We start from the raw sequence: 245,679 nt of genomic DNA on the forward strand, positions 1-245,679 counted from the left end.
GAGATCCTTTTGTACAGTGCTCCTCAGTATGTACCAGTCTATTGTATCTGCATGCAAGAAGGTCTACGCCACCGGCTGTAGCCTGAGAGCTGATCAAGCATCAAATCTTAACAAGACTCTGCTAATGATCTCAATGAAATGCTCAGTGACTTAATTAGATAATGTGCTGTGCAGGAGAGAGTTTGGCCAGTGTGTAAAATGCATGTGTGTATGTGGGAGCTGAGGGGAGGAGGGCTGTGTGTGTGTGTGTGTGTGTGTGTGGAGGGGGCTTTCCAAAATTTGGATTTCTTTATTCTGTTAAGTGCAGCAAATGCCTTAAGTGTGAATCTTGACCATGAGATAAAATAAAGGACTGAAGATCTTATGATTAAGACTGCGATTATAATGATGAATGTGGTATAAATTCATATAACACTTTCTTCAAGTGGCCACTTTGTTTCCCATCAATAATCGACCCCCCCCCCCAGGTCATTCTTCTCCTTAGACCTTGGGATTAGAGCCCTGTACACTCCCTCTATCCTCCTATACTCCTACACTGTATACTCCTCCCACAACCAGTGTTGGGGAATAGTGAACTACATGTAATTTAACTAGCAGTTAACTACATTTCGCAGTAGGTTGCTGGTAGTTCAACTACATTCATGTGTGCAGCATGATTCAAGTAGTTAAATTACTTTTTTTGCCATCTTTGTGTAGTTAACTACTGATATTACAAACAATTTTTCTATTTTTATTCCACCATGGCTTCTCTTCCTGAATCGAACCCCCTTTGACTACCCCCTGACCACTGTGAAAACATACCCAGGCAATGCATTTGTCAGGCAATCACCTTCACACACTTGATCTTTGCGAGGTGCATGTGGAAAAGCCAAAGGAAGGTGTTGCTCAGTGGTCCCACAGTGACATCATCATCATCATCATGGATAAACCATCATGGAAGAGTCATCATGGTCATTCTTACAGCTATTGTTTTCCAAACCAAAGCGTACATTCCAGCACCTTCCCGTGAACACTGGAGTATTTCATTTTTTGGTTTATGTAAGACCTGTGAACAAGAAGGTATTTTGTGCAATAAATTTCATTGTTTTTTTTTTGTAGTATTTTTCTATCCATTCAGATGTTTCCAAAAAATTGCAGCAAATACGCACTCTTCATCCAAATGACACACACACACACACGCTCATCAAAGGCCTTCCTATTGCAGTCTATCTGACTGACTGTGACAATGGATCTGTAGTGGAACTTACCCAGAACTGGGGCATTTAAAGTGATTAAGCAAAGATCAAAGTGTAAAACAACTTTATACAAACATCCAGTGACGACATCTGAAACTTTCCCAGTTTTAAAAAAAAAAAAAAGTCTTTCCGGCCTGAACCCCTCTGGTCATTGTAAAGCAGCTGTGTCTGATCTCAGGAGCCTCTAAATGACGGCACCACCATTAGAACCACTGTCATTTCCTGAGAGGCCAACAGTCGGTCTTTGCCAGCGGGCCGGCCGTGCTAATGGCTTCAGTGTGAAAGATGTGAGAGTGTTGGTACCGGTGGCAGAGGACGGCCAGTGGGTGTCTGGAAAAGAGCCACTCATCTCTCCACCCTAATTGCCATGAAAACTCCATCTAGTTGGGTTTATGGAGTGGCAGGAGGGACCGGTGCCCTTTCAGAGGTTTTGTTAAGCAAACCCTGGTTTCTCTGGCTCCCAAACCCCCCACCCCCCCACACCCCTCACCCCAGAGGGCCAGAGGAGGTGGACTACAAAATGGACACCAGATGGAAGAAGCATAACAGCAAAGCAGAGCAGCAGCAGGAGGAGGGGGTTGAGTATGATGCATGGTGGGTGACTTGGCTTCCTCTGCAATTCTTGATGTTCTATAACGTATGGGCATATGCCAAAGTATTACATTAGATGACTGTACATGTGAAGAAAACTACAATGAAAACCTTATAATGGACAACTCAAGTTGCTGAGAGACTTTAGTAAAGTTTCAGGTGAAAAAATTATAATTACTTCCCAAAAGCTTTCAGGGAGAGATCTTCCACAAGATGTGGTATTCTATAAAACTAGAAGTTAAAATAAACCTCTTGGTTTTAGATCTGATGCTGCACCTGCTGTGTTATTCCAACCAATTTTCAGGTTGTGATGGCACAGTTAACCAAGCAAGGCCTGTGCATTTGCATCAAAGAGACAGTGGTGAGAATAAATGGACGGGGACGAAATTGAGAGGGAAAGGCTGACGGTGGGTCCGTCTTGTTGTGCTGTCTGTTAATCATTTTCCCAAGCCCCTCTGGCTTCAATAAAGGAGAATAAAAGAATATAAAAGAACAATTTGGGCTGCCCCAGCTGTGAATAACCAACCCATCATGCCACACAATAGTCCAGTCACGCTTGCTATAATTCAGCTTGTGATCTCAGACACGCCCCTCTCTTGCCACATCTTTGTTAAAGTCACCCATCAGGCATATCATTTTCCTCTCCACACCCCTCCTGCATGGCCAGATGGCTAAAATCCATAATTCACTGCCAGAAAAAAAAAAAAAAAAACACTCGGACCCCCCTCTCCTACATCCCTCCATGCTATGACATTACTCTCACCAGGGCTCATTATTGGCAAGTAGTAGCCCCCCCCCACCCCCCACCCCCCCTTTGGCTAATTAAGCTCAGCTTTGTCGAGCTGGGGTGCAATAGCTTAGTGATCTGGGAGGAGGTCCCTGCACCTGGGGAGTCTACCTGTTACAGTGCCTGGCTCATCAGCCTCACAGAGAGGGAGAAGCAGGCGGGGGTGGAGGGGGGGGGCAGCTGTCTGGCCTGCACTGGCACTTAGAGAAGAGATGGGGTGGTAGCCGCTGGCGTGTGATGCAGTTGTTTTAGCAGCCTTGTGGGTATTTTAGGCAGGACATACCTCAGTAGGTATATGTCCCTCCATGTGTTTGTTTAACTCAGTAAAATACAGTAAATACTCAGTAAATACTTTATCCCTCCCAGGAAGAAGAGGCTGAAACCCATCAAACCAAATCATGCATCTAACATCATTTGCCACCACTGTCAAATCTATTTAAGCTTCATTTTTCTTGACTGACAAGATGGATGGTTGGTGTGATGGGGCTTATTGGGAACACTGGTGATAGATCCTGCTTTCAAAGAGATTGTTTTTTAACTTATGTATTCATCAAGCCCACTTGGGAACATGAATATTTTAAAAGAAAGTAGTAGTAGTAGAAATATAGTAGAAAATTAGCATGAGATGAAATAGAACCACTAACATGGGACATCCGGGATCTTTTATTTGAGAATTGATTTATATTCTTTACTTTAGCATTGTACCACTTTTATGGCATTTAATGGATGAGATGAAATTTTCATGAGATTTTTAGACTCGTCAGATAACATGTTCTGGAGAATGACAGCAAAGAGGGCTAAATCTCTCCAGGTGAGTCCTGGTTAAGGCACTTATTAAGCTGGGACCGGCGCCTGCCATTGATTTTCCCCTGGAATGCGTGGCCTCTTTGAAGTTGGCTGTCCGCTGCGCACTGCACTGTGGGAAAGCAATCAAGCTCAAAAGTTTTCTCCTCCTTCAAATTCTGAGGCTGACAAATAACTCATCTTTTTTAGTGCCAATCAATATGACACAGACCTCTTCACTCTTTCGCCGCAACATTTTCTCTCTCCAATGCTGATTGGAATGAGCTCCAGTGTTTTGGAGGTCCGCGCATGCTGATTGTGAGAATGTGAACCAATCTCATTGAGCGGCGCGAGGTCTTTTTCCAAGCAAGTCACATCAAAGTCTCGCCACAGCGCGGTGCGAAGGGTCAGACTCCAAGAGTCACTTGAAAATGGCAGCGCTCTGCTGCAGGACCGGAGGCGTCTAACCCGAGGGAGCAGACATGGTCTGGGGCTTAGCAAAATTACCACCTTCATTTGGGAGAGGTGGAACTGGTCATAATACTAATGCATATTTAAATGAGCACTTTGCATTTATCTGCATTCATCTGAAAATAAAATCGTATGACAATAAGAATAGAGTGAAATTGATATGAAAAGGTGTGTGGAGGGGAATTCATGAGATGCAAATGTCTGATGGCATAAATGACAGGACCATCTTTTCCTACTTAATGTCTGTAGAGTCGTGGTTAATTGTGCTTTTGTTGAGCAATTACCCAGAGTTTGCTCAGGGTTTAGAGAGTCGGGCGGAGGGGTGCTGCTGGTGCTTTGTTTAACTTCCTCCCCTTTGTGGGCCCCGCGTGTAACCTGGGCCTCTGGAGATTGGATAATCCCCTGACTAAAGCATATTGGCTCTGTCACTTCCAGTTACATTTCCTGCTATATGACTGTCGATGAGAGGGAAAATATATATATATATATTAGCAATATAACATGAGAGGGAGTGAAGTTGTACTGAATAGCAGCACGGCTGCGATTCGGGGTACGAGACCGCAGGCCAAGTACCAAAGACACTCTCTCCCGTGTGATATTCCCTCTAAACAACAGTAATACAAGCACCATAATAGTTAAATAAGCAACAACAGATTATGATTTGTTTGTTATTATGTAATTTATTTGGCAACGCCAACACAAATAGTTCCGCAGCTGGGCTGGTACTAGACTGTTGCTAAGCAACGCATAAACATTTTCTTGACCTGCACAGTGCACACTATATATTCATCTTTTCAAAGTTTGTTACGATCTAAGATAGATAACAGCCGTTAATGTAACGCTAATTAACGGTTAATAGAACACCTGTGAAGCGGAGTGATACATGTAGTTAAAAATCGCAGTGCTGATATAGAGTATAACAGCACTGGGACTATCACGTCCAATCAAATAACTTGGTCAGAGCTAACTGTTGTATATGTGTGAGTGTGTGTGTATAAATATATATATATATATATATATATTTTTTTTTTAATATATATATACACACATGACAAACAAGGACGTGTCCTGCTCTTCAAGAGGCATGGTTGTCTCGGTCTCAACTACAATAGCGGCGAGTCCAAATGCTTTGAAGCTGCCTTTGAAGTGATGAGGCAACTGGAGGAAATGAGGAAATCAGCCGCAGGGTTTCCTGAAGAGCCAGTTTGTGAGAGGGGTGATTGGACACAGCGCCCCGGAGGGAGACAGTGGCCATTTTGCTCAGGGGGCCTGTCCTTCTGGCCTGCACACTAAATGTAGAGGACTGAGGCACCAATTATGGCGCTTTGGCATATGGGCAGTAGGGAGCACCGAGCTCTAATGATGGACCCTGCCAACTGCTTTGCCAGTGCAGGTCAGATGACATGATATTTACTGCCAAAAAACAAAAACAATAAAAAAAACATCCCCTAATTACTGCCACCTCCTTTCCCTGATGGTGGTTGTGGATGTATCAGTACAGGAGGCAAAGACTGAGGCATGAAAGGGGGGGGGGGGGGGGGGTGTCATACACCTGCAGCCTGGTAGGGATGCTGGCTGCTTGCCGCCTTTAGCCCTCAACTATCCAGCTGGGAGAGAGGGGCCGGGGATGCACCCGGCTGTCTCTGCCCCATCCCAGAGGTTCCCAAGGGGGCAAACTGCAGCAGCAGACCCCAGAAGTGCACACTACCAGACCTGGGGCACAGATGTTCCACTCTGGTGCTGTGTGGTGTCTAGAGGAAAATTGCTGCCTCTCTGATGCCCTGTCTGAGTGCAGGTGCTGGTAGCAATCACGTCTCGCTGCTCAGGACAAGTCAGACATTAACCACACTTCATCTCAGCTGACTCTCATGATTCACACTCTGTCATTACACAGACAGGTCTGACAATGAGCTGCTGCAATGAGGACAGTTTTCTTTGGACATTACATTTATAATCAAGACCCTTTACCATGCAATACTTTCTCTGCAGCAAGAGGTAAAGCTCCACAGATAGTGGCACAGGCTGTCATATCTATTGTCACAATGGGTACATTTAAACAGAGCCTCATATGTGAAATTGCTCTGTATACACACCTCAGTTAGAATAAACAGGCCCAAACTGACTGAAATTTCTGTCAGTTGCAGAGGGGAACTTTAAACCTTTTCAAAAACTGAACAAAAGAAAAACTATAAAAAAAACTATACCATTGCACTCCTTTCCCAAGGGTAACTACCGCTGCGGCAGTTGCGCACAATGCATTAACGAATCAAACGAATCATTTCTCCCATCCTCACACAGGTAAAACATTCACATGTGCTTCCACATGTGAGTGATTTATATGGTATGCTGTATCAACTGTATCAGATCCTGCTGTGTCAGACAACTTAAGCAAAAAAATCATTGCACAATACGTAAAATCGATCAGGATTATCCCATAGCTGTGCACTTTAAGCCTTTAGTCCTAAGGAACTAAATGATGAAGATTCCTTACACTGAATATTCTGTAAATATCTTTTGTAAATAGTTTTCTTTGAAATTGACAACAGGCCCCCTCTCCCAAGATTTATTTGAGGGCGTTTCTATCTAGCTCCAGACAGTTCTGGATATGTAGAAATATGAATATGTATACATACCTTCTGGCTCCTTTTTTCATGCAACCAGATTTGTGATGTTGATGTTCTGGATGTATGAATATGAATATGTACCTTCTGGTTCCTTCTGTCATGCAACCTGATATTTACGTTGATGTTGCACAAACCTCTGGACATCATATGTATATGATGTATATTGTAGAGGACTGTAATACATGAATGACTGACACTTTTGTACAAATATTTATGAAATATGTTTTTTTATAAACTCACCCATTCAATTTATCTTCCACTTCACATGGGATAAAGCGATTGGCTTAGCTTAGCAACTGTTATTTAAGATGGGTCCTTTTTTTTTGGAAAACCATTTTATTTGATGAAAGACTAGGACCGAAACATGCACTGCATTAAATAGTTTGTAGCAAGTCAGACAGTGTGCAGGATTCTTTGATGGCCACTTTGGATCCACTCATCCTGTTCCCACGCACCTGTCTCACAAAACAGAGGTGCAAAGGTTCCTCCTGCTCTGATTAAGGTTGCTAACATTTAGCTTTAATGATTCAACACCAACATTGGTCTGAGACTGAGGAGACTTCACAATGCTCACAGCAAACAAACATTATGTTCACAAAATATTATCTGTCTTGTTAAAATCAACTTGTAGACAATGAAACTGGCTTCTATTAGAATAGTAAACATGGAGTTGACCTTATGTATAGGCCATTTATGTATCTATGGCCCAACCAATACCCTACTGGGGCTGAGACTGATAGTGATACTAGAGAATTGAAAAAAAAATACACACTCAACATAAATAAATGTAATTATTAGAGAACTGTGACCAGGATACAGTAGGCCTATGTACCGAGCGGGACATTTTATAATTCAGTACATTTTCATGGACAAACTGAGACACTATATCCAAATGATCTCAGACCTATTTTTTAACATTTCTTCCCTCATATACCATGGGTCAGCAATTTCAGTTTATACAACATCATATATGCTCACATCACACAGAAAACTGTGACACAACAGCATTTGCACTAAAGGAGAAACTTTTCTTTCAATATAAAGCAGCTGTGGTCAACAGCTACTGTAAGAGTCACTCATTCTAATTCAAGGATGAATGCAGAATGAATTACTTTAATTATTACGCAATCAACTTTAACCTTTTAACGCCTCAACTTGCTGGAGAGTTATTAGTTAAACTGGTTTATTTACATATTAAACATTATTCCATCATTACTGTGCATTTGCTGTGTGGAAAGAGATACAATAGCAGTTAAGGACGATGAATGCATAATGTATTCATCACTTTTGCACGTCATGCAGCTGGTCCGATTAAATGTATTGTGCATGGAAACCCCAGACCTTATTAAATCCCTTGATGAGGAATCTTCAATAGGAAGATTTCAGTCATAATGAAAAAAACATGTGCATGAAACCGCGGCTACTGCAAGGAAAAAATTAGCCTGATGCATCAGTTTTTAGAAAGAAAATGTTCTTGATGAAATGTGTGATTCATGAAACATGCATGGGCTGGGAGCCAGCTCTAATTCAAGTTTAATGAATCTAAAATGGTCATAGCTGTTGCATGATATGATACAGTTCCTTCATTAAAGATGCAGTTTCAAAAACTTTAAGCAGTTTTATCTTTGGAATATTATTGTCCCTGTGTGATCACTAACTTAATTACAAGCAGTTATGCTTGAGGTGCCTCTGAGTGAGGAAGTGAACCTTGACATTGCACAAATGTCCATTTAACATGAAGTTATGGTTGAACTAAGAACATTTAATGTTTCACTAATGTATGTGCAAAAGTACTATGAAACAGTTCTAGAAAAATGCATGCAATTGCTGCAGACTTAAAGAAAATATGTGCTGCCTTGTTGCTATAGACTAAATCTATCTCTGTGAGCTTTACTTATATCTTAAAAAATGTTCCATTAAGTCATCCAACACAAAAAAAAGAAAAGAACTCTTCTATTTCACCCACTAGTCTGGCAGCTTTTCAACATGCAAACTTCTGTGAGAGTTGAGTGCTCAGTGGTGATGATGTCCGCAATCAGCCTCCTCTCCACAGTGGCTTTGTGTGGATGTGTACATCTGTTGCCCGGTGCAGGATGTTGTAATGTGCTGACTGAAAGGAGGGTCACAGCGTTTTTGTTGTTTCTGATCAGCTTTTTTTTTTACTGCTATTACTGCATCCAAATCATAGGAGCATGTTGGGTCAAGGTGTTCACACACTCTGCACTGTATGTGCTCATACACTCACCTGAATGCCAAGTGAATGTATGTGCAAATCATTTTAATGATGCTAATGCCCATGGGATAAAGCCAGTAAGCAAATAATGGCTGCTCCCAGTAAAGGTCAGCGGTAACAATGGGGAAATACCTGCACTATAATTGTACACGTTTATTAATACAGTATACTATACTGTATTAATAATATATTGATAGCATAATAGTACATTGTATTGTATTAATAGATAGATAAAATTCAGCACAAGAAGTAATGTCAATGCAGTGTTTTCTTTATATCAACCCTTTGAACCACAGGCCTTTCGTTCAGTCTTCAATTTACTTACATTACTTTCTTATTTATTTATTATTATAGGAAGACTATCGATCGGCTCCAAAAAGGTTCTGGCAAACCGTCCGACGCCTCAGGGGGGGAAGGCTGCAACTCGCTCACACTGTTTACAGTGGGGGCGGGGAGCTGCTGACGTCAACTGAGGATATAGTCAGACGGTGGAAGGAATACTTTGAGGAGCTCCTCAATCCCACCAACACGTATTCTGTGGAGGAAACAGAGCCAAGAGACGTGGGGATGGATGGTCCAATCTCCGGGGCAGAATTCCACCGACGTAGTGAAACAACTGCGCGGTGGCGGAGCCCCGGGGGTTGATGAGATCCGCCCTGGGTATCTTAAGGCTCTGGATGTTGTATGGCTGTCTTGGCTGACATGCCTCTGCAACATTGCGTGGACATCGGGGGCAGTGCCTTTGGAGTGGCAAACTGGAGTGGTGGTCCCCATCATGGAGAAGAGGGTCCGGTCGATAGTTGAACCTCGGATCAAGGAGGAGCAATGTGGTTTTCGTCCTGGGCGTGGAACTGTGGACCAGCTCTTTACCCTCGCTAGGGTGCTGGAGGGAGCATGGGAGTTTGCCAATCCAGTCCACATGTGTTTTGTGGATTTGGAGAAAGCTTACGACCGTGTTCCCAGGGGCTCCCTGTGGGGGGCGCTCCGGAAGTATGGGGTGGATGCCCCCTTGTTAGTGGCCATTAAGTCCCTGTACCAAAGGAGTGTGAGTCTGGTTCGCGTAGCCGGTAGTAAGTCGGACCTGTTCCCGGTGGGGGTTGGACTCCGCCAGGGCTGCCCTTTGTCACCGGTTCTGTTCATAACTTTTATGGACAGAATTTCTAGGCGCAGCCGGGTGGTGGAGGGGTTTGGGTTCGGTGGCGGGAGGATCTCGTCTCTGCTTTTTGCGGATGATGTGGTCCTCTTAGCTTCATCGAGGGCCGACCTTCAGCTCTCACTTGGGCGGTTCGCGGCCGAGTGTGAAGCATCTGGGATGAAGATCATCACCATCAATCCCTGTTTTAAAGGTGTAGAAGTAGAGGAGTCTGTCTAACAACTAAAAAAAAAAAAAAACACAAAGTCCCATTTGCAGCCATTACAGACATAAGACAAATACTATCAAAGGACATCTGCTCACAACTGCAGTGCATCATTGCCACACATATAGGCTGCACAGATAACATACAAGGCAACGTTCATCGTAAAGTTAGCTACACTGTCTACTAGCAGAGCTCTTGTTGCTTACACCCAGTGTTATCTAATGTTAGCTTTGGCTAATACATAAAACATCTGTTGGTTTATGATTAAACAGCTGGAACAGCTCATGAAGCAGCTATCTACGTTAGAATAACCCCCCCCCCCCCCCCCCAGTGGAACTGGTTGAAGTTTCTCTGCCATTCCTGTCCGTCTTCTTCCTCTTCTTGACCCGCAACTGCCGCTTGTCTGACAAGGAAGCAGCCCGGTCACGCAGCAGTAAGCGCAAGTGCATGGCCATAGTACACGCAGGCACGCTGGGAGGTTGACAGACAGGTCAGCCAGCCAATCATTGCATTCGGCCTGGATGCAATGATTGGCTGGAGTTTATATAGTCCTGTGACTGACACAGAGGATGTAGTTTTCTCTTTTTATTGTCAAAGCATTTAATTTGTTCATTGCTATCGGGATATTAAGAGAATTTAAAGAAATATCACTAAAACAGATTATCTACTCCAGCTTTAAAAGTGTAATCCTGAGGCTCTCTGTCAGCGTTGTTTGGCGTTGTTGACGTGCCATATTATTGTCGTTACCAGTGCACAATGAATCTTGGGATTGGTTGGGCCACAAAGGATCCATCTGTTGGAGCCTTCTTTTATCCAGGAAAGAGATTTGAAGGAGCCTTTGAAATGGGACAGCTTAATCAATCAGTCCTCAAATGCAGCCTTGGGAGGATGCTGCCCACAGCTTTAGTTGCCAGGTGATGTATTCTGATGACTTTGGTGACTTTTGGTGACTTCGGTAAAAATGTTAATTCGGCAAAACTCAGCAATACTAATGACTCTCCCATCAGCCTCAGCTGTAAGTTGAGGTCATTACATGGACATTATACTAAACATTAGCATGGTGTTATTGTCACTGTGAGCACATTAGGATGCTGACGTTAGCATTTAGCTAAGTATAGCCTCACAGTGCTGCTACCATGGCAGTTCATTAACTACAGCTGAATCCATCTGGATTTAAATGTGGATCAAAAAATAGCTACAAGTATTAACTCAAGGATTCACACTGACATGGGAGATTTCATTTAATTTTAGTTTCTTTTGTTAGACCTGTGTGGGAATGTTAAAAAAGCTTTGAGCTGGTAAAAAAGTGTCATAGCGAGACAGAGACGTGCATCCAACAGGATGCTGACATTAATGACCCATCTGCGTCCATTTCCACATTAATATGAAAGGCCAAACACTCAGTGTGCCACCATTCATCCCTCCCTTGGATGGATTTGCATGAAATTTGGTTTCATGCTTCAAACAGAGGTCCTCATGTCGCTGACAATAGCAGCTTGAACAAAACAAAAGGTCACCATGTGGATACCTGCTATTCTGCACTATAGTCACAGCTATTAAATGAAATAATATCCAATATAGAAAACAAGTGTCTTATTACTCTTGTTAATGTTGTTGTCGTTACTCTCAGTGCTACACTGCAACACCCAAACACTATGGCTATAAGTTATTTTGAATAACAACAGGTGTACAGTTACATGTACTGTGTATATGGATGAACACACACACAGTGGCACAAACACCTTTCAAAGACAACGACAGCAGAAAAAGAAGCTTTTAAGTCTGGACATACATGGATTTGTAAATTTGTTAAAAAAAAATATTCAAAATGTTGCATTTTTACAGCAGAAATTTGCAGAAATGACAGTGTGTTCCCTGAAAAACATGGTCGTTGTGGCGACAGATTACATGACTGCTGAGAGTCATTACAGAAAATTATGAGTGGCTGAGGAGAGAAACTACAGAGCGTGCAGTCATACACATATCTTTGCAGTGGTACTTCACCGCTGCCTCATTATGGCTAGTTTATTACAGGAATAAAAAAGGCAATTTGGTGTTGAAGATAATTGCAACAACATAATCATCATGTGCAAGTTATGACCCCCCCCCCCCCCCCCCAAAACATATTGCTGTCAGGTGATGGCAGGGCTGTGAATATTTACTGTTTCTTCCCAAAAAATTTTTTTCATTTGTTGTATAATATAGAATTCTTGCATGGGTTGTCAGAAGAATAACCCAAAAGTTAATGCAGTTTTGTGGTTCAGGTCTTGGTATGTGCAGAAAAACAAAAGGAAAACATTAGGTTGTCTATCTGTATCTACTTATGTCTTTCCTGTAATACACATAAATCTTTCCCACACAGTGTAACCTGACTCTAACTGGGGGAGAGTGGAGCAAGGTGTTTCTCTCTTCGACTGTTAATCACCCTGCTCGAGACCTGGCTGTGGAGGTGGAAAGCCTGCTCTTAAGGAGATTGATTGAGGAATTACTGTGTGAGCATGCATATGTGTGTGAGAGTTTTTGAGTCACTGAAGAAGCTGCAGTCATGCTGTTTTAGACGAGGAGGCAGAAATCGTTCGTCTATTTGAGACATGCACAGCCTTCTCATCCTCTCCATTTACTGAAACACCTTTAACCTCGTCTGTGTGAAACGGCTTGAGCAGACTGACAAGATAACATGACTCCCGCACACAATCCAGCCTGTCAGCAGCTATTGATTTTACTCAACTCACCCTCCTTCCATACCATGCCCATATTGTGCACCCATTAGTGCTGTGTGTGCGTGCTGCTGGCACAGATGCCCCATGAATGGAAGACCCTCTAAAATGAGGGAGGGGAACCGGAAACCACCCCAGGAATAGGGCACGGGACAGGGGTCGTCACGGCAAGTTTGTCGGCGGGATGGCTCCCATTGTCACGGTGATGGAGCAGGAGGACAGGGTCCTGATGGGGGACGGGCATCGTTAATAGGAGTCACACTGAGGCTGTCAGCGGGGCGTCCGGGAGCCACATGCGACCGTGCTGCTCTGACCGCACGTGCATGTCATTGATGATATGTAGACTATGCATTAGGGCTATAGCATGCTTGAGCATGATTGAAGGTATGTGGGTAAATTTCTTTCATCCATATGCACACGCACACACAGGCATGCACACACTTAGTCAGTCTCTAAAACATAAAAAGAGTTGACAAAACAGCTGAAACACCTTACAACAGCAGCTCTGCAGTCACGGCACAGTTGATACAACTCATAATCTTAAGTTTTATGGACATCAATCAAACAAATGAGCTTCATCTAACTAACACTTAATGCAGCTATTGCTGTAAAGCTATTACTTTACTGTGTTTCTGCTTATAAATGTGACTATACCTGCTTTTCAAAACTCATTATGTTTTAGGCATTTTGTTGGACAACAAAATTAATTCAAAATACATTTATTTGATGCTGCTTATCTTAAAATGTAAGGTTGTTTTTCTTGTAAAAGGAAAGTGGAATCTTATTATTTTCCTGTACATTTTTATCCATTAGAACATTTTACTGTTTTTGATGAAACCAGGCACATCCTTACTTTCCATTCTGTCACTTTTCTAAACTTAATACTGCTGCCACTTTACCATCTTTGTTTTCTGTTGGTTTTTTTTTTATTGCAGCTGTTATTATCTAGCATTGAAAGAATGCAATTTTGTCCCCCTGTATAATGAGTTTTGTATGTGGAGTGAATGACAATAAATTCTACTTTGAACCCTGAATTTGAAAGTATAATGGCAGCACTATCAGGCTCTTTTCTGCCACAAAACTTGAGACTCAACTTGTATTTTACCAAGCAGCAGCCAGATTTGAATTAGTGGTGAATCAGCTCAGATCAAACTTCAGTTTTTGTTGAAGAACATCTGTGTAAAGAGAAAGCGTGACAGTGAGACAACAAGCTACACAGCAGGAGTCTGGCTTGTCTGCATGTTTGTTTTTCCTTAAACATACTGTACGCATGCATTTATGTATATGAGATGACCTCTGTGCACATGTGTAGTTTATGGTTAAGACAGTGACAGTAAGTCTATTTTCCCCCTTTCCTCCACCGCCCCGATTTAGAGCCTCCTGGGATGATTATTAATCTAATAATTAAACATTTATTGCCAACAGCACCTGCTCTCTCTCTCCCCTAGACCCCCCGGGACCCCATCACAGAGAGAGGAAGAGAGAGAGAGGAGGAGAGCAAGAGAGGGAGGGAGGGACACAGGAGGAGCCAGAGGGAGGGGTTGGAGAGAGGAGAGCAGCAAATCCGAAGGGGTCATCATCACATTGCTGGATTCTTTTACACCGGCAAGAGGCTGTGTTTTTGTGTGTGGTGGCAGACAGCGTGTGAAGTTATGTGATCCCAGAACAAAAGAAAGAGGGAGGAAGGAACAATCCGATGCTGGGAAGGAACTGGAGGGAACCACAGCGAGGGGCCCCCCCCTTACTCAGACTGATATCAACCACCAATTAATCATCAGAGGTTGATTTCTTTTAGCCCACTTTACTTTTTTTCTTCCAGTTTTTGAAGAACATTTTGATGATGGTTGAATTCAACTTGGGATCATCTCTTTAATTCCTCTCAACACTGAGCAAGGAGGCAGAGGAGATTCACCAGTCACCAGTGGACACACACATACTTTTTAAAAGGACAGATAGAGAGTGAGTGAGAGACAGTGAGACCTTCGGCGAGGTGGGGGGGGGGAGGAGAGTGCAGGTCCCTCTGTGCGGCAAGATGCTGCGCTATCTGTTAAAGACCCTGCTGCAGATGAACCTGTTCAGCGACACCATCCGAAACCCATCCAATGGCACCGACCTGTTCTTCAACGTCTCTCTGCCTTCCTTCAACAGCTCCCTGCTCGACTGGGGAAACTTCACCGGGTTCAACGGTAAGAGTGTGGAATCTAACATCCTCTCTCCTTCGTCCACCCCCCACTGTTAGTTTGTCTGTGCCCTCTTTTTCCTGACAGTTTGATGTGAGAGAACACATGGCGTTTCTTGGAAAAGGCTGAAAATACTTACAAGTGAGGGTGGGGGGGGTAGTCTTTTGTGATGATAATGTGATGTGATAATAACTGAGTCGGAGAGGGAGAAAGGGAAAAGTGGAAAGGAATTGTCATGAGAGTAAATCTCATGTGAGGTGACTGGAGATGAATAAGTGTTTGTAATCAGATGAGGTGCTTATAAAAGATTATAATATATTATAATAAAAATAAATAATATATGACTAGTAAAAGCTGATTATGGGATAAAGCTGCAGGAAAGATATGAAATTTAAGGTTTTGAAATATAAATGAACCAAATCAAGGATGATAAATTAGGACAGATAAACTTTTTAATCCTCAGCCATGACTTTTGTGCTCGAGAAAAACATTGAACTAATGTTTTTTTTTTTCCTCAGTTTAAATCCTTTTGAGGATTTCTGTCAGGAAATAAGGGTCAGCAGATGATCGCAGTGCACTGGGATCACACGCTTGTCACAGTGTTTTGTGGGGCTGCGAGTGAAATTTGACAGCGAGAGACAGTGTTACCCGATAACACAGGCTGCTTTGTAGAAGCATGAGCGGGCAGCCTGTTCCCTCTGTTAAATGAAGCTGTCTGCTGTCAGGCATGATGGACCGGAGCTGTCACATCTCCTTAACTTTTGCCACTGGGCTCCTCTCCTCCTCAACATCACCAATGAAACTTGCCTTTATTTTGCACCAGGTGGAGTTCACAGAACACTTGAATGTGTATGTGTGTGTGTGTGTGTGTGTGTGTGTGTGTGTGTGTGTGTGTGTGTGTTTTTTTTTTTGCGGTTCAGGAAGGAATTGTGATTTTATTGTGCAACTGCATGGGCTTATTAACATGGTGTAATGACATGTTCCTGCTGAGAGTTGCTGTAGTGGCAGGGCTGTATATATATATATATATATATACACAGTATATGTATGAGTAAGTGTGTGTGTGTGTGGGTGTGTGTTTGTGCATTTGTACAGGGTAGAGTTAAGTCAAAAGATCACCTTGATGTCTGCTATAATGAGCACCCTAGCTTTGTCTCCATGTCAGTGCATACCAATGAAAGCTGGATTCAGCCACATGTACACACAGACACACACACACGCAGACACACACACACACACACACACACCGATGTCAGGTGTATGAAACATATTCAACAGCAAATACTGTATGTTGTGTGGCAAGCAATTCTTTCTTTCTTTCTTTCTTTCTTTCTTTCTTTCTTTCTTTCTTTCTTTCTTTCTTTCTTTCTTTCATCAGCATCCAGCTGCTTCCCAGCTTGTGTCCATCATCTGATGGTTAAGAGCCAGTGAGAGGCTCTCTGTGTGTCCCCTTTGTGCTGCCTTGCGCGAGTGAGTTTGTGTGCATGTGTGTGTATGTAGGTAATTGCTGTGTATTTTGTCACAGAGGGGAGTGAGGTTTCCCTTTTGAAGAGTGGACATGGGCGTGAGCACCCCTCCACCCTCTACCCCACCCACCATCCCAATAACCAGCTTCAAGCAGCGGTGGTGCTGGTTGTATCAATAATGCTGAGTTTATAGCTTCTCCTTCACTGCCCTCACACTTCTATTTCTTTCTCTCTTTTCATCTCTGTCTCATCCATGAGCCTTAATGGAGTGTAGATTGAGTGTGATGTTCACTCCTCAGATCTATAGCAGCCCGATGAGAAAGTAAGCATGAGATGGGAGGAGGAACAATGAATCTATTGAGAGGAATCTATCTGCTGCAGAGCAGCACTGATGCACTGATGGGCAGATAGATGAACGTGCCTCGTCTGCATCTGCCTTCATATTCTGTAGGATGTTTCCCCAGAGCTCCCAGAAACGGAGTCTCCTCCCCACAATCTTTAAGTGACATCGATACATTCAGCGAGTCTAAATGAGGATGGGTGGTGGTGGGGGTGGGGGGGTGGAGGGGTGTAATAGATCTAGAATCAGTGATCAGTGAGATAAAGTGAATAAGGTTTCTTCATTGTAAACTAGTGTGAAGGGTATGGATTGAGCACATGGAGAATTTGAAAGACAAACACGGATATCTAAATTTCCACCTGCCTCAGAAATCAATATCATTGTTTCTAGACAAAAAGTACATCCGGCTATTTTACTCACACAAAGTGTCCTCTGTCGTCTTTGTCCAGATTTGGATTGATCCCCCACATATTTTTTCTTTCTTTCTTTTTTCCATAATAGAGATGTATTTCGCCTGCCATCATGTGCTGATTCATCGGGGGTGGGAGTGGGGGGTGGGGGGGGGGTGGGCTGTGGTCAAACCGTGGGTATCCAGGCGAGAAGCTCGATAGTGAAGCAGTGGGCGGACAGCTTGTGGGTCGACCTGGAGCTCAGAGGGAGGCTCAATGGGAAAATCAATGCAGCCCGATAACCAATTTGGGAAATAATGGACAATTCACTCAAACACAGCACTATAGTGGACTGCTGGGGCCTGGCAAGTTTATCTATTAGTTGTTTCACTCGTTCACGCTCTCTCTTCCTTTATCACGCCTTCTCTGTTTGCTCTGTTGATAGTTTCTTTTGGGATTTCAGCTCCCACGACTGATTCACCATTACCTGATTATAGCTGATAGTCAAGTCACAAATTAAAGTCGATTATTGGGCAGCTGAATGTTCTGGAAGTAAAATGACATGGAAATACATGTCATTACCTATTTCACACTTTATGTTCTGTCATTTTTGTCTATGGAGTCAGTGTCTGTAGATGAAGAGAACTTCACTAAACTTCTTTACAGCTCTACCATCATGTTTAAAACAACACCATCACTTCTCAGGCAAAAAAAAAAAAGATAAGGAACCCATGAGTGGATATTATTTAAAGCTTATACAACTGAAAAACTTAAACACCTTTAATGAGATGTAAAAGCATTTTGAATATAGTTAAAGTAGACATGAGCGCTCCTGTACCATCCCACCCACACGTCTTCATCTAACACTCATTTGCGCTCTGGAAGCAGCTCGTGACTATGAAGATACATCCATAATCCATAAGAGAATGCAGAGTCTCTCATGGACTCAGGTCGCTCAAGTCAATGGGTGTTAAGACAGGTGCCTATTTAGGGAACAGGTGCACTTTCCAAAAACAGAGTGCACAAGGGTCAGAAGCATGGAGCAAGTTCCTGTTTTTTTCATGCTGCTATGAAGATGTGAACGCCCTAAACTGTGATCAATAAAACCTCAGGTCAGGTCCTTTTTATGTTTCTTTGCATGGATATTAAAGAGAGAGGAAACATTAGAGAGCACAAATTTGTCACTGTAGTGGACAGCTATTAGGGAGTTGTTGTTTGTGGTGTGTGACATGATGCCATAAGCTGGGAGGTGTTGTGTGTGTGTGTGTGTGTGTGTGTGTGTGTGTACACATACACATAGGCATCTGTGTATTTATGCAGCTGGGAAAGGAGATGTCTGCTGCCACACTGCGTAATTGTATGTGTGTATTTATTGAAATTTATGGGCACTAATGTGGCCATTTGTCCCTCCACAGAGGTCAAGTAGGCTCCCCTTTGCTCTATTCACCATAAATCTGCCAGGGAATCATTAACGCCGCGTGCATGTCTGTGTGTGTGCATATTTCCTCGCTAATTACTTCAAAATATTTTAATATGCAAATCCCATAAAAGTATACTCCCCCACAACATCCACAACCGATTTTATTTGTACAGAATTTGAACAGAGTCGCCTGCAGAATCTTTATCAGTGCAAATCAGCATTTCGTACTATCAGGCTCGTTCAATTTGCATACTGCCGGAGACACAGTGAATTCAGAAAGAGTCTCTTGAAACTACAGAAGGAAGGCAACCAGCATGGTGCCCGGAAACCCACCAGGAGCTCTGAGAGGAGGGTTAAATTTCTTTTACCAGCGGACTGTGAGCTCGCTGTTTGGTGCTAAATGGTGCCTAATGATGTGGAGCTGTTTGAGCCCAGCCAGTACCTGCAGAGGGCTCTGGACCTATAGCACAGAATGTAAAGAGGTTTTCATTGTTTTCCCCCCATATCCTCTATATCCATGCTACTGGTGTTGCCGTGCATTTATTCGCTGGGAATGGTTGGCTAGTAGAGTTGCATTATTAATAGATTTCTGGGGAGCGTTTGGGAAGCCAAACATCTTTATTCATAATGTGAGCCAAGCTCTGGGAACCACCAGTTGTCTCCCTCATTCTCACCCCAGCTTGACTCTGCTGATGCTGAAAGCCACCCATTATCCAACCACGGCTGCAACTTCACTCAGTAACCCCACATCGCATGCACTTAAGACGTGGGTGCATGAATGCAAGGGAGATGCACTAACTAATTCAAAGTCACCAGGAAGGCAGACACAAACACTGTTTCACCTCTGGACCCCCGTACTTCCTGTCAAAGCTGGTTCCAGCTCCAGCGTGACGTCTGGATCATTAAACGTGACCTTTCTCAGTGAGTTGGTGCTGATGTTGGCGGTGTGGCTGCGACTGGGACTTTGTAGTGGGCTAGAAAGAGAATGTGTGATGACCGGAGAGGGGCTCAGCGGTGGCTGGCCAGACAAACTGTGGTGGAGAGCAGGAGGTGGAGGGATGTGAACCCCACACACTGATGGCATCCGGCCAAAACAAACTCATTATTATATCAGGGGAGGGTCAGGACTTCTCACACACAAAGCCTGGTAATGCAGACTTCCATGATGCTCTGTGGATCTCTTGTTTTTGTTGAAATGCCTTCATTGTTAATTATCAGATAGTATGAATAATAATCAATTTCTTATAAAGCATGATTGCACAGGCACTTGTTGGAATGCTACTTTGATGCTTTGATGCCATTTATTCAGCTGAAAGTGAAGTAGAAAGTCACGTCCTGACAGGTTAGTGGAGAGGAAATGAATGAACAACTTCTGCATGGTGCCTGATATGAATGAAAATGACTCCATAACACAACTGTGGTGTAAACTGTCGGCAAAAAACACTGTCCAGAACAGTTACAAATGCTTCTCTCTGTGAAATGCAGACTCGTTGGCACAGCTGCTGGATAAAAATGATAAAAGTTCCGCATTTTCTTTCAGATGGTAATTTCACAGTGGGCTCGTAACAGAAACACACACATGTAGATCATACACACACTGCTACAGTCAGAGGAACTCGCTCTTTTCAGGGGACATCAGGATCTCATTGAGGACATGCACTGAGAGAGATCTTTTTGTCCGTCATAGAGAAAAGCTGCTTATTATCATCAGATACAGACTTTTCCTTGAGTACCAGAGTAATCCAAGTGCCTGCTGTCTGCACGGTGTGAATAGAAACGACTCGGATTTGAACAAAGGTTAATATTCAGACATTCGGTATGGGCTCGTGCTTTTCATCAGTGTTCATCAGACTTGTTGTTCAGTGCAGGATAACACACAACAGATGCACCTGTTATTTGTAGTTGGTGACCTGATGCTGACGACACTTCACATAATCTTTATTTCATTATTTTTTTCATTATTTATCTTTATCTATTTATCTTTTCTAAAATGGCACAGTATGGATCAGTGAGACATCAGAGCAACTTTACATTCACCCGGGCCACAGCTCATTATGTAGACAACCTGTCCACAAATCAAAAACTTCTTTTCTTTTTCTACTTTTGTTTTTTTTTTTTGTTTTTCTTGAGGGTGGAATCAAATACAAATCAAACTTTCTTTTATTATTTGATGAATTTAGGTATATGGTTAAAATATTATGCATCGTGTGAGTAGCTAAATGTTTACAGAGATGATCTGTGAAGTGGCGATAGAAAACAATTTCAAACAGATAAATGAATCAGTCTAGATAATGTCAAACAACTTCCAGCCTCAAACACCTCCTGTTTGAAGCGGATAAACAAACACAGAGATTTGTGGTACACCCTACAGATCCCTACAGGTGTCACCTAATCAGAGAGCTCAGATAGAAACCCACAAATAGTTGTATTTTGAAGTCTGCAGTCCGACCTGTTGCTCTTCACAATCGAGGTAATTACAGTATGTCTGGCTAAATGAAAGGATAGGCTGGAACAGCAGGTTGCTGTTAGTAAGAATTCAGAGATGTATTCTGGGTAAATACAAACATGGCTGTGCTCTTTTTCATTTTGTACCATAAACTAAGATGGGTGAAATAAAGTCAAACTTCAGTGAAACAAAAGTGACATCATGCTTCTCTTACCGGTCACTTTCTCTGTTACTCACTCTCTCCTCTCCTCTCCATCACCTGTGCTGCACCTCATCTGTTTTTATCTGTTTTTATCTTATATGTAATCATCATTCATCCTGTTTTCTTTCATCCTCCCTCTGATTCACTCCATATTTGCCCTCTCCCACTATCTGACTCGCTTCAATTTTAATTCAATTCACCTTGATTTATTGGCGTGGCTGTTGCACAAACTGTATTGCCACATAGAAGAAGAATTTATATGAATTGAATTTATATCCATGTCTGTGTCTGTATTCGTGTATGACAGTGTCTGAATGAGCTACATATTCACCTCCTCTTCCTCTCCATCCTTTCACTGCTCCTTCACCTCATCCATCCATCCGTCTCTACCTCCCGTCTTTCCCATCAGGAAACCTTCACGGTTTCTTCCAGTGGAGGATGGATAACATGAGGGTGGTGCTCGGCAGCTCAACGATGGATCAGCAGTCCAGCTAGGTGCCCAATTACGGGCAGATCATCTCAGCCTATTTTTCAGCTGCTATCAGCTTGAGCCTCCTCATTGCGGTTTCCATCAAACACTGACCCTACTGCGTCCCTGATGAGCTTATCATCTACAATTTCACTTTAAAGCCTCAATCTATAGCTACAGCGTGGGGCCGTCTGTGGAAACATTGCCCCTTGTCTGCCTAGCTTGAATGTACCAATTGAGCTTTTGCAACCCAAACTTTAGCTTCACCTCAGAACTGGGAGACTGAAAATGTTCATTTGAGTTGGGTAAATTTGGATCTACTGATTGAGATATTGCCAAAAAAAACAATATATGCAGACATACGGATTCATTTCGGTGGGGGATATTACTAAAACCACTCATTTTTTTTTTAAATTAAAAGTTTAAAAGAAGGGCGTTTTTTGCAGTGTGCCCCATGCTTAGCGCCCTGTGTCTGAGATAATATGCAGAATTATGTACATAACCGAGTGGGAATGGAAATTAGGTAGCATCTGTGGCGAAGATGAACACTGAAGTGGAAGGAGGAGCGAGAAAGAGAGAAGGGCAGGAGACGCTACTTTGTAAGCAGAGGAGAGTTCTGCACATGCTAATAGCAGCTTGGACAACTTCCTCCATCACAGCGAGGATTTCTTCAGGTGGTGAGCACAGGCAGAATGGATGATGATGAAGATGTAAGACGGTGGTTGGATTTACTCATAAGGTACAATATGTAGCCAGGGATTAGTGTCACGTATTTGCAAAAAAAAGAAGAAAAAAAAAAGGAGAATACGAAGCGTGGATCAGGGGGAGACGATAACTCCCTGGAATTATAATTGTCAGTGTGGCTCATTCGTTTTCCAGACTGTTTGCGGGAAGAAGAGCTATGATAAGCCGCAGAGATGAGAGTATGATAATGCAGTTTTGTTCCTGGGGTGGGCACGCGGTTGACAGAGTTGTTGGAATGAATAAAAATGATGTCTGTTTCACTTCAGACATGGTACCACTCAGTTTTTAGATATTAGAGAAGCTGATTGGGCATCTGTGTCTTCATCTCACTCTGCACTTAATAATCAATTCCCAAATAAAACTCAAGCGTCTGGTTCATCAGCTATTTTTCTTTCATTTTTCTTTCTTTCTCTTAGAACATGTCTTCTTTTCTCATGCAACATTAACATACCCTGTGTGCTCTATTGTGAAAGAAACGGTGCTCAATAGTGAGAAAAATAGATCTAATATTTCTCTGTTTCATGACAGCAACCCCCTCCTTGTCCCCTGAGTTTTCTGTGGGCTGATGAATTCTTTGCATACAGCCCATCAAATTATTTCATCTTAAACTTATTTCCATAAAGCAGCCAGTGTCATTCAGCGAGACAGCTGTCTGTGTGCAGCACAGCGTTCTAGCCAATGTATCTGTCTTATTAGCTGACAAAATTAGAACGATGAACGATCTTCGCCTCACGATTTACATGATTGCCCACTCTAAATATAATGTCAGTCCATCTGGTGATTTTCAAGTGATTTCACTTAGAACAACAAACTTTATTGTGGCGCTAGAGGAAAAGTCAGGGGACCAAAGATGTTTGTTTTGGCCAATCAATCCGCTCAGACAGAGTGACAGGCAGACAGACATTACAATCCCTAAAGCTGCAAGCGTGCCTAAAAACGTACTTGTAAATGTCAGCATTAGTCAGTTCAGTTGCTGAATATGTAGTCCTTGTTCTTCAGCTTACAAAACGCTGTCTGTTCTTTACTTGTTACTTATCACTTATTGATATTTTGCCCTGCTGCCTCTGTCTGCCTCAGCTGAGGATTTCTGATTTACCTCCAAACGGCAGTTTGTTTTTTTCTTCTTTCCACTGATAAAAAAAATAATTAATTAATTAATGTGACATAAACATTGAATGTGAAAGCAAAGAAGGAAGACTTCGCCGAGAGCCTGGAAAGGCTACATATACCATTTTTAAACATTATAATACTCTAAATGAAACAGACCTTGGTGAAGCTCTGTCTTATTTTAGTCATTTTCTTAGTGTTGGTGATGATTCTCCTGAATCCTGCTGTTGGATTTTTTGTTTACAGCAATTATACAAATATCTTAATGGCATTAAGATGTACAATGTTGAAATCAATCAAATCAATTAAATCACACAATGCTTGGTTGCACTCAGCAAAAAACACGAGACAAAAAAAAAAAAAGGGCTTCATCAATCGATGCCTCCATAAATTATCCAACTCTTCTCAACAACTCTTGCTCCAGTGTATTATAGAGACAGCGCCCCTCATCTGGGAGCTCCATACAAGGAGGGGGGACAGGGAAAATGAGGGGTTAAGTGTGCTGATGAATAACGGGTCACCAAGAGAGGTCGTAACCCTTGACCCATCTACATCCCCACCCACCCACCCATCCCTGAATCCTCACAACATCTTCACTGAGGTATATTGAGCGTGATGACACAGTCCTTTTGTGCGTCACATCTGCCCTGCGCCATTGTTATTCCAATCAGGGGGATTAGTCAAGAGTAGGTGTCAGTACCGAGGATGGGACCTCCTCAGCACATCACCGCATTAATGTAGATGTATGTAGTTCCATATCGAAAAGGGACGTGTCGTATCTAAAACACTGCGTACCTGAAGTATGTGTGGCATTACTTTCTTCCAGATAACCCCTTTCCTCCTGTGTATGTTAAACAAATAGAGTTAAAACAGACGGGATGCTTTGAAATACCGTGAGTGAAGATGTGAGGCACTTTTTTTTTTTTTTTTTCTGAAAATGGAAATTGACATCAGCATCTAAATCTGGTTGTAAAAGTGATTGGACTGTTGTTGCGGTAAAAGTAGTTGAGTGAGAGTACTTAGTTCTGTACCCCCCCCCGAAAAAGATAAATATATACACATGGTTGGTAATACTTAAAGATGTCAGTGTCAATATACGCATATGCACACAAGTGAGATCATAAAAGCCATCAATGATAGCATGACAAATCTCTCCCTCAGGCACTTCCCTTCTCTTACACACACACACACACACACACAAACACACACTCACACTGTGATACATATAGCTGCCTCCAAAATCCATTTTACATCTCAATCCCCGCTGACAATTACCTCCTGAATCCGTCGGTGGGAAAGAAACATGCAATGGCAACCCTGCAGTGTCAACACAATTGGACATGCATGCCCATGAATACTAAAATATAAAAACAGTTTGAAGAGTGCACATCATGGTGGCTTTGCATTACATACCATAATATGTTCTCCTCCTGTTACCTAGATTGTTTTCTGCACATTAATTGTGGGTAAATATGCATAGATGTACTGTATGTGCATATTCAACAATTAAAATGTGCAACAAAGCTCTGAAAGAAATTTTGTCTTGCACGCTCCTCCTTTAGTTTCCACTCTCTCTCTGTCTTTTATTTTCTCGTTCTGGTTTACATTTTAATTTACCTCGGTGTGGTGTGAGGTCATTTGGCTCAGCTGAGACGGGAGGAAACATAAAAGCGTGGCCCTCAGCAAGGCTCCGAATTATAGGACTCTTGTTTGTGTTTTTAAGGCCAGAGCAGATTACTGATTATGCCGTGGAATATGAGTCTCTTGGAAACTGCCAAATTGCTTTGATTAATGACATATTTTTGGACCATTTCCACCTCCCTGTGTTCCTCTTGCTGTTTATCTTTTTTGCATATAACTGTAGAGTCTTGTCTTGGAAAATGGGACCCTCGATTTCAGTGGGACAACCCTGAATAAATCAAGCCTAAATGAATTAAAAGCATGAGAATTGCGACACACACAGTTGTACTGTTAGAAGAATCTATAAATGGATGCACATTCAGAAAGCCGGAGGAGCAATAACTCATCCACACTATGATTTGTTCATTATTATTTGATGCATGATCTCAATTTATGCTTCAGTGTATCTGTCATGCCACATGCCAATATTGATTCATTAGCTAAGACTGTAAATGTGTGTTTATGTGTGTGTGTGTGTGTCTCAAGAGGATATACCCATGAGCTGTAGCTGCAACAATTACCAGGCAATTACTAAGTAAACACTAATTAATCAATACAGTCAGTCTGTCTGTGACCTATCCTGACATCCTTTCACCCATCCACATGCACACACACACACACACACACACACACACACACACACACACACACACACACACACGCACAAGGCTGACAAAAGCCCACATGTAAAATTGACTTTGGAGAATACTCACTTCTCCCCTTTGTCCATTCACTCTCCTCCATCTGTCTCCAAATGACTAACTCAGAGTGACTGAAGTTAACTTTTAATTGCCGTCATATAAATGTAATTATGCACTTAGAGTTATGCCGGCCGAATATTCTAATTTTGACATTTCAGATAATGTTGCCTGTGTAAGCCAAAGCCACATTCAGTCAATCAAATGTGAGGGTCTGACTTTGGGCTAATTAAAGTGGCCATGGACTGTAAAGTAAATGCCACTTTGATTAGATTTTTATTCAGTTTAACTGCACGAAATGAGAGTAACCAAATAGATAATTGACGTTAAAAAAGATAACATTTTTGTTGTCTTTATAGTAGTATATAGTAATGATTTTACAAAACAACACATACAACACAATCGCATGCAGCTCTGAATATCAGGCTGTTTTACTTTGTTTTTGTTTCTATATTTAGTCAAATTGACCCACAAGAGATAAAAACACAGCAACAACAATCATTGCAGCAGAAGTCAGTGTAATTTTGAAAATGTAAAAAATAAATCATTAAAAAAAACAAAAAAACATTTGTATGTTTTGTGAAAATGCAATGTGCCATTTGGGGTTCTGAGCATGGCATACTGACAGATGGATGAGATGTTCATACTGTATATAAGGAGAGTTTTGCTGTTTTCAGCCCCGTCTTCATTATGTGAGCACATAGTGCATCAACACATTCACACCTGAGCATCCCAGTATGACCAGTCCACCAGTGTGAGCCAAGTGCGGAGCAGATGGCAAGCTGTCAGCTGACTCCACCCGGCAGCCTTCCTGTGAAAGACTGCGTCAGTCAGAAAGAAAACTATGAATTTTTTTACCATGTTATTAAAGTGATATTGAAAAATAAAGTTGCCGGATGACAGGTCTATTGCTCAACTGCCCTGTTAAATGATAAGAACATACATATCATGTGACTTCTATGTGACTCCCGTAGATCATCCACGTGTCCCCACCCTGTCACATACACTCTCTGAGCACTTTACACCTGCTTGTTCCTGATATTATCCAATCACCACTGATTCAACACACTTGTTGTTCAATGCTTTTAACTTCAAAAGTCCCAAAGTATTGAACAAGTGCATCCCAGCTGGGTTCATCACTTTTTTGTGTCCGTTCGTAAACACTTCCATTGTGCTGTGAGTATTTGCAGCACGTGTGTTGTCACATTGAGATGTTTGCTGAATTTGTTTGTGTTTGTTTGTGTTTTGTCTTTTTGCATGTGTCTTCTTAAGTTGCAGTGTGTTGAGCTCTCAGGGCCACCGTAGTAAATCCTTGGCAAATTAAACCAGAAACATCTGCATGGCCAGACACTAGTAAGTGAGAAAACCTGTACATTTACAATTTAGGTGAACTGACCCTTTTATGATATATTTTCTTATCTATATATCCACAGGTCATAATAACATTTTCCCTGTAAAATGTCTTGCTTATACGGTGCATTGAGTCAACTTAGTCACATACTAATTCATTTATGCTGCGGTATTCGATGATTGATTAGCTATTAGAAAGGCATTGATTCTTGTTGCGACTGTGCTTTCTGAGCCCATCTCTCAAAAAACTTGGCAGACTCTCTGAGCTCTGCAGATTCAACTCATTCATGAACCTCATCTGGTATTCAGTGCCAAACCGCTACTGCTGCTGCTGCTGCTGCTGCTGCTGCTGCTGCGATCCATGCTGCCACTGGTTCACTGACCCCATTCTGAAGTGCCAATGGGAGGGGAGAAGCCTTAAGGGACAGAGAGGAGAGGTGATGAGAAACTTGAAAAATGGGTCCAGAGTGTCAAAGAGTGTTTTGAACGATGGATGGCTCAGGGAGGAACATATGTGTGGGGAAGTGGTTGTGAGAGTAAGAGCGTGTCAAAAGGTGAGAAGGCAGAAGTATACAGAAGGAGAGGTGAGAGTAGAGAGTTACTGAGGATGATGACGGTGGATTTTCTCCAACAATGATGCCGGGCTGTATTTTACAGGAGGGGTCAGTAAACACACGCCCTGTGAAGCAGATCATATAAGAGTAGATAAGCGTGGATGAGCGGGGGGGGGGGATCAGCTGCACCGCCTGGATTGAAAACGCGTAGCCAGTGCTGTCAAGGAGCCGAGGCCATGATGACTCCAATTTCAAACAGTGAGATTACACTTCTCTGAGGCAAGAGCCGAGGATTTCTAAAAGAGAAACCAAACACAGCGGTTCCTGGGGAGTCATTCTGGGGGTTTAAGCGGCTAAAATGTGGAGTGGTTTCAGTACTGTCAATAACACATGAAGCTGTCAGTGGATATATTTCAGCTTTAGATTTAATGACAAAAAAGGAATTTCGACCCTTTTATGATCTTTATTTGTGTCTTTTTCCTTTTTTATACATTTATTCCTTTTTTGAGTTTTTTGTTTGTATGCTTGGTTTTGAAATTATAACTATGCTATCATAGGAAAATGCTCATCCCTTTCATGGTTGTGTTAATAAAATTTGTGATTATTTGATTTACATTGATTTGGACTTGCATACATTTGTGAATACTTTTTGCATTTTGAAATGTTAAAAACACTCACATATATCCTTTGAGTCTCAGGTTAATGAGAATTGTCAATAGTATAAAAAAAACAAACAATTTGTTCATTAACTTGCAGGCTTTTGTAGAATGTCATCAAAATGCCACATTAGAATACATTTGGAAGATTAATTGCAATCAACTTCATTTATGTAACTCTTTTCTAAACACATTAAAAAACACACACACAAAATCATGGAGTGACTGAGTAAAAGAGAGTTTTTTCTTTTGAAGAGATGGTGTGGTTTCATCAGTGTGAGATGTTCAGGAAGCTGAGGAGCCTGGACCGTAAAGGCCTGGTGACTCCTGCTAAGATGACACATGGACAGAACAGCTAGAAGAAACCTCTCAGTTTCACCATTTGTACAGTAACCGTGACATGAGACGGAGCAGAAACCTCTGGCCTTACGTCTGTATAAAGCTGAAGAGGCATCACATGGAGCGAAGGTAGGTGAACAATGGCAGGATGAAAGATTGAGACAGGAGAACAGAAGGGGGCAGAGAAGGAGTGGCTACCAGCGCAGGGAGCAGAAAGTGACGAGAGTGTGTGGCGAGGGCCACAGGGCAACAGGGGAGACTGACATTTTCAGGCACTTTAATAAATGTATTAAGATTGGCAGCTCTACTTGCCGTTCACCAGCCTGATTACCATAAAGCTATTTATTAGGCTGATTTCCCAGGCTGAGAGCAACAGAGAGCGGGGGAAAGAAGCGCAAGGGGGTCGACACCGAGGGGGAAGGCTGGCAGAAGGTTAAGGGCAGGTCGCCATGGAAACAGACCGGGAGGGTAGTGGGGAGTGATTGGGAACATCTATTTACAGGCGGAGGAGAGGCACAGAGCGCGGGGTGAAAGGTTAGCGACCTGACTGTCAGTTCTTCTGGGCAGACTTTGAAATCACCGCGGGGAGTTTTCATAATAGAGTCAAGCTCACGGTGGCATCCAGGTTTATGAATGTTAAATATGCTGTGACTCTTACAGGTGGGTCGCAGAGCTCACAGACCCCCCACCCCCCCCCCCCCCGGTGAAAGGTTAGCGACCTGACTGTCAGTTCTTCTGGGCAGACTTTGAAATCACCGCGGGGAGTTTTCATAATAGAGTCAAGCTCACGGTGGCATCCAGGTTTATGAATGTTAAATATGCTGTGACTCTTACAGGTGGGTCGCAGAGCTCACAGACCCCCCACCCCCCAGTTCACTATTCATGCGCACAGTTCCCATGCAATTAGTCGCAACTCTAATCTATGTACCCGCCACCCCCGTCACATGCATGAACACCTCCTGCAGGTCTTCATTAGCACTAATCAGGGTCTTGCTGCTGCCCACAGTGACACCTGTTTGAGTTCTGGCTTGTCCATGCTGCTATTATACTTACGATAGCAAGTGTGCGTGTGTACGCGTGTGTGTATGAGTGACATGCTCCAACTATTATATTCCACCAGATCCACCAGATTGCTGTATACAGTAACAGGAAGTGTAATTGGTTGTTGTTGAGCACACACATACAAACCCATGGAGTGTGTGAGGGACAAGATGTATCAGAAATGCAGTTCTCCAAATCCTGCAGTGCTACTTTACAACCATGCTATGCTCTATATCTGTCTAATTAGTCCCACAGGACAATGAATATGTAGTTCATTCATTCATTCATTCACTCATTCATGCATTTATGAAACAGCTTATTGGAATAGTGTTTTAGATAGATTTTTACCTTAGTGCATTAAAGCAGTTCATAGTGTTCAAGGTCAGGCTCATATATCGACTTCCTACTTTATATACACACCACAAGCCATTAGAACACCTCATTAGAAGCAATTCTACACACTCATTATCTCTCATATGTCCTTGATGCACAGGCTTAACCATAATCCCTACAAATACAGTGATATTGCTCTACAATAAATGTCCATAAGCATTATTATTAGATTATAATTATAAAGCTAGAGCCAACTGCTTTGCAGCACATAGCCATATCAGGATAGTTTTTTTTTTTTTTTTTTTGGGGGGGGGGGGGTTAGAAATGGATAATGTAAAAAATCAGTTTTCAGACAGTTATTATGGTCAGACAGCTCCAGGGAAAACTGACAAGGCTTGTGTTTGATCTGCTGGTTTCCTACAGGTTGTAACAATTTCATCAGAAGACATAGTTCACATTATATAAATTACCACTGCGAATAAGGACTTGGCATGAAGGCAAGTGCAGAGACAAGAGTTGGAAGGGAGCCAGAAAATAATGATAATAATGATAATAATAATAATCATAATCGTAATCATAATAATGAGAAGAAGAAGTATAAAAGCAGTTATCTTGGCATCCTGTTCGTACATATTTTTTTTATTTAGGTCTTTAGCAAATGCACTCTGTCCATGGCCCCCATGATTTCATGTTCAGGCTTTGGATCAGTCTATTATTTCCTTTCATGTAATCAACACTAACCTCTACCTCTACATTTTTGTTCAAAAAGCTTTAAATCTTAACTGGCAAAATGCAAGTATAATAAAAAAAAAAGTCCCAAAAGCCAAAGTATGAACATACATGAACATTAACATATATTATCCACAGTGTAAACTTCTAGGCTACATATATATTCTTTTATTATTGACTGAATTATTAAATATTAACTTTGAAGGCCACACTGCTGACCTTATTTCACACACAGAGACACATCCACAGAGTTAACATGCAGGTCATTGTGTTTACATCTCTCTTTCCCTCTGGTCTTGTTAGGCTCATAACTTATTTATATTAATCGATGCCACTGGATCTCTCTGTTAATGAAACAGCTGGCCTCTTGGCCGGGGCTGTGCGCGTGTGTGTCTGTAAAATGTATGTGCGTTAGTTTGTAAGAAGAACTGACCATTAATACCAATGTGTACATTATTTGGACTGGTCCGGACACACATCATTATCCAGCATCACATCCACTGACAAATTTTGACAACATCTAATTCTTCTTTTTGCTAGAGGAAATTGATAATAAATAAATAATTATAACTATTAAATAATAGAATCATTTTATCGTCGTATACATAGTTGGAATACGTGATGAAGGAATTTTATTGCAATAACAATCTGAGAAAGTTTGAGGTCATTCGTACTAGAAATCAATACCAGTGACTAAAAACAGTGACTTAACTAGGAGTTACTCACAGATCGGTGTGACATCATGCTTTCAAATGTTATATGTAACTTTAAGTATTGACAAAGAAGATTAATGACTCAAACGTCTGTAGATTCATGACCTCATGAATGTACCAGCATTCATACGTGACAGTTTGAACAGGGACAGTTCAGAGCATATTCTTTCTAAACATTATATATTCAAATACCACAGCTGAGAACAGCAGAATAAGACAGGCTGTTTTGCGTGAGGCTGACCTCACCGGTTTGGGGATGTACATGCTGACGTCTCGACAGGGGTGATGTCATAGCACTGATATCACATCATCTGACCTCATACCGCAGCTGTGCTCACCTTGACACAAATGGACGAGCCCGCTGTCTGAAAACTGTAGGTAAGAGGGGAGAGGTGAGCGAGGCTGCACGAGACATGAGTCATTACAGTGTGACATCACCTCTAATTAACACAAACACAACTGATGCTTGATGTTTGGAAGAACAAAAGGAGGCTCCTACTATTTAAACATTCACAGAGTTTAAAAATTCAGAGATACGTGATTTGACTCTGGCGTAAAAATGAATATGTTTTTCGGGCTGCATCAGTTATTTGCTGTTGTTTGCTGCATTGCACACCAAACACTGCCATTTTTATGGTGGATTCATCTCAAACAAATAATAAAAAAAATAAAAAAATTGTTAGGCCCAGTGACAACAGGGAGCAGCTGGAAGTGAACCTGTAGAAATAAACTGGATCCCTGCTACAGTGCACGCTACGAGCCAGACGAGGCCAGGGGATAAAACTGTATTGTATTATGTACAAAGTAATCTTCCTGTGTGATTGCCAACGCGTTTGGATAATGAATTCAAAACAAACATGAAACCGAATTGCAAAACAGGCAAAACAGAGAAGAGAAAATCAAATGTTTTGATCCATGAATGCGGAGTCAGTTGTCTATACGTGTCTTACATTTTCCTTTGAAAATCATGATAATAAATCTGTTTCACAACAAACTTTCATTTGAATAAGTGAATTATGATAATTTTTTTTATCTTTTAAATAAATGATCATCTTTTCAATCATTTCATGTCATTCAAAACAGTTTCCATTTTTCCTACTAATGCAGATCCCATGCTGCTATCAAGGTAATAACGCTTTTGATGTTTGTGACGCATAAATAAGTCATTAAATAGATAAATAAATTTAAAAAATCTGATGAAGTGTTAGATTAATTTGTCATGAGAGACAGTTCTGCTGTTTGTTTCTGCGTGTTTGTTTGCTAAATGGATCCAGAGTTTGGTAACATGAGAAGACACAGAATAAAAAGAGAAAACATTAAAGGTTAGAGATACGTGATGAAGGGAGGAGAGGAGCAGGGAGTCATAATGTCACCTCTCCGGAGCGGCCCCTCCGTGGAGAGCATGATCAGGACGTGTGCCATAGCATTTACCCCGCCAATTAGCAGCCACCTCCTTACCTGGTGAGCAGGACAGTCGACAGAGGGAGTGTCAGGGAGGTGGCAGGAGACAGGGTGTGTCTCTCCATCCCTCTCTGTGCTCTTTTATACCCTCCTCTCTCTATCTCTCTCTCTCTCTCTCTCTCTCTCTCTCTCTCTATATATATATATATCCACCACTTTTTCAGCTCAGTGGAGCTTTGCATTTGAAAGAGCTCTGCTTGTCAAAACTCCCGCATATGAAAACAAATGTCAGGGGCAGAGGACGTGTCTGACACAGCTCCATCAATGGTAGAGGACTGTTCTGACCTCAAGGGGTTTTTTTCCCATCCTGCAGGCTGCATAAAGTGAACACTTTGTGTTTAATTTGAAGAATAGAGCACAAGTAAATGTAAAAAATGTACTATGTAAAAAAAAAAAAAAAACTATGCAACTAAGTAAAATTTGTTTACAGACAGTCAGACCTTGAGTTCATTCACATGAATGAACAATAAAACCTCTGGCAGAACCAGAGAAATCATGTTAGTTAACAACACTGCTGGAGTGCTGGTAAAAATGTACAAGAACAAGAGCGACCTCTAGTGGATCACAGGAGCCTCTGACGTGTTGTGACTCCAAAATTAAACATTCACTGCTGACAGAAATTCCCCAATGCAGTTACAAAATGAAACTTTGAAGCACAAGAAATGAGAGACTAACTAAGTTTGACAAATTTGGGAACAGTATCTGATTCTGACACAGTGCACTCAGATTGTTTGTTCTAGTCTAAATCTTCCATAATGAGGATAAATAATTAGTGCCCTGCATGACTAACAACATAAAACAAAGCTAATAGGCCATTTATGGCTGTCTGTGTTGGCAAATACTGAGTCCAAACATAGAGCTATGGCTCCCTCTAGTGGCTTGATAGGCAAACCTCAGCCTCTTCATATGACCTGCGCAGACATCCTTTCTGAGCTCAGACTTATTCATCCCTGCCATGAAAACTTCTTAGTAATTTAACACATAACTCATCTGTAAATTTTCTTGTCCTAAGGGAAGAAGAACATTTAAAAGAGAAAATCTGTGAAGAGATGAATGATTACATTTATTCATAGATTAAAGCAGTTACAATCATCGAGGATAAAAACACGGAACACTTATTTTCATTGTGGTCCTCCACATTTAACAAACAGCATGACATAAAACAACATAGGACAAATACATGATAAACAATAGGTACAATGGTAGGGTAGCATGACCTGTATGTTCGGATCTCACTTCATTAAGTAAATCAAGTTATTAATTATGGATAAATTATCTTTTCAAGGCCACTTTGAATATGCGCTCTGATGTAATCAGTTTTAGGCTTAAAGGAAGGTTGTTCAGAGTAAGATTTCTCACAGCTGCTTACTTCATTTATGAAAACAGACCAAACAAAAGGGGAGGGGGGCTTTCCCTTGGGAGAATTCCCTTGGGAATATGACCCAGCCAGACCAGCCTGTCCCTGTGATGCCGGTATCAAACACCAGATGTGAGCAACACATCACAGTGTGTGGCTCAACCACAGCACCACAGTAATGCTTCTGCTGTATGCATCCAATCAGGAGTCTGATCTGATGTGATACAAAACATAAGAATGAAATGGATCGCAAGAGCCTCAGACCCCAAATAAGACCTCTATCATTTAAACAAGTGTTATTTAGTCCTGCAAAATGAGCAAGAAAGAAGAAGAATGGTTCAAAATAAATGTGAGTAAATTATTTACATTTTTTCTGGCCTTCAACAACAAATTGGTACAAACTCACTTTGAGTAGTAGAGCACTTGAATTACCTTTGACCCCATGCAACACACTTGAATATAAGGAGTGTATATAATGCTGAAAAACAGTTACACAGTGATTATATTTTACTGTTGCCAAAGATGCAGGTCATAATCAATCAGATCAACAGGGTATAAGAAGGGGGCAGAAACTTTCAAAAACAAAGGAAAGAGAAAAAAAAGTTCCTATCAAAGTTAATCACATATTTTATATCCTTATAATACAGATTTATTAACAGCCTCACATTTGTTTAAGTCATTACATATCAGGGGGAACATAGTTTTCTTCTGTCCCGCAAGTCTGATCATTTCTCTTACTGACATAATTAAAAAACATTACACAACTAATTCCAATAAATCTATTTTATATGTGATTGATTATATGTGATTATATTGTGTTGTTTTCACTTTTGACCACCAGAGGGCGAAAGAAACATTTACTTGTTAGTCATCAAATCCCATAGAAGACATACAAGTGTACCATCCAGTATCCACAGTGTCTTTAACAGAACAAGTTGGGGATCTGACCTCAAATTTACCTTCCTGAGCTGTTGGCTGACATCCCACCGTCTGTTTTACAGTTCTAGGCATTTGTAGTGTTTACAGCTTAACAGTCACAGTGTGCATTGTAGTTACTCTTGTTTCTGCAGACCCAGTGATATCCTCATTAATTTGCATGTGGCTCGGTGGGTGTTGTTGGGTGGCTTTGACAGGTGAGGGGGCGTCACTGATCTGAAACACACTCCCTGTTGGCCCGTCCTGCCCTCAGACATACCTTCATCCATCACTCTCTCTGGCACGCTGACACGCCCCCGCTCCATCTCTTATGGATATGTGTGTTTGTGTGGGTGGGCCCACTGTCCTTTCCTCATGGAGATCTGAAAGTATAATGCTGCATGAATGCATACACAACACAAGGTCCACTTATGTTTTATGCAAAGTCTTAAATTAAGTGAAGGACAGGACCCAGTTTATCCTGAATATGTTTGATGTTTATTCATTCAGAGAGTGCAGATATAATTAAAAAGGTAGTTTCCAAAAAAACAGCTTAGAATTGTAGCCTGGAAAGGATGCTTTGACTTTCCTTGAGTTATACTTTTTTTTTAAATCACATTTCTCCTCTTCTTCAGTCTTGGTTGCTTGCAGGTATTCATCATTAAATCTGCTAAGGAGGGGGCTTCAAAAACCTCTAATGTTTAGACTCAGAGGGATTCTCTAACCTCTCATTCTTCAGCTGCTGCTGCCTCCTACGGTTAAACTACACTTAAAAGTAAAAAAAAAAAAAAAAAAACACAAAGATGGAAGGCATAAACACACCATATGTTTACGTCAACTGAGACGCCGCTGAAAACTCAAATGAATCTACTGCAAGAGAAATATATATTCCCGAATACTGCCATAGTCTACTGAAACAGGGGGACATGAGCAGCTGTGTGTTTTAATTAATCATCTCAGCCTGTGAACACGTTCTGTCTCCGTGCAGATGTTCTTATGAAGCGTCTTTCTTGAGAACTTTCTCATGGACGGGTCCCAGTGACAGGAAACATAGAAGACGTGACATAGAAGAGTGGCAGCTTTCTGGCATGCATGAGCCTACATATGGTTTGTTTTGGTAAAGCGGGACGTGGAGATCAGATGCGCGGATAATTGCTGATAGGTGAGCAGCATCTGGCATCAATGAGCACCTCGGGGAGACTGGGTGGTGTCCTCCCTTTCCTCAACTTCACTTAATCAATTAACTCCACCAAATATTTTTCCCTTCCTCTCTTTCCCTTTTTCTCCTGCTCTCTCCTCCGCCGGCGTCCCACTTGCAGGTCTTTTACCTTTCTAAATATATCTTCTGCTATGAGCGATTTTTCTTTCCCAACCCCCACCATCCATCGATTCTCCTCTGGCATTGATCTGAAATGCACTGTCTGTGTGTGCGTGCTTGCGTATGAGAGTACATGTGCACGCAGATATACCAGTGTAGGTGTGTGTATTATGCGTCTGTGTGTGTGTGAGTGTGTGTGTGTGTGTGTGTTCAGGTTGAGTAAACAGATTTCTTGTGCTTTTTGAGCATTTCTCATGTCCCTTTGGTTCTGCTCTCAAGCTCAGGTGCTCCTGAGAGAGTTTTTAGTATCTGACCGCTCTGCTCTTATTTTCTTATTTTAGCAGGACTCTGCTTTAAATCTGTGTAAGTGTTTTAAATGTGAGCCTCCCAAAACACAATGGCTCCTTTTGCTTAGCACATGAAAAGAGCTGCTGGAGCCAAAATGCCTTTTATCTCACAGTCAAATCCCATATCTCCTCCTGTTTTAATTATAATATTTGTCATTTCAAGCACAGAGACTTTCTGCCTTAGTCATTTTATCAGGATATTAATTTATTCCACTCTAGTGTTCATATAGAGAACAAAAAAAGACAATATGATGCATATCTTTGAAGAATTCAAACACATCTCCATCATTCCTGTCTGCACAACAACAGTCTATCTAATCCACAATAACACAGTATGTGAGTCAAAGCACCTTTTAAAACCACAGCCACTACAGCCACACCAAAGCTTTATTGTCCTCTGGTGCAAAAAGGAGCCTGTCCTTGTGTATTTGCAGGCAGTCAACCAGTGATGGATTAAAGAAGACATGGGCAGAGAAAAGGGAAGAATTTCCCCTTCGCCGCTTGACTAGTTGGGGATATCGAGATGAGACGCTTAAGGCCGAAATTCATTTTTCCTCTTTCCACAGGCCTCATCACAATCTTGTCTGAGAGGCGATCGATACACAGGCAATATAGTTCTGATATATGCTGCTGCCAATGGAGCAGGGATTTATATCTGCTGTACTGTGGACATGCTGGTTGCACTTGTACTTCTTCCAAATTCCCTTACAGGAGTAGACCGTTTAGGGAAATCAATCCCAAATGCTGATTGTTTCACTGGCGCTGTGAGTTCAGAGTTAGGACTTAGATTTAGACTTGTGATCTATGAGGGTAGGGATTCATATTTAACGATAACACACTGCAGTTATTGTTTAACGTTGGCTAACGTTTGTCCAAAACTCCTCATGGTGTCTCGGCACAGTCAGCACATCAGGGCTCCTTTTCCTCTCTGCAGAAGAAAACATTCATCGACATTCATTGTTCTCAGTTAATGACAACTTTCTCTTAGTAAAATCAGGCAAAATCAGTAACATCGGGCTAGTTTAGTCACAGAGTTGTTTGCATTTGCTGCGTGGAGAGAAGAAATCATCTTTCAAAAGCCTTTTGCAAAGCCTATTGTTGCATGCACAGTATATTAATGATGGTGTCATCAGTGCGTGTGACAGCTCTTAATTTCAAGCTGGCTCTGACACTGTCAAAGTTGCATTTATAATGTCAAAATAATCAATACAGTCTGTGCACAAATCACAACACAGCACATCATGCACGGAGAAATGTCCGCAGCGAACTGAGCTGCAAACATTTAAAATTAAACTCAACTCTTGTTATTGTTATTATTGGGGCTAAGAATGCAGGAACACAGTGATAGGGTTGAATTTAGTAAGAACTGAATGTATGTGAAATGGAAGATCTGTGCGAGTACACCAGCACCTATCATGTGTTTGTCCAACCATGTTATTATATTCTACCTTTTCTTTCTCCTTGTTCATTAAAGTTTTAAAATGGAAGATCCACCACTGTGCGTAATTACTCTTCATCGACAAGTTTATATTGTGAAGCCGGTCCACACTGACCTGTGAGCCCTAATGACTCTCTGCTGGCGGCCTTTAAGGGAGCAGGGATTAAACCTGTTCGGTCAGGTCTGCAGGTGTGAAAAAAAAAGTCCTGAATCAATGATTGTCTGGAAGTTGCTCTAGTGGGGTGAGGCGCCTCAGGATATTCAGTGTATCAACAAAGCTGTATTTACTGTAGCACTGCAGTTCCTGAGTCATTCAGTATTTCACTTGCAGCTGATTATTTGCAACATGTTGGAGTCTGCTGTCAACTGAAATCCTCCATCTGATTTCTTCCAGTTTGACTCCGAAATCTATACAACACGGAGTTAAACAATCTATTGTAAGATAATTTACAAAGACTGTAATTTGTAGAATGCAATTATCACACACAACCATCATCAACCATTATATGGGAATCAATGTCGGGTCTATAATTTTACAGCTAAATTGTCCTAATTGCAAATCTATATATCATTGTCTCTTCAGACAGGATTTCCTGATAGCCTGTTTTCTCTGTAATTCAATTAGTCTTTTTGCAACAGTGGTGACCAATTGTTTGTTTCCTTCTGGGTAATTAGATTATTCCAATCTTTCAGTTCCTTAATCTGACTGTTGCTGGATTAAACACGATGACAGAATCATTTCATAGGACCGGAGACTCTGATTGACAAGGTGTCAGACATCTCTCCTACCTCCTGTCATTCTTATATAAACTGTCAATTACATACATATCTGTAAGATTTAGATGTTAATTGTTATGTAGTTAATAATTTACATATTTAAGTTTACAGTTAACTATTTATATATTTATGTTTATACAATTACTATTTACTTATTTACAAGTCTAAATATTTACATGTGCATCTTTAAAAACAGTTACAGTAACCTCCTGAATCAATTTCTCTTGTTTTCCTTTGAGTGTAAGACCTCCTCACCTCTGATTGGTTGGTTTAGCGACGGGTGACTGAGAAACAGGAAGTGTTGTGCTTGTGACGTGGTGTGGAGAAAAGTAAAACTGCGGCTTGAAAAGTGAATTCGTCTCCATCCAGCTATTTCTTTAATCAAACGTGATCCATATTTCAAACCCTCATGTTACATATCCAACATATACTGTGTATTTAGGACATATTCTGCGCAAACTCCCATTGTGGAGCAGGGCATTGTCATCTTTTAAGAGACCACTCCCATCAGGATGGAAATGTTTCTTCGAAAGGATAAAGTGAAAAAAAGTGTTTTGATTTCCAGGGACCTTAAACTATTCCAGGAAAACACCTCCACAGTTGTATTAGAGTCACTGGACCTCTTCGCTGTAGGGATCAAGTCTTTCAGCATGTACCCATCTCTGTGCCCGCATGGTAGAAGGATGCCTCATCGCCACCATCAACCATCTCAATTCAAAGTCAAAATCCCTGATAAAGTATTACTTAGTTATTCCTAGCATACAGGACATTCGGGTCCAGATGTTGAGTTTTGATGTCAACAAAGATTTTCATTTCCAACCAAAATTGAATGTTACACTCTCGTCCAGTACCTGGTGGGCTCCTGTTGGACGTCTATATTCAGGGTCTCTATTCTCTACCCATTTATCCAGATTGAAAGAGGAAATCTCAAATGATTTGCAGATTTCAGAGATTCGTTGTCCCTGACAAGCCCCTGAGGCAGTTTGTTATTTGTGATATTGGTTTTACAAATAAACCACGTAGTTCACTCCCTTTTTGCTAAGCTAAGTGGTTGCATTTGCAATTGAAAGGCACTTTTATCTACATTTGTCAGTAAGTGAATACATCAGCATTCATACAGCCCAACATTCAGCTCAGTGTTGTTAGATCAAACTGTTACCATCACTTTACACACAAGGTTAATAGCTCAGCAGCTTTTTATTTATTAACATATTATTATGATTGTTCCTGCAGCTTTTACAGCCTTTACATATAGGCTTTTAACCAGGAAGTAACATATAGTGAATCTCAGCCACCAGCAGCTTCTACTGCTATGAGCTACTGCTTCAGTCACTGACAACGGTGATTCAGTATACCCTGATACATGTGTCTCCTGTCTGTTTCTCTTCAACAATTCACCAGCTTGTTGCAAAATCACGTAAAGTACAGACACAAATCTGAACAGCACTCGGGCTGCTGTAAAGGATTTTAGAACACGGATTCTTGCTCTTTGTTAACAGATGGTTTTCCCACCGGTTTTTAGTGGACTCTACATTTAAAATTCCATGCACTCATCTTCAGTCTACAGGCTGTTTACACTGCTGGGAGACCCGTGAGGAAAATGGTAATTCCAATGATCTGACCAGGTGTTGTGCGTAGGATGCAGGATACAGGAAGGATAGCAGCCGTGCGTCCTGGGTTAAGGGAGGGTATTTTAGGCTTCCTCCTCCACATCTGTGCACCGTGCTTCCACACATATCCACCGACGCCACTTCCTCCCCTCCGACATCAAGCAGGAAACGGAAGTCCTCTGTTTCAGCCATACAGCTGATTTAACTCCTGCTAATGCAGTTTTTATATATGGTTCTTTTCACCATTAACCCCCAGCATGAAGAGACACTTCCTGTTTGTTAGTCGCAGGATAACAATGGATAAATGACATCACCTTTTCTGGCCACTCCTATTCAGCTCGGGAACACATTGTATCCCTCCATCATTTTCTAGAAAAAAAGAGGGCAAAAAAAGAGAATAAAACGAGTTCTTTGAAAGGTATTAAATTCCATAATAGATCGTCTTCCTACCACAGAGGTGGTATGTGTGGAGATGCACAAATAAATCAATAGAACAAAGTGGGCTGTGCGGGGAAGACAGACAGTGGGCTGAAATATTAACCAAGCACCATAGGAACACAAGCCAAAGCCTATGAAATAGAGAATCCATTATGGGCAAGGCCGGAGTTGTCTGTGGAATTGGATTCAGTAACGGGAGGGAGGGGTGTAATGCCCGTTCACTAGTTTTATTGAGAACTCATTGCACGGCAAAATTGAGAAGCCATTGGTATCGATCAGTGACTGTACAGCGAAGAGAACGCAGACTGCGAAAACAGCCTGTCCACGCTAAACTTATTTTTCCCCCATTTGCCTCTGGCGCAGGATGGACGACACACTTCCTCACGCGCTGTTTTGTTTATACCTCTTTCCTTTAGCATCTCTTCTTCCACCTAATTTCTCACCATGACATGAACCTTTTTTTTCTGCATCTACAGTTGCTGAGTTCCCATTTCTCCCCTCCACAGGCTTTCTTCTCACCGTTTCTTCTTTAGCCACATTTCAGCTTTTTTCATCTGCTGCTCGGGGTGTCTGCAAGTTGCATCAATGGATGTAACGCGTTTAAAAAGATTTTTCAAAGCCAATTAGGATGAAATCTGACGCCTAAATTCATGTGACAGGCCCATGATCCTTGTAAAAAAAAAAGAATGTAAGAATATAAAACATCATTTGGAGGAGTTTGTTCTGTTCTAGCTCAACAGGAGACAGTTTTCAAGGACTTCTTATCTCATATTCTGGGTGTTATTTTTTATAGCTTATTTGGGGAAATGAACAAAAAACTGTATATATTTTAATTCATTCCCTTTACATACTGTAAGAATACTTACCTCCAAAGCCATAACAAAGCCAGTATCTAGTTTTTTCTTCCATTTTATTGGAACTAATAACGTTGAAGAATGTTGCTTTGGTTTGTCTGCTTAAATTAGTTTTGCTGTTTAATCTTAATGCAACTGGAGAGTTTCACTATGGATGAAAAATGCAGAAATCAGAGGAGTAGCAACATCACATCACACTGGAAAAGTAGTTTGAAGGCCTCGACCTCAGTCAGTGAGTGAAACACCTTCTGTGTCTGACAGAATCTCTGTGCATGTCACCAGCCACTGCACCATTTCAGCTAATACTCCTTCTCCACACCCAGATATATTATCTTCTCCTCTTCTCTTCTCTCCTCTCGTCCCCTTCCCCCATCTCTGTCCCTCTACAACCCACCCAGCCCGTCACCCTTATAATGACTTTGGAAATCCCTCAGCCACAGGTAGTGCCGACACAGCTCTTCTGAGAGCGCCTGAACGCAGGAGTTGCTCTTGTAAACTGAGATTGCGAGCAGAGATGGAGGGCGAAGGAGAAGGAGAGTAAGTCAGGGATGAGATGGGATGGCGCTGGCCTCATTCATGGGCGGGAGATTGTAGGGTAGGGTTGTTGCTGAGGTCAGGGAGAATGCTCATCCACTGGATTTACACCTAGACGGTGCTCACACTATAGCGTGACAGGATTTGTGACTGCATTCCTGAAATGCATTTTCTCCTTGTGTGTCTGCACATGAACTTGGACCCTGTTTTTTTTCCTGGTACGATTTATAGATCCCCACATTGTTACAGCTCTTCCTTACATAATTCTTTTAAAATGTCCCAGTTCACTTCTATTGTTGGCTGTCAGTGAACAGGCATCTTATCTCATCCATCATCAACCCATTACCTTGTCTTGTGTCTATCACAAAGTCAGTGATATACAAAATGTTATATACCAACATACAATATAGACATAAAGTATACATATACAGTATTTATGCATATATTTATCATTAACAAACGGTACACTTCACAAAAACCAAAAGAAAAGATGATAACTGAAACTGCAAAACTGAAAAAAAGAAAAACCATGTTCCGACAAATTGTTTTTTTATTGCTTCTTTACAGAAAAGGCTGTAAATGAGGAACAGAACCAGAACAAGGTGGTTGGTGGTACTTCAACTGTAGGAGAGGAGATTTTCAGTCTCAGTGGTATTTGATTAATTTTTTGGAATAACGAGATAGCCTGCATCCTGTGATCTAAGCGTACGTGGAGGACTGTCAGCACTCAGGAGTTCTGCCAAGTGAGGCGGCGCTGATCTAAGACGAGTTCTGTATGTAATCAGCAGCAGTTTGTAGTCTGACCCAGATGGAACTGCGAGTGAAGTGAGGACAGAGTCTGTGGGATGTGTTCAAAATGTTTGGTTATAGAAAACAAGAATTATAACGGCTGCATTTTAGACTATGTGGAGTTTTTTTAATGCTGGAGAATGGAAGGCCTGAGAGGAGCACGTTACAACAGTTACAGCAGGTCTAATGAGATGAAAGAAGTTCTGCGTTTTGTGCAGGCGGTATTAGAGATGGGTGGAAATGTGCAATGTGACCCAGGCACCCAGCAATTCAGTCTGCAACAGTAATAATATTGATTTCTGCTTTGTCTTTGTTTACAGCCAAGATATAGTATAACTATAGTGAGTGAGCTTGAGAACATAGTCTGTACAGTCTGTATTTAAAACATATAGTAAATGAAGCAAACTGAAAGATGATCTCTATAAAATATCAAGAAAAAGGCACAAAAATCTGGGAAAAAAAAGTTGATTTCTGATTGATATTGAAACAGAATTTTCCAACTTCTTGTGTTAAGATGAATATCTTAGTGCAAACGTCCTGCAGGGAAACAGTGCCAGGAATCTGATTATACACATGATATTCATCACATGATAAACACTGTAAATGGGGTCAAGCAAGACAATTGACATTCAACTATCTGCAAAAAGGACATATATATTTTGACTTTGAGGTGATGGTCAAAAATACCATTCACCTGTAAGAGTTTGTGACTGTATCACAGTGGGTTGTGATGCTATCAGGGCGACAAAACCTGTCCACAGATAGACATATAAACACCTGCCAAAGTACTCAGTACCACCACTGTGGTAGTTCCCGCTACAGTAGGTGTCTGGATCACATTGTGCCATGATGACACACACACACACACACACACATACACACACACGCACACACGCACACAAACACACAGACTCACAAGGTGACAACAATACCAGCCACGCTGTCGCGGCTGGTAATAAATCTTTTCCTGACAAGCTGAAGCACTGTCGGGGCTCAGGGTTCAGAGATGAGAGACTGCTGTTATCAGGGCTGCACACTCCAAGATGAAAGTTTGAGATGTCAGACTCAGATGTTTTCAACTCTTTGATCGTGACAATGTCAGTACCATTGTTCATGAGAGTAGGTTACGCTAGCTATTTGCTTGAGAATGCAGAATGTTGAGACCAATCCAGGATCATCCACAGTGATGTCTGCTGTCTGCATATACTTCACCTGAACTGTTGACATCATTTAAAGGTTTGTTTGAGAAAATTTTTTTTTTTTTTAATTATAAGAGCAAATGAAAAAGTTTATTTCTATGCTAAATAACCGCGGTGTATGGCTTATATTCACAGCATAGAAATAAACTTTTTGAATTTTGAATTTTTGAATATAAGCCATACACCACTGCAGAAGTAAGTCTGAAAAGAGAAAGAATGAAAGTTTGAAGCCACCTTTAACCTTCAGCTACAGTTTCATGGAAACTCATTTGAGAACGTTAGCCCGGGAGTGTGTAAAATTTTTTCTTTATCATGGACACACATCAAATGTGTGGCTTTCACTTTGAATCCCGCCTGTTTGAAATGGTCATTGTGGTTCACTGTCTAGATCAGCTGCCGTCTGCTTTGCCAGCTTTTATATTTGCTGTAAGCCAAGCTGAGCTGGAGATCACAGGGAATAAGGTCCCAGCACTTGGTTCAGCAAACTGTATCCGTGTGTGTGTGTGTGTGTGTGTGTGTGTGTGTGTGTGTGCATATAGCCAGTGGGCAATTTAATACAGATTCAGTTGAAATGATAGTCAAGCAAATTGTTGTTTTCCCCCCATGTTTTCCCAAAGCCGTGGTTCCATATTTAACAAGGGTGAGGTATTAAATAATGTGTCCCAACAATAGCATAGCTCCCCCTCTCAGTTTAGCTGCTGCCTACAGCGTGCGCTGGTCTTTCAGCCTGGCTTCTCAGGGTTTGCCACAGAAACACAGCTCCAGTGGACAGGAGGGTGTGCGTGCTCTGAATACAGTCGAGTGGATCTGTGCTGAGATACATAACTAACTGCACAGCTGAGCGCTCAAGCAAGAGAAACATTTTGAAAGACTTTAAGGAAAGAATAACCCAAATGGATGCAGTTGCATGTTTGATATGTTTTCCATACAACATCTGCTTGTAGCAACTAAAGGATTCTTATATTTTTATGGTTATGCTTAGGCACTCAGCTCTTGGACTCACTAACAAAGAATAATCAGCAGCTCCCCTCAGATTTACGGAGTTTTAAAGTGAGTTTCAGATCATTGTTTATCTGTCCAGACCACAACTTCAGTGTTTTGGCTAAGCAGCTTTTTTCAATAGAAAAGCTAGAAAACAAAGCCTCTGTCCACTATCTGCGCAGCAGCAAACAGCAGACAGACACAGTTAGAGAGCAGTTGGTGAACATAGTGGAGCATTTAGCAGCTAAAGAAATATTTCCCTCATGAATTGGCGGAGACCAAAAATAGAGCTAAAAGAGACGGAACATCTGGACTTACATTCATCAGGTGGACACAAACAGAACTCCACATGAAGGATCATGTTCCTCTGTAACTGCTGGCTTGGAAATAAGTTTGCTAAACAATTCACCACATTAACTTAAAAGGTAGTTATATTTCATTTGTGTATTTATATTAGTATATTTTCATTGCAAAGTCCCCCCCTGTTGGATTAAAGTGTGTTCACAACTTGTTTCCACTGCCCCCAAGTGGCCAAAAACAAATCTGGCACCGCAGGTTTAAATATTGAAAAAGTCAAAAGCGACTTGAAGCATGATTTTGTGTGTTTGCTTCATTAACTTTTAACCCAGACAACAATCCCCTAATCAAAGTGCTTTTGTTGCCGAAACATAACCATATATAGGATTTGTAAAAATGGTTCAGTGGATTTTAATCAGTTTGACTAAATTGTAAGATATAATAAAGATACACAACACATGGTATAAAGTTGAGCAAACACATGTTCAAATCCCAAATCCCTTGGTAACAGATGATACAAATTTCCTCATTTCCCTTTAAAAGCTATTGAATGTATGCGCTTGTCCTTTATTAAGAGTGACGCGGCAAAAGCTGCATCTGAATGACAATGTTCAGGCCATGTGTTGGTCCATCTGGGTGGGATCCGCAGCCGTGTAGTGCCGCGCCTTGGCCCCTTTAAAAGAAATGATAGGCCTCATCTGACAAGGCAAGACATGCCCTATATACAAAATAGGCCAGTGCAAACGGGGGTCACCCTCCATCACCCCTCCCCACTCTGAACCGTCTCTTTTCTTCATTGCTGTCTGCCCAGCTATGGGGGTCACTTCACTTTCATTTCCATTCATGTCAGGAAATGAATTGTAATTCCACTGGGCCACAAAGCAACACATATCTATCTAAACAAGCCAGTTCACGTCACACAGATCAGATGAAAAATTCGCCAACGGGGTGAGAACATTTCAGCTGTGAGTCATACAAAGTGACCACAAATCAAGGGACATCAGACACAAGTGGAATTATTTTACTCCTTAATATTTTGTATAACATGGTATTCCCACATAAAAACTGAAATAATGTTAAACTGGGGCTGTAAGCACATCTATGCTTACTTCCTCATTGAGAAATTCTGGCCAACACTGCTGCTTGCTCCAGGTTGACAGGCATAGCTGCAGAGAGTATCAAGATGGTTAGAGGAGGAAACATCAGAGAGACTCAGCCACATGTTTGAACCTCAGTCAGACCCAGACTCAGGAGTTTGTTGAGGAGTTTGTTGAAGACATATTAGAACAGTAAGTGTAGTTATTTGTTTGTGTTGTTTGTTAGCTTGTAACTGGCAGTGGCTGACACAGTGTTGTGTTGTGGTTGTGCTAAAGCTAACTCTCAGTCTCTGCACTGACAAGGTTTCAGGTTTATTTTGGCCCGCCCCCAGTTCCCGTAGGTTGACGGGATTGGTCGCTCAGGTTTGTGATGTCTGAATCCCTGGCTGTCTGAAGATTGTTATTGGTTCACTGCAGTTCCAAGGTGAAAATATACAGTCATGCTGTTGACTGCTTATTTCATTCATTATATATGTATATGTCTTGTATCATATAAAAAACATTATATGGACTTGTTGATGAGGTTAAAAACTTGATTTCATCAGAGAGGGTCTTTGAGGTAAAACTCCATTATATGAATAACGTTGTTAAATGGACCTTTTTTCAAAATACACAGTCTTTGGACATTATAATAAAGATGGGGATTTAATATTAAATGCAGCTTCTGAGCCTTGATACTGGATGTCTGTATTTGAACTGCAGTCTTTTTTGTGGTCCAAGTTCTAGGTGGTCTCATTGGTTTGTGCCCATGAAAAAAAACCCAGTTAAAGTGTATTTAAGCAAAGGGAGGGGTTTGTCTTTGGTCGCTGGAGATATGGTGAGATTAGATAAGAAGTTAATAGAGTTACGGACTGGACACAGACCTTAAACAGAAATGTGCAGGCCAAATAAGATATGCACTTTAAAATAGGCTTTCATCAATGTGAATCTATTTGCATGATGTCCAATTACAAAGTTATCAGATAATAAACTGGATGAACCGTAGATAGCGCGGACTGCAAAGGCTTATTGTTTGGCATTGACATGGTCACCCTATCACAGGCTGAGATGACATCAGAGATTTCTACGAGAGTGTTTCACGATTTGTTTCTGTCCATTTACCATCAGTGTAATTAGCTAGTACACAAGCCAGTTCAGTCACCCGCTGTGAGAATTATAGGACATTATGTTTTCATGTTGTCAACAGGTTTTCATGTCACTATTTAAGACCTTGTCTGATGCAGAGGTGTAGACTCCAGTTCTATGACTTCAACTTAGTCAGACTCAAGAGTCAAATCTCAGGTCTTGAGACTCAAATTGACAAAATCAAACAATTCAACTTCAGAAGCTGTGTTTTTAAGCACATATTCACTAAAGTATGTGCTGTGCTGTGTGTACAGTACAGTATATAGAAAGACATTTCTGTGGATGATTTGGTTCTAACTGCTATAAGAGGAAAGGACGGCACTATCAGCTTTCGCTGGCCAGCTTTAAGCCTACAGAGTTGAGTAGGATAAATGATGCTGTATATTTTGGCTGGAATATCACTTCAGGTCTGATAGACACTCCCCATGCCCCCAATTTACATTTTCAGGTCAAGTTACTTACAAAAATCTCCATTAACAGTGTCCTCTGACTGTCTAGTCACCATAATTCAGACAAGAGAGGATGTGATAAAAATGTTGATATGCTCATCTGGGTGGCATTTATTTCAATTAAATGTTAACGAGCACAGAAATTGCTCTGGGTTTTGCCTTTCAGGCTACGTACAGGTTACCTGACCCTGTGTGTGGCGGAGGTCGTACCTGCAGCCACTACTCAGGGATGGAAAACTCCTGTGCACAATTTTCAGTTAAAAAAAGAAAACAAAAGAAACCAATCTATATTTTTATTTAATGTTCCCCTAAAAGATGCTAAATATCAGTCAAACAAAACAGTGCTCTGGGATTCCAGAAGAATATTTTTCTATTAAAAAGGATATGTCTCTATTAATGACATCTAAATGTAATTTTAATGGTAACTGACAGAAATATGTTAGAGGAGGTTAGAAATGATATGTCTCACTTATTATTAGCATTGTGTAACCTGTAAAAACAAAAAAGATAGAAACATGCTAATGGATAAATCATCCATATATTTTCTTTTTTTGGTTCAAGAACCTTTGACTTCATATACGTCCCTTCCCCCACTCCTGAAACCGAACCTACACATATCATTATTACTGCTTTATTCAAACTCGAAAGTCATTGAGGGCAAAGGCTGCATTTACAATGATGTCGCATAGATAAAAAATAAAAATACAAGTTAAAAGAACATCAATTAAAATAAACATATAAATGCAATTAATAAATAATGTATCAACAAAAATCAATTAAAACAGGTACAAACAGAAAATAAAAGATTAAAGATTAAGAAACTTAAATGACCAAGATATGTAGGCCAACCAACAAATGAATTGTTAAAGTGCTTTATAGTGAGTTCCAGGTGGATGGTGCAAAGAAGCCAAAAGCGGTTCTTCCAAGCTCATATAGAGGGACATGGAGAGTAAGCCAGTCATTAGTCCTGGTGTAATATGATCCATAGCTAAACTAACATGGAAGTAAGATATGAAGGCATGTTAACATGTTAAGACTAGGGCTGCATGATATGCCAAAAAAATCATGTTGCTATTATTTTGGCAGATATTGCAATATGAGTTACGATTTCATTTTTGCATTTTGTTTTCAGTGAAAAAATAAAAAAAATGATAATGATATGATGATGATGTCTGATAATGAGCCAACTGCCTTAGGTTGCTTCTCCTAAATGACTGTGATCATGTTTCAGACCTGATGTCAAACCTGTGAGTCACAAAACAGTGACTTCATCCCACCTCTTTTTCTCTGCCTGCTTGACTTTACTGAGAATACAGCTGCTGTATTAAACCAGCTGCTTTTAAGGTTAGCAGTTTGATTCTCCTTCACTGTTGCACTCACCTGTGTGTGCGTGAGGACTAATGGATTATCCACTTGTTGACCGCAGCGATTGATCCTCTATGAGGCGATCAATACAAGTCTTTCTTATTCTCCACTTCTTTCTCCCTGTTTATCTCCATCCTGTCCGCTGAGCAGTTTTTGTCAGTGTGCAAATTAAGCAAATGATGGGATGGATACAAAGAAAGGCCGTGGCTTATTTTCTCTTCCATGCATCCAACATTGTGCCGCTGCTTCCCTTCATCATCACTATTAGCAAACCAGGTGCCAGGATGCTGCGTAGACAAGACGGCAGACAAGACATGTGAAGAAACAACGTTATTTATGCTTTAAAGCAGCAGTAATGTGGAGATTTGAGTGTACAGTGATAGACAGATTTGATCCCGTTTGTGTTGGTTTTATGTTTCTCCGTCTGTTTGACTGTTTCATGATTGACTTGTTTTCTCTGCCATCATGGATCCAGCCAGCTGAGTCAGGATCGATTCTCACGTTAATACATTATTTCTGATTGGCAGAGGAGAAGACTTTCTATCGGCTCATGGGATCACAGCTGCTATGTGATTGGTGGAGCTGATGACAGCGTCTCTGGACTCACACACCATAACTGCTAATTATAGGTTGTAGCAAGATACAGGAAAAAACCTGAGAGGGACAATTCGATTAATTAATCTGTTTCTATACGAAGAATGTAGATAATGAGGAAAGAAATAATACAAACTAATACAATGGCATCAGCTTTGGAAAAAGTAACAAATGATGTAGTCAGTGGCAGTTTCTTTTTTGTAATTCTTTTATGTGAATGGAGACATTTCCAGTTTCCATTCTGTTATTTCTGTTATCTGCCTGCATGATAGTCTGCTTGGAGAAAAAGGGGGTGGAGAGTGGCTGTTCCTCGGTTATCACAAGTTGCTTATCAAAGCTGCATTGAATTGAAATGAATAACAGTGCCACAGCCATAAATACAGACGCAGGGCTCCCTGCAGGCTTTGATTGTGCCTTATTTGAAGGAGCCTGAAGAGTTAATGCCTTTTCCACATGATGGCCAAAGAGAGAGAGGGGTGGGGGGTGGGGATGGGGTCATTCCTTTTTGGTGCCAGTTCATCACGTGGATCCTGCCGGAACACACACAAACTTAAGTACACAAACAGCAGACGGAGGCAGAATAAAATGTGTTCAAACATTGTCGCCTTTCTATTAATGACTGTTGAGATTTGTCTAGGCTGACAGTGTTTGTCACACGAGGGTGAGCTGTGGGTTTTTACTTGTTCTGAGGCTGAATTTTAAATTTTAATTCATAACAATGGAATTAGTCACACGAGTGTGTTTTTTATCTGTTGAATAACCTCACAAACAGGCAATTTTACCAACAAATTTAGATGCCAGTACAAATAAAATAATTACACATAGGAGGCTTAATTTGGTAGCAGAGAGAAAAGCTCTTTACATCACTGTAAAGAAGTGGATGTGGAGGCAACAGACCAATGTCACACATTGTGGGCAGATGCACTAAGCAATAATGCAAAAGAATGTACTTAAAGAAAAATAGACATAAGGCCAAATTTAAATTCATGTTGTCAGAGAAGCCTTCATTCGTATTATAAATAAATTGTAAAAGTTATGAACATGTACCTACCTCATTACTCAGGTATGTACATATTGGAACAGTTAAATGACAAATTTATATTCAAGTTAAATTGTTGATAAGTGCTAGTTTTTTCCACACTACACAGACCCACTTGTTGGATCTACAGTCACCAGGTAACAGCTTATTTGTTATTCATGAAAAGCCACTTGTATAACACCGCCCTCAGCTGCAGCAGCAGCTAAATTGGCCAATTACACTAATGGAAGACCATCTCTTTGTTCACAGTGGCCATATTGGCAGTGGTGGAGGTGATGGTGGTGGAAGCGTGTGGGAGGTAAAAAAAAATAAAAAAAAAGGTAAAGAAAACAAATGTATCTCTACACAAAGAGAAATTTAATTGATGTCTGTGTTGTAAGGAAGCTTCAATTATGCTTCAGACTGGTCTACTGAACTAAATTACTGTTTGTACGTGCCAGTGCACATCAAGCACACAAACACTGGGGCGCTGGGGCTGAGGATGAAGTCCAAAATGTCACCAAAGCAGCTGGAAGGGGCTAATGAGGCTAGCAGGGTTGCTCTCTCTCCATCAGTGCATCTCTGGCCTGACTCTTGAGGAAATCATCTGGAATTAAGAACAGCAGTGCCCTCTGGGTCGTCCTCACAGCTCCCTCTCCACATTTACTTTTCCACCTCAATTTTTGCCAGCCTATTTTTTTTTTTTTTTTTTCCCATTTGCTGTGGTCTATCCCTGGACTTCCTGCTGTCTGGAGCCCCCCGCTCCCTGCAACAAAAGAGTATTTTGCAGATATTAGTATGGTAATGATTGGAGAGGGGCTCCACAGGCAGCTGACCACAGGGTTTTAGTCACAGCAAAGAGGAAGCAAATGAAAGCTCCATGCTGGGCCTTGAAGTGAAGAACCATGTACGTGAAGCTCTGTTGTAAAGTCTTCGGCTGAGAGAGAGAGAGAGAGAGAGAGAGAGAAGACATATCTGTACCCTGTCCCCTTTTTAAATTAATATTAAATTGTTTCCCAATCACACCGATGTACCAAATGTTGCTGGCTGGAAGTTTCTGAAACGCTGCTGTCCCCATTTTAGTTTGAAAACTCCGGGGTTGCATTGTACACTAGATGAAAGGAACGGAGACCTTTGGACACAATGATGTAGACACCCACGGTCGCTCCCTGACTGGGTCTTATCAGCCTCGACTACCAGTGGTGAATGCAACATGGATTACGTAATAAAAGCATCGCTGAACCTTGTTGTCTTTGCTCGCAGCTTTTGTGGAGTTGAATTCTGCATTTTAATGCTACAACTGTCTTTGCTGTTCCTCGTTCGTAGTATTTTCTGCAACTAGACAAGTGAGTAGACAATCTGCTTCCTGTTTACACCTGCACACGCATATCCAGTGTACGTATACAGAGATCATTTTCGTTTTTCTGAGCCAGAACCAGGATTTACATCGGGACTCCTGTCTTAGGGTTAGACAGCAAAAGCACTTTAGTTACGGTTGTGAAAATATGGTGATTTTGATTAAGCGTTATTAAATATATATTTCTCTCATTACTCATTACTGTTGACTTTTCTGCATTAAACCAGACCGGGATCTTTCCCAGAACCATCACCAAATGCTGCCCTAAACATAACAGGAAAAAAGGTTAACAATGCTAAAGTCAACACCAGTGGATATTGTGCTGCAAGATCAGATGTTTTGTTGGAAAACAAACACGTTGTCTGTGAAGATTTTATTGACGTTTTTCCTACTTTCCATATGTTAATTAACAAATCCTCATTATTTTAACAGAAGACATAATCTGGCCTATTTTAACATCTATATTAAACGCACAGTATGTAACTTCTGCCACTAGGGGTCTCTCTATCGAAACAAAACGCTGGATGACGTCCTGAAATAGCGTGGGATCATGGGAGTTGTTGTCTTCACCAGCGTTACCATAAGAATCTCCTGGATTTGATCCCTTCACCGTCAATGGTTCAGGAAATCAAACAAACCGTTCGTTAAAACCACTGAATAAAGCAGTTTCACATTTAAAGTGTTTCGCTGATGCTGTATGGCAGACACGAGACGTCAGGTAAGAGTTGGGAGCAGAGATTGCTGCTAACCTTTGTTTTGATTGTTTCTCTGATAACTTATGAACCAGACATTTAGCAGGTTTTTACAGACAGCTGAATTCTCCACAGAGGTGTCCTCCTCTCCATAACAAATGAACTAAGGGATTAAAACAGGTAGAAACACCAAATAAAGCAGTTTCTCTTTAAAAAAAAATCAGTAATTCAGGGCCCCTGCAGTCCTACCTGCAGCGGCTGGGGTTACAGTCCAACCTGTGACCCGCATGTCATCCCCCTCTCTCTCTCCCTGACTTTCCTGTCTCTCTCACTGTAGCTATCTGAATAAAGGCAAAACTGCCCAAAAAATGACTTAAAAATTTTTTCACCAGACACATGACGTCTCAGAGTAGCTGAACGCTCAACATGTTTTTACCAGCAGCTCAATTATCCACAGAGGTGTCGTCCCCTCCATAACAAACGGACCAGGGGATTAAAACTGCTAAACGAATAAAGCAGTTTCACTTTTATAAAAATTAGTGACTTGCCAATGCTCTTCTGCAAGTAGGGAGTAGCTGGAAAGTGAGACTACTTACCTTTGTCTCGTCAATAATTTATGAAGCAGAACGTTCAGTAGCTTTTTACCAGCAGCTGAAGTATCAGTAGAGGTGTCATGTATCACAAATCTCTCTAGGTTTGAGAATTGATGGAAACATTTTGGATAATGTAAGAATACAAAAAAATATAAATAGCATAGTTCTAGTCATTTTCAGACCAAACAAATGAACAAGCATTGCTTTAGTTCATTAAATCATGAAATTAATTGAGCAATTGAATTTATCAGATAATTTGAAAATGCACAATTATGCACCTGAGGCTTGCTTCTTATAGACTTGATTAAAAAACAAAACAATTAGGCTAAAAACTCTGGGATTTTATTAGAATCGAATCCTCTCTCGTGTGGTTTGACTTTAAGAGCCCTGGTGCGTTCAGGCAGATGCAGCATGTGAAATATCTCAACAGTCAACTTGTAGATCATCCAGCCATTCAACTGTCATTTCCACACCCGACAACAGTACACAGCATATGGCAGAACATAATTGCCAACATTCACTGTTTGACCCATACATACATCCTGACACTTTGATTGTGATTGCTACAACTGCAACAAGGATGTAATACAAAGGCACCACAGGCAATCTCTGTATCAGATGACAGGAATTTCTTAAATAGGCTGGAAATGAAAAAAAAAAAACAACCCACCACTTCAAGTTTCCTCGCAATCTGCCACCAGTGAGTGTCTAAATAAAGAAATTACAATTCCAGAGCAGCTTCAGCGCCCTCGCCATGACGCTTTGTAATTGGCAAGCGTTCCGACGGGCCTAGTGTGTCAACTGTTCTCTTCATTAACATTCCCAGCTCATATCGGTTTAATAACATCCCAGAGCTGTGATGGCGATCCACATGCAGCCGCTGTGAAGTCCAGGCCTCTAGTTTTTTTTTTACGGCTATTGCAGCACGGCAGATGAAATCCAATTAAGGCAATGAAATCAAATCAAAGCGGCTACATCTGGATATGCTAATTTCTAACTGGTTTGCTGCTAAATCAAATCCTTTCCCAGAGGTCATTTTTTGACATGCCTCTCGCCTGTTACCGTACATTTCTCCAGCGGCCCCCTGAGGACACCTTTGTGGGAAGTAATTTCAATTAAATACAATTACAATCTGTTTTTGGTAATTGAATGACACAAACGGCAGCTCTGTGTATATCAGAGCGTGGTCTCACATATGGCCGTTTTGTATGCGTTATGAGTTCGTGGCATCTGCTGTCATGCATGGACATGTGTGCTATGAAAAGACATATATAGACCTTCCCTTTAGAGACACATTTCCATTTGATCGTTTGCATATATCAACAAGTATTATCAGGTCTCATAAATCATGATGAATGTATTAATTTTGGATTGGATGCAAATATACATTTCAGATGTATCCTCATATATTTAAAATGGAAGACAGATACAATATTCTGTGCACATATTGACATATGTGGACATATATATATATATTTAATACAAACTCACCAACACAGCCAAAAGATATATGCACAGTACCTTGGTCAGGCCTAGCAGGTCTTCATCCCCCTTCAGCAGACAGACAGACCGAAGGCGGGAGAGGAGGAGGAAGCCCTGTAAGAATGAAATATTAATGTCTTCTCTCTTGGTCGCTGGCCTTACAAGGTCATCTGCTCACCGTTCATTGTTGGGAAACAGCCTGGCAGCTAGGGGCATTGAAACTGAAGAGATTTCCTCACACAAATTAAACCAAGCAAGCCATGACTCTTTGTTGCGTGACCTCGGTACACATTGTTACCTGCAGGGAAGGAGGGAGGGGAAGGGAGTGAACGCAGAGGGAGAGAAGGAGGGAGAGAAGGAGGAGAGTGTTACCTTCATTTATTTGCTCCTGTGTTCCTGCGACAAGGCTGTCCTACATGGGCGTTGTGTTATGAGGTGTGTGTGTGTGTGTGTGTGTGTGTGTGTGTGTGTGTGTGTGTGTGTGTGTGTGTATGAGAGGGAGGCATTCTGTGTGTTTGGGTGTTTTATGTGAGGTGTCACCCTCATGTTGAAGGACAGACACAATCAATAGAAGCAATCAATGCATGAGGGCTGAAGGGAAGACACTTCCTGAGATCCCCCTATTTCTGTCTCATGTACTACACACACACACGCACGCACACACACACACACACACATATATACAGTACAGTAATGTATCCAAGGGTTCAAAGCAGCGCAGCCACTGGTGTATGCCTGCACTAACGGCTGTTCTTACATCCCAGCTCATCTTTGTGAGGATACTTGCATTTGCCTTCATATCTAACTGCAGCCATTTCCTATCATTTCTCTCCAATGACGCCTTTCATCTTCCCTACCTGTGTGCACAGAAAGATAACCCAAAACCAACAGCTGATTCCACTGGAGGGAATGTGGCTTAGCGTTTTGCTGGTCACACAGCACAGCAGCGCGGCACAGAGGCAGGGGACACACAGGATGCGCAGGTTTAAGCAGGCAACACTAAGATTTTTGCCACACTGTTCTGATGTGCACTCAAAGCTTTACTAATGATGGATGACCAGGCTGAATTTATGTTATTCAATTCAATTCAAGAACAAGGATTTATGGAGACTGATGAAATGTGTTGGACATTCACATCAGAGACATGCATAGACGCAGTTTATCGTTTCCATCTCATGTTATTACTTCCTTTTTTGAAATTTTTATTTTCTGCATCTTAAGCTGGAATCGTGCTACTCTGTGCTGCACATCCAACATGCACATGAGCACACACACACTCCTTTTGCACAGACGAGGGGTCCACTGCAAAGGCAGCGTCGTGTTTTGCAAGCGACAATCTAAGAAGCAGAAGAAATCAGGAAATGGAAACCACTTTCAACATGGCAACAGTGTGAAGAAACACACGTGAGACATGAAAGAAAGTGAATTTGTCACCATGAATGGATGGGACAATGACAAAACGGCCGAGGATATTAAGCTGAAAGAGAAATGTATTTTCCTGTGCTCCTTTGCTAGATCAGATCAAGTGCTGTGCTGAAATGTACGCCCAAAAATTCCAGATAGGATGTTGGATCACATCAATCAGCTTGCGAGACATACAGGTTTACACTGTGTGTTGCTGAGATTGATGGTGACTCAAACCAAAGAGACCCTTCTCTGTGTACGTTCACAAAGACAAGAAGCAAGAGATTCTTTAGGAAGTCACTTATTGAAATGGAAAAATCAAAGAGCTCAGTCAGAAGAAGGGATGTCCTGATTGTTTGTGTTTTTCTTTAATATTGATTATCAGGGGCCTGAACCATGAAAGCGAGATTAGCTGGTTATCCAGCTATCTTTGGGTATAACTCAGATTTTTCAGCATCACAAAGCTGGCTCACTTTTAACCGGGGTAGATCACCATGGTAACTATGCTCAAAGCCTGCCTACAGCTGCCTACTAACCAATCAGTCATCATTCCAACAGGATCCCGACCGGGACAAAGTAGATCAGTAGAATCATTTCGCTGTTGCAGGTTTTCCATGTGTCAGTCTGGTTCTTCTTCTCAGCTTCTGAGAAACAGATGGAGAATTTAATTCACGGAATAACTACATGACAATGATTATAGTTGCATTTTAATTTTGCAAAGATCCTTTCATTCCTGACAGTGTTGATGCTTTTACACTCTTATTCTGTCACTGCAGCTCAGAAAAACGACAATAATGAGGAGACTTTATTTCCACTCCACTACATCTCAGAGGGAAATATTGTACTTTCTACTGCACTACATTTATTTGACAACTTTAGTTTTCTAATTATTTTTGATATGTGGATTTTACAGAATGGATAAAATAACCTATTAAACCTATTAAAATACAACACACTGTTAAAGATTAAACCAGCAGTTTCCAAGCTTTTTGGCCTCTGATGTGATATAGACAGCAGTGTGTAGTCAGGGTCATATGTCTATGAGCTGTTAACGGTTCATAGACACCTGATAGCTCTGCTCCTTTCACACCCTTTTAGTGATTTTTCCGTCTAAATGTCATTTCATTAAATGTTCAAATGATGCATTATCACCAAAGATCTAAAATTTTTTGTCTAAAGTCTAAAACCTGAAAACACATTTGTGAATCACAACTTTGTTTTTTCTTCTTTCCTCTCACATTAATCATCTGACAACCTCAGATTTATCTGGTGTCCCTGAATACAAACTGTATATAAAGTGGATCAAACTAGCTCCACCTGCAGCAGCTACAATAATAACATGCTGCTGACACACTGATGCTTCAGTCATATATAATAATATATCAGTCACAGGGACCAAACCAGTACTTTTACTTTCATACTTTAACTGCTTTTGCTGCTAATACTTACACTTAAATAGGATTTTTCATGCAGCAGGCATAAAAAGAGAATATTACTCACTCTATAGCCACCTGTGGTTCTCTAACCTTGGTATGTTCAGCCACAAAAATAACTTAAGGTTTAGGGAAACACTGTGGTTGAGTTAAAATGATCATTATGTTAAGTTTAGGGGACCTTTGTCACGGTTACAGTAATAACTACGTGGTTAAGGTCAGGGGATGATTGTTGATAAGACTGAAGGAGGACTGTCAGTGAGAACTGGAGAATGAACGGTGGTTTAAAGACTGACATTGTGTTGTTCCATCCATCCAACCTGCCCCCCTCCCTATGTGGACTCTATAGCAACGTCGCCTGGCTTCCTCCTTTGCTCCAGTCATAATTACAAATAGAGGACGCTGCCATTTTCATTTTAGAGCTGTGGCTGAAACAACTGGTGCTGCTGTCTTAGTAATGCAGGAAAAATGTTCAGAAATGTCGACTCTGACTCTACGGTAGCCCTGAGAGCTCAACGCAAAACACAAACCAATTTCAGAAAACATCTTCATCAATTTCACAACATGTGTGATGAAAGTGAAGAACCCGACTGGGACGCACTTGCATGGATGCATTATAATATATGTATTATAATACAATTCATGGCTTTCTAATGTCCCCTGGAAACACTTCTGTTAGTGAGTATTTGCAGCAGTGTTGTTAAATTGATGGAGATGTTTTCTAAATTTGTTGGTGTTTTGTCTGTTTGCATGTGTTTTCTTAACATTGCAGTGCATTGAGCTCTCACGGCCATTTCTTTTTGTTAAAATTTATTTTAAAAAAAAAATCCTGAATCCTCATTTGGATCTGGATCCAAACCAAGTACTAATCGCTGTAGTTTCTTGGCCTGTGCTCTAATTTTCCACCTAATTTCACAGAAATCTGTCAGCAGATGTTTGAGGTATCACGCTGACCAGCAAACATAATCACCCTGGCAGACATAACAAAACTGGAAACTGAGGATTTGGATGTGACCATTAGTATTATGTGCTTGTGTTCTGTGCTTCTTTTCCAACAGCACCTCACCCACCTGTGAACTGTTATCAAGTTGAGAAATTCAGACTGACTCCAGTGACCTAACACTTCCATCAGTGTAGTTCACAATGATGCAACTTTTCTTTTTAATATTCTGAAACAGTTTTATTTGACTCATTAATTTAAACTGGCCTTCTGGTGCCTATCTGAACTGCATATGCAAGACAATAACAACACTTTTCAAAATGGATATCAGCTGTAAACAATAGGAGTTGATCTGAGGAGGCAGATGAACATGGATGAGAAAAACAGAAGTAACACCAGTCTGCTCCCTCAAATGAGGACACACTCCTCTCAAAGTGTTTATCCACTAAAGGTTGGAAAAAAAGAAGCAACACAGACACACTGTCTGTTTGAACAATGGCAATCCAAAATATGATGGGGCACCTTTGCTCATCAGCTTTAATAATTCACAAGATGAGTCTTTGAAAGCTGTTATCGCGCACAACATTCATTTAGATCAAAAGATGAAAGAGAGATCTCTGTCTTGAAAAGGCATCACGCCGTTTGAGCTTTATTACATTTGGCATATGAAGAAACATCATGTTTTGACTTGGTAAAATAATCAACGACTTCCCCCAATCGAATCCCTCTCTCTGAATGCATTAAGTGAAGCTCATTTAGGCACAAGTGAGTCATTTGAAGACAAACAGGAATGAAACAAAGCTCTGAACATCAGATGAGGAGACAACGATGACGCCTTCTTTAGAGTTTACATCGTTAAATATTCCTGGTTTAGTTTACAATCACATTGGTGGCCTTTAATGCCACTGAGCTCTTCGGTTTTCCACATTTCTAGATGAATAATACTCAAAAGCTTACTTCGACTCCCACGTAATTAACACATTTTTACTGCACCAGCCTTCAGCAATCCAAACCACTTCAGGCAGCGTGCCCGTGCAATTTTAGACCGACGCAAGCGGAGGCGGCGAGGGGAGGAAGAGCTTTGTGAGGCAGCTCTCTGATGTTGCTGCAGAGTGTTTTGCAGAGCTTTATTAGATGTAGTTGGAGTGTACAGACGGTGCGAAAATGGGCCGCCTGAGCCCGAGCTCAACATCGAACAGAAACAAAAAAAAAGTAATATGACATCTTTGTTTGACATTTATATTGTTAGATCTTGTTAATTATCTGGCTTTTGTCCTTGTACCATTTGAACATTGGCTGAAAAGAACTGGATTTGTTTAGTGACAGAAAGTGAAATTAGGAGACACAATCCCTCGCTGCTCCATGTGACAGCAGGAGCTGAGTTTACTGTGAGCTGACTGAGGTGTTGCCTGATGGGATCAAAAGACATTTGAATTTCCTTCAAGGAAGGAATTCACATGTTCAGACAGTGGACACAGAAAAAGGTTTTTGAGCTGGAAGCATAAAGAATCCTTTTGCTTGTGAGGTTTGATACTGATTAGGAACAATCCAGGACAGGGGTTTTAGTCTGCCGCCACAAGGACTTTTCGGAAAGTGGCCCTAGAGACAGCTGGGATACTCATGTGAATTTTATTCATATTTGAATTATGTGGTTGACAAGCTAATTTAATTGGAAAAATTGCAATAATAACTTGTGAGTATTAATTAAACTGCATCAGTGGCTCATACATTTAAAAATGTATCTGAGTCAGCTTAATGGAGACTTCACAGATATTCATTGACACCATCAACCTCCCAACATCTGCTGAACAGGCATAAAGATAAAAAATGAGGTGGTATAAAAAGATACAGCCGTGTAATCAACACAACAGATGCTGTAGGACATATTGACTGTGTCTAATGCAGATCAGGAGCTAGTGAAGAGCTACTCTAGATCACTTCAGCAGGGTAGATGTTGGCTAAACAGGTCGAAAGATACAGTAACTCTTTAACAACTAAACCACCTAATACTGTTTTCTGATGTATTATCACGGCAGAAGGTTACTCTGCTTCCTATAGAGGGAAAGGTTTAAAAGTTCCTCCACAGACATGTTTTAAACTATGTGGAAATAGTCTGCTATGATTAATATTTTGTGGTTCATGTGGTTTTCCCACATAAAGAATGAAAAACAAATTGGAAAACTGGGGCTTGAAGCTCATCTACTCTTACTTCCCCTTTGAGAAATTCTGGATCAGGCCTTGTGTTCCACCCACCACCGCTGCTTGCTCCAGGTTGACAGGTGAAAGAGCAGAGTGTATCAAGATGGTTAGAGGAGGAATCATCAGAGAAACTCAGCCACGTTTGAACCTCAGTCAGACCCAGACTCAGATGAGGAGTCTGTTGTGACCAAAATCGCAGAGTAGCAGAAGTATCAGAACGGTTAGCGCAGTTAGCATCTTTTATTTGTGTATGTTGTTTTTTTGTAACTAGCAGTGGCTGTGTTAGTGATTGCGCTAATGCAAACACTCTCTGTACTAACAAGGTGTTAGGTTTATTTAGCTTCGCCTCCCGTCCCAACAAGTTGAGGGGATTGGCTCCTTAGGTTTGTGATGTATGAACCCCTGACTGGCTGAATCTGTTTTCATGAGACTGTCATTGGTTCACTGCTGTTCCAAGGTGGAAACACTCAGTCATGTTGTTGACTGCTTATTTCACTTATGATATATCTTGTATTATATAAAAAAAAAATCATCATATGGATGTTAACAAGGTTAAAAACGTGAATTTCATCATTTTCAGATTGGGGCTTTAAGATTTGTAAGGAGCAAATGGACTATTCTTTACAATAATAATATTAATAATATTTTAATGCCATCTCTCTATAGTAGATTAACATAATGTAGATGTCAAATTTAATTATAAATCAGATATTTGGTGGATGTCAACACCATCAATTGAAACTAAAACATTAAGAAAAACATACTGTATGCAAATACAATGGTCCTCATGCAGGAACTATTTATTCTTAAGTAGCATACTCAATACTAATACTCCAATTCTAGTTCAGGTACAGATGTGGTCTAGACCTGTCATGCAATCAATGAAGGGAAAGTCTGTCTAGGAAACTTCTGTAACTTGCAAAGCTGCCTCAAGGTCACTATCATCTCCTATTGTATAATATTCACTTGTCCATTTTTGTGACTGCATGGCACATCTCCTTGACTACCTCAAGTTACGAACCACTCTGATGTAGCAGGATGACTTATCATTCATACTTCTTTGTTTCTGTTAAATGCTGCTCTGCATTAATATTTTCTAATTGCTTCATGTCCCCTCATGTGACTACTCAGTGCTAAATGTTCTCTGTTGTTGTCTGCTGATTTTCAGCTGCAGCACTTGTCGCTTCGCAGTGTGAATGTCTTTTTTTTTTTTTTTAAATCTTTTAGAACATGTTTATGAATGGAATCTGCCCACAAATGAGCAGAACAGGTTGAATGATATACAAAGCATTAGAGGGAGCTGATTATGCTAGGTTTTGTGCAATCATCTCAAGAACAAATACTACACAACAGCTACATTAATCAAACCAAACAGATCCAATATGTCATTTGAAGGGTTTCAGATTTAATCAAATGTTTTCATATCACAAAACCCTCGACAAGCGAAAATGATTTTAGGCAAAAATGTTCAGAATGCTTCGGTGTCGCAGGCTGCTGATGGTGTGTTTTATGAGCCACAGGTGAACCTATTTTAAGCAGTGTCCACACCAACAATGCACTCATGCTAATGTGTGGTGCTTTGGATAAAAGCATCCACCCCTTAGCATATATTATGTTTATGCTAGCAGCAGGATAACATGGGGCAACCACTCATCGCACCACCAGCTGCTAGTTTCTCTGAAACACTGGTGGAGGTGCAGTTGTTGGGGGATAACAAAGAGGAAGATGTGTGCTGTTGTGAAAAAGATAATTGCATGTTTTAATTAAATCCCTGGAGCATTGAAATGCTTGAATTAGAATCAGATAACCCTCAGCCTTTTCCTCTGTCCTCTTCCTTAAACTAGAGCATTGAATTCTGGGATATGATAATCTTAAGAGCTTTGTGAATTCAGATCCACACTTCCTTCTTGTTTCTGTGTCTCTATACTTTACCCTCCATGTTGCATTCTCCTCACTTCATACACTCGTTCCCGCCTCTTTTTTTCCCAGGTGTTCTCCGCTGTCATTCTCTCTCCTCCCTCCTCTGGCTTATCCACGTGTGTTTATCCCTTTGTTGTGTACTTGTTTGTTCCATCATGTCCCAATCCATCGCGGAGTGACAAGCCAGGCTGCCTCTTCACGTTCTCGTCTCCTTTGTTTTCTTGTCTACTCCGTTCTCCCTTTCACCGGTGTTTCCTTTCCCCTCGCCTCACTCTGTCTCCTTCCCACTCAGCTCAGGCCTAATTAGGGAGATTCCTCTCTGATCAATAGATCCTTCTCATGGGAACACAAGAGGCAACAGCCCAGGATGACGGCATGTATGTGTGTGTGTGTGTGTGTGTGTGTGTATGTGTGTCTGTGTGCGCATGCATGAAGAGTGGGGTGTCAGACACACTGTATGCATGCGCACACACTTTTTGTTTCTGACAAACATCCTTTTAACTACGTTTGAATACATATCTATGACATTAGTTGCCCATACCAGCTACTGTATGGACACACAACATGCTCAATATTAATTGTCCATGGTTTGGTGTTTGTTATGCAAACTTGTGCTGATACTGCAGCATATTCTAATGTAATGTCATTTACCTGTGACTGTATTTAGTGGGATTATGCTTATTGGACTTCATAGAGCAATTAAAGGAGAAACAACTGCATCATACTGATAGTAGTAATGAGGCTGAAACTGATGATTCACATTCGCCTGCATAATCCACTCACTGTTTACTCAGTATACTCATATGAACTTGCCGCTGTACTTTATGCTGGCTCAGAGGAATTCATATTTTTCTCTACAAATATACAAATTCTTCAAATAGCTTCAAATAAATTCTTGTTTCCCATAAGCTCACCCAAACAAAAGCCTGCCAGTCTCACTATATCCATAATTAAAAATACATTCCTGCTAATTTCCCTTTTTAAAGCTGACGAGGGACACACGCTGCCTCAAGGTCACAGCAGAGGCAGTATATTAAAATTTAATCGCAGTCATACACAGATTTAAAGTGAGCAGTGTGGGGAATTAAGCAGCCAAGGAAAATCATAAAAGGGAGGGAGCCTGCGTCTAATGAGTCAGGAGTGAATGATGTGAACGTGTTTACGCGCCACTGATGTGAGAGCAGAGGGCCCACGGCCACAGAGGGCCATCTGGGGCTCCGATTTTGACAATTACATTGAGCACTGTGGCCACGGGCACATTCCCTTTGCTGCTGTCAAAGAATGTGTGTGTGACTGTTTGTGTGTGTGTTTGTAAGTGTGTGTGTGTGTGTGTGTGTGTGTGTGTGTGTGTGTGTGTGCGTGTGTCTCATCCTCTATTTTCATAGAAATCTCTCATAATCTTGCTGGAAAACAACAGCCAATTAAAATAACTGCAATCTGTATGCATAAGCCACAGCCAATTTACCCAGGGAGCCCTCTGAAAGTACAAGCATTCAGTTTGCGGCGTGTTTGGGCTCGGCTATGAGTAAGCATTAGCTAGGCACAGCGCTGAGGAGACGGAGTCAAACAAAGCTACAAAAACTAGCCACTGTACACAGACTCCAGAGAGCTTCGGTCCCAAACGACTCATTAGCCGAGCAGAATAAATTTAGCCCACATCCAATTAGAGAATACGTCTCGATACTGTATTTAATTATTTAGCATCAAAGTTTAGAGTTAGACTGTTGAATGTCAGGCATGTATTACAGTTTTTCTTTGTAATTTATTGATTAGTTAGTTACTTAAGGCCAGGTGTGATAGCACCTGATCAAACGGTAACAGGTGTATTTAAGTTATAATCATAACATGTATGTTTATGTGTGCGCACAGATAACTGCAAATGTTTATCATATTTTCCCACTTTTATCTCCACCATGTGTACTCTACCTGTTATGTGTGTGTGTGTGTGTGTGTGTGTGTGTGTGTGTGTGTGTGTGTGTGTGTGTGAGTCTGTTGTTGCCTCTTTGCCCCGGCGTCTTTAGGCTGATTACTACAATGCCTGAAGGGAATACAGCATTGTTTATGTTATTTATGAGCTCCATTTAATTGGGCTGAGAGCAGCGAGGCTCAGTCAGAGGTGCGCTCCTGCCGGCTTCAGTACAGAGCTCTGTCACCACTGGAGGCTGTGCTCAAGGTGAGGCTGTAATTAATGGAATTTATTTCAGTTGTGGGCGAATTAAGACGCATGATGTGACAGTTCACGGGGACCTGCTGGATGTCGCACACAAACCCCAGTCTCTTAGCTTTGCAGGTCATTTTATTTGCGCATTGTGTGGTAAATCATTTATCCGTTCCATTGGCTTGATGATTGCATGTGTGGATGTCTCTATTAAAGAAAGGGTCATGCTTGAGACCTTACCTTGGCTGTGTGCGTGCCCTGAATCAATTTCAATGAATGAATAAATACCATCTCAGTTAATTTAGACATTTTATCAGAGTCTTGGTCTCATTCTACGTTTTTGTCTGGTCCTGGAACACAGGGGAAATTAATATGTTGAAGGCTCTAAAGTCAATAGCATGAACACAATATCACAATAATAATATAAAATGACTTAACACTTGTAATTTATTTTACACTAAGATGTAATAAGCCATACTTTGTATCACATCAGACAACACTAAAAATGCTGTGTTCTTTATTAGACAATAAACAAACAGTTACACCCTGATTAGACACCATCCACCTAAATAAACCTGTAATTAGAAGCCGCATAAAATTCTGCATTAGATTCAAAATAAACAATACCTTTACACCAAATTATACACTAATTAGACACCAAACAGGAGATCCTAATACACTATTAGACACCATTTTACAAGATCAGTGTAATTAGAAATCAAATACAATGTCATATTAGACCCAAAACAGGTAGCTGATATTCTACAAATAATGGTGTAATAGACACCACATGTAATACTACCATCACTGACCTGTGATAGCTTAATTAGACAACACAGGCTGTAATAAGACAAATGTAATTCATGGCCTTTATAATAGTGTCACAAAACACTTAGAGCTCACAGAATAATAAATCTGTTTGGCCTTTATTTAATTAAGCTTTAAAGCCAAACCACATCGGGTCACATCTGGTCGCTCCTTCACCTGTCTGTTGTAGTGTGGATGTTGTCCAGAGTCCTGTGGAGGTTGTAGGTAGTGATACTTACTCACTGCTCTACCAACATATGTCATTAACATTAGGCTACAGAAGCTGCCAGGACACTGCATCTTCATTTCCCACTGTGATTATTTTGCCACTGCGGGAAATTTAGAGTATAAATCAACCCGTTACTTATTGATCCTTAATGTCTAATAAATTCATGATAGCTTTTCGAAGAAGATTGCATTTTGGTTGTTTGTAGTAGTCAAACTTGACATTTCTTTCCAGTATGAACATCTTCGGTGTTATCCAGTTAACATGTTGATCTGAACTGTCTGAACCCTCTGCTGTTGCACACTGCCCCTCCCCTCTTCAGGGTGTCTATGCCTGGTGATATCTTTAGTAAGAAAGGTGGTCATGCTGCAGTAACACAGTTGATATAAGCAGATATCTTCTAAAACAGCTTTGATTTATATTCCAGCAGTACGAAAACACACAACAACAGCACTCTTATTGTCACTCACTGTGGGTCTAAATATGAAATTGAAGTTGAATTACCCAAACCTGTATCTCACCAACAACACCGGTATTTGCAGTTTTTATATTAAAAATTACGTAAAACATAACATGAGCTTCAAGAAGTGATTGTTGAAAGACTTATTTACACTTTTCAGGCTTTTACATAAAGGGTTAGGGTTAGAGCTCGTACAGGAAAAGCATCTGGAGTTAACCATAGAGAGAAGAGTTTAACTCTGTTTGACAGTGGTTATGTGTTCCCTGACGTTACACGATCAGTTACAATACATGTGTTTATTTTCTCAGCAGCTGTAGAGAATGCAGTGCAGCTGCATGGACACGTTGCTTTGTTCATGCATTGAATCTTTTTTTTTTCATGAGCAAAATCATCACCAAGTGTGTCATCCATTGGCAAGCACACAAAAAATGAGAAGACCCCCTATTAAGAAAATCACTTGCGACAGCGGTGCTGATGTCAGCAGCACAAAAATGTAATACCCTGTTTTAAGGTCCCATATTTTACACTTTTTCTGTGTTTCTTTAAGAAGATATGTTTGTGGTTTTTAGCACCAAAAACCATCTCTGTGTAGTTTTACATCTCTCTGGCTTCTCTCTGGAGCTCTAGTAACAATAGGTCGGTGAGCCAATCAGAAGAGAGGCTCAGTCTCAGTCTTGGCTGACTGTTTTGATTGAATAAAGATATAACATATTTCAGGTAAACACTCAGAGAAACCAAATCCTGCAAGGTTGGCCCAGGTGGCGGGGCTTGGGGCATGGCTGACAGCGGTGACTGCTTTGTTGTTACATCACAAAGTTACAGAAGTCCTGACGACTCGTTTTAAGGCTTGGTTTCTGAATACAGGCTGTATGCATTTCTCTGCAGACTGAGCACTTTGATATTTTCACAGTATTAATATAGAACCTAGACCTGCTTTATAATCAAAAAACACATGATAATCTCACTGTACACTATATAGGACCTTTAAATTTTTGATAGTAACTTAGTGATCCATTGTTAACATAAAATTATTAATTATTGCAGCTTTTAAAAAAAATTTGTGTTCACTATATGCCATGAGCTGTTCCCCATCTCAGATTGTCATTAACTGAATGGACCATTCACACGTTCAAAATGAAAAGCTGGCACAGCAACAGGCTGCTATTCATTGTGATCGGGACTTGGTGTTATTGCCTGCTGAGCTACAGGGCAACTTAGAGCTGGCCACTTGTGATCGGTTCACTGAAGACGCATGTTAATGCCAGGTCTGAACAGGGCTAAGAAAAGCTCAACTATATGCAAATGTTCTCTGATGCAGTGTGAGTGACAACTGGATGAGAGCCAGGTGTGTTTGTTTTAATGCGACTGACAGAGTGGTGATAGGTTCCAGAGAGAGATAGAGGACTGCAGTCTTTCCAGCTCAGGCATCATTGTTATATTAAACAGTTTTAAAAACACATACGATACCACAAAGTAAAAAAAAAAAAAAGAAGTGATTCTCTACTCATACTGCAACAGGAAGTGAGCAACTGTGTGTAGCAGCTCAGTCAGAAAACAACTGTCCAGACAGAACACCCACAGAGCTGCAGATTTATGAGAGGCCAGAGACTATCTGCTAATTTGTATCTGTGTGTGTGAGCGCAGCTTGAGTCCTGTGGAGATAAAACTATCCAGAATTTCACCAGGAAAAATAAGACTTTGTCACTCATTTGGTGACCCCCTTCGATTTATCTGGCGACCCTTGAATGGGTTGCGACCCCCAGGTTCCATTGTTCACAAGCATTGAATTCCAGTGACGTTATCAGTTATAAGTTATCAGTTGTTTGCAATCCGAGATGTCACAGTCAACACCTGCGGTTTTAGTTTTCTCACCCGGCTCAGGAGACGGAACCACAGTCGTTTCCTAATGAGTTGTTGGCAGGACAGCCCTGTTTCACCTGTCCAGGAAGAAGACACAGGCAGATAATTGGCTGGCTTCATAGCTGGGATGTTTTTTTTCTGGCATGAGACTGTGAATTAATGAGCTGACCATAACAACATCACGGATCAGTTCCAGTGTAAAAAAAAGAAAGAAAAAAAAAGACAGAAACTGATGATGGTCTACAAAGCTAATGATGTCTGCCATTAGCAGAAGGAGTTTTGCATTGTCTCAGTCAGCTCTGAGGGTTTCCAACAGGAGCTGGGGAAGTCAGCAGAGAGGCAGTTTATATACACTGTTAAGTACATGTATAATATTAACAGTGACAGCTCTGTTTACCAGCTTCATGATGTACATGATGGATATGAACAGCTCTGAGGCTTTGATACACTCACACTCATTGATGAACGGGATTAAGATTAAAATACCAATGAAGGGAGACTGTAAGAAATGTCTTCCAGTGTGTGTTTGCAGAAACTGGTAACAGCTACATGGCTGCTTTCACATCGTTTCAAATGAGACATAAATAAATGAGTTACTACAGTGACTGTTTTACCTTCAAACATGAGGTCTTACTCTTAGACCGGTTTGTGATGTCTGTATCTGCTGTGTTTGGTTGCATGTTCCCTTTTTGAGTTCAACTCAAGTTTTGTTTTCTTGTGCGTATCTTTGGAGGTGTTGCCTGCCACACTAAATATGTGTGTACAAGTTTCAGAGTTGTTCTAGGTCAAGCGTTAACACGTAAACCAGTTTTTGTCCCTGCCACACGAGGCTGCTGCTGCAAAATGTTAGGAATGTTTCACACTTGTCTTCTGTGCTGCCGGTGTGAACAGGCAGCGTTAGTGAAAGTATGAAATGGGCTGTGATGGCAGTGGGCAGCTGGTGCTGTGTAGTACACTGACTGAAGTGGACTGGAGATGAACGAAGCAAGGTCATAGAGGTCAGCCAGCCAAGTGTTGAGAGTTTTTCATGCTGCAAATCCCCAGGCAACGCTTTTCTCTTCACACTTACATTATATTCAAACACCTTCACTCCCCTTGTCTAGTTAGCAGACCTGCACAACAATTAACCAACATCAATCAGTGTATGTTCTCAAAAAGTCAGTGTTGAGATTTTGTACAAAATAATTAGTAAAAAATACACACAGCAACATCCATGGAATAATTTCCCATCAGTTTTTTTTTTTAATTCCTGCTGCTCCATTCCTCTTCAATGGTAGAGATCTCCTCTCAGCACAGCTCGTCCAATGACGGAAACAGACACTGAAGGTTCATTTGCACTTCTTTACACCCACACAACTTGGCCTCCGTGCAAGTAATGCTCTCAGGACTCATTCACAGTTCATCCTACTATTTCTATCCATTTTGTTACAGTGTGAATTTGAATTCACAACCTCCTCTTACTTCGACGTTATGCCCATCTATGTTCATCTCTTCCGCTGTGTCTTTATGTGCATCCATTTGTACTAACCAAGTCCTCTATACATACATTTCTGTTTCATTCTGCTCAGATGATTCATTGAATTTATCCATTCATTCAAGGAGCTGCTTTAAGCTTATGTATGGTTTTGATAGTAGATATTAAATGTGTGATGCTTGATACCAAGATATCAACTGAAACAAAGTTATGACAAACTTTATATATATATATATATATATATATATATATACACAAGCATTTATATCTTGAACTGATCTTGCAAACGCTCCGATGGAAAACTTCTTCATTCTGAAGCAACGCAATGCATCAGAATGAGGCAAGATTTAATTGAAGGTGCTCATTAAAATTCTTATCCCACTGTATATCTCTCCCCCTCTGCATTCATTTTGTTTCCTAAATGATCTGCTCGATGTATTTTCACTCCTTTTTAAAGTCCCATTTATGGGATCTACCATGCAGATTTTCTGGCACAGCATGTGTTCTGCCTCATTAAAGTTAATCAGACTCAATAAGGAACTAAATGTAAAGACGATGCATTCCCTCTCAAAAGTAACTTCAGCCCACAAAACACACAGGCTGGGTTGTTGAGAGCACAGAGATTGAGTTTAAATCAAATGGTGACCTAATTATATTTAGAAAGAAACATTCAGCCAAAGTAAGTTTGAAAAAACTTTATTTAAGCTTTAAATATGAACATGGATTATTATGGAAACATGTAAACTGTGTAACTGCTGCAGTTAACAAACCCTGCCTGGCCTCTGGAGCACAGACTGAATGTGTATACACTGTCATGACCACAGCCACAGGATACAGGAAGAGGTAATGGAGAGTAAATAATGTGCAACAACAGTTGCGTGAACAGCTGCAAGGTTGATTTATATCAGTTGTTGCGCTTACTGAAGACACTCTTCTCAGCCACTGTCTCAGCCGCTGCGCACAGCGGTTCACCTCTGCGAACTGCTTCCTGAAAGACTCGGACCTTTGCTCTTTGGCCTGTCCACCTGCTCTGAGGCTCAGTCAAACAGGTGTGCAGAGCACTTACTCCTACAACAACCTATTACACACAGTCTGTTTAACAACTGCAAATAGATCATTACCTGCATTAGCTCTTTGTAGACTCAAGTCTTGACATGTGGTGCTGACTCAGCGCTGCTCTGCAGGGCAGGCCTACGCTTCAAAAGGCAGTTGTTCATGACAAGTGTAGTTTTTATTTAGTTTTTCATTTATTATGTACACCTGTATGCTCCACTTGCTTGTATAATAAAATATTGAACAAAAAATAGACTTGAATAATGACATCTAATGGTGAATGACGTTTCTTGTCTACTCGTAATATTAAAAGAATGTACTGGAAAACATCTGTCAAAATGTCCAAAGGCAAAGTTTAGCCATTTTAACTTTGTTAATTTGTACATGCAAAAGAGCAAAATAAACCCAGTTGTGAAAAACGTGGCAAAATCTGTGGTCATCAATCCAAAACAGCGGTCCTAGATCAAACTGTGAGACATGTCCACTGATGGCTGATTTCAAGCTGTTGCAGCTAAACACGTCCTGTGAGAAAATTCAGAAATTTAAGATCAAATTGTCACAGTGTGACTCCTGATTCGACCCACGTCTACAAACCAACAAATCAGAATATGACATGAAATTATGCAGAATACCCCTGGACAATTTTGTATATATTTTTGAATTAAGTTTAAAAAAAAAAAAAAAAAAAAGTATATCCACACATCTCCCTGTCGCCATGACCATGTCCACATTCTCCTTGTGCCCCTGTCTTTATAAAGGGAGGTATATCAATGTATAGAGGTGTCAGCAATGTGGCTGTGATATATGCTGCTTTTTTCAAAATATAAGAGTGGCGCAGATCTCAGTGCAGTTGTTTAGTCCAACTCTCACACAGCTCAAACAAACTGAGCTAAATGGGCACCCATATACATTTTTGCATTAAGGGAGCTGTGAGGCAAGTGGAACCCGATGCTACAACAGTGGCCTTTAAATCTGTTAAATGTGAAATGTGTAGGTTAAATAAAGAGGGAAAACATATCCTAAAAGTAAAGAAAATGTCAGAGCGAAGCCTCATCTGTTGCTCAAATCGTCAGTTTGGATTATAGAAGGATCAGGGTTGTTGGTTTCCATCATCAACGTTAGACAACAATGCAAAACATGTGACATCTCCCCGGGGGATGATGTCAGATGACGGCTGAAATACTCATTGTTACACTTAATGCATTAACACCACCCCACGCCCTACCCCCACTCTCTCGCTCACTTCCCTCCCAAAATATAAACATTATTCACCCCTCGTGGTCCAACCATGCATGCAAGCTCTCATTCACCCAAAACTTCTACCCAGCTGACTCCCTCAGAGTGATGGGCAGGGGGGCTATTGTCTTGTGACACAGGAGCACAACACTCATCTATAGGTCCACTTTGGGAGTCACTGTCACGAATGTACCGCAGGCTGCACGCTGTCCCCGGGGTCACGCCGTGTCCCTGGTCATGCTGGAGATGTCATAAATAAAGAGAGACAGTGGAGAAAGAAAGAGAACAATGAATCCCCCTTTCCCCTGCTTCCAGCTCTGTCTCTACTCCCCCCCCCCCCCCTCCCCGTCAGCCACCGGGGACGTTGTAAATCAGAGGGTAGGGGTGTGGAGAAACCTGAGCCGAGAGCAAGGGAGTAAGGCAAGGAGACATTAAAGTGGGAACCCGGCTCTCTGGGAGCCCGGCCATTCCTGTCATCATTAGGGAGCGTGGGAGACAAAGGCAGGAATAGATGACGTTCAGGCATTGGGAGGGAAGAGGAGGAGGAGGGGTCACTCTCTCAGGTGGAGATATATAATGAAAACAGCAAATACGAATACACGTGTAGTCCCTTTCGTGCTTTCTGTGTCACTCGCACAGTTGTGCAGGTGATAAATCCAGGCCGGGTAGGTTTAGCTCTGACAGACCCTGCCACTGAGGGACAAAGGTAATCCAGCAATAATTTTCAGCGAACAAGGGATTTTGATTTCTACCCCATCAGGGGAGGGAGAGAGGGAAAGCCGAAATCATCTGCGAGGGGCTTTCTCCTATAGTGCAGCGCTGCCTAGCCTACAGCCAAGCAATGTCCTTGCTTTCACAGGGATAAAGCCATCTCTGACAATTGTGGGGGAAAAAAAAAGAATTGCTGCTGGAGAGGGAGGAGGCTGAAGGGAGGCAGTGATGAAAGGGATAAGACAGTGTGTGTTTGTGTGTGTGTGTGAGAGTGTGAGTGTGATAGCTGAATGGTTGCACCTTTGTGTCTTTGTGCCTCTGTGACTTGCTGCACTCCCATTGTCATACCAACCACAATCACTATTACAAATAACAAAAAAGTTGTTTATTTATATGAGTAAAAGCATGGTATAAATTTGATCATTCTGACATTATTATTATATATGAAAAGTCACTGAGACCACGTGCACACACAGTTCAACCCCTAAAAGAAGGTGGGAAAAGGGAGAGTAAAACAAATATAGAATCAATATGCTCTAAATGTTTCACATCAAACTCCCCCTGATATGCTCCCAAATCATTCTGGCCTGGATGACACATCTTCTCCTCCTTCTCTTCTGTTTACCAAGGTTGTCAAAGTGGGTTTACTCATTGCTACCTAACTCTGTCTGACATTGATCACTCTCCCTCTGGGCCCAGGTATCTGTCTCTCTCAGAGGTAACTAAGCCTTGTGGAATGTGGTCTTCAGGCCCTTTCCTCTCTCCGACCCCTGCGAGTGTTTGGACTTGGCTCTCACCCATCATCTCACATTTTCCCCTTGAGGTTGTGAGGCTTAACCCCTGACAGCCTATGAAGAGGGTTGAGAAGGAAAGCCAGTGCTACTTTTCAGTGGACATTTGCTCAGCCAGACGGGGGGGGGGGGGGGGGGGGGGTAGTAGTTATGAAGTGAGCGCCTTAAGGTGTGGAATCAAGTGCGTGTTAAAGGAAAAAGCTCCTTGAGGGACCTTTAGGGGCTTATTCACACTGGAGCTGGAGAGGAGCTTCTGTAGGACTGGGGAGAATTCAGGCTGCACCAGTGTGTATTTTTTATTTTTATTTTTTTATTTATTTTTTTATGGATTTGTTCTGTGCATGAAAGTCAAATTTACACAGGTTTGGTTTCAGTTTATTCGGTGACAAAGTTATCTTTAATTGTCGTTAAAGTGTAGTATTCCTCTGTCAGGCTGTGCTGCGTACAGCTGAAGGTGAATGTCATGTAAGTAGCAAAGAATATAAACAAACTGAAGTACCAGCTTTTTGTACCAGGCTGTGAATGCGTTTATTTCTGCTGTAAAGTTGGGCATTTTAACATGGGACTCCATGGGGATTGACTTGCTTTTGGAGCCAGCCACAAGTGGTCATTTGAGGAACTGCAGTTTTTTTTTTTTAGCACTTCAGCCCCTGAGGTTGCTGCTTGGTTTTAACTGATCACTGTGGCTTTAAGCCTTGACATTACAGTACATGCTGTAAAAAATACAGTTTTGTGGAGTCAAAACAATAATTAAAGTGACTGTCAAACCCCCCACCCCAGAGTAAAAGCCATTATTTCTAATGGCTTTGAACTTTTATGGCCTGTTGAGGAGAAACTCTCCTGTGACAAACAAAAATAAAAAAAAAAAAAAAAAAAGACTACACAACACAAGCACTAAATCAGTTGATATATTCCACATCAACACCACTCGCTGTGTTTCAGTATGAAACAGTTATTATAAATGGCATACCACTCCATCTTTGTGTACGCTGCTTTTCTTCTCCTGAATTCCGGAGCCAGCGCTGTAGGTGCTTCATTGCAAGTGCAGAACAGGTACATCGGAAAGCTTCTTTAAAATTGTCAGCAGTTGCAAGATAACAGGCTGTAAGTGGCTCTTCCTCTCGCTTCTTTGTGAAACCTGTGTGTTTGTACTGCTCTGCTGCTTTCAGCTGCTCTCCAAGCAAAGTGTGTTGTGTCTGACAGACATGTAATTTTCTAATTCAGCATGTCAGGTGCTGTAGTACACCTACAATGTACACTTGCTGGTGCCTGTACGTTAGCAACAGAACACAGATCATAGCTTTACCTCTCATAACCAATGTTTGTTTTTATGTGTTTTTTATTGATCGCATTTTGCATTCCAAAATACAGATCACAACTCAAAGTCATCTCTCACGAGAAATCTAGAGGACAAGATTACAAGATCACAAGTTTGCTTAAGTAATCTCTACCTGCCTTTAGATGGAAACATTAAGTTGGCTGATCTAAGTAATAATGACCAGGAACAAGAGCAAAAACAGATCCTTACATAGGTCCTAACATAGGACATTTTATTATAACAATATTCAGAAATCACAAGCAGAAATACATTCCCACCTTTTTCATTGGTAATGAAGAAGAAATGCCAATTAGAATTAATTAACCACCAAAGGTTTTGTTAACTTAATTAAATCTTTAGTTTCAGCCGATGCAGTTGTCATTTTTCCATCCAGGCCCCATGTTGTATGTCGCAAATACACTTGTACCCATCTGAGCACCCATGGGCGTGGTGGTCTTAAAATGAGGTGTGTTCAGGTGTATTGTTGGTGCACTGAGGCAGCGGAAAGCGATTGACCAACAAGAAAACTGATCTGAAGTCAATGGCGCAGTTATTCAATATTATTTTAAGGGCACATGATGACATAACTGTACCATTTTCAGCATTCACTGTTTACCTTAATTAAATCTACACTATAACCACACACATCAGATGGTCCATTACAACTCAATATTACCGCATGGAGATGCCCTCACAGTCCGTGCACCTAAGACCGACCATCTTGCGCTTGGCATTTGTTATTCAAATTCCAACGGAGGGTTGAAAATATTGCTTTTGCACCCTCACTGAACCGGGCCTGCAGAGAAGCCTTCTTTCTTACTACCTGTCAAATCCACCATTATAATAGCAATGCACCAAAGTGCAGGCGCACTTTGCTTACTCTGATTGGTTTATTGCATGTTGCAACCAAAACACAGTCATGGTTAATGAAGTACAACCCTTTTGAACCGCGTGCCTGGCACTGCAACATTTTTCTTCTGCTGTTAATCTGGCAAAAGTGGATTTGGACACGCCCTAAAAATAAAATAGAGCCCTTTGGCTTGAAGAAATTTAGTCTAATCAAGCGGCTGTGGTCACTGCAATCTGAGACCACAGAAGTGCACTGACATTTCCTCCTGATTACAGATATGCTCTTATGAATTCCACTCCCCTTTATTCCACTGTGGCCCTTTTCACATTTAAGGTATGGCTAAAAGCCATTCATTTTGCCCGCTGAGCATGGTACTGCAATGTAAAAGTCTACACTCTCAACAAATAGATGCAATACTGTATGCATAGTCAGTATCTCACTATTTATTGCCATCTCCTATTAAAATGAGAACATGTCTGCTGTGAGTGGTATTTTGCTTTATTGGATCCATTTTCAATACTTTCAAATGAGCTGGCTGTGTATATTCATGGCCTAATTACTTTCCCTTTCCAATTTGCCAGACACAACAGCTCTGTCCTGGAAACATAATGGGCTATTTTGTATCAAAGACAGCTAAAGTAATAACAGAATATTAGCTTACCTCTCAGCAGGAGTCTGATGAGAGGGGGTCAAATTCAATGCAGGAGACAAAGCTTCAGGCATTTTTAGTTTGCAGTCAATACGTGAAACCTAGCATCTGATCTGTGTATGTGTGTGGTAATTTCTCCCTGGAAGTAGGATGTGATGAAACAAGGCTATGAAAATATGAATTATATCAAGCTGCAATCTCCTCTCTGATTTCTGGTTTCAGCCTCACAGATGCAATCTCATCACATCCTGAGAACAGATGCTTGGCATGTTTAAATGTTTTTTTCCCCTTTGTAGCTATATACTGGATATATTGGACCTCTAAATGTATTGAGGTTTTCAAGTTGTCCAGAATATGGTGTTGCACACCTTTCAGGCCAGAAATCCTTAAGCTGGAAGCTGACAGATTATTAAATCAATGTGCTTTTACTTACTGTGATAATTGTGCTGATGCTATCCATGTATTTTTACAGAAATAGGCAGAACAAAAAAATAACCTATAGAAGTAAAAAAAAAAAATTATTAACACTAACTTGTAACTAAACCAAACTGCAGCAGCAGGTCTCTCCAAAGTCCACAGGCAGCAGGAATCAGCAGTAATATCCACAGGCTAACAAGCTAACAGGCTTAAAAGCACTGACTCTACTGTCTGATTTTGGTACATTAATGAATACGGCTGTAGTTCCACATGTTGAGGTTAGCGAGTCAGTGCAGAGGCTGGTATCAGCAGCGACCGAGTCAAGTCGAGCGTACCGGTTTGTATGGGTTTGTAGAGCTAAAAGGTCTCAGGAGCAACCGTAAGCCCTGAGGGGAAAACTTGGTTTAGTCTGCCACCACCTGCACTATTTGAAGCTAAACTTTGCATTCGTATATATGGCTGACCGTTAGTTCTGCAACATATAAAAGGTGAGTAGGCAGCGGAAGGTGAAAGCTTTTGTCAGTGCGAGCATATGACTAGTTCTTGGCTGCAGTGTTTACCAGTTTAAGTGCGATTCGTATCAAACTGGCAAAAATACTAATAGAAATGTTTTCATTTTTGGCCAGCACTAGCTCGCTGCAGACACTTTGATAGGAAAACATGCCATTCCTTAAAAAACTGGCCCAGATGAAAAGGCTTTAGGCGAATAAACCTTTTACATGTTACATATGCAAATGGAATAATTACAATGCCTTCACCAGTTGGAAAACCTATGCATGTTAACTGATCAGTGCTTTTTTTTCCCTCTTGCCATTGGCTTTCTATGTATTTTCGAAGAAAATAAAGCATCTTGGGGAGGGCAACTAACTGCTAGGCTTGAATGGTTCCTGTCACACACCGTAATAGCCTGTATGAAAGGCCAGGGCTGCCTGTTAACTCCAGGTGAAAGCAGGAACGGAGCTGGAGGAGCTTGTCTGTGGTGCAGAGACAATTTTGTTCAGGCTCTCCAGCAGCTTTGTCAGAGTGTGTGTGTTGGAGGGAGGGCCATAATTGCTGCTGCCACCCCTCCTCCCCGGAGCCCTGATGCAGACTGGGAGAATTGGAAGAGTCATTTCATCTCGGAGGAAACGAACGGATGGGAGCTCTGTGGGGTGGGGAAGCAGAGGAGGCTAAATTACAGAGCAGCACGGTGTGGCAGTCGGTTGTGTTTTCTGACCCTCTGTCCTGACACTACTTGCAGCCAGAGAGAGGACGGCTATTTCGAAAGACGATGCACATCTTCTGCCAGAAACTGCAGGGGGTGGACAGAATGTCATGACATTCCTGTACAATATGTGCAATCCAATACAACAGCCATGCCATAAATACTATCTTTGTGAAGACATTGTCCAGTGATGAAACAAACAACAATTTATTTCTGTTTCATATACTGTATGTTGTTAAGGTATCCAACACTTTAAAGCAAAGACACAACAACTACAACCTGTGGTTTAAAAAACAATCAAACTTAAGTCTAAACTTTGTATTAGGATTGGATTACTACTATTGTACAAACCTGTACTGCAGTTTTCTGTTTTGCTGTAATGTTGTAGTAGTCAGACTGAATTGGAAATATTTTAAACAATGATTATACTGTTGACCTTACCCTATTAGTGAGTGGTAAGACGTGAATGACATATTAGGTTGTTTGATATTGCCTTCCAAAACTACCCACATGACCATTACAGTGATTTTGTTTTTATTCTCTGCTACCATTTGGGTTAAGATTTGGCTGAGTTTATGTACAAAAACAACTTAGTTAAAGAATACGGTCATGTTTAAAATGAATCAATGTAAACTGTTACTGTAGTACACCCAACCATCAACCATCCATATAATACATGATATTTTCATGCTACTCTTGCTTTTGCTTCTGTCAGGTGACAGCCAGGCCACATTCAGACTCTCAGAACAAAACCCAGTCCTGAATAGAGTTGATGCACTTTTTCTTCACCAATCCAACCATTTATCATGTCTAACAGACAAGACTCATAAATTCCTGCAGTCATTAGACGTCTTTGTTACTTGAATGTAAAAGCGTAATTTTGTGAAACTTATTGAAACGAATGATGCTGTGTGGGTTTTTTTTTTTTTTTTTTGTGGAGGACAGTTTCTGTTATCCTTAAAACCACCATCACTTCATTTGTTATGTAGACATGAAGATACGTGTAACAAAGCTGTTGTTCCTGTAGTGAGGACAGCCTGATCCTGCATTTTTCTTACCATACACAAATGTAATACGTATAGTATATATATGGAAATTCATATATGAAATATATGTACACATAAAATTAAAACATGTTAAAGTCATATAAATTAGAGATTCAAACAATTTCATAGACCAAAAGTCTGAGACCATTTTCCCAGAATGTGAAGATAGACATGTTTAAAATTAATGAGAAATTAATAAGTGAATAAGTGAATTTTTATGTTTATGTATTTATGTTTGTCTATGTTGTTTAAATAAACTTACATATGTAAATTAAATATATATTGCTAACATATAGGGTCACAACATGTTATACCATATAAAAATTCATCATAGCTATTTTTCATATATGTACATGATCAAATATGTTACAAACATATGTCTTATATATCCAGAGGATGTATATAAGTGATAATATCCCTTCATAGGTGACATATATGACAACATCATGCTTAGATATAGGGACATATATGTCATGTATTACATTTCTGTGTGGCTTCCCCAGGTCAAGTCAAGATTTTAGAAAGATGTGTGTTTATAGATTCTCGGTGGAAGGATTTCTCTTGTGATGAGAGCTGGTTCATCTGCAACAGCAACATGTCAACCCACAAAGCACCCCTGGTCAAGGAATTACCCTTTTTAAAAAAGGAAGCCATGTAAAGAACATGCCATCAGTGTTACCATGGCCACCACTGTTACCGAACCCAGCCCAAGTGAACAATTACGGGAGACTGTAGAGTGACACGACTGCTGTAATGTATTCTAAGGTGCTCTGATGATCCTCTGGCTCAGTGCTAATGGAAACACTGTCATGATTTCTTCATGTCCTCATCATCTTGCAAACTCAAAAGACAGCCAAGTCATAAAAAAGCTAAATTGCGGTTTAAACGTCCAAAATAACAATTTTTATCACCCTCTTCAGTCACAAATTTCCACTATTGGCAACCCACTCAATCGCTGTTTTCAGAGAGCTTATGGCGTGCACGCCAAACCTAATCCCCACTCATTACAAAATACAATCAGTGTATGAAACCAGTTGAATGTTTAAACCCCAGTAGATAGACAAGAGGTTAATGTCGCCTTTGACACTCCAATCTGCCCTTCTCATCATGATGCGTGGTGGCAAACAGACGGGGACGCCCCAGCCCACTCTGTCTTCATACACCCATATCAATTGCAGAAAGCGTGGTGGAGTGTGTGTGTGTGTGTGGGGGGGGGGCAAGTCTCGCTTCACAGCCCCAAAATTAATAGGGGGCCCCTCATTATGGAGAAAAAGGAGAGACAAAGAGGTCTTGGTGAAGACAGGGGAGCTAGAGAGGTGGATTTTTATATAATGAGATGAGAAGGGAGAGTGTGAGGGGAACTGGGAGAAATTAGATGATAAATGTGAGTGAGAACCCCCGACCCTCTGAACGTTCTGTGGGACTGAATCCAAGCTGAGAGGGGCCAGCAACAGAAACAGGAAATTAGTTGCCCCGTTTAATAGCAGCCCTTTACCTTCTTCCCCACCCTTCTATTTTTTTTCCTCTTTCTCTCTCTCCATCCCTCAGGGAGGTTGGGTAACAGCCAATCTCATTGAAAGGCAGATCAATAAAGAGATATATTGTCACCTCAGAGCACCACCCTCTTAATCAATTAATCTATAATAGAATTCATTCAGTGTAGCCTCTTAAAGGGCCCGTCCTCCTATTACCAGCTATGGGTCAGGAAAGGTGCAGACGTATGGGGGTCTCATTACTAGTAATGGAGGAGAAAACTGGAATAGGTTCAAATGCCTGGCTATACATACAGGTGATACGCATTTAATGGCAAGAATAGGTCAGCCTACCAAGATTACAAGGAGTAGTCCTAATGAGTTATTATCCATGCTCTGTTGCGTCATCAGATATAGGGACATGCATTAGGCTGCATGTGACTCTCAGACTGTACAGGCGGCTTCCTGCACAGTATGCTGGTGATGCTATCTTAATACACTGTTATGTTCTGCTTCAAGCTCTGGCAGCAGCGTTGTAGTGGCTATATAACCACATAATAAATGCTCCATCATGGTCAGCCATTCAGGGATTGTAAAGTTGTACATTCACTGCTCAGCAAACAGTGTTCGAGGTGTAAAGCAGAGCTGAATGTGCATTTGCACATTTCGATGTGTGCACTTTACAAATAAATTCACAGACAGTTTATCTTTAACATCAGCAGCCCATCACCCCACCCACAATTCTATCAGCTGTAATTGCAAGCATGCAAAATTACCTCTTGAATACTTCAGCAATATCAGAGCTACCATCAATGTTGTTCATGCACATTTTCACCAAGAATAATGGTGATTTATACCCAGGAAGGAAGTGTTTCTGGTAAAGGTCGTTGTCCCTTTCCTCATGTGCAGAACACTATATAATTTTATATGCTGCTGTAAGTACAAAGGGATTTTGTTCGCCTTCCTCCACTGAACAAGACAACCATTGTTTTTTGAGATCTACTTTGTAGCGAGCCATGTAGCTGTCCACATCCCCTCTTTACACCATGAATTTACAATTATGGGCGCTTTGCTGATTTATGTTCAGTGTTCTTTAGCACTACGCTCTGTCATTTGCTAAACACAACGCTGCTCAATTCGGTGAATTCTGCAGATATTGTAGATGTTTTCTCTTCAGCACTACTATAAAATATTCACGAGAGTAATGTTTGTCTGCCTATGATTACACAAGTGACATACACAATATACAGTGACACTGCATTGAAGCACAGTGTATGAAATGTGTGCTAAAAATGTCTTTGAAACATAAAAGAGCAGTAAATGGAGCGTTTTGTGCCGAATGGTCATTGCACCACTAATTATTTTACACCAAATTAAAGTCTTTAAAAAAAACACAGAAAACATCTTTTAGTGAATACCTCCAAGGTCATGTCATCCTTAGAGGTAAAGAGGTGGATTACATCTATAGGTATCTCTGAATGAATGACAGCTCAGCAGTCATGGAGCTACAGTTTCCAGAAGTTGTTACAAAAACTTGATGATGATTTGTAAGAACATTCAAGGCTGTCCTTTATGCTGATCATTTCTATAAACTGAAGCCACAGCATAGCTTCTGCATGAGGAATATGAGACAAGTAGGTAAACAAGGGAATGTCTATGCAGCTATACAATCTGAGGACTGGCTCATCTTGAATTAATAACACCCGCAATCACTCCGTTTCTTGAATTATTTCTGGGGCTGACATTCAAAGTGAGACGTGTGTAATGAGCCCAAATGGCACTCTGAGCTGCTCATTTGGTTTCCTTGGCAGTTTGCAGTTTGATTTCTGAGTTAAAAGTGGACACTTGATGTTGCTCTTTCTTTTTTTTTATTTTTTATGAGGGCATTCAATCAACTCTAAACAGTGTGGAATAATGAAATTGCTTGTGGTGGCAGCACAGCTTCAGCAAAAAGAAATTCAGAAGTCACATGTAAATCATAGTTGCAATTTACTTTGTGTCATTAATTTATTTATGAACTGACATCCAGTCTGCTAATGCATAATGGAAAGATCAGAAGTTTTGGCTGAAAAAGGTGAAATGCATGTGTTGATCGCTGCTCATTTGATAACAGTGTTAATAGAATACATTGCTAAAGTATCCAGTGCGTTTATTAACTGGTAAAGGCTTCAGATGTCCTGCTACAAAAACTAGATCTTACGACTTCTCTGACATAGAACAGACAAGGTTGAATTATCATTTGTAAATTCCAGCATTTTATGTGAAATGTTAATGTATAAAAGATGAGTCGTGAGCTAAGGACATGAAAACTCACTGACCACCCAAACCTTTTCGATTAATTAGACTCTATAGATCATAGAGGTTGTCATTTCATACTGTAGCACTGCTAGGAGCTGTTGCTGGCATTTCCCAAAAGCTGACTCTAAAGGCCTTTATTGTATATTCAAATGAATTGAAAAAAATCACCTCATAAAACCAAGCTTTTGTCAGTGTGTGTGTGTGTGTGTGTGTGTGTGTGTGTGTGTGTGTATGCGTGTGTGTGTGTGCAGGGGGGGGGGGCATAATTCTATGATCTATGGCTCAGCTGCAACAGCAGCAAACCATACTCGTGGGCCGTGGTCGTAATTCAGTGCCTAATGTGGATAATTAGTCTAAATTCATGGAGTGGTTGATTCCACTGACAGCTACACCAAATGTTTGACAAAGGCACCAAAGTAGCAGCATCAGTCACAGATGAACGGAAATGCATTTAGTGGAGGGCCTCATCATGTTTTATTCAATCACAGAGCGATGCTCAATTAATCAGTTTCTGCAATTAAATTAAACATGTACATACATAAAACATGAAAGAAATATCAGGGGTGTTTAAGCGCTGCTTGGTTCTCTGTGCTCCTGTCTGTTTTCAGCCCTGTACAGCAGATTGGCTGTAGTGATGTAGAATCATTTCTTTTTCATCCTATACTGAAAAAGTGTGTGACAGAACGTGTTCAATCTCATCTTAGTATGCGCTGCCTGATGCATACCACCATTCAATGCATTTTTCTATAAATGTCAAGAGCTGTGTGTTTACTAGGTCTGTCTGACCCCTAATATTTATTCAGCTCAACAGCACTCTACCCAATCATTCCTTATTGCTTCATTGCAGAAATGTGGCTCTTGGTATGTCAAGTCTCATTGGCTGCAGTTTGCCATATCTCCTGGCACATGTAATATTGCTTTTCGCTTTCCATCAAGTCCAGGCAAAGCCTATGCTCAGATAAATACTGACATTTTGCAGTGATGTGTGGGGTTTGTTTGTATCTCCTAGTGCCTGAGTCATTTCCATTGCCTGATTTGTATACATAGCACCACGGCTGGCACGATCAAAGGTCTTTCACATGTAAGACAAATTTGCATTTGGATTCATACTACTGCAAACGTAATTTTATGTCTCTGTGGTTGGATAACAACGTTGAGATACATGTTGACATTTGCTCCGCATCGAATAGTGTAACGTCAGTGAAAAAGGTTGTTTCTAAATTTAATCCAAGTAGAATCAATAGGATTGTAAATTGTCTTGGATGCTTGCAGATATCACTCACACCTCCTGGAAACCTTACATTATGGAATTACTCAAGAATACTAAATGCTCACCTCCTGTGGCCTTTGATTAGCTGATGGTTTCACTTAGTCATTCATGTCCCTGTTATGTGCTATATGCTAAAGTTGGAAATCTTCACAACATCAGTACAATATGACCCAGTTTTCCCCCAACAAGAGTGCATGACCAAAAAAGTACATTTGGTCACAATTAAACAATTAAAGCTGAAAAACATAAGCTAATATTTTTGTTTGACTTTTTTTTTTCAAACGTCCAACCTAAGTATAATGACTTTAAAATGTACAGCATGGATTTGTAAGCATCATGTCTGAAATATGAAGCACTACATCTGCTGTTGTCTTCACGTTCCTGTAAAGTACGGGATCATTTTGTGGCTTGACCAGTATAAAAGTACCTTAGTGGCTCCCACCTCACGTGCAACACTGAGCTCACTGGCCCTTTAAGAGAGCAGTGCTGGGATGGTGAAGTGGGACAGATTTAACCTTGACCAAACCGGAAGTTTGCTGAGTCTGCCTTCAACATACAATGACACTAGGCTCTTACATTGGTCATAGTTGACACAACAAAAACTGAGCACTAAGTGTGGGACTACAAAATAAGCAAAAGTGAAATTAGAACAATAAATAAAAAAATGTCCTGCAACTCCAATATATAACGATATATTAGTATACATGTTAGTTTTTAACTGATCTATCTATCAAATAATGACTCACTGGAAATAGTCTATATAATAAACATAATTTACAGATCTTCTCGGCCTATAGGGAATTTGAAGGAGAAGGAGGTATATGAAGTTGGTTTTTGTACTCTTATGACATCTATCTTGTAATAATCAATTTGAACACATTAATCCTATGGCTATGAGCCTATGAATTTATAGGCTTATAGCCTGTCACACACTTATGGAAATGTACACACACTGTGCTGTGATAGTAACTGTCTGAGAAATTACACAACTGTATTTTTATTTACCAGAGAGAATGTGTTACTCGATTTATTAATTCACGCCGAAACTAAATCAATCACAAGCATTGCAACGCGTTAGTTCGTCATACTTTTATTTTGAAAACATAGCCGGAAGTTGTACATGCTACTATGGTAGCGTTCACCATGGTGTGTTTTGGCACCGGGACCGTGTTGTTTTGTGATGAGGCTGTAGTAATTCATTCGTAGTAGCTGAGCAGAGGAGAGGAACGGAGACAGACAGGGAAGAAGTGAAGCTCAGGGTTTGATGAAGTGAAGTTTTCCTCTCAGCGCGATGACTTCACGTACTTTTGGACTAATTGTCTCTCATGGGAAGCCGCTCTGAACATTTCGCATCTGTGATGTTAGTGTGAACGCGGAGAGGAGAACGGGACAGACTGACCGGGCGCTGCCTGCCACTCACAGCCGCCTCTCCTCTCATCAGTCGCGGCTTGCTTTTAACGGACTATCCGCGGGATTGAAGACGCTGACTTTTGGGAGCGGGGAGAAAAAGTTACTGTGTGGGATGTTTGAACTTCCGATTTCCTCCTGCAGCGGCTGAGATGCTGCCTGTGGAGTTTGAAGCTGTTTGTGGAGATTTCATCCCGTAGACTGGAAATCATCTGCACGTCTGTGTGGGATATATGACTGAGCTGCTGCTGGACAGCTTGTCTCAACTGTGCTTTTTTCCCGAACCTATGAAAAATCTCGGTGTATAATGGAGTACTGCCCGGCTTTGGTTGTCCTCCTGGTTTTATTTGCACTCAGAAGTTTGGCATATGGTAAGTTTAAATTGGCATGCGTCTGGTTGTTTTGGGTTATGTTTGCACAGATGGAGCCTATATGTTCATACCAGTGGCTCCCAAACGAGGTCTCACAGACTCCCCAGGGCTCTAAAGGGGGTTTCCACACACACACACACACACACACACACACACACACACACACACACACACACACACACACACAAAGATAAGACATTAATTTTACAGACTTTATTCACAAAAAACAACAATTGTATGTCCTCCTTTCCTTATTTAATTTAATGCATTCTTGAGATAAAATAAATGCAGCAACCCTTGCATTTATGCCATGTGTTTGTGCACAAGTCTAAGTAATCCTCCTGGATGATGTCATTTAAAAGGCCACTTAAACCAGCAGACATCAGAGTAGCCCATATGCAGCATTACTGTGTGTCTTGCCCAAGGGACTGTGGATTCACACCAGCATCTGCTCCCCGCAGAAATCTGACTTTGTTGTGATTCTAGTCTGCTCATTTATCTCTATTATGGGGCCCATTAGGTTAAGACATATCCTCTGCACAATGCAACTGTGAAACAGCAACAGCACGATCCACTCAGTTTCCTTCCATTCACTGGTGCAGGGTACTGTCAGTGAGCATGGCAGTGCTGGGAGTTTGATTTCCCCCCTTGTGGACAACAATGCTGAAAAATGTATGAATTTTTCTTACTGTACTGTGTTTGTGAAAGCCCTCACCAGATGCAGCATGTTAAATGTTAAACTGTTACTCCATTTCCATCTGATTGTGCTCTTCTGTTGTATTGTGTAGAGCTGGGGCAGACATACACAGTGATGGTGGATAAAGATGTATTCTCTAGTATAAAGCTTAGTGTCCTTGGGTTTAGCCTCCACTAAATCTCCAGATACACATGCCCAACAAAACAAATTGGCCTTTGTTGTTTAACTGCTTTTTTAATGCCTCTATAGTCAAATAATTACATACAGTACCGTTAATCTTAGTCCCTCTTATAGTAGACTATCGGAAGAAAAAGCTACCATTACAGGCACATCGTCCACCAGAACGTGATTCTGACTTGTAGACTGAGTCAGCTCCGGGATGATGGAAACCTGCTCAAATGAGCCTGGATGCTGGATCCTCAGATCCTCCATCAATCACAGATGTATAACTGGTAAACTGCTACCACTAGGCCACAGGCCCTTTGTCAACACACCCATTTCTTTGTATTCTAAACAGAAACACTCAGACTGTGATGTACAAAGCAATTGTTTCGATGCAAGTGGGATGTTATAGTTTGTGACAGCGTGGTGTCTTTGGGCCTGGCCCTACTGCTGAGGCTTCCTTTTACAAGGCTGTAAACACTAGCTATGAACCTGAAGCATATGAACTCAGCACCAGTGAAAGTGCTCCTCCAGAGACTTCCCATGCTCCTCTGGGACGACAAAGGCTTGGATTAAAGATACTTATTTTTATTTTAGCAAAACACACAGTGATGTTTAAAAAAGAGCCTTTACTGTTTTTAGCCATGACACTTTTTTTTATTGGTTGAAATTTACATTTAAATACGAGCGTGTGTCACAGTCTGACACTGTTATCCCGAGCTGCTTTTAAAAGGGAGATTAAAGGGGGAATAAGCTTCAGATCAGTTCAAGCATTGTAGGACGTACATATGGTAAAATTAGCTCTATATGATAAGATGAATTTAAGAATCATCCTCCCTATCTCTGTGTTCCCTTTCACCTCCGAAGGACCCCCTGACATGGAGCCAGAGTCATGTTTCAGAGTTGTGATCCTCAGACTGTTTGGCCAGTAAGATGACACTGGAGTCTGCAATGTTATTGTCAGTCATCTCTGTCTCCATCAGTCAACGCGGCGGACTCCTGTCACAGGGCCATGTGTTTGCCATGCTCTTTATTAAAGTGACGGGAAGGGGGGGGGGGGGGGGGGGGGGGGGGGGGGGGGGCTCTGAAAGCAGCCACCTTGTTGACTCATGAATGTCCCCAAACAGACCAGTGACCAGATCAAATGGCTGGCGCCAAACCTTGATACCCACACTTTAATTAGTCTTTGCACACAACTCCATTTCCTCCGGGGGGGGAGGTGCAGTGGTGGTGTTCGGAAATAGCATAATTACCAAGATGTGTCATTGTTCAAAGTCTTTTCTGTGGTTTGTGGCGGTTGTGTGTTTTCACATGAGGCATTTAAGACTCACTGTCATCCGCAGTGGAGGCGGTTTCTTTAATGAACTGGTCAAGGACAGTTTGACAGGAGTTAAGCTGCTGCTGTGATTTAATATGAGACATTTCAGTTAATGAATAAAATCTTTAAACTTGGGATACAAATATCAGACTTTTTTTCTATCCTAAAAACTATCAGAAAAAAGACAACAAAAATAAACAAACAAATAAATCTGCCTCCATCCACTGATCAGACGGTCGGTGGTTTGATCCCCGGCTCCTCCAGTCTGCATGTCAAAATGTCCTTGGGCAAAATACAGAATCCCAAATTGCCTCTGATGGCTGTTCCATCAGTGTATGACTTTGTGTGTGTTAGAAGTGCTGTATGTGTAGAACAAAGCGCTGTATTAATGTGTGTGTGAATGGGTGAATGTGGCATGTAGTGTAAAGCGATTTCAGTGGTCGATAAGAATAGAAAAGTGCTATATACGTAAGTGCAGTCAATTTTACCATCCAAACACAATGGAGCAGCATTTCTTTCTAGAAACAATGTCCCTGTTGCTCTGGTACTCAACAGGCCCATTGTAAGCAGGTTTAATGGGGACTATCTCTTTGGTAGAAGGTTGGACCAAAAAAAAAAAAAACAAAAACAAAAAAACAGTTGACAGGACATTCTGTGAAATTGAGCTGCAACTCTTGATGATTTTAATTTTAGATTAATCCGCCAGTTATTTGCTTTGATTAATCTATTAATTGTTTTGTCTAAAAATTGCCACAAAGAAGTGAAAGAATCCAGAGCCAAAGGTGACGTCATGTAATGTCTTGTTTTATCTGAGCAACAGTCCAAAAACCCAAATACATCCAGTCTTCTATGCATAAATCATAAATTTATAGAAGCAGGAACTGGGAAATGTTTGGCAATTGGCAGTTGGCAATTTTGCTTGAAATGTTACTTAAAAGATGAGTTGATTGAAACAGTTGCTGATTAATTTTAGGTTTTAATTTAGGTGATGAAAAATCTGACACAGATTTCTCAAAAGTTCCACATATTAAATTAAAATGAAACTATTTGCATGGCTTGATGTTACCAATAAAAATATATATTTTTTTCTAATGTGGGTGTGCAGACCTTGTAGTACCTATGATACATATCCAGTTTGTTGATGATTGCATATTTTTTGATCATCATTTGGAAGCCTGTGAGTTGATCTGGTTTGTTATTTATCTCAGTCTTATAGTTGTTGATGTGACTGACTTCTAACAGGATAACTGTGGATGACTCATCACAAGCCAATGTATAGTAGCGTAGGTTTTTGCTATTGGCTTATTGACAACATGTCTCCGTTCTGCAGGGGAGAAAAAAGGAGACAGAGAAAGCTTTGTAGTCATTTTTGAGAACAAACACACACATACTGAGTGCACCTTCCTCCTCCCCCACCTGCCCACCCATCTGTTCTTTACAGATCAATTAGACTGTCGATAGCTCAGCGAGCTTTGGTATGATACAAGGAAATGAGCTATATTTCCTGAAAATCATTATAACACAAGAAAATCCTAATTTACACTGATTGAAAACTAACACTCAAAAAGGCAGGGCAAAGATCTAAACATCCTCTTCCTGTCATCGCAGGATCAGCAGCGTTAATCATGAGCTGAAGCTGCTGTTTGAAGCTGGCTTCTTTTCTGCTGGTTTGCTAAATTTAGAAATAAGAAAGTAAGAAATCAAAAAATGTGGGAGTTGAGCTGAAATTCTGACACTGGACAGCTGCTCATTAAGTACACGGACGATAACAGAATTTCACAAAGCCAAATACTCATTACATGGAAGTTTGACGACACCTCATGCTGCATTATAAACAGATTATTTCTGCATTCAAATTTAGCAATGGAAACAAACAAAAACATGTTTTTCCTTTTCCAAATGTAACCATAGGGCGTTTTCACAGTGTACAACTCCATCTGCAAAACCAAGGGTTGCACTTCCTCTCTTAATGGTACTGCTTAATATCCCTGCACATTCCTACCACTGAGGGCCAAAGTAAACACACGCTGGGGCACCAGAGACCTCTCCATCGGGCATCAAAGAAAGGGGACTAAAACGGAGCAGGATCTCTACTTAGCAGCGGGCGCTGACAGGACAAGTCAGCTATCCCCTCTCCTTAAAGGTCTCAAGTGCGACCGCCTGAGGGGCCCAGCACAATACCGCCTGAGCTCCCCACCTCAGGCTGTAGACAGATGGATGGCCCCCCAACATTAGTTCCAGTGGGTTTTTGGAGGAGGGCTGACCTCTCCATCGCTGGTGGAGGGAGGTGAATCACAGGCCACTGCCATGCGACTATCATGAAATCTCAGTCATACTCAGCACCGGGCAATGTCGCCATATAGTAGGTGGTACAGGTGTTGCTTTTATCTTAAGTGGAGGAATCTTCCTTCCTGTCTTTTTTTTTTTTTTTTTTTTTTTCGTGATTGGAAATCAAAAGAAGTTTGTAAATTCTATAATTTATCACGGTCATTAAACAGTAAAACTCCATGCTGTTAGCCCCAGATGTTTAACCAGATGGGTTTCCACACAGGTGTTGTTGTACAGTAGAAACACAATCTATAAGTCATCACGGTCTTACAAAACATAATGAACAGGTTGCACAACTACTGCAGGTACAGTAGGATGAATGTGTGCAATTTCCCTTTCACAAGAGCCATTGAGTCTCTTGTTATTGCTTCATTTGGAGAGAGATTAAATTAGTCACTTGGATGGATTACATAGTTCTTACACAACCACAACATGCCATATTTTTGTCTCTTCTGCGTCTGAGTACAACACGAGCATATGGTTTTCCTCAACTTTCACTGCCAGGGAAACCAGTCAGTCAAATCTTCGTGTTTACCCAGCTTTTCACGGAGTGCAGTTTGAAGCACAACAGTCGTGTGCTGCGGATTCAAAGGGAATACCCGCGGGCGTAGCCACAGCTGTCCCCGCCATTACTTTTCCCGACCTGTTGTATATATTTGCGAGAGCCTGGCACTTGAAAGCTTGGTGCGGGGAAAGAGCCAGCCGATAATGGATCATTTTCAGCACCAGTGTATCAAGGTGACGCTGCGGCGGAGGGATTGTGACAGCCTCTGTCAATGATTTAATGGCGAGCTCTAGAAGTGACAGGGACAGCTCTTTTGGGAAAGTGACAGTCGCTGGGTGCCTGTTATTTTGTGATGGGAGTGTTGATACACAAAAGGTAACTTGGGGATAGGAGGCAGTTAGAGTGTCTGTTTGGCTGTTAGCTCTCTGTTTGATGATTGACGGCCTTGCAAGATGTTCCAAAGGGAAATGTTTATTTAATAAATGTGACTTGGGTGACAAGGAAATCAGAGTTTCTCCTCAACTTGTGAGTTGCAACTCTCCAGCAAAAAAAAGAAAAGTGTTCAAAGAACTCAGAGAAGAAGAAAGCAGCTGGATTTGAATCCATCTCTTGCACTCCTTACATCAGTTTCTCTACTTCTTGTCTTAATTATACATCAGAACCAGCAATCCTTTAAATCTTTTCAACAAATATGTAAAGAATGCATTTATCTTAGGCTTGAGCGACATCTAAAATTTAATATCTTGATTAGGGCTGAACAATTTATCAAAATATTAGTGAAATCGCAATACAGCCAAGTGCAATATCCAAATAGCAGGAGCTTGATAAAGGTAAAATGTTTCACAACAGACCATGAATGAAGCACAGCGGTGCTGCAAATATCATGTTCTCCAGATGTAGGTGAACATGCTCGTTTGATACAGACCCCAGAAAAGTCAAGTTTTTTTTATCTGTCAAAAATAATCGCAATATTTTTTTTTCCCGCATATCATTCAGCCTTAATCTCAATACAGTCCAACCCAGATATCACAATATTATATTGTAGTTTATGTTTCAGTTGTTGTTGTTTTTCTTCATAATAATATATAATTATATTTTTCTATTTTGTGTTTTAGTTAGTTTTAATTGTTATTTGTCACATGCCAGGTCCAATGTACAGTAAGCAAAGCAGTGCAATGAGGGTCGGACTCAGCAGCAAAGAAAAAAAAAATTATTGAATTATGAATAATATTGCACACTGTGAGAAATACCACGACATTTAATATTATCGAATGTTGGCCCAATCCTTATTTATCTATCTACTTTTCTCTTTCATCGTTACGTTATCACGCTCTTTGACTGCTACGATTACACATTCTCAGTGTTTCATATATGATTAGACCTCATTCATATTCTGGTCTCATAATATGTTCCATCTTCTGAAGTTGCCAGCAGTGTATCATGAAAAATGATCAATGAAACTTTATATTTTGACGCTGTACTGAAACGTTCAGGGGAAAGAGGAGGACTGAGCAGCTGAATAGTTCACTGTATCTCTGAACTCCCCATCATCCACTGTCGATCCGTAAAAACCAAAATGATGTCTCCTTGCGTAGAGTATTTCAATGGAAAACGGGCTAAAGCTTCATATCGGGCTCGGTGTCAAGTTTTCCTTTTCGGTTATGGTCTTAGGAGGTCAGGATGTCCCTGTCTCGACCCTTTCCTCCCTCCGAGTGACACTATATGTATGTGATCTATGTGGTCAGACAGATAGGAGCGTCTAGCCGATGGCCTGTGTGTGTGTGTGTGTGTGTGCATGTAAGCGGACACAGATCTAATAGGAGCTAATCTTGAAATATGCTGCGGTGGGACAGGAAACCAATGGCATTTCCCCACAGCTGTGTTAGGCCACCCACAACCAGTGGTGCGGCTGTCTTGGAGCCTCGCGAGTAATTCCTCCCTGACATGAGTGAGAGAGCAAAAACACTGCTGTGCCTTCATTGATGAACCCTAACTAACTGATGATCACTGATAAGAAATAATCCAGTCATAAATATATACCCATTGATATTCTTGAGTTTGCTCTTTTATCCCATCTCCCAGTTTCTACTCTTCCTTCCCTCCCTCCAGTATTTTCTCCTCTATTTCTTCTTGTCTCTTCTTGCTCTCATCACACAGAACACTTAGAGCAAAATCGAATGAAGAGTGAGTCTAGTTGCCACATACAGTTGCTGCTCTCTTGTTCTTTCAAAGCCTATCCAAATCCCCCCTTGGTGGAGTCAGTGGAGAAAATCGATGCTTCTCACTGGAGGGTAACTGGAACTCAAACTGACAACTCTTGGCAGGATTGGTAGTAACTTGAAGGAGTTTGGGCTGGTTGTATATTAGTCTCCAGGATTGCTATTTGCAGACTCCTCTTCAAGTTGCATTCAAAGTTCGCTGAATGTTTAAATAGGAGAATAGTTTAGTTGAACCATCCTCCGCGTTATCGGTGTTGATACTGAATGTTTTGCAGAAGCCTCCACTTGGTCACTCAGACCACATTGTGCTGCAGAAACTTGAGGGAAAGAATATTTCAAAGTCAAAGTAAACAGTTGAAATCTGCATGTAAAGGGTCGTTTCTGTGCTTGGAACTAAATCAAAGCGTAATCAACTCTCCAAAGCCTCTCAGCCATATTTTACCACGAGGAACTTTTTGTGTAAAAATGGTCTGTTAGGCTTAACTGTTTGTTCCTGTTGGACCAGAAAAAGACACCACTGTTTGTTCTCTATCTACAGCAAGCTGCTTCTGCCTTGTCAATGTGCCCGAACATCAAGCCAAAACTCATTTCAGCTGTTTTGCCAGTGCAAGAGGCCATACTCAGAGGGAGCATGAAACAGTTGTTAGTGGAAAGGGCTTCTTTTTTTTTTTTTGGTTGCTGCCCTGGGAGTTTGGATCTTTTTGCTCCCAATTTCCATGATCCCCTCGTCTCAGAGAAAAGAGAAAGAAGCAGCCCCAGCCCATACTCATGAAGCTGTTCAATGCCCCAAGAGAGACATGATAAAAACGCCCAATTTCCTTTTGCAAAGTTCACCCTGCCCATTTGGATGCTTAGCATCAACACAAGCTCAATTAAGGAGGTTTGTCTTTTTATGGCTAGCACTCTGTATTCTCATGCAAGTGCATCATGTTGTTGTCCCCACAGGGTCAGACAGGGGGAGGCTGCAGAAAAAAGCACTCCAAAACCCTCCCAGCCCCCCCACCCCCACCCCTTACTGCTGCCAATTTAACTTTGAATGCACATTTGCAAATCAATTCCTGTGGCTTTGGTGGAAATGGAGAGACAGAGAAGGAGGCCGAGCTGTAAAACAACACATTCTCCAAGAGGGAAGCTGAAAAGAATTGCAGATGAGGGAGGAATAGGAATAAGAAAGTTGTTGAATTTTCTTTGATCGCCATCTTCCGTTCTCCTCCTCTCTCCTCTCTCCTCTAAGCTCTCTCTGTTCATCAGGTACTTTTTTTTTTTTTCGCCTCTGTACTGGAATTTCGGCTTAAAAGAGATTTTTCTTTGCCATTAACAGCTATATCTTTTTAAGCAGAATTGGGTGGGGAGGGTGGTTATCTCGAGCGCATTGTGATGGTTAGCTCAGCTTAGCCTTAATTTTAGTTGCTAAGCCAGAGGATGGCTGAAAGATACTTTTTTAACCACAACTCACCACAGAGTGAATAGGAGGACAGGCTCTTGAGGTATTGCAGTATTCTGATTTATTTTCAAGTCCTTCATGCTGAAATGAAAGGTATTTCTCACCCTGTCTGATGGGGCTGAAGTGCTGTCCGTGTTTTATGTCCTTTTCCCTGCAGGGCTGTAGTGAACTGAATGTTTTTGATCCTATGTGTGATGACACATAAACCCTCTATGAGCTGGTGCAGTTGGCTCGGGGGTGGTGGGCATGCTGGACCTTCAGCAGGGACACAGTTGGTAAGTAGGTGTGAGGATTTGTGTCGACCTTGAGACTGAGCCATGTACAAATATCAGATAAAATGACAACCAGAGCCTTCCTGGATTTATTGTAGGAGTCGGACCATCGTCTGAGCATTGTACCATCTGTGTTTGGAAAATGGTGTATGAGTCTGTGAAATGCACTCTGGGAATGATGCACGGCTAAGTTCATATTTACATCCAGAGCTTTAGAAGTGCAGAACGAGGGTTAACAAGCTGTTACCTGAAGCAAATAGCTTGTCAAATAAAGATGAGGCAACACAAAATATCAGCCTCTGCTTCCATTTTGTTTTAACTTCAGTTCGTCTTTTTAATGATGAACTGTCGAGGCCTTTCATCTCAAGCGGAGGACATCTCTCATCACACCTCGAAACCAGTTGACAATGTCACTTATTTGACGACCCCTCCCCCAAGCAAATAAACGTGTAACGTGTAAGAGTTGTTCCGTTGTTCTGGTGTTTTTGCCTTTTCAGATGATGTAAATCTGCTCAGGGGTTGAAAGCCCACTTGTGTTTGTGGTGAAAGAAGTGGGGGGTGGAGGGGAGTTGGGGGGGGGGGGGGGGGGGGTCTTGGGATCCACTGTAGATCTTTGGCAGTGGTCCTCTGTACTTGTTTTATATGAGGGCGGGGCAGCACTGAGCCACTTGTTCTTGAAGGAGATGAGAAAAAGTTGTGTCTCAGCACTTCGTCATCCTCCATCACAGCGAGCACATTGCAGCAGGAGCTTGAGCTCCCTGTGGCTGTGTTTGGTCCAATTTCTCTCCTTCGTTTTTGTGCACTTTTACCTTGCACTACTTCTCTGTCACACTCTCAGGCTTTATCCTCTCCTCCTCCTCCGCCTCCTCCTCCTCCTCCTCCTCCCCCTCCCCTTTCTTTCCAGTTTAAGCAGCTTTGAAGTTGTTTGACAGTAATTCACGGTGTATGTGCATTTGTCTTGATGTTTAAATATAATCTAAATACAGAGTCTTTTTGATTTGGAGTCTGTTTGAGTTTGAACTCACCAGGTAGGCCGGGAAACTGCATGCTGACTTAGAGGAATTAATTAAAATAAACAGTGTTATGATTTTCTTTGCTGGATTAATCAGTCTCATAATTACGCTGCAGGAGAAATTCAAGTGTGTGGAGTTTTATATGGAGAACTATACTGTACTGGGCCCATTATTTGCCATTGGTGCCAATGGGTCAACACAACATTCTATAAAGCTACAACACTTAATAAAGTACTCAAATTTGTTCATGCAGGTTGTACAGCTTTGCACCTAATTCAACACGTTTGAATGACTCCCACCCACAGGTGGCATAACATATGATTCATATCAATTTCATATAGAATTTAATGAACCCTCATATCCTGCACAGAGGAATCTGCGTTCCTTTAATATTCTAATTGTCTCTAAATTTACATTGAGAAAAATTGCACACTAGGACTTTAAAGGCTACAAATAAAAAAAATTATTTTTACCGCGGATGAGCGGCAGCTATCAAAACTGCAAGGTAAATCACACACACAGTTAATCTACCGCAGCTGTCTTTGGGCATGGCAGTATAGAGAGTAATTCATCTTTCCTGCACACACCGTTCTTGTCAAACAGATTCTTGCTCTCTCAGGCCAGACTCCGCAGCATCCCTGTGGTTTCATTAGCTCACATGTAGCTTTGAGAGTTCCTGCCATCCTGCTGTAGTACACTGCGGGCAGGAGCTAATAGGTCCTTAGAGGGCCCAGACTTTCCTATTAGACACCTTCTTCAAGAAAACCAGTCATACTGTGCCGTCTCCAGCTGTCCATTTAACCCACTTTGAGTTCATCTCTTCCAGCCTCGCCCCTTATCTGTTAAATACATCTACACTCACTTTGAGCTGTGTAGCAGGGGAATACTGCTCATCTTAAAGATTCAGATATCTTTGAGTTGTATGGCAGCGCTGTCGGCCTCCATCAACATGCAGATCTGTACCACTGTACTGTCATACTAATGTACAGCCTGCGGGTACGCGAAGGAGCTCGTGCGAAGTCAGTATAGATTCAGAAAATGTCTCGGCATCTTCTATATTTTTTTTCCTATTCCTCTGACTGAGCCGTACATCTGCGTGACACCATAGATTAAGGTGTCTGCGTTTCTGTGTGTAGAAGCCAGTCGCTGAGAGAGAGAGATCGTCTCATCAAGTCTAAATTGGATGGTTGGCATATCATCTCTTAAGAGCTGCTGTTCAGTGGTTGTCTCGCTGATATTTAGCTCAGTCTCACTCGGTGGTCTTTTCTCTTTAAAAAGCATTCGCTTTACATTTCCACATGGCTTGTTCCAACCAGCTCGGACTGTAAAATTTATGAGTCAGCTCTTAAAGGCTCTGTCCTGCTGAGCTCTCACCACAGTCCTCCCCTCCACCCAAACCCCGAGCCAGATATACTCAACTCAACCATGATACATATGCTACCTTAAAGCTAGATGAAGGTCTCTATCCACAGCTCAGATACCTGCAGGCGGGAGAGGCTGTTTTCTGTTTTTATTCCACAGGAGATCAGTCTTGTAAAAAATATTGCACTTTATGTTTTCATTTTCAGAAATGTATCACCTGAAATGTTTTATCAAGTAGTCATGCATTGCAAATCACAGAGATTAAAGTTTGCATAGATATGATTAGACACCCATTGGTGGCACTTTGGGAGAGTGCTGTACATCCATGTATAACCACGACTACTTACTAGCATAACAATTCTTTTTTTTTTTTACATCTTGGTAACTTGCCTCCAATATGATGGTGCAGTTTTATTTTATTATTTTATTGTCATTTTAACATCAGTGGTAATAACATGCATGTGAACGATATAAAGAAACTGCATCACACTCAACTGAGGAGGAGTTTAACTCAATGTTCAGGTGGAGTCTATATTGACTGTGCCTCAGAGTTGATTTATTTTTCAACATTAATTTGGCTCCATTCTTCGTTACGCAAAATCCCATTTGTATGCAAAGTGAAAAGCACATCAGCGGTGACACAGTTTTCTTACACTGCATATGTGATAGTCAGTGAATGGTAATATTTGGAGTAGTCAAAGAGCAGTTGGTGAACACTGAACACTGGACACCTTCATTTTCAGACATTACATTGTTTAAGGAAGAAAAAGAGAGGAAATTGCATTAATGGGTTTTTGGCGTTAACCTTAAAAGGTAAATCTCATCACATGCTGTTTTCAGTTCTTTGGAAGTAGACATCAGACAGAAGCCCAGCTGCTATTTGACACTAACTAGGAGCAACTTCAAAGCCTCAATACCATTTCCTACTATTCAGAGCTTCCTATTTCTCCATTTTGCTGAATGTAATTACATTTAGAGCAGGGCCATCAGACGATATATATTCCATCAGCAAAAAGCACTTAAGAGGAGTTTTTAATCCCCTGAAACCTAATGGAGGATTTGTCACTTTGCGGGGAGGAATTTTGACTGCTGTTCTTATCAGGTGCTATCAAGTCTGAACCTTTGAACTCCTTCTCATTCATGCACCTGTGGGAAGAACCATTACGAACCTTTCTATTATGTAGGCCTGTATGACGGTATATGCTTGTGCTGTAGGCACACTGTCAGCGTTCTTTCCACTGGAGAGGAAGAACACAATAAAAAAGTTCTCATCTTGATCAACCCTCGGAGGTTTGAGATTTTACACAAACTGAAACGGACTCCTGCTCTCTTTTTCTACCTTGTCCACTTGTGGCTCCATCTTATTTTTCTTCCCTTTGTAGTGTTCAGTGAATCATAAACTAAAACCAAAGCTACTCAGCTTCTACAGGAAAGTCACTGTGACCCTGGGTTATATTTAATTTCTGTTAGGTTTGGGCTGATATCTCACAATATCGAATATCGTGATATTTCCTGCTATTTATATCGATAAAATGTAATAATATAGACTGGCTTTTTTTTTTGCAGTGTTATTCCCTGCAGCCAAGTCCGACCCTCATTTCACATACATTACAATAATATATTTATATATCATTAAAAAAACAAAAACAAAAAAAAAACCCACCTGATACACACAACTAAACATGCTGGACTGTATTGAGATATTACATTTTGCATATTTTCAAGCCAAATTATAACTTATTTAGACTTAAACTGAGCAATTAGTTATTCCACCAGAGCAGCGGCATATGAGTGAAACAAAGCTCAAGTGATGCCGACTTCTGTGTTATGCAAAGGCAACAAAACTCCTCGATGCTGAACAAAGCACCTCGTGTTTTCTGTCTCCCTGTCATGAGCACAACCACTCCCACCAATCTCCTGCTGTGACTGCTCTGAAAACACAAAGTTGCGTAATACTTGCACTGCATGGGACGGGTAAAGGAAGCCTTTCTGTGACAGGGAAAAATGGTTGTAGTTGAAAAAAAAAAAAAAACAGCACAGCTTACTGGTTGAGTGAGTAAGGCAAGCGGAATCAGAAACACACTGTCGTGAAGCGGTGAACGCTGCAACAATCATTACTGGAACAAAAACTTGGTTATTGTGGAAATCACCGGCGAGACGCACCTCCTGTTGTCACTCTTTCATACGCTCTCCAGGGGGAGATTTCACTTGTGCCTCGTGGCGCTTGAGTTTGTGTTATTGCTTTTCATACATAATTGTACCACCAACATGCTGTCATTCAAATAGAGGGGGAAGAAGAGAAGACAGGGGGTGAGGGGTGGAGGGGGGAATAAAGCAATTTCAAAGCTTGGCAAAAAAAAACCTGTGGGAATTACCTAGACTCCATCTTTGTCTGCTTCAGTCTCTCTTTTTTCATTTATGTCTGTCAATCAGACTCCAAAAAAAACAAAAAAAAAAACAAGCCAGAGTCTGCAGACGGCAACAATTCTGACCAGAAACGTATTTATATTGATAAGTAATTTGCCTTGCAGAGATATACAGTTATATGGAATAGAAAAAAAACACTTTTCAAATGTCTTTATATTATATAAATATTTTCAACTGAAATCCATATGGGAAAAGTATGTATTTGAGTTGTTTGTATATGTTTGATATATTTCATTAGTTCAGTCAACCTACTTTCCCATGAATTCTGATTAGCACAGTTCTACCACATTTACTTCTCTCATGCTTCCTCCTCCACTGCCGGAGAATCTGGTTTTGGTTTAACAGATACAGAATTTTCGAGCATGTCATTTTCACATGTCCTCTTGATTTATACTTTGAATGTAACTGTTGAGCAATTGCATTACACGCTCATGTCACACAGCCATGTTGTCAGTGATAAAATTGTGTGTTTTTCTGCAGCTGAAGCTCAAGAGGTTTGAACAGAGGGCAACTGAGTGTGTGTTTTTATAAGTTGTGCCAGAGGCCAGAATGTAAAAAAAAAAAAAAGGCTGAGGATTTTTGTGTTCTGTGTTTATTATAGTCCTTACCCTTCCTACACTGGTGCAACCACACTCTTTAACATCCTGAGTGTGTGAGCAGTCTAAATGGATCATGTTGTCACAGTTGAAAATCCAGTTTGTGATTTAAAAAAAAAGTGCTTGAAATTAAAACTTTGCTTCGTTTAGCATAAGGAATAAGCAGATGCTGTGCTTTAAAAAAAATAAAAAATAAATACATTTAATATCTCTCAGTAACAAAACACTTAATGTGCTTTTCTCTTCAATCCGTCGTCTGTTGGCTAAACTTTAAAACACCAAATGGCTCTGGTTTAGTTTGTAATAATTATGCCTCAAGTTTCAGTCCTATTGGTGTCAAGTAACACTCATATTCAAAAATCACAATCATCAAAAATAGCTGCCCTTTGGTGAACAAAATCTTAACCCTTTCTTTTCCCTGTCTCCAGGTTCCAGACCCAGGTTAGAGGATGCCCCTCCTCGGATCGTAGAACACCCGTCTGATCTGATCGTGTCGAAGGGCGAGCCGGCCACCCTCAACTGTAAGGCAGAGGGTCGACCGGCCCCGGTGGTGGAATGGTACAAAGATGGTGAGCGCGTCGAAACGGATCGAGAGGACCCTCGTTCCCACCGGATGCTCTTACCCAGCGGCTCCCTCTTCTTCCTGCGAATTGTGCACGGGAGGCGAAGCAAGCCCGACGAAGGCGTCTATGTATGCGTGGCGCGCAACTACCTGGGCGAGGCGGTCAGTCGCAATGCGTCGCTGGAGGTGGCAAGTAAGTGTCTGATTTTTTTTTTTTTGCTGTATGGGCTTGATGATCAGTTGATCAGAAACCATGTGTACGTATGTATGTACAGTATGTTGACATAACACATGATTGTATTTCACACTCAGAGAAAACAAAAGGAACTTAGTGCGCACTGCAGTACAAGTCTGTGGTGATAGGCCACTGCTTGTTCATATATCAGGTGTCAAACAGCATGTTATGTATTATTTAGTTCCAGTAATAAGAGATGGATTCAATCACAGATGGATTTCACGAGTAATAACGTTAGCTGCACTATAAAAGCAGAGGAGTGTGGAGAGAGCTTCAAAGGACTCTCTGGTCTCTTATCATCGCCATCACTCGGCTGACTTAACATAAGACGCCACCCTGACCTTGGTGTCAGATCTCCTGGCAGCTTGCACCCTGAGGCCACCCCGCCACCCCGCCACCCCACCCCACCCCTTGCCCACCCTTCATTCTGCTTCCCAGCGTCCGACACCACATCCTATCTTCTCCCCGCACCAGAGAGCCCGGCCCCTGTCGTGTTGTGACCAGGCCTCTGCGACCGGGCCTGTTAATGTAGATGGATGACAGCTAGCGCCAGCGAAAAAGATAACGCTTGTCGCCACTGGACAGGAAAGCAGAAAAAAAACTTCCTAGCAGGGAGGGGAGGAAAGGCCACTTTTAGTTTGGCAGCTTCTCACTAGCAGATGTTAGTCCCTTAAAATACAACAAACTCCTGTCAGATGGGTTTCCAACAGACAGCTCTTGATGTTTTTTTTTTCTTTTTGTAGCAGGGCTGCTTGTGATCAGTGGCACTTTAATGAAATGCGGACAGGGCCAATTAAATCTTTGCTGTTAGATTTGGCCATTACCTTTAGTGTTAGAAGACCACCAGGAAGTTTAACTTTGTTTTGACAGCAGCAGCAGGTGTTTTAAAAAATGTTGGCTGCTAATATGACTGCAAATATAGTTTTGGACTGAAGTTGTTGCTGCTTATTATATTGATGAAGTTTTGCCTCTGTTTTCCTTGATTATCCACTAATTTAGACCAGTGGTTCTCAACCTTTTTCGCTCCAAATTCCCTTCAAACGATACAAATTAAACTACCGTAGATACCCATCTTTTGCTTTTGCTTTTCTGTTTTATTACCGAAAGTGTTTAAACCCATGACTAAAATAGTCATACAGTCTGTCATTGTGTTCCTTATGGATACAATTAAATTGGAAATAAATTATTTCCCTTTTTGCTGGGGACCGCCAGGAACGCTCCGGGTTATAGCTGACACACTGCTTGCGTGTGCGTGTCACGCCCTGCGGCTGCAGCGCGGCGTCTCGCCTATTTTTCATGCGTGATGTGCGGCTCCCAGCAAAAACGGAGAAAAGACCTGTTGATGTCATATTGAAATCATCCCAGCAACATTACATAAGACTGACACCTTCCACAATAGTTGTCTATGTCTATTCTGAATCTGAATATGTCATAGACATAAAAAAGTATAATATATAATAATATAATAATATTTTTTTAACTATTTTAGCAGCTGCATGTGGAGACAGTGGCATTTTAGTGACATTTTCTGTGAAAACAAAGTCAGAAATTAATTTATAATGTTCCAATAACCTGCAAACCTCTACTGTATGTAAAGAGATAGAGCTGGCAGTAGCAGCGACGCAGCTACACACGTGTGAGAGCCGCAGCAGGTCAGGGGCACAGCCGCCATGCAACGCAGGCAGTGTGTTCTTGGCATAATGAGTTCTGACATCATGCTGCTAGCAGCTTTTGCAAAAACACCAGTGAATGTTTAAACTGTGTTTCCCTCCGCACTGGCCTCTCCTAATATCGCCCACTTTTTAAATCTGAAACCATCTCTGGAATTTCTCATTTCTTATTAACACAAACCAGCTGAAGGTGGTAAAACCCAGCTCCATTCACAGTAAAAATCTATGAAACTCTAGACTCCTGTCAAACACCTTACAGGTCGGGCAGCATATTTTCTTGAAAAGCTCCAGCCCCCTAACTTAATAATCAGGCTGAATTTCCCCCTACTGCCTCCACAGTAAAATACAGCCCATGAATCATTTGCTATCCTCTGCAAACAGCTGGGATCTGTGCAGTGTGTCCGTCACCTTACCTAAAAGCTCTCCTCAAGCAGCATGAAGAATTACCTTTCACCTTGCTCTTGCTCTGTTTTGATATCAACATGAGAAGCCGCAGGGTGTTTGTGATATAAGCTGTATATGGAAACCAGGCAGAAAGAATAGGTGGAGGTGTTGTGAATCACTTTTCACAGAGCTGGTTGTGAAGAAAGAGCGAAGGAATAGAGCAGCGACACATGCCAGAAATTTCTCAGCCCCGTGAATAATCCTTAATGTTGCTGCCTACACTTTCTTTGCACTGTGCTGCTTTTTGAGCTCTATGTAAAGAAGCTGTCTTTGCTTTCTTAATTCATCACATCGGGACAGTGCTTAAACAAAACTAAGGACACATCATTAATGTTAATATTATTTTAGCCTTGATATTTCTGGCAGCTGCTGAAGGTGACAAGGCAGTCTAATCCCCCCTTGTAGGCCAACATCGACAGCATCTCAAATACGGCTCTCTGAGGTTGTGCAGGGTCATGTTTGCAATCAAAAGGTTTTGGTCTTTCAATCTGCAGGGCCATGCGGCTGATCGCTCCATCTATGTTTGTGTATGTCCGGTTTTCTGTTGCTTTCCCTACTAAAGCTGTAGTCCTTCGGGAGGTGACATTCTCTGCAGCTGTCTGCAAAAACACACATGCACAAGGACACAAGTTGGCGCGCAGCAGTTGCTCTCACCGACAAGAATCCCTAATCCATGGTGATAGAGGAAAAACTGCAAGTGTGTGTCTCCTTGTTTGTGCATCTGCCTGTGCACAAACCCACAAACACACTTTTAGAGTATTGCTTCCAAAGAAAGAGAGAGGGAGAGAGAGAGAGGGAGAGAGGGAGAGAGGGAGAGGGGTTATGGAGAACAAACAGTGGCCTGTGCCAGACCCAAGCCAGTGCCAGCTCCTCCCAGCCTCCTCTGCATGGCACCAACAGGGCCGGAGGTAAGGCCACAGGCACATAGACCCGCCTGGTGCTGCCAGGGGGCTCAGCATGGCATCAGAGGAGGCGCAAGATGGCACTTTGTGGCATCGTGTCATTTTTGCTCCCCAGCTTGTGACTTGGAAGCGCTGGGGACAAACGGAGAGGGATCGGCATTGTTTATTGGTGTGTATATTTGGTATCAGGGTGGGAGCCAACACAGTGGGAAGGGTGGAGGGTTCAGGAGGTTTAACCCCTCACAGTCCAACCACTGCAGGCTGAGAGGCAAGGCACGGTGGAGAAGTCCATTGAGATGCAGTATGAATGACGATGCAGAATTGTGCGGCGCTGACAAACAAACCTGACCGGAGAGTTTGTCCAGAAGTGATAAAGGAAGCAGCACAGATCATTTTAAAGTAGAACACTTGTCTAGACATTTTCTCATGTAGAATTGAAGCAGCAGTTGATGAATGAGTGCTTAGAGGTCAAATAACTGTAACTCTAGACACTCCCACCATCTTAGCTGTAGTTTAAATGTGTACACAGTTCATGGATTTCAACTTTAAAGTGGTCCTCCAGCCAAAATCCTTTGAAGCTCAAACATCCTGTACAGGCATAACAGGGTGGCTGTAAAATGTTTGTAGACTCCTGACTTACAGAGAACATCTGCAGTATAATCAAATAACACTTATATTCCTCTCACTTCCCATAGGAATTGCTATTGACATCAGAGTGCAATAGTGCAACATGGACACAGGATATGTACCTTGTAATAGAATAAGGTGTTGGCCAGTGGGAAATTTTGACCTGTTGGTGATGATAGATACAATTTTCAAGAGATAACCAAATTAGGATTCATTCTCTGGGGATCATGGATTTCTGCACCAAAATTCATGGCATTATGTTTTGTAGCCATTGAGATATTTCACTCTAGAACATGTTGGACCGATCAACATCACAACTTTTCGCCAATAAAAAAATTTTAAAAACCCCCCCCCCCCCCCAAAACATGTCCATTTATTAATTTGTGCAAATTAGGGATGTCCCAATCAAGGTTTTGGCCCTGATCCTGATCTGAGTCCTTTAATGTCGGGTATCTACCAATTCCGAATCCTACCCAATACTATATTTACCTAAATGTTCATTAGGTATTTAAGTAAATATCAGTACACACTGGAACTGGAAGGGCATTTAGACAGCGCAGATCTTTGCCAAAGCCAATGTGAAAAAACACACACCAGACTTCACCAGAAAAAAAAAATCCAATTCATAGTAGATGTGTTGGATCTGGGTTTGGGTTTGTCCGGGACCCATGACCCATACCTCAACTAAATTTGGTGCAAATCGGTTCAGTACTTTTTGCGCAGTTCAGCTGACCCAGATAAAAACATAACCTCTTCGGTGGGGGTAATAACAGCTGTACTATAATACTATAATTGACATTCAAAGTTGACATAAAACTTTTTAATAGTCAGGAGTTGTATTGACTGTGCTTTTGTCTTGATTTTTGTCTGGTTCACTAATTCTCTTTAATCATTTTATCAAGTGTGTCCCAGCCGTTTTTCCCTTGCACACATTCATACACTGACAATTAGGCACTCAATAACCTATTAGGGAAGGTTCTGCTTAGTTACCTCAGTAACAGTTTCCACTTATTATTAATGACATGTTTGATGAATGGGTGTTTGATGGATGAACTGTGAGAGTCTTTTCAGGCGTAGGTGTAACTCAACCTCAGATATGATATAGCTGGCAGGTTAAAGTATTGCACTTATTACATTGCATCGTACTAAATATTAAAGACAAACAGATAGAGTATCACATTGCATTAACTTGGAGAGCTATAAAAAATCATGTCCTAAATGTAGCGTCAACAGAAAATCCCGAGAGAAAAACAAAATCGACACAGTTTCATGAGTTATTTAAATTTCTTCTAAGTGCAGCTGTCATCCAGCAATAAGCCTTGAAAATCCCTTCCTTTGTGCTTTGCCAATCTGTACCTTCCTTTACCTTGCATTAAGAACAGATACCTACACCACTTTACTGAATATTTCCTTCCAAAATTTGAATTTTTTCCCCCAATCCTATCCAATTTCACGCATTAAAAGAGATTCTTTGATCCTGAAAATGTGGCCTGCAAAGTTACGTGCCAGGAGCAGAGGCCAATTCATGTCAGAGGCATAAAAGTCAGTCAAGCACAATAGACCTAACGGGCCAGACACCCTTGGGTTGGGATTTTGGCATTCAGAGTGACTTGCCTGAGCTCCTGGCGGCTTTTTCTTTGAGTGTTTTATACCTCTGACGTTTTTATTATGCCTGCTATGTTTCCACCGCCTAGCTTTATGGCTCATGAATATTCACTCTGACAGGGGAGGGGAAGTGCTTTTTCGAAGGTGCTGGGGGGCGGAGTCAGAGGAATTGCAAATAAAACTGTCTGAAAGGGTTTTATGCCCCTAAAACCAACCCCAACCCCCTTATTTTTAAGGTTGCTTTGAGGTCAAGCCTTCAAGGTTAGAGATAGCAGCTGCCTTGTGGAATCTGGGGAATGAACAGGTGAAGACGTGATGAAACTCCCGTCTTCCTTTGCCTTTGTGTGGATTTACTCTAGTGTGTGCGTGTGTGTGTGTGTGTGTGTGTGTGTGTGTGTGTGGGTGTTTACATCCCCACGTCTTTGTAACAGTAGTCTGGGCTGACTTTCTCACCTGTAGTAATCCTAGACACAGTGTGGGAGAAACAGCTGAACAGCACTGTCACCAGTTGGAGCCTCCTTTCACTTTCTTTCTTCTTCTCACACATACATACTCACACACACACACACACACACACACACACACAAACACACACTTGTCATAGTGTTTTTGAGAATTGAAACCCCAGTGCAGAAAAATGGATTTCAGGGTTTATGGATTTGGAAATGGGGACAGGATTTGGGGGGTTAGGAGAGAGTTACGATGGGAGAGAAGTATGGGTTGGGGGGACTCTGATAAAGAAGATTATTTAAAGCGACGCCCCCCCCCCCCCCCCCCCCCCCCCCCTCCCCTCCCCCCCCCCCCCCCCGCCCCCCCGCCCCCATCCCACTCGCTCCTCTCTTTCTGCTGTCCATGTCTTCCTCAGGCTGCCCTCTGTCCCTGTTATTAACCCCAGTGCTCTGCAGCCATATGGGCTGTGATTGGAGCTCTATAGTGCATGCTGTGCAGTCATTCTGATGTGTACATCCCTACCGCATGTACAAGCACCTGCAGGGTATAGCTAAGCACCCTTTGACCTGCCATCAGCCTCTGTTTACACCTTTTAGCATTATATATCACTGCAGTATATGTCAGTGTTGTTTTAACCGCAGCTTGTTTTTTACATAAAGTTGACTTAATGCCATTTATTGTGGGAGGGAAAATGTCTTCCTGTGATAATGTTGAACTAAGCTGCTGACAGCCCCAGCTCTCTAGGCTAAATGGCTAAATCCAGAAACTGCTCCTGTTTGCTTCGAAGTGCTTCTGAATAAGCTGTTGTTCATGGTTAACAGCAGTTGTATCTGTTCTGAATTTGCCTTTTTTTTTTTTAGCTGATAGCCTACTTTGAATGAGCTGCCATAATCTGTTAAGCTATAATGAGACGGCTGATTTTATCTGCTCGTCCTTTGACCTATTAAGGATGAGATGTTTTTAAGAGCACGTCAATCAGCTGTTGGAAGAAAGAGAGGCTGTTGACCTGTCTTGAAGTCTACTCAAAATTAAATCCTCCGAAGCATGTTCCTCTTGTGATTGTTCTATCATCAGTCCTTTCTAGATGGCATCAGTGAGCAATCTTCACATTATTATTTGTATTTGCCAAATGTATTTTAGTAGGCGAGGGAAGCTGGTTAGGTGTGGCTATTTGTAATTCTTCTATTCACACAGTATAATCCATGAACAACATCATAATAGGGATTGGCATTGCTGACAGGCTGGATAGGAATCAGTGAGTGCTGTATGAGTGCAAATCCCACTGATATGAGTTTCACATTCAGCCCTCCCTGCATCTTCCTGCACATCCGCAGGAGCATGATAATGTTTTTTTCCACCAGCTGTCTGCAGCACTTTGTCCATTCACATCCATTTGCAAAGACAGCTACTGTCAAGTCTCATTCTCCCATTATGTCCTGCTCAGCTCTGTACAAATCTGCTTTTTGCCAGTTGAGATATCATGCAGACATCAGGGTAGTTGCATCGTGATGCTTCATCATACCCACATGCTTACCATGAATCAGTTAGTGTGCATTTGTATTCAGCACACTGAGCAAACAGTGGGTGATACAGTAACACCACCACCTCTCATACTGAACTCCTCAGCTGTAACACTCTCAGTTGCTTGATAACAAGCTCTCCTCTCTGGGTTTGTGTGTGTGTGTGTGTGTGTGTGTGTGTGTGTGTGTGTGTATATCTGTGTGTGCTCTGAGGTGTATTCATGCTTCACTAATGGGATTGCAGGTCCCGGACTTGTGGCGGATAGAGCCGGTGGCCATTCTGATCTTAAAAGAGGGGGATCAGATGGCCGGAGTGAGGCCACGGGCCTGTGGCTAAACCCCCTCTGTATGATCCGACCGTCTGCCGGTCACTGAGCCAGACCCACCAGCCAAACCCTCCTCCAGAGGATAGCCATGAATTAATTAGACCATACTAAAGGCGAGTGTGACCAGTGACCAGCGTGTGTGTGTGTGTTGCTGCCGTGTGTCATAAAGGGTCAGTGGAACAAAAGCGGGGGGGGGGGGGGGGGGGGGTTGACAACAGGTGGTGTGAGGAAGAGCTTTAACCTCCTCCCCCCTCTTTAATGACACAGCACAGTGGCCACGGGGGCTGCGGAGAACAATAAAGGCCCCTTGCCCCAACCGTTACGTCCAATCACGCCCCATTATCTCTGTGAGCTGCTGATCACAGGCGCTGCACAGCCACACACACACCAGACCCTCTGCTCAATGACTTTCATACTTATTTCTGCGCACACATCCGTTTACAAAATTTTTATTGAGACAGGGTCAGGGTGTTGTTTCAGCACTTAGACCATCTGCATTCCAAACCGTGTGTTTATTAGATCCAGTACATCTGCTGCTGCTCCGGGTCATATCCCAGTGTAGGGATGAACAACCGACTTGGTCCTTGTCTGAAGTTTTGTTGTGTTGTATTAGATTGTGTTAGTCTTCAGGTGCTCCTCCTCCATACCAAATTGGGGAGGGGGGGGGGGATAAATAAATGCATCATGTATTTCAAAAGCCTACGCTCACGAACACATTTGTTTGTAACACTGTGAGTAAATGTTGTTTTCGCTTACAAAGGAAAGAGAAGTCGGGTGTAATTTAGGCTTTTTCATATTAAAAGGATGTTAAAACTTGAAAAAAAAAAACACAGTGAATATTTTTTCCATCCTCAATAAACCTGAATGTGTCTCATGAATATTTGAAATATTTTTCTCTGACGTGTCTCGACTAAGAGTGTAATTAATTGCGATTCATTAGTCATGGTCTTTCAGGATGCAAATGACCCCCCTCTTTGGGCTCATTGAAGCCAACAATAGCCCTCTGGTAAAACTACACAAGGGGCTGTGTGGTGTGGCTGTGTTGCTTCAGGGCACAGATTAAAAGAAAGAAATACGAACAAGGAAGTCCAGTAGGAAGCCGCCTTATCAGACACAGTAACACCGCACTGCAGTTTATACTCCTTTGAGGCAGAATTGGAAGGTTATGACGGCAGCGGTGATCCGCTCCTCTTCCTTAGTGTTTGTAAGGTAAACAGTGAAATTGGCGCAAGGTATTCCACCTGTAATTTTCACTTCCATGTAGCCGATTGGTCATCAATGTGTTTTTAACCAGATGTTTCACTGTGCCCGGGACAAATGTTAAGCAGCAGCATCCCCCGCTGCACAAATGCACCAGCCTCACGGAGAATGATGAGGCGTCTGTGTGGTTTTTTAATGTGCTGCTTATGTTGGTCTGGATGTGCCTGTAGGGGGCATGAGGGGGCATCATTATAACACACAGTTAGTAAGAAAGTGGAACAGAAGACAGCTATAATGAGATGCAACAGGGAAATAGACTGAACATGGCACAAATAGGAGATACAGCAGCGATGCCAGCGGCAGACGGTCAGTGCGCACAGGCAGCACAAACACACAGAGGAGAGAGGCTTGAAGCAAATCCATCAATTTCTCAGGCGTCATTTATGATAGACAGTAAACACAAGAGGCCACCGCAATCAATACGCGGCTCAAGCAAATCAATGAAGCACAATCAGAGCATCATTACAGAGTGGATAAAATGGGGAGACATTAAAGCAACAGAAGCAGAAGTATCTGGGTGCTGGAAAGTCAGTGCACAAGTGATCATCAAACCATCAGATGGAGGTTTTGAAGAATCAAAATATTCTTCACCCAGTATTTTGTGGCTTTTTGGACTGCACGTTTACTGAACCAATCAGTGGAGATAGTGGAAACATCTTCCCGTTTATTAACAGATTGTTATCATTTATGAACCTGTCGTATTCAAAGGACACGTCAATGTGCAGGAGCTGCTGGACATTTGACTGCGGTAACTGGACATTTAATTCATTTCACTCTTATCACCGGACAAATTGCTTCAGTTGCTGGACAATCCTGAGTGATTATTATGTGCCAGCTTTATTCTTGTAATTGGAAAACTTTTGTTAAGTCTTTACAAAACAAATTCCAATTGGTGGGGAACTCTAATTCTAAAATCTTGTATAACCCACTGTGTATTTTGCAAGCTCATTTTAATTATTGGAGCGTTCTTGGGGGTGAGTCGATCTAAGTTGGAAACTCATTCTGGTTATTTGGCAATTCATTCTCCTCGCAGGGCGACTCATTCCAGGAACCGGACAACTCAGTCCAGTAATTGGATTGTTCTCACGGCTGCCACCCCTCCAGCTTATTCTTAGGTGTGTCCTTTATTTAATGAAGAGTGAGGTTTCTATCAAAAGATATTTAGAGCCATATTTTGCTGCAACTTGTATGCACTTGGTGGAAAATTAATATTAGAGAGGGAGAAAATATCTGTCAATTCCAGGCCCCAATTAACGTCATGTTTATTGACACAGTTTGCTCTCTGCATATCAATGAGGGGTTTATGTTGTTCCCTTGTATGCTGGGGACTGTTTGCTGCTGTCAAATCAAGAGCATCTTCTGCAGAATATGATTATGTGTAGACATTGTTTGATCTTTAATGTCAGCCTCGTTGGATGTGCTCTTAGTATTTGAGTCTTTGCTCACTTTTGTCACACTTTTTTACATCTCACCTGTCTAATTCTCTGACTGGTAACAAATGAGGGACTGTTTCAAAGGCAGTCACTAAAAATTAACCTTTAAAAGTGTTTATCGACAGAAGCATTCACCTTTGAGTATTTTGTATGGCCGATAGAATACTGGCTGTCAGTTCTTTGTGGTAAAGAAAGGTATTTCACGCGAGGTGGGGGGGGGATTTAGGCATATTTGACCTGTCTGCAAATGGTGAATACTTGGGCGAACAGCTGTGAAAAATGCGTATTGATTTCTACTGGTGAGTATTTGCACAAGATTCATTTCTCCTTAAGACGCGGAGTTAGAAAAGGTCAGCGAATGGGGGCTTAAGTCATTCAAGTGGAGCTAAATGGATTTCTACTCCAAGATCCATCTGTTTTTGGAGTTTGTTGACAGGGTGGAAAATTGGAACTGTTGCTCTTCCCTCCCCCAGTCACAACCCCACCCCCCACCCCAGGGCAGGGGTATGAACAGGCATGCTAACAGGGTAAAAAAAAAAAAAGTGTGCCGGGCACGAGGCAGGATGTAAGGCCTGACTCTCTTCTCCAGCTATGTGAACATATTCGCGTGTGTTCGACAGTTTGGGCTTCAGCCATAAGTTGTGGTAGTTGAAGGAGACAGCTGACAAGTGGGGTCAGCTGACACAGGCAGCAGACTGGCTCGCCTCCGACACGAAGACGCCGATGTCAGAGAGACGCTTCACCTTCCTCACCTCTCTGGCGCTACAAAGAGCCCGGGAAAGTGGACAGTGTCGGAATCAGCACGCTATCAGTGAAAATGGCACACATGCAGTAAATGGCAGGTCTGTGTGTGTATGTTTGTCTATACAAGACCTCACAGACAGAAAAGCTACTGTCAGGGTTCTCCTGCTTTATATTTTCACATCTTGCAGCGAAGATGTCAGGTAGATATTTTTCACAAATACTAGAACAAAAATTTAAAGGTCCCATATTTTACGCTTTTTCAATGTTTTATTTAAAGTGTTGATCCATAAGAAGATATATTTGTGTTTTTAAGAACCAAAAAACATCTCAATGTAGTTTTACATCTGATCTCTTAGGCTTCTCTCTGGAGCTCTAGCAACAACAGGTCGAGAGCGATGACTGCTCTGTTGTGACATCACAAAGTTACAGAAGTTCTGACGGCTCAGTTTCTGAATACAGACTGTGTGCATTTAACTGTGAACTGAGTGCTTTGATACTTTCACAGTATTATTGTAGAACCTAAACCTGCTTTATAGTCAAAAAAGACATAGACATCTCACTTTGTACAATATGGGACCTTTAAGAACACTGACTGAAAATGCAATGTCATACTATGCGATTCCAGCCCAAAAATAGCACTGTATTTAAAAAACAAAACAAAACAAAAAAGCCCAAGGGTTTGTGCTGGTGTGGGTGTGCTGCTACTCAGCAGGTATAGGTTAGTTGATTAAATATGATCTATGAAGTCCAGTGTGAGTGATGCATCCGTGAATTTAAAAAAGTATTATGGAAACATCCCTCCATCTTGATGATTGCGAGCTGCGACATTGACTTTGTGGCAAAAATTAAACCTGGTTTGACCTTGTTTGCCTGACAACCCTGTGGTTTGTATGCCAGCGCAGTGGTCTGACTGAACTGAGGAGGCTGTGGCTTTTTGACACTGTGCTATTGTTGGTCTGAACGCGGCCTTGTAAAAAGAATTCACTTGAATGACTCTTTGTTGGAGAGGAATTCTTTAAAGTGCCCATTGCCACCGTTCCACTGCAGTGGTCAATAATTAATGGGTTGTGTGCGAGTGTGTACATTTAGGGTGGGGGGGGTCACCCATTGTCTGTAGGCGGCTCTGTCTAACCCTTGAGGTCGAGTTAAAGAGTGTTTGTGGTTTTCCAGATGGGTGAACTACAGTAGCCTCTATTGGGCTGGTGGGTCAGCTAAGGAGGACAATATGGCGCTAGCAGGTTGGGGTGGGGGTGGGGGTGGGGCGGTGGTGGTGGTGGTGGTGTGGGTGGGGGGGCGGTGGGGTGATGGAGTGTAGAGGGGGGCTTCAGTTGCCTTACAATGGGCTTCTCAGCAATTCCCTATGACCCTCTTACCCCACTTCTATAGGCTGCACGACATCAGCCATTACTAGATTAAAGTAATCCTCTTTTCAGGGCCAGACAATTGCTTTATTAGCTGACCACACACAGGAGCTGCGACCACCTCTGTTATGGTATTGTTGTGGTTGGCCCTTGGGGTCCCAGGGTGGGTGTTATTGGTGGAGGGTGGGGGCTGAGAGGGGAGGAGGGTTTTTCTTTTTTGCTTCGGCCATCCCTAGCAATGCCATGCATACATTACTTCTGCATTACTTCTCCTTGTTTAACCCCTCACACTGGTCTGTGCTCTCCATGTCTGTGTTTGGGGAGGGGTTCTTCCTTCCCAACTCCAAATGCACACACATCACCCCCACACACCTTGTGTCCCATATCACATATTTGTGGACATATTGCTTGAATTACAATCAGATTAAGTGTGTGTATGGATGTGCATGTTTGCAAATCCCCTCACACACACATACACACACACACACACACACACACACACACACACACACACACACACACACACACACACACACACACACACACACACACTCCTCCTCCTCCCTCTCCTCCTGTCATAGCATGCGGTCCAGATTTTTTTCTCTGGATCTCTCCACCGGCTTGTTTTTGCCAAACAACTCCAATCAAAATGTTGTTTCATCTCCTCTTTTCCTCAGTTTCTAAAGGCATGGTGCATTTCCAACAAAAAGCAAAAAAAAAAAAAAGAAAAAATATTCTTTAAAATCCACTCCAAAATATCTCTGTGTGTTTTTCCTCACTGATCTATATTTTGTCTCAGGGGCATAAGTTGCTTTTGCAAGCCTGTCAATCAGGCGTTAATAGCTTCACCTGATAATTTATTCAGCTTTATGAGGAGTGGGGAGCCACTCAAGCTGAAGTAAGTATTGTCATACAGTTTGAATATTTCATGAATAGCTTGGTAATTTGAAGAGACATGGCATGTCTCTATCTCTGTCATTTACATCATAGTTTCCGTGATAGAAGCATACATTTGCTTTTCTAACAAAGGGGTTGTGGGGCTTCGAGATGCATCTCTGCACGCTCCCTGAAGGATATATGCCAGTTTCAATTAAAGAGAAGACTCATACAGAGCAAGCTCGTCTCATATGCATCACAGAATGTATGATTTCAGTGGAAAGAATGGGATTAAAGATGATTTAATCTCAAATCAAACAAATACATTTTTGAATTGAAATCCTCCAAGATGAGCCGATAAATACACAGCTTCATTAAGTTGATAAATTGATAAAGGGTTCACCTCAACTGTACTCAATCTAACGTGTCTTTCCTCCTCCGAGGTCACCAGCCTGCACTGTTTATCATCCGGTCCCATTAAGAGACTAAATAGAGGGAGAAATAAATCTTAAATACAGTTTTTTGATAATGTGATATTATTGATCCACGCCAGCAAATTGTTTTTTTTGCTGCTCACCGCAGAAGGTCAGAAGTCAGGGTGAGCTACATGACAGCACCCTGCAGTAGGAAACAAATCACTGTCTTGCCCAAGGACACTTCAGCAGGGTGGATGCCTTTGGCACTATCCTAGGTTTATCTGAGTGAAGGATGTCTCTCTTTCCACCAGTCTGCCCTGTGGGATCCCTTTCCACTTTCTTTGGGGGAAAATCCAAGAGCCAAAATGTTACTTTAAATATCAGAGAACTGCAGAGTCCATACTTTGCTGAGTTTGGTCTGCAAGTTGTCCCGGGCTGGGGGAGTCATGTGTGTGTCTCATCAGGAATTGCAGAGATTAAACACATAGATGGAAAATTGGCAGAGAAACACATGGACACACACAAACACACACACACAGGGCCAACATGGCATGCCAGGGGAGGTTTGCGGTGGATTAACCTCAAGGTTGCTGGGTGGGTGAGCACAGCCGGAGCAGCAGCACTCGCTCAGAATTGGGACGGGAACCTGCTGCTGAGCCACACATAGGTGAGCGCTCCTTGTGCCAGGAGATTGGAGGGATTTACACTCAAATGAGGAGAAGTTTGTCTGTGGGAGCGTTGGTGTGTGTACGGATGCACAGGCATGTTTGTGTTTACAGCAGACTGGCTTTATCCGTGTCTGTGCACAAACTTAGGGCATCTTCTGTAATACCTGGTTAATGGGAGGGGTTGGGGGCGGGAGGAGGTGGGTAGAAGATGTGAGAAGATTTTGGCTGTACTACCAAGTAGTATTTTAATAACCCCCCCCACCCCCCGACTTGAAATATGGCTATTTCAGTGAAATGGCCCTGGCATGCCTCAGGCTTGTTCTGCTCTGTTTGAGTGTGTGCATGTGTGATGGGGAAATGAAAGGGTAGAGAGGGGGGTGGGAGTGGGAGTGGGTGATGGGGGTGGGGGGAGTCTGGCAGGAGGGATGGAGGGTTAGCTAAGGCCTTAAGTAGCTCTGTGGACATACATATCTACACAAAGTACAGTCTAAGGCTCAATTCTTGAAAAGTCACGTGCTCCTCCTCGATCATCAAAAGCACTGTAAATATTTCATCTTTAACTCTATTCCTTTATCTTTGTATCAACTGGATGAGCCAGATGAACCGACACACATCGCTCCCTTGTAGCAAGTGCAATACAATGACTGTGGGTGAGTGTAGGCGAAATAAGGGAATTTTCTTGCCCTCAGTTTTTTGTAAAACCAAATCAGTGAAAAGATTTCCAACCTGAGAAAAATCTAGTGTGCAGCCCAGCATCCCATTTTTTATTGGACAGTTCTTTAGGGCTTTATATACATCTAGATTCACTGTACATACTAAAAGCACATCCAACAGTCAGCCAGTGCAGGCAGTAATGTGTGGGATTAATGCTCGGTGCAAGGGGTTAACAGGCACCCCTGCAGAACTAGATGGATTATACTGTATTCCCACATTAACTGTGTTTACAATCTTTCATTCATTTTGTAATACAAGCAGTGGTGGGGAGGTTCCATCACTGAATATCAGACTTTGCAGTTGCCTTAGTTTCATTTTTTCATTTACTGTGATAGTGACCACCGTAGTGAGCAGCAGGTTTCAAGCAGAGATGACTATATTAGCTATGTGTTACTGAAAGGGAGAAGATAACACAGCCTTTTTTTCACAACTTGCTTCATGTTGTCTTTACTACTTGACAATCGCATATAGTATTTCAGTAGCTGCTGAAATACCATTTTCTGAAGATGGGCACGAAAGCTACAGAGCAGTCTGCAGTGTAGCTATGGCAGCTGCGTGCGTTGCTACGCTGTGACCTCGTAACACAAAACAAAACATCTGGAGTTTGGAGGTCAGGGTGGATGTGGATGTTAAACATTCAAAAATATTGTCTAGTGCGAGTGTTTCCTGGGTAGGATATGCTGCAGGCTGCACCATCAGCTTAGCAGTTCAACTTCAATCTGATATATGGTGGAAGTGATGACCAGTGTTAGAATGCTATCACCAAATACACTGCAAATTTTAGAGAAGGTAAAATCTTGCATTGAAGCTTTTGTGAAGTTAGAACTGCACAAGCAATAACCTTGATATTCATATAGACTACAGTATTTCATGTCAAATAACAACAGTGTTATATCAGAAAAGTCCAGCTGTCTACATGTCTTTCCTGGATACAGCGCTGTGGCATCTCTGTTTGTATCATGAGACTTCCTCACTCCCTGTCAGTTTTTCTCCCTGTTACGTAATTTTTTTTACCACATGCACTGTGTGGCATGCACTCCCATGTAAAGCCTGAACTGGCTTAAACACATAATCTTATTGTCACATGATTGCAGCTCCATGCTAACAAGGTGCCTGCAAGTTGGCCTGATTATCCTCAACCTCTGCACTTCAGCATGTTTATTAGCCATGTGCTTTCGTGTAACACACACACACACACACACACACACACACACACACACAGAGCAATCCCCTCCCCGTGAGCCCCTCTTTTCCCTGCAGTGTCTGTGTGGCTGATAACGAGTGCCTCCTGTGCTGTTACACTGCTGCATGTGGGGCCCACGGTCATATTGGCTGCAGACAGCACCGCTGCCAAGTATTACCCCCACCCACCTGCACCTGATCCACCCTTACCCCAGCCCCCCCTTTGCAACATGTCCGGGTGTGACAAGACACTATGGTGGGCCCAAGCCTGGGGTATTTATGAGCGCTTAAGCCGTGAAACATTGCACCTTGACAGATAACCTCATCCATTTTCCCTGCAGCTCCAGAGGTGGGGTTGTGATGGGAGTTTCTCATATTTTATCACTTAATTCAATTTTGAGCAGGATTTTACATGTTGCGAAGCTGATAACACATTTTAAAGCATCGTAAACAGTATCAGAGCACGTCTTGAATATTAAAACGAGTGTAATTTTCTTGGGTTTGCCTGATGATTATGTTAGAAGAGGAGGTTTATCTATGCTAATAACAGGCTTATAATCAGCTTGTAATGCATCACAGTGACTTGTGGGTTTCATTTCGGTCTTATCTGAGCTCAGTGGCCAATAATTGGTTTTCCTGAGGTTTGCTGTGAGAAACACCAGGGCTTTCACGTAATTTTAATTTGCACTGCAGAGATTTTCTGTCAAAGTTGTGGCCAGGATCAATTTGGCAAACACTCCAGTGCTCCATCAAACTGATTATTTGAATTGGTATCATTTTAATGCCTGATCTCCTCACTAATAACATAGAACAAAAAAAAAAAAGATTTTCTGAACATCTCAACCTGTAGGGCGTAATCTTTTTTGCAGCTATGCACGGAAATCATTTTTCATGCCCTTATCATCATGGCTAGTGGGACCAGCTGCTTTTCAACCATTAGCCCAGGTTTGGTGGTAACACGGGTGTGAGTAAGGGTGGTGGGGATCGGGTGGGTGGGGCCGGGGGCAGCTGTTGTGGCTGCTAAATGGAGTCAGCTGATGGGACTAAACAGCAGCGACGGAGGCCTAAATGGCTACGCCAGCTGACACACTAAGGGACAAAAGAAAATGGAGGAAGTAAATTTGTGGGGAAAAATGCATTGGACATTGATGAACAGGTTATACATGTGTGATTGTGTGCTTGAAGGGTAGGAGCTCGGGCCAAGAAGGTGACCCTTCTGGGCTCGGGGAAGGAGTAATTGAAATGCCCTGTCGCTGTGATTCCATTTCATTTAGCTTTAGCACCAGCTCAGTTTTCTTATTGGCCATATGAGCATTTCCAGAGAGCTAGACCATGTTATGTCATTTACTCAAGGCCATAAAAGACTCTGAGGCCAAAGAGCCAAATGACAGCACGGAGGAAAAAATGGAATTACTCTTTAGACCAAGTTGTTATTTAGAAGCGAGGGGGGGCATTTCAGGTCAGCTGGCAAGAAATGGCTGATAAAGGGAGGGCAAGGGCTTCCTGACACTGTGAATGTGAATGTGTGTGTGTGTGTGTGTGTTTGTGTTGATGTACTGTAGGAGGTTTCAGTCTCCAGTCAGCCTGTATATTGGACTGAGCTGGTCATGTTGGACGCAGACTGTGTTTGCTGTTACAGCTGCAGTGCATCGTATCTGCGAGTGTCTGTGTTTGTACTGGGTGGGGTGGGGAGGCGATGGGTGCTTAGTGGCAGAACGGACATCTGTCTCCAACTGTGAGACCCCCTCCTCCCCGCCATCCTCTCCAGACCCTCCAATCACCACTGAGAACACACACACACACACACACACACACACACACACACACACACACACACACACACACACAAACACACACACACACCAATATCCTGTGCGGGCCGTTTCATCATGGTGTAATGGCTGATAGGGATCGGAGGGGGTCCACTCTGGATAATGAGAGTGGCTGATGGAAGGTGGCTTCTGATGGGGGCCCCTGTTGGGCCCAAGGGCCTAGACAGATATTACCTTGGGGAACAAGCAGCACTTGTAGAGAGAACAGAGAAGAAGACATGTATGAGTGTGTCAAACCAGGCTTGATAAAGGGATAAGAAGGATGTATGCACTTGGGCGAAAGAGCAAAAACATCAGCGTGTTTTTGCGTGTGCGTTCACACCAAAGCAGATTGCTTCATGTTGGGACAAGATGTAAGCTGACGGATTGACAGATGACCAGCTCAATCCCCCACAACTCAGCCTGAGCCCTAGGACGCTTTTCTTGATTCCCCTCCCTCCATCCCTCCCTTTGCTCTTCCAGCCAAGGGACTATCTGTCATTCTCTCTCTGCCATCTGAATATTTATTTTTGAGGGGGTGTCCACACACACACACACACACACACACACACACACTCCTTGGAACATTAACAACAGCGATAAAGCCATTTAATTAAAAGTGAGACTGAGATCGCCCCCAAAGGTGTTTTTTATGTGCAATTAACTGCTCAAATGATGCCTTGATATACAACAGGGTCCTGATACTTTGCACATGTGGTAAATCACAGAAGTCTCACGGTCACAGATAAATATTACTTCCATACAATCACACACTTTGTTTGGCGTAAATTAGATAAGCTTCTCTGGTGAATTTAAATTTTCATAATGATTCAGTGCAATTTGCACATCCATCAGCGCGACATCACCGGCTGATAAATGCTACGCACAGATGGGTGTCATTTGTTTTTGTGTGACTAATGTGTTTGTCACTGGATAAAGAGCCACACAGACACAGACAGAGGTCAGTGAAAACGGTGGCTTTGTTTAAGGGTGATCAATAAAATCTTCTCTCGTGATGTATCTGAAATTTATATTGTGATGTTGATATACATGCTTATGAAATAGTTTTCTAGAAATTGAATTGGAAAACAGTTAATACAAAAAAGAGTTGAGTAAAATAAATTATCATGAAAAATCATATTTAAGAACCAAAAGTTAGAACAGCTGTCATTAGTCGATTTCCTTTCTTTTATTTTGTTAATATTTTGTATGCCGCCTTTATTTTTGATGACAGATTCAATCGTCCTGGACGTGGATGATATCAGTCGTATACAAATCTGTAGAGAGATGTTCTGCCTGATTCTGTTCAGCTGCTCTGTGCTGGATGGGTTTTGTTTCTCCACCTTTTTAAATAATCGAGTTTCATTCATTGTTTTCACTTTCTTCTCTTGTGATTTCTTCAGTGTGCTTGGCATCATTGTCATGTTGTTAAACTCATGTTGTTGGCTCCTGCCAAGCTTCTTGAGACTGGGAGTTGTGTTTTCATTCAGCGTTTGAGTAAAAGAACCTGCATTCATAGTTCCATCTATAAATATCATCTCCTACACCTTTTGCTCTCCTGCTGCTCTATATCAGCGCAATCCCACCTCCATGTCCGACGGTCGGCACTGTGCGCAGTCACTATGGAGGTCCCGGCCCGGTCCACAGCAAACATGCTGGACCGTCTGATCCGAACAAACATATTTTGGTGTCCTCTGACCAGAGAATGTGCTGCCAGCATCCATCAGACACGTTTTCATGTTCTTTGGCGAAGTTTAGTCTTGTAGTTTTGTGAGCAATGGTTTTCCTTCTTGGACGTCGTCTATAAATTTCCAAAGATAATCCCTGTGCCAAGAAGCTCTTACCCTTCTGTTTTTCAATATGAGGCTGTGTAAATAGTGAATGTGGATGGCCACAGCCCCTTCTGTTATTAGTAGTATGGCTCTTCCTTTACCTCCTAACCACTGCTTCAGCTGTGTTTCAGCTTATGTTTAGAAAGCTACGGATGCTCTTGTATCCTCTCGTATATTTTCAATACAGTCTAACTAACCTGCTTGTTTTTAATTATACATAAAGACAAATACCCTACACTTTAACTTGAAAAAACAATAAGACTAAATGAGTAAGATGACACAGTTTCGTGACATTGCACCAGCAACCAGAAATTCACCAGAAACGGTAAACAAAATGTCCAGGTAAATGGTAGACAAATATTTATTGTCATATGGTGTTGTCATATCATCAGACTAGTTGTATCTATTAGAGTGAGTGAAACAAGTATATTACAGTTTCCAGACATTTGTATTTGAAACATATACAGCTGTGCTCCTTATCTCTTACCTTGTGTTTGTTACTGTGTGTCAGTGCTCTTATTAAAGCCTGCCGTTCAGGTCCCAGTGGTGGGGATTACTCTGGCTTTGTTGAAGGGGTTTAAAGAAAGGGTCAAAGTGCACCCACTTAATATGGGCCCCCAAGGGCCTCATGGGTAATTGCCAGTGCCTAATAAAGTTCCAGAGACCCTCTTTTCGTTCAGATCTGGTAAGTGTGGAGGGTAGAATGGGAAAGATCAGGGGACCCTGGAGCCATGATCTCAGAACAGCGTGTGACAGGTCATCACGGCGGTCCTTTAACCCCGCTGCATGGTAATTCAGACCCGGGGTGCGGCGAACTGTCCCATTTCCCTCCTCGCTTTGCGTGACGGGACAGGCTCCTGAACAATTTAGTCAGGGTTTTGTAATATGCCGTGAATAGTGATTGGGGGGAATGTTGGCAGCAGGTACAGATAAGGTCAGGGGTGTGGTTTGGCATATCATTTCAGGATTGGAGGGACCAATGGGATTTGGAATGCCCCAAATGTTCTGTGGCTAAGTAATTGGCTATCAGGATATGAGGTCTGACCAGAGCCATAAGCGGCAGTTTCATCCCTCTAAGAGACACAGATAAAAAAGACAGCAACATAATGGTTCAGCGGCAAACAATGACTTGTGTAGACCTGTATCAGGGCAAAGGAAAGCACAGGCTCCGTTAGCTAATGAGGAAATGAAAAATATCCTCTTCTCTCCTTAAACACTGATGTGCCCGTCTCCCATGACCTTGATTACCAACAGAACAGGCGGATTTATCTCCTCACATACACACCGACGCTTACTCTCACTCAAAGAGGACGCCACACTATCTTGACAAGAAGAGAAATGAGCCTTGGCTTTTGTCAGGCATACAGCCTGACACTGGGATACTATAAATATTTCACACAAGCCTAGGTATTAGAGATAAAGAAATGTCCTCAGAAGTCAGAGTGTGAGTGAGTTCATATGGATGGATGGATGGACAGATAGCTATATGGATGGTGATGATAATGCTAATGTTCCTGGGGCTTTGTTGGCCTGTCAGTGCTGTTATTAGGGGAGATGTGTCATTAATCAGATGAGGCAGTGACCCTCCCCTGCTGGCCTGTGACATTACAGCAACATTGGTGCTCACTAACATTGGACACACATGCACACGCCCTCCGCTCACGTGTACTGTACATATTCCATGATCTATTAGTATTGATAGATGATGAAAAAAAAAGCCTGGGGGAGGTATTTATCGACAAACAATATCACGTGCATGTCACTTGCTTTGCATGAACATAACATCATGTGGGCTTAGGTAAATATTTGTTTCAGTGGACAATGGATTCACAAGTTTCACACTTTGGTATTCCACTGCAGTAACAAAGCGTACACTCTCCCCTGTGCTTACTTAGTCCTCAAGGCTTCACATATCAAGTGATTGAGTATGGAGCATTTCTAAGAGAGCTCTGAAATCTATCCTGGACTCTGAAAAATATTCAATGAAATGTAAACACTTTATGCAACTGGAACGGAAAACGCATTGAATCAACTAATAAATCAGCTTTCACAGGGAGGTACAGGGAGGGAGATTTTGGTTTTTATGAGTGCACCAACCATCCATCAGTTCCTGAACGTGGTGACCATCTTGTTCTCATTGGAGGGTTTTCTAACAGATTCCCTAACGGAGACCTGAGTTTCAAATTAAATGTTAATGGGATCACCTTTCCGAACTGCAGGCTACTCTGTCATTTGTGGCAGTTTGTACTTGTTATCTCAGTGGTTCAATAGAGTCCTCTGATGAAAGTGTACGCACTGACTCAGAAAAGTACAAGTGCCTGGAAAAGCTCCTCGATCATAGTAGAAAGAGGACTAATCTACACCTCTGGTACTGAATGTGTAAATGTTGCTGGTGTTCATTTCAACCTGACAGGTGAGAAATGATGATATGATGGTTAAATCAGATGATGAAGATAAAGAATTCAAGTAGTTTGTCTTACTGTGCAAGCCAGTTCTATCAAGGTTTACACATTATTGCACATTATTTTATGTTAAGACAACACTTTAACTCTTTCTCCCAAGCATGACAAACTTACTGTATCTGTTAGTTTTGTGCTCAGGGCATGTTACAGAAGCTTATGCTTTGACAGAGAGGTGATACACTCTACAGCTTTTTGTGTAGCGATGTTCAAATGTCTTTGAATAGCTGTTGGCGTAAATTAGGATGCCGCTCTCTGACATGACTTGCACTTTTAAGGTGAAGTAACAGATTTCTCTCTTCTCCTCTTTATGACGGTCGTGACAGATCCTGCAGATCTTTGTACAGTCAGGAGAGACTTCAGTCAGCACATGAGCTGAATGTTATCATATTGGTACAGCTTATTGATATTATCGTTTAGATCGCCATAATGTATGCAAATCGGCCATGCTATCCCCCTGCATCAATTAATCATCCACCAAACTCCTTGATGTCCAGATCTCACATCTGCCCATAGCTTCAAAGAGAAGGTTGTGGAATATTTGAGGGCAGAAATTTGATAACCCCCGAGTGCTATTTTGAAAGGATTGCTGCTTGACTTTCGAAGTTTCTTTATAAATGTCTAGGAGAGACTGTGATGTGAAAGATTGTATGATCTGCTTTTCAGATCAGTTAGAGTGGCTTTTAGGGGGACATTCAGGCCAGATAGGAATGCCATACAAACCCTCTCATTGGTTTATCCCCTCTGTAAATCCCCGGAGTGGCTTAGAGCAGACTTCTAGCCTGCAGGCTTGCATGGGTTTGACCTCTTCCTGGTAGACTGGTGTTGTCAGTACACTATCCTAGACTACAAAACCATCCACCAGACCTGTAATCTGAGAGGTCACAGAGCTCTAGAGACTTCAATGAGCAAGAAAAAGCCTGATGCCTTCAGGTAACAGCCACAAGATGTTGGCTACAGAGGAATTAATTTGTAAGTAAAGGAGGCAGGTTGACTCAAAGACAGAGCTCTAATGTTTTATGAATAGACTCCAAGAAAGTAAAATAGAGGGAGTTGTTTTTTCTGGATGTGGTATTCAGAGTGACATCCTGCAGTTGATTTTGATGGACTTGTTTGAATGGTGACTTATTTTCCTTACCACATATCCAGGTGCATTAATGCATGTACATTTCATTGTGTGTGTGTGTGTGTGTGTGTGTGTGTGTGTGTGTGTGTGTGTGTGTCTGGATCAGATTGAATAATTCATCTGCTTTGTGTGTATCAGCCACAAGAGCCTTCATTATTGATGTGCTGTGATGCCGCACAAATGACACAGAGTCTATGAAGACATTAGGGACACATGCACACCATGTTAGACTCACAGTTATACAGTATCAAAGTCCTGTCATGCTTCGTGTTTATCTGCTTAAACAGTGATGGATTATCCTTATTTGTTGGGCTGGATGAGTCCAAATTTTTGGCATTCATGCTGTCTCTTTTTGAAGGCCAAATGTAAGGACAGCGTTAAATGACTCCATGTACGCATAGTCGGATAAAGGAGGGTATCGTCAGCATTTTAAATTTGAGCAGGATGTTAGCAGAATTACATGTATAAAAGATCGTATCATCAACGAAGAACTTTACACTCTTTCTAACCATCTCTCTGCACCTTTCCTCTTTTCCCCAGTTCTGAGAGATGACTTCCGTCAGACGCCCAGCGATGTGGTGGTTGCAGCTGGTGAGCCAGCTGTCATGGAGTGTATCCCCCCGAGAGGCCATCCTGAGCCCACCATCTCTTGGAAGAGAAACAACATCCGGGTCAATGATCGAGACGAGAGGATCACTGTAAGTTTGGCTGCTGGCTTCTATATAGACCCATGGAGCATTGCAAAAGAAATGACACATCTTAATCATTGTACCTGTCATTGAAGAAAGTTAATATGCGTTTTGAAGAGTGCTGTTTTTTTAAAGGTCCCATATTTTATAAGTGAGATTTCCATGTCATATTTGACTATAAAGCAGGTCTAGGTTCTATATTTTCACAGTGAAAGTATCAAAGCGCTCAGTCCACAGAAAAATGCACAGAGCCTGTATTCAGAAACTGAGCATTCAAACGAGCCGTCTCTGTAACTTTTTGATGTGACAACAAAGCAGTCACTGCTCTCAGCCACGCCCCATGCCTGGCACCTGGACCCACAATCCAACCTTGCAGGATCTGATTTCTCTGAGTGTTTATCTGAAATCTGCTATATTTTTATTTGATTACTCAGCCAAACCTCTCTAATTTCAGATCACACTTGCGAATTCCTTTTTTTCAGTAAACATCCAAATAACAATTTGGACATCCATTGACCACTCATTAATTTCTATTATCACTGATGGAATATATTGAATTTTGATTATTGATGAGAGGATCTTGATTAAGGACCTATCCATTCCCATCAGAGTCCACATTTAAAAAGCAACACTGGCAGTGAACTGCACTGATTGTAGTTTAATTTAACCCGTCGAGGGTGTTCTTCAGAATAAACCCACCTTCTAGAAATGACTGGCCAAACACCAGCATGTAAACCATAGATGTAAACCTGCTATTTGGAAGCATACATACACATTGTATGCCATCATCAAACAACGACTCATTAGAGCTACTTATTACACACTGAGCAGTGAAAGATGTTTCTATGGCAATTGGCCTGGAGGTAGACCCATTGTTAAACGGTGTACAAACTAGCAGAGGAGCCATCTGTCATGATGCACACTAAACATGATGGAGTGGCTTCTCTCTTGACTAATATGCCTCAATATCCTGTTCTCAACCTCTTTCGATTTGTCTTCTTTCTTTCCCTCTCCTCCTCCTCCCCCTCCTCCTCCTCCTCCTCCTCCTCCTACTCTTACCTTTTTATCCATTTTTTTCCCTCCTCCCTTCCTTCCCCTCCCTGTGCCCCTCATTTTCAGATCCGTGGAGGCAAGCTGATGATTTCCAACACTAGGAAAAGCGACGCTGGGATGTATGTGTGTGTTGGCACCAACATGGTTGGAGAGAAAGACAGTGATCCTGCTGAGCTAGTGGTGTTTGGTGAGTCATTATTACTGTGTCTCATTAAAGCATGGTCAACCTGTATACAGTGTATGGGAAATGAAACATATGGGAAGTACAGTATTCTGATTTTTCAAATCAAATTCCAGTGCAAATGGCCTACATTTGAGTCAATGTTTAATTTATTGGACTCTGTACTGAAATCATTATAACCCATGTAACCCTTAGTAACACAAAGGTAATAAGCCTATAGAGTCATTTGTAATGGCTCTTATAGAAAACGCACGTCCAGCGTTTTTCTGTATTTATTTTCTTTGGGTGGCTCTCTCCTCCTCCAGCTGATATTGTTGGAAGAGAAGATGAATGTTTCCCTCTCGGCTGCCCTTTACTTTGCTCTCTTGACCTCTCCCCTCCTTTTCTCCTCTCTGATTCTCTGCCTTGCTCCCAGCACAGCAGCAGCGCTACAAGCGTTCTCAGAGTGTGTATTGATCCCAGGAAACAGATAGAAAATTGATATTTTCTTTTTACTCCCACCAGCCCCCTCATCCTTAGCACCACCACCACACAGATGCTGCTCCTTCTGCACATTGCGGTGCAACAGTGAACCTAAACCCAGCGTGAAGTCACTTAATTTATCAGTTGATGGTCCCTGAAAATGCACAGCCTGACACTTCCCCTTGTATTTAATATTACTGCTATCTGTGAGGTCTGCAAGATACACTCATTTCTCTAGGCTATAACAATTTTTAAAACTTATTATGATCCTGATAAGAACTTACAGTGCATATTTGTCTCTCTGTGTGTGTCACTGGTATTGATTCTCCCTCCTGTGTATCTCAGTGTTGTCATGCGTTTAACTGTATCAGCGATGATGTTTTGTATAATAATGTTTAGGCAACTATTTGTCTTTATTCTCATCTATATCGTAGTCTGTGCTGTGTTTAATCAAATATCTGATAAATACTGCTAATAATAATAATGAGTCAATAGAGGCTCATTTTGAGTCCTGGGCCTTTTTTGTCCTGGAAAAGCTTTGATAAGTTATTTCTCAGGCTCAGCTGAGGCTCAGAACAAATATTTAGAGTAAGCTCTGATGCAAGACAAGGGACATCAGCATTACCACACAGTTTATCACGGCCTCACAACCCTTCACCTCCTGCTCCTCTTTTCCTCCAGTACTCCATTCTGTTTTTTTTTTTCCCTCTCATTTGACTGATCAGAGATATGATTCTACATCAATAGTTGTATCTGAATTTAGCCAAGCTATCCCAAATGTGTCCACTCTTCTATTGCATGAAAGGCGGTGTTATAAATCGCTGACGAATCTGAAAAGTCAGATTGCAATTAGGAAGTTGCACCACAAGCAGTTTTAAACCTCCCTCCCCATTCTCTGTCTCTGTCTAATTCCAGAGAGGCCAGTGTTCACCAAACAGCCGGTGAACCAGGTGGTGCTGGCAGACGACACGGTGGATTTCTACTGTGAGGTGCATGGAGACCCGACTCCGACTGTCCGCTGGCGGAGAGAGGAGGGAGAGCTGCCCCGGGGCAGGTACGATGGAAACAACAAGTACTGCATGATGCACCTGTACCAACCTGGTGTCATCATACTAACAATATTTGTCAGGGTGATACTCAGCAGTTATGTTACATTTCAAAATGTGAATAAAGGACTGTAAGGAAGTCCGTCGCTGCTTACCATACCTACAGTATAATTAAATAATAAAAGACATTGTGGACTCATATGGGACAGCAGCTTGTGTTAGGAACAGGAAGAAGCACAGAGACGCTCACCAAATTATAAACAACATTTGTTAAACAGCTGTCAAATTTGCCAAGACTGTGTCTGCGCTCACTGTGCTGCCAGACAGGAATCCTCTATATCATGTGGTGCTGAACCCTGGTAGTAAGTAATAGCAGTCACGATACTCTTGCAGGGTAACGCTGTGACTGTGCTACTGTGAGAGTCGCACTCTTTCACTCGCTCTCTTACACACTTTGTGGATTTGAGTGGATGAAACTTTAATGATGCCTCAGGGGAAATAGGGTAAAATGTTCCCTTATTGTCAGCAGGATTCAGATCTGCTCAGGGAGACGCTGATGGATTTTTTGACCGATGCTTGAAGCTGTTGTACAGGACAATTCACTCCGTCTCCACTGGCCATGTGCAGAGAACACATAAGCTGCTTGATCCTTACCTATACCTTTAAAAATACTTAACTGTCTTCCTTGTGACATCTGTTTGCCAACTACATTGCATTACCTTTCAGATAGTAAGAAAAATGGCTTTTCAGCTTCATAATGCTGCATTTTCTGTCCCATTTTTACATTTCCCAGATATTAACTCAACCACATAACCTTGCAAATTCCACTAAAATAAAATTCACCAACAACTAGGACACCATTGAACTGCATTTTGTGCTAAATCTTGTGTGTCGATGTGTTTCCAGATTTGAAATCCGCAGCGACAACAGTCTGCGTCTGACACAGGTGCGAGCTGAGGACGAGGGCACCTACACCTGTGTGTCAGAGAACAGTGTGGGCAAAGCCGAGGCATCGGGCACCCTGCAAGTGCATGGTGAGACATGGGCTACTCCACCTCGCTCACTGCACGCACATACACACACACACACACACACACACACACACACACACACAAATACATGCATCAGATGTATTTTGGTAAAGTGTTTGTCAGAAATTCCAGCTGGTGTTACTGGCAGTGCTGAACAGTCATTATGTAGGTGTTCAGATTTGAGAATCATAACAGATGAAATGATTTTTATGAAGCGTGATTAATGTGAAAAACCAAAAACAATGCTTAAAGTGATACAATGAAAATGCTATAGTCTTAACAATAGAAAAGTAGAAACCTGCTGCCAACTAAAATCATATCATTAAACAAGTGAAACTCCAATGAGGATAGCTCTGCTCTGGCAGGATCTTTTGCTTGTGATAAAAAAAAATTGGATTTTAACACTGAATACATGAGTAAATTATTTGCACAGATGGACTGTTTCGCAATGATGCATCACGAATTGCCCACAGCTCACCTACCAGCATGCTGTCTCATTTAATTGTCTTTCGTTTGGTGAATTACATTATGTTGCTTTTGTGGAAAAACTTGCCATCAAGTCCATTTTCTCTCCATTTTCCTCAGGCTATGTAAATGCAGGACTTTAAAACATGTTGTATGTTATCGTCAAATGTTCGAGAGGTTCATACGAAGAGGTGTTGCCCATTACCAGTAAAAAAAAAAAAAAAAAAAAAAAAAAAAAAAAAGCAGATAGACAGACAGAAAATTGAAAAAAATGGACTTTCAATCCTTGCCTTGTCATCCCTCTGGAGAGAGAGCCAAGATCAAAAAACATTGAAAGTGCATTAGAATAAAGTCAGTCCCTTGAAGAGAGGCACTCGGATGAGAAATCTGTCATTTGTGATGATAAAAGGGAATATTTGGAGTTTTTACTCTGCAACAGTTGATTATGTGAGCAGCCCTTGTCAGTATACAGACACGTCTGACATCTGTCAACATATATATGATCAAGTTCTATATCCACACACATGCACTGATAAACAGACACAGGGTATTTTGTTGGTGCAAGAGGCAGAACACACACACACACATACACACACTGTTGCTCACGCATAAACTCACTTTACTAATAGAATTTTGTAGCAGAATGAAGAAGTCATTCCCAGCAGCAGCTGTTAGGCAAATGGAAATTGATTGTGGGTTGGTGCATGCAGCTGCAGTATTAGGGATATTAGGAATACCACACACACACACACACACAAATAGACGCACAGAAAGGAAAATGACCATGTATTGTAGAAAAACCACAGATCAATCAAAACACCTCTTATCTTCACCTGTAATCCAAATTCAATTCATCAACCCTCCTCGTCCTCATCCTCTGCTCCTTTCTTTTGGGACCACTTTATTTGAATAGCAGCCAATTTCACCTTGGTCCGTTCACATCCAGCTAATTCATGTTATTATTCGTTTTAAATAGATCTGAGTGGTGGTGGTGCTCGAGAGTTTCACTCTGCCTTGTTCAAAAATTTCATCCAATATCGCTGTTCATCACCAGCTCATCATCTCATTCTCATTCATCTTTCTGTTCCCTTTTTTCTTTTCCGCCCCTTTTCTGCATCACTCTATCGCAGTCGGCCCATCGAGTAAGTATTCCATTTCATCCCATCTTTGCATGCATGCGTGTGTGTGTGTGTGTGTGTGTGTGTGTGTGTGTGTGTGTGTGTGTGTGTGTGTGTGAGGGAATGGGAGACAGATGCAGATACATATACAATATCGCTGTTGCTTTCCTGCCAATTTTAAATAGAGTACAGTAGGCCTGGGCGATATCCAAAATTTAATATCGCGATATATGATATTATTGCAGGGAGGGGGAGGTGGGATGGGGGCACTAAACAGCAATTCAAAGTTTTATTTATCACATGCCACGGCACAATGTACAGTAAGCAAAGCTGTTAAATGAGGGGTTGGACTCATCAGCATGTGCAAAAAGTAATATAACATGGTGGGGTATATCGCGATATTCGATATTATTGAATACCGGCCCAAGCCTAGAGGATGGTCATTTAGTATTTAAGTGCCTGTGGGAGTAGGCTTTTGATTTTCCACAACAGCACTCCAGTCATGTTTTACCTCATCTAGCTGGAGCTTCCATTACTAGAGAGAAAAAGCTTCCATTAACACCAAGGGCATTTCATTTAGTACACAATATATTAAACAGAGTGGAAAGGAAATACAGTGAATAAAAACCCTAAATATCCCCCACACTGTAAAAGAAATGAAAAAAGCATAATAGTGCTCCAGTCATACACTGATTAATTACACATGCTCTGACAATTTAATTTCCTCTCTGGAAGAAAACGCTTCCACACTGTGAAATATAGCGGTTTTACAGTGTTTGTTCTTCAGCAGAGACGCCCTCAGCTAACAGCAGCAGCGTTGTATGGAAGCTGACAAACTCATCATGTAACACCAAGCTGCTTGGGCATGATATCATTCCCACTTGTGTTGGTGGAATTCTGCTGATTACATGAATAAAAGCTGCGAATAAATAGGGTCCTTCTTTTGTGCGTTGTGAAATAGAATAATATGAAAGCTGCTAAAATAGACCTTTAACTGTGGAGTGAAAGTATTGTTTCTTCATTGCTGCGTATGAGCTTTTCATTGGTATTCCTGAAAGACAAACGTCATTGAGAAAAGGAGTTGCAATTTCTCACAGGTGTCTGAGGAATCGGCGGCCGGACAGTTTTTGTCTCCAGTGTCACAGCAGTGAGTGTAAATGATGGGTTTCAGGAGAAGATTAGGTAACACAACAAACAGGAGTGTTAACTGGGCTGTGTGTTTTGGAGAAGTGTTGTCTTTGTATTTATCTGTGACTCAGTGTACGCCTCTGTCTCTGAAAGGGGCTTGATCCTTTAAAAGTTTACATCATTTTAATATTTCATCTTTTTCTCCTCTCACTCACTTTCGCATACCCGTAGGCAGTGTCCAATAGAGAGGAATGAAATAACCCTTTTAAGCTATGACACATTGGCAGAGGATATCAACAGATTTATGTCCATTAGATAAACACTTCTCTGTAAGTGAGAGTGGAGCAGAGATGTGCCAAATGTGTGAATAGAGCAGCTCATCACTGGTCCACACAACAAAGTTGACCATTTTAACTAGTTATTTCCTTTAGTGTTGAGTCGTAAATCTGTTTTTTAATAGCAAGTGAAAAACTTGAAAACAAGATGCTTTCCCATGCTGTTTTTTACACAGCTGACAGTATCTCCTCATACATAGAGCTTTGTTGGTAAGGTTGTCAAGGAAATGAAAACAAAATGACTTGTTTTTACTGTGCACTCACTGTGAAATGAGCATGCATTAGCAATAGCATATATTTTTCCCCCCGACAGTTAAAAGAATAATCAAAACAATCCTGAATAAATGGGATATGAAAGTTGTGGAATACTCAATCACTGAAATTAATGGGCAATTCTTCTGTTGAAAAAAATTGATTGAATTTGACAAAAAGAATCACAGAAATGCAGAGCATGTAGATGAGGGCAAAAGGAGAAACGTCACATTTTCCTTTTAATCTGACAGTCCTTGACATTGGTCAGAATAACAAATGGGCTCAGTTGATCTTCAAGACCTCTGACTAACACATCAAGCATGCTGCTTGATAACGATCAGGAAGAGGGCCAAAGCCAAGGAGGGCAATTACACTTAAACTAAATAAACTTACAGTTAAATTAAGGCCTCTATAATATTTTTCTTATGAAGCCATGTCCTGTTTTCTAAATGCCTTTACGACACAGCGGTGTTAGTCCTTTGGATCCAAGTTTACCCTAGCTGCCATTTGGAGTTGGTGTATAAAAAAGCAAAACTAAGCCGGTAGGCTTGGGCAATATTCAAAATGTATTATCTGGATACAGTCCAACCCAGCTATTGAGATATACAATATTAGCATATTTTATGTTTTATTGGGGGTTTTTAATAACACATAATTGTATTATTGTGTTTTATTTTTCATGTACATATAAGCGATATACAGCATATAGCGAGAAATACTGCAATACTTGTTATTGTCACATATCGGTCCAAGCCTACTAAACAGAAATACATACCTTATTTGTTTCATATTTCATTGTGATTGCTCTCTAAGTTAAAAGTACCACAGGACTTGATTCTTGTATTTATTAAAACCTGAGTCTGTCCAGAGCCTGAGTAGAGTCAGTACAGGGAAGAAAATCTGTACACGGAAGGAAAACAACAAGTTTTACCCCAAAATTTTGATAACTAGTGAGTTGTGTTGATATTGTATGTACAGACAGTAGGCAAGATGGCAGCCCTGTTGAATTTTCTGAAATTCAATTTCTTTGCCATTTACCCTGTAAGGTGTTTTGACATTATAAACCCAAAGAATTACAGCACTGTTTCTATAACTTATTCTCAGTCTATTTAAAGCAGTACCAGCTCTTTAATTCATATATTGATTTTGGACAAGTAGGCAGGAGTCCTGGGCACAAAGGTCCAACTTTAAATTAAATAAAAGCATAGATGAATTATGGTCCTGCTATAATACATTATGCTTAGGAAATAACCACCTCCTCAATCTTCATTTCAGAATAGAATAGTCTCAGGGAAAAAAAAAAAAAAACGTATGGGAGAGAGAGAGAGGGTGTCAAATGAGAGGATGAAGCTGATGCTCATGCAGCAGCAGCGGCAGAGAGTGTGTTTACTCAAGCGTAAGTGTGTGAAACATGCCGTCTGCATCAGCGTGGCACTGTGACAGCTGCCTGTCACATCCAGGCCCCCAAGGAACTCCTATACTGTGGGAGTATGTGTGTGTATGTGTGTATTTGTGTTCCCCTGTCTGTGATAGCTTCAGTGTGTTGGTGCAAATCAATGTCAAGTGTGTGGGTGGGTGGGTGGGGGGGGGGGGGGGGGGAGTGGGAGATGCTTTGGTTGTAAGCACTTTGTCTGCCTCTGCTGTGTGATTGAGCAACACGCTGGGTTCGTACGACAGCGGTGCAGCAAATTGCACAGTGATCAGTGTGAGCGGGAGCGCAGCATGTGGTGAGCAGCTGAGCGGGTCGAGACGTGTCTCTGCTTTAGTTTGTTTATGAAGACGATGTTCCCTCTTAAACTTGGATCATCATCCCTGTCACCAGACAAGAATATCAATACTGGACAATCCTGTAATTCCCTTGATTACACTGGAATGCCAATGTTTTGGTAGCTGTGTCATAGGGAAAGATCATGGTTTGGTTAAGTTTAAGGAGAGACTGTGATTGCAGTTAATGAAAAGGTCAGCATGAACTCGCTTCATATCACCCTGACCTCCACACCCTTACTTTCTGCCTCACTAATTCCTGCTTTATTGTGGGAGGCGGGTGGGAATTGTCCTTTATGACCGTAATTCCTAGGAAGGGGTTGGGCTATGTGATAACATCTGGCAAGTGGGACATTGTAACAGTGAATTTCTAGGACTTGGACGCCTTATTTTGGCCCCAACAGTAAGACCTTCTTTTGCCCAGCGTGAGAATATCCATGATGGATGTGAAGATTCCTGATCCTTGGTGTGTCCCTCTAGCCACTCCCACCTGATCACTTTTGCACATCACGCACATCAAAACATACTTCAAACTAATATTCATCAGGGTTCAATGTGTTGTCAGATCTATCCCATCATAGTGGTAACTTTAACCTTCAGCGCCTCAAACTTGATCTTAAACTTCCCGCCAAACTCAATTCTTAAGTTTAAATGGACATTATAAAAGTTAAGGACTGTCCAAATGTCTTGACTTTGATGGAATTTTCTCGTCTTGAAGAGAACATTCCGTCCTCATCACACAGAAACACACAAATATTTAAAGAGACCAAGCACTTCACACTCAGACTTCCCTCCCCTTCAGTTTGACAGTTCTTATCGTAAAAGCTGTGGCAATTTAACTTGCAGTGCTCGTCTATTTTTGCCTCCCTCTTGGCATGTTAGCCTTGTTATGTGTTCTCCAGCTCAGGCAATATCCAGCATATGAAAGAAGTCTCTAGGCTCCTTTTGAATTCCTATCTCCAGTGTTTCATTCTTTATTTAGACATCCCCCAATTTACCTCCCTGACACTGCCTCCTGCAGTTATCAGTTTATGTGCCATCGTTTTCACAGGCCTGGTTTTACATTTCATAAAACTGGAAAATTAAGGTGCCATGGTGTTTGATATGCAGACGGTTTCTATCTTTTTTTAAGGGCACTTTCAACAGTAAAAGCTGTTGTACCCAAAAGCCAGCAGCCCAGAAAGCTAAATTATTATACGAGCCACATGCTTTGCAAATACAGTAATTTCTTGCAGGCATTGTTTGCTGATTTTTATCATGTATATTTCAGCTGTTCAGTTACAATTCATCTCCCTGTTTCCATCCCATGTGAAGATGCTAATGTTTCTCCCTGCCCTAAATCTAAAGCTCAGTGTCGCGCCGAGTGCACCCATTATTGCTAATTATTTATTACAGCCTCAGGCAATGTGCTGGTTGCCTTCTCAAATCAAACATTGTTATTCTCCAGACAGAGCTGTGTAGCGCACCAAAATGGCATTTTAATAGCCTGAATCTTCCTCGCTGTCACTGTATTTGGGTCAAAGTTATGGCGCTGTGTCAGGCGCGAGGGAGTGGAATGCTCAGGTGTCGACAAGTTTTTGTCAAATGGCCTGCTTAGCGGGATGCTCTGATACAGCATCTTTTCTCATGTGTGTTAGTCACATGTGTATGTGCACAGGCCTGGAGTTGCATTACATAAGAAGAGAGTATTACACTGCATTTCTTTAATATTTCAGGCCTTGCATCAGCTTTGACAGGAAGTTTGTCCTTGAGGTAGCTGGGGAGTAAAAGCAGGTGTTCAGTGTCTCTGCTCATATTGCACTCTGCGGCTCTCATCCAAACACTGGGCGCTTGTTTGGGCTTTGACCTTTAGGGTTAACGGAGGACTGCATATTTGATCCGTGACCCTGCACACCTCAGCCAAGGCCCCCTTAGCTGTGATTTATCCCGCTGCTGACACATGGATCTTCTCCTGCTGTGTCAAGGTGTCAGAGGCCCGTGGTGGAAGCAGACTTTAGGATATAAAAAAGGGCTGGGTAATCCCCAAGGCGGGGTATAAAATCTGTATGCAGGGCATGAAATGAAGCTCGCGCACGCATCTGAGGTGAGCGATTACAAGGAGCAGGCAAGTCGGTGCTAGAGATTGGAAAGTCAGGGATTCTGAATCCTTTGCCAAAAATAAAATTTCTGAACTCATCTGCTTTATGTGTAAGTGTGTTTTTCTGACTTGTCCATCCAACTGCTCTCTGTGTAACTTGATTTCCAAACCATAGGAAACATCTCCTCTGGCCTCCTCTGAGGTAAATAATGTCAGCAAGCATTTTTCAAACTGTATTCACTTTGGGCTAAAACAGTTGATGTATCGGAACGCTGCTATAAAGCAACTAAAAGGACTTAAAGAGATAGCGTTTGTAGGTCACAGTAATAGTTTGTGGTATTTTTCTTTTTTTCTTCTTTTTATTTATGATGTCTTTTTTGGTTTTAGCGAAATTTAATTCCTAACGACTCAAAAGAAAAGTCAAATTCTGGCATGTCACATTACACACTATTTAAGAAAGCGCCAGAACTTTTGCGTCTTATAGTCTTAGAGTTACATTATTGCTTTTAATTTTTTTGAGGTTTTGGTTTCTTCGTTCAGAATTTTCCCTGCGCAATTGTAAATTTTACATAAGAAAAAAAGGTTTGTCTATTTATTGTTTCTCCACACTTTGACTTTCACTGATGGTTAAGTGTTTTTTTAATATTCATCTGTCTGTTCTGCTGTCTGGTTCTTCTCCTCTTTCTCTCAGTTTCTCCCAAAGCTAATTGAGACTGAGAATGAAAGAGAAGCAGGAGATCAGGTGGGTAGATGAGAAATCAATTAGGACTGGTGGAGGGCATCATTATGCATTCACACTGGCCTCTGTGGAGGAAGCCCTCTCACTTGCTACAAAATCAATAGAAATCAAAGATGTGTGTGTGTGTGTGTGTGTGCATTTGTGTGGCTGTGTGGAGACACACACACTCACACAAAGGGGAAAGGAGTGGCATGGAACAGCAGAGAGAAAGTGAGACAGCCGATCAGTTATTTGCAGCCCCCTTTTCCCTGCCGCCCTCCATCAATGTCCAGAGACATTTCATTAGCCTGGTGCCTGGGATCAGAAAGGTAACCCACAAACCTGAATTTAGGCCCCTCTGGGGTTCTGGGCTGAACTTTTTGATAGGTTCCACACCCATAACGTAACCAATAAGCATGTTGGAAGAAATCAAGGTCACAGAGGACGTAGGATTTAGTAGCCCCATCCTTGCTTTTCTCGATCAAATAGTTCTGCTCTTTGTGCGTTCCTGTCCTGCATCTGAATAAACATGGGAATTAGTCTGATGATTAAAAATGACTGTGGGGGTACAAAAAAAAAATTTCACACAAAGGGAAACAATAATGTACAGTCATTGTGTTGTTCTTTGTATTTAAGTGACTCTCATGAGTGTAATTAATGGAAGCACTGGAGAGATGAAGAGGTTGAAGAGGAGACGAAAAACTCTTGTCTTGTCTACAGTAGACGACCTGTTGAGTGTGAAATGAATTAAGCGTTGTTTGCTTATCACTGCTCCCTCTCCCTCGTTCACTCGTGCTCTCAGTCAGATCACACTCGCTCTCTCTTCCTCTCTCTTTTTTTGCTTTGAACTCGTCAGAAAGCAGATAACTTTAGTTTCCACTCACGAGAAACTTCCAGCCCCACGTCCTAATGTTGATGCTCATTACTTCCTTGGTTTGCGAATGAGGCGATACACAAGCTAAAGCAGCTGCTGGGTTTATTTTTGGCCAATCAGTGACATTCAGCCCCACCAAACTCCGCCCCCATAGTTCCTGAATCATTGAAAAGTTGAACCACCTGGAACCATCCAGGAGGAACTCAGTTTATTTGAACTGGGAAAGTCCCAAGTTCCCAGTTGGACATTTCACTTGGAATGCCTCCTGAAGAACATCACCAACCCACGACCTCAAAATCCAACATGGCTGCTCTACGCAGCAACAGAAGTGAAATCTGTAGTAATATACTGTTTATTAGCCCTTCTGTCGTAAACACAGTACTGTCCAACCTAACAATAACAAGCAAGCAACAACAATAACAAGCTTCCGACTCGTTGAACTGGAACACGGTCAACTCGGCCGCGACGTCATTCCCATCTCCGATATCCGACTTCCGAGAGAAATGGAACGCAGCATGAGTTCCTGGTTTTTGGCTCAAAGTGGAAGGAAAAAAAAGCACTGCTAATGATAATTGATTTTATTGTTAAGTTGAAGCGTTTACTTTTTTTTTTAAAAATTGCTCTATTGTCATGGAGTGTCATATCTCAGCTTAATCATGTTTGAAGTAACTCTCAAAGAATACCCCTTTTTAATAATCAGTGGTGATAATTTGCCGTCATCTGGAGACCTACTTTCTCTGAGTCACCTCAGAGCATCACTTAATAAGTCTTTTGTATATAAATCAGGATTGGCCCCTTAAAGTGTCATTAATGTCTGTTTTTGCCTCTTTTTTTTTTCCCTTTTGCCTCGACACAGTGTGTCACCACTTGCTATTTTGACACAAAATCCTCTTATGTTAAAAATGTTTAATCAAGAGTAATTGCTTTGCAACCTTGAGTGAATGTTTGGACATAATGAATATTCAAACATGGTTAACTGAGGGTTGAAAGCAAGTGCTGCTGATAAAAGAATAAGGTCTCAGCTCCCATGAGGCTGCTCTCTTGGCTTTGTTGCCTGTACGTTAAAAAAGATCTTTATATTCAGACTTCTTTATAAATGTTGATCTGTTTTCTGGCCTCTTCAGTCAGTCAGATGAATAGGATGAAGTGAAAAGGATAGGATGAAGTGAGAAAGGCAGCAAAGATTTGTGTTGTTCTGTTTTATGATTTGACCCGTGCGTATGTGTGATAGTGCACCTCTGTCCGAGTACATTTATGCCTGTGTGCTGTGCGTGTGTGCGTGTGTGCATGTGTGTGTGTGTGTGTGTGCGTGTGCGTGTGCGTGTGCGTGCGTGTGTGTATTTTTCTGCGTGAGAGATAAAGAGACAGAGACCACTTGAGTGAGAGAGTTGCCAGTTATGAGCTGCTGTCATCACTGGTGGCCTGTCATACCTTAATGCACTCAGTCTCACTGCCGGCACAGTCTCACTGTATTAAGCTCATTCAGCACACGCACACACACACACACACACACGCACACACAAAGAATGACACATAAAGACTTTGTTTCTGTTGCGACCCGCTAAACCGTTTCTCTCTTATTCTCTGTGTTGCAGTGCCCCCTCAGATTGTGGTTCGGCCGCGGGACCAGATCACAGCTCCGGGTCGCACCGTGACCTTCCTCTGTGGCACCAAAGGAAACCCTCCTCCAGCCGTCTTCTGGCAGAAAGAAGGCAGCCAGGTAAGAAACTCTCTATGGCATATTAAACACTTTCCCGTTTCCACATCTTCCCTCTGAGGCACCATCAGGGTCTCACAGTCAGTTCGTATCTGACAGCAGAGGTAATTTTACAAATGCTCCACGTCGGAGGCATATACTATATATATCCAAATATATTGCACCATGGTTATCAGTTTCCCTCCTCAGCTTTTCAGTTTCCACACTGTTTATCTCTTTAGCCAAAGTAATATACACAGATTCTGACACAGCTTCACCTGCTGACATGGTGCCAGGCTTCGAGGCTCCAAAGCTCTGCCAACACTTGTTCTATAGAACTACTCTATTTTTATGTTTCGACCTAAAGGCCTTAATCAGTGTGTCACCTACATCCACCATATCTTTATGAACACTGTTGTGAACTGCACTCCACCAGCACTTTTCCAAGAGCTTTCTGTCTGTTTACAGCACTTTACATCATCCATATACACTGTGCAGAACACAATAACATAAAACCTGAGAGGCACAAAGGAGAGATGTTGACTATCCATCCAGCCGGTGTTGTGCTTCCTGTTTGCAATAGTTTGAAGTAAACATGCGTAAACATGGCTCAGATCTGCTTACACTAATGAACAGAAATGAAGGCGTTAGCCTGACAGTTAGCGATGTTTCTAACCACGTTCATTACCCACAATCCTTTCCTAAACCTAACCAAGTCGTTTTTGTGCCTACACCTAGACAAACTGTCACTGTTTCACAACCTTAGCCATGTGTCTACTATCGTTTGCCATGACAACGAAGGTATGGTACGCCTGCTGCTTGTACATCCCTACAGATTGTATTATTGTTACCATGACAACTGGTGCGTATTGAGGGATAGGGACAAGAAAGCTATTTAGTCATTTAGGTTGGAGGACTTGTTGCTTCTGCTGCAGCGCAATGCCACAATAAATGATGTAAAAAAATTATAATTACAGTATAATTTTGCTTTATTGTAATATAAACTATTTTAGCCATTTTCACCCATTGTTGATGATAAAAAAGCAGCCCTTTTTTATAATGTTATTATGCTAGTTTAAGCTAGTTCCGTGTGCTTTAAAAAGAGCTTGTGTCTCTTCCCACTGTCATGTTCTTCACTGTCATACTTGGCTTTTATCACTATGTGCTGTAGTTTCATGCGAGGGTGACTCACTGACACACACACACACACACACGCACACACACAAACGCACACACACACGCACACACACAAACACACACACGCACACACACAAACACGCACACACACAAACACACACACGCACACGCACACTTTTGAAGACAAACTAACGCTTTGGTGAATAATACCCTGTGTGGATGATGGGAAAATGAGGTGCGTGTGTGTATGTGTGTGTGAGAAAGGCGAGTGTGTGATAAGCATTGCAGCCGGTTGGAATGCGCTGAAAGGCCTGATGAGAGCGCGTGGGTGCCTGTAGCATGGCTCCCAGGTACAGATTAGAGGGGGAAGAGCGAGATTGGAGAAGGCCTGCAGAATGTGTGTGTGGGAGAGGGAGAACAAGAGTGGAGGAGAGAGATAAAAAAAAAAAAAAGGAGAAGGCACAGAGGAAGAGGAGGAGAGGAAGTATGTGGGTAGCATGTTGGGAACGGCGGCTGCCTTTCAGTGGAACACCCAGGAAACATACAGTTACTTCATACTGACAAATAAAGAAGGAAAGAAGACAAGGGATAAAGAGGAATTACATTTAAAGTGAAAGCCGAGGTTTGGGTTTGCAGTAACATTGGTGTACACTGTTGAAGTGCCCTTGAGCAAGGCCCTAAAACTTTATCTTCTTATCCCCTGGATGGAACTAACAGCTGAAGGTCTGCATGGTGTAGATGTAATGAAAGAGATAAGTTACAGGCACAGAGCACCAGTTGTTATTTTTTTAATCCTGAGAGCACACACAGAGGACCAACACTGAAAATGAGTTTCTGGCTACAGTCATTTGTCGAAGTGTTTTTTGCAGGAAACCAAACCCTGACTTTTAACTGGAAACCATCTCAACATAATGTCTCTTTCTTGTGTGCTTGATTTGTTTTTTCTGTTACTGTATTTTGTGTGTTTATTGTTGTGGGTTTGTCTATTTGCACAAAGAGATCATTTTTCCGGTTCTTTTACAAAGTGCTAAAATGAACTACATGCTCAGTCACTGCTCTCTCTTTTCTATCTAACCAACTGTCCTCCATGTCTTCTGCATCTTTATTTTGAAATGATCTATTCAGTCGAAATAAAAATGTCAAAACAAGCTGACAAAAGCTCTTATCCTTGAACATTCAAGAGAGCCACCTTTATGGATTAACGTTGTGTACAGTTGCAAGATTCAAACTCCTAACACAGCTGCAAGTGGAAGAGCTTTATTCTGGCAGTGAGAAAACTTCCTCTGTGTTTTCAAGACTCTTTCCTTCAATATCGCAATGCCTGTGTGTTAAACTAATCCTTATAGTTGTGTGTGCATCAAGCTGATGTATTGAATATGTATTAATGCATAATGTGAGTAAATGAAATGTAAAAATGAAATGAAATTAAAAAAAAAAAAAAAAAAGAAAACCGAATGAAAAGACTAATCTTTGTGACGTTTTCCATTCTCCAGATCTTGCTGTTCCCCATCCAGGAGCCGTCGCAGTCGGGTCGTTTTTCTGTGTCGCTGAGCGGCGAGCTGACCATCACTGATGTCCAAGTCAAAGACTCTGGCTACTACATCTGCCAGGCCATCAGCGTGGCTGGCAGCATCCTGACTAAAGCCCTGCTGGAGGTGGAAAGTGGTGAGTGTAAACACACACAAACAGGCAGGCGGTGGGTTGTGTGGATTGAGTGCAGTAACCTGATTACACAAAATAAAGAGTGACTGAAAGACCTTGAATTTACTTGACGGCTTTGCTCAAGGTTTAGATCTAAATTCAGAGTTTGGTTCAACTGACATCGTGAATTTTCCTTTTTACTTGTCTTACTGTCGACCTGTACACTGTTATATATTATGTTTACTGCCCTCCTCCGGTAGTTTTCAGGAGATACTACCAAACTAAAGGACACATTTTTTGGTATTTGTGCAAAAAAGGCTGAAACTTTAATCAGAAGGAATGAGATGAGTGTTTATCATTAGCAGTTCCCACTGAAACCAGTGTGTATCCTCAGATTGCAGCTAGTTTGACCTAGTAATTTAATAATAATGACTAATGTGAAACTTTCCCCAGCTAATCGGATGAGACAAAAAGTCATGACATTTACACCGTGTTTGTGTTTTAAGTAAAAAAAATACTATCTAACTCCTATCTAAATGCAACACCTTCGAGAATCCCTTGATTCCCTTGCCAAGCTTTCAACTGAACATCCTCAGCCTCATATTTGATTATTTCTCACAATTTGCTAATGTAATCCACCACCACACACAGACACAGACACAGACACCCACACACACACACACACACCCACACACCCACACACACACACACACACGCCCCCAGATAAGTTCAAAACCCCTTCAAACCTGTCTCAAATGAAAATATCCCTCCCTCAAATGAGCAAACAGCAGGAGTCCTTATCTGATGTAATCAAAGGGGACAACTGGTGATAGTTCTATGCAAATAACCCTGCTGCAACATATGCTCCCCCCCCCCCCATTCAGGGAGCAAACAGGGATTTTGTTCTGCTCTGCCTGCACTAACTCCTGTGTTGACTTTTCACATTTTCAGTTAGCCGCAGTTATCTGATGATATCACAGCTTTCTACAGCAGTGAGGGCGAGCTCCATGTCTGTAAGAAAATGTTGCACTGCAGGGGGGAGTGAAATGTTGTCGTTTTGCTCGGTCACTGGGTGTCGAGGCCTTTGGGAGGAGCGGTTACCACCACAGAGAAAGAGAAAAGGAAGAGAAAAAGCAAAGAAAAGCAGTGACTTTCTGTTTCTGTATGTCTTCAGCTCTTTCCACTACCATTTCTGAATGTGCAGGAATTCATTTGACTTGTCCAGACAGAGCATAACTCCGCTAGTTGGAGACACTCATACTATAATGTTTACATTTGAGATCGACCTTAGAGACAAACAGACGTGGAGCACGGCCATATAAGTTCATGAGTTTCTGTGGCTACAACAACAGAAAAGGCCATGATCTCCTTGTTGCTCCGATGTGAAGTCCAGTGGTGCGGCTGATGTAAACAAAGCAGACAACACTTACTCATCTATTTTTACATTTCATGAGCTGATGGAAGATTTCATAAAACTGTCTTAAAGTTTACTTTCACACAGTGTTTAAACCAAAGTCCCCCAGTGTTTTCAGCAGCGACCTGTCAACATTTATTTGTCAGATAAAATGTGTGTGTGATGTTGTATTCTGGCCTACGTACTTACTGCAACCCCATTTCAAATGTAACAGAAATAACCTGTAGAGATACAATAGATGTTTTAATTTTAAATTAGTTAATAATGAAGTTATCAGGGTATTGAAGTTATTACCAGCTGATTGATACCTTCAGTATTGACAACACATGGTCTCTGATGATGGTTCTATAGGCACTAAAAGTAAAGTGAGTACTCTGTCAAACCTAATTCAGTTAACTTCATACAAAATGCAGTGGACAGAGAAAAAATGCAAATGAGATCAATATTTAGTGTGACCAGTCTTTGGCTTTAAAGCAGCACCTGTCCTTGTCGTACACCTGCTCACAGTTTTCAGGTACTTGGCAGGTAGGTAGGTTGTTCCAGCATTTTGGAGAACTTGCCACAGTTATTCTGACTCAATGTCTTCTGTCTCTTCATGTAATCCCAGACTGGCTCCATGAATCTCCGTGATGGATAAAAATCGAAACATCTATAGTGCCTAAAATTTTTGCACAGATAATCAATTATCCAGCAGGACCGTATTCCAAATTAATCAGGGTTATTCAAAGGTATAGAGTTTGTTAAAAAAGACATTTTCAAGTGCAATAAATAACATATTCACCGAGTTAATATCGTGTCAAGTGGTCTGTCAGTCTGTCAGGAGGTAACCGCATCAACATGTTGCTGCCTGAGAAAAAAATCTATGTCATCAATTTGCATGTTGAACTGGGGCAGGACCAGAGAGAGGCGGACCTGAGAGCCTCTGGGAGCGGATGTTCTCTTCCAGTGACATTTTACATTTCACATGGCAGGACACGCTGTGGCTTTACATGCAGACTAAAGACCGAACAGCCGACTTCAGTGGGTCTCTGAAAGTTTGGCTTCGAAATACAACAGCACGTAAAAGAAGCAGGATGAGATGTGGTGTTTCCATTTATCTTATTGTTAGGATAAACGGTTTCAGAACTGCTGAGCTTTGTTTTTGTGATGGATAATGAGATTGGAAACTACTGGACAGGATTGGGGATTTTGTATAAGCCATAATGTCAGCACAGTGTCAGAGCATCACTCTGTAGTTTCCATTAACAAAGCTGTTGTTAAAGATATTTGTGGCCATTTTGTACATTAGTTTTTTTTTTTTTAGAGACTGATAAAACCCCATTAAATACCACCATGAGGTTGACCGTCAGGCTACTGGAAAAATGTATGACCTTTTATCTCAAACCTCTGTCCCTACAGCGCCTTCGGACCGTGTCCCTCCCATAATCCGTCAGGGACCGGCCAATCACACCTTAGCGCCGGGCGCCACCGCTCAGTTGCACTGTCACATCATGGGCAACCCCATCCCCAGCATCCAGTGGGAGAAAGACGGCCAGAGGATCCTGGGAAATGACGGTCGAATCAGCTTGATGGAAAACGGCACATTCCAAATCACCAACCTCCAGGTATTTAAATGAAATGAGTTAAGTAAAAAACTGTTTGTTCGTTGATGAACTCACAGAGTAATGAAAATTTTCACAGCTGTTATTTTGTCTTTTAAATGCACTGCTTTTCTGTGACGACCTTCAGCTTAGTCTAATTTATTGTGTATTTATTACTGCTTTTAATTCCATCACACCTCACCTTCCTGTGAACTCATTAAAATGTATTCACGTTACACATGCATCACTATTTGCACATCAAACACGATGCGGTTCACACAAGATAAACACATCGCACATGATAAAACGGCACAGTTTGAACTGGCGGGTCAGCGTGGAGCACTTAAACAGAGGACATTTTTACGACTGGCTAAAATGATGAGTTTTTATGAGAAGAGGAGAGGAGGGGAATGCAGCAAAACGGCATCGGTGAGGCGTGATCACCATGATAATGAGCACGAGAGGCCATTAGCAGTCGTTAGAGCCAACTTACTCAATGCTAATGAAATCCATTCTGCCCAGAATTCCCTCCTGGGTAAGAAGCAGCACCTTAGGTCACCGCAGCCTCAGTGAGACTCAAGGAGGCTCACACATTAATTGATTGTGGGTTCTCAATGATTAACGATCGCTGAGACTTGTAATTAAATCCTCTACACATCAGGGCGAGTGAGGACGGGATGAATGAGAGAGAGAGATGGTAGACGCTGAAATAGTCAGGAGTCAGAAGCCTAAAGAACATCTTATGGCATTTGGGAATAAAATGGAATGAGTTGACAGCTGAGAGCACCATCTTGGAAGTGCAAGTGCTCTATGACCAATTTGAAGCTGTCAAACAGCATGTTGGAAGTTCTCTGTAGACTTTGGTTCAGTCTGATCAGATTCACACAGACAATGAACGGACCATCACCAAAGCCACAGTCACACTGAAATACTGCAGTTTTATTGCATTTCAGGCAGCGTGTTTCTCTCTATTCACTTCCATTAATTATTGTAGAAAACAAGATGTTTTGTCTTAAGAGGTAATTCTGTTTCAAAGGTCCCTTATTTTACAGTTTTCTGGTGTTTTATTTGTGGTTGTAAAGTGTTGTGGTTTTAAGAACCAAAAGCCATTTCAACGTAGTTTTACATCTCCTCTCTCAGGCTTCTCCCTGGAGCTCTAGTAACAACAGGTCGTGAGCCAATCAATCTGATGGCATGGCTGAGAGAGGTGACTGTTTTGCTGTGACATCACAAAGTTACAGAAGTCCCGACGGCTCATTTTAACACTAGGACCGCCAGCATTCTGGCACCCCCTCAAGCCAACGGTCTCCCAGACCGGCATGTGTATTTACATTGTTTGGGTTCACAAGCAGTTCTTGAAGTGGAAAAAAATAAGTGTTAGTACTTCTCCTTCTTCATATAATGTCATGTCGGGGGTCAAGGGGTGAGGGCGGGGGGGTAGATTACATTAGAGAATGATTGAATAATAGTGACTCACCTATAACACACACCTGCATCTGGAGACAGTGTGTGCGCTCTCATGTCAAGAGCCGCTGTCGCTGTTCGCTCTGAGATTTATTGGATTGTTATTTTTGGTTATTGTTTATTATCAACAGCCAGAGGTTTTTTACATTCGTTCCACCCGGAGCTGATGTAGCCTATAAGCTCGCACAGAGACCGGTGTGGCGTGTGCACTGGACTAGTCAGCAGCCGGCAGCAGAGTCGAGATTTATTCAGCTGCATCATAATTCTTTATTCATTATAAATGAGGAAGATTTTAGATGTTGCTTACTGTTTCTAGCCTACAGGCTGACTATTTACAAAATCAAGATCTAGTTTGTGCTCACAAAACAAAGTTTGCTAAGTGGCTGCATCTGGAGCGGACATGCTGACGGATGTGCCAGCTGACAGCGACTTTCCTCATCCCTAAACCATCAGACTCCCCCTCGCTCAGGTCCTGAGAAAGTGACTCTTGCTCTCTCTCCAGATCCAGCGAATACCGCGAAATAGAAACATTGTAATAATTACTATGGCCACAGCTGGCTACAGCGGTCTATATGACCGCTTTGGCAGTCAGAGGAATAGATGCTCGGAAGTCTTATTGTGTTATGTTTTTTTATTTTAATACCGTCTTCTAAACATTAAAAACATATATTTAGGAAAAGTCATGAACTGAGAGACCTGTAGTTTTTATTTAAACAAAGTTATTTACATAATAAAAAAGTGTCTGTCAGACCGTCTTGGTGGTTCTAGTGTTAAGGCTCAGTTTGTAAATACAGGCTGTGTGCATTTCTCTGTGGACTGAGCACTTTGATACTTTCACAGTATTAATATAGAACCTAGAGCTGCTTTGTAATCAAACAACACATGAACATCTCACATTATACAATATGGGACCTTTAATAGTTTCCAATTTGTGGCCATTCTTTCTATCAGTGATCATAACATCGTACACACAAAGATAATTGGTGAAATCAGAACATGTGGTGACTTGGGTGACAAAAAAAAAGGATGGAAACAGGAGAGCTCAGACAATCAGACAGGGTCTAAGCAGACCCCTGTGTTAGTTCAGTTTTGGTTTAACAGTATCCCACAGGACGTCTTTTTAGTGATTTCACAGCAGTCATTAAATCCCAACCATTAATTTTGGTGCCAGAGACTACGAAAATCAGGCGGGGAGTTGGGTGGGGGGGGGGGTGGAGGGGTGGGGGGGTTTCACAGAGACAGATTGACAACATTGATCGTCACTATTGCCATCAGCCACTTGTAGTTGTGGAATGAGCAATGACTCACAGGACACTTGTGCCACTCTCCCTCTGATGATGCTGAGCTGAAAGATAACCGAGGTCCTGGGTCCGTCCATTTTGGACCCCTAGCGAGTCCAACAAACAGAATAGACACTCAGGGTCTTGGCTGTTATGTCACAGCTGAGGAGGGGCCACAGGATTCAACTTAACTGACTTTTCAACTCCCAAGGAGACACACATACAAGCTGGTTTTGACCAGCACAATATATATATATATATATATATATGTATTAAAATAATATGCCAAAAAGAATGTTATTATGTGTATAGCACAGACTTTAATTTAATATTGAGTTCCTCTTTAAACTTGGAGACTTGATATATAACGTGCTGTAATGTTACCTTCATTATCAAATAACAGTGGATACTACTGAAAGAGTAGGCAGGCAGTCTGGTTATTTGCAATTTGACAAAATAACAAAAAGGACTTTTCTAAATTCTCATAAGTAAAAAGACTGTCACAAGAATGTCACATTATAGATTTATAAAACCTCTTAACATCCTTTAATGTGGACTCTGCTAGTGTCAAACACATTAAACACAAAATACTGAGCTCAATTTTCCTCTTGCGTGAGAGGAAAAAAATGAAATCATGGTTCATAAATCACATTTAACCCTGAAATAATCAGTATAAATCAGTTGATCTCATCTGGGCCCCTGGAGGGGGACAGATGGTCTGTTTGTTCCTCATACCCTGGCAATGAGGAGATGCCATTACCCTGGGATCTCTGCCAGACACACACTACCTCTGTCCCTCGCCGAATGCCAAGACGTCCTGGACAGACGGGAAGCGCGCTTGTGTGTGTGTTTGTGTGAATGTGTGTATGTGTGTGTCGCATTGGTGGTGGCGGTTTATAGAGAGGCTTGTGCTGCCATTGTCCTAAACGGTTGATGTGGGCGTAGTAAGTGTGTGTGTGTGTGTGTGTGTGTGTGTGTGAGGGGGGTAGTAATGACAAGGTAAAAAAGGAAGGGACAGGAACATTTGGGAAAAAGAGGAACCCAAACAAAGCCTGAGCAGAGAGAGAAGAGGACTACATGGACACAAAAGGAAACAGATTACTACAGTAATCAGGTTAAGGCAGGAAATCGAGTTCATGTGTTGACTTTAAATCCCAGTGTACGCATGTACTAGTGGGTAATCACATTTCCCTTCTGCACCCGCTCAAAGAAGGATCTGACATCATTATCAACCTTTTCTGTGCCATTGTGCAAAATCTTAATACCCATGCAAATGATTAAACCCACCAGGGACGTGGCAGAGCCCTCGTCACTTGAGCATCACACACAGTGTGGGAGCTTTAAGGTCTGAGTTTTACACATCTGTGCACAGATGTTCACAAAAGCACTTTGAAATCACTGATATTATATCATCTGTTCACAGATTTTACTCCTTTTTATTCTTTTTACAAATCTTGCAAAATCTTTTTGACTCTAGCCCATAGCTAACTGGCAGGTGGCGGATAAAGAAAAGGAAAAGGCACATCACTCTGTTTGACTGGCAGATGATTTCTGGGAAGTGCAATGCAGACATGTCCCAAATGTCAAAGATGTAATGAAACTATTATGAATAAATAAATATTCACACATTCCCTCTTTAAGTTTGGAGCTCCTCTCTCCCGCCTCCCTCCCTCCCTCCTCCTCTCCTCTCTTCCTCTCGCCTCATCCATTTTTCAGCAATCTGTTTCGCACAGTGCCCAGAGCTGCTGGCCTTGATTAATAGTCAGGTGTCCCGGCTGTTTACCCCGCCCGCCCGCCCGCCCTCCCTCCATACTGAATCCCCATCCGCCGATCAAACGCCACCATCTGGGGACCCCTCAGACAGGCACATCATCAGCTGGCCCGCAGGTCAACTGAAGGTCAGGGCCTATAGAAAGAGAGGAGGAGCAGTGAGGGATGTTGTATAGGCTAGAGAGTCACCTGTCCTGTGTCCTGCAGGACACTCTGACAAGCCACTTAGGCTTGAGTAATTCCTCTGTCAGCGTTACTGATGAGCCGGCCCACAGATGCAAGGGAGGAGAATGGCCAAGTGCGTCAACAGCGCTCAGTGAGGCATTAGTCATGATAGGCTCTGCTGTGCATATCCTCTGCATAATGTATAAGGTTTTCAATGGGAGTAATATGGGCTGTGTTCACAGAATAAGTGAATAAGGGAAGGCTGATTGTGTTTGTGGTGGATTGGGTCTTGCATGTAAATTGATGAACTACACAGAAACAGCAGACTGAAACGTTTTGCAGTAGAACAGATGAAAAACTGTAATTAAAATCCACAAAAACACTTCCCCACACACACACACACACATACATCTGTACAGCCACATACACAGTGTGCAACAGGGGAAGTATTTACAGAGCCAGCAGCCCACACAGGTGCGGTGAACATCATTATGCAAACACTTAGTCCCTTTGCCCTCAACATGCACTGCACCCTGAGCTGAGTGTCTGTGACTCTTAGTATAATGTATCTAGTTTAAAACCTACCATGTGGAGTTCATATTGTTAACAAACATGGTTCTGTTTAAACTCCTTATCTAAAACATTTGCAAAGCCTTTATTTGTGAGTTTATTGTAAAATTGCACCATTCATATCCCCTGCACTCTTTTTGCTGATAGTTTTTTTTGGTGCCCCGCTAAGTTTCACAGTGCATTAAAGCCACCAGTTGTTGATATGCACTGTCGCCCTTGGGCAGGAATTTGTTGTTATGAACTCATGACATGCACCCATGATCGTGCATGTACTGGTAGAATACCTGATAATAATAATAAGACGACCTATCCATTAAAACGCTGCTCTACAATTCCGCTGATGGTCAGAATTGCTGCATGGTACATTTTAAAGGTTTTAAAGGAGCTATTTGTAAGTTTTGCTATTGCTACATAGCCAACATTAGCAAGAACAGCTGTTTACTTTTACAAGAAACGTTGCGAGTTCAACCTCAAACTTCATTCCTTTACTCACCGACAGCTGTCTCCAACAGTGCAAAGCGTTATTGCTCCAGCAATAAGCCAGCAGTGGAGGTCGTCTGTGCGTCTGTGTAAAAGAGGGAGCCAGCATGGCAGGACAGACGGCAAAACTGTTGTGTTACATGTCACACCTCTGATTCCCGAACACCGACATACGGTCTAAAATCACACATGGGCCGGCGTCGTGCCAGCTGTGTTTAGGTCAGTGTAAACAAGCAACGGCTGCATGAGGAGTCTTCTTAATGGCAATATAGTGGGATCTCTGTTTAGAAGGGGCTACAGTCTCATTGTGCCACCAGTCTTCAAATACAACAATTGGAGATATCCATAAGACATCCCCCCATGTATCAACAGGTTTCTCTCTGTTGCATGACCAAATTAAAACAGGGTTAAAGCTACAACACAGATCACATCAATAAACGTAAATCCACTGCAAATCAATCTTTGTTTTCCAATGCCCATAAATCATTACAGAACGATCAGCTGTTTTGTCTCCACATCTTGAATTGAGGATGAAGCAATCAGAATTGAAAGAAATAAAAACAAGACAAAAAGAAATTAAAAAAAAAGGATGACACGGAGTGATGAAGCTAAACAAACAGAAACGTGTTCAGAGGCACCGCTCCTGCAAGTTGTTACCACCTCAGTGTCACATTGAAAGATTCCCCAGTGTAGAGACCCCCAACATCTCCCTCTGTTGTAAGCAATTTCACAGCCCGTCTAGCTTTTGGCTTCCCTCCCCAAAAATTTAATTGCCAGCATTCACATGTATACACATACACACACACACACACACCAACACCCACACACACACACACACACACAGGCACATTTATCACACACCTCTTAATTACATCTGCTCATAGCCTGTCCAGAATGCTAAGTAGCTGTTGAGTATAAAGACCGGAGCCTCAGAAATTTCTAGACCTCTAGCTGGTCATTAAAATTCTGTCTTTTGATCCTTCCTTTAGCTCTCCTCCTCCTCTGTGTAGGAATCAGACGAGGAACATAAAAGCCACCAGCTTGACTTAAGCTCTGACTTCAAATGAGTCCACTGAGAATTTATCATTTATGAAAAAAAAAGAGAGATACCTACAAGTGACAAAATGTCCAAAGACGAAGCAGTTAATTAAAGGAGATGTGCAAAAATTCATATGAAATAATTGATTCCTAAATTAAGCAGTTTTGAATATTATTATTAAAAAATAATGATGAACAGATTCAGATAAATAGCCAATTACTTTGCGGATGCATCTTGCATTTTACTTAAAAGTTGTACTTAAGATTAAATGTTATTTCCAAGTTAGGGATGTATAAAGGTAAGATATATCAGAATGATTCACACGCACTTCACGTACCAACCATGCAAATGTAATCCATCTGCATTAGCATGAGGTCCCACATGCGTTTAAAGTTCACCTGTCTGAGGACTAAAAATTTCATCTTTGTGTTATTATATCTGTCCATGCATCAGTAATTCTGCCCCTGTTGTCAACAGTACGTGCTTAGGTTCCATCGTAGGAACTTATAAGATGTCATCTGTGATTTTCACGCCTGCTCATGTAAACGGTTTCCTCCGTGAACCCAGTGTGATGCTCTGAGAAGACAGAGAGATAGAAGGTGGTGGCTCTCAACAGTGTTTCGGATGCACCTTTTAAACGTAGCGGCACCAGTGGGAGCCACAACCTGCTATGAACTGATATTCTTTTTTTTTTTTTAAAAAAGGAAATTTTGCTTTGATATGAAAACTGGTCGGCTTTGTGTGAGTTGTAGCCGTCTGTTATGTCTGCTTTTCATCCACACCTCCTTCCCTCTGCTCAGTATTTTGAGTACAAACATTCTGCATTGAGAGATATGACATTTAGTCTCAATCACTGGTAATGGGTGCATTAACACAGTATCACATGCTCTCTCTCTCTGTCACGCATATACATACACACACACACACACACACACAAACACACACTGAACTAATGATACGCATCTCACTGTTGCCAGGAAACGGACTCGGGGGTTTACACGTGCCTGGCTTCCAGCTCCAGTGGAGAGACAAGTTGGAGTGGAGTGCTCACAGTCAAAGGTAAATTGTCTCTGCGTGATTTAAATAGATGCAAATGACAGCTCTATGAAGTAGCAACATATAGTACAACATAGAGATGCATACTTAACAGAAACCTTTTGCACAGCTAAAAAGCAGAAATGTATAAAGACAGTAATCTGTATTACTATCGCCCTCCTGTTTCTGCTGAGTTATTCATTTGGGAAACTTTGGAAAAAGTCACTGTGCACTGCTTTAATTAACAGCAATGAACTTATCAGTGATACAGTAAAATGTGACAGCAGATAAGAGGATTTATGAGCAGAGAGGTAATTCTTAATGTGTGATTTTTACTGCAAAAAAGTCCAAGTAACAAGGTGGTGTTACTTGTGACCATTTATGGTGAGTTTAAGTAAGGCACTTAGCCTCCGATGTTCCTGAGACTGTTACAGGACAGACTGCAAATAATCATTTCTGTTAAAGGTCCCATATTTTACAATTTTCAACTCTCTCAGGCTTCTCTCTGGAGCTCTGGTAACAACAGGTCGGTGACTGTCTTCTGAGCGATTGAATAAAAATATAGCAGATTTCATGTAAAAACCAAATGCTGCAAGGTTGGATGGTGGGTCCATGCGGGCTGGGCATGGCTGAGAGCGGTGACTGCTTTGTTGTGACATCACAAAGTTACAGAAGTCCTGACGGCTTGTTGTAAGGCTCAGTTCCTCAACCAGGATGTGTGCGTTTCTGAGTGCTTTGATACTTTCACAGTTTTAATATAGAACCTAGACCTGCTTTATAATTGAAAAACATCTCAAAATCTCACTCACAATATGGGACCTTGAAGTTTGTGAGTGTGAAGAGTAATGTTGTTAAGACTTTTCTTGGGGTAAATAAAGGTTAAAACACACTAATGCCCTCACATCAGGGATGTAGCTGTGAGATATCATGCAGCAGCTCAGCTGGATCTTAGTGCTCTGTAAGGCTGTGCCCTCTTTATTTCTTCCACAGGCATTAGCACATAAAATATTTCAAGCAGTAGACATTTCATTACTGGCATTAAATGAGGGCGTAACGACTTAACAAGCTGCTCTGATGACACTCAAGTTTGTTATTTGACTATTAGCACCGTAATGGCTAGTTAATATCTAATAGTTGTCGTGAAAAGATTCGTGAAGCCTCAATTGTGAAGTCTGTTAGAAGTGAGGAGCTCAGCCTGCAGGGAGAGTGATGCAAATGTTCAGTCAACATTAGTGGGATGACGCAGAGGACATTATGTAATGGCAATGCTAAAGGCAAACGTTGCATTGTAATAAAATGTTCTCCCTCCTCCTCCTTCTGCTTTTATTCCTCCTCCTCCTCTCTCTTCATTTTCTCTTCCCTCCCTTCCTCCCTCTCTGTTTGCCCCACCACCACCACTCCACCATCCAGAGAGTGCAGACCCGTCAGTGGCTCAGGCCACAGAGCCCTTCCAGTTGCCAGGTCCTCCGCACAAACCCATAGTCACAGATGTTTCCAAGAACAGTGTCTCTCTGACCTGGCAACCCAACGCTCACGAGGGAGGAGCTGCCGTCACCTCCTACATCATCGAGGCCTTCAGGTGAGTTTCGCAGGTCTAAGCTACATCGAAAGCATGTGCAAAAACACGAATGGACACACGTTCCCCTGTTTTTACTTGATACCAGTACATCTTCACTGTCGTCAAGGACAAATCCGATTTTTTTTTATTATTATATTGTTTGCTTTTTGTTGAAATATTTTTGCCACAAATTACTCTTCTTCACTGAGCAGTCAAGGCTGGAGTCGTCTTGATTCAATTTCTTTTTTTAAAATTATTATTTCACTGCAATAGTGTTGGTGTTGTCAGAGGAGAAAACTATTGAAAAGCCCAAAATAATGAGATTTGTTCACAGTTGGCGGCCCTTTGAAGTCAGCCGAGCACCCACATTTATCTAAAATGGTTAGACCTTGAGAGAGAAAGATTCCATTCACAGAAGAACTACAGTTCAGGTTTTACAGAGGACTTTGGTCAGGTATGAACTCGTGAATAGATAACAACACAATCCAAAATTTCCTTTTGGTCACACACATGCATAGATGACACAGTGTCAGACGTGTCAAATGAGATTGTTGTTCTTCGTGGCAAATATAGACTCTCATGAACCTGAATGCACCTCAGCAGAAACCTTCAGGTTGTGTCACTTGAGAGGAAGCTCACCTTGGATTAATTAGGGGGGTGGGGGGGTGGCTCGACGGATGGGAGTAGGCCTCCAGATGAAGATAGGGAGCATTATGGGGAAATGTTTCCTTCCAATTTGATAAAGAGGAGAACACCGGTGGAGCCTAATCAGATCCAGATGTACACACGTGGCCCAGGCCGGCGGCTGAGCGTTTCCCAGTAACCCAAACTGATTCTTTATAAAGCAGCTGGAGGGGAGCGCTGGGATGTTTGCAATAGCATTTCCTTGCCTGAGGTGCTAAGGTTTGTTTTTAGGAGAAATGTGTAATAGTGTTTATTTAACGTGCGCAGGCAGACTATCCATTCTCTTGGTGAGGCTGCATTCATTTCCTCGCTTTTGGTGCCACAGCCTTGTGTGTGAGCGCTTGAACTCCTTTTGAGCATCATCCTCCACAAAGTTACCTTGAATCTAGTGCCGGCGCAGGGCAGCCGGCACTCACACACACACACACACACACACACACACACAGGCATGCACACGCACAGGATGAGTATTCATGAGTCGTTTTCCTCTTTGGTCTAATTGTGCGGTGCAGCACTGAAGCTAGTTCACCACAATCCCACACAGTACCCTTGGGGGAAAATCTAAAAGTGTAAAAACAAATGGTTGGGGAGGCCTTTGTGAGTGCTGCTCTGCCAAGGTGATAAGAAAAAGTGAGACAGGAGGAGAAGGGAATGGGTTTGAGGAGTGGTGGGATAATGCATGTGGGTGAGCGCCACAAGGCCAAGAATATGCCCTTGTTTCCTGCAGGCAGCTGTGCCATCTTACAAGCCTCATTACATTATTCATCAAGACAGCAAATTGTATCATTTGAAGGAAATCTTCATGTGAGCACAAACTTCTCTGAACCAAGTGACTTTGCTCACATCTGCTATTGTTTACCCGAGAAGAAATATTAGAGGAAGCCAAAAATAGATGCTGCTATTGCCCTGAGATCTTCCCATGCACTGGTTAATTGTGTAGCTGCACATCAAATCAGCATTGCAAAGCACTCGTGAATGCAGTATGAAACTGGTGTAGACACACACAGCTGTCACACTCTTGTATGCTACTCAAGTACATATCTTGTACAGATATTGAGTACTGAGTATTTTCTTTTCATGGTACGTAACACTACACTTCACAGGGAGCTCTAGACAGGTGTAGTTACTAGTTACATTACAATGTCTTGCCCAGGGACACTTAAGTACGCAGACAACAGGAGCCGGGGATTGAACCGCCAACCCTGTGATGAATGGACATCTCGCTCTATCGCCTGAGCCACTGTACAAATTAAGATTTTACATACAAAACATATGAAGAGATTATAAAAATGATGCTGTGCCATCACTATCCCAGAGTTTACACAGTTAAAGCTTAGGATGTTACACCTGACAGAAACTTAATCCTATTTAGTGGTTTAAGTCATTTTTGATGCAAAAATGCCAAATATTTCAAGTTCCCAGCTCCTGACGTGAGGATTTGCTGCTTTTTCCTTGTAATTATTTTAATCATTCTGGATATTTTATTTGGGCTCTGGATGATTGTGACGGGCATTTCTCACTATGTCCTGAAGTTTTGCTCATAACATTAATCCGTAATAAATCAAGTTGCATAATAATCATAAGTTGCAGCCTCATATATAATAGTTAAAATACAAATGCATTAGTGAAATGCTGCTTACACATTCATGCTCAGCGCATGCATATTAACCAAGCATCAACCTCCAGGGCTGAGAAATGAAGCCAACACAGAAGTACCAAAAACTGCAGTTCTGCAAATGGCCATTTGAGGCTGGCTCGAAAAGTCAATCCCCATAGACTCCCATGTTAAAATGCGCAACTTTACAGCAGAAATATACATGTTTACAGAGCCTGGTACAAAAAACAGTTTTGGTCTCTTTAAGCTAATTTCCTCCTTCATGACAACTGTACGGAGGGTGAATTTTATATAACTCACCTATTTAAATTATATTAAATCTTAAAGTTATGCATGTTTTAGGGGCCCGACTGCTTTGACTGACAGGTGGGTGAGTCTCTGCTCCACACCCCCTACCTCTTGGCTCATTTTTTGGTTTAGTCAGACACTGCCAACAGCGGAGCAGCTCACTCTCCTCAGAAACCTACAGGTGACATTACAGAGGCTATGTCCATCTTTATATACAGTCCATGATAATAACCAAATGATACAATACATACTAGTATGAGTGCATTGAGTACTTTTACTTCTGATACTTAAGTATACTTCAATAATACTTAATTACTTTCTCTTAAGTAACATAACGTTTAGTACCTGACTTTTAGATGTGGAGTATTTTTACAATGTTTTACTTGGACATACTGAAAGTAAAGGTTCGGTATAGGATGGTATACTTTCACCACCCATCCAAAAAGAAGCAAATACATTCGATTCTCCAACTTTGTTACATTAAGCACAGCACTGTACATGTCACGAGATGGTGAGATGACACACTAGTACCTGTGCCGTCTAAGATTAGGGGTCAAATTGTGGTCGATAAATATAAGATTTTAACAGAACTTGAACATCTCTTCATCTCTTCGCAGCCAATCAGCAGGCAGCACATGGCAGACCGTGGCCGACATGGTCAAGATGGAAACGCACACAATCACCGGTCTTCTCCCCAACACCATCTACCTGTTCATTGTCCGAGCTGTCAACGCCTACGGCCTGAGTGACCCGAGCCCCATCTCAGAGCCTGTCAGAACACAAGGTCAGTCTGCATCCCTCTCATGCCAAACAAGACATGAGTCAGATCTATGATGGTGAAAATCACCAACAGTATGTGCTGATGCAGTGGCCGCAGACCTCTAAACAGTAGTGAATGTGTGTCCCTCAGATGTGAGTCCTACAGGTCAGGGAGTGGACCACAGACAGGTGCAGAGGGAGCTGGGAGAGGTGGCTGTCCAGCTTCAAGAGCCGGTCACACTAACAACTGCTTCCATCCGAGTGTCCTGGACTGTGAGTGGCTCAAACTTTTGCTGTATTTAGAGATTGAGCATTTCAGTTAGGGTTAGATAGAGGAAAAAATATACTCTTTAACTTTTTTTTTTTCTCCATTTTCGCCTCTCCACCTTCAACTCATCAAGGTTGACCGTCAGTCTCAGTACGTCCAGGGCTATCGTCTCTTCTACCGACCCAGTGGGGGAACCTGGCTCCTCCAGGACATCAACTCCCCATCTGAGCGCAGCGCCGTCCTCTCCAGCCTGCTCAAAGGAACTGAGTATGAGATAAAGATCCGTCCTTATTTTGATGAATTCCAGGGCAAGGACAGCCGAACATTATTGGTCCGAACCCCAGAAGAAGGTAAGAAATCTGATCAATTCCGAAACATAGAAGAAGAAAACTTATTTTAATAAACCAGGTTAGGTTTTCTTTGACATTGTGGGACCTTGAAAATAGCTGTTCGTTAGCCTGCGTGGCACTACATGAATCTAAGTAATTCTGGGGGTAATTTTCTATCCTCCTCAATTTGGGTTCATTATATTGATCCTTCTTTTCATTAAATTCAGCCTAACCCAGCCTGAGGTGCTCAGCAGGTTTATATTGGTTGATCCAAACGCTAGATTAAAAACAAGAGAGCAGACATTTTTTTTACAGACTCAGGATTGACCTGCCTGGGTATCTTAATCTGTTAAAAAAAAACAAAAAAAAAACATTATTAACTTTTAAAAGCACTCGATAAAACTTAATTTCCCCTCCTGCTACAGCTCACTTTCATGTTTCTTGACTTGTGTTTTTTATTGCCTGGAGAAATCTAGTTTTTGTAGTTTAAATTATTTTTACTCACTTGTTAATTTTTCTGCTACTCATTGTGCCGTGTATCAGTATGTTGTTGCTATCTCTCACCTCTTGCAGTCCCCAGCGCCCCACCCAGAGCTGTTACAGTGGCGACAATGAAGCTAAGCAACAGCTCCAGCATCACCGTCTCCTGGGAGCCTCCACCCAGCGAGATGCAGAACGGCATCATCCAGGAGTACAAGGTAAACACCTCACCTCAGCTGAGTCGAGTCACGTGTTTGACACAAGAGCAGTTTCATCTGAAGACAACAAGCTCGAATTACCAACAGACAAGTAGCACAAAGCTGCTGGAAATATACTGCACATAGGGCACGCTTCATTTCACACAAAACATGCACCATACTTCTACTACTGTATAAAATGTTAAAACTAGTGAGAATTACTTAATTAAATCTACACTAATCACAAAAACTTATGTAGAGTAAAGGAAACAGAGGTTTAGTGGAGAACAGTGGACAGCGCAACCCTAGGTTTTTGTTGAATCATTGTATAAAAAATCATGTCATCAGTGTTTCTAGTAGCAATCCTAGACTCGGAGGGAGGGGGGCTGAGGCAAAGAAGCCCATCGAAGCCCAGAAACCCTCCCCCCACTCTCCACATGCACTATTGGCAGATGCTACCATTTACAGATGTCCACTAAATGCCTCACATGCAGATTATTGGTAGATGCTACAATTTATGGATGTCCCCTAAACACCTCACATGCAGACTGTGGGGGGATGCTACAATTTACAGATGTCCCCTTAATGCCTCACATGCAGGCAATGGCACATGACCCCATTTTGGGGGGGGGGGGGGGGGGGGGGGCAACAGCATTGCACTGTATCGTGTCTTTATGGGAGATTTGGGTTTATAGTTGTCTTTGCAAAATGTGCTCCCCTTTGGGCCTCCATTGCAGTGCACCTCTGAGTGTTTCTAAAACTTCAAACATAGAGTAGAGCACACTGGTTAGTGGTCAAGGATCATCAAACTCTGCTTTGATGTCCTTTTGAACAGATCAAATGTTGTAGCCTGTAGTTAACTGTTTCATCAGTGAATGAAAATGCAAATACACTCTGAGCTGAGGAGTCTAGACAAGTATATAAAAGTTTAACAAAAACACATCAAACTCACTTCCAGCTATGTGTATCCAAACAGGTTTGGTGCGTGGGGAGCGGCGGAGAGAATCAGACGCGCTACCACATCAACAAGACGGTGGACGGAAACACGTTGTCCACTGTACTGAAAGGCCTGATGCCCGGTGTGCTCTACCAGGTGGAGGTGGCGGCGGTGACCAGCGCTGGTGTCGGCACTCGCAGTCAGCCCGTGTCTGTCCTCATCAGTGAGTCCACAAAGAGAAAAAACAATTAGAGTGGGACAAGATGCGCTAAAGACAAACACTTTAACTAGCCTTGCCTGATGGTCCACAGACTGAAATATCTTATCAGCAATTAGATGGATTGTCATGTTATTTTGTACAAACGCTTATGGTGCTCAGAGGATGAACCCTACTGACTGTGGTGTTCCCCTGACTTTTCCTGTGGCACCACAATGAGGTTAACATTTTTGGTTTTGAGTGAAATGTCTTGTCTACTAAGTATTGGACAGATTGCCATGACATTTGGGTCAGATATTCATGTTTCCCAGAGGATGAATCCTAATGATATCAGATCAAGGGTACTCGATTACAAGTCCTATTCAAGTTATAAAAACTGCAGATTTATCCAGTTTTGTGGTTTTTACTGCCTTACTCTGAGGACAGTTTGATTCACAATGGGCATGTTTAATGTTGTGATGACATTTGACCACTCTTCACAATGACCATCTGATTAACTGAAAACTATATACACTGGTCTGGTGTTTCTCTCAGAATGAAGAAGCATTTCTCAGTCTATTCATCCTCAGATGCACATTTTCACCATTTAAACAAGCCATTTCACTTTTGGAAACTTAGCACCAACCTCTCACAACAAGCTTGCTAAATGTGGCTACTAGCCTGAAAGATGATTGGTGAGATGATGTTTAAAAGCAATATCACATGAGGGGGAGTGATGTTGTGCTGAATATCAGCATGGCTGTGATTTGGTCATAGGTACAAATTCGCAGGCCGAGTACGAAGACAATCATTTATACAACAGTTCTACGAGCGCCATATTGGTTCCGCAAATGGAGTAGTACTTGACTGTTGCTAAGCAACAAATAAACATTTTCCTGACCTGCACAGTGCACACTAGCTTGCTTTGTCTACACGTTACCTCAGGAGTTCGCAGAAGTATCCAGGCTTCTTCCCTTCATCCTCCACTGAAGAATATATATCATTTAATTAAAATGTTATTTCTGGAAATAAATCGATCTTTGCAAAGTTTGTTACAATCCAAGATAGATAACGACCGTTAATGTAACCCTAAATAATGGTTAATAGAACAACTGTAAGCAGTGATACATGTAGTTAAAAGTCCCAGTGCTGTTATACTCTGTATTCAGACCAGAATCTGCCTATGAACCTCCTAAGCATGTTGGACTTATATGACTTTCACTCTACATCTAGAGCCATCATCAGGTCCAGTGCTTTGCTTTATGACCAAATACCTTCTGCACTAACAACATTCCCATCAGCCTCGACTGTACTTTGTGTTTAGTGCTAATTAGCATGTATAATGTTAGCATGCTAACATGCTAAACTACAACCTCACTGTACATTATACAGTACCTTTTAATCATCAGCATGTTAGTATTGTCATTGTTAGCACGTTGCTATGCTGACTTTAGCCTGTAGCTCAAAGCATTTCTGTGCTCTCCCTCAGTTTCTCCCTCTCATCTTGTTTCCCCTCCTCCACTCCTGTTTTCTTTCCCTCAGAGCTACCAGCTGAACAGCCCTCCATGCCAGGCGGTGGAAGCGGCAGTGGCACCAGCAACGGCGGCGAGGAGAGCAGCGTAAGTCTGGCCGAGCAGATTACTGATGTGGTCAAGCAGCCGGCGTTCATCGCGGGCATTGGCGGAGCCTGCTGGGTCATCCTTATGGGCTTCAGTGTCTGGATCTACTGCAGGCGCAAGAAGAGGAAGGAGCTGAGCCACTACACTGCCTCCTTCGCCTACACACCAGCAGGTCAGGAAGAACGATCATGATGTGGAAAGAATGAATTACCTACAGAGCTGAACTAAATACTTAAATTCAAGTTGTTGCCGAAGGCGTTTCATATTTAAATACAACTTATTGCAGGCTGTATTATTATTTTTTTTTACTTTAAAAATGAAAAATGTACATGTAACACAATGTAATCCTCACTGTAAACCTCACTTTGTCTTCTGCAGTTGGTTTCCCTCATGGGGAGGGGTCAGGACTCAATGGAAGGTAATTCAATTATTTCCAAAATATATTCTGTTATGTGTCTTCTGTTTTCTCTTTTCTCTGTAAATGTCTCTCACTGTCTTCATGCAGCTTTTTCTTAGCTGCTGCTTGTACTTCCATCTGGACAGTCCTTGAATGTTGTACTGTGTCCTACCACATCTTAAATTAACGCCAGAATGTCTCTGTAGACCCGGCGTGCTGGGAGCCAACATGGGCAACTACCCGTGGCTGGCAGACTCTTGGCCCACCACCAACCTGGTCCACAGTGGTAAAGAGGCCGTCAACTGCTGCACCACCAACCACGACACAGCTGAGAGATACTATAATGGTAGGATGCTGCTTAGAAAGAATAGTCTGGTAGATGCATAATATGAATATCTGTTTTTTATGTTGTTGTGCTTATGTAATCGCTGTTGTGGCAGATTTTCTTATGAAGTTGACGCATATGACAAAACGGAGCTAACAGGCTCCTGATAAAGCGAGAAAGCTGCTCTAAATATAACCTCCATCCCTGTGCAGAAGCTGGAATCTCCAACTACCTGAATCAGACGGAGAAGTACAGCATGGGGGGCTCCACTGAAGGCCCCATCTACAGCACCATAGACGCCACCAGTGAGGACCTGCACAGCTTCACCTACGCCCAGCACACCTCCACCACCCCCTACGCCTCCACCTCCATCATGCCCTTCACCAGCCAGACGCAGGCGCCGGCCCACAGCGGTGAGCAGCAGGACGATGGACACTGGATCACCCAGCCAGGTCCCTCTGGTGCCCAGTATGCGCAGCCGGACCGCTGCAATGGTGAGGAGGCAGCACAGACGTGACCTTTCCTGTCTTTGTTCAGTAAACAGAGACACATGTTGTCGCAGCTTATCAGCAAAATGATTGCTCCTACTCATATTTCGACATTTATCTATGATTATTTATTTTTATTAGAGATGAAATGAGTTGATTAAGAAGCAATTATTTTGTTAATCAAGTCACTGTTCAAGCAAAAAATACGCATAGTTGCCTAGTTTCAGTTTCTCGGTTGTGAGGACCTCCAGCTTTTCTTTTTTGTGTTCTTCTGGTTGTGAACCAGTCAAGTCAAGGCAGTAGTAGCAGATCCTTCCAATCAATCACACCACTATAACCAATCCGGCTTTTGACTGAGATAGGACTGCCCACCTATTTGACATATGGACACAGCAATAAAAAAAATAAAATAAATAAATGTAGAAATACAGAAATGAAGAAATATAGAAATAAATGAATAAATATGTAAAGAAAGAAATGTAGAAAGAAATTGAAAATACATACATAGCATTTCTCATTACCTAAATGTAGTTATTTCTGCATTTACTTATGTATGTATTCATACTTTATTAATCACTTTTTGTCCTTATGGGTTTGGACTCTTGTTAGGATTAAACAAGCGATTTCAAGACATAAACATGGACTTCAGGAAATTGTGACATATTTTCTGACACTTTACAGACCAGATGGTGAATGATTAATCAAGAAAGTAATTGTAACAGATTGGCACTATACAAATAAAAATGAATTGAACTGAATAATCTGGTTGAATTTCTTACCTACAAGATTTTTTTTTTTGGTTTTTAACTGTGCTCTATTAATTATAAATACATGGATTTGACACAGTAACAGTGCTGGACACAGGAAAAAGGATGTTTCTAAAAGAGTCAAATGAAAATAGTCTTAGCCTCTCAGCCACAGGCCTGCTGGGATATGTGTCAAATTATGCTCATGATTAGTCGGCATCATCACTATGTTCATTTCCCTTTCTGTTTTGTAGGTAAGCCCAAGCAGAAGGCGATGGGTAAGGCTGTCAAGACCCCGTCTCTGACCTGGATGGAGGCGTTGCCCCCACCGCCCCCCATCGGAGAGCTGGAACAGTGTGAGCAGGATGACCAGCCCTCAGAGCACGAGGACATGGACATTGGGTGAGTCAGACTCTCACTCCTCTATAAATTACTATGTCATCATTTAGACTTCCTGTCACTTCTAACAGGAACATTAAGTATCAGACCCAATGTGATTCTTATGCCTCTGGCTCATACAACTCAATTATCTCAGCCTTGGTCAATTGCTTTAGTGATTTAGCTGTTTTTCCAACTCTTAAAACGCAGTTAGCCATGCTCCTCTCTACCATTCACTCCCTGCAACCTCCAGGCAAAACTGTCATATAGTATCCAACTCGGAGCGGCAATCCCACCCAAGTGGAAGCTTAGCCTCCTGCAGTTTTGCCAACGGCAAGGCCCTCTAACTCGAGTCGAGTCTGAAAGAACAGCATTAATCTTTAAGCAGCCTCATAGCGGGCTGCATTTGAAGGCATCAGTGAGCAAACAAGTTGCCCTCAACAATATCTTTTCAGAACACATAAGGACAGCATCCAGCTACATCATCCCTTACACTGTGTCATGGAGCTGCGTCCCTCTTCTCTGTCTTTGTAGCTCGGATGAGGAGTGGTGTCCTCCCCTCCCTGAGAGGACCTACCTGATGGAGGGCTGCGAGGACGGACCCTCTCCCCCACAGAGGAATAACGCCTCCTCTCCGGCCACCTCCTACAGTCACCAGTCGACTGCCACGCTCACCCCGTCGCCCCACGAGGAGACCCGAGCCCCCCACGACCTCTCCCGCCTCAACCAGCTTGATGGCCAGCAGCTGTCACGGTATGTGAATGGGCTCGGTATTGAACGGTTGTGCTTGTATTTGAATCCATTGTATGAATATGCCAAATAAATCATTATTAATACACTAACTAGGGACATTGCAATGGTCATTATGATGCAATAAATGAATAAAGATTTAGATTTAATAAATAAAAAATAGAAATTCCTCCATAACAGTAGCATTAATAAATCTAATAAAATCTAGCACAACTTCTGTTGTGAGGCTTCACCTTTGACTTTAAGGGTAAGGGATAGTCTCATTTGAGTTATTCATTTTGCTACAAATTTTCACACAGAATTTCAACGACATTATTGCATCGAGTTAAATTATTTATTCATTTATTTTGTTTTCACAGCAGTAGTGTCCATTGATCCATATGTACCATTGTTAGACAACTGGCTAATCCCTTAGCCTGATGTTAAATTATTTAAATAACAATGAAGCAGATTTTAAATCATAGCAGAAGGCAGGAAAATGTTACACAACCAAACAGGATAGAAATAATACACACACTATCTATTCTCCTCCCTGTAACATAAACCTCACTCTGAGGTTTCAGCTTCCGATTCAACTGATTTCTTCTCTCCAGTAACATGTTGCCCTTGTTTCCCATAGCAGAAGGTTACCCTGCGGTCCAGTGCCAGTTCCCCAGGCGCCGAGCCCGCCGCTCACCCAGTCCAACCCCAACCTCTCTGGCCAACAGCATCACAGCTCATCAGAGGTTGGCACTCTGCAGTGCCAAAGTCCTGCCCACCGCTGCGTCCACAGCCAGGGGCCAGCAGCTCTGAATGAAGACGGCAGCACCACTACACCCGGTAACGTTACTACTGGCAGCTCCATGTTGCTCACACGTACAGACGCAAGTGCACATTAGCAAGCAGGATCATGTAAGCTACATACATGATGTTTTCGCAATTTGAATAATCCATATGCATCACATACATCAAATATTCCATGTCTGTTCAGTATGGAGGGGAAAAAAAAAACACTTTCTAATGGGGATGTTGTTCCTTTTTCTCACACAGTGCACAGTCGCTCCTCCCCAGCAGATACATGCACTCCCCCCAACCAAAAATCACGTGTGAAAAAAAAGGTGTCGAAGAGTTCAGCATACAGAAGAGACATACAAGGAGGTGAGTGGGTTTGAGAATAGATTCATTGCAGGGAGAGGGGAACAATAGATTGCATTCCTGTTTTTCATTTATTGACATTTTCAAGTGCTATCCAACATACAGGCAACCGTTCATTATTAGAATGTGTGTTATTTTGAATTAGCATGACAATGACAGTGCTGAAGGACAGTCATGTATCGAATGTCCTCTAGCTGAATAAGCAGCTCTACTACAAAAGAGAAAATCGTGTCTGCAGTTATTTTCATTATTTTCATAGTCATCCAGCACATAGACACACATATCCCATAACGCCATCTGTGGTTGAATATTTACGACTCTGATTCAAAGGCAAGATGTGTGGCAAGTGTTCCTGATTATATTTGTAAATCTGACTTGTAATCTTAGGTTACAGACACTGTGTTTTTTCCACACGCCATATGTTTACCAGATAACCATCACACTGTGGTGGAAAAGATAGTAATCTAAAGTCGCTCTGCATTGTGAATCCAGTAACCTTGAAACGAATTAAACAGCACATGGCTGCATGTGAATCACATGAGCAGAATTGTCGTTTTAACAATGAGCAAGTCAGAAAATCTGTGTTTTGATTTAAATGTACCCCTGTTTTCTAAAAGAGAACAACTCTGTAACCAGTCTCCTGAGTTCTTTCAATTATGCAGACAAAAACAAAATGTTCTCCTTCTTTTGTAAAGCAGTATAAATCTATTCCCTAACAGAAAATTTAGTTCAAATGCATCTACTGAACATACAGCAAAAATTCTCTTTTTTATATTCTAAACTCAGACATTCTTCATGTACGATTTTCCCTCCATCTCCGTCTGTTTAGACCTGCCCCCACCTCCGGAGCCTCCCCCAGAGGAGGATAGGTTGAAGGGTCCCCAGGGGTGCATGGAGGCCAACAGTGTGGGGACTGGCGCTCTGTCCTCCCTGGAAAGGAGTGAATACAACAGCAGCAGCCACCAACGGAAAGGCTCGGGACAAAGACACGCTGACAGTAAGACACAGTTCTGCAGAGTGTCGTATTTCAGTCTTGATGTAGTTTATCACTCACTCCACACACAGCATCTCTGATTTAAGGTTAGAGTGTGTGTTCCCTCTGAAATATTTCACTCTTTGTAGAAATGAGAAATGGAACGGAAAGACTTGTATGTTTCACCGAAATAGAGTTAAGTGTAGTTATGTATTCTACTGTCAGACGTAGCCTTTTCCACATTTCTGCTGTATCATTCCCTACTACTGCACTGCAGTATTTACCCAGTAGAATAAAATGGGACTGGCTCATGACTGGGTGCCAGATCATTCCTTATGAATGAATTTCTAACATTGTAACTAACAATGCACGCACGTCACGAGTTGGTGGCCAAAATCCATGTATATATGTATATAAATACACATATAATTAATAATACATACTTATATTATTGCATTTTATGGTTCAGGTTTAAAAAGCTTTACAAAGTTTTATTTGTCACATGCCAAGTATAGTAAGCAAAGCAGTGAAATCAGGGTCAAACTCGGCAGCAGGGTAGACTGTGCAAAACTGCAAAAATAAAAGATATTGCACATGGCGGGGAATATTGCGTTATTCGATATTATCCAATGTCGACCCAAGCCTGTCCTGCAGTACGACGCCTCCCTGTAGCAGAAAGTCAAAGCTCTTGTCTTAATTTTGGCAATATGTGGTCATTCACCTGCTTCCATGCAGAGAGCAGTTACAGCTAATGACCTTTCTCACTTCTATAATTGATTTACTGAACTTTCAGCGTTTCAACAAGTGCACGGACTGTAGGTTATTTTGTCTTTCACTTCCTGTCTACACCTGAATTAGGATTGTGCTGAATCCAGCAGATTTCTTGTAATCACCCTCCACATATTTTAGCAAATATCTAAATATACCAGTCTCTGCTACATATAATAATACATTTTACCAAATAATAATTAAATAATCTGCATCATCATATAGAAAACTCCAGAATCAGAGCACTTAAAGTGCTGAGCTGCTGCTTGTTGAGTTTGTAGTAAGGAAGTTGTAAGCTGGTTAAAGCAGAACATAACTTTTTAATCCGATGTGTGTGTGTGTGTGTGTGTGTGTGTGTGTGTGTGTGTGTGTGGTCTTGTCAGGCCACATGACCTTCTCCTAAATGTTGACCTGTCCTCAACTTTCAGAAATGTGTAGCAGACGGTGTGAACCAATCAGGATCACGACTGTTACTAACCAAAAAGGTGTAAGCTGCATAAGGTCAACAGGAGTGTTTTGGCTGAGAATGATGCTGCCCAGAGCAGCTTTAAACTCTTATTTCTCCAGCAGATACATCTGTCTTATTTAAAGCTCCATTTCCCCCGGTCAAACACTGTGCTGCGAGTGTAAAGGCCTCACTCTTAACCCCATCTCCTTCTCTTCGTCCTTGCCTCCTCAGATGACGAGATGATACTGTATGGTAGTAAGGCCGGTTACCTCTCCAGGAGTCAGATGTCCAGTAACTGCTCGACCACAGGAAGCTCCTCGTCCAGAGGCTCCACAGGCTCCCGGGGGCTCAACTCAGCCAGGAAACACAGCGAGGTAGCGCACAGATGATTTTTTGATTTCGCTGCCGTTTTCTGGAAAATAAAACTGTTCTATTTTCACCTCAGATGGTTTTAATAATTTATGCTTTCAGATATTCATGAGCATGGGAACAAAGGCTGTTCCTTCCATGGAGAGGTTCATGTGGTTTAGTTTTATCCACATATCATTACTTGCGCTCCATAAAACACACATAATCTTACACAGTATGTGTGGGCTCATAAAAAGAGTTGCTACATTCTCTAGTTGCCCACGCCCACACACACACACACACACACACACACACACATACATGCACACGCACTAACGAGCTCCCAGTCTGATACATACAGATCTACCATTACCATGTGCTCAGGATAGGCTTTACAGTAAGAAACAGTGTTAAGCGCGTGTGCCCGCTACGCTCTCTCTGGAGTGCACTTCTGAGGCCTCCCTTCGCTGTGGGAGCGCTCCTTTCAAATGCACCCCCTGCAGACGAGGACGGTGTCTTTTATGGCAGAACAAGCTGTGCTAGCTGAATGGAAAGCTCTGCAGGGATGTCGTGCCAGTGAGGCAACACTTAGACAGACTCTTTGACATGTGTTACTGCAGGTAGACAGGTAGAGTTAAAGTCAGGATCAGAACCAAATCAAACCTGTAAACGGTGCCCTGTGCTGCGTGCTGTGATGGAGAAAACTTGTTTATAATAGAATGGTTTATTGTGGAGGTTAAGTTTACTCGAAAATAAAATGCACAGGGTAAATGGAAAATTAAGAGAAATGTGTAATTACATAATTATTTTACTCTGCTCCCAAAAATAATGAGGCTTTTATGAAATGTAAATTAAAGGAAACTGTAGAGGGTAATTTGATATTGAAATAACAAATTGGTACTGCCACTTCAAATTCCCACTGTAGCTTTGCCACTTTGTCTTTCAGTTCAAATTGTTATTTCACATAATTTCAACTTTTTTTTTTTAACATCCATTCATGGATTATGATTATCCCTAGAAAAAGAACAAAATAATAATTTTTCATCTTTGTTGATTTGATTTTACGTAGCGTTTTGATTAACCTGTTTTAAAGTGGCATTACCACACTGACACATTTTATACAGAATCTGAATTTGAAAGGTAAATTATACTTGTAGCTGCCAAATAAAATGATTTCTCTCTGAAGTATAAAGTAATAAAATGGAAATCCTCAAAATTGTGCTTAAGCTCCAATGAATGAATGTACTTAGTTACTCTCCACCACTGCTTTTAGTTTACTTTTTAAAAATAAAAAAATCCAGGTTACAAGTAAAGCAATAGAATTTAGTTTGAGAGGAAATGAATAAAGTCAGCCAACATACACAGGCTGGATTTATGAGAAATGACTGTGCGGCAGCTTTGATGCTGCAGTTGTTAAGTTTAATGCAGTGACCCGAGGCGTAATAAAGCGGCCTGTGTCCAGAGACGGAGAGAGGACTGCCCTGTCACGGGTCAGTCCATGCTGACCTCAACACACATCTGACATGGGAACGTAGCAAAGCCACTTGTAAAAGTGACACACGTGGACACAATTGCTCTTTTCACTTGCTCTCAACACACGCGCACACACAGAGGTCCCTTGTATCGGGTGTCTCTCAGGTCACCCACCCACCCCCACCCCCCCCCTGTGGAGCAGTAAGGAACACCTCAGCCCCCTAACTGCCCTCACTGACCCTCGCTGGTCTTTTCACGCCTTGTCGGGGACATGAAAGCTTGACCTCCTTCGCAGTAAAGTTTGGGGTGTTTTGCACAGGAAGCCTGGATTAGGTTACCCCTGCTTCCTGTGGTGTTGCTGACTGCTATCTTTGCCCTTTGACCCAGGCGGTCAGTCTAGGACGGGTGAGGGGGTGTCACAGTCCTTGAGCCTATTACATCTGCTCTGAGGCTGTGGATACAATGCACATCTGTACAGATGAGGGCAATCAAGTATTCAGTTACTGCTGTAGGACAGGCACAACACACAAGACTTCACTCTTCACCAAACACTGTCCGTGCAGAGGTGATGCTTGATGACCAATCAGATCGTTATCGAAGGACCAAAATACAGAATATTTATAGCTAAGAGTAAATAATTGAACATTTGATTTGTGTAATTGATCTGCAAGTTCTCTTTTCCTCCCCTTTTTGTCACCTAATGTATCATCTTGTGTCTGAAACACCACTTTCTGTTTCCAGATTCTCTTTCGCCTGTTTTCTTTTTATCTATGGTGTGTACAGTAGTTTGCCACACACTCACTGTATATTCAGCAGATGATGACATTCAAAATAGGAGGGTTACAGACCCGGGAACCGTGTAAAGTAGGTGTGTAAGAGTGAGGTCTGTGTGTAGCAGCAGCTAAACTGATCGGAGTTCACCTCTTTAAACTGACGTCTACCCTGTCAGTTGACTCATAACTGCTTGCAGCTCATTAAGCTTTGCCTTTATATTGAATGATTCCGTGTATGAAACATTTCTTTGTGGCGTTCATGACTTTCACTCTTTGTAACTCATGTATTTTTGATATATAATAGAAATACGTGTTACTTGAAAGTGTTTTAGCAGCCTCTGGGACACCGTGGAGCGCTGACATGCTGAGCAGCTTGCGCCTCCTCTGAAGTGCTGCTTCAGGAAACAAGTGTTAAAAAAAAAAAGTACAAGATCAGTGATTATTTGTAAATGGGGGAAATACACTGAAGTCGTCACCCCTGACAACTGAGCAGTCTTTGCAAAACTGACATTCGTGACAAAATTGTGCCATTGTGATACCAAACCACGGCAAGATTAGAGTCATCTGTTGCTGTCTGCTCTCAGTTTATTGGTTTAATGTTTCTCAGCGGTTTTCATTTTGCCTCAGTACACTTTAATATAAGTCTAAGTCCACCTTAATCAGCTGGACTGATTGTTGCAAGAAGTAGTGATTTAAATCCCAGAGGGGCCTGGAAAAATCTAAGAAGGGAAAGTGATGATGCTTCCTGTCCTTCAGCAGCCATTTATATGTCATTGTTGTAAAATACTTTTCTCTTTCCTCCAGGACATGAGATAAAGACTCTGTCGTTGTACCGTCGATGCCTCCGTCATCCACCATCTTTCCACACTGAGCCGATGCAGGATCGGGATGCCAGACTGCTGTGAAAGAAAGAATAACGAACTTTACATCTTGTTTTTTTTTGGTATTACTGATTATTTATGAGCCATCAAGTTCATTCCTCTCCCTTGATTTGTAAATACCTGTGTCTGTACTGTTCTTTTGTGGGCTCTGGATACAGGGAAAGAGACGTATATTGTATTTATGAGGATAAAAAAAAAAAAAACACAATGTAAAACAAAAAAAAAAAAGACTGTTATTAAAAAAAAAAAAAAAAAAAAGTAAAAAAAAAAAAAAAGTTTTTTTTTAAAAAAAAAAAAAAAAAAAAAAAAGCTCATGTCTTGAATGTGCCAACTTTTTTTTGTCAAAATGTATACTTTCTGGAAAAGCATTAACTACTGTTGCACTCTCTTGTTGTGATGGCAAAACAACAGAAAATATGAAGCACAAAGTGTGTTTGCTGGTTTGAGAGGGGCGGCTGGAAAAAGCCAAAACGAGCGGGTTCTCGCTCCCGGAAGGACGACTCCGCTTGAGCGCTTCCCCACTGGGATCCCTGCACCTATGTAGTCCGCTAAGAATGTCAGACTTTTCTATGTTTCCTTTGGTTTCTCTGCAGCAGACGGCTCCGGTGTGCCAGCAGACAGACAGGCTTTATAAAAGTTTGATTGTATGCCCCCCCCCAACCCCCCACCTCCTCTCTGGTCCCTGCCCCCTTGTTTCATTGAAGGACTGTTTGCTGCAGTTGTGAGATGAAATTTGCATATACTCCCTCCAAAACAAACAAAAAAAAAAAAACGTCTGTGGGCTGACTTTTTTGTACTCTTGTTGTTTTGTAAATGTACAATAAAATACATTTGCTGATCTGAGCCTTCATTCTGTTTCTGTGGAGCAGCTTTCAGGAAGTGAATCACAGTGTATTAAACAGTCTTGCTCTTTCATGCAGGAGTATTTTCAGTTTACTCCATGTCTTCTGAGTCATATCTGTTCCTCCCATGATTTCTTAGCTTCTATTATCTGGACTTTTACAACAAAGTGACCTAGAGTCACAGTGAATCTGTGAAACTAAGTGGACAGGGCTGAAGGTGAGTTGAAAACCATCCAGAATTATGAAAAATAGAAGAAATCTCAGGCAGAGCAACAGATGAAGGGGACGCTTCGAGAGGACAGACAGACATGTGATAAAATAAAGAAAAGAGGAACATTTAAGGATGGAAAATTTGTCTAACAACATTAGAAAAGGATTATAAACATTTATGAAGAATATGGTGACTCTTAGGTGCTGCCAAACAGACAGGACCTGAGCCACGCAACCTCCTCTACACTGTGGAGACCTGGAATGAGGACAGACGACACAGCGGGCAAGAGGCAAAACTAAGCACATCATTCACACAAAGAGAGAGAGAGGAAGCAAACACACAGGGGAGAGAGAGAGGAATCCATGCACACAGGAAGAAGAGACAAGGATTACATTCACACAAAGTCATAGGCTGTGTCTGAAATCACCCACTATACTCCCTATATATTCCACTATATAATGAGTAATAATTAAAACATATAATTAGTATAATGAGCCATTTTATAGTGCTGTTGAATGTATAGTGAGAATTATCATACCCTATATTGTGGACTCAGTATCCCATAAAGCATCATGAAAAGGAGTACAACCGGTCACTAACCAAGCAGTTACATACGGTCATGCATTGCGCTCGCGCTGAAAGAGAAACGGCGCAGAGAAAATGTGTCTGAAAGTGTCTTTCTTGCTGATGAGCTCACTATATAGACTTTTACATGGTGAGTAGGGAGCAGTGACTGAGTGAGTGACTTCAGACACAACAATAGTCTGGTTCAGATGAAATTCTGTATTTCTGTCTCCCTGGAAACAGTACAGTGGAGGGACAGTAACACAAAGAGGAACTTTTGTGTTAAAAAGACTGGGACCCATTTGATGTGTCAGAGACAGCTGAAGCATCATATTATCTTCAGATGAACTTTAAAATGCATTTTTAGCTCTGAGTCAGAAGAGTGGATTAGTGCCCTGGAGTGTTGTAAGAAAGACCTGAAATATGGGAATCTGTCCTTTCAGCCAAAGGTGCCAAAACGGGTCTGCACTGCCATGACCAAAGGTAGAGATTCACACAAACATGTCAATTAACAAATGTTTTATTTTGAAAAACTAGTATTTAGCACCTTTCAGTTGTATGCCTCTGCCAATTGCCAATCGCTAGTTTGCCGAAAATAGGATCAGAATTTCCTTCCTGAGCTACAGCATGTTTTTGCTGAACATTGAAGATGTCACAGTGAAGTTGATCTTTGACCATTTGGTTATAAAATGTCATCAATTCATTTTATCCTTATAGATATCTGAGTTAAATTGTGTCACAATCAGTTTATGAATTTTTGAGTTATCTCCCAAAAATGTCTTTTGGGAGGTCACAGTGACCTTTGACCTTTGGCCACCAAATTCTTCCATTCATCCTTGAATCCAAGTGAATGTTTGTGCCAAATTTGAAGAAGAAGTCTCCTCAAGGCATTACTGAGATATAGCATTCACAAAAATGGGATGGACAGACGGACGACCCGAAAACATAACGCCATGTCGCCGGCGCAGAGGCATCAAAACAACAAATCTAATCTAGGAGGAGAACTTCCACTGACAATGGCATGGTTGTAAGATCAGCAGTGAAAGTGTGTGCATGGGTGAGGAAGTGTGTGAGTGCAATGTTGTATGGTGCAGCAACAGAAACAACACAAACCAAAAACCAACCAAAACCAAATGGGTGCGTCAGGGAGGAGAGAGAACCAGAACGGAGCTCCATCACAGCTTTAAAAGGAGCAGTAGCACACAGGGCCCAGGTGTGCCAGATTTGCTGATGAGCCCAGGTACTGACGACCCTTTGCCACACGCACCTCTAGTACCTGCAAAGAAAGCAGCTACACACACAGGAAGCAACAGGTACACAGGAGAGGGTCGTCACATATGAAGCACATATAAAACATACACATATGATAACCTGGGGATCAGTCGTGGTGTTTGCAACATTACAAATATTATTTCACAAGTTGAAACATGATTTTCACATGTGCTTGTAGATGAGCGACTCTCCCGTGAGGTTCTAATGGCTGATGAGTAGACATTTTAAACTGTGGGTCATCAACACTTTGTGCCACATGAAAGTCACTGAGGTCTCCAGAGTCATGAAGAGTCACATGGCAGCTCCAGGAAAGTCATGTGACTGAAGCTGTGAATTTTTGAAAAGACCAAAAACAAAACTCATTCAATTGTAATGTTGTTACATTTTCAATCCATCCTCTCAAATTCCTCACTGTTCTAATGGGATCCGTCCAAATGTATGCAGTAGATTCAGGACTGAGATTCTTCTTCACACACACTGACTCATATAAGTGATCAATAAGAGGGAGCCTGAAAACTGTACACACTTCTGCAAACTTCTAAAAACTCCTGAAGCAAACCTAATCTCCTCAAAGCCCTCAACTGCAGTCAGACCGAAATAAATAAATAACTGTGCCTTATTGCTTCAGCTATGTTTGCTTCTCATTCTCCTAATGCTTCATTCTTCCTCCAACTTCACAGTGCATTGCGCCTGGGTGAGTGCTGCACGCGCCAAGGAGCATGAAATTGCCAAGCTCTGTAGTCTAGAAGTGCAACACACAGTCCCTCCTGCTGTCCACCTGAGACAAGGCATGCATTACCCTCCGGTGCTCTACAGATGCTCGCCGTGTCCTGGCATACACAAACTCTCTAACTCACAGGCTCAGACGCACACTCGGTTACACACACACACAAACACACACACACACACACACACACACGAACAGCCTTGGGTGTGTTTCTTCTCTCAGTGCTCTGTGATCCACTGAAAGGGGCATGATGAGATACTGCAGCACAGCTTTGTTGCAGATAGAGATGGAGGACGTGGCAGCAGAGAGAAAACATTTCAAAAATCTGAAAAAAAAAAACCAATAGCATGTGGAGAGAACACTGGTGAATGCATTGATGTTTGATTGATTTTCCTTTTTAAAGTCTGATACCACAATTTATTGTGTAGCTTACACAGATAATAATTTACACATGATGACCAATCCATAGGTCCAGTACAGTTATATCTCATACAGCCTTGGGGGAACAATTGCTTTTTTATTTTCACATTTCTCAGAGGTTGTTGAGCTGCGATTCATTTCATGATATTCTCTATTATACTTAAGATAAATTGGATTCAGTTCAACTGCAGTACAGAGAGTGCTTACAGCTTTCTTTTTAGATTAGGTCATTGTACTTGAGTAAAATCAGGTTACAGAAAATGTTTAATGCTGTGTTTGGGCAACAGCAATAAAGAACACAACAGATGAAGTACATTATATTCAATGAGACAACTTGTTAAGTGGATTTCTATCTATGTCTGCAATAAAAATAAAAAAACAACCTGCCATATTCTCTAGCTGAGTCTGATAAAGTGAAATAACCTTTCAAAGATTGGATTGGAATTTTATTATTTTTCACCATTTTTCATGAATCACTAAAGCCCCTGCTTGTTGCACAGTGTGATCAGGGATAGACTCCAGGCTCCACCACCTCTGCCCTGCTGTTGAGCCATAAGAAGATCAGAAGAGAGGCTCCGAGCCTCTTCTGATTGGCTGACTGTTGTCGGAGGGATCAAATGAAATATAACAGATTTCAGGTAAACATTCTTTTTTTTTTGGCCATTATTGTGATAGAGACAGTGAGACAGAGACAGGAAGGGTGGGGAGAGAGAGAGGGGGGGTGACATGCAGCAAAGGGCCATGGGTCGGATTCACACACCCATGGCCACTGCTGTTAGAACTAAGCCTATGTGGTGCACGCTCCACCAGGTGAGCCACCGGGGCGCCCCCCTTCAGGTAAACATTTGGTGAGATCAAATCCTACAAGGTTGGATGGTGGGTGCGGGTGGACTGGGCTTTGGGCACAGCTGAGAGTGATGACTCCTTTGTTGTGACATCACAAAGTTACAGAAGTACTGATGGCTCGTTTTTAGGCTCAGTTTCTCAATACAGGCTGTGTGTGTTTCTCTGTGGACTGAGCGCTTTGATACCTTCACAGTATTAATATAGAACCTAGACCTGCTTTACAATCAGAAAAGACATGGACATCTACCTTTATACAATATGGGACCTTTAATGAATCAGTAGCACAATACCGTGTATCAGGACAGTTTAAAGCCTTTAACATAAACATCTAAACCACTGGGCAAAATCCAGACATCCAGAATAATTAATACTAATACTAAGTTTATAATAATCATAAACTGGCAGTCTAAATTAGTGATTCTCAAAGTGGGGTCTGTGGACCCCCAAGGGTCCTTAGGTTCCTGGGGGTCTGCGGCAAAAAGGGGAATCATTTATTTTCACTATTGCATTGATTAGTAACACAATATTAGAATGTGTGACTATTTTGTTTATGGGTTTCAAACACTTTCTGTAATAAAATATTTAACAGCTTTACAGATGGGAGTCCGTGGTCTAACTGTCAGTTTAGGGGTCCTTGACATGAAAAAGTTTGAGAACTACTGGTCTTAATGATCAGTCTAATCCTATAGAATGTATTAGATGAGATATGAACATTTTCATTTAATTGATTTTAGGCAAACAGAGAGAAATTGGAAGGTTTTTGAGAAGCTTTCCCCTCTGAATGGACTGTTTTTGGGACAACTGCTGCAATAATCCTAAGAGGTTTGTTCAGGATTTAAAGCGTTTCATACTATTCCAGTACTTTACTTAAAGACTCTAGAAGTTTTTTAAACTCCCTTTTACTCCGGTTGCTGTTTTGGAAAAGAAGTCCCATCCATCCTTACAGTGATTGTAATGCATATGATGTTAGCAGGTTGTTAGCTTTCATGAGTTCTACCAATGGGCCTGTGGAATTAAAAAACAAACAAGAGCAAAGGACAATAGATAAGACGATAAGAAGATTTACGTTAGTGACCTTCTACTGCGTGACAAAACACCCCTTACCCTTTCCATGCCTCCCTCAACTTCCCTGTATCCCTCCATCCCTCCCTTCTTTTCTCCCTCCCCGAGCTATAAATCACCTCGCTCATTCATTAGGCCAGTGTCAGGGCTGAAACGCCCACCGGCGCTGAAGGAAGAGAGCTGGAGGCCTGAGAGGAGAGCAAAAAGACAGAGACAGAAAAGAAGGGATGAAAGGGAGGGGACGGCATCATTTAAAGCCCTGTTCCCTCATTCCAAAATGCAACACACCAATTTCCATGTTAATTTGCCCTGTGACAGCAGAGATGGATGTTTGTGACTTTTTTGGTTGATGTGATGCATACATAGAGAAGCTAAAATGAAGCCATTATGTAGGCAGCAAGGTCGGTGGGTGATTTAAAGGCTTGTAGGGTAACAACATATTCAACATTTAAGTGATGTTATACAATTATAAATATTTCCCCATTTTATTTCTTCCACAACATATACATGTAAAGATCCACCTGACAGTAAACCATAGGCCGGTTTCACAAAGATATTTTAGGCTGGTCTGTGATGTTAGGCCAATCCTGGTCACAAAAAAAACACTGGCTACTTTTAAACCAAAAAAACACCTTACCCCCAGACTAACTCAGACCTAAGACCAATGTTACCATGGTAACAATCAATGACACCTGCGCTGACCAGTAGCACCCAACAAAAAAAAAAAAAAAAAAAACACATCATAATTTGTGGTTTGCTAACATTGTGAAGGGAGAGGGTTGTTGGAGACCAAAGTGATTTTTTTTTCCAAATTAGATTTTTATTCTTCCGAAATAAAACATCCTTGTAACTGTTGAACATTTTCTGTTGGGGTGAATGGAGCTCAGTAGTTGGATGCAGTTCCTCAGTTGGTCATTTTTTTTTTTATTTTGAAAAAAATCTTAATTTACCCAGAATTCATTGTACCACTGTCCGGCTTTAGATAGTCAAGAAATAAACTGCTTTGTGCAACAGATTAATTCAGATGTCTATCTGAAGACTGACTATTTGTTATATCAAAGCCACAGTCAAAGTCTATCTTTGTGAAGCTGGCTCCATATAGTGTACACATCACCCAGCACCTCCCGTTTGTGGACAGAAAAGTAGTCCCAACTAGTTGAACTGCATAGATTTATAATATTTTGTATAAAGCTTTGCTAATCTAAACTGCAGTTGCTTTAGGCTATTAGTCTGGAAAACATCCCCAGCAGTGATTTTGAAATGTTTCTGACAAACTAAAAAGTAAAACTAGGCCTGAATAAATTTTTCCTTCATCTACTTCTCAAGATCGCAAAATAAATAAATAAGTAAGAAAGTAACAAAACATTTAAAGCTCATTACATTATCAGAACAATAAGCTGATAGATAGAATACAGAAATATAATATAATAGAAATACAGTAGAAATAAAATGCGAAATGAACACGGACACATGTATAAATCTGGTACCCCCCTAGTCCAGTCTTCCAATAAATGTGCTAATGTGAAAAACATGTGTGTGTGTGTGTATGTATTTTTGTGTGTGTGTGTGTGTGTGTGTATGTAAGTGTGTTGAAGCAGTCAACTGGCCCTGTGTGACTGACAGGGTAATAATGAAACAGATCACCCATATGGGCGCCATTGATTTCCAGTTAATTGAATGATTACCACTTTAGTATGCAACACCACAGTTAACCAGTGCTCTCAATCAATGTGAGCAGCATCCCTGCCACCTGAACTGCTGCCTGTGTGACAGAAGGAAGCTCAGACAGGGAGACAGCTCCTATAATCACACCAACTGGAGTGGCTCTGCTTTCTATTAGCATTTACTATTTTGAACAAGGTATCAAATCAATATGCTGTAAATGCACTGTGCACACTCTTTTGCACTGGTTTGGAAAATATATATGTAGCTAATATTGTTTCTGTATCTATTGTATCCTCATGTTATATTCCCTGTGTGTTCTTATATTGTATTTGATTTCCTGTAGATCCTACTAACCTCATTTCCACACAGATCAATAAAGCTCTGTCGTATTGCATAAATACTGGTGCCAATTAAAGTAACTGGACTGAAATGAATGACAACGTGAGAATTTAAATGAAATCCAACAAACTGCGAAATGATTTCACACAGACAAGTTGCACATAAATGTTATATAAAAGTGCTAACAAGGGTCTAGTTTCATGAGCAGGGTTGTATCCCATAATGTTTTATAGGCAGGTTTACAATAAGGCTGGGAGAGCATCTAATAATACTCATTGGTAATTATCCATTTGGTGAAATAACAGACTACAGGAAATACATGCGGTAAATCTACACATGTATGTGTCTGTGTGTGTGTGTGGTTACAGGCCATGTCTAATATGGGTCATTGGTTTGCTGACAGGCTATATAAAGCTGGTATTTTGGCATAGACCAAAATCTGTGATGCACAAATCCCAAGGGCAGTTTGTGTGTGTATTTGTGTGTGTGTGTGTGTGTGTGTGTGTGTGTGTGTGTGTGTGCATATGAACTAATAAGACAGGCAGACATACAGTAGTGCTTGATTCATTACTGAGTGAGCCTCTACAGTGTGTGGTCTGGTCCGTCAGTGAGTGTGTGCTGCTCAGTGGAGCTGGGGGCTTCATGTAGAAACATATGGCCTTTAGTGAAAGAGACAGATGAAGGATAATCCCTTTGGCAGTCCAGTTCATACAGACACACACACACACACACACAAAACACACACACACACACATACACACACACACACACACACACACATACATACATGCACACACACACACACACACACACACACACAAAAACACACACAAATGAAAACACACATGCACAGACACATACACACACAGACAATTAATCCAGTGTTTGGACTGCTGCACTGCATATAGATTGTAAAGGCAACACAATGTGATAGTTTAACAGGTTGAATTCAAGATGGTGCTGTGAGAGACTATCTATCTATCTATCTATCTATCTATCTATCTATCTATCTATTTATCTATCTTCATTCTCTCATATTTTTTTACCTGGAACAAAACCCCACTCTGCTTTTGAAAAGGAAAAATAAAAGACCCTGTACCTCGCATCCCTTATTGTAATTATGGACTGGTTTTGGGTTTTGATTGCTCTATACATTAATACGGATGCTGGCCTGGCTGCTCCTGGCCAGCTTATAAATGAAACAGACAGCAAAGCACTTCTTAGCTCAACATTCCTCTTTTCATTTGACCCGAGTAACCCAGATACAAGACTTGGATTACTCTGAAAAGGAGCGTGCTGTGCTTTGCAGCTGCATGACAAACGCTCATCCTCAACACAAAGTCATTGTGGAAATCATATTAGATTTACTGTAAGAGTATCTGCTGGGCTGCACGGCTTTTCCTCCTTAATACTCCTACAACTCAGGCAAGGTTTGATTATACTGTCAAATCAAGTGTGTGCAAATGTTTTAAACAGGGAAAAACAATATGAAATCTTAGGTTTCCCTTGGAAAGAAATATACACAGAGTTAAAAATTACACTCATCCTGTTTTTTTGTCAAAACAAAAACATAGATTAAGGTTTAATTATTCTCTCCAATGGGTTTGTAATTAGCAGCCACTATCAGGTACTGCTGCATTGTTTGCCTTGGTTAGTCAAGCTAAACAGATGAGGTCTAAACATCACCTTCATGCTCTGCATAGCCATTAAGAACAGCAGGGGTCAATTAAAATCCAGCCCACAGGACACAGAGAGGGGCAGTGTGTGTAATTTAAAGATACTTCACTTCCTTCACTTCACTTCCTCTCGCAGCACAATGAAAAAACCCCCTACGAGAAACTGCAGATACATCCCGCAGGGTGAATGTTTACTTACAGCATCTGAACAGTGTGTGAAGGTGTTTTTAACATCAAAAGCAGCAAGTGGAGTTTTTTTTTCTTTTTTTCTATAAATGTCACAAGGCTTTTATTTCACAGCTCAGCTAAGGACACATGTCACATGTGAGGCCCTTGCAAAATGTAAAATTTACCTTCAATCAACACAAAGATTTTATTCAAAACTATAAAACACATCTGTAATCTAATGTGTACAAAAATGCAATTTCTTACAAAATGTAAAATTGATGCTAATACCATTAGTGAATTTATATATATAAAGCAAGCATGCAAAGACTAAGCTATGCATACAACACTTATACATTGTATTCTCACTAAAATTCAAGTTATTTAAAGGTAAAGCCCTAAATTAGTTCAAATACATGTGAACAAACTAACGTTTTCTACTTCTACTATTCTGAACTACAGCATGTTTTGTTTCAAACATTGTGTAACATTAAAAAGTGGACAGGCAAAAATAATCTTATAATATAAAAGAAATCCCAGAATGTAAATTCAATCCCCAAAGGAAAAAGGAAGATGGTTTATGATCTGGAATGTGTTTAAAATTCTTTAAATAACATCTGTTGAATATGCTGCATATTTACATGTGATCAGTAAATCAGTCTGTACAAAAATCACTATGCTACAGTGTGTTTGGTAGAAATAATAAAATCCTACAACAAACATATGAGAAGAAGAAACAAACATGTGCTGTGAGGAAAACTCTGCACTGTTTCTTCTGCCTAATGACTCCTTTCTCACTGTCTCACTGCATCCTGTCTTTGTGTCTTTCTGGCCTTTTCAAATCACACTGGGTGAGAGCATCCTGAGGGAACCATCTCATTATCCACTTCTCTAATGAGAAGGAAAAAAAAAAACTTTTAGCAACTCAATGGAAGTTATTTGAAGGATGCAAAATAGTAGCTGGACTGCCCTGAGGTAAACTGGGGAAAGTATTTCAGACAGCAGATGTGCAGAGATGTAGCAGAGGTGTCCCACACATCAAGGAATGAGCTCCAATTATATTTCAAGTCCAGATATTTATCTGCACTTTCATGATCAATAAATGTTGCAGCATACTGTTCGTGTCTTGCACTTCGGGCACTGCTGTGAGGTGCTTCTGAGGTTCTCCAGATCCAGTTGTGGTGTGTCTGTGTTATCCTAGCAGAGGTCTTTAAGTGTTAAAGGGTTTGGTGTTTCGGCCAGGATAGTGGGCTCTATACTGTGCCTCCATTTCCTCCACCCAGGCCATACTCCAGTCCCACGCAGGAACGGGCTCCAGCTCCCCGAACGAGTCGCCTTCCGCACGAAATGACGGATACAAGGCACTGAGGGGGGAGGCCGGCGGAGAGAAGTCTAAACACAGGAGAGGACAACATGTTGACATGAATTTCAATATCGAGCAGGGAAATTATGTTAAAACAGAAACTCTTTTTTTTCCCCTTTGGAGAAGGTAACAGAGTAAGTAAACATTTCAAGACCTCTGAGGGGCACCTTTCACGCTGATTCTCTGGGGAAAAGCAAAATTTAGTAGCTTCTTTGAAGCAGCTGTCTGTCACTGAAAATAAAACTCTTCTCATATATTCGAGGCACCAAAACAAACAGTGTCATCTTACATCAGCAGCTCTCTGGATTCTGAAGTTACCGGCACATTTCAAAGACCTCAGAAAATGTGGTTGTCCAGGAATAATAATAGTTTATTCTAAGCTAAAGGGTTCACGTTAAAGAGGCCCTGTTGATTAATGTGAGAATGTGAAAAATAGTTAAACCCTATCTTTTGTTTTTGGTAAATGTAAAAGTGGATATTTCTTTTACATTTCATTTCATTTACATACATTTCTCAACTGCTCACAGGGCAACTTCAATAAGAGTCTTCTATTATTCTATTCTATTCTAGAATATTAAGGGATGTATGGATCCTGATTAAAAATAATATATATTTTTTATTAATTCCCTCATGTCAAGGCCTCACATGTTCTCACATGAACAAATGGCCTCATCCCTGTTTGATGCATATGATTCTCTGAAAACTGCTCACAGCTCCAGATCAGCAAGTTGCCAATGATTCAAGGTTTTAGACTTATCAAACTTTAATGTCAGCCACTGTGAGACTGAATTATCAACAGCAGAGAAAACACGCAGGGGGTTTTTGCACGGTGAATTGCTGTATGGGTGAAAAATAGCTGAGGTAGACGACAGCCAAAAGCGAGAGTTTGGCAAATGGAAAAACGCTGAATGGTGCCTGTCGGGGAGAGCAGGGTGACTGATGACGTGACAAAGTGGGAAGGATGACTCATCTGGAGGTTCGATTTACTGAAAGGCCCTAAGTAACTGGCTGCTTCCACCTTGGATATTAGACTGAATGTCTTTGTTCCTTGAAGCAACAGACACATGCACAATCACTAATGCACAATGATGCAAAACCTACTCAGACATGTACATGCAGACACTCTTAGTTGAACATCTACACACATGCTAGAGAGGAGTATGCGACCTCCAAACCAGGACTAACCTCGCTTTTTCTTTAGAATCATGAAAATGACAAGAACACACACACAACTAACTTGTCTCGTGTGTTTCATGTTTCTGTTTGACAGATTTCCTGTTTCCCATCAGTCTGCCTACAGGGCTGTGTGTCGTGTTACCAGTTGGGATCGTACTTAGACAGAGGGCGACATCTAGTGGAGGAGTGCCATAAACACAAAGGGACAGCATCCTCTATCTGAGGAGCTTCACGCTGCAAGGTGTCTAGCTTTTTTCTTACAACAGTGGCTCCCGGGTTGCAGGTTAGAATAGGTGTGGTTTTAAATACTAAAAGCTATTTAGAGACTGTGTGGACTAGAACCTACAAAAACCCTCATTCTCCTTTACAATACTTCACTCCATGTTTAAAATCAGAAGGGCAAACTCATTAGTGTAAAATATGCAATAATTAACACGAGTGTATATGATGGAATAGTGGCATTAGAATGTGCCAAATGCCTCCGAATGTGGGCCTCCACTAGCTGGCTGCTCCATACCCTTGTGGAAAGCCTTGATAGAAGCAGAAAAAAACATGCCACACTTGATGAAATTGTGTTTTTTTTTCAGACTTTCCTCTAATCTTTGTATTTTTCCCCCATGATTCATTAAATAATCTTGCCTCTAAAAAATGTAAAGAAGTTGTAAAGAAATGATAAAAAAAAATCTAAATCATTATGTAAACTCCTCATAACTGGTAGACATATGCAACCAGTGACAAGAGTTACAAGTTGATTTGTTTCAAGGTGTCACAGGCCAAAAAGATTGTCAAACACTGTCTTCAAGAAGAAGTCAGATACTATTCTATAGTTTTCTTATCGTTAACAAATCCCATGTGCAGAACAAAAACAGCACTCAATTAACTAACAAGTGTGTGTGTGTGTGTATCTGAGGCCTGACATATCTAATTCCTCTGTGCCATTCTTGTCCGAAAGCTCTCACAAACACACCAATTAGCCACACTGTTACTGGGTATTCCTTCATTACGATGCGTATGACCACCGTACTTTATTTTTAGTCAGTACACCATCGTGCAGACAATAATATGGGCTGTAGGATGGTGTCCAGTTCAAGAGTCTAAGAATAGATGGTGTTGTGTGTTTACTATCAATCCCCCTGATGCAAATTGTTTTGGCAATATATAAAAACAATATTAGTACAAAAAATACAATAGTATATTTGTGTTATATATCAGATTATCCACCTTCAGCATTACTCACTCAAACACTCTCATTTTTACCAGAATATCCCACATTACAGCTACGTGAACCGCTCCTGTTTATAGCTTGCACAATCAGCCGTTTAATCACTACATACATGTTGAATGCATAGATGGACAAGAGAGGGGAGGGATTATGTTGCAGGAGTAGTTTGAGTATTGATTTGGACTGTCAGGATGCACCACAGTTTTCCTCCAGCTAAACAAAAACAGGACTGGAGATCCTTTATTCAAAACATCACTATTTTTTTCTAAATGTAGAAATATCTAATTTATCTGATTTGCCATGGGCATTGACAGATTCCTCCTCTGCTTACCTGACAAAGAGGCTCCACTCATACTCTCTGTTGCCACAGCCAGCAAGCGGGCAAAGTTGGCACTGTCGTTAGTGTAACAACTGTCCACTGAGCTGATGAGGCTGGTGCGGGTGCTGGCCATGTTGCCGTCCGTGACTGTGCTCCAGGTGTTCCACAGCGAGCTGTCCCATTCGCTGTAGCAGGAGGAAGGTGTGCTCTGCAGGCGGGCGCGTCGCAAGCTAATTGGTGGAGCTTCCGGCTCATCGGTGGCAGGGTCATCCTCCAGATGAGTGGAGCGCACTGGCCCACAGATGTAGCCCAGGGTGGGGGAGAAGGGGAGCGACAGGGAGGGACGCTGCTCAGGAAGGACACTGCTGACAGAGAGCGATGGCATGGTCAGCTGTTGAATTAATGTTAACATCTACACTATGTTGTAAATGTTAACATTGACTGTTTCATCTAAAATATAAGATATTTTCTGCAAAGTTGTGTAGGGGTCTTGGCCAGCAAACACAGTAAAAGCTGCACCATCATTTACCTGAATCTCTCTGGTTTAGGGCTCAGCTCCAGATACTGGGTGGCTTCCTGTGCTGTCAGTGTGCCATCATGTTCATCATCCAGTGACATGGAATATGATGCAGTAGACAGGTGGCTATAGGAGGGGCAGCTGTTGTTGTTGTTGTTGTTGTTGTTGTTATTGGTGGGTCCTGGTGGCCCATGGTGGCCTGATGCAGCAGACACCGACTGGAGAGAGCCCATGTCCACTGTAAGCCTTGTGGAACGACTGGAGCTGAGGAAAATCCAAGAGCAATATGTAGGAATGTTTGTTGTCTTATCTTTTTTCCTTAAATTATGACAACCACGCTAACACACAGGCAAATATGAAAAGAACTTGTTTTTTTGTTTTTTTTGTCTATGGGTAGATGTCTTTAAATGAGAAGCAGCCATTTAGCTTAGCTTAGCATAAAGACTGGGAACAGGGAGAAACAGCTAGCCTGTCTCTGTCCAAACGAAACAAAATTCAGTAACAAGTGCTGCATAACTGTCAAAGTGCTGCTGCCTCAAAGACAGTATTGTAGCCTGTTTGCTGACATACGATTGTATCTTGTTTGTTTAATCCATACACAAACATAAATGCAAAAACAAGTTGAGGTTTCATGCAGGGTTGCATGCTGGACAATACAGCATTTCTTGGCAGCACAGTGATTTCCTGGAGTTTTGTTGTTGTGGTGACATTGCCAAGTAACCAGCAGTTTTTATTACCTTTGGACAGAGCCGGGCTCTCTGTTGCACTTTGCTTCCTGTCTCAATGCTAAGCTAAGCTACTTCCCTGATGGTTTAAACGGACTCACAAGGTGAAAACAATACCAACCACACACTGTCAACACACTCTTCCATCTTTGTGTATGTGGACTTCCTGGCACCATTTGCTTTGTGGTTTCTCATTTCCCCAGTTAGTACCCTGTAACAGCAGCCTTCAAGTAATCGTCAGCCAATAAATGAAATTTCTATAGCGATGACATTCTCTTTTGTTGGGAGACAGCAACTAGCCTTGTGTCTATTTTCCTGTCTTGGGTGTTTCCACTCAAGTGTGGCCATTCCCTGGGCCTTTCAGCAGGACAAAAACATACTGAGTGGAAGGAAGTTTAGGTCATCTCCTCCAAATGATGCACTGCAGGGACTGCACAAGAGGATGTACAGCAGGAAAGTCTTGTTTAATAAGTGTTGTTTTTGAAATATGGCTTTAGAGTACTGTGCCATGTTTTTTCTGTTTGTATCAGGGCTTTCCACAAGGATATATGGAGTAGCCAGCCAGTGGGAAAAAAGCTAATGGGGGCGTCTATTCCATCATATACACTAATCTTAATTATTGCACTCAATGAGTTAGCTTTCCCCATTATTATTATTATATTATATATTATATTATTATTATTATTATTATTGTAAAGGAGGATTATGATTCTGTGGTGCAGTGGTTAGCACTGCTAGAATGACTCATGAATGAATGAAAAAAAGAATTATGACTTTTGAGTGTTTTGGCTGTAAATAGCTATTCATATTTAAACCCACGCCTATTCTTGACTGATGAGAATATTTATTCATGGTTCTAATGTTGCCCTGTCTGGTTCCTCTACCTGCTCAAAAGGGATCAAAAGAACGACAGGGCATCAGTTCTAAAACTTCACAGCAATTAAAATTAAAACGAATTCAAAACTTTATTAAGGAATGTTTTCATTCTAACAATGTTGATGAACTGACTGTTGATTTCCACTACACTAGCTTCCTTTTAGGCTCTCCCTTAACTTCTTTCCTGATATACTCCACGCCTACTGGCAGTGAGCAGGTCTGATTTGAGAATGAGAATTTGTTACACACAAAGCAGGAGGAAATTACTCAGTAACGTTAACATTTTCCTCATACGACACAGGCCTGTCATTGTGACAATATGGCCTATTTTAGTGTGTTTGCAATGTGTCTTAGAGATGGCTCTGCTCTAAAAAGCGCACTGTAAATAAAAGTAATTCATTCATTTGTTCATTCATGAAGCCTGTAAACGCCTGCGTGGTGTATATGGAAGCACAAATGGGCCTTTTACTGCACAGTCATCAAGCTGCTGCCACCAACGTTTTCCAAAGTATCCCGTCTAATGAGGATGTTGCCTGTCTGTGCAATCAATGCAGTTCTTGGGTGTTTTGTCATCAATTATTTTGCGAATAACTCTACTCTACTCTACTCCGCAGGACACAACGTCTCAGCCGAGCTTGCACACACAGACACACACTCATACAGCGTGTGGTGGTGGGAATGATACAGACAGACACGTTTCTCTTTCATCATCATCATCTGTTTTGAAGCTGAGGCTAGCGGTTGTAAAATGTACACACAGAAAATCACAACTTGTTAATTTAAACTACAATCAAAAATGTATATAATAATGTAGCTGGCTGGACTTATATGAGTAGTCGGTGCTTATGGAAAGCTCTGGTTCAGTCATTTTCATGTGTTAGAGTTACACTCAACTGCACTGGAGTGAACTGAATAGAAAGTGTAGTGTCAACCTGTGGGAACATATGGTATTCCATATATGAAAGGCTTGTAGGAGATGTAATGCCACTTGAAGGCTTATTGGAGGCCCTCCACTCATTGCGAACAGTTTCTGTGAACAGCTAAATATACGTACACGCGAAGGTCCAACTTGGCCCTCTTCACAAAAATCTGATTTGTCCTGATGCCTATGTGCTACAGTCTTCCATTATACTGCTTCTTCATCTGACCTGCATGAGGCTTGCACGGAAGTTAGTGCTGCAGCTGCAACGTCTCTTCTCCGCTCTCTACTACCCAGTCAGAGATGTGTGTTTATCTTACCCTTCATCTGAGGTCAGGCTGTGTGTGTCTGTGGTGTTGTCTATTGGCATCGGTGGAGGTGGGGGCAGCATGTCCACTAGGTGCACTGACGCAGAGTAATGCAGCAAGCGAGGACAGCCAGCAACTTTCCCACACTCTGGATGTCCACCTGAACGGACACGTTGTAATGAAATAAATCATAGTTACTAAAAATAGGTAACCAGCTATTAACAACGAAAAACACCATTGGTGTAATGTTGGTGTAATAGTGTTAACGTATAGATTTCGTCATACCATGTCGGCCTGATGGTATGTGACTGAGTCTCTGTTTGTAGACACTGGATGGACAAGCATGGTTTCTGGTTGGCACTATGGGGACGCTGTTCACTGCATGCAACTCTGGGAGGAAATGAATGAGGTAGTTTAGTGCTGATGGACACATTATCCAATACTCTGTGTTGACACTTTCCAGCCAAAGCTGTGTTATTGTCTGCATTCAGATGATTATACTACATGCTAAAATAATGTATCAGGAGTTGGGGTAACATGGTGTGCACATATAAACAAAGAGAGGACATCATATTCTCAACTATCAACCACTATTCACCTTGTTTACTGTGGTTTTTTTCCCATGACTCCCTCAGCACACCCATCTTGGGTTGGGGGCGTATGGCCTGTTTCCATGGCAGCATCTCATGGCTCCCGTAGGGTGAGGACTTTGCGACAGGCTGAGTGAAAATCTGGATGGTCTCAGCTCCTTGCTGATGTGGTGGACCATGAGGCATTTTAGGGCGATGCCTAGGACTGTTAAAGGTCTTGAGGCCATTACCCATCAGGTCCACATAAAAAGTGCCATAGACGCCGCAGCTGTCGGTCACAATGGGGACAGCTGAGTCCAAACAGCTGGGGTCCTTCTTGGATGAGACTGGGAGGCCTAATGAAACACAGAGGAGTAGGTACAGACACTGTACAGTTGCAGCACATATTTATGGTACTGAGCTTTACTGTCCTGATTTATAAGTAAGAAATGAAAGGTAAGTGTCTCCATCAGAAGTGATGAAATAGGGCGACAAACTGAACTGTTCTCCCCTTTAAACATGGATATCAGTTCATTTATGATCCACTGTTGCCTTTTACTTCTGGTCCTCTTTGTGTTCACACAGACTCATTACAAACAAACCAACAGCTACAAACATAAAGTCAATGGACTGAAAGGTAACTGGTCGATTGGAGAGATTTGGTGACGTCAACCTGCATCAACAGCTCCACCATGTAGACATCAAATTCTGGAGACTGACAGAAATTGAAACTGCACATTACTATTACAAAGTGTCACAAAGATTTCACACACGTACTGATTATGATCATTAAGCCAACAGGTTAAATGGACCATGAATATTGTACATTGACTCACTTTTTATTGAGGGACTGGTTAAGAGTCTTACCAGGGCTACCAAACGTTATATATGTTTTACATACAGTACATCAGGTGAGGATGTGTGGTTGATCTGTTTGCTTTCATACCACATATCGCCCACACCACAGTCCCATTGGAAGTGGACTGAGACCACCTGAGAAGGAAAGTCTCTGCTATGAGGGACAAAAAACCGCATAAGCATAAATAAACAAACAAACAATTACATTTTTAGATTAATGTATTTATTTACGCTTATGTCATTTTTTTGTCCTTCATACTTTTGGGTCCAACTCATCAGAGATTTCACACCAGCCTAAACAAACTAAATGAAATAGCCAAGCACACCAAACAGGTTAGGTGTGAAAGCACCTAAAGAGCCTCCTACCAATGTCTAACCAACAGCTGGATAGATTAGCATTTATATCAAGTTTGTCATGTATGTGAAGTGTTAGAGCACCAATTTAACACTATTCATCTGTGCCAATTTGCCACCAATACTCACTGGTGCTCCTGATCCCTGGATGTTTCTGACCTTGGGCCCACAAATCCTGATACTTCTGGCTGAAAGCAGGTCTCCAGCCTCCAGAGATCCAAGGGGAGTCTGGAGCTGCCATCCTTTAGAGGAGGTAGAACATGTCAAGCCAAAAGGAAGTAAAAGGTGTAAACAAAATTCAAGTACAGAAGAAGTTTTATAAAGCTTTAATACTGTCACCAGTAAAAACACTTTTATGAATTTTATTATTATCCGTATGTCATTCAATGTAGTCGTGGGTGACATGGCCAGAGTCTTCTATCAGGATATATGTAATTTTATATGACAGTAAAAATATATATGATACAGTAATTGTTCAGTAAAATAAATTGAGAAAAAGGTTTAAAATAACTGTACCATACTGTCCACATGACAGCAGTCACACCCCTTTTAGTGGCAAGGAGTGAACTGGAAGGACTATAAATAATAACTTCTCTAATAATAACTTTTCTCATTTTAAGGAAAATAAAAACTGTAATACATGACAGAGAGCTGTTGAACAATATGTATCTTAATATAAAGTGCTTAATCTTAGAAAAATGAAATAAAGAGTGTAGCTTGTTTCCCTTCTTGTTTTTTGTTCACTACATTTCACTTCTTAACGGCCTCGACCATTTTCATAATAAACAATCTCGACACAGCTTAACAACTGAACAGCTTTGACACCTCCTTTTGTTTTCCTTCCCTCTTATATCCCACTCCTCTACTTTCCCATTTATTTCTTTATTGAGACAAGAGACTATTGTCTCGTTTCATCTGTCCCTGTCTGTGTATCTTGCTCACTGACTCCAGTTGCAATGATTTGCGTAGTATCATCACATAACCAGTGCTATATAGGCTAGAAAAGCTGTGGCGTTTAAAATAGAGCTACTCCCTCAAAATTTAATTTTACTCTCATTAATATATAGGTTATAGGTCTGGGTCCAGATAAGACAATGTCTAGGTCTGGGGTCTGAGTCCAGACCGAGTCCATCTATTAGTGACCTCGGCACTAAGTTATAGGTACCATGGTGGAAACAGTAATGTTAGATCTCTACTGGCAGACACATTTCTACTGTTGCATGGTGTATACCATCATATCTTCTAACCCTAATTCAAACTGATTTAAAACTACACAGACTATAGCTGCGTTTCCACTGCAGGAACTTTCCCCAGGAACCAGGAACCTTTTGAGGAACTACGCAAATTTCCACCGCAGGAACCAGGGTCTATATTTAGTTCTGGGGTAATTGATCGATCCCCAAAAAAGTCCCTGGTCGAGGGGTAGTACTTTCCAAAGGTTCGGGAACTTTGGGGGGTGTGGGCTGCAGTGCTGAACATTTCTGACTGGTCAGTACTCGCTGCAGTTTATTTCACCCACGATGTTTAAAAGTCCGCAATGAGCGCACAAACACATTTTCCACACCGTGAAGCAGGTCCGGGAGAAGGTACTGAAACAGGACTTCAACAGCCGGGGACCACAACAGCCGGAGTGGCTCGGGTTGCCACCAGTCACGTATAATACGGGATCGTCCTGTATTTGAAAATAAAATGCTGCGTCCTGTATTGAATATATACGGGATTTGTTATTGTTTATTACGCAATATTTGTCCCGTACTTTCGTTCATGTTATGTCCTTAAAGTGCTGTGAATAATGTAATGTCAAGTAATAATTTTGCATAATCTTCCCGCATAATCTTTAGGCCGCGATGTAAACGCAGGCAACACTGGGCCACAGCAACATTTTAGTTCCTGAAGAAAAGTACCAGGAACTAAAATGTTCCGGCTAATGACTTCTGCATCACTTTAGCTTAAGGAAGTCTTAAGTTGGCATGAGATCAAAACAACTTTTGTACCAGAGGTGTCAGATTTTACTTAACAACTATCATAAACCCACATTTGGTGTTGGCAGTTTTTTTTTTTTTTCCTATGACTTTTGTCATTTTTTACATTGTAGAATATTTATAATCACCAAGCTTTGCTAGTTTTTTCCATTTTACCTGTGCTTAATAATGAGATCTTCACTGGCCAGTCTGCGCAAACCTATGAAAAAAAAAACAAAAAAACAACAACTAAACATATAGAAAAGCTCATTTGTACTCTTAACACTTGATGTCATTCAAGTGCAGTGGAGATTTTCAGATACATCTTTTTTATAATGAGCATTTTTTAATAGAATATAACACACACCTTTCGCCTTGCCATGTCCTGGTATCAGGTGGCCTGTCCTGCTGTGGCGTCTGAAGAGGCAGACAGCTGCAACCATCAGAACACACCAAAGGAGGGCGCCAATGCTGCCGATCAAAACTGGGTCCTGAAGCAGGGCCAAGAACTGGGACAGATCTCGTCTCTGGCTGTCTGACTCAGGGAGACCACCCACCTGTGGGTCTGAGAAGCAAACAGGAAGAGGTTTTAATCAGTTATGAACTCATGATAACCTCTCCTCTTTAGTGTAGTTAATACTAATAGAGGATACTGATTTCATTTTGTGCTCTATCCTGATACAGAGATTAACCACAAAGATTTTCCTGAAGTGTCCTTTTGCTTACTGATGACAAATCCATGTGGGTCACTCAGCATTCCTACTCCAGCCCCGTTGACAGCAGCTATGGTGAGCCAGTATCGTTTTCCTGGTTTGAGAGTAGAGATATCGAGGCTGTGTTGGCCACTATCCACCGTCCAGTTCTGGTACTGCTGCTCCTCAGACTCCACACACCAGACCTGAGTGGAGAAACAGTTTGTATGATTACTCATTAATGTTTTTAATTAAGTTCTGCAGCTGTCTGTCACAGTATATTGAGGACATAATAATAATGGGATGTTTTCTCAGAGTGGTTCCAGATGTAGCTTTCAGGAGGTGATACTAAATCTGAGTGTAGAGTCAGAAGCTGTAAAACAGTGCTGGTATTACCTGGTAACCCTGGATGATACCATTGTGGGTTTCATGAGGAGGAGGCTCCCAGCTCATGTGGACGGTGTTATTAAGATCATGGCTCACTGTTATGGACACAGCCAATGGAGAGGCACTGGGAACTGTATAAGAAAGTTACAGGTTACTATCATCTCCAAGTCGTGGTTGGTAATGTATACTTGTGTCCTTTAAAACACTTTTAAGTATTAAAAAGCTACAGAAAAGACACAAATACTATCAAATGTCATTTCTCACCTGTCTCTGGAACTCTGAGATGCCGGGTGTTGCTCTCCCTTCCATACAAGCTGCTGCCGTAGGGACGGACTTTGAACTCATACTTGTAGCCTCTCTTTAAAGGGCCCACCTGAGTCTGGAAGCTGGGCAGTGTCACCTTTTTTGCTACCCAATCCGAGCTGGCAGGCAGCAGGGAGCGATAGAGAACCTCAAAGCCATCAAGGTAATGTGGCTGGGATGGGAGGAACTGGAGCTGGTCAGAAAGCGAAAACAACATGAATCACACACCTGAAATATTCACACTTTCTCTGAAACGCTCTGGAACAAACAGCATTCTTGTACCTTCCATTGTACATGGGATATGTTGGACCCTGGGGCTGTGATGGTGACATTTTCCAGAGCCACTCGCAGGGCTGACAGCTCTTTGTGAAGGTCTTTCTGGGTAGTGCTGACGGCCTCTGGAAAGACAAGAGTTTTATTTCACCTTATTTTTTAAATCTATTTTAAACATGGACACATGGGACAAGCTTTTTTTTAAAACAAACGAAAGAAAAAATAATCACCAAAATATCATTTTGAACAATATTTTACATTTTCTCTAAAAAGGCTTTAAGTTATGTGTCTATTTTCTCAATTTATGTGGTTCTGTAATTAAGATAATGTATTCAGCAGCTATGTATATGCAGTACAGGGACCTGTTGTGAAACCCACTGAAAATTATTTAGACATGGTAGAGTCATATACCAGCAGTAAGGGAGATGGTCGGCAGGAATCTTTTCACTTTTATTCACTTAATGTAGAAGTAATATCTTACAGGTGAACTCACTATTGACCAAAGAAGTCTATGAGGCTATCTTTTGCCTTTTATTAATAGAGTTGGAGGTATAAACGGCTCCTTCCTAAGAACCGAAATCTCAGAGGATCTCAGCTGCTTTCACCTGGGCCAATGACCTCTCAGTCCACAGCCAAGATGCTTCCCAATCAATTATAACAGCAAATACAGTATTACCTAATTATCAAAGCAAAAAATGAGCCTCTCTCTAATCAAAGTAATCAAATTGACCGACAAGAGGAAACTCCAAAACATGCCATATTATAGTGTATGTAGTGTGTGTACAGTGTACTGCTGTGGCCTATGCTTTATCACAGAAGTTCCAAACCTTAGGGTCATGAACAAGTAATGGGTCTCTGAACATTTGCTACCGGACTGTAAGGAAACAATATGAATCTAAGAAACAGCTGAATAATACTTATTACATAACTTTATAGGCAGCTATAGGCTATTTTTGCTGTAATTACCTTGAACTTAGCACAGTCTGCACTGCTCTTTTCCTCATCACTCCTTCTAATGCCCCCGACAACAATGTACTGAGCTTGTCTTTGGCACAAGAAAATGATGGCTAGGGACCCCCATCTAGATCTATCTATAGGGGGGATACCAATGCAGCAAGTTAGGAAAATTAAACTACTTGGCGTCATAATCAATGACCGCTTGACATGGTCAGACCATATTAATGCAATTGTTGCAAAAATGGGGAATCAGGTGACACAAGGATTTGTTCCCTCACATCTAGGGTACTGCATGGATATGTAGTCAAAGCGCAGCTACCAAGGATATCAAAAATCTCCAGCTTGCACAAAATAGGGCCACAAGACCAGCTCTTTACTGCTCGTTTAAAACTAAAGTCACTAACATGCACCACAGTCTGTCATGGTTGACTGTTGAGGCTAAATTCACATACAGCCTTCTCACATTTGTCCGTAATGTAATTGTAGAAAGAAAATCTGACTTCTCTAGAGAACAATTAGTACAGACAGACAGATCGGTCGCACAATCACCAAATTAGATAGGTCAGAGCTTCCAAAGCCAAAATCAAATCAACTTAAAAACTGCCAGTTACAGAGCCTCCAGCCAGTGGAACCCACTACCAACACATATAAAAAAAAAAAAAATCAGAAGCAAATACCTGTTTAAAAAAATCACTCAAATAGAAACTGATGAAAGAGACCACACCACAGGAATGATACCACCTGCCAAGATGTTTGTTTTAACCCTCAGCATTAGATTAGATTGTTTAAATTCTGTACACGTATTGTTTAAGTTATCTGATATGTTGAGTATTTTGTTTAAACTGACAGGCTGTTTGTGTATGAATAATTTTATGTGGACCCCAAGAAGATTAGCAACTGTTTTAGCAGAAACAAATGGGATCCTAAAAAATAAAGAATAGTGATCTAAAATTAAAGTACAGTAAGTTGTGCCCATGAACCATTACGGTGACACTTGACATCTGGCTAGGCCCAATGTCAGCTAATAAACACATAAAATGTCACTGTAAGTACTGTAAAGTAAAGTACCCAGTCTGTCTTTACCCCCTTTCAGCTTTCATCATCAGTGCCTTGAGTCAGTGTGAGGACACGACCTGAGTGCCGCTGAGACGTCTGGCTACATATTTTTATTCACAGTGAAACACAGACCAAGTGACATTACATCTCAGTTTCTGTCAAGTTTTGTTTTTTTATGCTCACTCTCGTGAGGTCTTATTTCTCCCTCTTTCTCTCATATTAAGGCTTATTTGTGTGTTGGGAGGATAAATCATTTGATAAATCATTTGTGACCCAAAACGTGAATTAATTAATTTGTGAGCAGGCAAGTGAACCTGCACACAGATAAATCAGACCCCCTGTTTGTTTGAATTGATGGTGTTTTTATAGAAGAATTAAGCTTAGCACTCAGTCTCAGTTGGCCAGCCTGCAATGAAATTTTTAACTGAAAAATTATCTGTGGTGCAAAAGAATGATTGTGAATCTCTGCTTTCTCAGACTCCATCTTACCTTCAACTAGTAGTTGTGCACTGGCAGTGACCACACCTACATCATTGACAGCAGTGCAGGTGTACTTCCCAGCATCCTGGGCTGTCACATAGTGGATCTGGAGAGTCTGGTCTGGGTTTACAAGATACCTGTATGTAAATATAGAGCAGTAAATGGCAAAAATAAATCTGTCAGAAAATAAGTGACATTTAGATTTGGCAGCCATTTAATTGGTTTCATTTTCAAACCAGAATGTCAGGAAAGAAATAAACCCTGAGGAGCTGAAGCAAAATATATAATATGTATGTATAGCAGTATGAAATGGGATGTACTATTACAGACTGCACTTATGAGCGTATAATTTGTCATCTTATTGTGTACTTGGCTGTATATCTGAATGCATATTTAGATAAATTTAAATATACACTCTTGTGTATTTGAATGCATATTTAAATATAAGCTCTGATTGATGTTTATATACATATCTGAATGTATATTTAAATCACTGTACTCTAAATTAACTTATATTTAAATGACAGAAATTTTGTATCTCTCCTGTTAATATTTCTTTTTATTATTTCTTTTATTTTCTGTACTCAGATCTCACTTAAATTAGATCTTGATCTCAATGTGATTTCCTGATTAAATAAAGTTAATATTGTATATATACTGTAAGTGTACATTCAACCTGATGTTTCAGCAGTTAGTTAGAACAGCTGCCACTTACAAGTTATACTGGTGGTAAAAACCAGAAAGGTTTATGTTGAACCGCAATTTGCAATTTCAGTTTCATTGTGGGAAACATTAAGAAATCAGGTGGCAACAATGTGAAAATCATCATTGTTCAGGTACTACTCTATGAATGGAGTCGGTATGTCTGTGTTTTGTCATAATAAAGTACCTGCCGTTGGGCAGTGGCCCTTGCTCTCTGCTCCAGACCACAGAAGGTGGAGGGTCACCTTTAGCTTGGCAGTAGAACTGGGCAGACTCCCCCATTCTCACCGACACATTTTCTGGCTTCAGCACCAGAAGAGGCTTGGCTGCAGTAAGAAGAGAGAAGAGGAACTCAGTACTGAGCTTTACTGTATGGCACCTGGGTGTAGTTTATTTTGTAGAGGTTGTGATCTTTTCTTGTCAAGGTAAAAAAAAAAACAAAAAAAAAAACAACCTGTATAATGTATTTCCGAATATGGGGCTATATTCAAAGCTGGTGCTGTTAAAGCAGTTATAATTTGATTTGGTAATGTTGTCTCACCCAGCACAGACAGCCGAGCCGCTCTGCTCTCTCTCACCCCCACAGTGTTACTGGCCACACACACATAAGCACCAGAGTGGTTCTTCTCTGCAGGAGCGATGATAAGCTTTCCACTCAGCTCCTACAGCACAGCAGCAGAGTGCAGAAAACACACAGGACGCACAGTTCACAGTTACAATGCAACAACTTCACATGTGATGTGTGTAGGTATGTCTTTGAGCATAAGATAAGATTTCCAAGCAGGTGCTGCATATGATCTTCTGCTGTTGCTCTGTACAGTATGAACTCCTGTATACCTCATTGTTAAGAATAACCTGACAGAAAAAACAGCTCTGTGATGGATTTGAAAGAATCATGCTCTCATGTCTTTATCAGTTTTAGAGGGACACTTTGTTTAAAGACTAAATAAAGAGTTTGAATAGAAATAATCATGTAGCCCCATTCGGACTCAGTTAATTCCTCTAATGGAGGTGGGGTTATCAGTGATTTTAGAAATGTTTTTCTGTGAACAAGCTGCTCTTCTTGTCATTTCAACATCCTGGTATTTCAAAGTGAATTTCAAGACTTTTTTTTTCCGCACAATGAGATGCTTTCTTTTTTTTGTCTTCCATAAAATCAGTGTGGAATTTCACTTGTCTGAAGGTTGACTGATGTTTTTTTAATGTTTTTACTAATCTGATAGATGGAAATATGCTATAACCAACATACAGGGCTATTTAGGAAACAGCATGATGACAGAATAAATTGAAGCCATCAGGCGAGCGACACCCCATAAAAGCTCATTAAATTGTCTGCTGTAATCTCAGCTACAGGATTTAGACTATATTTGGCTAATTGTCACCATTAAAAGTAAATTAAAAGCCAAATTAGCTTGTAGCAGTTCATGTTTGCAGTGTACCCATGGATGTAGACGCCACTCAATTACTTTAATATTGATGAAAACTTAAGCATGTGATGAATCTCATAAGTTCATAAGTGTCTTTTCTCTAAGATTTTAAATGCAGATTAGACGATATCTATTCATGATGGACATCGGATAATGATGAACTCGTATCATGCTTATCATGTTCGAGTTCAGATTTTAGTTATCACTCTGAGAAGGAGCACAACTTTTGACTCAAATTCACCTTAAGCAAAATCTTCGCCTTCCCTTCAACTCTCCAGCGCTCTGGCATTTGCCTTTCTCTTTTGGCTTTGTCCTGCTGAATGTCCATGTCTATTACAGACCGTCTGCAACTATGAGCTATTGATTTGATTCCCGACCTCCCCCTGTAATGTTTAATCTTTCTGAGTGAGGCTAAATCCAATCTAATTACTTTATTCATATCTTTAGAGTGACATAAATGTATGTATCCTTCACATTACTAATGTCAGTGTTTACTTTGTGCTAACTTTCCATTGGCCGTTCATCATATTGTCACTAAACTCTAACAAAAGACTCAATAGCTCTTTTCTGTAAAGGAAGACGTAACATAGCTGGCTTCATTTATCTGCTAAGTGAAGTGTCCTTCAGAGGTATAAGTTACATAAATGTTTTATTCAGACATGACAGGACATAGGTGCAGTTAGTTGAAAAGTAATAATATGAAGGTAGAAGAGTGTTTTCTGTTTTCTATGCATCACTGAAGGATAGTGATGGATAATGACCATCGCTGAGCGTGAGGAACACTAAAAGTTTCTCAACAATGTCATTAAATCTAAGATAATTCTGCTGCCTTTTTTATAAGGGACGCTTGTTTAATTTTTATTTCCTCACACACTGTATGTAAAGCGTTTTGGTCGATATTCATAATTTGAAAATATAGAGGCGTGCTGCTCTGATCATTAATTGTGTTTGTATGATGCTTTCTTTCATAAGAATATCATGTTGGAAGTGTCTGACTGACTGACTGCCCCAACTTGTATTTCAAAGTCATTGGGCACCTACTCAGAGTCCAACATGCAAAATTATTAATTACTACTTCAACATTATGTTATTTTTTATTAATAAATAAAAAATCATCACATGCATGTCTGAAAGGGCCTTACAGTGTAGTGGTGGTCGCTGCTGTTGATGGGCAGGCCATCTTTCTTCCAGATGATGTTAGGTTCGGGGTGTCCCACTGGGGGGCCACAGTTTAAGAAAGCCACCTCCCCCTCTCCCACCTCCACATCACTCGGCTGCACGCTGAACTCGTCCTGCAACACTACAACAACTCAGAGTCAACTCAAGAGCCATGGCAACAATGTACTGTACTGTACTGGGGAACTTTGACAAAACATTTCTGATCAGTCGGCCGTCTAATCATCATCTGGGTGAAGAGGAATAAAATACATTAAAACGTCATATCATCATATATTCATTCATCGTTCTGTGCCTATTAATCCACCATTTTATGTTTCCATCAAAACCAATCTTAAAGCAATAACAACAGGAGAAATCCTTCATGAGACTTGTCCACTGTCACGTGATGCCCTCTTTGCTCCTGTCCTTTCATGTCAAATCAATAATAAATCCTTTTCCAAAAACCTAAATCAAAAGTCCCAATTTACACATTTCTAACAATACACCAGTAAGCACGCATGCAGCAGCTCACAACTGCCACATCCCTGACCAAACATCACCGTGATTGAGTGGGCTCTACTAATTACCAGCTACAAAGGCAGGCAGTAAACCAGCCTATAAAGCAAGTTAACCATCGTTTAATTGGCACGGTTTTTTCTACTAAAGATGACAGCAAACACTACATTTAATTAGAGCTGCAACTAATGATTATTTTTATTATCCACTGATCTATTGATTTTTTTTTTTCAAACATTGATTGATTGTCTTGTCTGTAAAATGTTAGCAAAGTGTGAAAACTGCCCAGTACATGTCCCCAGAGCCTGAGATAACATCCTGACATGTCTTCTTTTGACCTTCTACTATCTGATTGATTTTTCTGTCGACCTACTAATCGATAGATCCATTGATTGTTTCAGGTCTACTTAAAATCATTTTTTCCTAAACCATTCATGATGGAAATGATGTTTCAATACACGATCAGTGACAGAAGCTCATTTTCTGCTGTTACTGTCTCTTTCTGTGCCAAAGCACGTAGACTTCATTTCAACTTTTCAACATGGCCTCTGTGATCACTGCAGCTTTCAGCTCTGTGTCCTGTAAAGACTAAAAGACAAGCAGCAGCTGCTGCGTGTCGACTGCTTCACTGGTATACAGAGAAGTAAATAATGAGGGTCTGAGGTCAATTAGTACCACAGTTTGACTCCGTCCTGTCCAGCAAACATTGACATTGTACCTCCTCTGTCACTGTCATTTTCATCAGCACTCTGAATACACATGTGTGTGTGTGGGGGGCTTTGCCTTCATCTCCCCATCCCACTCCTCTAAAAAGGTTTAGAGGATTCAACTTTTCAATAAGTGTAGGGGTTGAAGGAAATAGCTACAGGTGACCTGCTCCGCAAAAATCACATATGTTTGTCTTCTATCATTTAGCTCTTCAAATTAAACCTGGAGTTTAAAGTAATGACTTGATTGACAGTAAACCTCTTTATGCAAGTGATATATTTTTAGAACTGAGTATTAAACATATCTGCACAATATTCTTAATATTTTGGCTGAATAGGGCTGGAAGACAATACTGGTGGTAAACCAGGGTAAAACACAAATGGGACTCCGTGTTCGTCAGATGACTCTTCCGATCATTTCTGGGAGAAACCACCAGTTTTACATCAGTGATGGTATGGGATACTGATGGCAACACCAGACTTAAAAGTGAAATCTTTAGACTTCAGAACAGTCTTGTATACACTCACACTGTATGTATACAACGACTCACTAGGAAGATCTCTTGGACATTTTGCACGGACATCCCTTTATTAGTTTGGTGAAATCTTTATTTTGTTTGATTGATTGATTTTTCTACTTTTCACAACCGTGAAAATGATGCTGAGTGTAAACTGTTCCTTATTTATAAGGAAAGATGATCAGTTGATGTTGGAACAAAACTAAGTTCTGAATAATAAGCCCAGCATTATACCCACACATGCGTCCGTCTTACCTGCGATATACAGCGATGCATTACGACTGGTTGCCTTCCCTGCACTGTTCCTGGCCACACAGGTGTAGATACCCTCATGTGACTGACCTCGCCTGCCCCCTTCAACGCTCAAGAAGAAGAGGCTGCCCTCTGACAAAACCATGGTCTGCCACTGCCCGTCACCATTTGCTGCTTCCAGTGGTTGCCCGTTGTGCAGCCACTCGATTGTCGGCTTTGGGCTGCCATCCGCCCGGCAGGAGAGCGAGGTGGGATTCCCAACTTTCACCACCACGTCAGAGGGGTGGTGGACGATACGGGGCGGCGTGTCCTCTGCATGTACTCTGGTACCTGAGGAGGAAAAAGAGCGAGTGACAAACTGCATAATGTGGCTCTATTTAATCAGATTAAGAAAAGCCAAAGAAGCTAACCAATTCTTAAAGGTGCTGATTTGATCCTCACACTTTCTCCTAACAGCATGATTATTATATGATCACAAAAATATTATGGATGTATTTATCCCAAAGGTTCTGCATTGCACATGTTTGATTATTTATGTTTGATATTAAGATATTAATGTATACAATATATACACAGATACCACCTTGGCGTTCATTTAACTGGCAACAGAACACACAAAACAAACAAGTTTAAACCTTGCTACCAACAAACAATGCCTATTTGCAGCCAGCAGCAGTGGAATGCCATTGTTTGAACTTCCCATGGAGTTGGATGACCACACTAAAGGAAACGGGGAGACTGCGGTCAGCTTCCTGATAGGAGAGGAGGCTTGAGGGTCTCAGGAACATCAACCACAACAAAAGCAGACTGGAACTCCCCCATCAACAGCACATCCGCAGCAGAACAAAAGACACTCTTCGAGAGGAATTTTACCCCTGACTTTTTTGACTCTTTTGGAAAGTAAATATTTTCTAAATTGAAGACAATTTTAGAAATAAAGTTATTACCACATGTCAAAAAGGCCACCATGTTTAACAAGATTTGAGAGAAGTAGTTCAACTCTCACATTTTTGCTTCTTCTTCATAAAGTCTTAAACTATGTGTTGCGTGGTGCCTGAGTAATTCACAATCAAACACAGCCAAATCCTTACAAAATAAAAAACAGAGGCAGAAAAAAAAAAGATTGCCAAAATATCAAGAGTCTGGAGATATTCATGAGCTGCAAACATTAAGAATCATATTAGAAAGGTTGAATTTGAATTAAATATAATCCTGATCTGACCACATATTTTTGGCTGTCTTAAATGGGCATGTACCATGTGGTTCTTGAGCTGGTCATTCATTCACTATAGCCGGAAATGCCCTCAAATTACAGCCAACAATAGCCTGTTTAACCTCATTGTCACTTTGTCTCATCACAATCTGAGTAAAATGAGGCTGTAGACAAAACATCAGTGCATCACGATTCAAATATTTGTAGTCATTAGTGCATTCTTACAAGCTTTTTCTCAGGGGGAAGCCTGTGATTAGGATGCTTCTCACCCTCCAGAAATCAATGAAATGACAATATGTCTCAAAGAATTTAGATACAGAAAGTATTCAAACATGTGTCGGGAAACGAGCTGTGCTGCAACCAAACAACACACCTCAAGCTTAAGCCACCTGCCCCACGTGTTGGGAAGTGCCACACCTGCTGGAGTGTCCCAGAGCAAGACACTGAGACACTGTGAGCTGGAAGGATTTATTGATTAGTTGATCAACAAAAAATTCATTGGATAACAAAGACTAAGTTATAACAGATAACTAAGTGATTAAGTCATATTTAAGCAAAATGCCAAAAATTCACCGGTCAGAGATTCTCAAATGTGAATATTTCCTCGATGTTAAATCTTCCACAGTGAATGTCTCTGGGTACTGAACGGTTGGACAGACAAAACAAGCATCTGAATATGTCAACTTGGACTCAGATATTTCAGTATCTTAATTCAACCAATTAATCAAGAAATCAATCAGCAGCTGTTAGTTGAAGCCCCAGTTGTTGGAGGAAAATAAAATCAGATTTTACGCATATAGTGCACTTTAAGTATGATATTATTCTAACTGGACCTTCAGGAGAAATACTGTAGGTCACAGTTTGTTTGACATATTTGAAAAGTAACATTAGTCAACATATGAATGGTTCAGAAACTCAAACTCACCTGACAGAACAACTCCAAACACCGACAATATGAAAACACCTCTGTTCATCCTTAACAGCGAACTGTCATCGAGACAGACTTTCCAAGCTAGCTGATGAATAACTTTAATTAGGCTAACTACGTAGCTAAAAGTATGATGAGAAATTTAACTGCCTTTGTCTCTAATTGTTTTTTTTTTGTTTTTTTTGTTAAAAGGGCAACTTTACTTGACAAACTCCTGCCCCATAATTTAACTCGCCGCCAGTTTCAGTCGTCCTGTCGTGTGAACACACCAATGTCAAAGTAGCTCAGTGACATGTAGCTTCCTCTCAAATGAGTTTTCAAAATAAGACTCATCTTGACAAAAGTACATTCCAGTCTGCACATAGTTATTACAATATAAATCCAGTTATTTGATTTTAACCTCATATTCTATATGGTTTTGTCACACTACACTCCAAAATAGGTTTTAGTTTTATTCTTTTATTTGCGAAAACGTGTCAAAATTGTAATTTGAAGACCATTCGACAATTTTCCGGCATTCTTCTGGCTTTCTGTCAGAGACTTGACAGACGCAGTGGCAAAAGGCGACATGATGACTTGTATTAATGAACTTAATCAATTTCGCTGTATTCAAATTTTCATCTATCTACCTGTCTTGTCTATCTGTCTGTCTAAAACTTGTGTTACTGAAACCATATTGAGCAGAAGCTAAATTTATTCTAAACATGTTCAATTTCACCGCTCGTCTGGACTAATTCCCAGGTTTTCTGGGGCTTGTAAGAAATCACTGTGGGACGACTAATTGAAGTTCAGTAGTCAATATAGACCATCAACCACAGAAAGCTTATAAAAAGCTGTCAGGTTTTTCGCACACTGAAATATCACTAGGGAGGGTCCATGGCAGCCAAGGACACTGCTGGGTAATGAATAAGTAACTATCTTTAATAAAAAAAAAGAAAAAGAGGATGGGACAGCGGAAAGTAATAAATAAATGGGATGATAAATTAATATAAAAGTGGCGATGTTTATTTTTTTTATTGGAGTTACATGTGTTGGGGAAAAGTTTCTTTTATCAGTCCAATAAGCAATCGAGCTGCTAATCTTAGAAGGCTCATGTCGTCTCCCCTCACTTGACTGTATTGCTAAAAACACCTCAAAAGACAATAAAAGTGAATAAAAAAATATTGACAATACTGTTATTTTCTGGCCACAGCGAAATCATCTGCTCTTCCATCTCGACTGTTTTTTGTTTCTTGTTTTAAATTTGATTTCACAATTTGTGGCAGCAGCTCTGTCAACACTGCCATGAGACAGGAAGTTCAGAGTCTCCCTTGTTTCCAAACAATGGAAGGAAATTATGTATCTCTCACTCATGCAGTGACTTCTCAAAGTATTTCAACTGTTCAACCGTCTGAATTGCACACACATTTACTTGAACTCTGTTGATACAAATATTGGCTTTGTGTCCCAATTCCATACAACAAACTCATTTAAAGAAGGTAAGAGTATAGTGCACACACATACACACACACACACACACACACACACACATGCTAGATTGTGGATTGCGGTGCATAGTGCCACATTTCAAGACTTTGGATAAATAGATACAAACTCCGCTGAAAAACTTTTGTAAAAATCCTTTTTTGATACTTTCTCTTGCTGATGTTTACTGTAATTAGTGGCTTTCTGAAGCGGAACTTCCACTGACATATGACAGTGTAACTTATATCCACTCTGTTTACTATGATGTGATGGTATAAAGTATAAATTTACTGTAATTTAGCTTGAATGTAACTTTAAGAAGGAAAAAAAAATTCCCCCTATGGTGTGTTACTGCCAAGTTCTATCACAGCAAAGGAAGGGCAGTCTAGAAATAAGTGAACTACCACGAGTTCATTCCTTCCAATGGCTCACATAAATAAAGTATTGTTTAGTGAACTGCTCATTGTGAGGCTCAGAAAGACCATGGCTAGGTGATGGATGTTTATATTGATCCAACAACTTGGGCTTGATGGCCCCGGCATCAGCCAGCTTTCAGTCTGCAACAAAAGCTTTAGAGGGGATGAAGGATGAGTCCCGGCTAAACACAACTCATGGGAATGGTGCTGGGCTGAGATGTGGTGAGGAAGGGAACCTCTTTCAGGCTGTGGACCAAAGGTCAGGAGAAGTGAAGGAATGGGCGAAGAGGGCGGGGTGGAATAAGAAAAAGAAAGAATGTGTCAGTCTGGAATTTGATAAAAAGTGACTTCAGAGTAAATTCTGGGTGTAATTCAAGTGTGTTTGGTAAATGAATCAATCCCTGTGGACATGAATTACTGCTTTGAGCTTGTTTAAACAAAAATGCATTGTGTATTCTAACTTATTGCACTTCTATATTAGTGAATTATATCACATATATTAGTTAGTGGCTTAACTTAATTGCAGGTTTTTCTTCTGACATGCTGTCATTGCATTCCATCAGATTCAAATTCTAATAAATTGGTTGTTACTCATTACATTGTCTTTTGCAAATAAACCTTTACAAGGACATTTAAAAAGTTTCAGCAGCTGTGAAACCTTTTACACAACACATTTTTCATTTGTCTTAAAATACTGACTTTCCTCAGCAACAGTTTAACCGCAATGTAGCATTTGGCCTTTTTAACAGCTCAAAAATCAGACTTAACAAATAACTTTTCCTAATTATATGACAACTTCTTATAAGCATGATTCTAGACTGATGAGATGTTTCAGAAATCTGCAACAGGAAATGACACTGTTTGGAGTCGTACGGAGCCCAGCTGTTAAACACAGTTAAATACAATTGATGTTTATATCTGTGAGCAGTAATGACAGCACTACCCCTCCTAAATCCTATATCAGATTTCCAAGTTATAAGGTTTTTTTTAACTGGGAGTTTAACATGTTCTCACTGCTCAAAAGTTTTAGTAACATACAGTAACATAATACAAGACAAACATATCTTTATTTGGTGTAATAACAATACCTTATGGTCATTATTACTGTATTTTGTCGCTTTCATCCAAACAACTCAGTTTCAGGCAAAGGGAAGAGTTCCTACTTTTCAACATCTATGGTTTTAATAAAACCAGAGAAGAAGAAAAGTAAATATTTCAACAATTTCAAAAGTTAATTAGTCAGTTGCAATTACTATTATATTTCTTTACAGAGCCTTCAGTGGGGTGTGTGGGAAACCAAACAATAATGTTACCAAAAAAGAATAGTTCATTTTTATTTCACTTATATTTTCAAAGTATTTCCTACATGGTCAAATTACTAAATTCAACATCTGATCTTACCTGGTGAGATGCATCAGAGGTCTGCCTGTTATTGCACAGGTACTACCTTTACACCTAAATGCGCAGGGCTGTATTGCATGACAATAGAATAATGTGTGTCTTCAGTCTCAGAAGTCGCGTGGGTTAAGAGCTCACCTTTTCTGCGGTGCGGCCTGCTCCTGTGAAGCGTGTGCTGGTGTCCGACACTGTGACGAACATGCTCCTTGACCCGGGTCTTTGACCTCTTGTCCAGTCCTGGCTCTGTTGTTGGACAGATGTCTTGGCACTTGCACCTCTGTGAATACGCTGCCCAAGTGTAGAACCAGGACACACAGAGAAGCCACGCACTGACCCGCATCTTCAGTCCACGAGTCGACACTTCCTGGATGCAAAACCAGAACCCTTACCACATCAGCTCCACAGTACCATCCATACCCTCTGCCAATTCCCTAACTGTGGCGCTCCACCGACATTCAACATGTGACCTTCCCCTATGCACCACTTTTTATTTGGAGATAGTTAAACAGTATGTTTTCTTCATATTCCTCAGACATGGCTGTGAGCTCTTCCTCCCTCCCTCTTTAATTTGGCTGCTCCTGGTCTCCACATCTCCCTCCTCTTTGGGTCCTTTTTTTCCTCTAGAGGAGGGAGACATTTGGGGGGAAACAATGATCAAAAAACAAGTTTCAGACCTCATGCTGAGCGAATAGTGAGGGGAAGGGGACCAAGGGGTACTGTCTTGTCCAACAACATCTGTGCCATTCATTCAGCATGGGATATTGGGGAGGGGGGCAGAAAACAAGGCTCAGTGTAGGGGACGGGGGAGGCGAAAGAAGGTTGAAATAAGGGGGAGGCAACACAGAGGGGCCTGTTTCCCCAAGTCAGATCAGTTTCATTAATCAAACGTCTACCATGTGACCAATCAGATGAGCCGAACAGTTTTTAAGTATGTTTTTAAGTAATTCGCCTAAATGATACCTCAAATTATGTCTAAAGAAAAAGCAACATTTGGCAAATGTCAGAAGAACAAATTTAAATTTTCTTTTTGTGTAAAGCATATGCTCAGATGTAAATCATCAGACCAGAGGAATCCTTTTTCTTTTGACAAACAACAGCTTCAAAAAAAAAAAAAAATGAGAACAAAAGCTTCTCTTTCTTTCACTTTGTTCCTTTAATGTGACGACTCTTTACACCCCCACCTAACTCTCTGCCACTACCCAACCTCCCACCAGTCAACTAGCCAAGCAAATTTGTAGCTGCCTGTCTGCACAGTATGAATCTCATACATCATCTTGGCTTGCCCATAAGAAGCAAAACAAAGTACCGAGTCAACCTTGTCAGAATGATCTGATTCAATTTCAAACACAGTCAGTCAGTCTGGTGTGAGTGGACTCCCGGCGTGTCCACAGATTACACATCAGATCTGCTCTGTGTTTTAGCTGCCTGTGAACAAAAAAAACAAAGGGACACATTACAAAGTAACGCCAGTTCCTGTATGCCCTCAATTTGTGACATAGCTGGGGTCATTTGATTGTGCTTCTCTAATCAGTTTTAAACAAAACGTTTGTGAGTGCCCTTCTGTATAGAAATATCTGCCATTTCTAAAACATCCTTTTCACAGTTTTGCACAAATTTAAGAACATTTATACAATTTTGATGGAGAACAACAATCTGAAAATAAAGAAAAATAAAGAATTTTCACCACAGGATTGATTAAACAAAATTCTGGGTTCAATAGTTCATTATCAGAGCCCACAGACTGCAACCACTACTAAGTACTACCATGACTAATAACCTGCGTATGTGTGCAAAACGGACCCAGCCAACCGTTATATAGTCTGGATCAAATGAAATTACAAACGTACGCACTTTTGTTTTAGAACAGATACAAACAAATATGCTGAATAAGATGTTAATACAGGCTACAGCTTCAGTTCAGGCTGTATGCCAGGAGAGATGACATCATTTATTTCTTTTCACCATAGTGACAAAATACCTCCAATGGTGCTGATGCTGTCTGCAGTGCCATCTTTCTGCAATAGACTTTTCACACAGCAGGCAATTTGACTTATATAATAGCAGGTGTAAGTAAAAGTAATAACAATGGCTCTGTTCCATGGAGGATGTAATAGTGAGTCATGTCTCTGGGCTGTGTATATACTCCCTATTTACGATATACTGTAGTTTATTATATTTTCTGTTTTATTTGAATGTTCAAATTCTAAATGTGAAATGTAAGCTCTGTAGTGACCTCAGAAATCCCCCCAGTGAAACAAAAAGAGTAGTGTCAGTGGCATGTACACTACTTTCTACCTGTTCCACAATGCAATTCAGGTTTCATGTGTGAAAACTGATACTACTCCTGTGAGTGAGCAAAAAGACAATACTTAGTAAGTGTAAGAAATATAAATTTATTAATATATCAATATACACTACAGAGTAAAGTATATGTGTCTATTATATAGGGAGTTGTGAATGAGGGAGTGATTTTGAGCGCAAACTAGGCCTTTATTAGGTCAGGTGGTACTAATAACATTAAAGATGGCTGTCCCAGTTAGCCAATACACTGACAATGACTCAGCATGAACAGCACCAGGACCCTGAAAGTGAATAAATTGAGACTAAATTGAGTGTATTAAGTAGCTACACAAATGTTTTTCCTACTGCGACAAGTCCAAATAAAGGTGTATTTTGTGGTTATGTCCCATGACCCTTTAGTATGTACTCTGTTAAGACTTAACAGTAAATGTCACTAAATATTTGGGCTGTAATGAGATCCACCTAAAGGCCTTATAATAACTATCCTTAATACATCATGCTCTGATGTTTTCTTTGTGATCATAACATGGTGACAGCAACAAACATGGTGAAAACACAAATGAAATAAAGGCTTAAGGATAGAGGTTGACATATTCAACAACTACAGAACACATAAAATGGCTTGGCAGGACAACCTCAGTAAAGAGAGAGAGCAGTAGAGCAGCGGCAGGTAGCCCTAGAACAGATTCATAGTTTTTCATTATGACATGGTCTCATATAAATCAAGAAAATACATCATTTACATTGGTGTAAACAAAGGCTCAATAAGATATGTCCAGAAATAGATCCATCATATGAACACTGTGGGCATCATTAGCTCACATGTTCTGGAATTGTCTGAGGGTGTCAGATTATTGGAGCAATATTTTTCAGGCCTAATCAATAACTTTGCATTAGCCGGTTGATTTAGATCCCTTGATGATGATGATGATTGAATTATAAACTCTAATAGTAAAAAACAATGTGGAACATGATGTGGTATCATTATTAACCTACTGGTACAAAGATTGACCTTTTGATTCAATTGGAAAAAGAATTATCTGACAAGTTGAGATAGTCCCTATAGACATAGCAAGTAAATAAAGAAAAGGAATATATTAAGGAACAATGTTGCATCATCACCCTTCCTATCTATTTATCAAATCATATTTTTCTCGCTTAGTTTGTACTATCCTGTTTTGAATTATCATTCTTTTTATATTTTGTCCATATGTGTGTGTGTATGTGGTTCATATTTATTCTACTATATTACTGTAATATATTTGTACAAAAACACAATACATACAGTTTACACACTGACCACAAAGAAATCTTTAAACAAACACATTATAAGTGAAGGGAGACTAAATCCACAGTCCACAGCCACCAGAAATGTGCACAGCAAATCTTTCATGCATTAATTTCAATCTACTTTGATCTGGCCCTTCTCTCCTTTTATTTTATTTTCATTTATTTTTGAGTTTTTCATAAATTTAAAATCTTGTTGTTTGTTGATACTGTCCCCCAATCAAGTCGTGATCCTCAAAAGTTACAGTCTTTATAGTGCAATATTTCCTCTTCGTGTTACTTTCCTTCATCACAGCTCATCAAGTGAACACTGTCCAGAGGAAACTTTGGATTAAATAGATAGTAACTTTGGAAGATGCCCACTTGTTTTGTCGAACTCAGGCTGCTGAACCCTTCAGATAAACTTTATAAACTTATATTTTTTATTTTTCATAAGTAATATATAATTTACATGGAAAGAGGATTGTGGTTTTTGTTCCACATTACATTGAAAGCACATTCGAAAGGGATCTGACAGTAGCGGTATGACAACAGAGATATGACAGTACTTCATCATCATCAGCGTCAGCATTAAAGAATATGTACACAATATCCAAGTGTGTCTTAAAACACGATGATTACTGAACACCAGTTTAGCTAGTATAAGATAAGGATTCATATTTCTATATAATTTCATTGGCTGTCTTAAATCACTCCACTATTGTTACTGCTGCTCTTTCTGTGCCAAACTGTGCCTAAAGGTAGGTCAGTCCAAATGCTACAATATTAATTCACAGGCAAGTCAAAGCCTATGTAACAACTGGGCATGGTCGGTGGACCACTTTGGCCACCCATGTTCAACTATTGTGAGCATGGTCTTTGATCAGTGTAGCCATTGCCTTTCTAAGCCTGCCCAATACTCAATCATGTCTTCAACACTGTCAAAATAGAACCCCCATAGGGCCAAGCTTCGGCCCACGATGGGGCGTCATGTCCGAGCAGCAGAGGGCTATTGGTGAGCAACCTGACCTCTAATCTGGGCCTTCATCGTCCCCCCGAGAGCCACAGCTTCAGTGTAATTCCTTCCAGAGAGCGAGGTAAAAGGCCAAGGCAACACTGGCATCTCAGTTTGAGGATTTCGCCCCCCTAGTGTGTGTTGCCATGATAGCATCCCCCCTGCCGATATACAAAAGTACATAATAGAGCACAGCCAGGCAGAGCTGAGAAAAAAACTCCCTTTGGCCCCAAAACTGCATAGTTTGACAAGGTCCCAGTTCATTTCCACTCTCTACCACCATCTCTTTCATAGCTTAGTGAAATACCAAGCCAGTGAACCAAACCTCCACTTGTTGGCAAATAAATCCTTATCTAATGTGTAAGGATTTAACATTACCTTGTTCATTTTAGATTTACCCCACGGAGCACTCGTCAAGTTTTATTTACCAAACTTTTTGAAAGGATGGCAAACATTGCCATCTGCTTGATTTAACATGAACTGAATCACATTCTTTTGGGATAAGTGCACCAACTTTGCCCAAAATCTTTAATGGATTTGCAGTGTTGTGCGAACTGTGTGTGGGGCGGTGACGGTATCCATATCGCTAACAGAGGGCGAGGTAGCTGAGGATGTGAATGGAAAGCCAGAAGTTCTGCTTGAGTGCATCTGAATACAGGATCTACCAGAGAGGAGCGCACCCCGTCCCCTCCGCAGTTTCAAAACCCAGCACCCTGAGCTTTCTGCTTACACCTCTTTGCCCTTGCATTGCTCTCTCTTTCTCTATCTCACCCGCCCCCATCTCTTTATATGTCCAGCTGGCTGCGCTACAAAGACTCCAGCTCCCGGTTCCAAATGATCCTCAAACCCCCACATGCTTTGTTCTGCTCATTTTCCCACTCCCCAGAGATGGAGTTTAGTGGCAAAAAATAAAATGAGGGAAGGATAGAGGGAGAGAGAAAGATGGGGGAGAGAGAACGATTACAAAGGTGAGGTAGTGTGAGAGAGTGTGTGAGAACGGGAGAGTAAGCCAAGGAGTACTGTCACATCTTCTACACCCCAGACTTCAGGGATTGCAAAGACCTTGAGTTTGTAGACTTCAAGACAGCGATGAGATGGTGCAAACATCTTTTGCACCGTGAGCCTGAAATACAAACTGTAGCAGAATGTTTTCAAAAAGGCAATTTTTTTCTTGACAAGTTAAAGTAAAAGACCCATAAGGTGTCTGTTTAAATTAAAGGTGAACCGGTGAACCAGTTGAACCGTCTCCTTCGGTTTCAGTGCCCTTAAAGCCACTTGTTTCTCTGTGCCACTTTCTGCGGGGGCTAAGATCATGTTTTGCGGTAATCATGCGGTCAATTACAGGCAACAAGTCCCTCCAGGTTGAAAGGTTTTAGATCCCCTTGCCCACTCTGTTGAATTTCTCCAGTTCCCCAGCTTGTGTGAAATCATGCGGTGGATTGTTGTGCAGAAAAGGGCCACAGTATGGAGATGTGGGCCGGAACTAATAGGATTGGTTTTGATTCATTAGATTCTCTTTCATCATCCTGGTTGGAATTCCACTCCACGTCTCCTCGGGCTTCACACTTTTAAAATGGAGGTGGGAGGGTGGCAAGTGTTTATAATTGGGCCTCTAGACTGCAAAAGCTCATTAGTCTCTGTGGAATCATCTGCTTAGTTATACCCTGTGGAATCAGCATCAGCACATGTGAATGCAGCACTGTGTTTGTCAAAAGTAATGACAGCGCAGTGCAGGATATGATTCAATGGTTGGCAAAATGTGGAACCAAAATATAGAATAGCAATGCACAATAGCAAAACATAATGATGCATGTGGCTTCTCAGTGCCTGTTGGTTACATATGTAACCTCCGTTCTATGAAGCGCCTTGAAACTTCTGATTACACACATCGACAAACCAGCAGTCAGTTAACTTAGCTTAGCATAAAGACTGGAAACAGGGGGAGACAGCAACGCCTACACTCGCACAACAACCTGTGAAACTCAAATTGTCACAGTTTTACAGTTTTTTTTTTTGTATGGACTAAACAAACAAGATAAAGCAGGTTAATTATAGTGTGCTTTAGAGGTACTGGTAGGTGGGTTATGTAATGTTTGTTCAGTGCCAGGCACAATGTTTTTCGTTGTTTCCAGGCTTTCTGCTAAGCTAAATTAGCTGGCTGCTAGTGGTAACTCTAGCGTGCAGACATGAGAGCGGTATCAATCGCTTTCATCTAACACTCAGAAAGACTAAAGAGCGTAATTCCCAAACTTGTCAAACTATTCCTTTAAAAAGTCCTCCTCTGATACAAATCAGACTGCAAGGTGTCTGCAAAGGTGCCACAACATCCTTTTTGCAAAGCACACACAAAAATCTAATACACAATCTCCAAACTTAATAGATCAATAGTTATGGACAAATCTCCCAACATAAGAAGCACTTACCTCTGTCAGTGTTGTCAGATTAATAACAAAATCAACTTTTTTCTGAGGCAAAAAACGTAATGGTAATGGTAATGAACCAAACTAATGTGGTTGATAGCACACATACATTTATGTTATAAAGTATCACCATCATTATCAGAAATCCAATAATCCATTGGGAAAAAAATGTCCAATCTAAATGCTAAAATACATGTAATCTACTGTACATATAAACTAAATGTAAAGCTCAAGCACATTTAAATGAACAAGCCATCACAAGGTACTATAGACATATTTTTCCTCCCAGAATCCAATTCATCCATTCAGTTTCGATGGATATGCTCCACAACTTGTTTTATAGCATATCGAGGCAGAACGTTCTCTCAATTCAATTAGTACTTTATTTTTTGTTTAGTGGGGGTTTCATGTGATATTTAATGACTTTCCAATATCAAATTAATGTGTGTCTATCAAACCTCTTCAACATTTCTGCAACATGAATAACAGCCATAAGGCTAGAGGATCGACAACGCAGGTAATCAGCACCCCATATTAATGCATTAATACTTCTATGCATATTGATAAAATGCTGTTAATATATTAATTGTTAATAACTGTTAGCAATACAAACACTGTATGTCAGTTGCTTTGGTGTCATACTATATTATGTCATGTTGTTCTTTGAATGATGATGCTGAAACACTTAAAAAATTATTCAAATTATCACTGAGGTGAGCTTATGCATTTATTGGCATCATTCAAATGAACTATGCAGTAAAAAAAATCCCAATATTAACACTGTTCATCAGTCAGTCCAGTTGAAGAGATAGTAATACATCTCCAGGCATTAGATGGGTGTACTTTCACAGTGCACTTTCACATAGCGCACCAAGTCACTCCTTTTTAAATGTGTCTCATGTACTGTCACTAACACCCACAACTTACTGCCTCACCTTGACAGCACTTCAGGAAGCAACATATTAGGTGGCAGAGTAGTAAAAGGAAGATAATTCACTGTGGCAACGAAACAATTTGACAACTTACACAGTGTTTGTTGACTAGGAATTAATTTAGTGCTTTACTCATGTCAAATAAAACTATTTATTCATCTTGTGTATTAAATGATACAAAATATATAAACACAGTTACTGTTGGATATTATTTCATTCCTGTTGGTTGTGCATAAACAGTCAACAACCAGCAAACAGTTGGCCATGTAGAAAACACTGGATGTCCTGCTGTTTCTGTTTGGGATGCAGTCAATGGTCTGTTTCCACATGAAGAGGGGGCTCTCGCAAGGCCCTGTTTGTCTTAAGTTGTATACTTCAGTGATGTGATCCTGGTGCCAGCTCTGACCCTGGCAGCTCTAGTGAGTTCTTAAGGCCTTGGCATAGACTGGCTCCAGGAAATGAAAGGGGAGCAGCATGAAGAACGCCACCAGGAAGACTGCGCTCACCACTGCCAGCAGCACGTAACGACCGATGAACAAAGTGTCCACTATCTGTAGAGCAAAGAAAGAGCAGCTCAGTGTTAGAAGTTCTTCATAATTACACACTAAAACATGTGTACCTAGTCAATAGTCCCGAGTGCATTGGAAACACATGACTCTTACTAAATTCAGTATTTCCTTTACTAGCCACTAGATGTCATGAGAGAGCTTTCACAAAGCCTTTGTGTGGAAACTGATATTGTGGCATAATGTGTGTCTATATACAGACATATACACACACAAGGAAAACTCCTACAATTACTTGTTGCCTTGAAAAGTTAATCTACTTTAATTGTTTTTTTCTTACTGCTACTTCAATTGGATGTTTGAGCTTCACTGTTTAAATTGATATATGCGCAGTTTGAGAATAAAATACTGTTTTTTTGTTCATCAGGCTCAAAGGGAAAGTTTCTCTGTGCTCACCTTAAATCTCAGTTTCACCAGCAGGATTTTGGGATATCACAAATCCTTTTGAAGCCAACTGCGGGTTTGTGATTTGCAAACTTGAAACAGGTCACACAAACTGACGCCAGACTTTTTTAGTGAAGTAGGAGACAACTTGTGTCTAGTTATTAAACCTTTGAAATGATATATATAAAATAGATTATGGATTTTTCAATTATTACTATTTAGACAGTCTCATTGGTTGTGAAAGTGACAGTGTAAGTGTCAAAATCAGCAAAATCACCAGTGACCTCTTCAGTAAGAACTCTCACTTTAATTTGTATTCAAGATCATAGCTTAATGTTTACTACTACTTTAAGTTAAATTAATGTTCACAGTAAGTAGTGATGTATTGAGTCAATGTACTAGATGGGGATCCTGTGCCAGTACAGACATATTTAACTGACTGCCTATCAGCCGCACATGACTGATCCATTTTAGATACAGTTTCTTAGTCTGTTGCCTTGACAATGTCGTAAAATTCACAAAAATCTAATAATAAAGTCAGTGTATGAAAATTCCCACTTAAAGTTAATAGGTCATGCATACAGCCTTGTTATGTTACACAAAAATTATCCCTGCTAATTCCCAGAATGAGAAAAATAAGCACTGGTAATGGACCACTACTTGGTACAGACCAATAATCTGAGTTTAATTTTCAGAAGCATGAGAACAGAAGAGTGGAAGTGGTGCAGCCCTACCACTATCTGCTGACTAGAACTGTGCAACTGTGCCCCGACTAACAAAGCCAGTGTCAGTACTGCCTTTCACACCTGGCTACAAGCTCTGACATAAAGCCAAGTAGTAGTATTTGATTCAGACCTGTACGTAGTAATGTGTTTGAAGACGTACCATGTTCGTTCTTTCACCGTTCTCTCACAACTCCTGAAACTAAATGCTGATTCCGGGTTCACTTTATTTTCGGATCCTGCTGTTCTTTATCTAGATGCCTAATCAGCTGAGACACAAACCACACCGCACTGCAGCTCGCCAGAGTATTACATCAATTAACAGATCTAAAGGAAATGAGGAGGCAAACAACAGATCCTTTACACTAGCACAGCCCTTTCTTAAGTTAGGAGAAGTTGGAGTTTATAGCGTTGCTATCGATAGATTTAAGCAACACTTCACTGATAGCTCTAGGTCTGTGTTAATATTTAGATCATGAGCCACCTATGAAGACGCGAATACAAACTGAGAAAACGCCTTTAAGCCAGATAATACCAGAAGAGCAGCACCCTACTGCTGACTAAGGAGAGATTTCACAGGGACTGTTGTGGAATGAGAGTAGGTGTATGTGTGTGTGTGTGTATGTGTATAAATGTGCTGGTGTCTAGGAGAGGTGGGGATGATGTATGCTGTCTCTTATGGATGCATTTAACACATCTCACTTTTTAATTTGCCAATTACGCAGTAAGCTGGAACCCAAAGTGTGGGCCATGTTTTATTAATGTGCCATTGAGCGCACGGGTGGGAGCAGGCGGGCGGGCAGGGGGGAGGTGGAGGAGTGGGAGAGAGGGGGGTCTGGTATAAACCACCCCCACTCCTAGTCTGGGACTGGCTTAATTGGCACTATGTTATTTTACTTTTGTTTAACAGCAAGGGGTTAGACATTTCTTCACAGTCTATACACACACACACACACACACACACACACACACACACACACACACACACCCACACACACACACAATCTCTCTGCTTGCAAGTTTTCAGGTTTTCCTGTGTGCTCACTACAACTTAGTCAACACCAAAACATGATGTGAATGCAAAATGTCATCTTTACCTTTATTTAAATACTGTTTATGACCATACAGATAATACTTTCCCTGTATGAAAACTGTCAGTTGACACTGATTTATTTCAGTGTAACATATCAAAGATGAGTCAGAGAGAGTAGCCGTCACATCCTCTAGTTCCCAGATTCGAGAAGCTAAACTCTGGTGCTACATGTTGCCTCTGGCTCCGTCATTTATCCCAAAGGCAACAGACTTTCTCAATTCTTAAAGATTCAATTTTAATCTTTTCTTCTTAAGGTGCTTTTCTTAAATTTTGTGTATTGTATTTTACTTCATACTGTGAGTGTTGTTGTTATGTGGTGTGTGTTTGTAGGTTTTGATGTTTAATTGAATTGCTGGATTGGCCAAAGACAATTTTCCACCTTTGTGCACAATAAAAGTTATATTCTGTTCTATACAACAATTACCTGTTAAAGTAAGCAAAAGATGAATAAATTCAATCACGCAAAAATAATAAACCACTGTGAGAAGGGTTCTTATAATTGTTATATTCTACAATCATATGGGCTACTCTCTAAATTAAATATTTCTTTTATAGAATATACCCTCCCAGTTTAGGAAAATAAAAAGCCTCTTGACATTTAACTCTAACTAAAGCAAACCATATGTGATGATCACTTTTTTCTAGCATCACAATGTGTCATTATTTCAACTGCTTTCATGTTTAACCCCTTTTAATCAATTTCTAAAGCAGGCAAGGGTTAATTTTACTTGTAAGCCTTGTGCAGAAATCCAAGAAGTCACATTTTGCTCCTTCTCTGTTGCTGGTCTGGTATCTGCCTTTGTACAAAGGCTATAAAATGTGAGCTGGCCAGGACAAGGCTCTGCTCTGCTATTTCTATGGGGTGGCAGCTTGCTTGGCAGATCTGGCCAGCTTATTGGCACGACCCAGAGGCAACATGGGGGAGTGTTTGTTCTGTGTTGCTGTTGGACTAAGATAAAGCAGAACAGGCCTTTATGACAAGCACATACACTGAAGTGCACACACAATGACACATGCTAGGTACAGGCATACAGTACAGTGAACACTGGCTTATATCAGAGTTAAGGTTTTATATGGTAAAGGTTGTTTATTTGCACCTAACTAAAACTTAAATAGTATCTATATCCTCAATCAATACAAATAATAAAAATATAATTCTAAATCATTCTTCTCCTAACAGCACATGATCACAAAATATATATTAACCTTTTTTGACCATATATCTGTGTAAAGATACATTTGTTCTGTTGTAGTCTTTGATAAGCATGAAATGTGACACTCATTTTATTTCATTCGCTGTTCTTAATTTTTGTTATTGTGCATCAAGAGAATAGACAATAATGTATATGTGCTTAAATATAATTAAATATAATGTTTTCTAATGCAGTAAATGGTCTGATGTAATCATGATGGAATATTTAATTATCATGGCTTTGTCAGGAGTAGAAATTTGAATTGCCTCTTCATGCTGTGAAAAGTCAATTCAGCGTGTTAACACCTTTCAAAACAAGCTGTTTGCTTTTGTAAAATTCTCAAATAACAACACTTATATATGGTATTTACATTTTGATATAGTACAACATACTCAGTCATACTCGAGGCAGGAAAAGAGACATGAATTTAAATTTACTGTAGTGACAATGTTAACCCATAGCCTATCGACTACAATTAAACTGACATATTAGTTGGAGTATTTGAGATTGTAAGTGTGTGTGTAGGTGTGTGAGAGCAGTGAAAGGAGTTCACCTCTATCTCTTTGAAAGGGGGAGTTGTCTCTGGGCTGCGGGGGAAAAACACCAGTGCCAGAGTGATGGTGAGAGCCAAGAGAAAAACAGGGATAACTCCTAACCTGGCAAGGCAAAACACACATACACAGGTATACAGTTAAAACATAAGGATAACCTATGGAATCCCACCACTGATCTACTGTTCTCTAAGTAAGTCTTGAAGTAAATGCAGCGTTATCCTGTAAAATACTAATCAAAACAATGGCATTCTTTATGGTGGTTTTAAAAAGTAGTTAATTTACCAATCAAGTAAATAGCACCATGTTTCACCCCATTTAAACTTTACTGTTATTGCACAAGTGTACAGTGTTTTGCAGTCACTTTGTATTCTACACAAAAATAAATATTTGCTGACTGAAAGCCTACAATACTACTACTACTACTACTACTACTACTACTAATAATAATAATAATAATAATAATATTGATAATTCAAGAGTCAGTAAAAGTAATTATTTTTCCTGGTCTCCCTGGCAAGAAATGTGGCTGATATGAGTGTTGAAACCTTTTTGTGAGAGATTCAGGCCAAAGTGTTATATATTTACACTTTATACTGTTCTATGAATCTGGGACAACTCCTCAATTTCAGACTTATTCAATTATGTTCCATCTTATGCTTTTTAGGTATTTCTAGAGATTTCCCTCCCTAAAATACGCCACTGTGGTCAATAGTAATACGTGAGCCATTCGATTTTTTGTCATTTAACTCTAATAAAACTACATGATGAATCATCATCACGCCGAATATACTAGAAAACATTACTCTTACCACAGTTGAAGTTTTTCGTGTTACAGAAGATGTGTACTTCCGCTGACAAGCAATCCAACATTCTAATGAAGGAAACTTCAAAGGAATGTGGCACAGACTGATTCATATATGAGATGGATTGCCTCGATCTAGCCTATTCTTCATCAACTTCTGTTAATATTTTTTTGTGCAGTGAATATGTGTAAGAACTGTTGTCTCTGCTCTCACTCACTTTGCGGATCCAGATGCTCTCAGCAGCATCATCCCAAACACAAGTGCCGAAATCCAAACGACCGCAACGACGACAACGCCCGTACCGAGGTCCAACACGGTACTTGCCATTTTTGTTAAACGAGTTAAGTTTCAGGGTAGTTTACTCGACACACATAGCAGTTAGAAGTTGGCAGAAAGTACGACCGATATCCGAGCCATTACTAAGCAATACTATAGTAAACCTGTAGCTATGTGGCTAGCGGTATCTACCCCACTGATGTGTGTTAAGTTAGCTATCCCTGTTAGCGGCGCTATGCTGAGACCAACAGTTGCATGCTATGTTAAAAAAGTGTCTTGTGGTGTTCGGTACGCAGTTGTGGTTGCTGGCTTTGACCACCATTTATCACAAGAATAGTCAGTTCGAATGAAAGGTTAAGCTTTTTCCTTCGCGTCTTCTGGTTCCTGGTAACAGCAAACAAGACTGTAATTGGATAAACGAACTCAAGACGAGCCAATCAAACGCGTCGTTACTAAAAAGCGAAGGGAGCGCGTGGGGAGTATGGTAAATACAGCGTCAAATTCGTCGTACTATTGCCCTCACAATTTCCTTATATTACTGTAGACTTAAAACCACCATGATGCATTTCTGTTAGACGTGGGGAGAAATTTTCCGTTTTGTCTCGAGGAGCAGGTCCTATTCTTAACTATTTTCTAATCATATCCGCGGTCCAAGATTCTGTTCCCGGGTCTTCAGCACCAGATGAGAACCTTGTCCCAGGGCTGGTTAGTAGCAGGTTATGCAAAATGAGGTGCGTCCCAGTGAATGAAACCATGAGAGGTAGAACTCTGGGTGGAGTGTCTGACGACGACAACGAAACAGATGTATGAACGAACACAGTTTTAGGTCACTGTTAGTGACCAGTGGTGGAAAGAAGCTAAGCAGCCCACATTTAGGCACACTGTGTTAGACCTACTGTGCTTCAGTACAGTTTGAGTTACAGATTCTGCATTAGTTAAAATAAAACATGATAGGCTTATAAAATATTGGTTCCCAGCCTTTTTAGACTGTAACCTTAAAAGCACTACCTGGACACGACTGCTTGCCATGTTTCAGATGTAGCCTAGTTGTCAGCAGTTGCATCAAAACAGGATTTCCCCTCTCAACTTCTCAGATGTTTTCATTTAAATAACCGTTTGAGGTCCAAAGTGGTAAAATTATTCTTTATTTCACACAAAATAGATTAAAATATACTTTTCTTCTTTTCTCTGTCCTTACGGACACTCTATTTATCTGGTTGTTAGGAACCACTGAACTACCTGAGTAATGTTAAAAGCTCCATCTCGATCAGCTTTAACAGTAAAATGCTACTTGCACATTAATTCATCATCAGTTATCAGTCTAATAATGTAGTATGCAGTGATACAATAATTCACAGGGGTGGGGATGGGTTCTATAGAAAGATAAGTTTTACTTTTGCTACACTTTATTGCTGATGACAGTTCTGTTATTTTATGTTTTTTTCTGTTATGTTTTTTGTATATATGTTATGTTTTTTATATTTTATATGAAAGACGTTTTACTTGAGTATTTACTTTTACGCAAGTAAAACATCTAAATAGCCAACTTCTCCCACCACTGCAACTAAAACTTACCCTGCCCAATTCTCCCCACTACTGCCTGTGATATGAGGAGGGGGATTTCTGTTGTAGTGTATGGTGTAAGTTATCTTCTTTTGTTTTTGTTTTTTACCTGGAAATATCGAGACCAAACAGGACTTTTTTGGTCTTAACAGAAACCTCTGTCTTGTCTAGCCATCTTCTGATCTTATTCGCAGCATCATCCCACCCGTCTTTTTGAAGCATGTAGTTATTAATGCAGACCGACAGGGGGCTGGCCAGACCCGCGTGTGTGCTCCCGCGCCGGTCCTACTGGAAGTGGCGGTGCCTCTGCGTGCTTACTGGAAGAAGACATGTTGCCTTTAAGTGACCCTCGTAAGATCCAGATATCCACCGATTAGCAATGGTTTGGATCTTGTATAGAAACAGTTTTGCCTTATTAAGAGTTCAGATGGCAGAGGGCGAGATGTTTAGAGTAATGAATGACAAGAGTAATTGTCCAATGTCTAATTCACAGCAAACTGTGTGGAGTTTGATGTTTTCACTGTTTCCCTCAGATGATGGTTTCCTCCACAATCTCAGAAACATCAGTCCGATTGTGACAGTGATGCTTAAATCAAGCAATACAAGCACATTTGTCTTTAAGTCTTATAGTCCCTGACTGGCAACCTGGCCTTGGTCTCTGGACCTGACCTGACCTCACCAAAACCTGAAAGGGTATGAGAAAATAACTTGAAGTGCAAATATTAGCTAGATGACTAAATAAATAAACAAATCTTGAAATGGATTGTACGTCGTACGCTGGTTTTATACAATATTCTCAGTGATCTAAAATATAGGCCAGATTGACTTAGATGCTATTTACCTGCAGGAGTTCATTAGCATAGTTAACATGGGGTTAAGATAATTCAAGATATGATAAAATAAGAAAAGATAAGATATCCCTTTATTAGTGGGGACATTTGCAGCCAAGTTTAACCAAGCTTCTTGCAACAAATAAGACAAAACCTGAAACTTGTCATCTCTCTTAGGCTAAAGTAATTGTAGGTTGCACAACTCTTTTCCTCACAGTCTGTTTCACATTCTCCTCTTTTCTCTCAGAGATGCTGTTGCCTCATTCTCACAGAAGAATTGGATGAAAATGTGATAATTGAATAACATGATGTGATGCTTTTTTCATTTTGTTTCCATTTTAAACACAGTATCTGTGCATGCACAATGTGATAGCGACATTATTAGTGCATTTGTGGTTTATATTAATATTTTTGGTTCTGGATTCTTATAGATGTTTAAATTATGTGTAAACTGATCTGGAACAACCACAAAGGATTAAAACAGGTGTTTGTCTTTATAGTGTTTCATCACCTCCAAGTGAGGCACCGCCATTCAACCTGAACACCAATCCGGTTGATGTCGTTACCTGTCTCATGGAGGTCCACATGTGATTGCCGTATTTCCCATGGACACTGGAAGGCATCAGCGGCCCGGTGTTGGGAAAACGGGGAGCGGAGAAGGAGATGGAGGTGGGAGGGGCCTGGCATGGCTGACGTCACCGGCTGTGTGGAGGAGTATAGGCTGTGCTGTCAGCCCAGTGTCAGTCTGATGAAGATTGGCATGCAGGTAAGCTGTCATTCATTTTCAATGTCAGTGCATGGGAGCAGGGCTTTTCCACTTCAGCGTCCTTTTTTCCCCTTCCCCCCCCTTCATTACAAAAAGCAGGACATTATTCATACAGTCAGACAGCCAGCCGGGCCAGAGTGAGGGAGAGAGAGAGAGAGGGAGAGAGGGAGGGAAAGAGAGAGAGTGAGGGAGGGAGAGAGAGAGAGAGGAAGAAGGAGAGTGGGAGGGAGAGAGAGAGAGAGAGAGAGAGAGAGAGAGGGAGAGAGAGAGAGGGAGGGAGGGAAGGGGAAGAAGAGGAGGGGGAGAAAAAAGAGAGAGGGAAAGGAGAGGAGATGCATTTTTGTGCTGGACTGAAAGACCAGTGGATTTTTTTTCTTTTGCTTGATGCGGCGTTTGGATTAAAAAAATGTCGGTTTGTGATGCAGGTATCTAGGATGTATTGAATCTCGCGGCGGATGCTTTTGTGCAAAAGGTTGCAATTTAGAGACTAATAATAATAGTGAGTGGACTGGACAGAATGAGCGCAGAGCTGCGGGGAGCTGGCGTTTTATTTCTGCGGCTTTGTCAGTTAGCAGCGGAATGCCCCATCGCGGTTAGATGATTTATAAATTAACAATCAATATGATTGTGTTGAATCTTCCGTGTAAACACCGTGTTGTGTTGTCTTTTCGCTGCTATTGCGATTTTCTTAATGTTGAAGTTACGTGTTGTGTTTTAACCAATTGGAGTAAAAAAAATTGACTGGTTAAGTTGTAGATTTTCAGTGTAAAATAACTTACACTCAGTGTTGAACCAAGTTAATTCAACATTTTGCTTTGTTCATAATAAATTTTATTCTAGACTGTAGTGTCTGTTTGTGTGTGTGTGTGTGTGTGTGTGTGTGTGTGTGTGTGTGTGTTTGTAACAAAATAAACAAATAATCCCAACATATTAACGTCAAACTGAAAAGGGAAAAACAGCTTTAGCTGGAAAATTAGTTTTTCATTGATAGTTTAAATTTAAACAAAAAAATATGCTGTCAGTTTACATGTATAACTTCTCCATTTTCTGAACAGCAGTTTTTTCAAAGCTTAACAACTAATGCCTTGCGTTTATTCCAGACTCATACAAAGCAAAAGAGCTATTTTCCTCCTTTGTCACTGTTTTAAAAGGTCAAACAGGGAGTTTAATCCTGTCCACATTTCTTTATGAATTCTCCTCCATCTTTAATTGAAATGTGTTTTGCTAAAACTATCTGCATCTTAGTGAGGTCTAATGTTTACGCTCAGCCTACCCTGCCCTGCAAAACCCCTCTAGACCGAACACTGGCCTTCTTTGTGTGCCACTCACCACTTTCTTTTTTCAGCTCACCGGTTTATACCACAATTGCCCAAATGACTATTTCACTCATAGGAGACTTTTGACTGGCATGAAATGTCGTCAGTGTCTGTCAGGTAGCAGCTTGCCTTGAACACTTGGGGCCCTGTTTGATTTGACTTTAATGATCTCGCAATTAAAAATGCACAGATTTGCAGGTTGTTTGCTGTGTTTTGGTCGTTCTTTGAGCCACACCAAGTCCACTCATCCATTCAGCCGTCATCAGTTATGATCTGAGCCCATCAGATATCATATAGCTGTACCATTACATGCCCAGATTTGGCAAACAGATGTACATTTGAGAAAAAAGTTCAGGAAATATAAAATCAATTTTACTTTTGTGTCACAGTTTGTTGTCATTTGTCAGTTGCAAAATGCTACAATTGTATATTTCAAAGTCAAGGTCCCTCACAGTAAGTGACTATACTCTGAGTACTGGGAATATCTGTGAGTACATTAGCTTAATTAAATATGCCTGAACCATTTGTTTACTAATCATCTGCTTCCCTGAGAAATCACAATGGCGATTTAGACCACTTTATTTCCCTCCATCAAACACATTCGGCAGGTGCAGAGTGCTGAGCGTGAAAATCCCATGAGGAGCCAAACTCGCGCCCCCTGTGAAAGTAAATGCTTTGAAAGACACTGTTGTTGTTGTTGTTGTAGCTGTTGAGTCGAGTCGCTGTTGAAAGACCAAAAGAGGGTCTGTTACCTTTAACACTATTCAAATGATGGTGTACCTATGTCATTGTCTCAAAGTGGATGATTCAGCTGGGAATTAGTTTTGACAGTGCACACACACACACACCCACACACACACACACACACACACACACACACACACACACACACACACACACACACACACACACACACACACACACATAAACACATGAGTTGAAACGCATCACCACCAAATCACCCTCAGTGATGTTTGTTCTTTGTTGTGCTGTACCCCACATGGCTCTACATATTGTCAGATAGGGATAATGCCAATTTAGTTTATCCCCAAACCCTGCTGAGATCTTAATTGATGATTTGTGTCATTGGACAAGCAGCCTGGGGGCATATTTGGTGCCGCAAAATACTCTGACACACTATTTGCATATTCCCATTCCTACTATATGGGTAAATTACACGATGAGGTGTGATGCTGTGCATTCCAGCAGCTTTTGGGGGGATAATCACTAATAAAGTGATTCAGTCACACTAAATGAAAGAAGTAAACAGAGCGAGGAGAGCATATGTTACAAACCAATTTAAGCATTTATGTATGACCATAAAGCAATTGAGGAAATTAAACCACGTGCAAATGTCTTGTCATTTCCTTCGCCTTTGCCTCTAATTCCACCCTGCATGGGGCCGCAGACACCAATACATCATTTTTTGAGAAGATCTAAGATATTCGTGAGGGCTCTGTAAGACTAATAGGCCTTACGTTGCAGGATTTCACTTTTTAGTGATCAGATTGTGTTATGTCTAATTGTTTTTGAAGGCCTGATTTTCTTAAATAAAGCTGGAAGAAGAGAGAGGAAGATCAGAATTATTCATAAAGCTTTAATCTGCTGGGAATCCTTAGCGGAGTGCATCTAGGTCCTGTTCCGGGCCCGTGAGCAATGTGATGTTTGCTAGTTTTCTCCTGTTCAATAGTGCAGCAATCCTTAAGACAATTGTCTTGTGTTGCATGTTTCAGCCCTGTCTGGGTCCTCACAGGTCATGCCCACTAAGCCCACTTGATCCCTATTGCTCTCAAGATGAGGCAGAGGCCTGTTTATACCGTCAGACAGCTCAGCTTAAGGACAGCCCTTGCATGCTTACCCTTGCTCATTCCACAGCCAGTGCTGCATTGGCATGGCTCTAAGTAAGCCACCAGGGAGCTGGGTCAGAGGGAGATGGATTGGCTTGATTTATGCTCCAAGAGGAGGAGCAGGCAAATTTAATGATCCTCCATACTGTCAACATCGCAAAGCTTTGTTTCTGGAAGGACATACAGATGTCATGAAAATACAATGTTGCATAGGGTATGGTTAACAAGTTTGAAAACTGCAGTCAGACAGTAATGTAACATTGTCAGCATTATTGCTGGGGCATCAAGGGGTGACATTAAAATAAAATAGGAACAAGACTAACAAAACTACAATTTGCCTTTAATCAAAATTTAATAAAAATATTCAAAAAGTGTTTTGCCACAGCGCAGAGATCCCTTTGATGTTAAAACATTCACAGTTTGTACAGGAAATTGACTCTATAGATATGTATAACAATGTAAGTTCTATCAGAGCATTCTTAATAAGCATATGCTACCTTTAAAATACATGTAGTTTGTGACGAATCACATGTTGTGCTGCTTTACTACACAACAGCAGCATGGTTTTGCTGATAGCATCAGAGCAGCCTCTGTTGACAAAAGGAATACCTCAATGTTAGAAAAATCCATATTATCTCTCTGAATGTGACTTAGTGATTGATTGGACTTCTGCAGACCTGCCCTGCAGACAGTCCTCAAACAAACTTTCAGAGATGCTCCTCTCCACACAATTAAATGAGATGTGTGGTTGAACAATGAATGTCGCAGCATGGAGGAAGTCATACAAAGGCTTTAGTCATTAGGTAATGATTTTAGCATCAGTACTCTGATTGCCTTCCTTTTTTTCAGACAGAGGAAATGAAAACCCAGCAGGGACACATTCCATAAACTAAGTTGAAGTCATGGCATAGAATAAAGGAATCAAATACAGCTTTTCACCAGCAGGATGCACACACAGATACAGTGTTTGCTGTGGGTGAAATGCATTTCAAAGATGGGTAAGAAGTAGGCTATTTCTATTCTCTTATGACTTCAGTATTCATATTGTTAGTATAAATTGCTTTTGATACCATTATTTTTGCACTAAAAACAATTAAAACATTATTTTTAGACACTGGTGGTTATTATTCAAGGATCAAGCACAAAATCAAATTAGCAGCATCTTATTATATATTCTGCATTTACAGACCTTTAACAAGACTCTAAACCTCATTGTGCCTTTGGTTCTTATCTCTGGTGGAATGTAGATAATCCTAATAAATGAGTAGAGCTTCACACAGAGAAATATGAAGCCTGCCAGTAAATCCTGAATTTATTATATTTGAGAGTCCTGCTAACAGCTGAGCTGGGTGAGGTTCAAAATATTTGATTTGAATTCAACAGCAGATCATAGCAGAGAAAATCCCACCAAGCACTGTGTGGCTGCATATTTGTGCTTCCTTTGAAAACGAATAAATGCATGGGCCAAACTGGTGTCACAGCTATTGAAAATCTCCCACAGTGAAATACTCTTTAAAACTTAGTTAAGAGTGAAATGTCATCAGTGCTGCGTTTTCCATTCTAATAGCACCAACTTCACACCATGCATTAATACGCTGATCATGAAAGTGACAGCAGATCTGTCTTTCCAAATAGAAATGTTTACAGCTCGCAGATTGACACCTTGCAAAACTGCCATTGTAAAATGAGTATGTTTTTCTTACTTAGACTTCAGTGTTTCTGTAGCTACTGCAGGTACAGTACCAGCTGTTTTGCAGCACTGCAGTACTGTTGCCAGCAGGAAAGCTGTTGTTCCTCCTCCTGTGAGTCAGAGTAACTCTTATTACAAAGTTTTAACACCAAGTACACATCAACAGAAGCTATTTTTGTGAACACCGAGCTAACTTATAACAGCACTGTGAAGTGCTTTTTACTTCCCTGATTAGGCTACCTCCTGATGTTGCTGTTTCTTCACTCTTGGGTACTGTATTAATGCACAGAGGAGCTAGTGCAGGAGACAGGTTGGGGGCCCAAGACACGAGACAACATGTGAAAAGTGTGCAATAGAGATAAAAAATGTGCCTCTTTAAAATAGTGGTTGATTGAAATCAGCCCACTGTGATTATTGGCAGAGCGGTCTACTGAAGTCGGCTATACTCTGAGTAGAAATGCAACAGCGCTGAAGTTGTGACCTCCAAAGGCTATTTACTTGAGCACAGTTCCATTTTTCAGAATCCTTTCCAAAGATATTCAAGTGTGACGAACTGTTGTGTGTTCTGCCACTCACATCTCATCTGAATGTTTCAGCCTATTGCTCTCCAGGACACCATTGATCTGAAGGACAATATTTTCACTCAGTCTATAGCTGCTCCTTTATTTTGACATTAGACTTCAACAAAAGTGGCTTTCTCTTCAAATCCATTTGTATACCTTGTTGTTAATCTCCAAGTGGTCTTTGCAGATAACTGATGAAACACTTTAGTGTATAAGCTCTTAGGTGAAACAGCAGCTTATCAACAGACTTTAGTAAAAGCATTGCACAGTGGCAAGGACAGAATAATTTGCCCTAATGCATTTCAGTGATCGCTCTTATTAGCTGCAAATGACTTCCTTTATGTAGTCCTGTCCCCTGCTATAAAAGTGCCATGATTTTATGGCAGCACAGGCTTCAGTCATAGTGCATTTCATTTTCCTGGGGAAGGCTACATCTTTTATGGTGTTTCACAAGACTTGTCACTCTTAAAATATTAAAGGAGGTCTACACTGCTTTATTCCTGTGTAATATTTCATTAAGGTTTTTGGCGTTCTGGATGTCTCATTGCCGGATTCATATCAGTTCATATCAGCGCCCAAAGCATCTCCATGCCTCTGCTACTGTAATACAAAATCCCATGTTACTGCGGAGTTTAACTGTTTAGCCACTAGCTTTTAAATTAAAATGCTGCTAATGCTACATAATATGGTACAATACAAAATAACAAAAGACACATTTTGGGACAGGAAGTGTACAGTGACCAGACACAACAATCCTGTCTCCTAGAAATTGTGCTCATACAGTATACTACTGATACTACTGAGAGCAAAAACATGTTGAGACAAATGTAATGCCACCCAATCAAGCTAATAAGGAAACATTTTTAATGACTATATCTGCTAAGTTGCAAAAGGTTCTTATTAAATGTATTGGCAAAACATTATTTGATAGCGTATTTAATTGGTTTTCTACAGTATCCTCTTTTGCGATACAATATCTCCTCAATCTCCTCATAGCAAATAAAGCATGACTGAACATTTTTTAATGGTTGCGTTTGGGCATTCACATCACTTGGTTAAAGTTAGAGAAAGATGGTGGTCCTTGGCTAAACATCAAAATAGTTAGTAACAGTAACCTGACACCAAAACCATTTTCCCTAATTTTAGCCAAAGTGCTTTTGTTGCTTAAACTTAACCACATGCGGGACTCAGGATTTAGTCCCATGGTGTTCTACATTGCGTATGTACTGTCTTGGCTTGGGCTGATATTCGATAATATTGAATATCGTATTTCCTGCCATATGCGATATTTCTCATTATATCGAAAAAAAATACTTTTTTTTTGTTTTTTTGCAGTTTTGCACAGTCTGCCCTGCTACTGAGTCCAACCCTCATCTCACTGCTTTGCTTACTGTACATTGTACCTTGGCATGTGACAAGGTAGCCGATAATATTGCTGGACTGTATCGTGATATTAAATTTTGCATATTGCCCAGGCAAACATGGCAAAACAAATGGTGTACATATAAACATAGATTTGTATTGGGCTGAGGGTTGGAGACACGTTACACTCTATATCATTCCATTGAGTGTTCTCTATATTGTTGTCAGGACATTGTGATTGTCATGTAAAAATGCACTGCTTGTGTGCTAGTTTCACACTTTCAATTCATTTAAGATGTATCACGCATGGTACCACAGTGTATTATACAGTACATACACATATATTTAACACCTCTTAAGCAAAGTGCTAGTCTATAATACACCAGACACACCCACTGCATTTCAGTTACATTTACTTTAATGCTTTGATGATCCAATGCATTTCAAAGTCAGTTCATCTGTCCCGTTGTTTTACTTTAAAACAGCCTTAAAACTTCGATGTCTTTCATGGTTACTTGTTGTAAAGCCAGGGAATGTATTGTGTATAACCTAATGCAGCATACTACAGTTTAAACAGAGTTTTACAAGAAGAATTAATTAGCTTGGTGAATGCATTTCTTTTGTGCTTTTGCAAGGGATGTGAGGGACGTTGCTTAATATCCGAACACGTCTGTGAAAAAAGTCATTTAGACAGAATCATACAGTAGCTTGATTACTGCGAACATCAGCTGTCCGAACAAACCACATGGAATGCAGCGATTGCTGTCTTGGCTGTATTCATCGTCCTTGCTTTCTCCTTTCCTCACTTCATTACATTCAGAACGTTATGACTTTGCTGAGAGTGTAAGGAAACATGAGTGCCACTGACATTAACCTCCAGTTTAAAGCTACAGAGCACACATAGATCCGAGAGTCTCTTTCTTTGCTTTCATATTCAGCATTTTCTCTTTCCTGTTTTGAGACGACTGCTGGATCAACTGTACCCCCCCATTTAGTGCTGATGTTTGGTGTGAATGTGAATCTGGCACTCCTGTTAAAAGTGATTTGGTATTGTTTGTGAGAACTGTTTTCTGGAGAAGTCTGGTCTCACAGTATCATGTTTGGCCTAAAGCTTAGAGTCTGCAAGTAATCATGAGTCAACTACAGCAGTCCAAGGGAGACTTGGACTGGGTAATGGGTGACAGAGGTTTCCGGATGAGTGTGAAGATGACGTGTGTACTCCTGAGTCACTTAAATGTGGTTTTAGTTAGAGGTCACCAAGACAATTCTCCTTCAGTTAATGTCTGTTTATATTGTACAAATTCAGCATGAGTATTTTTTCATGTGCTTATATAACCTTCATTTGCTCTGTTTATTAATTCTGTTACATTTTCTTTCCTCTGTACTTTTACTGTTTTCTGCAGCAATGACTCATTCATAAAGTTTGCATCTTATCCAAAGTGTCCAAGAGAAGGCTGTGACACAGTTCTCTCCGTTCCCTATGAGCAAAATGCATGTGGACATATTAAGCCCTGTTAAACTCCGTTTCCAGGCTGCCACATTCCATCACATAAAAGTTTGATTTACAACAAAAATTCAAGCCAAACCAGTCACAGAAAAATTAAATTACTGTGCAAGTCTCTGTTTCCTGTGATTTGCAGTGGCAGGCACATAATTTGTCAAAGAAAGCTGTGCTGTGTTAAGTATGTTTGTACAGTGGCGTGGGCTAACCGCACGCCAGCTCTGATTTTTAGAAGTGGTAATATTTAATGACTCCGCGACACACGTCTGATTTGCGAACGCTCGGCTTTAAGCACCACTCCTTCGTTTTTAGTGTCCTTTCTGATTTGCTGCTGCCGACGAGACCCGAGGCATCGAGTCATGTTGCCTTTCAAGTCGTAATGTAAACATGTCAGATTTCTGGAGTGTGTGAAGAGGCTCAGGGAAGCGAGCATGCACAATTATCATAACAGACACGTTGCTGTAAATGAATCTATGCAGAAAGCAATTTATAAACTAAGCAGGTTCTATACTGCTACTGATTTATTTTTACAGTTAACCACTCAGTGAAATGCTTCCACATCCTTAAAGCCTTAAAACAACAAGGCCCAGTGTCTGTGTTACTGTATGCTTAATCAAGAAAATATTCCTTCAACATTATCAGGGAGTGCAGACATGATTCCACATGTTAATTGCAGCACTGTGAACTGAGTGGAAAAAAAAGCAGACTGAGCCCCCTTTTCCAAACCAAGACTTCTTTCCACTACAAAGAATAATTACTTTTCCCAACTCCCGCGCCATAATTGGTTACTACTCTTTTATCTTATCTATGTGCGCATAATTATCACAGTCATCATATTAGATTATTTCATGCATAATAAATGAACTCAAACTGTGTGTGGGGTAATTAGCATGTTAGGATATGTGCCACGATAAGAGGTTTGCTCTCTCAAAGATTGTATTGTTCAAGACGTTCCTGAAAAGTGAGAAAAATGCAGGAAAAAGGAGCTTTTAATATCACTCCAGTGTCTCAACAAATATTCATCTCTAAATTTGTGTGTGTGTTTGCATGTATCTTCACTTCCTTGGTCTGTTTTTGTAAAAAAAATGTACCTTGTAATGTATTCTACGTTTGATTTTGGGTATGGTGCAGACAGTAGTTTATATGCAGAAGACATAAGAGCATAATGGAGGCTATTGTGAGAGACAGACCAGTATGCTACTTGACTTTGGCAGCTGTCTGCTGCATAGATCTCATCCAATCCAAATGACAGATGTGCATCAGTTCAGTTGAGATTTCACAAGTAAGCAGGTCGTGGTCGTCTGCAGTTGATATAATAGGCCGAACGTTCTCTTGAATTTTTGTGGCACTTTTTGACATATTAGGTTTGTACTGTAGGTACTTCAAGTATTTGCAGGTTGCCCTCAAAGGTTCCATAATCATATTTTCAGATTTCAAATGTAAAGTGCTGTTACTCCAGCTGAGAAACATTTATTCTACTGTATTATTTATTCATTTATTTTATATTCGAAACACAGTAAATGAAGTTCAGTCAGGGGTTGATAAGCAAACTGGTCCTAATATGGCTACAATGAACTGACAACAACAGCAGCTCCTCCAATTCAGATTAGGTAAACCTGCTGCTGAGTGAGTTGCCAGTTTTCTGCTGCCCTGCTTGGAAACATTTCAGTTTGCTTTTAATGAGGGGAGCCAATCAGGATCCCATCCAGTTGTGATACCTTGCCTGGAGTTAGTCTGAACTGCCTATAAAGACGTAGGGATTTTTTTGAAAATGCAATAACTTCAAATTTTAAGACCCAATTAAAATTGTCACAGTGTCTTTATTAAACACCCGTGAAAAGGTAATGTATATAAATAGAGGAAATGTGAACCCTGGTGAAACGTGGTGTTCTTGCTGCTCTGGCGAGAAATCAGTAGTGATGTGGATTTTATGGTGTGTGTGTGTCCACAGCTTCATTTCAAAGGCTTTAAAAAGTTTTATACTTAACTTGAGGAAACTTGCAACCACCTTGATTGAAAATACTTTGTAATTAAACTGTTTTTTTTGGGGTTTTTTTTGTGCTTCTTAAAACACTTCTTTGTAAATCACCTAGACAGATTATACTTGTATAGTTTGGTCATACTGCAGAATTATCATTCACCAGAGACAGAGTTAAAAGCAGCCAGCAGCATCTCGGATTTGGATCTCGGATTCTTGCTTATTCTCCTCTACTAAATAACAAGAACAACTTCTTTGACGCCAAATGTTTCAGTTGCAGTTTTTTTTGGTCTTGCAGCATTTTTGGCAGTGACACCTTTCACTAACCTGTGCCAAAAGCCTGTAAAACACAAACATAATGAGCTATTTTCAGCATTGAGATGTTTTTTTTTTTTTTTTTTTTAATTCACTGAGTTGTTAACGGACAAAAAAGAAATTAAAACTCATATTCAGAGTGATGACAACCATCATTTAGACGGAGATGGTTGTCAGAGTTTATACAATTAAATTCAATGTATTTCCTGCTATTATCAATAATTGCCACCGGCACATGCCACTGTGATTAGCACAGAGTGAGACAGAGATGGTCTTTTTTTATGTGTTGGCAGAAAGGTGTACAGTTTTAAGTAAGAATATCACTGCAAATATTTCCTCTACAGCTTTGAGCCTGAGCAAGACACAGCGTGACAATGTAAGAGCGCATTATTCCCACTGAGTCTCCATAGATACATTAGTTATTCATATAATCACAACCATTTCTAAATAAGTAGAATCTTAAAATGATCAAAACCCCATTTAGATTCCATCAAATTCAAAAGTTTGCAGCCAAAGCATCTCCAGTGAATTCATGACAAAGTTTAGAGGACTTTAATTATCACATATTGTATAAAAGAATAAAAAAAAAAAAATGACACACAGTCATGCACCCACACACACCTCCCACTCCCTGTGTAACTTCATCAAGGTTCATCTCCAAAGAGTGAGGATGGTTCTGTGCTAAAAGTGAGTTATAAACAGCTGCCGAGCCGGCGTGCGGTTAAATACGGCAGCTTGGAGGCGGTGCAGTGTCACGTCTGCTGCTATGTGGCAATGCTCTCGCTGAGAGAGTAGAGGAAAGCTTTCCAACTGCCCTACCCCTCAGACGCTTTCCTCCGGTCAAGGTCTCCATACCCCTGTGGTATGTCTGTGCCCGTCTCCCTGCTGGCACACCTCAGGCATTGCTGCAGTGTCAGTGTGGTGCAAACGGGAGTTTGAAACCTGATAGCGCTGATTACGGGTCAGGTTTGTTTGTTTAGCTTTAAAGAAAGAAGTTGTTGGAGGGTCAACCTGTCTTCTAAGTGAAACCATCTTTGTGGCCTAAGTAGATTTCTCAAGTGCTCCATGCTGACAGTGTATGTGCTGTATGTTAGGTGATACCAGGGTCCATGCTAACAGTTTAGCGTGGACTACAGTTAGACTATGTTATGAGCTCTCCACATGGGACCTGAATGAAATCATGCTTTTATATTGAAAATGAATTAATGAAAAGAAATATATTAATATATATACACATATATGTGTGTGTAAACATACCCATATACAGTATATATATATATATATATATATTGTGAATGTATACACAGTCATTGTTGACATAGTTTCCAGTGATGGTCAATGAATGTATACATCAGATTTGTTTTCAGTTTAAAGTGCCTATGAGTAGAATCTGTCACTTAGGCGACATAGTATCAGTTGCATTACAGACACACACATACACACACACACACCCTGCAACAAATTGACCGACAACTGACAAGTGAAGTAACACATGGACGCACCAATTTCCTCAAAAAACACTTTCTATATCGGCTGTAATTACATAATAATCCTATACATAGTCAAAATCAAAATGTCAACAGTGCTACTGAAGTGTCCAGCCAGTAACTTTAGCCACCTCCATCCTCAGAGGCAGAGTTTTTTTTCACAAATTTATTGGACAAAAATTTGAGCAGTATACAAGAAGAAAACTTGAAAGATACCTACAGATAACACTAAATATACCTATATAATATAATACTAATATACCTATGGTGAGAACAGAAAGCAGGAAGCTGAACTAAGGGCTTGATCAACCATTTTACACACTGTTAATAAGTTCATAACACATAAACAGCTGGAGATCTGTGTGATTTGAACAGCTGGCTGTGGAGATTACGCTTCACTTTGTGTGCCAGAGAAAGAAAAAAATGGACTCGGAGCTTTAAAAAGCAAAGGGGTGTCCTGTAGTGATGTGTGTCTTGGACTCTGTGAGGATTGTTATGATTTCATAAAATAAAAGGGTATCTGCACCATGAAACAGGCGAGTTATTTCAGAAACACTCTGTGTGGATAGGCCTTTTGTGAAATGGAGTCATAAATGAAGTTCAGTTTCTTACTCCTTAATTAGAGCTTATGTCAGTTTATTACTATCATGTAACACAAGGATTTAACGGATTTTAAGAGATCCATCACAGAAACATGGGTGATTTTTGTGTTTATGTTTTAATCTCTTTATCTTGACAAATGCGCCATTCTCCCAAAAAACTTGGTGTACGTCTTTAATGGTTCACACGGAGGCGTGGAGGCGCCGCTCTGAGAGTCGTGGCTTCCAGAGTGCTGTCACTCGGACTGTGAAGGTGAGACGTAGCATGGCAAGAAATGAGGGATGACTTGCACCTGCCAACTTGACGCCCACTTCAAAACAGGCCTACTTAGATGTGTGTGTGTGTGTGTGTGAGACTGTGTATGTACAAGTGAGAGGATGGAGAAATTGATTGAGAATGTACTGTCTGAGTTTTTTTCCCAGAAGCCTGTGTGTTTGTGTGAGTCTCTCTGTCTCTCCCCCTTCATCTCAGTGAACCGACATGCTGCTGTCCTTCTCTCCCCCATGGTCAGTAGTATACTGTATATATATATGAGCTGCCACAGACATTTAATACAGATGGCAGAGCACCTTAAATTTAAAGACACTGTTTTTTGTCCTGGGAAATGGACAGAAAGTACTCTGTATTTAACTACCTGGATATGGAGCTGAGGGGCCCTGTGAAATAACTGGTGCATTTCTAATGCGTTGAAATGTGTAGCCGAGACTACAGAGAATACCTGGCCATCAGTGAGTTCTGCTGGCTCAGTCTACAGGGATGTAAATGCATTATTATGAGGGACTGTACACACTGAGCGGACAGCTAAAGCAGACATCCAGTGTGTCAGCGAAAGAGTTAAGTTTCTTCATTTGGACTCTCACCAGGAGGGAAGAGTCAGAGAGGAAAAAAAAAGCAAGTTCGCTCACTTCAGACACTGATGGGGAATTCCTCACTGTCTGTTCTGCCTCGGCCGTCGCTGCCAAGTCCATTGTGTTTCCATCTTCCCGGCCTACCCTGTCTGTTTCATGCCCAGACAATGAAAGAGTGTTTAAATCTATTGCATTTTTACATTTGATAATTAACACCTATGTGTAAATATCATAATGGAAATGATTGGTAGACTGTGGCTGTCTAAATTCATGTCACAAAGAGGATCATGCTGCTTTAACTCAAGCATTTTTCCTGAAAGCATCAGCTATGTCAAAAATCTGTCCTTTGTTCACTGATTCATTTGCATCATATAACAGACAGTAGTTTACCTTTCTATGAATCATGGTTATTTTGTGTAGTTACTGAGATGTAAAGTCACAAAGTGCTTTTTTTCCCCCATCTATAAAAGGCAATATGTTGTGGAATTGCTAGCAGAGAGTAGTGTACAATGCTGTACAGACTGCAGTTGTGTCCGAAATCATTCATTCATTCACTGCTCCCTACTCACAATCTATACAGTGATCTCATCAGCAAAATGAAAAAGCACTTTCAGACACTATACTCATTTTCTTTACACCATTTTTATTTTGTTTCAGCGCAAGTGCAATTTATGATGGTATTTATCGCTTGAGTAGTTACCATCACTTGTACACTCTATACTGTGTACTGTGAGTCAACTATATCGGGTATAATAAGACTCACTGTACATTCCTACAGCACTATAAAGTGGCAAATTCACTATATAATGGACTATTTAGGGATTTGGATAATTTCCCTTGCTTGCAAAGCACATAATTTTATTTTAGGGACTTTAATGTTTTTTTTATATAATGGAGGGGACTTGCAGTGCATTTGAACTGAAAAAAAATCCTCATTGACAGATTGATCAGTGGAAGATGGAAACTACACTGAAAGACCTGAGGTGGATATTGCACAAACACTGGCCCAGGTGACTTCCTGGCCTACTACTATTACTAACTGGCATTACCTGTCGTTTCTCAAATCAAAAGAATCAAAAAACACATTTTCATTTCCAGGCATTTTACAGGGCCAGCCTTAGTTTCAGTGTTCCCCTCACCTATACGCCCCTGCACACAAGGGGAGATATGACAGAACTCTGTGTCAGTATCAAGAAAAACATTTCATTAATTGATAGGGTTTGCACCTGTTAACAAAATGAATTAGAAAAAAAGAAAGTAAGTAAACCAGAGTCACTGTATACTCCACCTCTGTTCTGATATACTTGCTGTGTAGATAATGTATTTTGCTGCACTGCAGAAATATCTGTCATTAGTCATTCAGTCAAGTATAAACTATTGTGTTTTCTCAATACAAGTACAACATTTGCCAACAGGGTGATATTACTGAACCTGTTTCCTTTTTCCGTCATGAGAAAGCCGAATAACTAAGTGATCAGACTTACTTCAAGGCGGTGGCGTGACGTCAGGCCAAAGACAAGCAATGATTGACTCGTTAAAGCTAAAAATAAAATCAATTAGAATGATACTGAAGCGACATCTATCCTTGCATCTCAGAACTGATATTGCCTGTTTGCATCCATCATGTCACTTACTTGTGGCGACAGCAGGCTATTGCCTCTTATTTGACTTCCAGCCGTTGTATCTATAATTTCTGTCATTTTCATGACCGTGTCCTGTTGACAAAGGCTCGGGCTCGCCAAACAGAAAGAGGGGCAGCATTTTATGGACATTTGCGCATTGAGGATAATCCTGGGATCTTTGACGGGTCACTAGCTATAGCCAAAGTGTGCTTGTCAAGCTGGCCTTAACTCAGCTTTCACTGTTCTGAGATCAGTTATGATATTGAATGCATAATTGTACACATGCACAGATGAGAAAACTGTACTTACAGATTAGAAAATGACTTCAACAGTTTTTTCTTCCTAAGCGTTCAGAGGCAACAGTAGCAAGTAAACAAGCTAATTACACTGATCCATCACCTCAAATCGGTATAAAGTTGTCCTACTAATTATCCTGGTCAACATGTGTCACGATGTGGCGTTAGGATGTATTGTGGAACAGCTTATTAACTAATTTTGAAAGGAAAGCTTTCACACACATATATACAATTATATATTAACAGTTAACCATGTAACATAATACCCAAGCATTTTAATTCTGTTCTGCTCGGTAGTTATCATATTAAAATCTTTTCCTTTCTGTTAATGAAGGTTCTCTGTGCAAGATCTGCAGTAAGTTTGAGGGGGAGACAGGAAAATACAGGATTCTGCCTTGTCTCTGTGTGAGTGTGTCATTGTCAGTTAATGGTAAATATTTTGAAGATTACCACATAAGTGATTTATAGATATTTTCCCTCTTTACTGCACATTTGATGGAAGGCAGGATGGTGGTTGGCCTGTCTCTAAAAGTCATCGCCCACCACAGCCCTTTCATCTTGTTTTGGAAGAGTATTATGTGAAGTGACTTGATGAGTTGAGTTGAGATGGTCTTCATAGTTTGCAGTGCTAACAGCAGACAGTTAATAGCAAACAGGAGTAGCACGCTTTAAAATCAAACAGAACTTGGACGGAGAATCTGCTGAGGCCCGACCTGAAAACCAGATCCTTGTTGTTGCCTTTGTGTAAGTGAAAGAGCATGAGTGCAAGAACCTCACCAGAGCCTGAAGGACTCGGTAGACTCTATATGTGTAGTAGCTTACTACTAACCTTATTTTTATTACATTTGGGAAGTTGGGTTGAAATATAATACCTGTGCTGTATAGTGAGAAAAATGTAATATAGAGAATCACGCTGAATTCCAGCGCTGTTGAAAGGTTGATGCATGGTGAGCCTGATGTTGACATGAGCAAACAGGCTTCAACTGACATATCTATGATGAACTCAATGTAAGAAGGATTACACTACATGTATAACCCTGTGAAGGGAGCATTTCAGCGTCACTGAACACCCCCAAACATCTCAGCACAAAACACTTTTATGTTTCTGCACCTTTATTCTCTTTAAGTCTGTGATTCTTTTTCACATCATTAACCTCCATTTGGATAATCTCTTTTTATCCCACTAGTCCGCACATTCTTTTTTCTCTCTTCTTGATGCAGCTTGATTCATTAAATAGAGGAATCCACTGGTGGCACTGCGGATTGGAACTTCTTTTTCAAAAGTCTGGAGGAAATTAGACTGGTCTTTTTTTTGTTTGCACAATCCATCCTGACTCATCACGACATGGGTATTTTTAGCAGTGGATTCCTGTTTGCCCCCCCCCCCCACTGTTCACAAGGGGGCCTATCATATTCTGTGAGATAAGGAGGCATAATCAATGACAAATATCAAGCGTTTCGTCGTTCAGTGGGGTAAACACAAAGTTAGAGAACCTTGTGTCATGCTAGAAGTTTGATGTAGCAGCTGGACACAGTGCTCATGTTGATGTGTGTAGGCTATGTGTGTGTTTGTGCTGTGTTTTGTCTCGCACAGCTGTCTGTGTCAGCTGCATGCTCGTTAAACGTTGGTCTTAAACCCGTGGTGACGCCACGCCTGCTCCGGTTACTCTCGTGGGGGAATACCTGCCATTGTCGTCGCGAGCCCCTTATAATTCGCAGGAATTAGCCTCAAATGCTTGAAGTTTGGATCACGACTGCAGGAACTAAGCTTGTTAATAACTGTTAAATGCATGAGAAGGGACAGTGAGGGCATCATAATGCAAGTTTTCAGCCATGAAGAGTTGACATTTGGGCGCCCTGCTTGTGATACCCCACCTGAGAGTCTATTGTCCCACATGTGTAAACATAAAGTACAGCTGAGGTTGCTTCTTGTACAATAGTGTAAATCCCCCCCCGTGGCGTCTGAATCCTCACTGTTAAGGTGGCCAAGTGACCCGATATCCTGTTTGTCAGGAGAACAGAAATATTTCTGATTGTTGCACATCCTGCCGGTCAGTGATCTGTGGCACATCCAGCTGCCGGGCATGAAGACTTATTTAGCCTCTATTGTATGAGCTCGGAAACAATCACACTCTGTACTGAGTTAATCTCCAATGCCAGAGAATGAATTTGAAGTGTGAGGTTGCTGGGTTGGTTGTCAATATGCGTGGGAGATTCCTGCTAGTTTTGGGCGCAGAAGCCACTCACATTATCATGCAAAATTAATTATTTGCCTCCTTTTTATGTCCTCCTGAATCTTAGTGCAGTAAAAAACCTGCCTGTGTTTTATTGAAATGAAATTATGGCATAATGTCACTTTCGCTATTAGCACTGAGAGTCTGTGCATGCCAATTGATCCTGCTGTTGTCATAGCAACGTGAACCACTAAACCTCTGCGCAGCTGTTGTTATGGAAGCCCTTGAACAGCTGGGGGGCTATAGCTGTGGAGGGATTGTGGGAAACGGGTCTTTTGGTCCTCCCTTCACACCTTGACCCCAAAACTCCTGCTAGCGAAGCGAGGAGGATTTGGGAATCTTAAAGACGTCCATCTGGAGTTACGTCTCGACTGTACGGAGCCTCCATATGATCAGAGAGAAAGTTTAGGCAGGAAGTTGTGAATATTCAATCACGTCTGCGTGTTCTCCAAACCTGCGTTGCCACAAACGCGAGCGGCGAAATCAGATGAGTCAAATGAACCTAGGTTCTCTCCAAGGGGATGCCTGATGCACTGGAGCATATCCCATTATTGATATGAGCAAATGTTGTACACGGCGCAACAATAAAACAATCATTTCACAAGAAGCACAACTTGTCCGGGGAGTAGCGGCAGACTATCTGAGTCCTGTTCCTTCAGCCATATTAAAGCAAGGTCTCATCTTCCCACTCTGTGCTCTAATGCGGAATCCACTGATTACTTTCTCATTTATTTAAAATGTCAAAAATTAATGACAAATGTCAATAACTATTTCCCTGTCCACATCCCCAAATTTACATTGATTTAAGTTTAATTAAATTTACAGTGATAGAAAACAATACAATGAATTGTATTTTAAAATCTGGTCCCCAGTTTTTGCATGTAAAATCTTAATCTGCAGTTACTATTAGCTATAGGTGTCAGATAAATTTAGTGGACTCAAAGGTACAATATTTGCCTCTTAAATGAGTTGCTGTATAAAGTAGCAGAGGATGAAAATAAATTGCTTTTCTGCACTGACTGTGTATGTGTACCTGTGTACACATGCAGCGGCGGCAGTGTGAGTGATGGTGGGCAGATTCAGGAATGCTAATGTTTCCTCTGTGGCTTTTGTGAGGAACACAGTGATTAGACCTCCAGCCCCCTGGGTGGAGCCCCTCGCTGCACCGGCTCCCGCTCTGATTTACTTTGACGTCAACAGGAAGGTCAGCTGGGTCCCAGAGGGGTCATGGAGAGATGGTGAATGGTGTGTGTGTGTGTGTGTGTGTGTGTGTGGGGCTTCAGTATACAGAGACGATCCTCCAGGATCCCAGACGGGGCTAGAGGGACGACCGAGGGAGGAAGGGCCCTTGGAGCTTAGGGAGGGCTTCGGGAAGGATTACTGAGAGGCTAAAATGTTTTCTTTGTGGCTGAAAGAAACCTAAGAAATGCTCTCAACCAAATCTCCCCTGGTCTGAGGGGGCTGTTTGGCAGGGAAACTCAAACTACATCCTAAAGATGTCTTCGTTTTCCTGGGCTTTGAGCTCGTCTTTACCATCATTAACATGCCCTACTTTCTTTCACAGTCTTGAGTTGTAGATCTTTTATCATTAAAAGATTAAACCCAAGTTCAGTCAGTCAACACCTATAGCTGGAGTTTCCCCAAATAAAGAACATTTGTTTGAATTATGATGGGAGGATATGGGAATGGAAACATTTTTTTTTGTTGATAAAGATAAATAGAATTGGATAATTTGTTCAGCAAATCACAATTTCAACTCAAGGTTGTCTCCAAGACTCCATCACATCAAATATATTTCTTTTGTGATGTTACTGTGAATGAATAAGTATATTAAAATGATTAAAAGTATGGTGTTAGAACACCATCCTCATCATCATCCTTCCTTTTGCTTTCAGTTGAAAGCATGAAAAATGGCAGAGACCAAGGAGCAATAACAAAATTGCAATTTTTTGAAAACAATCTTCAAAAATTGCACTATGATTTACTGACAGAAGTTTCTTATCCATTCCATAGTCAATTAACAATGAATCAATGAATTTTGGAGTGTAGTGGAATAGTTGATAGATAAAAAGTTAATAAAGAATATTAACTTTTTATTGCCCTGTATTTAAGGCGATTGATAAAACTCTAAAAGAAGAGAGAAAAGTTTGGGCTCTCCTCATTCACTCTCCACAGCTTTCATTCCTATCCCCCATCAACATGGGGCCTCTGGTAGTAACTACCTACCACACACACACAGTAGTCCCCACTGAGCTGTGCAGGACTGGGTAAATACCATCCCTTCAGAGGCTCTGTGTTAGCAGATTGCTGGAGGTAGGCAGCCTGCTGTGAGGCCCAACCACACTCCCACTGTTCTGGAGGAGCTTTAAGTGAAAGATCAGGTGTCCAGCCCTGAATGCTTGATTGAACTTAAATCTTTTGCATGTGCGCCATAACTCTCTCTGCAGCGCTCTGCTCTGCTCTGTGTGGCTCAGACATGGCCAGCCACTCAATTGCTCAAAGGAATTTGAGTCACAGCAGCTCTCTAACCTCCTGTTTTCACCTATGGCACTGAAAATTAGACTCAAAAGCATTTTTTTTTGCAGGGATGGAGAGTTACATAAAAATGGAGGATTAAAGGGTCATTATAGGGCAGTAACAAACTGATATAAGCAAATAATATACATATTTAGAAGAATTAGCAGAATTTTATGTTCCTGCTGGTAATTTTAAGAATTAACTCACAAACTATAACATTTTATTTACTGCTTACTTATTCATTTTTTCATTTTTTTATTCACAGTGTTTCACTGTGCAGTGGACATTTAGGATTTGGGCACTTTCATTTTGATTTCAAAAAAGTTGAGTGTGAAGATTTGTTCTTGACCTTCGAAACAGTTTTCTCTTAAATTCCTATAAAAATCTTAAATTGTACTCACTGGCTTCTTCCGAGGAAGGCTTTTGAAGTATTTATTTTGTCAAAAAAGTTTTTTTTT

The 245,679-nt window shown here is 41.2% G+C and overlaps 3 protein-coding genes across 4 annotated transcripts; 1 reads left to right on the forward strand and 2 right to left on the reverse strand.

The window, feature by feature from the left end:
* The first annotated feature begins 86,162 nt into the window (after positions 1-86,162).
* robo3 (roundabout guidance receptor 3) lies at positions 86,163-172,728 on the forward strand. 2 transcript variants are annotated; one of them, XM_022745907.1, is made up of 27 exons: positions 86,163-86,716; positions 101,488-101,814; positions 125,823-125,980; positions 127,091-127,211; positions 128,583-128,721; positions 129,620-129,747; positions 140,071-140,195; positions 142,802-142,973; positions 145,762-145,967; positions 153,689-153,770; positions 155,157-155,325; positions 158,509-158,675; positions 158,802-158,923; positions 159,052-159,268; positions 159,821-159,945; positions 160,901-161,084; positions 162,600-162,848; positions 163,055-163,094; positions 163,280-163,419; positions 163,611-163,892; positions 164,887-165,034; positions 165,545-165,763; positions 166,380-166,579; positions 166,790-166,897; positions 167,724-167,891; positions 169,315-169,457; positions 172,482-172,728. In XM_022745907.1, the coding sequence occupies exons 1-27, from the start codon at positions 86,653-86,655 to the stop codon at positions 172,491-172,493; spliced, it is 4,215 nt and encodes a 1,404-aa protein (XP_022601628.1). In that variant the 5' UTR covers positions 86,163-86,652; the 3' UTR covers positions 172,494-172,728. The 2 variants fall into 2 exon arrangements, with proteins under 2 accessions (XP_022601628.1, XP_022601629.1); XM_022745908.1 differs by having other exon boundaries at positions 166,383-166,579.
* A 9,765-nt stretch (positions 172,729-182,493) lies between these two features.
* On the reverse strand, positions 182,494-205,212 carry robo4 (roundabout guidance receptor 4). The gene is made up of 19 exons (XM_022745967.1): positions 205,081-205,212; positions 202,946-203,272; positions 200,934-201,091; positions 198,906-199,026; positions 198,552-198,690; positions 197,672-197,799; positions 195,179-195,294; positions 194,858-195,089; positions 194,603-194,724; positions 194,241-194,412; positions 193,882-194,079; positions 193,692-193,734; positions 191,683-191,795; positions 190,371-190,697; positions 190,058-190,162; positions 189,785-189,932; positions 186,957-187,208; positions 186,440-186,789; positions 182,494-183,739 (listed from the first exon to the last, which is right to left on the reverse strand). The coding sequence occupies exons 1-19, from the start codon at positions 205,127-205,129 to the stop codon at positions 183,558-183,560; spliced, it is 3,282 nt and encodes a 1,093-aa protein (XP_022601688.1). The 5' UTR covers positions 205,130-205,212; the 3' UTR covers positions 182,494-183,557.
* Positions 205,213-216,087: 10,875 nt separating this feature from the next.
* Positions 216,088-222,300, reverse strand: tmem218 (transmembrane protein 218). The gene is made up of 3 exons (XM_022746004.1): positions 221,828-222,300; positions 220,807-220,909; positions 216,088-216,846 (listed from the first exon to the last, which is right to left on the reverse strand). The coding sequence occupies exons 1-3, from the start codon at positions 221,935-221,937 to the stop codon at positions 216,712-216,714; spliced, it is 348 nt and encodes a 115-aa protein (XP_022601725.1). The 5' UTR covers positions 221,938-222,300; the 3' UTR covers positions 216,088-216,711.
* Positions 222,301-245,679: the final 23,379 nt, after the last annotated feature.

This window comes from Seriola dumerili, unplaced genomic scaffold (genome assembly GCF_002260705.1).
Source record: "Seriola dumerili isolate Sdu_G_001 unplaced genomic scaffold, Sdu_1.0 BDQW01000091.1, whole genome shotgun sequence".
Taxonomy (NCBI): domain Eukaryota; kingdom Metazoa; phylum Chordata; class Actinopteri; order Carangiformes; family Carangidae; genus Seriola; species Seriola dumerili.

What these genes read in the sequence shown, in the direction of transcription:
- robo3 (XM_022745907.1), top strand. Translation starts at nt 86,653, where the DNA reads ATGGAGTACTGCCCGGCTTTGGTTGTCCTCCTGGTTTTATTTGCACTC. An exon ending in GATGGCCAGCAGCTGTCACG is followed by an intron (nt 165,764 to 166,379) that starts GTATGTGAATGG and finishes TGTTTCCCATAG; the next exon opens with CAGAAGGTTACCCTGCGGTC. An exon ending in CAGAAGAGACATACAAGGAG is followed by an intron (nt 166,898 to 167,723) that starts GTGAGTGGGTTT and finishes CCGTCTGTTTAG; the next exon opens with ACCTGCCCCCACCTCCGGAG.
- robo4 (XM_022745967.1), bottom strand. Translation starts at nt 205,129, where the DNA reads ATGAACAGAGGTGTTTTCATATTGTCGGTGTTTGGAGTTGTTCTGTCA. An exon ending in GTATCATCCAGGGTTACCAG is followed by an intron (nt 194,413 to 194,602) that starts GTAATACCAGCA and finishes TTCTCCACTCAG; the next exon opens with GTCTGGTGTGTGGAGTCTGA. An exon ending in GAGTGGAGCCTCTTTGTCAG is followed by an intron (nt 183,740 to 186,439) that starts GTAAGCAGAGGA and finishes TCCTGTGTTTAG; the next exon opens with ACTTCTCTCCGCCGGCCTCC.
- tmem218 (XM_022746004.1), bottom strand. Translation starts at nt 221,937, where the DNA reads ATGGCAAGTACCGTGTTGGACCTCGGTACGGGCGTTGTCGTCGTTGCG. An exon ending in AGAGCATCTGGATCCGCAAA is followed by an intron (nt 220,910 to 221,827) that starts GTGAGTGAGAGC and finishes TTGCCTTGCCAG; the next exon opens with GTTAGGAGTTATCCCTGTTT. An exon ending in CCCCTTTCAAAGAGATAGAG is followed by an intron (nt 216,847 to 220,806) that starts GTGAACTCCTTT and finishes TTTGCTCTACAG; the next exon opens with ATAGTGGACACTTTGTTCAT.